The 288,358-nt window shown below is 38.2% G+C and overlaps 1 protein-coding gene and 1 non-coding gene across 2 annotated transcripts; one reads left to right on the top strand and one right to left on the bottom strand.

Moving 5' to 3' along the window:
• Positions 1-142,743: 142,743 nt before the first annotated feature.
• On the top strand, positions 142,744-256,331 carry GRXCR1 (glutaredoxin and cysteine rich domain containing 1). The gene is made up of 4 exons (XM_037002528.2): positions 142,744-143,127; positions 205,304-205,546; positions 247,229-247,294; positions 256,070-256,331. Exons 1-4 carry the CDS (start codon positions 142,744-142,746, stop codon positions 256,247-256,249), a joined length of 873 nt encoding a protein of 290 aa, XP_036858423.2. The 3' UTR covers positions 256,250-256,331.
• Positions 256,332-274,172: 17,841 nt separating this feature from the next.
• LOC118969652 (U4 spliceosomal RNA) lies at positions 274,173-274,313 on the bottom strand. Its single transcript, XR_005057529.1, has one exon. It is a non-coding gene; the product is annotated as a U4 spliceosomal RNA (small nuclear RNA).
• Between the last annotated feature and the right edge of the window lie 14,045 nt (positions 274,314-288,358).

The following is a 288,358-nucleotide window of genomic DNA, read 5'->3' as shown; positions in this document are numbered from 1 at the left end:
ACCCTCAGGGAGGTCTCTGTGTCATCTAATCTACTGCACTTATTTTCTGGTTTTGTTTTGTGTTGCCTTGTGTAATTATTTTGTGTGTCAGCTGCCTTAAGAATTGGCACTGTATCATGAAAATCTGCAATACTCTCCCCAGAGTTAGCTGGCTAAAGCCAAACTGTGTGGGTCTAGGTTAGAAGTACACTTTTATGCTGTTGCTGAGCAAAGTTTTCTTGAAAACATTTCATTTTCTGATTTATTTAGTACTCACAGAACATTTCCGGAAGTTTTGCACCAAAGCAATTAAAGACATGGAATACTTGTATTGCATTTCCTTTGCAGAGAATAGTGAGGACACTGGGTCAGAAATATAAAAGGTTGAGTTTCTAGTTTATGCAGAACAATGTACCTAATATGCTTACCTGCGGAGCTACATTAGGGGAGCAGAGAAGCTGAGTAGTTTCCAGGGAACCAAACTCTAAGGAATGGTAAAACCTCAATGGAATTGTAGCAAGAGGGAGAGAAACATGATTACCAGAATTCCTTTTGTGAGGGTGTTGCATTTTAATGGAATGGGTGGCTTAAGGCACTTCGGTTAGGGGAGTAAGAAACCCCAAAGGGCATGTTTACACAATGGCAGGTGGTTGCTAAATCATCTTTTCAGGAGAGGGCCAGGTAACTACCAGGTTTTGCTTTGCTGATGCAAGTTTGGGTAAGCTTAGAACAACAGCGAAAAGGCTGAGCACTTCCAGGTGGCCCTTCTCTCCTCCCCCAACACCCCTGAGCTCCAGAGTCCTCAAACAAACAGTATCAAATGATATTTGCCCAGTATGGGGCACCAGTGTATTAGTGTACATTATACATCTTTGGTGTACATACTTAATGCCAGGGATTAGTAAAATGGGGGAACTTGTAAATTGTAGCAGTGAGGGACCAGCTGATGAACAGAGAAATTCAATATAAAAACATTGTTAACTGGGCACTGGGGTTAAAGGAACAAGAGGATGAGGCTGTACTTTCTAAAATTGAAAGTCCCAGAAGACACATCCTTTAGAGCTTTGGACCTCTGGGGAGGGGGAGTGGCTCAGCTGGTTCTGGTGGCCCTGAGCTCCAGGGAGAGGCCTGGATAAAAGGATGCTGGCTTGGCCAGTGCTGGACGGCTGGGATGGGATGTGGCTTATGAAGCTGGTTCTTCAAGCATGGAAAAGCAGCCAACTGGGTTTAAATGCTGCTGTAGGAAAGAACTGTCCTCAGGGTGCAGAAACAGTGCCAGGGGAACAGGAAGCAGAAAGAGCAAGGCTCTTCTTCTCTGTTCATCCTTGTCCCTCTGGTGTCCTCGTGGCAGAGCCAAGCACAGGCGGCAAAGCAGGACCCATGGAACAGTAGGTTTGGAGCTGAGCGGTAGTTACTTAATAGCTGGGACATAAATATTGGGAAAACAAAACAACCTACTTAGTAGACATTGACAACTGGGTCTTGGGCAAATATTTTACAGAGTACCCACTATATATGTTTAGAAATACCACGAGTACAGAGTGGAATATGAAATATGGCCTGTCTCTGCCCTCAAGTAGGAAAGAGCTGATTTATAAAAGAAAGTACAGTATAATGTGATAAATGACCCAACACAATTATAACATGCAAGCAGGCAGACCTGAACAGGTAGTGAACCTAATAATCTTTCCTTTGTTAATTAGGTGCAATTTAGGCAGCTTCATTACATGAAAATAGAAAAGCAGCATCGATATTGATGCCAGTTTAAAGGTAATTGGTAAAGCTTACATGGCACAAGTTTGAATATTGAATAAATGTTTCCTATGACTTAATCTCCCCAAATTTGTCAAACCAATACCATATATTTGTGTTTATTTACTTAATTTCAAAGAATTCTGATGTCATCAAATTCAGGGTATGTTTTCAAGAAAGTAGTTATAAATTTATTATGTTGTGTGTTACTTTTTAATATTCTACAAAACAGGATAATATTTCATAGTTCTTGAATATTTCTAACTTCCTCTTAGCCCAAGAAAGGCACCAGTAATATTTTATACAAGTATTCCAGTATTTACTTCCATTTGCTAATCTAGTCTACAAATATTTGCTTTGTATCTCACTAGATTCTGAGGAAATAGAAATCGAACAAGACATGAAGTGGTAGACACTGAGTCGCGAGCACATCAGCGATTCCTCCGCTCTGTCCTTGTCAACAGAACCTGAATTTTGTCTAGGTGTTGGGGAGTAATGAGTCCACCCCAGGGGTAAATCGCGACTGGTTTAAGACAATTATAGTAATCCTGCTCTTCTTTGCTAATGGTTTAGGGTGAGGTTTGTGATCAGTTCTGACCAATCCCTTGTGAATTCTGCTTTGGACTTCTGAGAAATACTTCCTTCTCTGATAAAATGTCTTTTTGGGTATTGTTGTTTGAGGACATATTTGGAGCAATGGCAGCTATCTGAAAACCCTAAGAGCACCCCGTTCACTAAGTCAAAAATGCTTACTGGAATCCAGTCATTGGTGACCTACTGAATTAATCACCCTGGACTAACTTAATCTGCTGCTTATTTTTATTTGAGATAAAAATATCCTTTTTGTTTAAGCCATTTTAGTGGGGTTCTGTTTTAGATGAAACCAAAGTAATCCTAAATAATACAGGTGGTCTCTGCTTACACAAATCTTTACTTAAAAAAAAAGTTCTATAAGAGGAATATTTTACTGCATATATATCATTCTAAGCAGCAAGTGGAAGTGTTAGGGAGTAGATGTAATACACAACTACCAATAGGGTGTCTTGCTCATTAAAGGGCCTTCTCTCTTTTTTCATGATATGCATATTTTTTTCTTCTAAATCTCAAGTGGATGAGCTTTTGACCAGGAAAACCCACCTGGAATTCTCCACCCTCATCCTCTAACACAAAGCTGAGATTCCACATTGTTTTATTTTAATGAAAACATCCATTTGCCTTTATTTATTTAACTATTTCCAAGCAAAACAAATACACACACACACACACACACCCCAAAACAAAAAAACCAAACCCAGTGTGCTTTTTACATTGTGCTCAAGTCAAACAAAACTGCTAACAGGGTAGAGTCAATATATAAAGTGTTCAATGAAAATTATAGACTATGTATTAGTGCAAATCCATTTGTAATTTATATTCTTGAGAACAAATACCGGGTGAAATTCAACGGCCAGCTCCATGACAGCCCATCTTAGGAGCCCTCTCTCTTAGAGAATCATTCCCATAGACTACCAGTACTTGGGGGGGGGGCATTGTCATTACTTGGCTCTGCCTTGCCTACCTCCATTTCCTTCTATTAGAGATGGCCTTGATGAGGGATGTCTGAACTTCCTCAGAAACACCAACTTGATCTTGAAATAGAAATTTTTAGGAAAGTATCAACAAGTGACTTTTTTCTTGCCATTCACTAGGCATTTTTTCAATGAGTACATGAAATTTTGGGGTAATATTTGGGAGGGCTTCTCTAGAGGTAGAGAACAGGATCTTGATACCATTTATATTGTTGCTATTCCTTGTTGTTAGAGAAGATGCTCTCTGGGTCTGAAACTAACCCCATAATAAACTATTTGCTTTTGTCATTCACTCAGTATCCCCCCTACTTCTGCTGTTAGCTCTAATAAATAAATTACCTCTGAAAAATAAATTGATAAGTGATTGACTAGAAAACTTACAAAAGAGGACATATAAATAAGAAGTGAACAAATGTTTTTAACTTAATGAAAAAATAAATTAAAATAAATATGAAGAAATATTTTCTGCTTACCAAAAGTAGTAATACTCACTACTTGTGAGAGTTGGTGATATAGACTATTTCAAGGATTGCTTAAGGATAAATATATACATCCTTGGGGAGAACTTTAACAATATGTATTAAATTCTCAAACATAGTCGTACATTTCTGTCCAGCCATTTTACTTCTAAGTCATTCTATTACATTTCTATTGATACCACAGAAATGATCTTTAATGTAGGAAAATCTTTGTGTATAAAACTTTTTGTTGCAGCATTATTTATAAAGAGTGAGCAGTTAGAAGCAAGCTATTTGTTCAACACTAGAAAAAATATACATATATTTTGGCACACCCACACAATGGATGCACACATGAAGATTGTGCAATATAAAAATTATGACCATGCAATTTTACAGTCTGAGTTAAAGGCTAGTGTTTACTGTTCACAGAAAAAGTCAAGCTAAAAAATTATATGGGCTATATATTATTATATCTTCACTATGAAAAAACTTCATAAAATGGGAAAGAAGATAGCAAACATTTTAGTTTTCCTCTGAATATGAAATGATTAATGTTTTTCTTTTATGCACTTTTCTGTATTTTCTACAATAAGTGTGCACTACTTCCTAATCAGGAAGGAAATCAACAATTTAAGAAAAAGTTTGTTAAACACTTTTCTTATAGGAATATACTTAGCTTCTTTAAAGAAGATTTTCCAATGCTTTTTTTTTTCATCTTTAAAAAACATCAAGCTAGTACAATGTAAAACTTTTTAGGTCTCTACATTTCAAACGTACAGTGAAATACAAAGGAATTTGTTGCAATTTTTGTTCTTTTTCCAGTTGTCATCATGACGATGCATGTACAGCAGGCAATTTTCTGTTGTCTGGAAAACAAGATACATCACATTAGAAACATATTTCTGTCTGTGTCTCAGAACATTTCCTGCTGTTCAAACAATGATGTTGTGTTGGCACATATCTTCTTGACACGTCTTTGCTTTTTGCAGTTTTACTTTATTATTTCTTGTAAAATCTGCACTTTGGCTGCAGGCTGTGTATATATAGGATACTTACTGCCTGTGGAGCAGTAGGGTTTGAGTAGGATGAGAAATAAGAAAACAGGAGGGTGGGAGACACACATCATCTCTTTGTGCCTTTTGAAGATTGTCTTTGAATAATTACAAGCTAATGGTGTGTATCATCTCATATACACATCAGCATGTGCATTTTAGTACTCTGATCACATTTCAAGTTTGTGTATATACAATTTTTAATGTATATAAAAATCTTTTTTATGATAAAATAATGCATACATTCCCATTATTTAAAGCATGGGGAATGTATTAACATCCTATTGCTGCTGTAACAAATTACTATAAATTTAGTGACTTAAAAGAGAACTTATCATCTTAAATTCTGGAGGTCAGTGGTCCAAACTGGGGCTCACTGGGCTAAAATCGAGGTGTTAGCAAGGACTATGTCCCTTTCTGGAGGTTCTAGGGCAGAATCCATTTTCTTGTCCCTTCCAGCTTCTGTAGGCTGCTTGTATCCTTTGTTCATTGTCCGCCTCCACCTTCCCCAAAGAGCAAAGGCCAGCTGAGTCTTTCTTACATGAAGAACTGAAGAGTCTAGAAGTCTCTGACTCTGACTTTTCTGCTTCCCTCTTTCACATTTAAGGACGGTTGTAATTAACTACATTCACTGGGATAATCCAAGAGAATCTCCCTATTTAAGAGTCAATTATTAGTCACCTTAACTGCATCTGCAGCCTTAATTTCTCTTTGCCTTGTAACCTAACATATTCATGGATTCCAGAGCTTAGGACACAAACATTGTGTACCATTGAAATTTCTAGAAAAGTAAAAAATATGGAAGTAAAGTCCTTAACTAGGTTACCCAAATATAACTGCTGTTAATATTTAAGAAAATGTTTTACCTTATAACTTTGTGAAGTAATGAATCTAGTCAACTTAAATACATAATGGAACTTTAAACATTTTTTGACTACATAATATATATTCACATAATTCAAATATATAAAAGGTATTCACTAAAAATCTCTGTCTCCCTACTATAGGTAATCACTTTTTAGTAATTTCTTCTTTTGTTCTTCCAGGTTTTTAATGTAAACACATGTGCAATAACATCATTGTTCCTTGTCCCATCTCTGGCCCTTACCTTGTTCCATAGTGGGAGTGGACACAGGGATAATAGTAATGACTAATATTTATTGAATATTTACCATGCTCCAGACATTGTAATATGTGCAATACATTTAATCTTCACATGAATTGGTACTCTTCTTATCTTTATTTTTAAGATGTAGAACCTGAGATAAGTTATGTAATTTACCCATGGTACATACAAGGTGAGATTTAAACCCAGAGTGTCTAATGTCAGAGCTTTCATGCTTAATTACTATTCTCTATTCCCTATCTTGTATGATGAGCACATTACTTGCTAACCTGAAGAGTGGTTACAATATACATCATGTCTAGAAGTCTCTAACATCACAATGACATCAGTATGTATGCCTCAAAATATCATGTGTTTCTAGGGAGAAGTGCCTGACACTCTTGGTGGGCTACCCAAAAATTATACCTAAGAGTCACTGCCAACACTTTTCTCCCTTATTGGTACCTTCAGTAGAGCTGACAAAGCAGGAATGTGTTTTCAAAGCCTCAGTAGAGCTAGGAGTAGCTATGTACTACTCTTGGCTCAGTTCTGGCTAAAGGGATTGTGGGAAAATTCTCTGAGAGATTTCTGGGAAATGTTTCCTTCTTGATGACATGACAAGGTCAGTCAGAAAACTTCTCTCTCATGCTTCTGTCCACTCCTTTGCCTTCCCTATGGAAATGGCCACATGAAATTGTGGTATTTAGAGTGAAGGCAGACCTTTTGCAATCATGCAGGGGAGGCTGAGGGAATTTTAGAGATTTTTAAAGAACACCTGATGTTGCAGAGTTGCCAAATTGGGATATGCTATCTCCAATTTCTTGCTAAGCAAAACAATAAACAGTTTTATATTTTAAGCCCCTGTTATTCAGGCGTTATATTACTTACAGCCAGACACAGCCCAACTACTACAGAAGTCAATAGCACCACTCAAGAAAAATCTGGAATATGTAGTAAAATTACCATCTTGTCTTGAAAGTGGGATATGGACAAAATACAGTGAAAGAATAGCCTATGTGCAAGGTGTTTTGAAACCTCATTACAGGAACTGAGAGGAATAATGCTGTAAAGAATGATGAAGGGGAGATATTATAGTAAGTGTCATATGCTTGAAGGGCTCTCTGGTAAACTGAAAACGTGGCCACACATTCTTTCCATCCCTATGGATACATCACTTTGCAATGTGGTGTTTCATTTCCTTTCCTCCAATTTAGTGGTGAATTTTTTTCTCCATGCCTTGAATCTCTGCTTGGCCACGGGCATTAGTTTCCTAGGGCCACCATAACAAACTACCACAAACCGGGTGGCTTACAAAACAGAAATCTATTCTTTCATAGCTGCAGATCTGGAAGTCTGAAATCAAGCTGTTCACAGGGCTGTGCTCTTTCTAAAGTCTCCAAAGGGAGACCTTGGTCCATGCCTCTTCCTTAGTTGCTAGAAATCCTTGGTCTCCTTCAGTCATCACATTGCATCTCCTTGTGTGTTTCTCTGTCTCTTCTTATCTTTTTTAAAGGATACAAGTTGTTTTGGATTAAAGGCCCACCCTACTCCTGTGTGACCTCACTTTAACTTAACTAATATCTACAATAACCCTGTTTCCAAATGAGGTCACATTATGAAGTTCTGGGAAAGACATGAACTTGGCAGGGGGTGGGGGAGCCAGTTGGCAGGTACTGTCTAGCCCAGTACACCTGCATGATTTGCTTTGGCCAAAAGGATATTAGCAAACATGGCATGTCATGGCTGGAAAATCACTGCTCTTTGGAACCTTGAGACCATGCTGTGAAGAAGCCCAGGGAGGCTTCTTGGAGGATGAAAGACCATGTGGAGCAAAGACAAACTGTCCCAGCTGACACAACACGAGCCTGATGACTTGTGGACATGTGAATTAGGCTATTGTAGCCAAGCCAAGCCACAGCCAAGCCAGCCACACTGGAGGAGTTACCCAGCTGGCCCACAAAATCGTAAGAAATAATGTATGTTAGAATGTTTGGGATGATTTGTTATCCAGCAAAATCTAACTCTAATGTGGAAAGGAGATTTAATTATTTTGTGGAAGTTCCAGAGAGCAGAATAATCTTGAGGTTCTTGCCAACTTTGAAATGCTGTAGTTAGGACTGATTTTCTGATCAGTACCTGAAAATTACAAAAAAAAATTAGATTTCAGTTGAATATAACTAAGGACTTTCTAATAACTGGATCTGTTAAACAGCCAGCCTGGCTGCTATCTGAGGGGACTGTTATAAAGGCTGATGTTGTTTGGGAGATTGCATCAGAACCTCTAATACCCATTTTAAATCTAAGACTTAAAGGAAAAAGGTTTGCACGTTGGAGTTTTGGAAATGACAAAAAAAGTCATTGATGATTTAATACATTTTTAATACATTGTTCATGCCAGAAATTGCAGAAAGGCCAAAAGTTACTCAACATACTCTGTAAAATTTCTACTGTCTACTAACATTATTGCACATATTCTTCCTAAATAGAGTCTTGGGTCAAGAGTTGGAAGTGAGCCTTTGACTTTGGGTTTCTATACTGCCATCTCCATTTCATTTTATTTCTTGTAGTTCCCAGGGCTAGAAACAGTTTGGCTTCCTGCCAATTGGTGAATCAATGTAGAACTATCCTGGGACCGGGCCAGGACTGAAAGTGGCAGACTGAAGCCAGAGACAGAGCTACAAGGCAACCCCCTAGTATGATGTCATTTATATCTTCACACAGCACCAAAAGGAGGATAATGAAAAAAGCTGCAGAAAAATGAACAAGCTGACATAATAAGATGCTTGAGATGGCTTCTAAGAAACACAGGAATCTGGAATGGAACATTCTTAGGATGTGGTACATTGACGATAGTTCTGTTAACTAAAACATGAAGAGGATTTAATTGATAAGTGTCTAGTTTGTTTTATTGGCAAATATTAGATCCTTGTCAGGCTTTAGCTATAATAAGATTTTGTATGCTATCTCAGGCCAGTAAAAACTTCTTTAAGCTTCAGCTTCTTGAAGGAATTGGTCATAAATTATCTCTAACATTCTATTTAAGAGTAAAATTCTATTATTGCCTGGGGGTAATACTCCGAGGTATTTAAGTGAGGGCTTAAGAATTCTCTAAATCATTAATATTTCATTTGAAATGTTGAAATTATAGTTGATTGAATCCTTCCTAAGCAGCTGGCACTGAGAAGAGAGCTTTACATTCATTATCATATATATTTATCACAATGACCATATTATACAAATGAAAAATCCAGGGATTAGAGTGGTCATAAAACTAGTAAATAGATTTCTGTGCTTCAGTTTTTTCATCTTTAGAATAGATGTTTATCCTAGTTAAACTGAAAAACTTTGTATATATTAGTGATTATTGCAAAGAATGCATAGAAAAGTACACCCTAATATTTTTGTTTGTGATTTACTTTGAAATTATTTCAGTTTGAACAGTGTTATCTTTGTGCATGTACAAGTAAACTCTAATCCCTACCCAATGACCCCATCCAAACATAAATCTCATTTAAGCCTAAAGGCCCCACTTACAGATACCATTACATTGGGGATTAGGGTTCTATATATCGTTTGGGGGGGGGAGACATAATAATTTAGTCCATAGCACTTAGTATTTTTAAATGTTATTGTCAAAGTTTGCACCAGAGTGGTACAGTCATTGTGGAAAACTACAGAGATTCTTCAAAAAGTTAAAAATAGAGCTACCATATGATCTGGCAATCCTATTTCTGGGTATATATCCAAAGAAAACAAAATCATTATCTTGAAGAAATGCCTTTATTCCAATGCTCTCTGCAGCATTATTTACAATAGCCAAGATCTGTAAACAGATGACAGATTAGTGGATAAAGAAAATACAGTATATATATATATATATATATATATATATATATATATATGATAGATATCAAGCCATAAAAAAGAAGAAAATTCTGCCATTTATGACAACATGGATGAATATGGAAGACATTATGTTAAGTGAAATAAGCCAGACAGAGAAAGGCAAATACTGTATAACATCACTTATATGTGGAACCAAAAAAGCCAATTTCTAAAGAACTCATGTGACTCAACACCAAAAAACAAATCACCCAATTAAAAAATAGACATTTTTCCAAAGAAGAAATACAGATGGTCAACAGGCACATGAAAAGATGCTCCACATTGCTAATCATCAGGGAAATGCAAATAAAAGCCACAATGAGGTATTACCTTACACTAATTAGAATGACCTCTATATCAAAGAAAAGAAAAACAAATGTTGGTAAAGATGTGGAGAAAAGGGAACACTGTTGGTGGGAATGTAAATTGGTGCAGCCACTGTGGAAAGCAATATGGAGGTTCCTGAAAAAATGGAAATACCATATGACCCAGTAATTCCACTTCTAGGAATTAACCCAAAGAAAATAAAATCCCTGATTCAAAAAGATATGCAACCCTATGTTTATTGCAGCACCATTTACAATAGCTAAGATATGGAAGCAACCAAAATGTCCATCAGTAGGTGAATGGATAAAGAAGAACTGGTACATATACACAATAGAATATTTTCAGCCACAGAAAAGAAAAAAATCCTGCCATTTGCAACAACATGGATGGATCTAGAGGGGTTATTATGCTCAGTGAAATAAGCCAGGCAGAGAAAGACAAATGCCACATGACTTCACTTGTTTGATCTAAAACCAAACCAAAATAAAATGAACAAAACAGCAGTAGACTCATAGACACTTAAGAGTGACTGATGGTTACCCTGGGGGAGAGGTTGGGGTGGGTCAGGGGAATAAAGGGGCACCAAAGTCTTAGTCATAATATAAGTTGGTCATGGGGCTGGAAGTGCAGCATGGAGACTATGTTGACAGGTCATGACTGCACTGCTGGGGGAGGTGAGGATTTAATAATGTGTGCAACTGTTGAACCACTCTGGTGTACACTTGAAACCAATATAATATTGTGTATCAGCTATACTTCAATGAAATAAAAGCCAACCTCACAGAAACTGAGAGTAGAATAGTGGTTGCCAGGACCTGGGGCAAAGGGATTAGGAGGAATGTGTAACTGTAAGTCAAAGGGTACAGCTTTCAGGTATAAGATAAGTAAGTTCTGAAGAGCTAATGTACAGCATGGTGACTATAGTTAACAATGCTGTATTATATACTTAAAATTTGCTGAGAGTACATCTTACATGTTACATCTCACCACACACACACACACACACACACACACACACACACACACACAGACAGGAGTTAATTATGAAGTGATGGATGTATTATTTGATTGTTGTAATCACTTCACAGTGACTATGCATATCAAATTATTATGTCATACACTTTAAATATTTACTATTTTATTTGTCAATTATTCCTTAATAAAGCTGGTAAAAATTTATACTGAGAGTTTGTCAATTAGCATAATGATGGTACAAATTTTTCCTTGATGAATAAGTGGCATTCAACATACATGCATGGCTATACATTTGCATGGACCCCATTAGTGTTGCAGTAATTCAGCTGTCTGATAACCCCTTCAGTAGTGGAGGGTTAGATTCTGGCCCTTTACCCACCCATGATACTTCCAGTTCATGGAGGATTCTGTTTCCTCACCTAATTTTGAGGCTGGCCAATTTTGCTTTCAGAATATCATTATATTTGGTCCAGAGTAAAGTTTTTATGCAAGGTATGAGTCAGTGTGTTACTTTAAGAGAATAAGAGACCCAGTAGAGCAAGGTTATGAATTTGCTCCATTGCCCTCAATTGGGACAAATGTCATATTTCTTTATTTTTCTGCACGGCCTTTGATTAGCTTATTCCCTACTAAGCTATATGGAAATATTTCCATAATCTCTCACCTGGCTTTAGTGCATCTCCATATCAATAGGTGTTTCCAAGGGGGTGGAGAAAAATAGTCCATCTCCATATCAAGGTAATTACAAGGGTGAGTGAGGGCATATCTGAACCGGAGAGGTTGGGTGGGGTCTCTTCTGCAGCCAGGTTGAGAGAGATGCTGGATGACTGCTTGTAAGAAATAAATGGGTTTCTCCCACTTTATTTCTCTCTTTGACTGATTTCGGTTTCAAAGGTATTTTGTTCCAGGATATTCCCCCCAGAATTACACCACCCAACAGGATTTGTGCAGAAAAACACCTTCATTGTGCAGTGATTTTAAGGAATCATCCCCATTTTAAGAAGCCCATTTGAGAACCGCCTCTAGTCTTAGTTTCATGGTCACTTCTGCACTGCCCTTTGTCCCTTTGAAGATTAGAGGACCCAAAGTCCCAGTCTCTACTTGTTCTGTTCCAGGGTGGCCATCAAGGCCTTTTGCTCAGTGTCCAAGTTATCTATGAATGCCCAGCTCTAGGAGATCCTGCCACACCCTGGGACATGGGTGAAATAGGGGAAGTAGGCCCTGGCCTGTGCTGTTTCACAAAGCAAAGCCTCCTCTCCACCCCACTAACTCTTTGGGAAACCAGTCCTCCCTAGGTTGGACCCTCTCTTTCCACATATTCATCAGAGCCCCTCCTTCTTAGATAATCAGATAGACTTTTGACCCTAAAGCATTTCAAACAAGGGCTCATTAATCTCTTTTTTTGGTGCAAGAGATGCCTACTCCTGTGGAATTCCTGAGCTAGATGGGTCTTGCAGAACAGGTAGGAGGATGAATTGAGTGGGAAATTTTGTGTCTTCTTGTTTGCAAGTTCCTTACAATAGACCTCTTAGGGATTACTCTCTTGGGAAAGTATCCAGCTGCATATGCAATGCCATCGAAAGCAAATTTGCATAGTGTTTGGCTGATCAGATATTTCGTGTCTTCCATGTTCTCATCTATTAGAGCAGGCAGGTACCTAACACCAAACCAAATCAAACCAAACCAAACAAAATTCTCCACATTCTGCTTTGCTTTAGGAGCTATCAGCAATTCTTTCTTGACTACAAGAAAGTCTCAAATTCCTGAATTTGGCTTTAAACCCATTCAGTAATCTGATGAGACCCTATCTTTGACTTCTCCACTACTCTCTTTATCTTGCAATTTGTAGAGACAACTCTCCTGACTTGGCCTTTCTCAGTTGTAGTCTCTCTAACTGCATATTCATTATTTTCTTTTTTTTTTTTTATCTAAATAATACCCATTCTTCAAGTTCTAGTCCATGCACCTCCTCTGTGACAAGGTCTGCTATTGTTCTTGCTTCCAGTGGTTTGCCTCTGTAATACTATGGCTTCAAGTATTCATTCTGACATTTAATTGTATACCATACTGTACAGTGACTTATTTATTTTTTCATAGATACATATCTTACCTTCCCAATGAGATTTTAATCTTCCAGGCAAGGGGCCTAGAATTAGGCAGTGCATATCACCTTTCTTTTAAATCTTTATCAGTATTCATCCCATTGCTGTGCACATAACTAAATGAATGGATAATTGAGTTTTAACTGTACTCGTCCCTGACCACGTGGACACTACCTGCAGGAACAGGCAGTAACTCTACACAGGTATTCACCAATCCTGGAAGTCAGCAGCAACTGTTTCTTTCTTGGTAGCTGTGTTACTAATACCTCTGGGCACTACAGATCATGTTAACTGACAAAGAAATAAAAAATGGGACTTAATTACAGTAGGATATGGAAGATCACAATTGAAGTGAGTGACAAAGAAGTCATTGTCAAGTTGTGGAAGAAAGGCTACCATACTCTTGAATATTTTCATAAATTCTCATCTTTTAGTTCTAACCATGCAGACTAATTCTGTACTCATGAAATAAGTAATGAAATGAAATAAATGACCATGTACTTCTGCCCTTTCCATAGACTCTTCCCCTTACATTAGCAATTCTGTAGAAGAAGGGTGTATAGAGGTTAGTAAGTGAGGAAATGGATGAATTTATTTTCAAGTCATCAATGACACTGTTTTCCTATTATACCTGGTTCTATTATAGTTACTGCTACAGTGATCTATTTTTAATGTTGGAAATGTGTCTATTCCTCACCTCTTAAGGACATATAAAAAGCTGCAGATTGTTGTCACATATTCTTCAAAACCCAGTTCAATGGCTTCCTCTATAGAACCTTAGTCCCTTTCCTTTCTCTTGTCTACCCCTTCCTCTGTAGATGGCAGTTTCCCTCCTTTGTCCTCCCATGAACTTTGGCTCCTCTTGTGGGATTTATAATTTGTGGCCTTTAATTATGGTTTTCTAAAATTATTTTCTTGTTTTCCAGTTACTGATATAAGAATCTGTTGAGTAGCCTTATCAGTAGACCATTATAAGGTCTATCTTAGGGTAGCTCAGAGCTCTTAGTTTTCAGACTTGGTCGTAGATGTATTTCAGGTTCTTGTAACTTTGGTTGTATCTAACACCAAGAAACCCATACACACATGTCTTCACATTAAACAGCTAGAACACAACAATGGGATTAATTGTCATCCTGTCTTGATCCAGAAAGGGCTAGAGGGGAAGTCCCTAATAAATGTTGGGGAGCACAGTATCAATTGTCTGTAGAAGTCTGTGCATGCTATAGCTGAGGGAAAGCAGGAGGCTGGCTTGGTAAGTCGAGTGTGAGCAGGGGTGCTGGGTGGTCCTCTTCTGTTTGCTAAGTGCTTTTGAAACATGTCTGACAGAATCATTATGGTCAGAGAGCATCTTCATGGTGAATGGAGCTACCGTGGAGAATTTAAACACTAGTCCTCAGTAGCACCCAGTTTGCCCAAGTGCTAGCAGAAATCAAAGTGTTTCCCTTTTAGGAAGCTTATTGGGTAGAATGTATGTTCAGCTGCTTCACTAGCCACTCCATGCCAACTAAGAAATACCTTGTTTGAAGTCCGAATCAATCCATTACTTGTTTACTATCCAATTACAATCTTCAAATAATAGCTTGCATTTGTGCTTCGTATGTGTCAGGCATTGTTCCAAACAGTCTATAGGTATTAACATATTTAATCTGCACAAAACTTGAAGCAGGTATTATTGTCCCCATCATGCTACACAAGACACAAGTTAGATACAGAAAGGTCAAGTGATTTGCCCGAGGTCATATAGTTAATAAAGCCGGGAATGGGATTTTTACCCAGACTTCTATTCTAGTCTGTGTACCACTCTGTTGGGTGGTTGCTTCCGCTGGTGCATAAAGCTAGGAAAAGAGAGACCCCAGGGATGTTCTGAGCACTTCCTGTAGCTACTAGATGTTTCCAATCTTGAGATTTGCTGATTTATGTGGTCATTTATCCTACTAATCTGCAAAAGTAATTAAGGGGCAGCTCAAAGAGCTTCCCGGGCTCCAGTGCATAAAGAGATACTATAATCTCACTAGAATGAATGGGAAATACAATGATTATCAAGTCACAGTTCCGTAAATAATTGCTTACACAGCTGGAGAAATGTATGCTCCTGCTCTCTGCGTTTGAATGGGCCAACAAATGGAAATTTTTAAGAGGTGCCTTTCAGGTGCCTTTCTACCTCTATGTAATATGTTTGGGACACCTGGGAATATGGAGTCTGCTTGCTCTGAAATTCTGTCAGCTGAAATCCTGGTGGAGTTCTATATCATGAGAAGTGATTTATTTTAATTTTGAATATTTAAGTATGCCTCCCAAGACATCTAGTTTGAAAATTACAGAAGAAAACCAAGTGAGATCAAGAATTACAGGAAAGTAGGAAGTATTTGCCAACATGATAGATGGAAGAAAAAAACCTTTTGAGTATTGTTGAACAGTTTTCTGTAACTATACAGAACCTATACGGAATTTCTGTAACCTCCCTTGATTCTTAGTGAATATATGTTACTAATATTATTCAATTATGAATAACAGAAAAGTGTGAACAGGAAGAATTTCCTAAATAAAAGTAAATGTTTTAGGTTTAATGCACAATTTTGAATGGAAGAAAGTATATAATTTCATTAATAGGGTAACATTCTTTCTCCACTGACACTAAATAAGTGTTGATCAAGCATTTAAAAAATTATGTCCAAGCAGGGCACAAAACACAAGCCAGGTGTCCCTAATGACATGCGTGCTCCTTTACCCCTGATTGCATCTGTATGTTGTTGGTGTTATTCAATACATTCTCTTGAATGAATGCATGAATGAATTATTGAAAAATAGATCTATACAACTTTGATGTATGGGGTTCCTCCCTCTTATTTGATTTTTTTTTCTGCCTTGTCTTTGCCCTAGATCTTTGAGTATGTACACTACATGAGCGAAGATCTTAATTCGTGCTCATATTGGGTTGTTTACACGCAAAAGTCATATGTTGAAGACCTATCATCTCATACCGCAGAATGTGACCTTATTTGGAAATAGGGCTGCTGCAGATGTAATTAGCTAAGATGATGTTGTATTGGAGTAGGGAGGGCCCTGACCCAGTATGACTGGTATCCTTATAACAAGGGGAGATCTGGACAGCCACATATACAGGGAGAACACCGTGTGAAGATGAAGGCAGTGATCAGGGTGATGATTCTGCAAGCCAACGAATGTCACCCATTGCCAGCAAACACCAGAAGTTGAGGGTGGAGTGGGAGGTGGGCGTGGGGCATGGAACAGATTCCTCCTCATAGCTAGCAGAAAGAACCACGCCAGCTGATCCCCTGATGCTGGGCTTGCAGCCTCCAAACTGTGAGACAGCACTTCTCTCCTTTTTTTTTTTAGGCCACTCAGTTTGTGGCACTTTATTACTACAGCCATAGCAATCTAATATGATTCCTCTCATTTAATGAAGAATAGATTCATGTGGTTGAAGTGGAATAATTCCAGGATTTTCTCTTCATTTGGTCTAGGATATCATATGATTACAGAACTACATTCAAACAGCTGTGGTTTTTAAGAATTGTGGGTTTTAAGAATTGAAGCAATGGTGGTATATACACTTGGGCAAACTGGGTGATACTGAGGACTAGTGTTTAAAGATACATTTTTATTTTCTATGTACAAGTTGTTCCAAAATTTTCTAGTATTATGTATTTTGTTAAGAAGTATGTGTAAAGCATGGATACTTTTAAGTCCCTAGTAATTTATATTATGATTGTTTAATCTGCTAAAAATAAAAATGTTGGCTGGTAATATGCCTTCATCCTTTTTCCTGGAAAACTAACATTTCAATATTTTTTATCAGCATGAATGATTTTATGGACTCTGAAGTTTAACAGTGCAAATAATTTGCACCTGAAATGTATTTGCAGCATGCATGATCAATGGTCTGGAGGGCCTGAAGAACAAATAGTACATCACAAACCAGTTTTTAACAGTACCCTGAGAACACTTTGTTATTTCAGAGTTATGGTTAGTGAGCATATACCTCACAAGAGTTCCTAAGATTTCCTTAATCATCAAAAAGATAAAAGCTCACCCTTCCAATTATACTCTGAAAAAAATAGAAGAAGTCCAAAGTAAAATGCTTTAGGATCCCTGAAAATGTCTAGTCTGCAATGGAAATAAACAAATACTCCTCTCACTAGTTAAGACCTTGTCTAGTATTAAAAAAATAAAAATAGGTTTCTATGTTTTGTGGTTTCTCACTCCTGAGCTCTTGTTAAAACTTGCGATAGTGTAAATTATGCTTGTGGTAGGTGAATATTAATTCATTCCACAGGGAGAATGGCATGTTCAAGATTTTTCTAAGTAACACATTTTTACTGTGTACTTTATTGCTTATAATTTCCTTATTTTAGTTCATTGTCTGGGTCTGTTTAGTAGGAAGTTTGTGTCTATCCCCTCCCACTTCTACCTGTATCCCCCTACCCCTACCCCTTGTGGTTATTTTGAGGAGAATCCCAGATATTATATCCTTTCATCCATGAATATGTCTGTATGTATCTGTAAAAGATAATTAAAAATATAACCACAATACCATTGTCACACCTAAAAAATGACAGTAATTCCTTAATATCAGTAAATATCCAGTCACTGTTCAGATTTCCCTGATTGTCTCCAAAATGATTTTAATCTTGGTTTGTTTGAATTAATTTCCAAACAATGTTCTTACATATGTTTGGCTCTTACAAGTCCCTTAAGTGTCTTTTAATTTATAGGTTCCCCTATGTCTCTTTTTCCCCTTAGCAATTTGTTGAAGAAACCGAGCAATGTATCTTGTAGAGTTTCTTTAATTCTGGATTTAGAAGTTTGCTTCCTTGTGGTGTCATTTAACATGTACTTTTGCCTCCTGTATTTTCCAGAAATTGGAAATTAGATCTAGAAGCTTAGACTAATGGTTTGATCTAATAAAAATTCTTTTTTCCGTAGGAATACATCATAGATAATGTCTATTTGTCTCCCTTTTTTTAGTGTGTGTTATTAGCAGCCATTAAAGAATATTGCCAAATTCATTATTTGATTAGGGCTTAAAAAATCATGCTCTAACATTTCTTAACTAATTAATACCTGCAATATTATACTTTCCCCTGTCTACCATGTATTATATTTATAGAACTACACAAGATTTCTTGATAAATCTAAAGTTGTTTGAGAGTTCATGTGATCTCAATTGATCTTTAAAGTCAATCTTGAGATGTGTTTGTGGCAAAGTATTACTATCCCGCATTTTACAGAAAAGGTAAAGTGCTTGTCTAAATTTCCATGGCAGAGCTGGAATTTTTGGAACCAGGTTTCCTGCTCGTTTTATGTTGCCTCACTAATGAGACACAGAGATTGTGACCTTCCATCTGTAAAGGAAAGAACACCTCCATGTTTATGAAATGCTCGGCGTGTGCAGTGTATACCCAGTATTCCTCATCATTCTGAATACAGAAAGCTGTAACGTGTATTTTGAAAAGACCAAAAGAAAGCAAGGCAGGCTATTTCCAGAGTTCCTGACTGCCTTTCTCTCTGCTGCCCTCTTGTTGGAAAATGACACCCTTTGCTTTTGAAATCAAGGTGCTTGATTTCAAGGTTAATGGGATCTGATTATTATATGCACAGGTGGTAAAACTATAGTTATCTTTTAAAATGCATTAAGAATATTGAGTAGATATCTCATTGTAGTTTTGATTTGAATTTCTCTGATGTTTAGTGATATTATAAATACCTTTTTATGTACCTCTTGGCCACTTGTATGTCTTTGGAGAAATTTCTATTCAGATCCTTTACCTATTTTTCAATTGGGTTATTTGTTTTACATTGTTGAGTTGTAAGAATTCCTTATACATTTTGGATATTAACCCTTTGTCAGATATATAGTTTGCAAATACCATCTCCCGTTCTGTAGGTTTTTTGACTTCACTATTTTCTTTTCTGTGCAGAAGCTCTTCAGTTTTATGTAATCCTATTTGTCTACTTTTGCTTTAATTGCCTATGCTTTTGTTGTCATACCAAGAATATTGTTAAGGCCAATATCAAGAAGGCTTTTCCCTGCATTTTCTTCCATGAGTTTTATAGTTTTAGGTCTTATGTTTAAGTCTTTAATCCATTTTAAGTTGATTTTTATGGTCTAATTATTTTGCATGTCGATATCCAGTTTTCCCAACATCATTTATTGAAGACTATCCTTTCCCCATTGTGTATTTTTGGCACCCTTGTTGAAGACCTTATATAGGAGGGTTTATTTCTGGGCTCTTTGTTCTGGTTCATTGGTCTGTATGTCTATTTTTATTGCCAGTATCATACTGTTATCTATGATCATTTTAGCTTTGTAATAATGCAGTATGTGTGATATACTTAAACATTTTCTAAGAGAGCAGATCATATGTTAGGGTGTTTTCACACACACAAATAAAGAGGGCAGGAGGAAACTTTTAGTGGTGATGGATACGTTTATGACATTGTGGTGATGGTTCTATGGGTATATACTTACCTCCAAACTCATCAAATTATATAAATCAAATATGTACAGCTTCTTGTATGTCAACCATACCTCAATAGGGCATTAAAAAATTGAGCCAGCATATGTACAGTAAATAGTTATAACACAAGTTATATTTGGTGATTAGAGGAAGAAGGACAATGGAGGGAGATCATGAGGAAATCTCAGATGACTTATGTATATAATATACTTTTCTTCTTTATCTCTTGGAGGATATTATGCTTCTTTTTAATTTTGGACCCACTGGTTCCAATAGTTCAAATTCATATGTAATTGTTTGGTTCATTGTCTTTCTTTTATTAAGTCTTGGGAGTCTCATTATTTTGGCATTTTAGTGAATGTGTGTATAATTATGCTTGTTAATTTTGTAGGGATTGAGTAATAAATACTCTACCTAACTATAAGCAATTAATTTAAAGAAAAATGTTTCCTAACAATTCCTGTTTAATTGTATAGGGATCAACCAGTAGGTTAACTTGTCTCAAGAAAAACTTGGTAGACATCAAATTGCTTTTCCTCTGAGAACTATTATTTTTTATGATGATTGTTTTCATTTTGACTGCTATTTGGGGTAGATTTAATCCCTGAAAGTGATTTTGATCACAGAATACAGACAAGAGAGTCAAAAGGAAAAGGGGTTTTTAAGTAACATATGTAAGTGTAGGACCTGAGTGGGCTGGGTTCTGGCTTTGTACCTCTGGAAGAAATTGGTTCATCATGTGTCTCCTCATAAAGGCATAGAGCAAGGAGGTTTAATCAGTATGAATATATATGCTTTAACAATATAGCCTCAAGATATACACAGTAATATTGGCATACTGGTAGAGAGAAACAGATAGATCAACATATGTTGCAAGAGAATTTAACATGCTTTCCTTAGAAACTGATACATAAATCAGACAAACATTATATAGAGACATAGAAGAACCAAGTAATGCAATAAAAAATTGAACTATTTTATATATGTAGATACATGTTTGTATGTATATATGTGTGTCTGTGTGATTTCACTGGGCACCTGAACAATATCCCCATGAGAAGATCCTTAAACTAATCACACCCGCAAAGTCCCTTTTGCTGTGTGTACTGGGTTGAATTATGTCTCCCAAAAGATACACACACACAGAGACATACATAAACACACAAACACAATTCAACACTAAAGTAACTGACAATACAAATTATCAGACAAATCATTTACAAAATGTTCCCTCACCTGGAAAATTTACTAGACCGTATAGGATGTATCAGTAAATTTCCAGGAATCAATATTGTGTAGACTCTGTTCTCTGACCATGATCAATTAACACTAGAAATTTTAAAAAGAAAAGAAATATAGTATAGATAATCCTAAATGTTGTCTTATATTAATCAATCATCTTTGGGTTAAAAGGAGCTCTTGAGGGAATTATGAACTTTTAGGACTCAAGCATGTTATTATTATAAGACATGGATAACGTAGTCCTTTGATGGAAATGTATAGTTGCAAATAAATTTGCCAGCATCACAGAGTATGGAAATGAATAAGCTAAACATTCAAAGTTGAAAATGTAACAGAGCAACCCCCCAAAAAAACAACTGTAAAAGATAAGAAAGGAGCAATTAATACCAATAAGAGAGAAATTAAAGAATTAGAATATATAAAAATATCAAAACTAAAGTCCTTAGCAAAGCTGAGCAAGAAAAAGAAAAAAAACAAAATGAAAACAAACATGCAATGAAAAAATGGCTACAGATATAACAAAATTTAAATAAAAAAGTGTTATGAGTAATTATATTAGAATATACTTGATAACTGATGAGAAGCCATGAACTATCTGGAAAAATCTGAAGTGCCTAGATTAGGAAAATTAAATAGGTCAAGAAACAGAACAGACTTAAATGGTCACAAAAGACCTCCTTGCCATCAGAACTTTGTAGCCCTCAGTCTGTTTCACAGGGAATTTATAAATTTTTAAGGAAAATTTAATCTTACTAATTTTTTTTCCAGGAAAGAAGTACTAACAGTTTATTTAATGAGATTAGTTCAACCTCGATTCCAATATTGGATAAAGGCCAGAAGAAAATTATAAGCCATTTTCACCTGTGAATGCACATTTCAATATTCTAAATTAAGTATTAGCAAATCAAACATTTAGTTATTAAACAATAATTCATTGTTCAGATCAAGTTTATCCCAAGAATGCATTGAGGTCCAACATAAGAAAATAGTGTATACAAAAATCTACCAAAAGACAAAAAAAAAAGAAGAGAAAAGAATGTGACTATTTAAATTAATGCAGAAAAGCATATGGCAAATGTAAACACCTAGTTGTTAAATAAGCTAAATAATATACATAGGAATATGTTAAAAGCTAGACAAGGGGCTATGTTAATGTCATATATTCTAGGAATTTAGGGCAAGCTTAGAGTTTTGTCAATGGCTTGGTCCCATCACTTAATTCACTGTACTTTTATTGAAGTTGCTTTCCCGTTCCCAGAAGTCCATTAAGGAAGGCAGCAAAATTTTGCTGAAGCATAAAATGACTGGGCAGAAAGTAGTCAAAGCAGAGAATGGGTTTTAGCCGCAGCTTTTCAAATAGCCTAGGGCAGAGTGGGATGAGGACCAAGGAAATCAATGCAGAGATGACTGTCAGCCGAGTCATAGACCATTAGCTGCCTGTACAAGTTTACTCATTATTCCCTAAACAATAAATCCCTATACTTGTAGTTTTTGCCGTTAAAAAATAGTAGAACTTTTGGAAAAAAGATCCTACTATTTCAGTATGAGAAGACCTACTTCCCAGCCACAAGCACTGTAGTTTTTGCTGTTAAAAAATAGTAGAACTTTTGGAAAAAAGATCCTACTATTTCAGTATGAGAAGACCTACTTCCCAGCCACAAGCATAGTTAACACTTTGGTGTATAGCCAAATATATATACTGAGGAGAAGAAAAAATCCGTAATCAGAATGAACTCAATATTGTGTAGACCTGTTTTGTTAACCAAAGAGTATTCTCTAAAAATTACTGCTGCAAGCATTTAAACTAACAATTTTTCCTTCTTTCTAGTTCATGTTCTTTCTTGTTTGTGGGTCATAAATTCAAATGATTGCAGTGCCCAGGCAGGTTTCAGGAGGCAGGTAAGTTAATAAGGAATGATTGTGTGATCTAGAGAAACATGATGATTAGGGGCACTTAAGACAAAGTACATCTGTGGGTCACCAGTTTGCCTTCCCTGTGTAAACTACAGTTCTTAACCTCATAGTGTGTACTATATGGCTGGGAAGACAGACAAGACTTTTTACATATGAGACAGAGGAGTATTTGCCAAGAAATAATTTCATAGGACACTATGTGGTAATATTTATATGGCTCATAAGTAAACAGAGAAGGAGCAATGTCTTATGAAGTTGGTATTATATCATCATCACAATGATCCTCCTTTTTATACGTATCTTGCTTTTTAGTTTACAGAGTGTTATTGGAATCTTCATTCCATTGTTTCTCACAGAGACCTTGGATGAAAAAGAGGAACATCGTTGTCCATATTTTATGTGTGTGGAAATTCAGTATCAGAGTGTGTGAGCATTGTACTCCTGGTCTCACAGGTATTAAATGGCAGAGGTGGGACTCATACATAGTGCTTGTGCTGAGATATTGCACTGGGCATCTGTGGGATTAGATAGGCCTTTATTGTCACAATGTCCCTCCTACCATTCTGCATGGTGCCTCTGAAGGAGCCACGTACAAATTGATCTTAATACCTTGGCCAATGAATTCTGTCTCCAAAACTTGGCAATTTGGGACAGACACTGATGGAGTACTCTGTCCAGAGGGAAGAAGCTGTGGTGGGTATGTAAGGAAGCGATCTATAGGGGTTGGAGAATAGACAATGCATTCCCAAAAGAATTAGGAGAGAAAGGAACATACATTTAACAGTAAGCAGAGGTCAGAGATGGAGTGAGAAATTCTGTGACATTCCAGCCTGTTTGTAATCACACTGAAAGGCCAGATGAATTCCTCTCCTTCTCACAGTTTAATTGCTCAGCTCTTCCTTGGACTGTACTTAGGATAAATTCTTCCAATAAACTCCCTTTGTGTTTAAACATTAGATGCAGGAGGTGTTTATTAGACTTAGGAACTTAATATGGCTTTGTACTTCCTGGGTCCAGCAGCTGTTTAAAGATGAATTTTTTTCTCATGATGTTTTCAGAGATACCATCACATATTTGTGAACTTGTCACTTGTAGTTCTCTTGTGGTAAGTGATGCATTCTCCTCTAACTCATCTCTTACTCTCTCCTCAGTTACTAGGAATCTAGCAGGCTATCTATGTAAGTCCCATTGCCCTCCCCAGTGGGTCATGCTGGGTAGGACATAATATAAACCCTTGTCGGTTCTCTCTTTCATGCATGACTTGTATCTGATGCATGGGAATTTTTCATGTACCCTTTGACTTTATAAACTCTGGAGTGGAGATAGACCTCACAGTCTTGGATTCTTTTATCCAGCACTAAATACCTTGCTTCTAGCTGTTTATATTTGTCATGAGGGAGTCAGATTCCAGCCTATTGGGTTTTCCAAACTGCGTGTTCTTATACTAAGTTCTCCAAGTAGTGCCACTGGAGCTCCTCTAACTAGTTTGCAGGTGAGCATGGGCACATCAAACCTCCTTATTCATGGCCATTCTTTAACAGAGCTCTTACCCAAGAAATAGCTTCAAAAATTCTCTTCCCATTGGAAGAATCAAGCTTTTAATCTTCTTTCCCTAAGTGAACTATACCAAAATGTAGTCAAGTAGTTAGTGAGAGTAAGTTTCTCTCTATAAAAGTATTATGGATAATAAATGAAGGAGGAATAATAGGATGCAAATACCAACATTTTGTGAATCATTAAAGATGTAGTTGATATAGGAAATGGTCATTTATAGCTGTTTGCCACCACAAAAAGGGAAACCACTAGACATTATGTATTTCTTGGTAGAAGTATAAACCACAACCTCCAAAGTATTCATGCCAAAAATTTTACCTTGAAATAGGTCAAGACCCTAGATTTAACTACCAGATTGTAGAAAATGTGTTAAAAGATATCATGGGGAAGCAGTCATTAAAATCCAGAATGTGGAAATCTTTATTGGACAAATGATCTGATTTTTTTGAAGTATAGTTGACACACAATATATTAGTTTTAAGTGTACAAAATAGTGATTCAATGTTTATATACATCAAGAGATGACTACCGTATGTCTGGTTACCATTTGTTACCATGAAAAGATAATAATATTATTGACTGTATTCCCTATGTGGTACTTTATATCCCCATTACTCATATATTTTGTAACTGGAAGTTTATACTTCTTAATCCCCTTCACCTGTTCCACGCATCCCCCCACTCCCTTCCTCTTTTGCAATACCATTTGTCCTCTATATTTATAAGTCTATTTCTGATTTGTTTTGTTTTTCATATAAGTGAAATCATATGGTCTTTGCCTTTCTCTTTCACTAGCATAATATCCTCTAGGTCCATCCATATTGTAAATGGCAAGAGTTCATTCTTTCTTGTGGCTGAGTAATGTTCCATTTTGTGTACTGCATCATCTTTATCAATTCTTCTTTAAATGGACATTTAGGTTGCTTCCGTATCTTAGCTATTACATAAAATACTGCAGTGAACATAGGGGTGCATATATATCTTTTTGAATTAATTTTCTTTAGGATGAATACCCTGAAGTAGAATTGTTAGATCATATGATACTTCTAGTTTTAATTTTTTGAGAAACCTCCATATTGTTTTCCCTAGTGGCAGCAACAACTTACATTCCCCCAGCACTGCATGAGGGTCCCCTTTTCTCCAGATACTCACCAACACTTGTTAGTTCTTGTCTTCTTTATAATAGCCATTCTGAAAGGTGTGAGGTGATATCTCACTGTGGCTTTGATTTGCATTTCCCTGATGATTAGTGATGTGGAGCATCTTTTCAGGTGTCTGTATTTCTTCTTCGGAAAAAAAAGTCTATTCAGGTCTTCTGCCTATTTTTTAACCATATTGGCCAGTTTTTTGGTGTTGAGTTGTATCAGTTCTTCATATATTTTGGAATACTAACCACTTATTGGATATATCATGTATGAATATCTTCTCCCATTCAGTAGGTTGCCTTTTCATTTTGTTGATGGTGGCCTTTTCTTTGCAGAAGCTTTTTAGTTTGATGTAGTCATAGTTGTTTATTTTTGCTTTTGTTGCACTTGCCTAAGGAGACATATCCAAAAAAATATTGCTAAGACCAATGTCTAAGAGTTTACTGCCTATGTTTTCTTTTAGGAGTTTCATGGTTTCAAGACTTACAGTTAGGTATTTACTCCATTTTGATTTAATCCATTTTGAGTTATTTTTGCATATGGTGTAAGAAACGGCTCTCCAGTTTCTCCAGTACAATTTACTGAAGAGACTGTATTTTCCACATAATACATTCTTGCCTCCTTTATCATAACTTGTTGACCATATATGTGTGGGTTTATTTCTTTATTTCTGGGCTCTCTATTCTGTTTCATTGATCTTTGGGTCTTTTTTTATACTAATAACATGCTGTTTTGATTACTATGGATTTGTAGTATAGTTTGAAATCTGGGAATGTGATACCTACAACTTTGTTCTTCTTTCTCAATATTGCTTTGGCTATTCAGGGTCTTTTGTGGTTCCATACAAATTTTAGGATAGTTTGTTCTGGTTCTTTAAAAAGTGATGTTGGTATTTTGATAGTGGTTGCATTGAATATGTATAGATTGCTTAGCACAGTATGGACATTTTAACAATATTCTTCTAATCTGTGAGTATGGTATATCTTTCTATTTATTTTTCTCATCTTCAATTTCTTTCATTAGTGTCTTTTGGTTTTCAGAGTGCAGGCTTTTTCATCTCCTTAGTTAAATTAATCCCTATGCATTTTATTATTTTCATGCAATTGTAAATGGGGTTGTTTTCTTGATTTATCTTTCTAATAGTTCATATTAGTGCATAGAATGCAGCAGATTTCTGTGTATTAATTTTGTATCCTGCAACTTTACAAAATTCATTTATTAGATCTAATAGTTTTTGGTGGAGTCTTTACAGTTTCCTAGTGGTATGTCATTTGCAATTAGTGATACTTTGCTTCTTCCTTACCAATTTGCATTCCTTTTATTTCTTTTTCTTGTCTGATTGCTGAGGCTAGGACTTACAGTATTATGTTGATTAAAAATAGTGAGAGTGGGCATCCTTGTATTATTCCTAATCTTAGAGAAGAAACTTTTAGCTTTTTACTATTCAGTATGATAGCTGAGGGCTTGTCATGTATGGTGTTTGCTATGCTGAGATATTCTCCCTCTATACCCATTTTCTTGAGAGATTTTAGCTTGGATGGATACTGAATTTTGCCAAATGCTTTTTCATCAATTATTGAGATGATCATACAGTTTTTATCCTTGTTTGTTAATGTGTTATATCAGATTATTGATTTGTGAATATTGAGCCATCCTCCCATCTTTGGAATAAATCCTGCTTGATTGTAGTATATGATTCTTTTAATGTGTTACTGAGTTCAGTTTGTTAATATCTTATGAGGGTTTTTGCATCTTTGCTCATCAGGATATATGCCTGTGATTTTCTTTCTTTCTTTTTTTTGTGGCAGCATTTTCTCCTTTTGGCATGAAATGCCAAAATGCTAGCCTCATAAAATGAATTTGGAAGTGTTTATTCCTCTTCAATTTTTTGGAAGGGTTTGAGAATGATTGATATTAACTGTTTAAATGTTTGGTAGAATTTATCTGTGAAGCCACTTTTGTTTGTTGGAAATTTTTTGATTACAGATTCAATTATATTATTAATAGTCAGTTTGTTCACACTTTTTATTTCCTCCTTATTCAGTCTTGGAAGCTTATACATTTCTAGAAATTTATCCATTTTTTTCTTGGTAGTACAATTATTGGCATATAATTGTTCATTTTATAATCTTTTATAATTATAAAATGTTTATAAATTATAAAAAGTTTATGGATATAAAAGTCTCTCATGATCCTTTGAATTTCCTTAGTGTCAGTTGTAATTTCTCTTTTGTTTCTCATTTTAAGTCCTCTCTTTTTACTGATGAGTCTGGCTAAATAAAGGCTTATCAATTTTGTTTATCTTTTCAAAGAAACTGTTCTTAGTTTCATTGCTCTTTTCTATTTGTCATTTGTTAGTCTCTATTCATTAATTTCTGCTCTGATCTTTATTATTTCCTTCCTTCTACCAACTTTGCACTTTGTTTTTTTTCTATTCCTCTTAGGTGTAAAGTTATATTGTTCATTGGAGATTTTTCTTTGTTTCTTGAGGTAGACCTGTAGTGCTATAAACCTTCTTCTTAGAACTGGTTTTTCTGTGTCCATAGATTTACAAACATTGTGTTTCCAATTTCACTTCTGTCAAGGGTCTTTTTTGATTACCACTTTGAATTGTTTGTTGAACAATTATTTATTTAGTATCTTGTTGTTTATATTCCACATGTTTATGTGTTTTCCAGTTCTGTTTTGTAACTTATTTCTAGTTTCATAGTGTTGTAATTTAAAAAGATACTTGATATGATTTCAGTCTTCTTAAATTTACTGAGACCTAACATATACTATATCCTGGAGAATGTTCCAGTGTACTTGACAAGAATATGTATTCTGCTGTTTTGCATGAAATGGCCTATAGATCTGATTTTTTAAAAACAAATTAATTGTAAAGGGGGAAAAATGGGCATGGAAAAATCTTAGATTTAAGAAACATACAGTCAAATGAAATTTGTTATTCTTATCTGAATCCTGATTCAAACTAACAACTTTAAAATATATGAGACAATCAGGGACATTTTTTTTTTCAGAGGTTGTCTCTCATAGTCATTGATCAAATGGTTGTTAACAACAATAAAATTCTGTAAAGGGTACTCAATGTACAATCATTAATCAACCCCAAGCCTAATTCTCAACAGTCTCCAATCTTCTGAAGCATAACGAACAAGTTCTTACATGGTGAACAAGTTCTTATATGGTGAACAGTGCAAGGGCAGTCATATCACAGAAACTTTCATTTTTGATCAAGCATAATGAACTATAAACAATCAAGTCATATGTGATTATTCATTTGATTTTTATACTTGATTTCTTTGTGAATCCCACATTTCTCCCTTATTTTTTTAATAAAATGCTGAAGTGGTAGGTAGATGCAAGATAAAGGTAGAAAGCATAATTTAGTGCTGTAAGAGGGCAGATGTAGATGATCAGGTCTGTGCCTATAGACTAAGTATTAATCCAAGCTAGACAAGGGCAACAAAACATCCACGAATGCAGAAGATTTCTCAGAGGGGGTGAGGTTCTAAGCCTCACCTCTATTGATCCCCAGTTTCTCACCTGATGGCCCCGTTGCAACTGTGCCTGTCTTAGGTTGTTCCTCCCTTGGGGAAACTTACCTGTCTCTGGCTAACCAGCTGTCTTCCGGGGCCATACAGGGAAATGTAAAGTTGGTAAGTGAGAGAGAAGTAATATTCTTTGAAAAGGTTAGCTTTTTACTTTGCAGATTTATGCCCTGTGGCTTCTATGCCCAGCATTTGTCTTGAGGTATCTTTACCACTTGGAAGAATTATGATACTCAGTAATTTTCTACATGAGGCATTAATTCTACTAAAGGGCTGTAATTAGGAAGGAAGAAGAAAAGCTATAGAAGTAGCAGATGGAAGAAAACATGGGAAGATTGGTTATTTCTTTGACATAACTTCTTTTAGAGTAACATAAGCATGTATAGGTTTTAACAAACTACTAATTAAATTACATACACACATTAACAGAATAGGAATACAGATACATAACAAAAACAGACCTACAATTACCAGCCATATCCAGTGAAACCAAGAAAACCAGTTAGGTACCCTAGGCATTTGTGAGAACTTAATAATATGATGGATATTGTCTAACTGAATTTGAATAGTTTGAGAAAAATCAGACAAATTAAAACAACACATTCCTGGGAACTGTTCACATCCCGTATGTTCTTTTAACTGTAGATAGTCTATAGTCGCATGATTTTGAAGCACTGCAACTTGCACTTCTCCTAATTCTTGGTTGAGTTCCGACAATATAGATCCAGTCAAATTTGTTGTTTTACTGTATGCACAGGCCAGCTTAGATATCTTCTTCACTCCAATGGCAAGTCCAGGAACTGGCAGGATGAATGCAGCTACAATGGCAACAGCGCCAGGATCTTTGTTGAAGATTTTTGATGATCATCTTCTGGAATGACTCTTCCAGAGGATGTTGATGTTGGAAATTCTTCTTCATATCGTATCTTAATTCGTTTTCTGGGTAGCCAAATTAGGCTTTGGTCCTCTGTATAAACACAAACAAACCCTTTGCCCACACTTTGATATGACCTTTATACCATTGTGAAGAACCTATTGGAGATCACCACACAGGAACTGATTTTTTTTTAAGAGAAAGAAATATTATCAGAAAAATGTACTTCCATAGCTGATCATCTGACACCCTTTAAAAGATCATAATTAAAGATATGTAAAGCATGCATTAATTGTTGATTTGCAGTTAGTTTTATCCTATCAGAGAGTGATCCACCCTTTTTTTGTTATCATTAATCTACAATTACATGAAGCATATTATGTTTACTAGGCTCTCCCCTACACCAAGTCCCCCCCACAAACCACATTACAGTCACTGTCCATCAGCATAGCAAAATGTTGTAGAATCACTACTTGTCTTCTCTGTGTTGTACAGCCCTCCCCTTCACCCCACCGCCCACATGATACATGCTAATCATAACACCCCCTTTCTTTTTCCCCACCCTTATCCCTCCCTACCCTTCCATTCTCCCTAGTCTCTTTCCCTTTGGTAACTGTTAGTCCATTCTTGGGTTCTGTGATTCTTCTGCTGTTTTGTTTCTTCAGTTTTTCCTTTGTTCTTATACTCCACAGATGAGTGAAATCATTTGGTATTTGTCTTTCTCTGCTTGGCTTATTTCACTGAGCATAATACCCTCTAGCTCCATCCATGTTGTTGCAAATGGTAGGATTTGTTTTCTTCTTATGGCTGAATAATATTCCATTGTGTATATATACCACATCTTCTTTATCCATTCAACTACTGATGGAAACTTAGGTTGCTTCCATTTCTTGGCTCTTGTAAATAGTGCTGTGATAAACACAGGGGTGCTTCGGTCTTTTTCAAACTGGTGTGCTGCATTCTTAGGGTAAATTCCTAGAAGTGGAATTCCTAGGTCAACTGGTAAGTCTATTTTGAGCATTTTGATGTACCTCCATACTGTTTTCTACAATGGTTGAACTAATTTACATTCCCACCAGCAGTGTAGGAGGGTTCCCCTTTCTCCACAACCTTGCCAACATTTGTTGTTGTTTGTCTTTTGGATGGTATCCATCCTTACTGGTGTGAAGTGATATCTCATTGTGGTTTTAATTTGCATTTCTCTGATAACTAGCGATGTGGAGCATCTTTTCATGTGTCTGTTGGCCATCTGAATTTCTTTTTTGGAGAACTGTCTGTTCAGTTCCTCTGCCCATATTTTAATTGGATGATTTGCTATTTGTTTGTTGAAGTGCGTGAGCTCTTTATACATTTTGGATGTCAAGCCTTTATCAGATTTGTCATTTACGAATATATTCTTCCATACTGTAGGATAACTTTTTGTTCTATTGATGGTGTCCTTTGCTGTACAGAAGCTTTTCATCTTGATATAGTCCCACTTGTTCATTTTTGCTTTTGTTTTCCTTGCCTGGGGAAATATGTTCATGAAGAAGTCACTAATGTTTATGTCCAAGAGATTTTTGCCTATGTTTTTTTCCAAGAGTTGTATGGTTTCATGACTTACATTCAGGTCTTTGATCCATTTTGAAATTACTTTTGTGTATGGGGTTAGACATTGGTTCAGTTTCATTCTCTTACATGTAGCTGTCCAGTTTTGCCAGCACCATCTGTTGAAGAGACTGTCATTTCCCCATTGTATGTCCATGGCTCCTTTATCAAGTATTAATTGACCATATATGTTTGGGTTAATGTCTGGAGTCTCTAATCTGTTCCACTGGTCTGTGGGTCTGTTCTTGTGCCAGTACCAAATTGTCTTGATTACTATGGCTTTGTAGTAGAGCTTGAAGTTGGGGAGTGAGATCCTCCCCACTTTATTCTTCTTTCTCAGGATTGCTTTGGCTATTCGGGGTCTTTGGTGTTTCCATATGAATTTTTGAACTATTTGTTCCAGTTCATTGAAGAATGTTGCTGGTAATTTGATAGGGATTGCATCAAATCTGTATATTGCTTTGGACAGGATGGCCATTTTGACGATATTAATTCTTCCTAGCCATGAGCATGGGATGAGTTTCCATTTGTTAGTGTCCCCTTTAATTTCTCTTAAGAGTGACTTGTAGTTTTCAGGGTATAGGTCTTTCACTTCTTTGGTTAGGTTTATTCCTCGGTATTTTATTCTTTTTGATGCAATTGTGAATGGAATTGTTTTCCTGATTTCTCTTTCTATTGGTTCATTGTTAGTGTATAGGAAAGCTACAGATTTCTGTGTGTTAATTTTGTATCTTGCAACTTTGCTGTATTCTGATATCAGTTCTAGTAGTTTTGGAGTGGAGTCTTTAGGGTTTTTTATGTACAATATCATGTCATCTGCAAATAGTGACAGTTTAACTTCTTCTTTACCAATCTGGATTCCTCATATTTCTTTGTTTTGTCTAATTGCCATGGCTATGACCTCCAGTACTATGTTAAATAACAGTGGGGAAAGTGAGCATCCCTGTCTTGTTCCCGATCTCAGAGGAAAAGCTTTCAGCTTCTCGCTGTTCAGTATAATGCTGGCTGTGGGTTTATCATATATGGCCTTTATTATGTTGAGGTATTTGTCCTCTATACCCATTTTGCTGAGAGTTTTTATCATGAATGGATGTTGAATTTTGTCACATGCTTTTTCAACATCTATGGAGATGATCATGTGTTTTTTGTCCTTCTTTTTGTTTATATGGTGGATGATGTTGATGGATTTTCGAATGTTGTACCATCCTTGCATCCCTGGGATGAATCCCACTTGGTCATGGTGTATGATCCTTTTGATATGTTTTTGAATTTGGTTTGCTAGCATTTTATTGAGTATTTTTCATCTGCATTCATCAGGGATATTGGCCCTTAATTTTCTTTTTTGGTGGGGTCTTTGCCTGGTTTTGGTATTAGGGTGATGTTGGCTTCATAGAATGAGTTTGGTAGTATTCCCTCCTCTTCTATTTTTTGGAAAACTTTAAGGAGAATGGATATAATGTCTTCTCTATGTCTGATAAAATTCCGAGGTAAATCCATCTGACCTTGGGATTTTGTTCTTGGGTAGTTTTTTGATTATCACTTCAATTTCTTCGCTCATAATTGGTTTGTTTAATTTTTGTGTTTCTTCCTTGGTCAGTCTTGGAAGGTTGTATTTTTCTGGGAAGTTGTACATTTCTTCTAGGTTTTCCAGCTTGTTAGCATATAGGTTTTCATAGTAGTCTTTAACAATTCTTTGTATTTCTGTGCAGTCTGTCGTGATTTTTCCATTATCATTTCTGATTCTGTTGATGCATGTTGATTCTCTTTTTCTCTTAATAAGTTTGGCTAGAGGCTTATCTATTTTGTTTATTTTCTCAAAGAACCAGCTCTTGGTTTCATTGATTTTTTCTATTGTTTTATTCTTCTCAATTCTGTTTATTTCTTCTCTGAACTTTATTATGTCCCTCCTTCTGCTGACTTTAGGCCTTATTTGTTCTTCGTTTTCCAATTTTGATAATTGTGACGTTAGACTATTCATTTGGGTTTGTTCTTCCTTCTTTAAATATGCCTGGATTGCTATATACTTTCCTCTTAAGACTGCTTTTGCTGCGTCCCACAGAAGTTGGTGCTTTGTGTTGTTGTTGTCATTTGTTTTCATATATTCCTTGATCTTTATTTTAATTTGTTCGTTGATCCATTGATTATTTAGGAGCATATTGTTAAGCCTCAATGTGTTTGTGAGCCTTTTTGTTTTCTTTATACAATTTATTTCTAGTTTTATACCTTTGTTCTGAAAAGTTGGTTGGTAGAATTTCAATCTTTTGGAATTTAGTGGGTCTCTTTTTGTGACCTAGTATGTGGTCTATTCTGGAGAATGTTCCATGTGCTCTTGAGAAGAATGTGCATCCTGTTGCTTTTGGATATAGAGTTCTATAGATGTCTATTAAGTCCATCTGCTCTACTGTGTTGTTCAGTGCCTCCATGTCCTTACTTATTTTCTTTTTGGTGGATCTATCCTTTGGCGTGAGTGGTGTGTTGAAGTCTCCTAAAATGAATGCATTGCAGTCTATTTCCTCCTTTAGTTCTGTTAGTATTTGTTTCACATATGCTGGTGCTCCTGTGTTGGGTGCGTATATAATTATAATGGTTATATCCTCTTATTGGACTGAGCCCTTTATCATTATGTAATGTTCTTCTTTATCTCTTGTTACTTTCTTTATTTTGAAGTCTATTTTGTCTGATATTAGTACTGCAACCCCTACTCTCTTCTCGCTGTTGTTTGCCTGAAATATGTTTTTCCATCCTTTGACTTTTAGTCTGTGCATGTCTTTGGGTTTGGGATGAGTTTCTTGTAAGCAGCATATAGATGGGTCTTGCTTTTTTATCCATTCTATTACTCTGTGTCTTTTGATTGGTGCATTAAGTCCATTTACATTTAGGGTGACTATTGAAAGATATGTACTTATTGCCATTGCAGGCTTTAGATTCGTGGTTACCAATGGTTCAAGGTTAGCTTCTTTAGTATCTTACTGCCTAATGTAGCTCACTTATTGAGCTGTTATATATGCTGTCTGGAGATTCTTTTCTTCTCTCCCTTCTTATTCCTTCTCCTCTATTCTTTATATGTTGGTTGTTTTATTCTGTGCTCTTTCGTGTTTCCTTTAACTGGTTTTTGTGGGTAGTTGATTTTATTTTTTGCCTTCAGTTAGTATTTGGTTGGTCTGCTTTCTTTGCTGTGATTTTATTTTCTCTGGTGACATCTGTTTAGTCTTAGGAGTGCTCCCATCTAGAATAGTCCCTCTAAAATACCCTGTAGAGGTGGTATGTGGGAGGCAAATTCTCTCAACTTTTGCTTGTCTGGGAATTATTTAATCCCTCCATATTTAAATGATAATCATGCTGGATACAGTATTCTTATTTCAAGGCTCTTCTGTTTCATTGCATTGAATATATCATGCCATTCTCTTCTGGCCTGTAAGGTTTCTGTTGAGAAGTCTGATGATAGCCTGATGGGTTTTCCTTTGTAGGTGACCTTTTTGCTCTCTCTAGCTGCCTTTAAAACTCTGTCCTTGTCCTTGATCTTTGCCATTTTAATTATTATGTGTCTTGATGTAGTTCTCCTTGGGTCCTTTCTGTTGGGAATTCTGTGTACTTCTGTGGTCTGATTGATTATTTCCTCCCCCAGTTTGGGGAAGTTTTCAGCAATTATTTCTTCAAGGACACTTTGTATCCCTTTTTCTCTCTCTTCTTCTGGTACCCCTATAATGTGGATATTGTTCTTTTTGGATTGGTCACACAGTTCTCTTAATATTGTTTCATTCCTGGAGATCCTTTTATCTCTCTCTGTGTCAGCTTCTATGCGTTTCTGTTCTCTGGTTTCTGTTCCATCAATGGCCTCTTGCATCTAATCCATTCTGCTTATAAATGCTTCCAAAGATTGTTTGACTTCTGTAATCTCCCTCCGCACATCATCCCTTAGCTCTTGTATATTTCTCTGCATCTCTGTCAGCATGTTTATGATTTTTATTTTGAATTCTTTTTCAGGAAGACTGGTTAGGTCTATCTCCTTCTCAGGTGTTGACTCTGTGATGTTTGTCTGCCTCAAATTCTGCCTTCTCATGAGAATAGAGATAGTTTGCATAGCTGGCACAAGTGACGGCTGGGAGAGCATCTCTTCTTGTTGGTTTGTGGCCTTCTTCTCCTGGGAGAACAGCAACCTGTAGTGGCTTGTGCTGGGCAGCTGCACGCAGACATGGCTTCTGATTCTTGCCTGGCCACTATGGAGTTTATCTCTGCTATTGTTGTGGGCGCAGCCTGCCTCGGGCTGCTGCTCCGATATGGCAGAGCTGCATCAGAGGGGAAATGGCCTAGAGGCTGTTTATCTCTGTGAGGGGCCTCTGAGCGGCCATGCTATCCAGGGGGTTAGGGTGCCTGGAGTTCCCCAGGATTCCCTGCTGCTTGGCTAAGTGTCCTGGGATGCTTCCATCCAGTGGTGGGGTCCCTGTCCCTTTAAGACTTCCAAAAAGCACTCGCTTTTCTTTGTCCCCGGGGCGCTGGCCACGGGGACCTGCTCACAGGTCTTACTGTCCTGTTTCCCTAGTATCCAGCACCCCATGCACACACTGTGTCTGCGCTCTGGTGTGGATGGCTAGGGCTGGCAATTTAGCAGTCCTGGGCTGCCTCTCCCTCCCCGCTCCAACTCTTCTCCTCCTGCCGGGAGCTGGGGTGAGGGGTGCGTGGGTCCTGCTGGGCCACGGCTTATATCATACCCCTTCACAAGGCGCTGGGTTCTCGCAGGTGTGGATGTAGTCTGGCTGTTGTCCGGTGTCTTCTGGTCTCTCTTTTAGGAAGAGTTGTCTTTGTTTTATTTTTAAAAAAAGATGTGGTTTTGCGAGGAGATTTCCGCTGCTCTACTCACACTGCCATCTTGGCTCCGCCTCTCAGGGACATTTTAATGCTGCTTATTTGATGATATTAAGAAATTATTGTTACTATTTTATATGTAATAATAAATGATATCATGCCTGTGTTTGAAAAAAACCTTTGTATTTAAAAATGTGCAATGAAGTATTTATGGATAAATTGTTACTGATGTCTGTGATTTGCTTCAAAATAATGCTGAGAACCTTGAACCTATGACATTTCTTCTAGACCCTAACAATGAAATTATTCTGTTGTAGTAAATAAATAGATGCAGAAAAATATGGGTTTGTCAGAGAAGAATGAATTTCCCAGTTTTTTTGTTTCTGCAGGCCATATAGTGATAGTGATAAGTTTAAAAAGGTAGTATAGGGCCAAGCATGAAGGGCCTTGGAATATGGGCTATAGAACTTGAAAACAAATCACTATTTCAATATGCAGGCCAACATAATGTTCTGTACCAAAACTTTGTAATACAACTTCATGCTAATTTAACTGGTAATCACCACATTTTGTCAAAATATTGAAGCTCCTTTTGATGAAATATGAGTTTGGTAAATACTGAATGTATGGAAGATGAATAATTAATGTTAAAACATGCTCTTCTTAATAGTGATAGGAACACTTTTTTCATAATTTTATTTTTGACACCTAGTTTAGAAATTTCTAGTCTTAAAGGCTACCTAAGAGAACCAGAGTTAAAAGATAACATACTTGTTGTGTGTCCTGCCTAGAGAAGGGTTGAACCCACCCAGTTTCCTAGTATTATGATTACCAATTTAAGATTTAAAATCTCTTTTCCCTCCAATTTAATGTTTTTTGAATCCATTATATTACATTTCATTTCCAGAAATACTTTTTTCCTACAGTACAATGCTGATTTGTGACTTTCTCTTGCAGTATATTTTTTTAAGTTGAACTTTGTGGAAACTCAGATGAAAAATGATTAATAATAAGCAGAATAAATTTTATAATGAAGTGAAAATTATTTCAAAAGTCATTTCTTTCAGTGGTTGGTGGTCTCTATTGCAATTTTGTTGAAGCAACTAATTTTAAAGCTAAGCTCTTTGTTTTATAATGTTTCCTGCCTGTAGAGTAATGAAGATTTTGGAACTATATCATCAAAATAGAAATAGGAAGCCTGTTGCCTCTTTTTAATTAATAGTACATTATTACATTTACCATAAACTCTGGTTTCCTAACTCAAGTAATATGAAATGCATACAGTTATCACATAGAATTTGTGTTACCGACAGATTTAAAATTAACATTTTGCTTTCAAGTTTCAGATATGTTGAAAAATCTATCAAGTTTCCTGAGGCTTGTCTAGCAGAGCAAGGTTATAAGATTCACAAGTGTCTTAGCTTGATTTTGTAGAAGCAGATCATGAGATAGGAATTCTTGTTCAAGTGATTTATCAAGAAAGCACTTTCAGGTGAAGGGAGTTGAAGAAAATAGGCTAGGACAGGGAAAAGAATGGTGAGCCAGAGTGTGAGCTCAGCTGGAGACTAGCTTGTCTAATCCCTCAGGACAACATGCATAACAAAGTCACTCCCTCCCCATGGGAGCAGTCATTGGCAGTGGTCTTCCCTTGAAAGGGTGGGTGGTCATAGCCTCCCAGGTGAAGTTACTCTTATTTTTGTGGGGGCAAGTCTCCAGAGACAGGAGTAGCTTTGAGTTATCAACTAAAACTCACAGTAGCTGGGAAAAGGGGTAATACCTCTGTTTACATGATGACAAATGGGGCACTAACAATATGCTCTAGAGTCCACCCTTTTAGCTCAGGTACACATGCATCCAGACACAGTTTCTCCTGAATTCTGATTGGAGAACCTTACAAGAGTGTTGGGTTGTACATTGGGATGTACAAGTTCATTGGGATGAACTCTAGCTCTTACTGCTGCAGTTTGTCCTGTAGCCATAACTATATTCATCACCTCCTGCCTCTACTACCAATTCTAAATTCCTCTCTCCATTGACTAACACTTCTGCCAATCTGTGTGATTTGCCTACTGGGGTGACCCAGGCCCCATCCTTTTTCTGAAAACTGTGAGAATTATTGTTTCTCTGCCTTTATCATGTCGTAGTTGCTATACTTTCCCATTTACAGTTAGAACGGACTGAAAATCACATTGCTCACCTGAATGATCAATATATTCTTCCCTCTTTCTAATGTGTCACAATAATTGTAGATTCTCATTATTATCATTGCTGATTTTCATGTCAGCATAGTAATCCTTTACTTGTTCTACTGGCATAAGGATCCCTGAGTGAACAGGCAGCAGTGTTAGCTCTGTTGTTAGTGAGATTCTTGCTGTGTCCTTGGTGGAAGGATTCCACAGAGCCTAAAATTGTGGAGAAAATGTATATGGTTCCCTAGGTGCATTCCTGGGAGTGATAACAAGTGGGACAGCTTCTACCTCCATCCCTTGTTGGACAGACCCACTTATTCTACCTGTATAGACATAGAACTATATAATGGCTACTGGATTAAGATTTGTACTTCATCCCCAAACTGCTATCTCACCTATGTGTTTTAGAGGCCATTTCAACCTTCTGTTGGATCAGCAGGAGAAATGCATGCTGTAGTCATAAAACCATTGCTGCTCCACTTTTGCTATACAGTGTTTATGTAGATTCATGATAATGTTTTGCAGGATTCCATGACAATAAATTAGATATTCCATGAGCCCTTGGTAGCAAGTAAGTACGGTGAGAAAGGCAAAACCATACTTGGAATACAGGGCTGAGCAGAGATAGGGTGGAACATTGCTCTTCCTAGGGTATAAGAATCTGGCTGTTCTCACTGAAAGATAGTGCCATACTGGAGGCTCACTGTTCTCTGCTGCTGGCAAGTTAGACATTCAGTAGTGGCAATAACTATATCATCCTTGGTGAAAGGTAGCCCATGCTGATGGGCCCATGCAAAGGTCCATTTCTTCCACAATGGCTATTCTAGTTTATAGCTATTCTATTCAAACCCAGAGAAGGTGAAGACAGAGGCTGGATGTCTTGCCTGAGGGTTTCAGCCCCAGGCAATTTCACTCAGGATTCAGTGGGACCAAGAAATGACAACAGAACTTTCTTGGGGTAAAAGGGTTTATGCTTGACTTTATTCTCATGGTGGTAGGTTGAGCACTAGAATCATGTCTGCATCCAGCAATCTGCAGGTCCATAGTCCATAATCCACCTCCATCTCTGCCTCCACCAAGAGCACTGGGCAGAGCTCTTTATATAGTGACTCAGTCAATAACAGCTCATCGCCTGTGGGGGTGGAAGCAGTAGCCTAGTAGTAGGCCAATTACATCATCAAGTAGTTTAGGGTTAGGTGAGGATCCTGGCCATAGCAACTTCAATTCTCCCCAGTGCGTGACTATGTCATCTTTCCACTTGGCTGTGAATGCCTCTTCTGAAGTAGATTCTCTCTAGTAGACATTACCATGTGATACCAAGGTCTTCACCTTGAACATTTTTTAGATGTATTGCTTTCTTAGCAGTTGCATTAGGCATTACAATAAACACATATAACTGTGATAACAACACCTTGGAAATAACATTTTACCACTTCAAGTGGAGTAGAACTCTTACTTCCATTTAGGTTCCTTAACCTTCTCCACTTGAAAAATTTATTTCCTCTATGCACATTGAGCACCCCACCAGATTGTCTTTGTTTCCATCATCAAACATGATTAAAAAACTCATGAAGAGAAGGATAATCTATTATATTTACCCCATCCCCTTTTTCTTTAACCCATTACATTTTTATTTTTTCCTTTCTGAAGTCATTTCCTGTATGTTTGGAGAATTTCCCTTAGATATTTTTTAAGGATAGGTCTGCTGGGGACTGATTCTCTGAGAATATCCTATTACCCCTTCATACCTAAAGGATATTTTTGCCAGGTATACAAGTTAGGGTTGATGGGCTTTTTTTTTCTTTTAGAACTTGAAAAATGTGCTAAATTTAATATAATATAAATGAATACTTCTAAGGCTAAAATTGAATTATATGATTGTAGCCAGAATAACTTGTTTTGAACGGAAAAAAGAATAGGCAGGGTATAATTTTACTCCTCTTATATTGCAGAAAATATTTCTTTTTTACTAAGGGAAAATACACATGAAAGCTTTTTTTTTTGGCCTGCTCTCAGTGGCAGTTGAATACTAGGTAGTTGTTTCTTGCTTCTTTTCTTCTGAGGCATGCAGAGAAAATAAACAACTGTTCTGAGGGCAAGGAGGATGAAAACATAAACAGTTTAGTCCAAATGAGCAGCCTCCTGTGTCTGAGACAGAGACAAGTGAGTCAGTTACACCCAAACAAAAAGCTATCTTGGGAAGTCATCTGTGGTGAAGTGTAAGGAGTTTGGAATTAGGTACACCTGCCACTGCAGCCTGATATTTACCAGGTGCATAATCTTTGGTGAGTTATTTAACTTCTCTAGACCTCAATTCTCTTCATAGATAAAAATTGGAATAATAATCCATATCTCTCTGAGTCACTGTGAGAATTAAAACAAGATGAGATACATAGACTTATAGCATGTGATACTTTCTCAACTGTGTTTCAGTTGTCTTTCATTTCCCCCCTTTCATGTTGGGGCAATTAAAGATTAAGGAAAACCCACCCAAAAGGGTGTTTGCCTCTATCTTGGGAAATATGATGAACTGAGCAAATTTAGGATTTAATGGGAAAGTTATGCTTTGAATCATATATTTCTTTGAAAGTGGTGATGTTTCACCTTTGAAGTTTATGTAGAGTTACTATTATTTGTTTATCTTATTGGTTTAGTTATTTTAATAAAGGTGAATGTGAAAAAAAAAGGTAATCAATCTGTCAGTCTGGTTCAAATCAGTGGAGAAATCACCAAGCAACTTGAACAGGGGAAGCTTAAAGAATTATTAACCATAGTAGGAGATTGGAGCAATGAAGGTTTTGCTAGTAAGAAGTAAAGAGAATGCTGAGAAACACAGTATAACAGATGTAAATAGCAGTTGCTATCCCTACCGCTGAGATAGTGAGTCAAGGAAGAGACCTCACTCTGCCCCTTCCTCCAGGGCTGAGATCTAGATGCTATTGGAAAAGCCACAGCCTACATTGGACATCATAGAAGTTACTGTTATGCTGCCTCGGCAGAGTTTGCCAGAAATCTGCTTTCAGGAACTTGCCAGAAATCTGCCCTCCATGGCTCCAGGGAAAATTGTTCATGAGGAGGTGTCTCATGTGAAGCAATGCCTCAAAACTGCCCAAAGGTAGTGACAGTTACTCTGCTGTAGTCCACTATGCGCTGTAGGAGCCTGGTCCTGAAGAAGCTTCAGGAGCCTGTTGCGGGAAGCTCCCTGTGCTGCAGGAACTAGACAATGGGGCGTGCATTGTAGGACTCTGCCAAGTGAGCACCTTAGTACCAGGAAACAAAGCCTTTCCTCCTGGAATATCTCTCTAGCACCCTCTACTGATAAAGTTTGACATTCTGTGATTGACAGTGGAAAATACTTAAAGGGCCCAGATCTATTTTCACAGAGCAAACAAAAAGTAAGAATTTGGAGCTGAGAGGCAATATTTTCTGACTGGCCAATAAGGGGTGGAGAATGCATGATTGAAAATCTATGTTAGGACTTAATATGAGTGATTGTTTTGATTTTATGCAAACACTGGATTCATTATTCAAGCATAATATTATTGCAACAGTGCCTCCTGGGGATGGTAAATTGAAATTATATTTTAAATCTTTGCACCAGTTAGAAGCATCTTTTATCATTGAAACGGTATAACAGAGCTATAAGATTGTAGCAAACATAAAACTGTATATCCAGAGTTCCTAAATTACAAATTACATTAAAAAAAGCCCTTTTTGTAGTTCAGGTACTTAGCCTGTAGCATATATATCACTATATTAATTTGAATTTGGTTTGGTTTGATCCCAAAAGATTAATTTTAGCACCAGGATCAGTCAAATGCTATCTAATCCAACAGCTCAGATGATCCAGGTTTGGGCCCTTTGGGTTGGTTCTAGACTTGTAAAAGGGGTAAGATGCATGGATTCTAGAGAAAGTTCATGATCCTGGTAACTGAATAACTGCTGAGAGTTAATGGTTCTGCAGGGGGCTGAGGACCATTTCTAATGGGCTTTATTTAGTAGTAGATGCAGTGTATAATTTTTTGCCTGAACTTGTATAAGTATAATATAACATAATATAATATAATTAATATAATGTAATGTAATATAATATAATAAACATAATAAACATAATAAATATAATAAACATAATAAACATAATATAATATAATATAATATAATATAATATAATATAATATAATATAGTATAATATAATATAATTTATATTTGCTTTACTTCCCAGTGACATTTGGAATTTCTTTTGGAAATTCTCCTCTCCTTTGTTTTACAAGGCCCTATTGATTTTCCTCTGGTAGACTCTTTTCATTTGGAACATCTTAAGTGTCAGTATTCTTCAGAATTTCAACTTTGATGCTCCTTCTCTTTCTATATATTCTTTCCTGGGTGGCAGTATAACACTACACTTAAAAGCAGAGAGCTGCAAGTTAGAGAAATCTTGAATATTACCTCTACCACTTCCTGCTTTGTGCTCGTGGGTAATTTAACATCTCTAGTTCCAATTTCCTCTTCTGTAAAGATGAGCTACTTTCTCTCATCTCCTATAATTTTTGAGGTTTTGAAATGAGATATTACATAAAGTCCTTATCATAGTGCTTGGCACATAGAAAGTGCTCAATAAACAGTACTTCTGATTATCCACTTTGTCAACTTCAGATAATAGGTTTATGAGTTTAGATCTTTGGCTAAAGCTTCTTTAATTGGGCTCCAAATACCTATATGCAACAATCTATTTCAGTAGTTTCAAATCCCAGTTTGTGACTTGTAAGTCAGTGACAAGGATTACATTGGTACAAGAGGAACTGAAAAAAATAAGGACATTTTAGTTGAGTTTTAAAATAATGGCAAGTCAATAATAAATTGTCTTATTTTAAAATTTACTTCTTAATTTTTGGTGTTGAAATATCCTTTTATAAAAATGAAGTGTTGATATTAGTAGATGATAGTTTTTTGTTTTTTTTTTGAGAGGGCATCTCTCATATTTATTGATCAAATGGTTGTTAACAACAATAAAATTCTGTATAGGGGACTCAATGCACAATCATTAATCAACCCCAAGCCTAATTCTCAACAGTCTCCAATCTTCTGAAGCATAAAGAACAAGTTCTTACATGGTGAACAAGTTCTTACATAGTGAATAAGTTCTTACATGGTGAACAGTGCAAGGGCAGTCATATTACAGAAACTTTTGGTTTTGATCATGCAAGATGATAGTTTTTATAAAACATATCCCGACTTAGCAAAATGAAAAGTTGACAATCTTAAATTAGTTCTTCATATTTATTTGGAAATTTTGCTGGTATGTGAAACCTGAAAATATAGGATCCTTTGACATGTTGGTTAGCTTTACTTTAATAAACCATGAGCACCTCAAACTTGACACTGTAAAAAGCAAAAATCTTCTTCCCCTTCACACAAAACCCAATTCCTTATTATTATAGATTATAAAGAATGTCATAACTATTCATCTCAGGTGGTTGTCAGAAATATGTGAGCTATTCTCAGACCTTTTGTGGTGCTGTTACCCTTACATTTAATTGATTGTAAATCCTTTAGTTTATCTATTCATATTTCTTGTTTCATACCTGTTGCCACTGTCATAATATTTTCTTGGAATTCTTTTCTTTTTACTTCCAAACTGACTTTGTTTCAGTTCATCTTTTACTTCCCTGCCTCAAAACTCTCAAGGTCTGCTTATCTCCTTTGGGGTTAAACTTTTCAATACAACCAAAAAGTCTTTTTCCTTCCCATCTGCTGCTTCTCCCTCACGTGGATCCCTTATGACTGACAGAATTATCATCTTGCAGCTCCATTGCCTTGGAATCTTTGTACATCCAACTACACTTGCTGGTAAGTATTCTTCTCTCCTCATCCAGAAAATTTCAATTAGTCCTTCAAGATTTAGTTTAAATTTCTACCATTCCAAGCCTTTCCAGACATCACTGAGCATTGCATTCCTCTTCTCTGTCCCTACGCCTTTGTTATAGCTCTCAATCACAGTGTGATGCGATTTTTGGGGACATAATTAGGTTTCATTCTCATCTATGAGAGACTTCCACCTCAGTGTTTCAGTGCTTAATACAATCTCTGACACACTGTAGGTGCCCTAGCTGCATAAATGCCAATAAGCTTAATATTATCTAGTTAATGATTCTGCTGGAACACATTTACTAACACAGATCAGGTGTTAAAAGAAAAATGATGGAAGGCCAAAGTTATTATTTATTTTATAACCTCTCTATCTACTCAGGAATCAAGGAAGATGTATAAAAACTGTAGTATGTTGGCACATTTTTTACTATTTACCTTCATTATTGAGTAGAAGTGTGTGGCTGTGGGTATGACTGGGGGATGGGCAGAGGAAATAGGATGCATGCTGCTAGCATAGCTACACATTTCTAGCTTTGCTCTGTATCTAGGATTTATTTGTAAATATGAAATATGCTTCCTCCTCTAGTTGCTTAGGTAGGTTTTCTCTGCAGTGTGTAGTACTAACCAGAAATATAATTAAAAAAAAGATAATCTGATCCAACAGCTTGTCTTCTTGAGGGAAAGTCCTAAAATATTAATAATCGTCCATTATTTTCTTAAAGGATGCCTCTTGTTGTGAATTATACCTCAAGACCCAGAGCAGTATCTATTGCTTATTCACAGCTATGCCTTTCACTTCAGTCTAGCTGTCCAGAGGGGCATATGAGAAAGGAAACTCCCTCACCCACTCAGACAGGGCCTCTGAGCTCGAGGAAAGGCTTTTATTATCTAAGCCTTTGTTAAATTATCTTTTTAATTTTTATTAACTTTTTTATTACCCCTTTGAGGGTAAAATTGCAATATTTTCATATTCTCTTGCCTGGCCTTAGTGCATCTCCATATCAATGGGTGTTTTGGGTGAGAGGGGGTCAGGGGGCAGAGGGTGCAGAGAAATAGTCCATCTCCTTATCAGTAGATAACAAGGGCAAATGAGAGCTTAGGGACCGGAGATGTTGGGTGGGGCTTCTTTTTTTGGCAGCCGAGGTTGCAAGAGACACAGGAGAGCAGTGGACTGCTTATAAGAAGTAAATGGGTTTCTTCCACTTTATTTCTCCCTTTGACTGATTTCGGTTTCAAAGGTATTTTGCCCTGGGATTTCTGCCGCTAGAGTTACACTCTTTCAATATCTAAGCCTCCAAGATTTTCTTCTTAGGATGTGTAAATCTGTAATTAATAAACACCCAAGTGAGAGTTTGAGATATCTTATTCTTCTATATTACAAAAAGTATAGCGGAGACAGTATGTCTAGATCATCAGCTCAGTGATGTCATCAAATACCCAATTTCTTTGCACCTTTTTGCTCTTTAGCACATTAAATTTTTGTCCTACTTTATTGTATCACGGTGGCAAGAGGGCTGCTGAAGTTCTGAGATCACTGACACATCATCATCCCAAATAGAAAAGAATCTAAAGGAGACACTGAAGTCATGATTGGTAAGACTAACTATTTGTTAGTCCTTGGGCCTGGCTGGGCACAGTCAACCCAAACACAAGTGGGTTTTGTTAGCAAGAAAGGAGAGAATGGCTGTGGGGTAAGCCATTGTCTGCTACACAGAAACCTTTCCTTGTAATTATGTGAAATGTAACAGTGTTGCCTAAAGGCTTCATATCAGGGTTTTACTTCTATGTCTTTATCTAGAGCAACCTTTGCTTTGCTTTACTCTTCCCTTGACTTTGCACGATTTAACCTTACCTTCCGTGGCACCTCCTCATCACCATCTAGTGGATTTAAGCAAGTCCTACTACATATTTGCTACTGTATGTTAAATTGATTAATGTGAAATTTGCCAATAATAACATATTTTCCCATAAAAATTTCATAATTCAGTCAAATAATTTGGGGTTAATGGAAAATAAACAATAACTATGCACAGAAGCTGAATAAAAGCAGCTAAACCCACCAGAGGAAGTCTTGAAAAATGGAGAATAGAAGCTATCTAACTTACAACTAAACCAGTGAAAGATTCACATTGAGCTTTTTATTTGAAAAAAAGAAAAAGTCACCTGCTAATAACATTTAATCACATTTCTAGAGATTGACAATAGTGGACAAGATGTCTATTTTTATTTCTTAACTTTCAGCAAAATAATCCAGTAATGTCCTGCAGAGAGAGAAATGTGTTCTCTTTTGACTTTCTATAAAAGTGTGAACTATGATTTACCTTATGCCTTTCTCTATCCCAGTTGGGAATATCACAGTGGTTGCACATTTATTGACAAAGACATGGGACTCAATAGAGAAGAATTAATCTTCCTACACTAGGATACTTAAAATTAAATAAAGATGAGTGGAAAAAGCCAGCACAGAGAAGAAAGACAAGATAAGTGTCTTGAACACCCGAACATGGAGTGGTTCCAGCATTTTGCAGGGAGCCATAGCCAGACTTTGTAACAGGAGAGGAAGTCATCTGGAAACTCACACATCAGATATAAGTCAATCTCCAGGGTAAGAGTATCAAGTTAAACAACCCTTGCTTGTCCCTTATTTCTATGAGTGTAATAAGATTCCAGCAACAGAATCATTCTTTTGTTCAGTGTTTTCCTACCTACTGCTCACATCCTGCTAAAATCATCTTCTCCCAAGTCTTGCCCACCAAGTTTCATATGCTTCATCCTATATGTCTCTTTGGTGGAAAGAAATAGATCAATAGTATCAGAAGTCACTGTAAGGTGCAGCCAAATAAGAAATAAAGCTGAGTTGTGATCATTAAAATGTAGGTCATTTAATATCTGGACAAGGGCAGTGTGAGAACTTCTGAGGAAGTTGAGAAAAGGAAGCAAAGAAAGAGAACTAATACAAAGACACAAATTATAAAAAAGAAATGGAAGATTTTCAGAAAATAAGAGGAGTGAAAAACTGTGTTACACACAAGATAGCAGTGAATAAGAGGAAAGATGTGTACTAGCTGGGAAAATGTGGATTACAGTTCTGGCTTCACCAATTATTCATGTAATTTTGAACAGGCCACTTCATCTTTACTTTTTAAAATAGCTTCATTGAAATATAATTTACATCCCATAACATTCATTCAAGGTATACAATTCAGTGCTTTATAGCATATTCACAGAACTGTACAATTATCACAATATTAGTTTTAGAGAATGTCATTACTCCCAAAAGAAATCCCATTTTCTATTAGCATTCACTCTTTAGTCTCTCCTCCTCCAACCCAGGCAAACACTAAGCTATTTTCTGTCTCTATAGATTTTCCTATTTTGGACATTTCATGTAAATTTCACTTAATGTTTTCAAGGTTTATCCATGTTATAGCATGTATCAGTACTTTACTCCTTTTTGTTGCCAAATAGTATCCTTTATATAGATACCTGAGTATTTCCTCTTTTTAGCTATTTTGGATAATGCTGCTGTAAGCATTAATGTGAAAGTCCTTGTAGGTCACTTATTCTTGCCATGGACTCATCTGTAAAACAAAACTAAGAGTTTAAGCTCTGTGTTTCCATGATTGAGGAAATCTTCATTTTTGATATCTAATTTATGATGTAGATATTGAAGACTACAACATAGGTACATTTTTAGCTGAATTCCTAGCAAAACAATTACTTAGGAATGGAATACTTTACTCCCCTCTTTTAGTTGATAGATGAGAGCTCTTTAAATGTTTGTTAGTTAACCATCTAGTTTTATTTTGTGTTCAGTTATTCATCTACCCATTCATTCATTCATTTGTCAAATGTTTACCAAGTGCTCATGCATGCTAATAATGTGCTATTTGCAAAAAATATGTTATGGAGAATAAGAGAGAACTTGCACATAAGGAATTTATGTTCTAGCAGAGAAGAGAGGACATGTATACTAATCCATGAAATATAAGATAGAAAGTAAAAATGACATTTAATGAGACTCAGATACAGACTCAGTGAGTTCAGAGTACAATTCTTTGCCTACCATAGTATTTCAATCAATTCTTTGTTGAAAATGGTTGAGAAAAAGAGAGACTTATTTAAATATGGAAACTGGAAAGCATTCAAGTGGGAGGTAGTTGGTGTTGAAAGAGGCTACTGTCATAGAAATTACAGGCTTTAATAATTGCCAAAGAGATCTGGAAATGGTGGTAGCAGCTCATTACAGAAGCTCAAAACTTTTGTTCTTACAGAGCTATATGATTATACTTTGGCAGGGAACGAATCATCCTACATTGCTGTCCAGTTTGGATGTACCCTGCATGTTGACATTCCTCTTTTGAAAAGACTCTTGCTTTTCCTTTTACATCATTCTGGACTTCAACTAAAAAGCCTTACAAAGGATGTAATGTCTGAAATGATTACATAATAGAGGAAATTAATTTTGTTAACTCATTATATATCATAATCTAGTTGGTATTTTATGAGTACTCCTAGACAGTGTCATGGAATATAATACCAAGTGATCAGTATTTTTCATTTCTACTTGTACTGGAGAGTTGGAGACAATGGCATGCAGTCTGTAGCTGAATGTTGGATAAAAATCAAACAATATTGAAGATGGATTCCATTACGAATTCATGCTCTTTTCACTTAACTCTCCTCACTCTGCTTCACCTCCAACCCCCAAATGCCAAAAATTCATATTATGATTTATTTGGTTAATTCCCTCTATAGAACCTTGCAGGAGCCATTCCAGACTTTACTTCTTTTCTCAAAACTCCAACCCCACCAGCCTCATATTGCCAACTCCACCTTCAAGCAATGTCTTACAATGACTTGACTTTAAAGACAATAAAGAAAATTTAATTCATTAAATGAGAAGCCCCTTAAATTCCCTGCAACACGCAAACAGTCCTGTAACTCTGCTCATCACCTTCTGACCTCCTGTCACAACTGAAAGGCATCTCTTCTTTAGAAGGCTCATCTTTCCCTCTAAGCTCTAGGTCTCTTCCTGGGTTGGAGCTTCTCCATCTTCCCCTCTGTGTCCACTTCTACCATTTTCTACCCTTGAGTCTCAGTAAATCTCCCAGGAGAGTGATCTATATCACTGTATACTGGAATCCCACAGCTGCAAGTCTCAAAGGATAATGCTAACCACTCACTACACTTTGCTTGGCATCCTTATTCAAGAGTTCTGAAATACTACTAAAGAAATATAATGTTTTGGGTTTTTGAGCTCCTAGATCACCCCTTGATTTTATATGCAATTGAGAAAGTAGTCCTAGAGTCTAAGTTCTGTGTTTAAAAATTTAATAGGTATGTAGAGACCATATAAAGAGTTCAAAGGACACCTCAAGGAACAATATAGGGCTTGTGAATAGAAATTTAAGAAGAAAGTCTCTAAAAAGAAACATGCTATTATTGGCCATGAGGAAGAGATGAAAATTTATTCCATAAAAATGGAAGAATGTCTGCTCATCACGTGTACTCAACAGAGAATAATTACAAATATACTTTAATAATTGAGAAGCTGAATATTAAAGAATGTGTTACCAGGAAAAGGCTTACCATTTCTTGGCAATTTTATGCCTTTTTGTATGAAGTCAAAATAATTGACCAGAATGATCAAATTGTTTAAAAAAAAAGCTGATTCAGGGAAAATTTGTATTCTGTATAAACTCTAGTGAAATGTGTCACGAAAAGGGATAGAAAGGGACATATCTACAGGTATGGAATAAAATTATATGTACAGTGAACAGTGGACAAACTCATGTAAAAACTTACTTGGATAATTTTACATGAAAAATTATTTAGCAAAACTGAATCAAGTAGAAATAAAAACAAAATCTTAAGATACCTATGCTTCTGAAGAAATTGGACCAGTATTTAAAAATCTAGGTCCTCTTCCATATTAAGAAGCCCAAATGAAAACCTAAACAGAATAAATAGATAAAACAGATTTAGATGAATTAAAAGGCAAGTTACAATACATTATCAAGAAACAAATAATTCCAAAGCCATATAAATCCTTCCAGAGAATAGAACAATTAATATTTTGCAAATAATATAATGAGGTTAATATTATCATACAAAAGCAAATAAGGATTTTTTGATAATGGCTAATTAAAAGTCATTCTGCCTTGTGAATATAGAAGCAAAATTCCAAAGAAAATATTAGCAATCCAAATCTTACAATATATTGAAAAAATACATCATGGACAAATTGGGCTCGTCCAAGGAATTTAAGGAAGGTTTAATGTTTAAAAGTACATTTCAAAGCATGGTACAACTATCCACTTAGATTATTGTCATCAAAATTATTACCTTCCTGATAATTTGAGAGCCCAATGAGGGCAAAATTGTGTCTATTTTGTTCATTGTTTTATCCCCAGTTTCAAGCATATGGGCTGTTGATATACACTCAATGAATATTTTTTCCTATTAAATTAAACTGTACATGGTTGGATAATCATAAAAAATTTAGTTTCAAAGGTATTTATATAACCCAAAATGTATTAGATGTTCCGAGTCAATTCAAAAGTAGAAAGAATATTCCTTAATCTTTTTTGAAGGGAGAGATAATGTACTAAGAAATCCTTTTCAGTTCTTTTGGAGTCAGGATGGCCAAAAACATCTATCGAGTCCTCCACTATTGGGTAATATTGGACTGACCCTTCGTCACTGAGCTACAGTTTCTTCCTCAAGATCCTTCGCAACACAGAACTAGAGTTACTTAATATCAGGCAATTGGAATTGGTGCCTGCAACACAAATACCTAATTGGTATTTCTGTATTGTCACAGGGAAAAAAATCACTTTTTACTCTAATGAAATATTTAATTATATATTTAATTATATATTAACTGGTGATACTAGCATAAAAACAACCTCAAGACAGCCTACATTTTAATGTAGATTCAATCTCTCCACTTTGCTTTCCACTGTAATGATGATAGGACCTACTGGCAATAGTTGGGAAAAATTATTTATCATTTCAGATTCAGCCAAATTCACTTTTTCTTTTTATAATGTAAAAAACTGAGTGGTTGGTGAGGAATTTGGATTCTAATTGCAGTTTGGTTTTGGCAAAGCTAAACATAGGTTATAAGTATTCATGTGTTTAGATGCTTGTCTAGTTATTCCTCTTAAACACTGAAATAAGTTCCAGCCAGAAAAAGAAACACATTTCTCAATTACTTTTGAAAAGTTCTATGTTTAGTGATGAAGAGGTTTAAGATAGTTCAAGTCACATAACAGAGGCAGTCTTACATTGTAGAGAATTATCTTGCATAATTAATTTGAGGTTCAGAGACAAGATAATCAGTATCATTTTCTCTAACAATCAGGCACCTTTAATTGAGTATTGCTACTCTGGCCTTAGGGGTCCTTTTTCCGGTTTGAACAGTCATAAAGCTGAAAGTGTCAGTTTCAAACAGTCTTGCACCAGAGGCTACCATTTGTCCATTTACACATCAAAGAGACCTAAAGATGCTTTTTTTTGTGAAGGCTTAGATATTGAACTTCCATGATTTGTTTTTGTTTTTTTTTTGCAATCATTAGAGTCTTGAGTTCTCTACAAGTGAAGACTGAAAAGTGTTTTCCAATTTTAATTTGGCTTATTATTAAAAACAGATATAATGCTTTTCTTATTTGAATTAAAAAAATGAACTACCGAAGATTTTTTTTTTGTCTCTGTGAATGGAGGGATAAACTGTATTTCTTAGAATTTTTCAAGTGGTTGATTTAAATTTTCTCTCATAGTTAAATGAAAAGTAATTATAAAACATACTAAAGACCATGGCAGCTCTTAGGAACACAGCTCTGTAAAATTTAAAAATTATGAAACTTCCTGGAGATAACTAGAAACAGTGGGCTGAAACAGGACATGAGTGATGAAATACATGAGCGTAAAATTAGGGCAGAATAAAAATATTATAAGTCAGTCAAAATATTTCCACTGTCTTTTAGACTTAATTTTCATAGATAGATTTTAAAAAAATCAAGTGGTTATGTAAATTTTAATAAAAAATAGTAAATTATTTAGTCCATCAAATTACAAAAGCAAAAATGTTCAATTACAGTTTTGTGAGGAGTTAAACTGTAGGGATATAGAGAAATGGTAAAATTAGAACTAAAACTATCTGTGCTTCCAGCAGCAGCTAATTCTATGCCTTGGGGAAGAGGTATTTCAAGATTAGGCTAGAAACTTTTGTTGCCAGAAAGCAAGTATGCTTTGAAATGTTCTGATGTGATGTTGACAGGACTCAGAAACCAACTTAGAAAGCTCCTACTGGCCAAACTGTGACAATCTGAACATTAAAAAAGACAATAAATATTGCAGTTGATTAAAACAGCAGAGTCTAGAAGAAGCCATTATTTATAATTATGCTTAAAGAAAACAGGACCTAATTTTCTCTTCATATAAATGGTACCATATTCAGGTTAATTTCTTTATAGGAAGGTACTATTTTTCAAGTTTAATTTTATATATGTATAATTATATAAAAATTATATATATATATTTGGATGGGTAAGATGATATCCATATATGAAGGATAATATCATCACCACCATTGTTATTTTATGGAATCTACTTTGTTCACCCCTCTTGTATGCTTTTCTGATTTGTATGCTTTTCAAACAAATAATTCCATTGAGATATCCTATGCCAATATTTTCATTCTAATTTTTTTTTGGATAAGATTCTTCAAAACTTTTAATTGGGCAGAATTCACTATATTACAAATCATTTGTAATATTTCTATGTAATATTTCTATGATTCTAAACAGTCATACTTTAAATAAAAGCATTCATCAAATTATTTGATCAAATTGTCTTTATTTATTTTACTAGAACTTAAATTTATAAAGTACTTGCTGAAAACATCTTATGTATGATGAAATTCAGTGTTCTGTGGTTTCCACTGGGGCATATTCAACAGGATTGGGTTACCAGCATTACTAGAAGGACACCATAAGGACCATAAGATGGTCCTCCAACTTGGAACTTCAAATGAGTGAGCTATTGATTTGAGTTCAAAGTATGCTTAACATAGTCCTTTGAAGTGCTCAAAAAATATCTGCTGAATGAAAGAATCCCTGGAGTAGGGGGAATCTTTAAGATATATAGGTCCTTTTTTGCATATGGTGGGGGATTTTGAAAATGTGATTTAATCCTAAATACATCTTCCAGTGTGACACATTTGTATTGCATTTTGTCTCTTAACGAAAAACTGGCCACAACTTAAGGTGATACAGCTCCAAACAAATGCACCAGCCCTTTGCTATGATTCCCTATGCTCCTTCCCATGGGACATTCTTGCAGTCCTTCTTCTGAAAGTTGCTGTCTCTGTTCCCCAATCATTTTGAGGCTTCTCTTTTCCATCTAGCATAAATAGAAAAGTACAAGAGAGTGGAAGAAAGTCCCTTTCCCAAGCAACAGAGTATATATTCTTTTGGCAGTAGAGAGGAAGTTAAGCTGTGGCTGAACCATTTTCCTTTTTTCTTCTTGAAAGTTTCCTGTTGTTTGATATCCTTGATGATCACTTAGACTACTCAAGGGGCCTCTGGAATAATACACGTTCTTAGCAGAGCCTGGATGTTTCTTAAATTCAAAACAGACAAAGCTCAGAAAGATAAATTTTGTCTCTTTAGTCTTTGTTTACAGTTTGCATTTGGTGAGACCTATCTCTAACTCATTGCATCTAGGCAGTGTGGCGCTTGTTTAAGTCTGCCAGATGCTGTTTTCATTAATTTACTGATACATCTGTTTATACAAAGTTGGGTGAAAATGAAACTTAGAGGTTTCTATTAGCTCTACAACTCGATTTCCTAAGTCACTCAATGATTTTTACCTTATTTCTATGGCACTTAAAAGAATTTCTAAATTATCACTAGAGAATAATTTTCACATTTATTTTTAGAGGGTAGAAGTTACATGAACTAAGTAGATCAATACAGCTGTAGGTTGGAGAAGAGAAGCACTGTACATTTCAGTACTTAATGTGACCTTTAAAGATAAGTGTAATTTACTGGTTTAGTGCATGGACACTGGCGTCCTGGTTGCCCTGGGTTGTGATCCTGGCTTGGTATACCAATTAGCTTTCTCTGAATGCAAAGATACATATATTGGCTGACTTAAGCAAAAAGGAAATTTATTGACAAACTGTCAAGATACAACAAATTCCAAGATTGGAGGACCATATCTTCCAATAAGCAGAATACAATAGTTTTGAGTGGGTCAAAAAGCAGAAACTAAAGGAAATTTCTTAAGGTAGGAAAAGTCAGATCAAGATATTGTTTCTGAATGAATGGGACCTCACCATTTTTTAAAGCCTTGTTCTCTTCCTCAAGAATTAAAGTACCAGCCTTCTAGACTGGGTAAGTAAGCATTCACCCTGGCAGGGATGCCACCTTGCGGAGATATTAAAACTATCAGGCCAAAAATTTATGCAGAAAAGAGTGTTTGGCTAAATTTTGTCCCCTGTGCCCACCCCATTCCTCATGCCCAGTACCAGAGTAGTGGAAAGAAGGGTCTGTCCCTTCAACTATTATAATGGAAGCCAATTATTTTGCTACCTATTAAGATTACTCTTAGTGAATGAGATAGAATTTCCACAAAGGATATTGGACTGCAATGGGAAATGGACAGTGGAGGTGGGGTAGAGGGGCAAGAATAACAAATTTACATGATGTTTGGTTACTTACTAATGATGTAACATTGTCAGGTTACCTAACCCCTCTAACCATCAGTCTTCTTATCTGTAAAATCATGATTATAACTCCTATGATAATTCAATCAAGTAATATTGAAAATTCCAGGTTAATAGTATTCACATGATAAATATTGGCTTTCAGTATTATTATTTTATAGTTTCTACACTTTTATCACATGCATTTTCTTCTTTAAATATTCACAATGTCTTGTTAGGTAAACTGTAGATTTTGTTATCCTTGTTTTATAGCTGAGAAACCCACATTTAGGAAGCATTGCCCGAAGGCTAAAGCCTGGTGTTCTTTCAAATCCTGTGTGTTTCCTTTTACAGATTCAGGCCCATCACTGCAGTATCATCAGTTTGGAGAAAAGATGAGGGAACAACAGAGATAGAGTTTTCTTTCTGAGACATGCACAGATCTCAATGAATTCAGAACCAGCTCCTTCAGAAAGAGGATTGTTTGTTCACCAGTTGGCTGCAGGTTAGTCTGGCTACTGTGTATATTTTCTAGAAGCAGATAGTCTGGGAGTGAAATCTTGTGCATGCTCACAGGATGGCATCAATGTGGTAGTTCAGTCCTGCCATCTTGCAGTTTCATTGCAGAGATATCCAGGTTTGTAAAACTGTGTTTTTTGAAAGTACAGCTTCAATACTGTTAACCTGGTAACAAAATGTGAGAGTATACAGAGAGAGAGGGAGAGCAGCCTATCACACACCATGGAATTTTCCAACATAGTTCACAGCTGTGTGTGGGGGCAGATCTGCATTTTTCTCCCCTTTCAGCCTGACACCTGGACACCTACGCATAAGAGTGGGCCAAGCTGTTTGATAACATGCATAAATTTTTGGCCTGATAGTTTTAATATCTCCGCAAGGTGGCATCCCTGCCAGGGTGAATGCTTACTTACCCAGTCTAGAAGGCTGTTTTCAGAAACCACGAGGAAGCTTGCATTCTCCAGCTTCCTATCTCTGTGGCCTCTCTTCCTTTACTGCACTTTCTGGGACAAGAAAGCAGAACCATGCTGGTTGTAAAGTCCTAATTCTCCCACTGTGCTAAGAAAATGAGCAGGAAAGGACTAGATGTCTGGGAGAACATATTTCACTTCTTTTGGGACCCATTATTTCTTGTAGGTCCTCTTGATTTCTTTTATGTCTCCTAAAACACTTGAAGTGAGATTTTGAAAACCATCCATGTTGCGTATTTTCTGCTAAGACCTCAAGGCTGCTTGGTAATCAGTATTCCCTTCAGTACTCGTGCTTTGCTGCCTTGTATTTGAGTTCTTACAGTTTAGGGCTGTACCTGCCATAAGACTGAACTATGTGAAGATTAGGGAGTATATATCTCAGCTGTCTTTTGCATCCTTTATTGCTTCTCTAAGTGCAATCCATGGACCAGCAACAGAGCCACCAGCTGGGAGCTTGTTGGAAATGTAGAATGTCCAGCCTTGCTCCTGACTTATAATGTCAGAACCCTCATTGTAACAAGACCCCAGGTGTATTGTGTGCACATTAAAAATTGAGCAACACTACTCTTCAGTACCTTTCATACAATGCATGTTAAGTAATAATGAAGCTAATAAAGCTAATAAAGCATGTGAGGCAGGTAATTATAAATCACTTATAGAACCCCCTCCACTGCCACTTTTTCCTTTCCTCCTCTTCAACAATCTCTCGTAACCTCAGAATCCTAGAAGCAATAGAGGCTTGATACTTCTGAATACAGATGAAGTAGGCAGTTTCAGAATCTTCTTGCTCAACTCAAAAAAAAAAAAGAAAATTGAAATAAGTGATATCATGCAGTGAGGAGGGCTGGAGGGAGAGGGTCACTGCATGTCAAGTTTGGGTTTTGGTGCTCCACCTGAGGACAGGGCTTGCTGCCTGCAGATGATTATCACCGTGTGCTCCAGGGAGCACTAGGGGTTCTAAGTTCTGCCTCCGTTTCCCTCACCACTCCATCCAGCCTCAACTAATTCACATACTTTTATCTGTTTGTTGATTTTCTGCTCAGCTCATGCTTTATTTAGGAAAAAAGAAAGATCACACTGGAGAATATATACACAGAAAAGTAAGCACAAAACAATCCCCACCCTAAACCCCAAAAGTCAAGCTTAAGGACTACTTTGCTAAGCCATGCATTAAAATATTATCAAGGAATAGGTTAATAATTGTGACTGTGTTCCATGTACAGTACACTAAATGGCATTTACATTTTTAAATTAAAGCGTGATAAAGAGTGAGTGTAACAGAAATTTGATTTCAGTGCTCCTCAAATTTTGTGTCAGAAGCTGGATATTTTGTTTACCAACAGGGTCATTTTGGGGGTGATTATGATGATATAAACTTAAAGTTCTGTCCCAAGAAGTCATTTTAGTTTTCAGTTCAATATTTAGTGGTTGCATGCTCTGTGGCAAGGACTGGGGCAGGAGCTAGGCATATACGGATGAGCATGAGATGCTCTCTGCTCTCGAGGAACTTTGAAGCTGGTGGGCTGGTCAGACAAGTCAATAGATCCTCTCAGGAGACTGATCTAAGTGTTACAACACAGGAATACTCAGGCACTATGGACCTCAGGAGAGGGGAATGTGTGACTGGGCAAGACTCAGGAAGGGCTTCCTTAGGAGGTGCTCCTGAACTGTGTTTTGAGTGAGGAGTTGGAGGCGAGTGAAGAAATGAATGTTGGAAACACATTCCAGATGTAAGTTACATTGAGACAAAAAATGCTGATATATAAAACAGCATGGCTTGTTTTTGAAGCTTTGCCAAGATACAAATTATAATACAGGAGAGGCAGATGATGAGGCCGAGAGGTAAGCTGGGGCCTAAATGTGGAAGTGTCTGGAAAGTATGTGCCAAACTTGCCATGCTTAAACTTATCTATAGATAAATGGCATCATGAATTCTATGTTAGGGGGAAAAAGCCAAACACTGGTTCAAAAGAAAAATGCACTCATTTTCAACCTTACTGTGAAAAGGTTTGTTGTTCTTCATTTGGGTGTGTTTGTCTTTCTTAATGGGAATGGTTTGTGAAATTATGTATCTTCACAATACTGTAGAGGGAAAGCAGCAGGTACATAGTGGGAAAGAGTTATAATCTAATAGTATAGTATCTAAGTCAACCCTGCATTTCTTGGGAGCATTAAAAAGACTAGTCAGTGTTTTTGGCCATTGTGACTTAGATATATGTGATGACAGTGATGTAGAGTGGTGAGCTCACCTAAGGAAAAGGAAATAAGCATAAAGTCTTTGTTTTTGCAGAAATTACCACTGTTGTATTACACTATCTAGAAATGTATAGCAAGATTATCATAAAGAAGTGTAGTTTTGTTAATTATTTTATACTGTAAGAGGATGGAAGAAAATACTTCTGCATCCCCCATATATTGTCTACTTTCTTCTTGGTAAAGGGCATGATTTACAGTAAAAATTAAACTCCATGAGGGTTAACATATGTTTTTTTCCCCTGTTGAATTCGTAACTTTTAAACACATTGTAGGTACTCAAGATCTAGTTGTTCAACAAATAAATACATAACTAATTAATTAATCTTAAAGGGAATGAACTTTTTTCTTAGCAAGGTCTTATTAGGTAGATTCTACCATTGATACAGATAATGAAAACTATACGGAATAATGCCCCTAGGAACACGGAGATGAGTGGCATCTAAAGGTGGGAAATCCTGTTAGCCTGAGTCTGTATCTCCTCTATTAGGCAAAGTGAGGGTGTAGGCAGTGGGTGATGGAGGTATGTAATATTTGAATTGAAAATAAAATACAAAATGTTATTGGGGGCTCTAAGAAATTCTAGCTGAAGTTTAAACATTTATAAAATAAATTAGCCCATTTATGGTAAAACCCAAGCAACTACAAAGAGATGGTAATAAACCTAGTGTGGCCCTGCTGTGGTGCAAGAACAGGCCAGCAGGTCATTGGAACCAAACTGCAATCTTGGACCCACAGACACGTGGACCCCATGCACATTTACTGGGAAGCAGACAGTGCTACTGGCTTTAGGGTGGGCGCTTCTGAGACACTCACATCATTATATGTTTTAGTGAAAATTGTAAGTGTAAGTTATTTTTACATCAATTAATGAGGACCACTGGATCTTGTCATTCTGATTACCCCTCCATTGCACCTTCCTTTTTGCCTTGTGATATTAGAGTGAACATGGGCAATTTTGGAAACCAGTTAAGAGGAAGTTGATTTGGGAATGTGCCATTTTAACTGCAATTTGGAAAATGTGCAAAGGATATGATCGCACAATTTAGAGAAAAAGAAATTTTAAAAAGTAACAAACATATGCCAAGAGACTCACAATAACTGGCGATTAGAGGATCTAAAGAAAATGAAACATCTCTGTTGTAATTATTACCCCTGTCAGTTGGATAATGGCAAGTGTTAGCAAAAATGTGTGATATAGAGATCCTTATGCCTTGCTTGGGGTCTGGTCTGAGTGTATTCATTTGGAGGTAACAGTAGTTAATAAAACTAAGTATGTTTGTTCCATATGGCCAATAAAATGCTTTGGATTATATAGGCTAAACTATTTCTCATATTTAAGAATATTGACTGCAGCAGTGTTTCTGGTTCTAGGGAAGTGAGGCAAGCTGGTTTTCCATCATTAGGAGAGAGGATAGATAAAACAGAATACTATCCAGCAATTAGAAGCAATGGTATGTCCACATACCAAAACAATATATGTGCTGCAAGAATGCATCAAAATAAAAGCTAAACTTTAAATATTATAAAAGGATTAATTAACAGATCTGTAACTTGGTTTCTTTCTCTTTGCTTGAGGCAATCCTGACCTTTGGGATACCTCTTTGTTACAAAATTGTTGGTATTTATTAATTGGAAGGTAACTGAAGATCTTCCAGAAGGTTCTGTGTCCTGATTTCTTTCCTAAGGAATCTTTATAGCTGGATGTGCTTGGTCTGTCTGGATTTTTATAATAAATTAGTCTTCAGTTTATGACTTAGGAGCCATAGCTGCATTGAATAATCACAGTCCTTCTTACTACATGACTAGAAGGTGTAAAGGTTGAGAGAACCACAAAACTAAGAGGTTCCTTATGCCATCTTGTATTAACCATGGTGCTTGTCACTCTGAACCCAAAATGCATCCCAATGGAAAAAGGGGTTCAGGGAGATGTGTGCTGATGTGGTGTTGCTCCTTTCATGTAAACTCGACTAGTCATTAGTAAAACTTGGTGCTACGTAACACTTGGGTTTTGTGAATCTGCTTGATGACCCAGCCTACTGCGTTAGTATAAGCACATTATATGTGTTGCCTGTGGAGCCTGTTGAAAACAAAGAGAGGGGCAAAAATAAATAAGGAAATAAACTGGTAAAGAAGTAAGAGAAGGCCTAACTGGAACAAATGATTATGATATGCTATGAAGTGAGGATGTGATCTAGTCAACTCTAATCAGTGAAGGTCCAAGAAAAAAAAAATTCAAAGAGTGTAAAGGTATGGAAGTGAAAGTCTCCTTTCTTGTCCTTTAAAATAGTTAAGAATTGTATCATCGATGATATATGCTTTTGTATACACATATATCATCTGATATTTTTGTAAACTTTTATATATATATCACATATATGCTATATGTGTATATATATCATCTTTTTATAACATCTTACTGGGAATTTATATATACTCATTCTCTTTGTTAAACTTTGTAAATAGATGGTTTATATGTATGGAATATTTGGGGTGTCACACTTAAGCACCTAGACCCCTTCCCCACACAAATGCTTGGATCCTTAGGACTTGTGGAAATGACCCACTTTTTCTTATTGGGATAGAAAGGCCCTCCTCTTCCTTGAAAACTATGCAGAGACTTCAAATGAGGCAAGTGCCTCAAAAGCAATGCTTCTCTCTTCAAGATCTGTCTCTATCTCCCCTCCTGGTCACCAGACAAAGATAAAGTCTCAGTAAACCTGACTGGGAAAATGCAGAGCCCACAAGAGGGGCGAGCTGCAGGACAGCCTAGCACATGGCAGCAGGAACTGTGGGAGTGTGTCTGGGAGTAGATTCTGAGTGTGCTTGGGGAGCAGACCAAGCAGTTGTGAAGTTGCCTAAGTTTAGCAGTTATAACTTTGGCTAAGGGGAAGTTTGATAATGGCCCTAAGGAAGAGCCCTAAATGCTGCTGGAGTGAATCTTGGAAACTTGGAAAAAGTGATGAAGTATGAAATGAAGTAGAAATGTAAGAGATGTCATAGCAGACTGTAGAGGAAGGGATCAAAAAGCTCAAAGAATGGTCATGTTAGAATGGATAGACTCTGTAAGACTGGAAGACACTCCAGCATGTATGCGCAAACAGCCAGCCTATCCCATCCCTTGCATGTAAGTTCATGAATGGAACATCCATGGTAGCAGAGGGGGAGCCTATGCACAGGCCCAGCCACACAGACCTTTTCTCCCTGAGGCTGATGCACTACTTCTGTGGTGGACTGTTCAAACTGGCAGCAACAGAAAACAGTACCGAGCCTCTAGTTTGGTATCATCACTCTAGGACACCAATTAGGCACATCATGACAAGCTGATTACATTAGGCCCATTCCACCCTAATGTCTCATCATGATTCATCAACTAGCCACACATGAGAATTAATAGGCCTGTGAAAAGTGAATCTATGATAAGCATAGGTGATGCAACTTTGGTGCTTGGCAATGTTTCCTCCTGACTGGGACTGACATGTATTCTGGATGCACTTTTGCATTTCCTGCTCACAGTGCCTCATCCAGTACCAGTATCTTAGGACTTACAGAGCATATGATCTACCAACATGGGATCCTCCATCACATTACTTGGATCAAGAAGACCTGATTTAGGGCAAAGTAGGTATGGTGGTGGGTACATGATAATGGGGCCCACTTGTCCCACTCCATATCACACCATCTAGAAGCCCTCAGCCTGAAAGAGTTCTGAAAGGGCCTCTTGAACACCCAGCTGAGGCACCAGCTTTGGGTTCACATCCTGGATAAATTGGGGGTTATCCTTCAGAATGTGGTAAACCAATAGAGTATAATGCTCAGTCCCTGGTAGGTAGAATATATGGCCTGAGAATCAAAGGCAAAATAAGATTGGCTCTGCTCACTCTTACTCTCAGTCATCTGCAAGAGGAATTTTGTGTTCTAGCTCTACAAATTCAGAAGTTATGGTTCACACTTTGATCAGCCTGAGGTGGTAGGTCTGCTCCTCCATAATGGGGGTACAGTAGATTACATGTGGCAATGGGAAGATCCACTGGGAAACTCTTGCAACCTCCATTCCCAGTTTGTACAGTAAATAGACAAGTAGAGCAACCGCAGAGTAAGCAAGGGCTCAAACTCCTCAGGGTTGAGGGTCTGAGTCACCTCCCCACCAGACTAACTACCTTGACCAGAAGTAGTGGGAAATCTACAATGGGTGATTGAGGAGGGAGGTGATGAGTATCAGTTATGGCCTTGGAACTTACTAGCTATAGCAATGGGAAGCAGTGGTTTTTTCCAGCATCTTCTTTTTTAAAGTTTTCCCAGAAATTGCAACCATCCAGAACCCCAGAAAAGCTGTACCTGGATTGAATGAACTGGGTGATGGAAGTAAGTGACTCTGATTGATGCAAGTATTGGACTCTAGTAGATGCTATTAGACTTCTGCTTGAATTTCCATTAGTGGATCCATGTACCCATTTCACAAATGCTATGAATTTTGTCTGCTCATAGCCCAAGCTGTTCCTTCTCCTTAGCTGAACAGAAGCTATCTTGCTCACAAATTTCCATGCCCTTTCACTGGGAACTTTCCTTATGAAAAGCTAACTCTATGACATTTATATCTCACTGTGGGTTCAGACTTTAAGGAGGACTCCGGCTGAGGCCATGGCCCTCCTTAGCTCATTCACCTGCTCTTTATCCTAAGAGTCTCTACATGAGACTCTTAGGATAATACCCAAATATCAAACTCTTTCTTTAAAGTTTAATAATCTTAAATAATTTGTCTTTGTATATTTTTTCTGACTCTCTGGTATGTAATAACTCCATATTTATTTAGGGGGAAAATTTTAATAGTAAAGTGTCAAACTGGGCTTCTCAAATAAACTTTCTTTAAAAAGGTACCCTTCCAATCTACTGAAGGTGTATTATATTGAGTCATCTCTTGCAGAGGACAGCGGATGTAACAAACATTACTAAATACCTATTGTATGCTAGAAGTTCTTATTATGTTAGTTTATTTAATCACCACAACTCTACAGAATACATTTATTTATAATCAACTAAGTGTGGCAGATTATATTTTCCAAGGCTGGCCACAACCGTATTTCCTTTCCCACATGCATTTGGTCTTTTTAAAATCTGATTTTGAAACTACCTGCATTAAAAGATGGCTTCTGTATGTCCTACCCTTTAAACTGGGGAGTCTTTGGTGACTGTTCTGACCACAGAAACAAGGAAGTGACGTGAAGAACATGACTTGTGAGGTGGGTCATGAACAGCAGTGCAACCTCTGCCTCATCCACTCCAATACTTGCTCTTGGAATCTTCAGTCACCATGTGAAGAGTCTGACTGCCCTGACACCTCTAGGCTTTGTGGAAGCCCAAACTATCCTATACATAGAAATCAGATAGAAGAAGGCTCTGAGGCTGCATGAGGGGGAAGATGCCGCCAGTTCCCCAGTGCTCCACCCTGTGTTCCAACTCTAGCCATCATCTGATGGCAATCATCTGAGAGATCTTGAATCAGAACTGCTCAGCCAAGCCTTTCTCAAATATTTGACCCAAAGAACCCAAGAGATATTAGAAAATGACTGTTGTTCACATCACTAAGTTTTGGAGTGAATTGTGATGGAGCAGTAGATAACAAGAACAAATTTTGATATTTGGAAATGGGATTCTGCCATAAAAATACAATGGAACATATGGACTGAATGGTGGGTAGACTTGAGGAGACTGTTAAAAATTTAAGGGGAATCACATTAGCAGTTCCTATAAGGGCTTTAAGTAAGTGGTGAGGCAATACAGGAAAGAAAAAATGTTACTGGAAGCTGGCAGGGAAGAGATCCTTCTTAGGCAAATTAGGAAAGTTTATCAGTGCTGTTTATGGCAGTGTTTGGAAAACAGAAAATGTATCTAAGGAACTCAGTGATCTAGCTATGAAGAAATCTATGCCAAACATCAGAAATCCCACCTTGCTTCATCTCACTGCCTATTATAAAACACAAAGAGAGAGATGAGTTAAAAAAGACAGTTCACTTTGCAAGCATAATTTAGAAGAAACACAAAGGATTAAGGACTTGCTGGATTTGACATAAAACTTTTCATTCCTGGCCTCCCCAAATGGCAGAAGATTCTCCAAGTAAGAAAGGTCATCAGGCTAGAGATTAAATCCAGAGAACTGTCAGAAAATTGTGGCCTTAAGATAAAACCAATTGTGTGTGTTTTAAGATCCTTACTTAAGAAAAATAAAATGTGTTTTTTTCTTCCCAAAGCTTGGATTCTACTGTTTATTCTATTAGAGGATTCAAGCCAGTAAGCAAATACATGAACTCAGAGCCCTGATAAAAGCAAGCAGGGGGTGCTGTAAGAGTATATAACAGGGGTGCTTTATCTTGACTTGGGAAGGAGGAAGACATTAGGATAAGGCTTTCCAAGAAGGAGCATGCCTAGATTAAGCCTTGAAGAATAAACAGGAGTTAGGGAGGATGGAGGTGGGAGAAGAGATGACTTCAGGTAAAGAGAGCAGAGTGATTCTTATAGGAAACCCTCAGAAAAATCTCCCAAAGAAGGTCTGAAACCCTTGACATATCTTGTAGTGGTTTTCCCCTTTTGTAGGAACAAATGGGATCAACAGGCTGTAAAGATTCTTTCTTTTTTCAGAAAAAGGTTTTGTTATTTAAATTTAAAAAATGAATCTAAAAAATATACACAAAAAAAGAGGGAATTGTATAATGAACCCTCATGTACTTACTTTTCACTCAGCTTAAAAATAATCAAACTCATGGCCAGTCTTGTTTCATTTATGTTTACCTCCTCCCCCATTGCATTATTTTTAGGCAAATCTCAGGCATATATAATTTAATTTGTAAATACTTCATCTCTAATGCATAAAGACTCTTCAATTTTTAATCACAATATCTTATCACACACAAGTTAACACTAATTTTTTAGGCAGTCCCTCTGTGGTCTGCCCTCAGGGCTAAGTGGTCTCCTCCTATACTGGCTTGGGTTCTGAGCTAGTCTGGGTGGATGAAGTTTTCTTACCTTTACACAGAGGGACAAGACTCATCACTGCTAATAGTTAGCACTGTGAATGACAAGAAATAGGGTGAAAGTGAAGAGAACCAGACATGGTACCATGGTGTCTTGGGACTTCTAAGTATGAATTTATAATCAAATGCCATCTGGTGTTGAACTAGTAGCTACAGGGGTGGAAGCTCCAATTTGGCTGATCCCAGAATACATGTGCAAAGACTCAGAGATTTGAGAACATGACATGTTCTGACATCTGCAAGGATTAGAGTTAAGTACAGGGCTGCTGAGGCAGGAGCTGGGGAAGTTAGTAGGCACTGTAAGTAAAGAAATTAGGAATTGCTGAAGTATTTGGCATATTAGATTTCTGTGGTCAGATTTGGGGTGGAGTGGGGAATGCAAAAAGCCAGTAGGAGCCGATGCTTCCTAAACTTCAAATGACTACTTTCACAAGTTAGAGAGGACTTCATATACTAAGTTTCCTCTTTATCTTAATATTGATCACTTATTAAAATCTTTTAATTGATCTTTATCTTTCTGCCTGGAAATGAACACAGCTCTTGGGCTGTTCTCCTTCTGGCCAAGCCGGAAGAAGCAGAATATTTAATAATAGATTGTTCTGAGGCTCAGAATCTCAACAGACTTTATAAGCTGGCTCTCTGTTTTCCCTGTGAGGATTGGCATTCATTTTACACAGTGATAAACATTTGTGGGGACAGGATCTTGTGTTATTTTGCAGAATCATTTACACCAGCATTAACAGACTGGAATTGTCAGTTTTAGTCACCTGTCTCTGTGAACTATTTCTTCCCTGTATAATATGCATTCCTATACCTCATTTTCAAAGGTTAGTCACCTGGCTTGGCCAGATATGAGCAACACAATGGCAACATTTACTATCTGGAAGATAGGCATGCTTTCCTCTCATATCTCTAATGTCTAATCCTTTTTTCTACTTTTCAAGTTATGCAGGAGCAGCAAAGTGTGCTGCATACCCAGGGCAAATCTACTTACTGACTGTCAAACATGCAAAGTCCAAGAAAGAATTTTTGGTGATTTTTCTAGTAGCAGAACAAATATTTCCTAACATTTTAATGTATTATCTTGTACCCAGAAATTAGTTTTACTCTGTTTTACTACAGTCTGTAACTTACTGGGCTGGCTCTGATAGTTGATTCACTCTTCTATCAGTTACTTAATGAGAATGAATTATTCCTTGTTTTTCCTGATGAACGACCTAATTATTATGCTAATCACATTAATCTAAGTCTTCATTGTTTTTCTAAAGCATCCTGTCTAATGAGGTTATTAAATATGTGTATAATTATAGTCTTCTAAAAATTCAGGAACATGCTTTGACAGACATTTTTATTTCTATTTAGACTTTCAAAAACATCACATGTAAGATATCTTTTGTGCTGAACTCAATTAATTTCTTAAATGTCATTTTCTTTTCCTAATATAAAACTGTGAATGAGTGTAATAAGTAAAATGACAACCAACTTCATTAGTAATACTAAGAGGTGCAACAGAATTTTGCATCAAGCTCTGCTGCTGAGGACATTGGCTTTAACAAGAAAATTTTCCTACGTAATACAGGGATTTTGTTGAAGGCAAAAGGAGTGAACTGACATGATGTTTATTGTTATAGTGTCAAATCTTAATTGTTTACAGGAAAAACGACTGTGCTGTGGATTCATTAACTAGCTTTCCTCTACTTCTCTATGTCTTTGTTTATCACCTCAGGGCCAAATCATTACGTGTTCACGTGCTTGTCTACTTCAGTGCAAAGCAATATTTGCAAATATTAGGATATTCTATTGCTCTCAGTAATGAAAACAATATTCATAACCAACTCCTAAGGGCATCTAAAACCTGAGCATCTGACACACAATCAAGGTAACAGGAAGTGATATTTTGATATCAGGTCTCAAATTAAGCAATTTGACAGCTCATAGCTGGGTCCAATAACCAAGAACAAATTAGGGTACAAACACATATGATGCTCAATTTTGTTGCAGTCTAGTTGTTAAAAGGATTTTTTTTGAGACTGGAAAACAGCAACTCACAGCTTTTGTAAAACATTAAGTTATTCTGAAGAAATAAGACTGACCCCTTTTTGGTCACAACTCACTTTGTCTCTGAGCACACAGAGGCAGACTATAAAAAGGAAACGTTTTTCCATTATTTAATTGATTGTACTCTGTATAAGGTTTTTTTTCTTTATTTTTTAACTTCCTTATTTTCTCTGTCATTTTAAAATGATCGATTTCCATTTCAAGCTCTAGGGATCAATAATTGTGTCCTCCAGGACTTGCAAGTGAAAGACGTTTGAGGAACTTTTGGTCTTGCTTGTAATTCTCCTCTCACGCTAGTTGTCTTAGAGATCTGTGGTCCAGCTGTGATTGATAGGAGGAGACTTGTATGCTGTGGTTGGAGGAAAAAGTCTTCAGTCCCATCTTTCTGGACTATGATCAGACACATTTTTGGACAGGCCAGCTGTGGTCCGTTGCATTTACATAATGATACTGATTCTCAGGTTGTAGGGTGGGGATGTCTTACCCTTGGTCTCTGACTTCCTTTTCCTTCTGGGGTCTGTCTTAGGCCAGTTGGGCTGCTGTAACAAGACACTACAGACTTGGGTAGTTTATAAACAACAGAAATTTCTTTATAGTTCTGGAGGATGAACGTCTGAGATCAGGGTGATCACGTGAGAGCCAGACTTCTCCTTGTGTCTTTATGTGACAGAAGGATAGGTGAGCTTTCTGGGGCCACTTGCCTAATGCCACTAATTATATGCATGGGGGCTCTGCCCTGGTGATCTAATCATCTCCCAAAGATGCCATCTCCTAATACAATCACCAGGTTAGGGGTTTGGATTTTAACATATGAATTCTGGGGGACACAATGCTTAGCCTGTAGCTGGGTCCATAGAGAAAGGACACGTAAAGCTGGAGAGCATGATAAAGACTCTCCCTTTCAAATGCCCCATTTTCTCCTGTTTAGGGAAGGAACTTGATCTTGGCCGGGGTTGCTCTGAGGGTGATGGGTATGATGTAGCTCTGAGATACCTCCTCTCCAAACTCGCTTCAAAGTTCAGCTGCCACACTTCACTGGAGTAGGAGAAGGGGGAAGAAGAGTGGCCATTATTTCTTGCTGCAGTGGGTCAGTAGTGATGCCCTGCTTTTGCTGCTTTTCTGACTAACTGTAACTTGCAATCAGTGCCCTCTCATGGCGGGTGATCCAATACTAACTCCTTGCAGGACTCTTGTGTGAGTTTCTGAACGCATTTGGAGAAATGACTACATTTTTCACTGTGAGGTCCAGCTCTGGCCTTCCCCTTCCACTCACTCTCAGCTCTGGCCAGAATGAGCCACTTTCAGCCTCTTTGTGGTGGGATTCTGTCTCGGCGAACTGAGCTCTTGGGAGGGCTCCTGCTTAGATGGCTCAAATCCTGCTGCCTTCTCCATTGGTCACAAAACCTATGAAAACTGGCATCATTGCTAGGGCTCTGGCAATCAACTCTGGGGATGTCTCCGGGCACCTTGTTAGAACTTTTGGATATATACCCAGGTGCAGCATTTCTGAGTCATGTGACTTATTTTGATCAGACCCAAAGTGTTCTCCAGAGAGGGTGCACCAGTCCATACTTTTACCAGCAACAAACTAAATCAATATCCCTGCCAATGGTTAGCATCACTTAGCTTTGTGTTTTGCTGATCAACAATAGGCTGTTTTAATTTGCATTTCTGTAACTACCAGTTGCTCTGACATATCATCTGTTTGTCAGTGTCTTGGGTTTCTTCTATAAATTGGATATTCATATTTCTTGCTCATTTTCCTACCTGGGTTGTTGTCTTTCATTATAGATTAGAGGTGTCATTAATCCCTTTTTGGTTTTGAACTTTGCAAATAACTCCTTCCATTCTGTCAGCTGTACCTTAATTTTATCCATAGTATCTTTTATTGACTAAAAATCATTTTGATGTAGGCAACTTAGTCAATTTTTAAAATTAATTATGTCATTAAACAATCCTCTCTCTCCCCAGGACTATAAACGATTCTACTTTTCATTTTAACTTCCTAGTTTTATTCTTCACCTTTAGATATTTACTTCTTCTGTAGTTTCCTTTGGTATGTAAGTTGCTGAACTTTAATACAGTCTCTTTGCATCATTTAAATAATGATACATATTTTTTTGCCCATCGACTAATGAGATAAGTAGCACTGATAAGTTTCATGAAGCATATCTTTTTTGGCATTTCTGGGATTATCCCCATTAGAACATGATGTGTACTTGAAAAAAAAATGAATTGGTGGATTAGCCAGCAATTGTGACTGTGGGTAAGCCACACAATGTTTCTATACCTAAATTCCTTATCAGCAAAATGGAGGTAATAGTCAAAGAGTTGTCTTTGAATTGCATATATTCAAAGCTTAGATGAGTGCCTGACACATAATAAAAAGTATGTAAATGCTTATAATATATACAATTTTTTGCAATCAGTTAAATGAGCCTTTAATTTTCTTCTCTTGTGTATTATCAGTATCAGGTAATATCAGATATTATACAAGAGAAGAAATATTGATAGCAAAGTTATGCTAACCCCAAAGTGGGCTTTTTCAAAGCAAACACATTGAAGTAAAAAGAGTGCTTACAATCTTGGTCCTAGAGTTTTGTGTTTTTTTTGTTTCCTCTTTTTCTTTTAAGCACTAATGAATATTACAGTATCAATTTTCCAGGACTGTTGTAACAAAGTTCTACAATCTAGGTCTCTTAGAACAACAGAAATATATTCTTTCACAGTTTCAGAAATGTGAAATTGAGGTGTCTGAGGGCCATGCCTCTTCCAAAGCTCTAGTGAAGAATCCTTCCTTGCCCCTCTCCTAGTTTCTGGTGGTTGCTGGCAATCTTTAGCATTCTTTGGTTTTTTATTCCATCACTCCAGTTTTTTTGGCTTTAACTGCAACTTTGCCTTTATCCTCACATGGCCATCTTCCCTGTGCATCTGTGTCTCTGTGTGTCCTCTGCTCTTCTTTTAAGGACACCAGTTATATTGGATTTAGGGCCCAGACTAATTCAGTAAGACCTCACTTTAACTACATCTGGCAAAACTCTATTTCCAAATTAGATCACATTGTGAGCTTCTGGGTGAACATGAATTTTTTGGGGGAAACTCTTCAACCTAGTACACTTACCAGAAGATTTCAGACCTCTTTTTATGTCTTCTGAAGGGGCATATCCTGGGATTCTCTCTCTAATTTTGTCATTATTTTCTTCGAGAGTGTTTTTACTATGGATTTTAGTGTGGTAAACCATCTGAAGCCTTCAGTGTCAAAATATATTTTTTATTATGCTTTCATGTTTATTTATACTTAGGTTGGATAGAAAATTCTAGGAGGAAAATTCTTTTCCTTTATTACCTTCAAAATACAGTTGTGTTGCTTTTTGCCTTGGGTGTTGTGCTTGAGAAGTCAGATGCCAATTTTTTTCTTTTTCTTTCATAGGGAATCCATTCTTTCTCTTCCTAAGTTTTTATTATTTTCTCTTAATATGCCTTTGATGTCTCTCATTTTAATAATAGTGTACTCAGGGGCAGGTTATTCCTTCTCACTCCTGTTTAGTAACCTATGAGTTTATGAGCCTTTTCATTATGAGGTGTTTTCTTTCATGAATTCTGGCAATTTCATCCTTATTGTTTCTTCAAATATTTAGTTTTATGATTTTTTCCTCTATTTCTAGGAACTTTATTATCTACCTGTTACCATCACATGTTAATAAAGAGAAGCACATTTTGGAAGAATGCAGTATCTTTAGGTTGGAAGCTACCAGTTTAGCGGCTTAAGGGAAAAGGGATTAGAGAAGTTGGTTTCCCAGTGTGGCCAAGTAGTTCATGTATTTCCATCTATTCTTCACCCTAGCAGAGATTTTGCAATACCTTCACCAGGGTGAACTTGAACCAGTTTGATCTTGTTGCCAATTTCTATAGTCAGAGGTCAGGCTATCATCATCCCAGACAATGTGGAGAAAAGGCAAGACCTGACCTAGAAGGTTCTGTTCTTTTACTGCTGGTTTTGGCTCCATTGGCCCTAGGCTGCAATCAGCCATCAACCTCCCATACCTTCCCAAGTTAGGAAAAGCTATTGGTCTCCCAGTGTTTTTGTGAGTGTGTGTGTATTAGTTCCTGTAAGCCATACTCCTTCTTGCTTCCCATTCCTCTAGGGTTGGGTCGAGGAACCCAGTAGCCCATGCTATTTTATCGTGTGTTCTGGAGCTAGATCACAACTCTGCTTTCATTTCAGTAATGTGCTGATTTGACTTAGTGGTCCTGACACGCACTGGGAGTATTTAGACTCAGAGAGGAACTTTCTGTACCTGGCATATTCTCAGTACTGTGACAAAGGACACAGTCATAGCTGATAGCTTAGCTGGGCTTTGACTATAGGCCTTGTTATTAACTAGCCTAGAATGAAAATTTTAAGAAAAGGGTATTTTTCACATTGGCATTTGAGAAATTGTGCTAGAGAAGTGGTATATACTTGTCCTTTCACTTGACAGAGAACACACGGTACTCTGGATTGTTCATGGTTCCCTCAGTGCATTTAGCAAAAGGAAAGCTGACATTTTAAATTTATTGCCAATCCTAGAGAAGAGCATACTAAATTCTTCACTCAACTTAAATGTATTCACTAAGCTGCCATTAATTATATTAGTTAATATGTAGATTCTAAAGCAATCAGTCATTAAATAAATTAAAATATCCTTTTGAATTTCTTCATTCAGTTACACTTGGTTTAGAACTCATGGGTATGTTTAAAATATTAGTCATCACAGTCACTAGCAGTTATCAAATGAAACTAATACATTACTTCACAGAGGGTATTAGACCTTGATTTAGGGTATGTATGAAAGTGTAAAGCAAGAGGTTTAATGTGGTTGCATTTCAAGCTGACCTAATCTTTCCCAGGTATATTTATTAAAGTTTTTTCTTTCACTCATCACCATTCTTTTGGCGTTAAGGACTGTATTTCCTATTTTGGTGCTTTATGATTCTTTTGGGTCATTGCAAAGGGGAATGTGTCAACCTGAGCAGTTGAGATTAGGTTTAGCAAAGTCTCAGCTATAGATAGACACCACTTCTAACCAAGTATTTCATGTAGGCCTGCAATTGTTAAATGACAAAGTATTAAACGTGATTTTTAAAAGGCTCTTCTCACCAGTGTACACTCTCACGGCTAACAAGATGACAAGAAGAATAGCTGACATATCTCCTCAACAAAGATGACATTAAAGTATTCCCCTACATTACTAATAGCACAAAAAATATTTGTGTAGCATCTACTCTATGCCAGACACTCTTCTAGACTTAAGAAAGATACCACAGTGAGTAAGTTTAATCAAGTTCTGCTCTCATTAACACGGAGAATAAATGAACATATATGATGAAGCATTAAGTTCTATACACATACTACTAGGGAGAGTTGATGGGGAGCTGCTTCAGGTGTTAAGGAAAGCCTTGCTGTGAAATGACATCTGAGCCTGACACCATAATGATATGCAAAGGTTTGGAGGCAGAACACCCCAGGCAGAAGGAAGAGCAAGTAGAAAGGCCTAGAGGCATGTGTTTCCATGATGAGAACCAGGGTCAGTGGGGACTGAACTAGCTGATGGAGCGAGAGAGCAGTATGGAAGAAGCTGGAAGAGGTAGATAGGAGCCAGTTCATTCAGGGCTTATGGACCCTGACAAAGAGCTTGGATATTATTCTAAAGATAATGGGAAGCATATCCAATCCAACAGAAGTCCTGTCATCTATGCCTTTAAAATATTTTCAAAGCACCACCACTTCTCACTATCCCATTGATACTTCCACTTAATCAGGGAAATGACAGGATCAAATTTAAAAAAAATTAACAAACAAAACTCTGCTGTGTACAAAATGGTACAGAATGCATTGTGGAGAAGCAGGTGTAGAATTAGGGAAATTATTCTATGGTCCAGGTAAGAGGTAATATTGGCTTGGACTAAGGGGCACTGATGAAGGTGGTGAAAAATGGGGTATATTTTGAAGGGGTAGTTGGTAGGACTGCTTTTGGATTGGAGATAGAAAATCAATGAAAGAAAGGCATAGAAGATAGCTTCTAGGTTTTATAAAGAATAACTAGGTGAATGGTAGAACAATTTATTGATGTGGAAAGACCCAGAGGAAGGACAGGTGTTGGGTAGAGAGAACAAATTTTTGTTCTGAGATATATTTTAAATATTCTAATGGTATTGTTAAGAAAGCAGTTGAATACATAATTCTGGGTTCCACTGAGTTGAGAGCATATACATGGTATTTAAAACCATCTAAATAAATGATATAACCTAGGGAAAAACTGCAAATAGATTGGAGAGGATGGCCTGGGGACCAAACCTGGGGAACTGCACCATTTAGAAGTTGAGGAGAGGAGGACCTTGCAAAAGAAACTGAGAAGGAGCATCTGTGAGGTCAGATAAACCAGAAGAATGTGCTGATCCAGACCTTAAGAGAGGAAAGTGCTTTAAGAATGGGACAGTAGTCAACTAAGCCAAACACTCCTGGTAATTCATGCAACTGAAGACCCAGAAGTGACCATTGTGATTGGTAAAATGGAGAATATTATTGACCTTGATAAGAGTAAGTGGGGAGAGAATGAAAGGTGCGAAAGAGATGTTAGCAAGTTAGAGAACATCAGAAAGCGTGTACTATAAAGGAACATAAAGTTAGGTGAGGGTTGTGTGGTCTGTGTGCTTTCATTTTAAAGGAAGGGAATGCCACAGCACGTCTGGGAATGATCCAGCAGGAAGAGAGTGTAGGAACAGGTCTTGAGAAGACAAGGAGGACAGAGTTCAGAAGAGCTGGCCTTGGCTTTGGCCTTGGCAGGAAGAATTTTGTCATTGTAAGAAAAGAGAAAGCAGGGTGAGTAGAGATGCCGGTAACAGGAAGATTTGTTGGAAAACTAATGGAATTTCCCTCTTGTGGTCTCTTACATTCTCAGTGAAATATGAAGCAAGCTGAGAATGAGGAGGGGAGAATGTACTGGGGATTGGAGGAGAGGAGCAGTGTGAAGTAACCGTTTCGGAAAGGGATGGAGTGAATGAAGTAGGGAAATGTGCTAGGATGACCAGGCAGTGTTGCAGACCTATTTGAGCTCTGTTTTGACTCTGAAGTGGGATCATCTGACCTTGCTACAACTACCACTGGTCTCGGAGAAGAGAGGTGCCTGCACTGGGCTCCACCCCTCAGAGCACCCTGTGTCAGCTCTTCCTGGCTGTGCCCCTTTATGCAAAAAGAGTCTATAAGCTTGAGGGGACATGGCCAAGAAAAGCCTGCATCCTCCCCAACCCTGTGTAGATTATGTTCTGTGTGCTTGGGATCCTGGGATCTAAAAGACTCTGATCCTCTTTCTGGGTTTTTCCTTATTAGATGGTGTTCTGTGCACTTGGGGTCCTGGGATCTGGTAGACCTTGATCCTGTTTTCTGGGTCCTTCCTCCTCAGGGTGGGCTGTGCAGCACGTGTGTCTGCCCTTTCAGGCCCTGTCTTTCAGGGAGGGCAGTGGGACTTGAATGAACAGGCTGGGGGGTGTGTGTGTCTGTGTAAGTCTCCCCACAGTGTTAACATGCAGCTGTGTGCAAGATGAGGAGGTCCCGGCTGTGGGTTGAGGGCCTGGGGCTGGCTCTCTCTGGGCCATCATTTTCAGTCAGAATGGAACTTGGAGGAGTCTGAGAATTCTCAATTTGCACTTGGAATTCCAGGTAATTATGAATGACTTTGTGAAAGTAGGAGGATAGGATGCAACTTTATTTAATAATTTGTTAGCTTGACCTAAAATTGTTAAATATTTAGACATATGGTATGCGCCCCCTCTTGCCCAGGCTCCCCAGTGTCAGTGGAGCACCTGGGCATGTCCACAGAAATATAACGGTGTTGCCCAGTAGAGCTCTGTGCAGTCATGGAAATGTTACTACGCTGTCCAGTACAGGAGCCTCCAGCTACATATAGCTATTGAGCACTTGAAATGTCATAAGACTGAGGAAATGAACTCTTAACTTTATTTAATTTTAAATAATTAAAATTTAAATAGCCACATGTGCCTAGTGGCCATCATTTTGTGTGGCTTGTTTCTGTTCCCAAGAAACTTTCTGGTGTTAGAGACCAACTGGGTTCACTTCTCTTTTGAGAGTAGCTCTGTTTCCCTGTACATGGCTGCTTAGGTCCGGACAGGTTTAAGGACCTCCTGGACTCTATCAGGGTTACACCTTATTTTTTCCAACTTGCAGTTCTTTCTTAGCACAGATGAACTCATTCAGTTTCCCCAGATGTTGGGCGATTTGAAGTCCTGCTCTATTCTAGTGTATTGTTACGGCATCAACTATATCCCACCTCCTAGGACCTTCTCTTTTGAAGCTCAAGAGATTTTTTTTTGTCTCAACAAAATAAAACTCTTGAAATTCAGTGACTTTGACTTTCAAAGCTATTGCTTCTGATCAGGACTTCAAGAGTCTATATTTTGAACTTCATACCACCCCCCCAAACCTAAACATTGATTACTTTTTTCTCTTTGCTTTCCTGTTATATAATTCTGACTCTGAAGGTTCTATGAATTTCCTCTCATTGTCTCCACAAAGATTCACAAACAATATCCTTTCTGAAAAGAAAGTATGCAAATTAACATTTTGTGATCAATTATTGCAAAGGGACAGCAATAGAGCTGTTTTTGTGTGCTTGTACAAGGTATAATGCTACTGCGCTAACGATGCCCACTGCCGTGGTAGGAGAATGAAGCTGAGGCTGCCTAAAATAGACATGGGAAGATGTGGACGAGATCAGATATGCCCCATAAGAACCTCTCCTGTCAGGAGTCCCTGGATGTGGGCTATCCTCCCGTGCTGAAGCTTAAGGACTCACTGAGAACAGCATGAGCCCTAAACAAAAGTGTGAAGGATGTAAATGAAGATCGATTTAAACCCTTTGTCCTTCCATCTGCTCAGACTGTATACCCCAGGTTCCCAGAGTTTTTACAATTCCTTTTATTCTCCTGTACCTTGGCTTCAAAGCACCTATTCATCTATTTGGGGAGACAGATACTAAACAATGGTATGGTTATAAATTGTGCCAAGCATGATGAATAGAAAGAAACAGTACTATCGAGACACTCTTGGGGCTCTAGAGGAGAGGCTTAATGTGAAGTGATATTTGTATGAGCCTATAAAGGTTGAGTAGGGCTTGGATAGACACAGAATGGGAAGAGGAAATTCTAGGCAAAATCCCTGAGGAGGCAGAGGAGCTGGTGTGTTAGGGAAGAGGAAGAAGGCTCGTGGCTTCAGGCGGATTGAGTCATGGGAGAGATCAAGTTGGAGAGATGCTGGGGCCAGGACTTGGTTAGCAGTAGGGGGTTGTTCTAGGTGCGGTGGGGGAACCTTTGAAAGGTCATGGAGGTGGTAGGGCTTTAATAGGATCCGATTTACATTTTACAAAGGTTACTCTGGCTGCTGTGTGCAGGACGAGGGGGCGGAGGTGACTGTAAAGGAGCTGAGAGGTGCCTCGGGAGGCCACTGAAGGAGTAAAGCCAGAGAGGGTCATGGGCTGGGCCAGGTGCTAGCAATGGAGGCCAGGAGAACTGGGCACAGTCAGGGTGTATTTAAGAGCAGAGTTTTAAACCAGTCCTACTGATGTGAATTCTTTGTTCTGGGGCTTTCCTGTTCATTGTAGGGTATTTAGTAGCATCCCTGGCCTCTACCTTTGTCAGTAGCATTCTCTGTTCCCTGCTAACCCCATTTGAAAACCAAAAATGTGTTCAGACAAGGCAGGTATCCCTTGTTAAATATCCCTTGGGATAAAATGTCTCCCTAATTGAAAACCAGTATTTTAGAGGGACAATTCATAGGAATGGACAATGGATTGGATGTGGGGGTATAGGGAATGGGAGGCATCGTGAATGACATTCATTTGAAGAAACGGATGTGTGATTTATGGAAATTCAATGACTTAAGGGGGAGAATATTTGGATGCATGTGTATAAATATCAGGAGTTCATTTTAGATATGGTAAATTTAGATGCCTGGAAGACTTAAGGGGAGAAGTCAAGGAGACAGTTACTTATATGCACCAGGAGATTTTAGCTGGAGGTAGGCAGAGCCATGGAATTGGGCATGATTCCCAATGGTGAAGATGTAAGTGATGAAGCCTGGGGACTGAAGAAAGAGGAATTCTCATATTCACAGAAAAGCAGTAAAATATGTTATATAAAGAAAAAAACTCCCAACATATTTTGATGGGGTAGTAAACTAAATTGAATGTGACTAAAAGTTCTAATTATATGAAGATTGAAAAGTATGTATTGGAATTGGCAAAAAGCCAAGAGACCAAAGCCATCATGGAATGCATTGAAATGAGAATGGAAGTTGAAAGTTGGACCATGTGTGCGGACAACTACTTCAAGATATTTTTTCAAACAAGGAGGGAAAAGGCAGTTAATTAGAAGAATATATGAAATCAGGGGAGGCTCTGTAAAAAGCAAGGAAATAGTGAAACATGGCTAAATGCTGCTGGAAAATCCAGTAAAGGAGAAAGACTGAAGATAAGGGAAGAAAGGTAACAGCAGATTTCACTGAGTCCTCTGGTATATATAGGACACTATCATCCTTTACCAGGGAGAAAGTTACTTTCTTCACTGTAACAGAAAGAATGATACTATTATTACTGGTGATGAAGAAGATGGTGATGATGGTAACCGACATCCACTGAGGGCTTATTGTGTGCTAGGCATCCCACATGGTTCATCTTATCTAATCCTGTTACTGTTGCCATCTGAGAACTGAGAAAGCAGGATTTGTTAGATTAAGTAACGTGGGCAAGTGACCAGCTTTGAATGTAATGGAACTCACTCTAGATCTCATGCTAAACCACCTCACTGCAAAGCCTAAGCTCTTAACAGAAGGGGAGGAAAAAAAAAGAATCGTATCAATTAAACTCTCAAAGAATTGTTAAAATCGATGAGCCTTTGGCTATTACCATAAAGCTTTGGGGCCAGCTTGTCTTGAATGAAGGGGAAGGGTCTCAGCGAAATACCCAACGGTTCCCTAATTCTTGACTCTGTCCTGAAGTAGTGCTGTCTCATATTGGTTTTGTCTCATACTTTGTTATTTATTTAGTTATTTTAAAGGAAATCTCATAGACAAACAGGGCTGCTGGTCTGGGCTCAGACAGGACAGACTGATCTTGGAGTGATGAGAGCTTCTACGGTCTTGTACAGGCTTCTCACCTCAAGTAATCCTTTTCCGGACCAGTAACAAATGTATTTCTTGCTGTGGGTTAAGCCCTGCTTGTCAGCCCAGACCAGCTGTGAATACTTGTTGACAGCCTTCCAGAGGCTGCTCACAGCACCCCCGAAACTGGTTGGTGACTGGTATAGAAGAAAATGCCGTTGACTTGTCTGACTCCGGGCCTTTTGTTTATAATGCTAGCTTTATTCCTAAATTCTGGTGATGATTTTGTTTTTTATAATGACAAGATCCCTGATAGTTAACCATGGTATCAACCAGGGCGTGATCTATTTTGAATTTTGGTTTCCTTCTTAAGCTTTCCATGAATGACCTTGTGTGTGTGTGTGTGTGTGTATGTGTGTGTGTGTGTGTAAATGTATATGGTTGTGTTCATGGTTAAAGGTATTCTTCTGATATCCAAGGCCTGTTATAACAAAATATAACCTTTGACCATTTTCTAAAGGCAAGTGAAAAAAAGCAGTTCAAAGTTTTAGCTGGACAGGTAAATTTATAGTGGTGCCTTTTTATCCTACAATGGTCCTCTGATAATTTGATTCCTTTTTTAGTTTTCAGAGTGACGACACACAAATAAATTAGCACTTCTACCTCAACCACCTCTTTTGGCAAAAATAAAATTTCATGTCAAAGTGAATAAAGAGGGAGGCAGGGACCCAGGGAGATTAGAGAAATGGGAGCTGTGCTGTGCAATTTATCTAGATGTGCTTGACACTTCCCTTTTAATGTTAACAACAACAAAAGGAAGAATAAGACAAAGAAAAGAAAAACATTTCTTTTAGGTGAGAGGGATAAAGAGGTCCAAACTTAGAATTATAAAACAAATTGGTCACAGGGAATAGGGTACAGCATGGGGAATATAGTCAATAACAGTATCTTTGGTGACCGATTAAAATCTACACTTGATGGGGAGCGTTTAGTAATGTATACAATTGTTGAGGCACCTGAAACCAATGTAATACTTATATCACCTATATTTCAATTTAAAAAAGTTAATAAAAGAAGAACATTGCTTCAAAGTGAACGTGAAAAAAAAATTTTGGTTCAAATGTTTAATATGCAGACGTACTTGAGTCACTAAATATCTTTTCCAACTGTATCTACTGAAAGATCCCAGCGATTGAGATACCCCCGACTCCATAAGTGTGGAAAATGTAACCATGGTCTCCCAGAGGGGAGGCTCTTCCTGTGTTTTGAGCTCCCTGGTATCAACTCTAATTTTTAGATCTGAAGAAAGAACAAGCAAAATGAGAGAAGTACTTGAAACGTGTGAGGGGTCGAGCTTCGGGTCTCTCAAGTCTTTTTAGCTGAATGGCTTCTCTGCATAAATATGCATTTGTATGTATATATACCCACAACCCTTAGATTTAGCAGTTGCTTTCCTAGATTATTTTGCATACTGAAGGGAAGTGATCTGATCAGAGAGGTTTCTCTTCCGTCTCCGCTTTCAGGACCCAGTATCAGAGCAGCTCGTCCCCCGAGTGGCAGTTTGAGCACTGCAGCGACAACCTGGCCAACCTCACAGCTGCTGCTGTTCAGGGTTACTGGGCGTTGGGTCCCAGGAGAAAGCATTTCCCATTTGGCTAATTACTAAGACCTAACAGTACACGAAAGGAGATGTTAAGATGTTTAGAAAACTCAGCTATGCCGTATCAAATGCTGGGAGATACCCAGGGGGCAGTGAGTGAGGCACTATAGGAAATGAAATGCCGACCTCGACTGCCTTTCATTCTGAACTAGGGCCTCACACCACTCCAAGCACTTTGCTATCTGTGAAATGCACATTTGAATCAATAACTGGGAGCGGAGCCAGTTCGATCATGTGGCTATGTAAGGCCCAGCCAAGTGACCAACAGTAATATGTTTTTGAATGATTTAAGGGAAACCCAAAAGACTGGGGCAGAAGCAGGAAGTGGGACATATTGACATTATTAGCTTCCTTCTGATATGTTGGGGTTGCTAGTGAATACTTGTTTCCCAAAGGTTCTTTCTGATTTTGGGGGCAACACTAGGTAAGCTTCTAGATTCTCAGATTTACACTGAGTCCAACTGACATTTCTTTTTTACTATTTTAAAAGATTGAATTACAAGAGGTTCTTGGTCCCAGAGCAGTCCCAGCTCTCAGTACTCAGTAATGTGTGGTTTGATAGACTTTTTAACTAGGCTCCAGTTTTGGAAGGAATAAAAAGAAGTCTTACAGACATAAAGAGATAAAGAAAATGTTTCATAAAATCAAAATATGACTTACAAAAAAGAAAATCATTCCAATAATCTGGGTTTCAAGCTGGGACTTGTGGTTAAAAAAGTTTTAAATTCATAGTGCTTTTATCATGTTTTTGTAAAGTTGCACACGTCTTCTCTGATCCTCACTATATAATACCATTCCATTTAATCTCTATTTACTCAGTAATTATATTTGATTGAAGTCACAAGCTGTGGAATTCTTGCCTCAACAGGTTCATTAACCTCAGTGTTCTAGGTCCTAATTCTTATCTGCTCACATAATTACTGTTGCTACCAATTTAGCAATATTCAAACTTTGATCATGTTAAGAAAATGATAGAGTAGTTAGAAAAGAATTTTAATGTTGGTTCTAAACAAGTTATTTAAACTCTCAGTTGTGTATTGAAGAGAACACTGGTTAAGTTTGACACTCAGAGTGTTCAAATGTTTGCCTGCAACATGTTGGGTGATCTTGGACAAAATTTTTTGAACCTCTTTGATTCTCACTTTCAACATCTGTACATTGCAGATAAAAACATTTACCTTCTAGAGTATCATTTATTCACCCCAGAAATGTTTATTGAGTAGGTACCATGTAGTAGGCACTATTCTATGTTGGGATACTAATGTTTAATAATATACACAAAGTCCCTATCCTCAGGAAGGTTGTTTTCTAGGTGTGCAAGATAGACAGTAAATAAATAAACCAGTTTGGGTAGTCGTAAGTGTTATACAGGATATACAACAGGATAGCCCTCCATCAGATAGAGTGTTTAGGGAAGACTGCCTGAGGGCATGACACTGAAGGTGACTTGAATGATAAAATGACCCTAACCTTGTGAGGAATCAGGGCAAGAATGTTCTAGGCAGAGGGAGGAGAAAATGCAAAGGCCCTGGAGTGGGACAGAGCTTGGGGTGTTTTAAAAACAGAAGACTGTCCTATAGGAAGACAGGGGCCATACCATGTAGAGTGTTTTAGCTAAGGATTTATATAATCTCTAAATGCAATGAAAATCATTGGAGGCTTATACTAAGTGTAAAGATATGGTTTGACTTGTATTTTAAAAAGCAAATTGCTGTGTAGAAAGTAAACTATGGGACAGATACTAAGAGTGATAATAACAAGAACAGTTAGGAAGCTATGGCTGTATCCTAGGTAAAAGATAGTGGTAGCTTGGGTCTAGTAAAGTAACAATGGAAATGGAGATAAAAAGATGGATTTGGGATGTATTTTGGAGGTAGAAATGAAAAAATTTGCTAATGGATTGAATATGAGGGTTTTGAGAAAGGGAGAATCCTGCAATATTCTTCCTAGGTTTTTAGTTTCATGAGAAGAAGCATTGAAATGGGGCAAGACTACAGAAGAAACTGTCTTGAGCAATGAAATTAAGAGTTCCATTTTGGGTCTCTTAAGTTTAAGTTGTATTTTAGGGTCTAAGTAGAGATAGCAAATGGGTATCTAAGAATAACAAGTAGGAAATATAAGCTGGAGCTCAGGGCAGAGCTCTGGGTTGGAAACATAATTTGGGGATCCTTAGCTTTACTTGTATTTAAAGCCATAGGACTGGAAAACATGACTCAGCGAGTAAGAACGAAGAGAAAACAGGAGATGGTCCAGTACATGCCAACATTCAGATGCCATGTTGAAAAGAGTGAATCAGCTGAAGAGTTGGAAAAAGTAATAGCTAACAGATGGAAAAGTACAAGAAAATGTTGATATGTCCAGGGAGGGGTTCACTGTATTTGTTGCTACTGAGCAGAAACTATGAGGATAGAGAAGTGACTCAAAACAAGAGCACTTTCATGGGAGTGATGGGGACAAGAACTAGACTGGAATGGATTGTTATGAGAATTATAATTTCCAAAAGGCAAGTGTCTGGTACCAGTAGGTACTTAATAAATGGTGGATGTTACTGAGAAATAATTTGGTGTCAGATTTTGTGGGTTGCCTATGGCAGCCATTCTCCTTGCCTCCTTCTCCAACCCCCTACTTCTTTTCCTTGAAAGACCCCACTGCCAAGTTTATCAACTTTTCCACTTTCCCATATGCCTAAGGATGAGCCACTGTTAGTGTAGGTCGTTCTTGGTGGTGCCATTTCCCCTGCCAGTGATTAGTTGAGGCACAGGCATGTGACCCACTCCTGACCAATAGGATCTGAGGGGCAATCTTGTGAGGACTTGTGGAAAAAATTATCTTTGCTAACAAAAAATGTTTGTTGGAAGAAGCATGTCTACCTTTACTGGCCTTGCTGCAGCCTTCTGAATGGTGAGAGAGAGGAACCATCATGGACAGCCTGTGGACAGCAGAGTGGAAGCAAGCCATATTTGTAGACCTAGAGCTCAGTCTCATGAGGGTAGTAAGACCATAGTTAAATCAGTGCTTTCCAGGATATGAACTCCACAAAGCTCTGCATGATCCTGATAGCACACAAATAACCCAGTGCCAGACATTGTTGTGGACTTCATTTATTATTTTATAAATGAATAAACTGAGACCAAATGGAGTTAAGTGATTGGTCTAGAGGCACACAGCTAGTAGGATGTAGAATGGGGATTCAAATCCAGGCCCTCTAGTCACTGTTTGAATGCTGCATCTCTAACTAAATAGGGCATCTGCAAATAAAGCTGTATTTATTAGGTATTAGTATTTAAAGGGATGGGTTTAAAAAATTTTCCTATCATGGCAACTGATTGGAGCCTGCATCATTTCTCCCTTTGTCTACTATTGGGTCTGGAAGTGGTGAGGAAGTATATGTCAGTAAATCTTGGTCAGGAAACACACCGGAAGTACCAGAATCTAGGTTTCCAAAGTTTAACTTGGCACCAATTAGCACCCAAGTTAAATTCATTGCTAATTGTAAAACCCATATGAAATAAAAATAACTTATTAATTTGGAACTTAATAAATGATCTCTCCTACTTGCACTGTTTTGAGTAGATTGTTCTACCAAATCTTCTCTGAATCTTGAGCCCTAACAAGATAGTATTTTCTGCATTTTATGATTGAGGAAAATGGAGTGCTCCAAACCATGGAGCATTGCAGGGAAAACCAAATTCAATGGCCAGGATTCTCAGCAGATCCTAATCTCACCGATTGTGTACACGTGTTGATGTAATACTTAGCCTACTGTGCAAGTGCATGCTTGCATAGCCATTGACAATAAGCTAGTATTGCCATAAAAAGAGGTTCCCCAGTGCTAAGAGTGGAGCTTAGAGAAGAGAGCAAGAGAGCAGGAGAGACGAGAGCAGAGGCAGGGAGCGAGGACAGAGCCTGGGGCAGAGGCTGAGCAGGAGACCGGGACGGAGGTGGATGTGAGTCTAGCACTCTACCTACCACTGTGAGAATAAAGCTTGGTGTGAGCCCCTTTTTACACACAATGTTCTGTTGTCTTATTAGGTCTCATGGAATCCAGAGTGACTTGCCCAGGGCTGAAACCGTCAGATGAGATAAACGTTTAAATATTTTTGCTCCAATTAGTGGATTTTAATCCAGGTTTGTCTCATTTCAAAGGCCACACCTTTAGCTATCGAATGAATACATTACATTTTAACTGAAATTATGGCAACAGCCTGGAGCCTACCTAGCTCACTGAGGTAACATTATTTGTGAAAGGGTTTGTGTGCATGGAGAAAAGCTTTGAAGGAAGTACATAAGATCAACAATAGTTTTTCTCTGTGCTGGGAATTATAGTAAATTTTTATTCTCTTCAAAATATCATAATCAATATAAAAAATTTATAATTGATGTTTTTAAAAAATCAGGTTTTTTGGTCTGCAGATCTGGTGACCAGATGCTGTGCAGAAATGGACTTATCAAGGTGATATAAGATCACTTACTGATTTGCCACCAACCACCTGGTGAATTGAGCAATTGTCCCTTTCTGTTTGTGATCCATTCTACCTTAGTTTTAGCCCTTGGTGAGGAGACATTCACTTTCCTTTCTCATTTTGTTTACTAAACTTAGGCAAAGCTTTTCATAAATCACAAATGTCTTCTTTTCATCTCTATGAGCAAGACTGAATAATCGGATTTTTCATGTCTTCCCCTCTCTGCTCCTAAGAAAAGTTCTAAAGACAAACAGAAACCAATTGCCCAACTGTTTATTTTGTGTTGGATTGTTTGGTACATTAAATAAGTGAAAACAGTACGTTCTTTTTTACTTCATCTATAGATAAAATAGGCATGTGTGTTGAGTTGTTGGAATTCCTTTTCTGTTAACTCTAGCTAATGCTGCATTCTCAACAACAGAACTTTGGATGATTGCTTAGTAAATAACTCCAATCACCTCTTGGATTTCTATTTCATCAGTATTTGTAGAACAAACAGAATCTTGATAAGACCCAGGTTGATTGCAAAATGAATTTCCTACATATCTTGCCAACAGGTTTTTTTCCTGACAGCTTAGTTGTATTTTGAAGGTTTATATGCCTTTCAAAATTTGCATTTTGCCACTTTCATATAACCTTTGAAAGGTTTTACAGAATGCTGTTTGTAATAGTATAAAACACAGGTGGCCAGGTTGGAATTGAAATACCTCTACCACAGACTGAAGAGAAAATTGTGTAATTGAAGTATTTCAGCCAGGAAATGACAATCCTTCTTGGGGTAAGAGCTGAAATACTGTCAAATTCAAGTGATTGTGTTAGAAGACACTGAATTTCCATGATATGTCCTGAAATCTTCGTTATAAAGTGAATATTTAATGAGCAATACTGTCCTTCACTGCCATCTGTCTTTCAGACTTAGTTTTATTAAGTAAGTCATTACAAGCATACTTTTTTTTTGTTTTTGCAATCAAGTTGATATATAATAGTATATTGTTTCAGATGTGCAACATAGTGGCTTAATAATCATATACATTACTAAATGCTTGCCACAATAAGTGAAGTTATCCCATTACCATAGCAAGATATTATACTATTATGGGTAAGACATACATTTTTTTAAAGCTAAATTCTAGCTCCACAATTGCCTATTTTTTCCTTATCAGTGCATTGCCAGTTTTGATCCTTGCTTTTTTTCCCTTTCAGTGTGTGGTACAACCCAAAATCTCTCCCTAACCCACATGAGGAAGAGGGCTCTTCTTTGTCTTCCTCTCCCAGATTTTGTGCTTAAATTATTCTCAAGGTAAAATGGCTAGCAGGGGAATCTAAAAGACAGCTCTGTCTATAGTGTCTGATGGGCCTGCCTTATACAGAGGTAAAGACCTGATCCTTCCTCCCTTCAGGGGAGAAGGGAAAGACAGCAGGTATTCTACAAATACGGCCCTGTGATGGTGTGGGTAGTGGAAAGTCTCAGAAAGTTTAGCTCAAAGGCTGATGTAAATTCACTCTAAAATTTTTACATAGAGACCTGAGCTCTTAATATGCACTCGTTTTGTAGTATCAAGGATACTGTTAATCTGTAGAAGAAAAAATAAATAGGCATAGATCTATGTACACAACAAAAATTTCCAGCGTTTGAATGTTTTGTTGCATGTTTTTTCAAATGTTTTTGTGCATAGAAACACACAAACATATCTATGAATATAATTGAAAATTTATTCTATAAATTTCAGTTTCCTTTTTTTTTTTGCTTGTAACACTATTGCATAAACATTTTCTTGTGTAAGCAATAAATATTTGGAAATATTTTTAAAGGTGTATGTACTATTCCATTTTATAGAATGTAACATTTAAAAGTGAGCCAATATAAGTTTTAAAAAAATGTGTCCACTTGGAACTATTTTAAATAGTTTTCCGAGTATTGGAATTTAAAGTGAAATTTCAAATTTTGTTTCCCTGTTCCCATAATTTTTTACAATGAATGTGAAGTAGTTTTATAAAGAAAAAATGGTACTTATAGGATTGATTGTGAGTTTGAACTAAGGTATTTTGTTGGCATAATGCATGAGAGTAAACTAGAGAAATATTTTGATCTTAATCTTACTGATCTCTTACAAAAGCGTTCAAAATTTAAGTAATGTAACATTTTCCCATCTTTTCTTTTTGCCAAGATTAAGATTGAAAGTAAGAATTTATCTCATGTTTAATAAATCATATCACCATATGGTGTAAGTCATATCACCATAATACACGCTAAGGTCTTCTTTAAAGATTTGTTAATTCAGTAACTAAAATAGAATAGACACACTAGAATTGTTGAATATAATTTTGGGCCTAGACATTAACATTCTTCAGACCTTTTATTGTTGAGATAGGACATCTAATAGGTTAAATTGTTAGGTTTACCCATGCCAAACAAACCAGTGTCTCTTTTATCAAACAATACTTGAGGCAAGAAAAACATCATAGATTCACACATTGAATCTTGTCTCTGTTTAAGCTACAGTTAGACCTGTAAGTCTGAAAATAAGCTTATAATTACAAATATTGGTAAGTCAAGTGTAAACACCTCATTTTATTTGAATTTGATCTAAAAGTGCCCAAATTACCTGTAATACTCTCAACTGTGCCCTCAAGTCAGCATAGAAATCGTCCCTTTAAAAAATTATTTCTCCACACTCCATAAATATTTAATAAAGATAATTATGTTGCAACAATAACAAAAAAGAGCTAGTGTATTTAGCTATTTATAAATTTTAGGGCATTTAGATAGCCACAATTTTCTTCTGTTATAAGTAATTCTGCAATGTGTACCTTGGTGCATAATAGCTAGCATTTATATAACACCGACTATGTGCCACAAACCTTTCTAACCATTTGACATGTACTAAGGATGTGAATCCTTCCAGCAGGACTTGGAGATGGGTGCAATTATGATGTTCATTTTATAGTTGAGGAAACTGAGGCACAGAGAAACTAGTTAACGTCCCAAGACCACCGACCTGGTAATCAGTAGAGCTAGAATCCAATCTAAGTAGTCTGATTCCAAAGCCTCCAGGATCACCATACAACTTGCAACTCATCTCTTAAAATTTTCTTAAGATAGATTTCTAGAAGCATAATTGATGGATTAAAGGATATGAACTTACTGAAGCTTTTAACTAATTTATAGACAGGATGTACTAGTTTGTATTTTCACATCACTTTATGGGGAAGCTTGTTTCACTACATTTTTATCAAGCTTAAGTAATATGAGCAAAAATCTTTGGTTAGTCTAATAGGTGAAATTTAGTGTTTATGTTGCTTTATTTGCATTTCTTCAAAGCATAATGTTTTAGACTATAACGTGGTCTCGGCTTACCTGTGTTTGAATCCCAGTGTTATCTAATTATAAGATGGTTGTGAGAAATAAACGAATCAATACATACAAGTTTCCTAGAACAGAACTTGTCTACAGTAAGGTCTAGATAGTTGCTGGTTATATTATTATTTATTTGGTAGTGATAGGGTTCAGAACACACTACCAGAAAACATGGAATACCAGATATTTAGCTGAAGGAATTTGAGGAAGGGCAGGTACTGGAAGTCCTCTTTGATCTTACCCTTCTCCCCAGAGCAGGTCATAACCTTCTTGTGAGAGGTGCCCTACATACCAGAGGAAAGGGGCGTCCTTACATCTGAAGATGGAGGGATGCCAACGGGAGTCCATATGAACCGGCCTAAGTCGCCCCCAGTTTATTACCTTTAGGTCTTACCCCCATGGCCTATCATATTTTCCACAACCTTCTTCATTGAACCTAATGAATATAAAAACCTTCAGGCTTAACCATTTCTTTGGTTCTTCATTTCCTTATGAAGGCTCCCATATAACATAAAACTTAAATTTTAAATAAATTTGAATGCTTTTTTCCTATTAATCTTTTGTCAGTCTGGTTTTAGAGCCTAGCTGGAGAACCTAGGAGGATAGTAGGAAAGACATCTACAATAGTAAGGTAAGCACTGTATCCTACGTTTGTTGGCCATTTGCATTTTTCTTTTATAGATATCCTGTTTGTGTACTTATTTTCAGAAAATGCATAGCAAGAGATTTCCTACAACATTTCTTTAAGATAGTACAGCAGTACTTTCTTTTTATTAAGGAAGGAAAATAAACTTGGCATTGATTGAATCCAACTTAACATTTGGAGGAAACTCTTAAATTCTATAGAGTGCACTTCAGCAATACAATACTGGGAGAGAACAATCCCTTTTGCTTCAGAAATCAGTGGATAGACCAGAACATGTATTGCCTTGGTAATTTTGAAAGAAAGATAATGGAAAAAGTCAAGTTTTGGTGTAATAAGAAATACAACAAACACATTTCATTACAGAACTCAGAGGACTTTGCAACCATTTCTTTGAATTACAGAATTGTGAGTGACATTTTATAATGAAAACACTCAAACGCTACAGCTGGGTACTAGTTTGGGGGTAAATGTGCTTAGTGTATAATTAATAAAGACAAGCCTTTACAGAAAACACAAAAATAAAATTAAATCAAATAAGCATACATGTCAGTTGCCGGGGGGAGGTGGAATAACTGAATCATTTTATTTTGGATTAAAATAGCATGATTTGGTAATTTTAGTGTGAGGCTTGATATCAGGTCTACTATGGAGCTAAGCATGTTCACTAAGGAAAAGATACATTAACAGTGACATTAAAGCAATCAATAAAATTGGTACGAGCTTAAAGCCAAAACATTTAAAGCAGAAAAAATTTAGAAAAGCCAGATTTGTAGATCTGCAGATCTACATGAGCACTAACAGGCTCACCAAGTTATTGTTATAACTGAGTGTGCAGAAATGCCCTGGACTCACAATTAGTGTGGAAAAAACCCAGGAAATGAGAAACGGTCCGCTATCCTAGATCATTAACAACACTAACAAGGGCAACAGTCAATGCTGGACTGTGTACTCTCTGCATGCACCGTGCAGGCCACTTTCCCAAGGTTGTATGTCATTCAATCACCACGGCAACCCATTAGGGAGGGATTATGATCCTCACAGCAGCCTGAAGCTCCTGAGAGACACAGCTGGTATTCAAAGGCATGTCTCTTTCCAAAGCCCATGTTCTATCTATCCACTTGGGGATGCTACCACACCTTTGTAACCCCATTATTTTTTGCCATTGTTCACCTCTGTCCCAGTTATTTATTCATTCATTCATGCATTGTATATCAAAATAGTTTTATAGTTCTTAATATGTGCTATTGGGTTAGATGCTCTTAATATAGCAGGATATTTGATGCATATGTTTCTACCATTTGTGGAATTTACAGTCGATCAGAGGAGACTGAGAATTAGTCTCCTAATAGTCATTGTCATCGAACAGTGTTATCAAGTGCCTAGAAAGTGTCAGTCCTCTTTCTAGGCACTTTTTGTGCAGTCTCTCTAATTTTTACAGCAATACTTTTTTAAAGGGTTGTCACCTCCACTGTCTATATAAGGAAACTCAGCTCAGGTACATTTGGCAATTAGCTCAAATTTCAATCAGCAGTGAAGTGTCTGCTCTGGGGATCCAGCCTCGGCCTGCAGGATATTCTGCTGCCTCTCTACCATGCTGCCTCTTTACTCTGCTCCTCAATCTTCAATTGATTTCACATCGGGGATATCAGTCCCAGTGCCACCCATTTTCTGTGTTTTTGCTACTCTCCATCTAAGTCACTTCTGGTGCCAGACTCCCCATAGATAGGATCATTTTGGTTTAAAGCAATGTATTCAAAGTAATGTGTTCATACTGTCTCTAACAGCTGCTACCCTCATCTCCCATCAGAAACATGCACACATATATGCATGTACCCATATATGAGCTCATATACACATACATTTTGGCCATAAGGGCATGCATTAAATGAACTAATATTCAACATGTTAATTAAACAGTTTCTGAAAAAAATCAGACAATGTGGTTTTTTGCTTTTCAAGGCATGTGTATGCAAATTCAAAGCAATTTTCAGCTGCAACCACATTAGCCATAGTGCCTCTAAATCAGTCTTCTTTTAGGATGCCTCATAATCTTCGGTGACGTGCACAACTTAGACACATATTTCCAAATCATTTCAATCACTCCTATAAGTGTGTCATAACCATATGCTAGCCCTGGCAGTGATAAATCTCCCCTCTACTGTAAACTATATACTCAGACTTGTGGGAGTATCTGTCTAAGGAATACATAGGCAACAGGAAGCTGTTCTCTCTCTCTTCATGTACTGTGAGTTCTTTGAAGAGCATTAAAAAATTTCAATATATAGTATCTTAATTAACCAAGTAATGCAGATACCTTAAGGTCCTACCTTGGAGCTTGATTGATGGATGCTGTGTTCAGGTTTTAATATAGTTGCCCTGTTGTATGACATAGGGAAAGTTATTCAATCCCTCTCTAGGTCTACGTTTACCTTTTTGAGAGTGGGGGTGATATCTTTAGTAAGTTTAAAACCTGGCTAAAAATTTTATGGCATACCTCTCATCAACACTTTGAGTGCACGTCCGCTCTCCTTAAAATGGGTGGACTTATGACTACTTGACCAATTGAATACAAATGAGGTGACACTATGTGACTTCCTGGGCTAGGTTGTAAAGGTCATGGAGCTGCCATCCTGCTCATAGGAATGCTTACTCTTGGAACCCCATGCCTCCCACTAAGAAGTCTTATTACCCTGAGTGTACCAAGTACTGTGGGTGAGAGTCTCAGATGAACCTAGCCTTCTAGCCATCCACCAGGGTGACAGTGAGGCCATCCGGGGTCCTCCAGACCAGTCTATCTGGAGGCCAAATACCACTGAAAGACCTTCACTGAGATCATATAGAAGTTGCATTTAGCCAAATTCTGCCTGAATTTCTGGCCCACAAAATCACTAAATACAATAAAAATCATTGTTGCCTTAAGCCACCATGTTTGGGTAAGTGAATCACTGTCTCATACATTATGAAGATTATTACAGTGCTCCTAGCTCAGGGCCTGACTTCTAGCAAGCACTAAATAAATGATATATATTTATTAAGCATCTACTATGGTCACAGAGGTGTTCTAAGGCATAGAAGTGTTTTAAGGCATAGAAAAGAGATATAAGATATATTCTTTGCTCTCTTAGGATTTTTGGAGTGGCAGTAAAAAATGGATTCATATGGAAAGTTAATGTGTGTATCGTTGGAGTAGTAAACATTGCTGTAAGAGGTCAAGGAAAAGAGCGGGAAGACATGGTGAGGAAGGTAGTCCTTGAGCTGCATTTGAAGCCCCTTCTCTCCAGGGAGCAGTATAACCCGCTAGCTCTTCCCTTCAAGTTCTCACTGGCTCTCTCATCTCCTGTTTACCTCCAGGTCTGCTTTGCCACCACTAAGAGTGATGTCTCTGGGAACTTGCTCAGTCAATTCTTTTGCTGTGTGTTTTCAAAACTGGAAGTTGAAGGGGACTGAGTCTCCATGGGACAACACTTGACCAATGGAGAATGAGAGCTGGTGGAGAAAAACTACCCCCTTCCATCTTTTGGGTGGAAAACTCTTAGCACCACCTTTGCACCTACCTCTTAAGAGGCTTCCCTGAGTGGAACTGCACTTGCTTACAGCAACTAGCTTCATAATGTGCTTTTATTTGGCTTTCTGTATTTTCCTGTTTCACTTTCCCACTTTTTTTGGGGTCATTTTACACAACTAACTGCATCTGGGTGAGCCGTTATCTAGGGCCTTGCTTCTTGGGGAAACCCAGGCTCAGATACCCTCTCATTTGTCTCCCTCTCCTGTTCTTGCTCATAGAGTCTAGTCTCAGCTGAAAACCTCAGCAGTTCCTTTGAAAACATTGATCCAATTATACCACCTCTCCAATGACTTCCCATCTTATGCAGAGTAAAAATAGGTCCTCCTTAATCTGGCCTCCCTTAATTTACCCAACCTTATCTACTTCTTTGTCATCTATTGGTCACCTCCGTCTGGTCTCACTGGCTTCTTTGCACCTCCTTGAATATGCTGGGCATACTTCTACTGAACAGGCTTTGAACCTCCTCTCCCCTTTCCCTCCAGCCACCTGGATGGCTCACTGCCTCCATCTCCTTCAGGTCCTTACTCACATGTCACCTTCCCGAAAGGTGGTCTACCCTTACCGTCCTATTTAAAATTCAACTCGCTTTTTGCCAACATAGTATTACTTTGCTTGTTTTATTTCTCCATAGCACTCATCTCTCATTGACATTTAATATTCAACTATTTTAATGTTGGTATCTATTTACTCTATTCCCACAAGGATGTAAGCTCTAGGAAGGCAGGGGTTTCCACTCATTTTCTTCACTCCTTTATCTTCAGTGCCAAGAATAGTGCCTGGCCCATAGGAAGCATTTAATGTGTATTTGTTGAATGAATCAATGAATAAACAGTCATCTCTTTGGTATTTCAAGCATCGAGGCTGCCATAAAAATGATTGCATTAAGGACAATAGACATATTCTCCCCTCTCTTCTTTATCTTTTATGCTGTTTATAGTGTGTCCCAAATTCAGAAGTTTGAGTACAACCAACATACAAAAGGTCAAAAAGGTAATTCTATAGAAGACTGTAATACTTAACAGCTACTGAGTGAATTACTTTTTTGTGTTGCCCTGAGAGGGAGAACTAAGTAGAAGGTGGAGACATTCATCAGAGACATTATTTGATTTGAGGATATCTTCCAGTTAGGTAGAAAATTCAGTTGTGTAAATGAAGTGACAGAGGCAATAAAAATGTCACTGTCCAAATGTCGTGATTATATTCTTAAAACTGAAATCTGCTAGTAGAGATACAGAAGCATTGAAATTTCTGCTAAAATTTAATACCTGGGAGATAGAACAAGCAATTAACAATTATTTCCATGTCATTATGAATTGTTTCTAATAATACTTATACTCCAGTTTTTACCACATTCATTTTATTTAATAAATTTAACACACCTGTCTCTCCTAATAGATTGCCTTTTCTTCATGGGGAGTGAACACAACTCTTTGTACTTTCCTAGTGCTTAGCACAGTGCCTGGCCCATAACAAGCACCGAATGTTTGCTAAAATACAAAGATGTAAATGAATTTGCACATCCTCACATGTGATAGCCTGCAATTCTCTCAACACCCTGCTTTATAAGTACACAGTTTGTTTTGAGGTAGGAGGAAGTTACACCTTTCTTTAATATGTTGGGAGAAAGATGATCCTGAGTAGGAAGGGGGCAAAGAGCCAGCATGGTGACGTCTGCACCACATCATGCTCTCAGCTCGGTTCTAGTTGAGTACATATGGAAGTTGAGAATCTAAAGATTATGCTCTCCTATTTTATTTTAGAATTTCATTGGGATAAGGACATTTAACATGAAATCTATTCTTTTAGCAAATTTTAAGTGTACATTATTGTTGGCTGTAGGTACAATGTTGTACAGCAGACTCTAGAACTTATTCATCTCACTTAACTGAAACTTTATGTCCATTGTTTAGTAATTCCTCATTTCCTCCTCCTCTCGGCCCCTAGTAACTACCATTCCAACCTTTGAATTTATGAGTTTGACTATTTTAGATACCTCATATAAGTGGTAGATACTGTATTTCTGTGTCTAGCTTATCTCACCCAGAATAATGTCCTTAATGTCTGCATGTTGTTGCATGTTGGAGAAGTTCCCTCCTTTCTAAAGGTTGAATAGTACTCCCATTGCATTTATATACCAGGTCTAGAATTTAAAATTCATGGGTGCATGCTCACGTACCCACTGAAAAATGATCTTGTCCTCTCAGGGCTATATGGTACACCCCAGCTGATGAGGGTAAGCTTTGGGAAGGCTGTCTTGGCCACCACTATATCCCTTGAATTTATCATAGTGTTGGACTTATAAAAATACTCAAAACCCATTCATTGAATGAATGAATGAGGTGGATCCATTGCTGATGTTGCTCTTAATACAACTCTTAATTCCAATTCTGATGCCTCATTGGAAGCTCTCTTCATTAACTTGTATTAGTCCTGTACACTTTCTTTGCCAAATCCTGTTATACAGGGCACAATGAGGATACATTTTTGGCTGACCATTTTACTAAGTGTCCCCGTATTTACATAGAAATGATAGACTGCTTTTACTATGAACTCATGTTCTAAATAAACTTAGGGCAAGTCCATATGAGTAGACCAACACTAAAACATCTGGGACTTGGTTCTACTGTTCTGTATTTATTTGGATAGCATGGTGGGAATGATTTTTCAGTACATGCCAATTATCTTTGCTGCCTGCATATAAATTCTTATTGTTTCAATATCTTCTATGATTAATTCAAATAACCATTGAAAGAGAAAGTTCACACTGCTATTACCCTTGAAAGCTTACTCCTTCTTACTTAATCACTATTATTGTGTTTTAGCAAGCAATTGCTACAAGTAAAGTATAAAGTTTTATGGTGTATTTATAATTAAATTTGAAAATAAGAGCCAGCAATTTGGGTCTGATTCATTTGAGTTGCAAACTTCTGAATTCAGCTTGTTTCACCAACCCAGACCTACTTTTCAGTGTTTTCAAAGTAACTTTATTTTATATAGGTTGTAGGTAGTCACTGGTAATCAAGCATGAGTTGATGCTTTTTGTTTGGGATAGAGAATATTTCAGAACACAAATAGGTTTTCTTAATATGTGATTATAATGATATTTTAAGATATAAAGACAGCTGGTCTAACAAATGCTAATTTTTCTTAAAGGAGATGGCATGTAAAAGCAGCATCATAAAAATACCTTATATATGTGTATTCCATAGTGCTACAATTACATTAACCTCAGAATTTCTACAGAAACATAGTAATAGTATTATTTTGGATCAGGTCTTACCCACTAAGAAGCAGGAAGCTCATACCCAACTCTTTTCCATCCAGATTGGAGGTTATGTGAGTTTTTCGCATGTGCTCTGAACACTCTTTCTACACAGGGAATAGTATAGGATATCCCATTGAGAGGAAGGGGGAAAGGAAGGACTACATTCCTAGAAATGGGAGCGTTTAATGATAACTGCTGACATTACTATTCATTAGTAAACATGCAGTGTCTTAGTAGTATAGTTACTATTACTGTTACCAACATGTATCTGACTTCCCAATTACCTACAGTTTATTTTTTGACTTTCTTTTAAAAAGACATCATCCTTCTTTATATTTGGGGTTATTCAGTTGTGGGGAAGGCTGGAGAAAAGTAGAATTAGGCAGAAACTAGAAGCAGGCAGCAGGGGGAGCCAGGGTGTAAGAAGCCAGGTGTAAACTGGTGGAGATCCATTAAGTAAACTGAAGGCCACGGAGCCTGAAAGATTCAAACCAGCAGCAGGTTGTCCTGAATACACAGAGGCTGGGCCTGGCTAAGGCAACCCTGGAAAGCAGGGGGAGACTGTGGTACCCATATTCTTCTTATCCCTGGCTCTTGCTCTCTCTGGGACCGTCCTCTTCTCTATTGGGTGTCTGTATCCCTTCCTGTCCTGCAGTGTTCACACTGTCTTACCGAAGCTTGGGCTGTCCTGGTCCCTTCTTCCCCTGATGAACTTTCCTGCCCAGGGCTCTGGTGGCTTGTTCTTGGTGGATTTGTTCTAGGTGATCTCGTGACAGTATATGCCAAGGGATCAGTAGGTGCTACATGCAACATCCCAAGTTAAGTCCATGAAACAAACTTCCTGGACTCATCTGGAAGAAATAGGAATTTCAGACAGATAGGAAAGGAGACAATTTGGAATAATTTGGTCTTTGATGCCTTCAGAATTTCATCTCATAAGAGGTCTTTCCAAAGTGTTCAATATTTAGAGAGGAGCTTTACCTCTGAACCATAGGGTTTTTATAGCTAAAGAGGGACTATCTCTGTCATTATATCCTAATCTCCTAATGACTCCATTATGTGTCTGCACAACAGAGGCTCACATAGTTCTTGTTAATAAACAGCATTAACAGAGAAATAAAAATTTCTGTCCTATAATGACATCTGCTGTCACTATTTGTGACATGCACAAAATTCAGCTGATTAAATCCACAACTGAGATATGAAAGCAGCTTCTTAGAGATGTTGTGGGACTGAATTGTTATAAGATACTGGTATTTCACTTGGGTCTGTTTAATTCTAATTTGGTTGCTATAGGTGAGGCACATTTAGAGCAGGCTCTAGCTATGAATGGGAGAAGCAAATTGACTACTTAGGGGATTTTAAGACTGCTGAAAAAGCCTGCTGCCATCTGCTCCCTTAAATATCTCCCTTCCTTTCTGTTGCCTGAAATTCCACAAAGGGTGCTCCATATTTTCCCTTATGTTTCCTTTCCCTATGAAAATAAAATAACAAAATAGATTCACCTTGGGAGTCATTAGAAAAACCTCCATGCTTGAGCCCGAACCCCAGAAGATCTTCTTTTATTAGTCTGGACTGGGGCCCAGGCATTGGTATTTTAAAAAAAGTCCCTGGGTAAGTTTAACGCACACTTGGTGGTGATAAGCACCCATCAGCACTGTGTTAGTGCACTTACTCATTTGCACCTGAGTTAGGTGAGGGTAGGCATTTTGTTTTGTTTTCTTCTGGATCAGGTATTTTCCTGAAAAACAGGTTACTGAAAGGGAGAAGGATAATAAAGAAAGGACCTCTGGACTCTAAAGGAAATTGAGGAGTCAAATCAAGGAGAGATTCAGGTAGAAAACATGGGGAGTCCAGAAACAAATGCTGTCTGTCTCATGACACTTGAAGGGCAGGCATGTCAGGCCAGATGACCCTTGAACAACACAGTTCGAACTGCATGGGTCCACTTATAATGGATGTTTTCAATAAATATATTGGAAAATATTTTGGAGATTTGTAAAGACATTTTCTTTTATCTAGCCTGTTGTAAGTATACAGTATAAAATACATATAACTTACAACGTATGTGTTAATTGACTGTTTATGTTATTGGTAAGTCTTCTGGTCAACAGTAGGCTATTAGATAAGTTTTTAGGTAGTCAAAGTTTTATGTGAATATTCTTCTACATGGGGGTCAAGGAGGGGGTTGATGCCTCTTACTCCTGAGTTGTTTAAGGGTCACTGTATTAGTGTCAAACAATGAGGGAATGATAGCTGTAGCACCCCTTGCCTGCCTGTCCTTCCCTCGGGCATTTAGGGAGGTATCCTCACGTCTGTCTGGGGCTCAGGGAAATGTCACACACAGTCCTAGAGCTGCAGGAGACACAGGAGTTTTAAGATGCTGTCACCATAGTTAACTGCCACTCTGCAGGCGCATCAAGGAGATGCACTGTCTCTCCTTTGATTTGAAGTTCCAGATTAATGGGCTAGAAAATCGAATCAGCTCAGTGGCTGCTCAAAGATCCATGGTGAAATGAAAACAAGTCAGAATAGAAACAACCTGTGGCTGGTGGCTCCAGAAGCTTTCAGCTTGGAGTTTTCAGGGTTGAAATGAATCTGAAATGGTCATACAACTGGGCAAACCAGAGTTGAGGTTACAGCTAAAATGTTAAAATACATTCTCTTGTCAAAATGTCACAGAACGAATAACGAGTTCATAGACCTTTTTCCTTTCCAGCTATAATCTTTCCATTTCTTTGCCAAGATGTTCCTACAGCTTTTCAAAGCAACAAGACTGGACAAAGAAAGCAAATAAATTAAAAGTACAGTTAAGGTAGTCTTTTTAAGGAGTTAACTTATCCTTTTAAAGTACTTGAGAGTCCTAGAGGTAGTGTCCCCCTGTGAACAAACACGGAGGCGTGTGATGAAGCTGGCTCCCTGACACTGCTTTGGAGTGGGTCCCCACAGAGGTGGATTTCCTGTGAAATCACAGAGCTGGAACTGCATGGCCCCTCATTTGCATGAGCTCCATCTGGGCCTGGGAGGAGAGGCCCTGGCAATGAGTTTTAATGGTCGTGTTTTTGTAAAATTCGAAGAACATACGATATTTTAACAGCAATCAGTTAAGACGATTTTCTCCACTCCAGGTTTTCTCCACTCCAGATTTTCCTTTGACATAGTTCTTCTCTGGTATGTGTTGTTGGTGTGACTGCGGGTGTTTTTGGGATCTGGCTAAGGGATTTATGAGACAATGTGCATAGTCTCCAGTCACTTCAGAATATACCTGAATTGTTGCTTGCTGTCCTGGTGGACACATAGCTTACAGGACGAGTATGCTCACTATGTGACCTGTCTGGCATCTTGGTCTAAACATGCATGTCATGATATAATCCAGCTCCAGAAGTATGACAGTAGGAAAAGGGGTGAAACAAAGCTTGGAATGTATGGAGCCAGAAACTAGTCCATGGGAAATTCTCCCAACTGTTAGGCATGTAAAACTGTACATGGAGGATTCAGTTTGTATTGATAGCTGATTAAAGCAGTTCTTTCTAGTCAGTAACACTCCATCTTTTATTTATTTATTTTTTTGTAAGGGAATTACATGACATAGTTTTTTCAGAATTCCCATGTTATATAGGGCATAAATCTGTAGCGATAGGATAAATGGTTGAAGTTGCATATTTTGTGTGTTCCAGCACATCAGATGACACAGAGAGTATCTGGTATATTCTACCTTCATGAAGTTTGACAGTTTCAGACCAAATGGTAAATAAAATTGCCTTCAATAAAGTTAAACAGCAATGCTAAGGAAAAGGCTGACTTGTTCTGCTAGTCTCTGTGTTCAGATAATGTTTCAAAATTGTTATATGAAGAGGAGATCAAAGAGTATGCAGCCAAAAAAATGTAGAAAAAAGGTATTACAGAAGTATTTCTGGTAGTTGATTAATAAGTGTAATATTTTTTGGATTTTGTAATGTTCTCATTTTTAGTAAGCTTTTAAGTAATTTGTTGTGACTTCTTTTGTTTTAAATAAATAGTACTTTTATACCTAATTTTGTATTCTCAATTTTGTATTCTGACTTAATTTCAGACTGGACAAAACCTGGATTTTGTCCCTTTCTGTGGGAGAAATTTCACACGATTCAGACAATCATAAAGCATAAGCACAGAAGGGCATTTTGGCCCCTGAGCTGATCCCTTTCCATTTGGTCAGGAGTCTGAAAGTTGGGTTTTCTTCTGAATTCTGCCATTTATTAGCTGGGTGGTCAGACTCAGATCTCTAAGGAGGGGAAAAGTGTGAGAGAAATGCTATCTACTGGATATCCAATAATTAAACTCCAGTATCATACCAGTGCTTTTTATTTATACATTATCTTCATTAGTCCTTCCAACTGGTTTATGAGGTTGGAGGAAACTAAGATGAATAGAAAGATGAGGGGCCTACACAAGCGAGTGAATTGAAATGACAGTGTTTATCTGTCTGACTTTATGAACTATGTTTTTTTTTGCCATGACTTACAGATTTAAGACCCTAAGATTCCTCAGTTGTAAAATGAAGATAATGAGGTTTTATTTATCTGCTTCTCAAGGTTGTGTCAGTCATTGAATGAGGGAGCCTGTGAGAAAGTACTTTAAATATTAGTTTGTAGATATGAAATAATATTTATGGTCTGCAGCTCTGTATGCAGCCCATATGATCTGGGGTATTACATTGTTTACAATTAACAGCTCTGAGATACTGCAGCAAATGGGGCTACCTAAAGATATGTAGTGGGTCGTGGCATTACAGGTCTTCTGTGCCCCCTGTAGCTGGTCGTTCCCTGCTTGGACCTCAATAGGGACATGTCTTTTCTTACCATAAGAGTCCTTGACTCCACACCAGAGCAGAGAGCAGAGGTGTGGAATGATAATGAGAATGGTAAAAAGACTAAGTGCCTTAGAGCTGAATTTGCAGAAAGAAATGACCCTTACTACATAGCATATTGGAGGAAGTCATCATCTACCAAAAACAATTATTGAAGATTTGGCCATTTCAATAAACCTTAGTGCTTTTACAGTCTCAGAAGAATATATTAAAAGTATTAAAGACTAAAATGACAAGGCTACTACCAGATTTTGGAAGAAGATCGATCTAAACTGGACTAAAACAAAGTCTGTTCTCTTGACCAGGCTGGGTAAGGAAGATTAATTTCTTATTGACAAGGAATTTTTAGTTAAAATCAGGATAAAATTGTAGAGTCACTTAGAAGAAGTTGTGTCTGTTAATGTTCAAGTTAACTATGTATTAATATTTATAATTTTTTTCATTTCAAAGTAACTAATAGGTAGTTCTTAACCATTTTTTCATATGATAATGAATTTTAAAATTATTCTGAATATTTTCATAGGTAGGTACTTAACTAGATAGTTACTACAGTCAAGATTCTGATTTCTGAGAAAGGTAAAATTGGCTTAGAAGAACTGCTTTAACAAGGTTTATTCCTGAATGTGCTTCATGTAAGGCCAGAGAGAGATGCAGAACTTAATAGACAGGTTAAATAACTTCATGCTTTTTCAGAGGGAAATTTAAAAAATATATTTTAAAACTTTTATATATAGTGGATGTGGGGAGAAATACTTTTTCTAAGAAGTTATAGCAGACAGAATCACATATTCATTCATTAATACTATCTAAAATATCTGTCAAGCTATTTCCTATTTTATCTAGTTCTTATTTTCCATTTTCCTAATTTTCTAGATTACAGACATTATAGAATTACAGAGTTCCAAGGCAACTTCCTAGAAGACCTAATATGAGGTTTTACATTTATTTAGCTAAATTATTCATTCCCCATAAGCAGACCCATGCTGGACTTTATCTGGGTTTAGAACCTCAGCTCATTTTGCTGACACCTATCTAACTTATGAAAACTGATATACGTTGGGAAAAACTACTCAAAAGATAAAGTAGTGCAGTAAGGGGTGTTTTGAATTTGACTTAGATTCTATCTACTTTAATGGGGTTGGGGCCAATTTATATTGTGTGAATTTATCCCAGTTGCTTTATTATTCTTTAGAAATCAGGGTCCCAGGCAAAAGCTTGGCTTATCTACCCAATAATTCAGCTCTAGATAGAAGTTACTTATTTTTTTCCTTGTCTAGATCTCCTCTTCTGAATTATGTTTTGCTTGGGTATTATTTTTGATCTGTTTATATTTTGCTGTTTTATTGCATGTGCTCTGCTATAAGTCATATTAAATCTTTTGTGAAAAGTGATAAGGCGTAATACAAATAACATTGGCTGTTTCTATCTATCTTGCCTGTCTTCTTTGTTTTTATCTTTTCCATCTGCCTTCCAGTTATCAGAATTCTAATGAGATGCTGGCCTGACACATCCCTGTTGCCCTGATATCCATTCTCAACTCTAATCCAGCTATCAACTATATTTTCCTAGAGAAACAGGTGCTCAGATTAGAGCCTGGAAGTTGTTCTAGGCTGAGAATCTGAACTCTTTTGTTCCCGGAGAGAGATCGTACCTCTGGAATCTGTGCATCCCGAAGAGGAAAAAAGCCTTGCCAGTCTGCATTTTGTTCCAAGACGATCTGTTGATTGTCAAGGCCTTGAGGAAGGAACACTGTGATCCTCCCTCTGCCTAAAAGAATACCAATCAAGCTTATTCTGATGTTTACAGAAGGGAACGAAGAGTTTCCAGTTTTCATATCTCTGTCTGTAAACAGCGGTATTTTTTACTGTTTGTGGGTTTCCACCATTCCCAGGTACCCTATTAGCTTGGTATGTAAATAGACTCATGGGTATGCAAAGGACAGAATCACAATCTAAGGGGACACAGAGCATCTTTGAGATAAAACAAGGAAGGAGGTGGAGAGGGAGAGGGAAAGAGAGAGAGAGAGGGAGAGAGAGAGAGAGAGAGAGAGAGAGAGAGAGAGAGAGAGAGAGAGAGGATGATCAGAACAGCAAAGATTCTAGTGTAGTAATAAAACTGTTAGAGGAGACAGATGACTATTAGAATAACCACAACAAAATTTTTTTAAAGACTCAAGATTCTATTATAGGTTTAAAAAGACTTCCTGAAACTAAAAAATCAGATATTTTTGAATTTAAAAACTGAGTAGATGAATTAAGGAGATATTAATCACTACAGAGATCAGCCTGATGGGTCAAGTGGGAAAGACATTTCAAAATATAGCAAAAATACAAAGAGAATAAAATCATGGGGTAAAACCTAAGAGATGTGGGGGGCAGCATCAGGGGTTGTGAAATGTGGAGAATAAGGATTCTACAAAGGTGAAAAAGGAACAAGTAGAAGGAAACAATCAAAGTAACAATTGGGAAAAATAACATTTGATGGAAAAAAGGCATGTATATTCAGATTGAATGTGCCCAGGCAGGATTGATTTCCATAGTTCAGGGTTGGAGATGAGAGGGAGAGAGAAATCAGGCTGGTGGATACTGCCTTCCCTGATCCCAGTCATGTCTCTTTGGCAAGTACATAGTGCTTTTGTTATGTGATGGAGGAACCTTGATATTCCCTGGTAACCCTGATAACACCCTTATGGTCATACCTTAAATTTCTCATGTGACATGACAGTCCTTGGTTTCCATAGCAACTATCATTATCTATTGGATGGAAAAGTTGTTGTGTGTAATGTTATGTGAATTATTTTGAGTTGCTATACAGCCTTTTGAGTTTGGATATGCAAAATAGGCCTGTGATTTAGGTTTGGGGTTGGGAAATGAAGAGACTGAATTTCTCTGCAATTAGGGAGAATTTGGCAAATCAGAAATGATCTGGAAAGGAGGGGTGAGATTGTCTGTAGCTGGGATTTGATGTGGTGTAAAGTATCTGATAAATGCTGCCACAGGGAACTGATCCAAAGACAAAATAAAGATGGCTAATGTCTAATGCTTATTTTGAAATTGTGTTTCTGTGCCATAAACTCTTCAATGTTGTGCCTGTCTCTCATATTCAGATAAATCTACTGTAATTATGAATACCAATGTTTTTGAAGCAGAGAGAGGTTTACTACATGAAACTAAGTGCTCAGAAAATAACTAGAGAGGGTGATGGAAGAGGTCTAGGCTGGGTTTCCAGAAACACCTTTAGGAAGATAGGATCCCTGTTCCTAGGTGAGCTATTGTTTCTGAGGTATCAGTTGTAACCTTGCTGGAAGCAAGAAGCTTCTGGTGTTATGGAACCTGCCTCTCAACCGATGGTACTGGAGAATGGGCACTGGAAGGCTGATGTAGGAAGACCATCTATTTCCATGACCTTTCTAGGCAGCAGCCACAGCCAAGAGTTGCAGGAATATGGTGTTGACTATATTTCTTTGCCTTTGGACTCTTATGTAAAGGCATCTAGTTAGCAGAACCTAATTTGCTTCCAGACTATATCATCTATAAGACACTCGGTGCAAAAGTTGAGAGAGACAATCCAAAGAGTGAAGGACAGGGCTGATTTTCACAGGGCCAATGAAGTAGGGATAGAGAAATAATTAGCATTATTAGTACATTAGGTAGTATGAGGGCCAAAAGATAATTCATAAACAAGAAATTAAGGGGAAGCAGGATCTGGGGAACAGAATGTTCGTGATACCTCTGGAACCTTACAGTTGTCTTGGGGTGACTTGAATTGTCTTAAGGAGCCTTAGGATGACTCAGGGCCAGGTGATGGGTCATAGAAGGGATATACCACCTCCTATATCCCGGCTAATGAGAAACATTAAAAATCTACAATGACCTGCTTATCTCTGGGCCTTAGAATCTTCAATTAAATTCTCTAGTAATTCAGTTTACCAGTTGATTATAGTTGCCACTAAGAGAAAAATGAAACCTATTTGCTATCCTGTTTGTCAGTATTGGTGAAACAAACTCACACAGTCCAACTTGCTGTAGTATCACAGACCAATCATTGTTTAAAATCTGATGACTAAAATCATGTGGGCTGCACACAGAGCTACAGGTCATAAATATTATGTGATATTTATAAAATTTATTAGGAGAGAGTGGTTATCTGTTGATGACTATAGTTAAAAAACAGCAAGCAAACAAAAGATACTGTGAGAGAGAGACTGGACATAAACCGCCTATTTCACGTGGTTAGGCAGTCTAGTCCATCAGGTGGAGTTCACTTTAAGAATTAGTGAATCATTAGCCCCACTGGAGTAACTTAACCTTAACACTTCTGTCTATTATATTGTTCTTTATTGTTGAAGATCTTAAGAACCCTGTCTTCATCTTAGGAGAAAAAGGCATGAAAAAAAGCAATTTTGAATTGTGTCTCCCCCAAACTCGTATGCCCTAGTCCCTGTAGCTGAGAATATGACCTTATTTGGAAATAAGGTCATTGCCAATGTAATTACTTAAGATGAGGTCATTAGGGTGAATCCTAATCTAATATGAATGGTGTTTTTGTTAAAAGGGAGATATGGGCCACACAGGGAGAGCATCATGTAGTGATGAAGGCAGAGACTGGAGTGGTGCTGAAACAGGTCAAGGGATGCCAAAGATTCCTGGCAAACCACCAGGAGCAGGAGAGGTGTTGGACAGATGCCCCATCACAGTCCCGGGCTCTGCTGACACCTTGATCTCAGAATTCCAGCCTCCAGCTGTGAGGCAATACATTTCTGTTCTTTATGCTACCCAGTTTGAGACACTATGCTATAGAAACCTTAGCAAATGAATACAAAGTATAAGAATTTTAAAAAACATTAAAGAATACTGATTTGATAAAGGAAAAATTAAGAAAAATGACCATATGACATTATGTATGCTCTGTATACACTCAGAGGCCAATTTGGTGCCACCTTTCCTGGTGGTGGAAGCTTTGGTCACAAGTTTTAGTATGACCAAACCAGCTGTAAGAAAATTCTATACTGTTATAAATCAGTGAAGAATTACAAAATGATGCTTAGTCTCTTAGGAGTGATATGGAAAATGTTGATTAGAAATGAAACATTTGGAAGCAATCTTTACCAAAAGAACATGAGGCAGTAAAGGAAGATGATCCGAAAGCAGAAGATTAGTGTCATTTCAAAAGCTGTATCTGGTAGAATTGCTTCATTTCTGACCTAAACTGTCCCCAGTGGTATCACAATAAAAATGATTATATTAATTATAGCAAACAATGAAAACTGCAATGTTCTTTTGCTTTGGACTGTGAAGAGCTCAGTGTCCTTATTACTGACAATGATGTAGGTGGGTCCTCAGTTCCCTGATACCTTAAGACTTATTAATCACCCTGCAGGCACATTTATTTAGATGTGTTAATTTGAAACCTCAGGAGCTTCCCTGGTGAAATCTGAAACTGGCTCCCCACATCCACTCCGCCCACAGAGGGCAGGGAGAGAGTGCAGAAAGAGGCAGACCACTGTTGATTGGGAGGTGGCAGGTTTAATAAGCAAGGGAATTTATATACAAGTCTTGTCTTGGGAGACTGTAAGACCAGTAGATCTCCAAACCCACCCACCAACCAGAATCTTAAAAAGTTTATATAGAAGTCTTAACTGAGTTTAGCCACATAGCCTCAACAATACCTTACTCTCTCAAGGCTGTGTCCTTGGGACAGCTCCCACTCTGGGGATGGTGGGTGGCATTCCAAGGACTGGGGTGAGAAGTCTCCCAATGCCAGGGTTCTGTTCATGGGTTTACTAGGGGTCACATCCTCTTTATGACCTCCTCCACAACAATGAATAATGTGTGCAGATTATAATAATATAAAATAATTATGTATTCTGTTAGATTTACATGTGTGTTTACTAAAAAGGAGGAGGTGCCCAGTATGATTATTTTGAGATTCATTCAAGTTGTTATATATTCTGGTAGTTTACTCCTTTTTTTCTATAGCTGAGAGTATGCGATTGAATGGATGAACCACAATTTTTATATTCTTGGATCTGTTGATGGATATTTGGGTTGTTTCCAGTTTTTAGTTCTTACAAATAAAGGTGCTGTGAACATCCACATATGAGTGTTTTTTTAATGAACATATGCTTTATTTCTTTTGGGTAAATACCTAGGATTGGAATCGTTGGGTTGTACAGGTGTATGTAAACATATAGGTGTATGTTGAGTTTAAGAAACTGTCAGATGGATTTTCTGTGAAATGCCAGTTTGCATTCCCATCAGCAGTGTATGAGAATCCCTATTGCTTCATATCCCTGAACTCCTTGGTACACTAGTCTTTGGAATTTTAGACATCTTAATAGATATGTAGTAGTATATGGTTTAATTTGTATTTCCCTAATGATGGATGATGTTGAGCTTTGTTTACATGCTTATCTGTCATTAGTAAATCTTCACTGGCTAAGTGTTCAAATCTTTTATTTAAAATTTTTTATTGTTTTTTATTTATTATGTTCTGATAGTTCTTTATGTATTTGGATAAAATCTTTTGTCGGATATGAGATTTTCAAATATTTCCTCCCAGGCTGTGGGATGGTCTTTGAGTTCTTTTAACAGTGTCTTTTGGGGAGCAGAAGTTCTTTATTTTAAAGTGGTTAGGTTTATTAATTGTTTATTTTATGGTTTGTGCTTTTGATATTTTAGCTAAGAGATTCTGGCCCGACACAAGACACAGAGATTTCTTCTTATGTTTTGTTTTAGAAATTTTATAGTTTTGGATTTTATATTTATATCTATGATTAATTTCTGAGTTAATATTTGTATATGGTATCAGGTACAGATTTAAGTTCATTTTCTATTTATATTTGTTATAAAGACTATCCATTGACTTGTGTTCGAAGTTTTGTGAAAAATCAATTAACTATATAGGTATTGGACTACTTTTGGACTCTATTCTGTAGAGCAATTGTCTATCTTGGAATCAGTTGATTGCCTTGATTACTGTAGTTTTATGATTAATTTTGAAGTAAGGTGGAAGAAATTTGTTCTTTTTAAAAGTTATTTTGGCTCATCTAGTTTCTTTGCATTTCCAAATGAATTTTAGAATAGCTTGTCAATTTCTATTAAAAAAGCTGCTTGGACTTTGATTGCAATTGTGTTGAATCTATACATCCATTTGGGAAGAAGGCCACCTTAACTAAATTGAGTCCTCTGATCCACAGATATGAAATATGTCTCTATTGAGTTAGATCTTGTTTAATTTCTCTTTTCAATATTTTGTGGTTTTCACTGTTAGGTCCTGTACATATTTTAACAGACTTGACCCTTAGTAGTTCATATTTTTATGCATTATAAGTTATATTTTTAATTGAGATTCCCAATAGTTGCTAGTATATAGAAATACAGTTGATTTTTACACATTGATCTTTTATCCTGAAACACTGAAGACTCACTTATTAGTCTTAGTAGCTGCATAGAGTTCTTGCATAAATAGATTATCAGGGCATCTATGAATGACTACATACCTGCATGGGTGATGAGAATATGAGGGAAATTTCAGATGACCATCATGTTCCTGACTTGAATTACTAGGTTGATGGTGATATCATTAATAAGCATTAGAAATATATACTACTTTTTCAAGAGGAAATATAATGAAGTTTAATACTGAATATTTTGAATTCTAGGTTCTCATGAGAATCCATATGAAATGTTTAGCAGGCAATCATATCTGTGCATAGGGGAGCTACGGGAATGAAGATATACATCTGGGAGTCATCCTTATACATGGTTGTTTGCCTTGTAGGCATATATAAAGTGAAAGGAAAAATAAGAACATCAAGGATAGAACTATGGAGAGCTTCATGTTTAATTTAGGTTGGAGAGACTTGGATATTTTCAAGGACTGAGACAAGAGACAGGAAATTAAAGGAAGACTCTTCAACTTCCTCTTTTTTAGTGCTTTGTTCAGAATCACTAATATCCATTTGAAGCCAAGAGAAAGTATGGTGATTCCCACAGGAGATCATATCTCTGTCTCTGGCTTCCATTTGGATTCAGGGTTCATGAAAATGAGAGTGTCAGCCTGACACTGAGTTTCTAAAATTAAAGATCTGAGAGTCAGGTTCTATATGATTGTGAGCCCACCTATATGTCATAATTTTTTTAAAGGTTTTTATTAAAATAAATTTTTATGCTTACAGAAATAATATGCACTTATTGTAGAAAACTGGAGCACCAAACAAGCAAAACTAAAACAAACAAACATCACTTTCCCACTTCCTTGGGGATTACTGTTGGCAGCCGCGCTCAGAAAATAGCGCCCAATGCAGGGCAGCCGGAAGGCCCCGAACTTCCTAATGACAAATCATCCCACACCACTAAACTACATGCTAATTGCGCCTTGGCATAAGGACCAATGAGACCCACCAAATGGTTATGCTAATAAGGCATATGGAGCCGCACCAACCAGGTCAGAGCATGAGAACTATATAAGCAAGCCTCTCCTTCCCCTCTGGGTCCTGCCCAACTCATTTGTTTCACAAAGAGCTGAAGAATAAAGCTTTCTGCAGAAGAATCCTGCTGTTGTTGCATGCTGTTCTTGCCGGCGAGGACAGGGCACGCGACAAGTGGTGCCGAATCCCGGGAACCAGAACATCACCGGCACAGGGAGGACCCTTCAGACATCTGGAGAGGATTCAGAACTGCAGGTCAGAAGAAAGCCCGGAGGGGTAAGTTCCGAGAGGCCCCTGCCTTTTAGGATGATGGTTGATGGTTCTCTGTAAATAAGGAGGCACCATGGGGAATGCACCGTCATTAGTCACGGCGCTGCAGACAGCTCTCAAAGAGCGAAACTTGAAGGTCTCCAGCAAAGTCTTAGGATCTTTTGTGAAGGAGATAGACCGTGTGGCCCCCTGGTTCATTTGTTCAGGGTCCCTCTCAATCCCGAGCTGGGACAAACTGGGGAAAGATCTTGATAGAGAGGAGGAGGAGGGTAGCCTGAGGGGAGGCACCAGGCCCCTCTGGAAACTGATTAGAGCTTGTCTGCAAGATGAGAGATGTGAAAAGGTAATAAAAGAAGGTCAGAGAGCATTGACAGATATCCAAGAGAGCATGTCAGAAACGGAACGGGAAACAGAGAGCGCGCGCGGCCGAAAAAAGGCCACAAAAACGAAGGTAAAGAAACCTCAGAGTGAGGGAGAAAGCCCGCCTAGGGCAAAAGCGAAAGAGCCCCGAGAAGCGAGTGACGATCGCCTCGGAGAAAATAGTAAATACCCCTGGAAAGAGTTGAGGGACCTCCAACTCTCCAATAGGGAATCTGAGGAGGAATTAATGTCCTCAGAGGAAGGGGAAGAGAATAAAACCGCAGAGTGCAGAAGTAAGGGAACCAGCAAAATTGAAAAGCGGACCAAGGAAAAAATGAAAGCAGGGTGTCCCCTGATGCCCGTTGCCCTGCCACCTTACGTGAGTGGCGCACTCTCCTTTTGCCACCCAGATACTCTTCAGGCAATTAGACAAATGTTTCCTGTATTTGAGGATAATGGCGTACGCTCTCACCAGCCCCTGAGCCATAAACAAGTTAAGGAGTTAGCAGAATCCGTTCGGGCTTATGGAGTCAGTGCTAACTATACCATAGCACAAGTTGAGAGATTAACAGAGACAGCCATGACACCCGCAGACTGGCAATATGTAACTAAGGCATGCCTTTCTAGTATGGGGCAATACATAGAATGGAAGGCATTGTGGCATGATATCAGCATGACCCAGGCACGCGCAAATGCGGCCGAAGGACAGCCTGCGTGGTCATATGATATGCTGACGGGCCAAGGACAGTGGGTAGCCAACCAGACCGCCTTCCCCTTACAGGTATACGCACAAATAAACACGTGCGCCGCCAAGGCATGGAAAGCCCTCACCAACAAAGGAGAAGTATCAGGCAATTTGACAAAAATTATTCAGGGGCTGAGTGAGCCATTTTCTGACTTTGTCGCTCGTATGATGGAGGCCGCAGGCAGAATATTTGGAGATCAGGAACAAGCAATGCCCCTAGTGGAGCAATTAGTATTTGAACAATGTACCAAGGAATGCAGACAGGCGATAACACCCTGGAAACAAAAAGGGATACATGCCTGGTTGAAAGCCTGTAGAGAAATAGGAGGGCCACTCACCAATGCGGGCCTAGCCGCGGCCATATTACAGAGCCACAAACAAGCCAGGATCACTAACAGAAGTATCAAATGCTTTCAATGCGGGAAATTAGGACATATAAAGAGAGAGTGTAGGAGCCCAGCTTCAGAACAAACAACCCAAAAGGCCCCTGGGTTGTGCCCTAAGTGTAAGAAAGGCAGGCATTGGGCTAATGAGTGCCAGTCTATTAAAGATATAGAAGGGAAACCCTTAGAACTGCCAAAAAACGCCCAGAGGGGCCCCCGTCACCAGGGCCCGCAAATATATGGGGCAACCAGCACGCAAGTGTCATTCGGGAACAACCAGGCCCCCCAAGGAGAGCCACTTCAGGTTCCGCGGGATTGGACATCCGTGCCACCACCAGAATAGTGTTGACTCCACAGATGGGAGTTCAGCCTATCCCTTCAGACTTTAAAGGCCCCCTACCACCAAATACCCTTGGGTTACTCCTAGGGCGCTCTTCTGCTGCATTGAAAGGCCTGGTAGTTCATCCCGGAGTTATAGATCAAGATTATGAAGGACAAGTAAAAATCATGTGTTCGGCTCCCAGAGGAATCTATCCTATATCCCTGGGAGACCGCATAGCCCAGCTCTTAGTTTTACCTAGTCTCCACGCCAATTATCCTGCTACCAACACGGAGAGGGGAGAAAGGGGCTTCGGCTCCTCTGACTGGGATTCAGCCTTCATAGTATTAGATTTAGCAGACAGACCAAAATTAACTCTTCAAATAGAGGGAAAGAGCTTTGAGGGAATCCTAGACACTGGAGCAGATAAAAGTATTATCTCTGCAACCTGGTGGCCCTCCAAGTGGCCTGTGACCCAATCCTCACATTCATTACAAGGTTTAGGATATGAGTCAAGCCCTTCAATTAGTGCCAAACCATTGAAATGGCGAGCCCCTGAAGGACAAGAGGGTACAGTCACCCCTTATGTACTCCCTCTACCGGTCAATTTATGGGGGAGGGATGTCATGAGAGACTTAGGCCTCAAACTCATTAATGAATACTCCACCCCCGCCCAAGGCATGATGATGGACATGGGATACATCCCTGGCAAGGGGCTGGGGAAACACCAACAGGGACACATAGAGCCCATCCTGCCCAAAGTAAAGAATGACCGTCACGGCCTGGGTTTTTCATAGGGGCCATTGAAGATGCCATGCCCATACCTTGGCTCACAGAGGAGGCCGTATGGGTTCCTCAGTGGCCCCTATCCTCTGAAAAATTAGAAGCAGCTCATTGCTTAGTGCAAGAGCAGCTCCAAGTGGGACACCTAGAACCCTCTGTGTCCCCATGGAACACACCCATATTTGTAATCAGGAAAAAGTCAGGATCATGGAGGTTGCTTCATGATCTGAGAGCAGTAAATGCTCAAATGAGAATGCTTGGACCCGTACAACGGGGACTGCCACTCCTCTCTGCCTTACCCAAAGAATGGAAAGTGCTCATAATAGATATTAAAGATTGTTTCTTTTCTATACCTCTAAGCTCCAAGGACAGGGAAAGATTTGCTTTTACTTTGCCAGCTATTAACCATGAACAACCCGATGCCAGATTTCAGTGGAAGGTCCTCCCTCAAGGAATGGCAAATAGCCCCACCATATGTCAACTGTACGTTCAGCGAGCGCTAGACCCAATTCGTAAGACCTATCCCACGCTAAAGATCATCCATTACATGGATGACATCCTTCTTTGCTCCCCACAACCAGCGGAAATAGAAGAAGCATATATAGATCTCACTAGATCCCTAGAAAATTAGAGACTGAATATAGCAAGCGAGAAGGTCCAAAAATCTAGTGTTAGCAAATTCCTAGGAGCAACCATTTACACAGATGTAATTTGCCCCCAAAAGCTTGAGATAAGACATAATCAATTGCGAAATTTGAATGACTTCCAAAAACTCCTAGGGGATATTAATTGGTTGCGCCCATACTTAAAGATACCCACCACTGAATTGACTCCACTATTTAAAACCCTAGAAGGAGACCCACAACTAACGTCACCGCGCTCCCTCACACCTGAGGCATTACAAGCCATTCGCAAAGTAGAACAGGCTTTGATGACAGCACAATTAAATAGAGTGCAATCGAATGAACCCTTTGAGTTGTGTGTGCTTCCCACCCCGGAGCTGCCAACAGCAGTCTTATGGCAGCACGGCCCACTGATCTGGATCCATCCCCAAGCCTCTCAGGCTAGGACAATAGAGTACTATCCAGCAGCCGTGGCCAAACTTGCTTTGAGAGGAGTAAAAACCTCCATGACACATTTCGGAGAGGCTCCAGCTAAAATTATAACCCCTTACAGCGTAGAACAGATACAAGTATTATGTGCTATGAACGATGATTGGGCCATACTTGCTTACAGTTTCTCAGGAACCTTTGATAATCATTTCCCTAAACATCCCCTCATCAACTTCGCCAAAAATCATCTCCTAGTATTTCCTCGGGTCACTAGCCTAACCCTGCTGCCTCATGGAAAAACAGTTTACACGGACGGGTCTAAGACAGGCACAGGTGCCTATGTCCATGATGGCAAAGTTGTGACAAAAGGCTACACGCCTGACACTCCACAAATAGTGGAATGTCGCATAGTCTTAGAGGTCCTACAAATCTTTCCTGAACCTTTAAGTATTGTGTCTGACTCCTGTTATGTAGTTAATGCAGTCAAATCTCTAGAAGTGGCTGGGCTAATCAAAGCGTCCAGCCCAGTAGCCACTTTGTTCAAACAGATACAATCAGCACTACTTCATAGGCAATCTCCTTTGTATATAACTCATATCAGAGCACATTCAGGCCTTCCCGGGCCTATGACCCAAGGCAACCAACTAGCAGACCTCGCAACCAGAAATATAGCTTTTCCCCTGCTAGACCCTATCACCACAGCTTCAAAATTCCATACACAATTTCATGTCACTGCCGAAACACTGCGCAAGCGGTTTAGCATAACCAGGGCCGAAGCTAGGAACATTGTCCTTAGCTGCCAACATTGCTGCAGCTTCCTTCCCACACCTCATGTTGGGATCAACCCCAGAGGTATTAGGCCTTTACAAGTTTGGCAAATGGATGTGACGCATATTTCGTCTTTTGGGAAACTGAAATATGTACATGTATCCGTGGATACTTGTTCAGGAGTCATCTTTGCCTCCCCATTGTCAGGAGAGAAAGCTTCCCATGTCATCCAGCACTGCCTTGAGGCTTGGAGCGCATGGGGGTTACCACAGATTCTGAAAACAGACAATGGCCCAGCCTATACCTCTACAAAATTTGCTCAATTTTGTCATCACATGGGGATAAAACATATCACTGGCCTTCCCTACAACCCACAGGGTCAAGGGATTGTGGAACGCGCGAACCGCACGCTCAAATCCTATTTACTTAAACAAAAAGGGGGAATTGAAGATATACCCCCCACACCAAAAACTGCCATAGCCCTAGCACTTTTCACTATAAATTTTTTGAATCTGGATGCTCAAGGCCATACAGCAGCGGATCGCCATAATCAGTGGCCAAAAGACCCACAAGAACTAGTAAAATGGAAGGACGTGTTATCTAACCAATGGAAGGGCCCGGATCCAATCATAATCAGATCCAGGGGAGCTGTGTGTGTTTTCCCCCAGGGTGAAGAAAATCCCTTCTGGATCCCGGAGCGCCTAACGAGGAAAGTCCTAAACAAAGGAGATGACTTCGTTATACCTCCTGACCCTGCTCCTGACACTGGAGACCCCGACTCAGGGAGTATTGAGATGGGGAATCCTGTCTGCCTTTCCTAAGCCTATGCCTGTCCGTTTCAATGCAGCCGTTTTTCCGCGCTTTTTCACTACCAATGCTAGTATGAACTTGCCCTACTTAGTTAAAGACACCCTAGTAGCTCCCCTGGGAGAAAACCGATCCTTCGTAACTAATGGGTCATTATGCTTCACCACTCAGAATCTAGCTGGCTGTATCTCCCTGAAACGGAGGAAATACGGATGGTTCAGTGACATAATTCTAGAGGCCAGTAGCCTCCCCGTTATGTCAGCTAAATTTGAAGGGCCTAATAAGGAAGGGAGCCCGCCCTATAAGAACATGACTATCCACCAGATGGTTCTCTGGATCAATGGCACATTTGTACACTCTCCCAGGAACAATTCCACCGACAGGCCTCGTCAACCCAAATATGCCTCCCATTGTGTGGGCGACTATGAGGGAGAGCTGTGGCCCTGGACTGACTGTCAGTCAACTGTAGTAACGTGGGCAACTGAGAGGCAGGAGTTTACCATCTCCCCAGATATGGAGGGACGGCCAGCCAATGAGGCTTGATGGCCAGTAAAGGTGCTCGAAGGCGAGTTTCGTCAGCAGCTGAGCATGAACCCCTTCCATAAATGGATGCTGTGTGGAGTCAATGGCTCGTGTACCGACCTCTCCCCCTTTTCCGCCCTCCAGGGTGGGGGAATCGGTGTAAAAAATATCACCTTTTGGTGCGAGAATAACCACATGCGCGCACACTGGAACATGATCATGACCCATAACAACGAGAACTACACGTGTTCAGCAAAATCAGGTCCAGAGTCACCTAATTCCCTTTTTCCACCTTCTCCAGTATGCGTATACCCCCCATTTCTGTTTATCTTATCCAATAGTAGCTTTGACTCCTGCTCCAATGAAACCTGCTTTCTGTCTCAGTGTTGGGATGCGCGTAACTTTACCAATGCTTTGGTAGTCCGCATCCCCCGTTGGGTCCCTGTTCCCGTAGACGCCCCTAACACCATGACTCTGTTTCGAGAAAGGCGCGATTTCGGTGTTACAGCCGCCATAGTGCTCCTGATCTCCGCGACCGCGGTCGCAGCCACCGCCGCTGGTATAGCTTTAGACACCTCCATCAAATCGGCTACAGAGCTCAATAACCTTGCAGCCTCAGTAGCTTCTGCCCTGGACCAACAGTCCACACTTGATGGCAAACTGAAAGGAGGAATAATGATCCTCAATCAACGCATAGATCTTGTGGAGGAACAAATAGAGGTGCTCTGGCAAATGGCCCAATTGGGATGTGAGCGGAAATATCGTGCCCTCTGCATCACTAGCATTCAATATAAAAATTTTACACGGGCAGCTAATCTGTCACGAGACCTGTCCCAGTATCTTTCAGGAAACTGGTCCCAAGACTTCGATGGGACACTAGAAGAGCTGCGGCGAGAAATTATCCACATCAACTCCACCCGTCTAGATATCTCCGTAGCGGAAGGACTCTCTTCCTGGTTCCTCAGAGCTCTCTCCCACGTCAAGGAGTGGGCGGGCATGGCTGGGATGGGCGTGTTCCTGCTTGGAGGTCTCATGCTCTTACTCTGGTTGTTATGCAGACTCCGCAACCAACATAAGCAGGACAAGGTGATCCTTGCTCAAGCCCTAATGGCGATAGACGTTGGCGCCTCTCCCCAAGTGTGGCTCAACATGCTTAAGAAGGAAGCTCGGCTTTAGCTTGAGGTAGCTCTTGCACCCTGAGCCCATGTGGCACTGCACCAGGCCCGAGTACCTCAATGCTTAATCACAGCTTTCTTTAAGAAGCTCATGGTGCAAGAGGGTTGAGAAAAAGGGTCCAAACCCTTTGTACCAAGCGGTCCCAATGCCAGCCAGAGGATGCGAGGCAAAGCACTGCAAGAGGTCTTGGACCCCTCTGAGAGGCATGCCTGACTGCATAGGGGTAGATGCCCAGAACCCCTCTCCAAAAAGGGGGCATCAGGAAGTATGATGGAGGTCAGGCCTCTGTCTCCGCCTCTGCTGGCAAGTTCCGCCTTGAGCTTCTGTTAGACAAAAAAGGGGGAGATGTTGGCAGCCGCGCTCAGAAAATAGCGCCCAATGCAGGGCAGCCGGAAGGCCCCGAACTTCCTAATGACAAATCATCCCACACCACTAAACTACATGCTAATTGCGCCTTGGCATAAGGACCAATGAGACCCACCAAATGGTTATGCTAATAAGGCATATGGAGCCGCACCAACCAGGTCAGAGCATGAGAACTATATAAGCAAGCCTCTCCTTCCCCTCTGGGTCCTGCCCAACTCATTTGTTTCACAAAGAGCTGAAGAATAAAGCTTTCTGCAGAAGAATCCTGCTGTTGTTGCATGCTGTTCTTGCCGGCGAGGACAGGGCACGCGACAGATTACCACTGTTAACACCTTAGTACATATTAATATTGTACATCCTGTTTTGTAAACTTCTTTTCTAAGTCAATGATCCTCACCTAATACTCAGATCATATTCAAATTTCCACAGTTGGCTAAAAATGTCCTTTATAGTTGGTTTGTCTAAGTCAAGACCATATATTACATTTAGTTATCCCTTAGGTTTATTTTTATTTGGCACAACTGCTTTTTCTTATGATTCTGATTTATCAAAGAGACTGTTATATATCAAAATCTCAAAGACTTATTTTCTAAAAAGCAGCCAGTCTACTTTGATAGTGTTGTTAGTTGAAAAATACTATTGTAACATATATCAGTAATTAATCTACTCATTAGTTTACTAGTGTACCAGTCAGTACTTTGTGAAATCAAACTTGTTTCAATAAGATGCATTCAGCAAGAGCCATATATATGATTGAAAAATCAGTACTGCTTCTGTGGGAGCACTGGGCTTGGAATGGGAAGACCTGGATTCCCATCCCATCTGTCTCACAAATTCCAGCCCAGCCTCTTCCCTGCCTCTAGCACTGGCCTTTGTGTCTCCAACTCCATGGTTCTTGGTTTTAGTAATATTGACTCTGTGCTCTCAGGTATAGGGCTGATAGCTACTGCCTCTGTTTGGTGGTTTTTAAACACATCCACAAATTTTCTGACAATACCTTCTCCCCACGTATCTAGGCCAAACTTGCTGCCTAATCAACTTTCAGAATATGGCAGATGTGTCACTAAGTGATATTTGAGGGTAGGTCATAAAAGAGATGGATTGCCTAACTTTTTCTCTTGGATTACTTGCCTTTAAAGCTTTAGCCATCAAGTAAGAAGCCTCACTCTGTCATGTTGTAAGAAAGGCCCGGACACATGGAGAAACTCCGTGTGGTATTCTGGCCAACAGCTACTACCAAGGTCCCAGCACAGCCAGTGTTAATGACCACAAAAAGGAACAAGTGAACTTCCTAGATGTTTCCAGTCTCTGCCACCCTCTGACATAACCAGGAGCAAGCCCAATGAGAGTCACCTACCTGAGCCCACTCAATTTCCACAACTGTGAGATAAGGAGAAAAAATCGTTAGTGTTTCAGAGCTACTAAAGTCTGAGGTACTTTATTATGCAAAAACAGAGAAACGGAAGTCAATTACTCATTTCTGAGTGACTTCAGCCCCCTTGGTTTTCTCTTATCCAACATCTGTGTAACCAATTCCCTCTATTAAATTTCCTCTCTTAGAAATACCTAGGTTTCTTCCTGTTTTCTTGACCAGCACCTATTGATAAGTCACCCAGGAAAGGCCTACACAAAACAGCCAGGAAAGATTGAAAAAAGGTCCAGATCACATGTTGATCCTTTTTACTTACATGACTTAGGATGTTTGTTATCAACCAATTTTGTAAAACTAGCATTGTAAAATTTTCTGTTCTCTCAGAAACTACAAATGTAACCTTTCAGAATGTGTAGAAAACTGCTACATTTGAATAAGTACAAGGCATAAAAATTTCAGCACTTGTTATTTAAAGTTCTTATAAAATGTGTGCTTTTATATGTCCTTAGTGACATCTTCACTACAGCAAACTGCCCTTTGTTTCTGTGCCTTCCAAAACTACCCAAAGGGGGAAAGGGTTAAAACACACCTTTAACTTAATTTTCACCTTAATGTCTTCTCCTTGGGAAAGTTATAGTCTGTGTGTGTGTGTAATATAAGGAAATATAATGAAGCTGAGCCAGGCGGTTCTCACTACTTAAAAGTTGGCTTTGCTTGTGATCTGCAGCATATAGGGATGCCTGCTGCTGCCTTATACTAGGGGCTTAGATTTATGTAGTGGGAGGTAGTAATTCCAAAGTGAACTGCATGGGAATATTCCTCTCCTGGTGTCAGGCTCTTTTGTGTATACAGAGAATTATGTTTTAACACTCTGGGTCCTGAGCTGGTCGGGTTCCAGGAAGCTAGACTGCGGTGCCTGTTCCAGGGGGATGGGAAACTTCCCAGAACAGGCTTTGCCTCGGTTTCAAAGCCCTGTCTTTTTGGGCAGCAAGTCTGTTTCCACTGTCTGTGCTGCAATATTAGTTCAGCTCTCAGGGTTCCCTTCACCATCACTTTTTCTGTCTCCTCTGACTTTGTTCTGTATGCTATCCATAATCTGGGTCAGTCTCAGCCTTCTCTAGCTCAGCTTTGAGTGGTACTGATGTTCCACTCATTTTCTGACACAGGAGAGACTAAGGTAGAGAATCTAGTCCATCAGGCAGTATAAGACAAGACAAATTTTCCGGCCAAAAGCCACAAAGCCAGGGCTAGCTAGGCACTGAATTTCAGCCTCCCCTTAATGTCTGTGCTGTTGCCTCCCTTCATGCAACTGCGTTTCTAAGTGTCTTGAGTTCATTGCATTAGATCCTGTTCTAGCTTAGTCTTGACCCTGTACATACTCATGGGTCTCTGACAACCCGCCTAGTTCTAGCTTAGCTCTGTCCCTAACTCCCTCTTTAACATCTACGGCTGAAAATTGTCTCCCATGTACTTGGGCACACGATGCAGTCTGTTCCCAGAGAATGATGACTCAGAATGCTGACCCAGTCCCTGCCTGTATGGAAAATGACCCCTACCTAGAGTCTTCTGCCACCATGCCCCATCTACCCCAGCCCTCATTAAATACAGACACTCATCTGAGTGGAAGATGAGTTTGTCACATTCTTCTGGGTACTGACTACTCCTCTTGGTCTGTTTTCTCCAACCTAGTGCTGTTCATTCCCGGTTTCCTCTCTTTTCACACCCCCACCCCAACTCCTCTCTTCAGTCGGTCCCTTATTTGAACTTGCCTGAATTATGACCCTCTTCTTTGGTCTTAACCTTTTCCTTGGCCTCTGTCAGACTTTACTTAATCCTTGTCATTCCAAATAAAACCATATAAAAGCTTTGCATTGAAATTTGACAGGGGGGAAGATAAATCCTGGGATTAATTTGTAAAAGTAAGATTCAGTGGAGCCAACAGGTGTGGAATAGAAGGGAAAATAATGGAGCAACAGGTGACCAGCATTTATCAGGAGAAACTAATAAGAAAGAGGATCCATAACAATACTTGTAGCCTCAGGTGGCTGGACATTCAACAATGTGCAGAGCACAGCAATGAACAAAGTGGACCTAAAACTTACCCCAAGAGGGTAAATATGATCTCTTAGGCATTATTGAGACTTGGTATCATGGAGCAGTGGTAATGGGACAATATCGTCAGTGGAAACCAGTCTTAGTTTGGAAGATGCCCCTAATTATCCATTAGGAATGGAAAATTAATGAAACTGAATTTTATCTCTAGGTTTCTTTCCAGTTCTGACCTCTGTAAGCACTGCCCATGGCCCATTCGCACAGTTGGGCCTGTATCTTGTGGGTTCAGACAACTGCTGTTTTCTTTAAAGAAGTACACATATCCCAGCAATGGAATGAAAATTATAATTGTTGAGAGGTTATGTTATATGAAACCAGCTGTATCAGTTATAAAACACTACTTACTGCTGTGCAGTATTTAATTTCTGGTTTCACAAAACATTTTGACATTTAGTTCATGAAAGATTTACCACTATCAAGTGAGTTTATACTACCATCTCCCAGAGAGTTTTATTTTTTTCCCACATGATGCTTCCCGAAGGTTCTAAAGAAATATTTGGGTGAAACCTTTCTACTGCACAGAGGCTGGTGAGCAAAGGTCATAGATAAGGAAGCATTAAGGATAAGGAGCCATTTGCATTTTCTGGACATTACAGCAGAGCCTTATTCCATCCAGATGTGTGAGGAAAAGGAAGATCAATGGGTTGGTTTTTGAGTTCTGATACCACAATGTCTGTAATCTAGAATGCAGGATTCAATCAGATTTGCATTTGAATTACAGCTCTGCCTTAAAGAGTTTGAGTAACATATTTAGCATCTCCTCAGTTTTCTCACAGTAAAATGGAGACAATATACATAACTGATAGGCTTAGGTTAAGGAGGAAAAGGGGTAACAGATGCAGCATTTTTGGCACATAGGAAATACTAAAAGTCACCTTTATTATTATTATTTATGAAGCATCCAGAATGTAGATTATCCAGTAGGAAGTACACCAATATAAACTAAAGTCAATTTCTCACTTCAAGTTACACTTTCTAAGTATCCAAGCTTTATCTTCAATTAGACTTCACAACTTAAAATTACAAAATTTAATTTCTGAACAATTAAGAAAAAATATAGTTCGTACATGAAAACAAGAATATGTTAGCATTCAAAGCAGCAAAGAATCTAAACTACCTAAATAGACCATGAAAATAGAATATGCTTTTATATCTTCCATGTGTGAGAAGCAACTTCTCAGTTGCATGTTCCAATTATGTTATTATTTGAAAAATAGCAAAAACATTTTTCAGGAACATTTCTGTTTAGAGAATTAATCCTAGTTATTGAACAGGAAGTTACCTCCGCTGATCTTTCTATTTGCCCTTCCATTTTATTTGTAAACTAAGTAAACAATCCTTATAAGTGGTAAAAAAATCCCACATCTTTGGACAAATAGTGCTTTTGGATACTTGTGCTTTGAACTGTGGCTATTAAAAATAAGTATCCTTTTTATAAAGAAAATGAGGTAAAAGCAGATAATATCTGTGGAATATCAACAACTCTTGAGAATGAAATACTTGTGTAGATTTTCTTAATCTAAAGTCAAGGTTGGGGAAAAAATAATGAAAATAATGACTTGGAATTACATGACCTTTTATTCAATAAACCTGTATTTATAGGTGTTCTAAAAACCATGTTTTTGAATGAATGAACTACTACTCAGTTTCTTTCCACTGAGAATGAAACTAAGAAAAGGAGTAAATTGTTTTTCTTTAAATATGCGAGCAACATTTCTATTTCTATTTGCCTTGATTGCATACAGGTTTTTCTTTAACATTCTTGGAAATTATAGCCAAAGTAAGTATTATTAAATTTTATTTTTCTTGCAGAAGCTCTCTCTGACCTTGTACATGTGATCCTAAGCAGCGCTTCTCCATACTTCCATATTCCTCTGTACTTCATTTATTTGGATTATACTGCTTGTCAAACTATACTGGAATTTCTTTGGGGGCAGGAGATTATCAAGTTTTGAATCCCTGTTGTTTCACAAGACAGGTACTCGGTCAAATGGGTTGAATGAACCGTTGAAAAATGAATGGAACAAGTGTTTTTAGGGAAGGAGCAGGAGTGACATACAGGCCAACTAACTGGTAACAGCCATGAGATCAAGCTTCCTATTTAGGTGGGGCTTACTGGGAAGGGAGGTATCTGAGAATTCTAGAGTATGAGAATGGCCTTGGGTAGGATTTAGTCCCTATTGAATCTATTTTCCAAATCCTCCTAAGGTTAGGGTGGTCTAGGAGAAACTGAAGATAAATTAGTTAGTGGTTTTATGAAGGGAAGAGCTCCTCTCCGGCCTTGGGATCATTCTGAAAATTACAGGGGAGTGTTTTTGGTTGTTAATTTTTTGGGGAGGAGTCTCCTCTGTCATTGAATATAGCTTCTCGATGTCTTGCCATGTATGGGAAAGCCTGTCACAGCAAATGCTATCTATCCTGTATGAATTTCCTATTACCTTAGCCTTAAAATGAACTCCCTCTGACATAGGAACACAAGGGGACATTTTTACACAGTTCTAATGTACAGTTTATTTTCCAGGATATGCAGCTGATGTGCAAATTGAGAGAAGTATAGTATTTTGCCTTGTTTGGCAATTTATCAAAGTTATTCATTATTTCAGAGAATAATATCACTATGTCCGTCCAGCGGTTGAGTGTTGACATGACACACCCTTCCAGTTTGTGTATGTGCCTGTGATGCCCAGAGATGGGTGCTTCTATGTCCCGGTGCAGGCATCAGACCACTTCAGTACATCTTTTACTACTTTGGGTCCCAGGGCTTACCTAATGAAATATGTATGGTTTCTTGTAAATTAGTGTTCTTTTATTTCTTCCTCATGCTAGAGTTTGAACATTATATTGAGTTTTTGTGTAAGGTAGATTACATAATTCCAAAAGTCATTTTCTGATTCTCTTAGCAAGTAGTGTTTTCATATTTTAGAAATTCAATGCAGCACATACTCCTGATATAAGGTAATCCTCTCAGTAGACTATGGGAGCACCCCTGTAAAGCAAACACTTGATTTTGTTGTAGCAGATATTCATCGTAGGTGGGATAAATAGAATAAATTACTTTCATCAGTTCAGGTCAGGGGTTGCAGCCAGGTGAGTTTAGGAGCCAACTTTTGAAAAAAGTTTCCGGAGTTCAGAGCTTATTGGGCCTTAGAATTGTGGAGAAAAAGCTATGGAATGAATGTATTATCTCTGTGTGGATGGATTATAGTGCATTTCCCATCAGGATAGTAAAAGGGGTAGTAAGACACTAGGTATAAAAGGAAACTTGGGGTATGATACTGTTAGGGACCACTGAACTAGCTGAAGACACTCAGACTTTTAAATAACCATTTGCAGTGAGTCACTGACTGAGTTAGGACCTAGATTTGATTCGGAAATGGTTCCCTGAGGCTGGAGTTCATTCATAAAATATTGAAACGGACAAGCCAGATTATTTAATCTCTATATGCTTTTACAACAGGGGATTGCACTCAGGGCGCTGGTGCTTTGTTGATAGGAGAATGTTATTTAGTCCTCTAAAAAATGAAAGAAAAAGCAACCGCCAAAAAAGCCAGATGTGCTTTTCAGGTTGTTAAAAAGAGGTTTTTGTCCTTTTCCATTTTTAATAAAAGCCCAGCTGTAACCCTCTAAAATTGGAATTTATTCATATGTGTACCAGGTGCCAGGACATAAAAATCAAAAGTGGAGAGAGCTGAAAGAAAATATTTCAAAAATGGCAATAGATCAAGTGGTAAATGATAACAAAGCAAATGGAAAGGTACAAAGGAAAGAAAAAATAGCCAAGTGGAAACGCCTGATGGGGTAAGGTGCATCTAGAATTTTATTAAATGGTGAATTTATTGGATAAGAAATGGTCATTAATCCACCGGTTGTTTTAGTTAGGTTGAGTGCTTGGGTTCATCCATTCAGGTTCTCTGGTTTATAGTTTTATATTTAAAAACATAAGACACATAGCCAGTCAATACAAAAGTTTGGAAAAACTCAGACCTTATCATTCCAAGTGTAGTTTTTTGTTTCTGTTTTTTTCACACTGAGGACTTGGGTTTAAGTGGAGACTCTGAGGGTGGGAAAGGCCATACCTGAGGTCTGTTTAGAAGTGAGCACAGGTTGTACCTGTGGGTTTGGTAACAGTACAGAGAAGCAAAGGGAAGAGAAAGGCTGGGGAGCAGACATTCTAAAGCTGCTCAGAAGAGGCATGTTGTTGGCGGAAGTGGAGATGACTGGAGAGAGGAGGATGAGGAATTGTTTGGATATTTTATGGATAGGTGACAGAATCATACACCTTGTTGGCAATGTCTGGTGGGCATGTGGAAATAAAGGCAAATCAGAAGCGGCTTTGAACCATTAGTCTATTTTCATTCAAATGTTCCATTTTCCTAAAGCCAGTCTGTGTACATATCAGCTGCAGGGAGTTTAAGAGTTTCCCATTTGGAATTTCAGGTCCCAGAGAAGTGAGCACCGGGGAGTATACGCCTGGGTGGTGCCTTGTAGTGAGAAGGAGCAGCTCCTTTGGTGGTTTTCCCCTGTGACTCCGAGTTGCTGGTTGTCAGCAACGTAAATCTATTCAAACCAGATTCTGTAAACAGGTGTACACTTCTCTGTAAACAGAGAAGTATGCATGGCAGGACATAATGCCAGGCCTTACGAGGAGCCCCGAGTTGGAAATAACCCAGGAATTAAGGCAGCTTTTTCCATCTTGCCCCCTGTTTGAAAGCCCCTAAAACTGCTGTGTTCTAATTCTAAGTAATCTCGTTGGGCCAGCTGAGGGGCAGGACTGGCCGACCCACGGCCACTCACACGGCTGCTGGAATGGACGCAGTGCAGCGGGGGTGGGGGTGGAGGAGGGCGGGGCCAAGGCAAGTGATTCGAAAACCTGCCTTCTAAGTGCCACTGGCGCAGCACTCAGTACTGTGTGGAGAGCAGAAGGTCCAGAGCATGCTGGTAGAAACAGAGCAAGACAACAAGAATGCTGAAGCATTTTAAGCAAAAAATGATATACGAACTTAATTAACTTTATTATTATTTCATTGGATAATTAAAATAAATATGCATATTTGGAAGGGAAATTTGTCTTACTCTTTCATTTTTAAAATTGTTTGACAAACATTTTTGGAGCACTGTCCAAGTGCCTTCCAGTGATTGTTCTAGATGCTGGAATATGGCATTTATTAAAATTGTTTAAGTCCTTTCTCTAGAGTATCTTATGTGGGGAAGGCAGACCATAAGAGACAAATCATTATGAAATATGAAGAATAATAAAGCTGGTTAAGGGAAATAGTGACAGATTTTGTCTAAGTTATCAGGGAAGGCAGAGTAACTATATCATTTAGTGTCTAATGAAATACTTCAAATATGAAAACAAGCACTGTTTAGTAATTCTGAGATAACAGACATCAACTGGGACTGTCCCAGACAACCTGGAGAGCAATCTGGTCACTCTGTAATACTGTGACATTTGAGGAGACACCAGCAGAAACTGGGGAGCAGGTGATGAATCTGTGTAAGGGAAAGTGGTCCAGAAAGCAGGAATGCTTGGACCATTCTGCACAGACTTCTGGCATTGGGCATTTGTAACTTTGTGTTGTTGAAAGAAGGAGAGGACTCCATCATGGCCTTTCCCTTCCTAGGAATGACCCCTTTAGGACTAGACAGATGAGGGCTGACCTGCCCTGTCAGAGCCTGACCACTGGGTAGGTGATTGTCAGTGCAAGAGGAGAAACATTGCTGGTCAGAAGGTAGCTTTTTCCACACTATGGTCACAGAAAGATGGTGTTATGATGTAGTCACCTTGAAAAAGGCTGATCTCAATTTGTGACACTGTTTTGAGAAGCTCTTTCTGTCTGGAGACTCGGTGCAGCCAAAGCCAGATGGCCGCCAGAGGATACATTTCTGCCTCTCTTTGGGGTGTGTCCTTTGCCTCACATGGAGTCTCTGCTGCTAGGGACCTCAAAGAGCTGTGCACCCCCCCCACCCTGCTGTTGCTGGCTGTCACAGCTCAGTTCACTGAGTGCTTGTGGCTGCTTTCTGTTGCCACCTGTTCTCTGCGCATCTTGCTTAGCTCAGGAGGATCATGTTCTGTCAAGAGCCCACACTCTGGGGCAGTAAGGTGGGGAGCCTAGCAGCCTGGGGAAGTTTCCTTATGCCATTTTAGCTCCTCTCCCTCCTCATCAGCACAAAGGTGCTGTTCAGGGTAACAGGCAACAACACATGAAGATCGACAGCTATTACTCACTGGGGCGACTTTTCCCAGGAACTTAAGAACATTAGGAGTTAAAAACTCAGGTCTTCATTCACCTGTGGGACAGGTATATGAAGTTACTTATCCTCTATCATTTTTAACCAGCAGAAATGACATTTTCATATGGTTAGACCATTTTAAGGGCAAAGGAAGGGAAGTTGAGATATGTTAAAAAAATTAAAAACTAACCAAACACACATGTTAATTTGGAGCTAGTATTTAACATCACTTAGTTGGCTCTGGGGACCATTGTCCTGGCACTGTGCCTCAGGGACAGCTGGACTCTGTATAAAGTAGATTAACTGACTTTTTCCTGGGAAGCTTTCAGGCTATAACACACAGATGAAGAGGAGGATTTGCCGAGCACTGACTCAGCGCTGGGACATTTGGACCTGAGGGTGAGACCCTACTGCTCAAGCTGGTGAACACTAAGAAGGCACTGTGAGGTCAGGAAATGGGCAAAACAGTCAACCCAGAGGAAGTCCTGATAAGAGGATATGCAAGGACATGACTGTGGTCTAGGTGCGAAACAGGAGCCTGCTGGAAGCTGACATCATTTCTCAATGGGGTCTCCTTAGATCCCATGTCCCGCAAGTCGGGACATGTCGGGGGCCGAGTAGACTGGGAAACTGCATTCCCCTGCAGCTGGACTGAACCAGTAGTGGGAATGAGACCAGGAGTAAAATATCTTTGTCTCTCTGTCCTGCTGGTGCCCCCTCACCACAAACTCTGCTTCTGGTTTCCCTTTGATGTCCGTACCCCCTCTTTCCCTCTCTTTACAAATAGCTTTCTAAGTTTCTCCATGCATATGGTGAAAAATTACCACTCCAAGAATGCCTTTACATTCCAGTGCCTACAAACACTGATGAGAATCAATGCAAAAAGTTAGAAATTCTCCAGACCAACAAGCAGAATGATCCAGAGTGAGTCTGAGGTCTCCTGAGGCCAGGGATCGATCCCATGCTCACTCTCTCAGGAGAGGACATGGCACGATAGGACGTGTGTGCTGTGGTTGACATCAAGCCAGATTGAGAAGCTAGAGAAATTGTTTGCATGGTTTTTTCTCTTCCGGTATGTCTGTGCTCAGTCAGGAATCCCCATATCCTGCCCCAGTCTGCTTTGTATTTCCCCTTTCCAAGCTGCCCCATGCCATAAGAGGCTATGATGTCCTGTTTCCATGCTTCCTGGGGCTTTTCTGAAAATTACCAGTAGGAAATAAGTTCAGCAATTGGTTCTAGAATTAGACCTGTTCTGATCTTAGTAATGTAAAGAGTGGTTATAATTTGTAAAAAATTTTAAAGATTATATGTCATAAAATAAAAACAAAATAATCACTTAAGATCTGGAAGAAAATATGTATTTGGAAAGCTATAAATGTAGCAATGCCTTTCTGCCCATGTATGTTCGTGTTTGCACACTGGAACTCTCTTTCAGGAAACCCCACGCTCTCACGGGAAAACTGGGTCTGTTGAAAAAGTCCATTGAATGTGTTGTTTGCCTCTCTAGAGTAGTTAGTTGTCCAAGGTAAAGGAGCTATTTTCCTCTTCCTCATAAGGTGATTGGATTAACCCATATTGTTTATTCCTTTGAATCTATGCTAGCTAAAAATAATGTGCATTCCTTTAAGCTGAAGTTCAATAAACATCCAAGTTTGGCAGGTGTGGATTTACTCCATAATATATAGGCGTATGAAAGAGTCCATAATAATTTAAAAAAATTTGGATTTACCTGTTCTAAACCAGCACTTCTCAAACTTTGATGTGCATAGGAATCCTCTGGTGCTTTTGTTAAAAGGCAGATTCTGATTCAGTAACCATGTGGGGTGGGTGGGTTGGGGTGTTGTCTGAGAGTCTGCATTTCTAACAAGCTCTCAAGCCACATGATAGTAATGACTTGAGGACCACACTTTGACTAGAAAGATTCTAAATCATAAAATTTATTACTTAAAATTACCACACCTGAGTAGCAAAAGCATCAGTTGGAGTATTATTTGTGGGTATGCCTCTCTAGGATCATATAAGATTGCCAAGGGCTCATTTGATGATTGGAAAATGGATGGGCTTTGCATAGTTTCCCGAAGCACTGAGCATAAGAGAGAGAGATTGGTATCTTTATACATTTTTCTGCAATGCAAATATATCTTTTGGGCATCAATAAACTTGTTCACTTGTTTTAATATTTGAAGCTCAGATTTGCTCTGCTATGCATATAGATCTAGCTGTGCTTCAGATAATAGATGTCTGAGTTTGCAAATAATTAGTGATGGAATATCTGACCTGTTTGGTGGCCAACATCATCACCTGACTGAAAGTTAAAATTTTCTCTCTCTAAGAAGCTATTTGGGTGATCATTCTGCAGAATCAGCTTCTTCAGATCCCCTAACTTTGACCTGACATGAGAGGCGCAGCATGTGAGGGCTCTTGGAAATGAAAGTGCTAAATACATGCAGAATCTTACTATCATTACTTTATGATGAGTTGAGTGCCACCTGGACAGCTTAGTAGAAAATGCTTCTCAGGATTTGAGTCTCAACAGTCCTTGGTCATGTTTTAGGTTACCAAACATCGTTTGAATATCTTTGCATATTTCTAATGGGAATAAAAATCCTGAGGAGGAATAAACGTAAAAGTGCTCATCCATTTTCCATGCCTCCTAGTTGATACTCCTTGGAGCGTGTGTGCCGTGCTGGCTGAGCCTGGGCAGACTTTAATCTTTTCAACAGATGCCTGTAACAAAAAGTTAGCTGGGTTTTAGGGACGGCTAATGTCTCCACTGGCTGCAGAATGTTATTAAGAATTGATTGCAATCTCCTAACATGATAAAACTGAATTAAAGAACAGGAACTGCATGCTTGACAGCTCCAAGGGCAGTTGGAAAGCTCAGCAAATGCACAGCATTATGGAGAAAAGAATGCTGACAGAAGCTGGGCAGGCAGACAGGGCTATTTAATTCAGAGGGGTGGGTGTTAATTAATTAATTCATTTTGGGTGAGGGAGATCAGATTTCTAAGTTAGACTACAAGCTGTTGCCAGTCTAGATGGGGACCATGTCCTAACAGCTGTAGGACTATCACCCGTCGTCTGAGTGGCTGACCTCATATCATATCCATCTTTGTGCGTCCAGGCTCACCGTGCTGTCAGCTGGATGCCAGCAGCTCGTTTTTATTACCCTTCAACATTATTCTTGGCTCTTGTTTGTCTCTGCTCCTAATTTCTCTGAAAACTCCCCTGGACCCTCAAGATGATCTGTGGCAAGTGGAAAGAAGGAAACCAGGTGTGAGTTGGAAGTTATCATTCCTTCTAGAATGGCATAATTTTAAATGCATGAAGTCTTGGCTTCCTATCCTTTTAAGATGGGTCAAATGCTATCCAGCAAAAAGTCTGGTCATTAAAATTCACCAAAGCAAATGTCAGGCTCATGGTGTCTTGATTTCCTGTCTGGTCTCTGCATTTTCACTGCCAAAAATTATTTTCTCTCAATTCCATTGTTTCACATAACAAAGGGCAGGACTAATGATGTTCTCCTACGAACTGTTTTAGGGAGGCGTTTATTATAGTAATTAATTTTTCAAGGCAAAAAAATGGTATGATGTATTATGAAATATCAGCAGAGACAAATGAAAGTTTTTGGGTAATTTAAAAAGTATTTTGCTCTAGATGAAAGAGCACTAAATTTAGGTACAGATCTGGTTTAAGCAAGTCACTTAAAGAACCTGCATGTTTGTCAAAACCCACCAATCTGTAGCATCAACAGGGTGAATTTTATTGTATGTAAATTAAACCTGTATATGTATAACTTGAAAAATCTGAGGAATGATGATGTTCTGTTAATTTATTAAATATGAAGAAAATGTGCTCATCTGAAAATACAGAAGAGCATAAAAAGGTAAAAAACTAGCCATAACATCTCAACCATGAGATGATCACATACTTATTTTCTGGTCACCTTGGGGTGAAGTCATCACTGGTCCATGGAAAGACCCTCATTCCATTTTCCTCCCCACATTCCCATTCCTATTTCCCTCCTCTGTTTTATGTGCTTTGATGTATATCACTCTTGTAAAATATGTAGTGTTGCTTTGTGCATGCATTTCTATATATTCTACTTAAATGATACATTATTGGTTATAAAACCCATTTGATTTCTAAATTATTTTACTCAGTACTATGTATTCAAGATATATTAGGATTATATGTAAACTTAGCTCATTGATCCCAATTTCTACATAGCATTAACAGGGCTATTGTTTCCAGTTTTCCACGACCCCACACCATGGTGAAATCAACCTCCTCAAATACATCCCCTTATGGACCTGTGAGTTCACATCCCTAGGTTATATACCCATGAGTGTGTTTAAGCAAGTCACTTAAAGTCCATGGGATCCAAATGTTTGATCAATGTATATATCCGCCAGTAATTTTAGAAGGCTGCCAATTTTTCACATATCCTTCAACATTTATGCATTTAATTAGCTTTGTTTGTGGTTTTAAAAAAAGAAAATTTCTTATTATATATAATTTACTTTTAAAGTTGTTTTACCATGGTCTTTTTCCATGATTTAAAATTCTGACATACTCAGTGCTGGACTTTAATTATTGGACTGTATCATTTGTTTAACTGATAAGCTTATTTTGTGATATTTAGATAAAATATATGTCTATGATGGGACATAAACAAGTTTACAGTTAAGACAATGTAATTATCAAATTAATAAATTGAATCACTGATCTTTGCACATGAGTAGGAATCTACTCACTGATCTTGAAGTGTTCATAAGTGTAGTTCTTTGGTTAGAGGAAACTAATAAAACTTCATCTATATTAAGAGAAATAATTCAATAAGAAAAAGATAAACTGGAAAGAAATGAAGGCCTGTGTTCCAGAGCAATTCTATACATTATACAATCTGGCAATCATGTTGCTATGCATGCTTTTAGTCAAGGGAGGTGAGAAACATGCCCCTTATGTAGGAAGACTCATTGGCTGGAAGTATCTTACGATGGAAGGTAATTACAAAATAAAATTTCCCAGTTTTAGCAATATGTTTACCTTTCACATCGTAAAGTTCCTTGTAAGTTTTCTTATGAAGTTGAGTAAAATTAGGCCAACACTTACATTAAATTCTATAGTGATTCATGATTCAGGATTTTCAGGTGTTTGACATACATACTGATTATTTCTTCACTTCCTCACATCATCATCTCTGATACAATTCTTCAAGAGTATACTGAGTGTTAGAATGATACTTTCAGATCATCAATCATTTGCTATAAATTGGTTGTGGAGAATTCAATGTTGTTATGTTGAGCCGGATATCTGATATTACAAAGGGTTTATTTCTGCAGAAAAAAATTAAATAGATCCACAGAGTTGATTAAGAATTCTTTTTTGAAAGTGATCTTCAACCTTTTAGATTGATGTTCTATGTATATAGTGTACATGATGTATATAAAAGGAATTCCAGAAGCCCTAGTATTAGAAAAAGAGAGGTAAGAGTGCTGATAATGGTTCTTTTCTCAAATGTGACATTCTGCATTAGCCTGGGATTTAGTTAGACTTCCATGTGGTGGTGGTGGTGGTGGTGGGGCACAGTGAGGAAAACGTCTGAAAAAGATGAAATAACCTTCCACAAAAATGTTCTTTATTGATGATAGGATGTTGTTTGCTATGCAATGTGCTTTATATCAGGACAGCATAATTCTAGGTACTTATTTACAAAGGACAAATACATTCCTTAACAAGGGAGCTCAAAGCAGACTATATAATAGGAAATACATAAATAAACACTTTTTTAGTGTGCTTACTTAGAACTAAGAGAATTATACTGCATGGAGAGTGTTTTCTTAGAATACTACCATTTTAAACACAAATGATTACAGGTGTAACTTGGGAACTTTTAAAGGTTAAAATATTCATATTCAAATTGTTCTGTGTTGGTATTTGAACTGGAATGATGCCTTGAAGAGGAAGAAGTAGGGCAGACACCTTCATATGGGTGAGGATTAGCCTTGATCACGTTTGTACGGGCAGAGCCAAGGGCAAAGCCAGGCACATGAAAGTACTAAAAAGTAGTTTCTGAATGTATGAATGGGTGGGGAAATTAAGCATTTGGGTTTGTATGGGAAAAAGTAAAATAAAAGATGGGGATTGATTTTCTGACTTTCTGAAAGTTCTGGACATTAAACTTCAACTCAAATGTTTCATTTATATAAGACATAGAATGGTGGAATAAACAATGAACTAGGAATAATTTCATTTGGTGCCTCACTTCCTTCAGTTTGGAAAGTGGCTATATTAATATTTACCTCCTATCTTTATTCTTCCTCTGCCTAATTTTTGAATTGTTTTACATTTACCTCGTGTTGTTATGTATGCACTTTTTCAGTCTTCTCTCAGCCCTTGTAAGAAAGAAATAATGGTAGTTATTTTGTTTTAAATCAAATTAGACCCCCTATAAATAGGTCTTCATAAATTTTTCATAAACATTTACAAACATATGTGAGTGGTCATTATTAACACATACTCTGCTTATTACTATTTTAAGTAAAATATAAGATTATTTTCCCCAATGTGACAGCTAATGTGCTGTTCTCATTGCTCTTTCTATCTGTGTATGTTAGAGTTAGTATATAACTTCCATTTGGTCCCAATTTTCACATCTGTAAAATGGGTATTTCATCATTTCCTATTCCCAGGGATGTTACGAAGTTAAGTAATGTGATAGGCACTGTTCTCTGTCTGTTTCACCCAGTTCATTCCTTCCTCTCCTTACGCCCAACCAGCAGTGATGCTTCGCCTTTATGTTGTGAGATGTGATCAGTGTTGGCAAGAGAATATTTTTGTAGTTTCAGAGAGGCTCCATTCTGAAACATGTGAAAGTCCTGAGCCTGTCCCCAGAGAGGTGTGAGAGAAGCCAGCTTCAGTGGCTGTGCCCACACAGTGACAACCAATTGAGCTAGTGTCCTGGGAGAAGAGCAGAGGCAGGGGAGGAAGAGGATGGGGGGAGGTGGGAGTGGGCAGCAGGAATCATGTATGCCCCTCTGAGGCTGACTTTTTTAAACAGAAAGATGATCCTATGCAGATGGCAAATAAATGAATGACCTGCCCTCTGGGTCCTGGTGGGTTCCTGACAGACCTCTAGTAAAGATGCATCTTTCTTGGTTACTAAGTTCTTTCTTGCCTGTCCTTCTGCATGTTGCACAGCATTAAATAAAAGTTACATGTATATGAATACTGTGGCATATGCCCATATTTCTATCAATCTAAGACACTATTAGCTGGAAGGTGCAACTTTATTTTATGAACCACTGAGAAAGAAAAAAGCCCTACTAATTTAACTATGGCACAACATTTTATTGTCTGTTGAAGTGTTTATTTTAAACATATGGAAAAAGCTCTTCTAGATGTATTTATACATAGATTACTGTCATGTATCACCCTTGAGCATACATGTAGAGGCAAATAAATGTAAAACAAATTGTTAGAATATTCCTAAATATGTTCATACTCAGAGTTTGATTCTTGTTAATCATTTTCCACCCAGAGTCATTAATGCGTGTGCTTTTTCACTCAATGCAGTCAGTCTCTCCTGCAATCAAGAGCATTGATGATGTGCCATTTCTTAAAATGTGCTTTACTCTCACCTTGGATTTTCTTCCAAACCAGTGAAACCAGTCTGCAAAGTTTTAATGTACAGGCAATGACAGCTATGTCATGACCATCACAGACTGATCTGAGGCTCAGAGGCATATCATTTTCACAGATGTTAACATGCGAGGAAACACCTGTCTTAGAGTTGATGAAATATGGTAGTAAATATTCGGCAGTGCTAAGATCCCCAGACCCCTCTTTCCGCTACCTGAACAGTTTCCTAGGTTGAACCTTTCACATTTATGCACTGGTGAACATATGTTGCAGGCTTCCACAGACTGAGAAAACAAATGATTCCTAAATTACAGTGGCTCTGAGCCTTCACCTGATGGATGGCTGGATCTCAGGGTCCCCAACTCCAAAGCTTCCAGAATTATTTCAGGAAGGGGGATTCAGTAAAACTTTCATGGAAAACTACACAGCCCCATGTGGCATCCCCTTTGGGCTCACACTCATCAACACCCACTGCCCCTGCAGCTGCTTAGATAGGCCTCACAGAGGACAACTGCTGCCCTGCCCCTTGGGGGGTGAAGCCACAGTGTCCATGCCAAGGATGTTATCATCTGGTCCTCTCAGCGATCACCACTCTCCAGGATGTCAGAGATGCAGAGTTTTTATGTAGAAGAGGGGACCATAGTCCCTTCAGCTCCTCATGTCATTTTTTTCCTGGGTCCCAAAGCAGTAAGGCTTATCCCTAGAGTTTGTCATGTCTTCCAATAGACCCCGGACTTCTGGCTGCCACCCCTGCAAACTTAGGGCTTCAAACCATTTCAGGGTTCCAAGAGGGAGACATATACCAAGATATCACTCCATTATTCCCTCATATCCCAGATCGACACTCTCTCCTTGACATTGGCAAAATACAACAAATTTTACCCACCTCATCCTCCTTTTAGCCACAAAGCAGGAGTGAACCCCAGGCACTGCAATTTGCGCAAAAGGAGGAGGCAGACCAGGCATAGTGATCCATATCCTATCACGGTAGCTTTAACCCAAAAGGACTGATCTTTTACTCAGTTTATACATGTATCCCTATCTTTGTCATGATTTAATTTATTTGTAGTTTGTTCCCCTCAGGAAGATACACTCCTTGAAAGCAAGGATTACCTGAAATATTCTCTGTGCATAATCATCTAATGGCAGACAGTCAATATAAATGATTCATGCATTTTAATTTAGTTTTTAATATGACATATATTCATTCGTACTGGAAAAAGATCCTTTTTGCAAACAGAGCAGGTCAAAGCCACATAAGTCAGATTATCTTAGAGTTCCAAGTCTGTGTATGCAAAAGCTTTGAAAACTGCATAAACTCATTTTGCAAAAGATGATGCAAAAAAACATATATCGGCAAAAGCTCTCTCTTCAGTGTATAACTGGCACTTTGGGAGACCTGACTGGACTCTGTGCTTTCCAAGTGATGTGCTTTTTCAGTCACAGAGCTCATAATCCATATCCCGTCATGCCTTTTCTTCAGGGGAACTTTCTGGCCTCTTTCAGGTGCCACTCATGTGCCCTTAAATAACTTTCTAGTTTATTTGTGGGCCCAAACTACAATCCCATCAGAAAAAATAAAAACATCTCTAGTTCTCTAAATGAGCACAGGGTTTTCTTCTGTCTTTCTGTCTCCCCATTTTTCCTCTCTTTGCCTGTTTTAACCTTCATCTCAGACAGTAGAATCAACAGTCCCCTGTTGCCATGGCAATGATGATAGCAAAATGGAATTAGTTTGTCCCAGGGCTCTATTCTAACATTGTGGTCCTGAAAGAAAAAAAGGACAATGTGATTATGAAATAAAATTTGTGATACTCTAATTTGGAAAGGCCAATCATTTTAAAGTTATGGCATTTGTTGGTAAAAGATAATGTATGTTAAACCTGCAATGATTTTAAGAAATATGCAACCACAAGAATAATGCAGGAAGACTGTCTCAGGATAAGGATTTCTGATCAGTTTGCATGTTTCTCTTGACTTTCTACTTTTTCATCAATTTAAAACAATGACTAAGAAAGATTTATCAGTGGGTAGTTTCTGAGAGTGTTGTCATTTTATCTCAATAGATTTGAAAATTCTTAAGGACCTTTACACTTCCTACAAGCACATTCTCATATGGAAAAATAAATTGACACTTTAGGGATTTACACTTCTAAGCTACCACATTCAGTACTAACATTCTTTTGAAATCTGCTGATTGGAAAACTGCTGTTAGTTTCTAAGGCTGATGTTTCTGATACTGTAACTCTATTTTCCTGTTCTCTTGTTTCTACCCTGATTCCATAAATATCTCAAGAACAAACTGTTCTTTATGATATTTAATAGAATACCTTGAGCACTTCTAGGTCTGACTCAGTATTTTTAATGCTTTATTCATGAATCTTTATTCTGAAGTGCCTGTTCATACATCCTGTCTGAACTTTTCTCCATCCCATGACTGTTGGATTTGCTTTTGATATGGTTCCAGGCAGAATTTTGAGAAGTGGACTTCCCATGTATTAAAAATATAAGTGCATAATTTCATTCACTGATTATCTATTTATTAGGAATTAGGAGATGTTGAATCCATACATTAATATCCTGGAGTAATAATGCAATGAATTTAAAAATCTACTATATTTATTTATATTCTACATAATGACAATTGTGACTGGGGAAGGATAAAAAAGTGATTATTTTTTTCTCCCAATGTGAAGATCTTACTCATGCAATACACAAGAAACTCCTTATACAAGAGGAGATACAGAGAAATCATTGTTTCATGTTCAAGAATGAAGCTTGAGTTTATAGCTACTTGGTGCTAAGTGGAATGAATGTTTGAATCACTTGGTGTTTATAAATTGAAGGCAGCTAAGTCAAGTATTCAGCATCCACATAGCTAAACTTGATTCACTGCTCTTTTATTTCTTTTTGGGCTTGGTTTCTGTAGGCAGAGTATACTATTTACTCTCTAACATTCAACAACTTCAAATGTAGTATAGATGATGCCTTTAAACACACCAATAGCATTATATGACTCAGATATTTTGCCTGAAGAGTAAATAAACACATCCCACTTCACATATGGATTGAGAGCAGGACAGAAAGAGATGGAAGTAATGTTAGTTGTTATTTACTTGTCTCCTAAATGTGAGGTCAGTTTTTTCTGACATTAAAATCTAACTTAGCTAATTTTAATTCTAAAATATTTCTCTGAGAACTGTTTATATTAACTCTAGGATATAGTGAAGGAATCAAAGATGAAAACTGGACTGTAAAGGTGTACTTGGGGATGTTGTTGTTCTGGGGACTCTTTATTGATCCTCCTTCACCTGTGGTTGTTTTAATTTTAGAGAGTTCATGTAATTGTCCAACAAAAATGCTGGGTATGTGCTGAGTCCATAGCTGAGTCTGAGGATGTGTTGAGTCCATAGCTGAGCAGCCATGCCCTTTCAGGATCCATAATGACAGGATATAAGTCAGCACTGAAACCCCCTGTGCCCAGTACGGCACTTAATATGTTGTAAACTCTCAGTCCAAACACGTACAGAGTGAATAAGGTGCTGAAAATTAGAGTCCTTTTCCATTGTCTAGGTGATGACACATTGGTTCAACGTTGAAAACCTAGAATCAGTAGAATCAGACCAGAAATAGAATGGTATTGCCTTGATTCCCTGTCAGTTAATTATGGTGATTCGGTTCTATAGTTTTCCCTGTCTTACAAACAGTATGTATACTTAGGTAAGTTTAAGTAACTGATGAGTCTGTAGCTATCACTTGTTGAGCAGCATACTACATGCATTGTATACATCATTCTGTTTAATCTTTCCAAACCCTCTATGCAATAGGAACTACTATTTGAAAGATGAGGAAACTGAAATTCAAGGTCATTTGGAGGATGGCCAATCCAAGATTCAAACTCAGCATTGTGCATACTAGCAACCTCCATTCTTAATCATTAATCTGTATAGTAAGAAATCATCCATTTTTATTATATAATAAGACAATAGTCCTGTTTCCAAAGAACACTTTCCTTAATGCACTTAGTTTTTGACTAGAAGTTCTCTGCACTTCAAATTAATAATTGAACTGTGGATTTTGATTTGTGAATTCTTGTTGGTTAACAAACGTTCAATATTCTGTAAGCTGAAAAAGTTTCAGCGATAGCTTATTTTCCCTATTTCAGTGATGGTTAGCAAATCTTTCTCCACTCTAATCAGCAATGTAAGGAAATAAGAACTGATCGGTTCTTCCCATGCAAACAGTAGATCTGAGCCTAGCACTCAGGGATGGCCTTATGACCTATCCAGAGACTTGTGGCTGGAGGAAAGTCAACTGTTTTGCCAATGATGAGCAGTTTCTTCTTCACTTTCAATAAACAATTTTTAGTGTTTTCAAGGTCAAGAAATGAAATGGTGGATGTGATAGTCATAAAACACAGCAAATGGATGCATTTTACACATATTACATGTATGATTCAAGGGATTTAAAAAAATTATACTCCAAAAAACCATGAATAAGGTTAAAACTGTTTCTCACCATACAATGGCAATCACATGCAAAATAGCATGTAGGCCAATATTTGGAGACAGGGAAAAGGATAATTGTATTGTGATGTCATGCTTTCTCCATAAAAAGGAAATTATTATTAGATATTCTGACTGAAAGGCTGATATCAACAAGAAATATTCAGGCCTAAGTCTAGCATTTCTATGGGAATTTTTTCCTTTGGATTCACAATTAACAGTATTTTCCAAAGTAGTTCTAGTTTTATTAATGCAAAATTCTATCCTTTATATAGCTTTTGGAATTTACAATTTATTATTTTAAATGAATAGGTGCCCATGGTGTCAAACCTTATGAATATTTGAAATATTTCTATATTGGTAATATTGTGTATGGTTTTTTTTTATGTTTTGAGGTTGTTGCATAAAGTAAGGGTCACATTAGGAAAGAAAGGTCTTGCTAGTATTGTCCTCTTTTGAGAAGAGCTTTGTAGAATGAGATTCATACTTGTGTTCAATCATCTGACTTTTAAAAATTCTTTGAACAAATTGAGTGGTGTGCCTTCCCTTTACACACACCACTGCAGCTGAGGAAATATCTCCAACTACACCTGCCCACCTCAAGCCTTTATATGACCAATCTCTCCTAATTTTGGGAGACCCTAGTTTTGTGTCTCCTTTCAGAGGAATTTATTGTGATTATTTGGTAAAGTAGGCTCCTGTCTTTTATAATTTCTCATTAGAGCCCCTTTTTTTTAATTGTAATAATGCTAGTTATAATTTTTATTATATCTTTGTTTATTGTGTATTATCTACCTCTAAAGGCAGGGAACATGCCTATTTGTTCACCTGTATAAATCCAACAGCTCTCTGACATTTAGTAGGTACTCAATACACATTGTTAAATGACTAAATGATTGCAAGAGTGCATATGAAGGAAGAGAAGGAAATTCTTGCTGAAGGGAGGATACCAACCTAGAAAAATAAGTAAGTCTAGGAATATCAATATTATACTGGGAAAAACTGCAAATGAGTAGTTAGAAGTTGCTATATTAACATTAAGCAGCTGGGAACAAATTGTTAACAGAGAATAGTGTTGATGTCTTAAATTGGTGATGACTAGAAATTCGGTTATTTCAGGGAGGAGGGATTCTGTATGAGCTTTAAATACACTGCATTGAACTCTAGCTATTTTCTTTAGTATATGTTACTAATGGAAAGCATGGACATAATTTTATGTATTTTTATATTCACCATAGTGTCTTGAAATGTATTATCCTTGGGTGGCACTCAATAGATACTTACAGAATACTCACTCATTGCCTGAATGAAGAAGAGTGGCAAAGATTTATCTACTGAAAAGAACAGCTTGATTTTTATTTTAGTTTAGAGTGAGTGTGTGAAATACAATTATCAAGGGTATATTATATTGGGCATGTATCTTCTTACACTAGTAGATATTCTTTATACTCGTGGAAGACTGGTTCCAGGCTACTGGACTTTCAGTTCACCACTGAAAGAGAGGACTCTTAACTAGTCCCATTATTTAAAAATATTATATATGCATATATATGCACACTTGTATATATCCATGTATAGACACACACACACTATATGTATATATATTTAACATATATTTAAAATATCACAAACTCTCTAGTCACTCTATTGAATTCTTTCTATGCTTCAAATATGTTTATTGACTGTGATCTTGTATAGCCGTTGTCTTGCCTTATTCAGGCTAAAATCAGTTATTTTTATCTATAGGACAGAGGGCATATGTGCACACCATCACAGACATATTGAATGTTATGTTCTAGATGTTTGCAAATACAAGTAGATACTGTCTCCACTCTACTTTTGGTAAAATTGAAGGTTGGAGTGGTGAGCAGAACATTCTCACTAAGGTATGCTAGAATTTGAAACACAGTTCCTTTGACTCAAATATCTTGCTCATGTTATAGCATACTTTCCAACTGAAAAGCCTAGAAAACTAGAGCTGGGGCAGATTAAATAGGAAGCTTGGGACAAAAAGAGTAATCGGATTTCATTTTTTTTTGATTAGGCTAATATCTATGCCCTCTCCACTAGCTACTGTATATTCTAAAAGATCTGGATATTTGGATGTAATATTGCATTGTTATTTTCCTTCCACCCCAATAAGTGTTTCTTCTCTGAAGTACTTGTTATATACTCTGACTATATACTCTTTTACTTTGCCAAGTTAAAGCCATTTTATATTGTCAGTTAGATATAGTTGATACAGCTTCCTAACCCCCAGCACTTCACTCTCCTCTCATTATTTTCTGGCACCCTATAGAATTCTTTAATGTTTGGTTTCCAATTTGATTAGCCATGAGGTAGAGTCTCTCATTTTACTCCATCTTTCTCTTCAGTAAGAGTTCAATATGAAGAAAATATTCAGAATGAACATCATCAGTAGTGTTCAAAAGCTAGAAAACAATAACATCAATGACATAGACTGCTTTCAATTTGGCCAAGTGAAAATTATTGAAAATTGATAATATTCAATGTTGATACTGGCAAGAGTACAGTAAAACAGGAACTCATCTACTGGTGAAAGTGTAAATTATACAGCTTTCCTTGCAAGTAATTGGCAGTTTGTACCTAAAGCTTTACATTTTAAAAAATTCTCAGCCTATCAATTTTACCCAGTAGAATTTATACTAAAGAACTACTTGGATATGTACACTGAGTTTTGAGCAAGAATATTCACTATAGCGTTACTAAATATTTTAAATAATTTTAACATCTAGCAGTCCAGAAAGAGTAAAATGAAATATGGTACAGCTATTAGGACTTCTAATATACACATAAAGCTCATAGAAATAAAGATATATGAAATGACTCACTATATAATGCTGAATGAAAAAAGCAAGATATTAAATAAATGCAGTATGATTATATATAAAAGTCCATTAGTTAGATTGAGTAATGATAGCTTCTATAACAATCATTCCTTAAATTTCAATCTTCTTTGCTTAATACAATAAAGGCTTATATTTTTCATGACATAGTCCTATGCAGGGTGATGGTAGTTGTGAATTTTTCTGCTACTCTGATACACTCAGTATTTGGCTTTAAGATTGCTGGGGCCATCCAGCTAATGGATGGAGAAAGAAGAGAAATTACATGGACAGTTTTATTGCCCATGTCTTAATTGCCTTGGTCTACAAATGATGCATCACTGTTGCTCACATCCCATTAACAAAAGCTAGGCATTCCTGTCCTCTTCCTTTAAATGCAAGAGGCTGGACAGTGTCATTTTGTGAGCATCTGAGCACCTCATATTCATATACACTGGAAAAAGATACAAAAAAGTTAACATCTCTAGTCAGATTATCTGTGCCTTTTATTTTCAACTTTGTGGTATTATTTTCTGAGTTTTTTAAAATAAGTATAAATGAAGTTCACCAGCAGATAAAACTAAGAATATTAAAAAACTTAGGTGCAGTATAAAGGCCAGCTGCTTCTCCTTCTTCTGGATGTGCAGAAAGTTCAGGGCAGTGTGGTGTGAGTTTCAGTATGGCCTTGTATCTAAAGATTCTTCAGGTGCTTGCCAAATGATAGAAAATCCACTGAGCACAGGCAAGGAGTACTCTTCTCTATGCATGGGTGATTTGGATATAATATTTATCAATGCTGATCACCTGGATTACTGTGGCTGATCAGCTGGCTTGGAGGATTTTCCATACTTCCCTCATTGTTCCATATGTTTCTTTTCCAAAACCCTTTGCTCTGTGGAAGAGAACAATGTTTTCTGCTAGCAGAAGTGCGAAGGAAACAAAACAAAAATTCTCTCTTTTCATAGTTGGTTAAAAACTTATTCTTTAATGAAACCATTTGTGCATGAAGGTGTAGATTGAAAATTTATCTTATACAATGTGGATGAAGTCTGATGATTTAATAAGAACTAATATAAATAACTATGCAGGAATGTAGCATGTTCATTGCCCTTTTTAAACATCACCCATTGATAGCAGAGGACAGAAGAAATAAGTACTGTAAGACTATGACACCTCCCATCTTATACATTTGATTCCTTATCTATCTCTGGCCTCCACTGTGGACAATGAACTCTAGAGCTGTTTCTGCTGCTAAGATCCTTTTCAATTGTTCACCATTGGCTTTAAAGTTCAAGTTTTTCATTTCTTTGCCCCATATTTATTTTCTGCTTCACTGCATGCCACTTTTTTTTTTGCACTTATCCTGTTAAGGCGTCCACCATGACTTTAATATTTAAAGACTGAGATCATTTTTCAGGTTTTAGTTTAAAGGTAACCATAGCACACACACACATTCATTATTAATAGCAGAGATGCACTGTAAGTTCTTGGGAATCTTCTTTCCTCTCAATGTTAGTTTTGTATGAGTGCTGCTGTCACTAGAATTAAGCTCTGATATTGCTGTGTATCAAGGAGACTAAGGCAATAGCAAGGGAGCCAGAATCATGTGAACTGTTTATGTGGGTGGATGTGACCATGCTGAAAAGGGAGACGAAGCCAGAGCATGCCAGGCCCCGGAAAGTTCGGTTTCGGATCGCATCATCTCACAGCGGGCGCGTTCTGAAGGAAGTGTATGAAGATGGACAGCCATCAGGTTCTCTGGATTCTGAATGTGCCAGTATCTGTGGGATAGATGGACTCAGCGAGTCTGATGGACAGCAAAATGGTCACATAGGATCTGAAGGTGATGAGCATGAGAACGATCAAGATAACTTGCTGGCATTAGTGAGGGCTGCCATTGAGAAGGGTTTTGGTACAAGAAGAATAAACATTTTAAGCAAAAATGGCACAGTCAGAGGCGTCAAATACAAAGTGAGTGCTGGCCAAGCTCTGTTTAACAATTTGACCAAAGTATTGCAGGTAAGTTATTGCACTTTGCTCCTCTTGAGCTTTGTTCCTAAATCATTATCTCAGCACCTCTGTTCTCCAGTGTACAGCAGGCTTCTCTTATTCTTGACTCTTGCATACTTCATGAGCCACTCCTCCATCTAAGATATTGTCTCATTGAGCAGAAATAGGGTCATTATACTTGGCAAACTAGATTGACTTCTCAAAGCCAAATTTCTAACATTTAAGTGGTCTTTTCTTCTAGGGTATGATGACTGAAACAGTATATCTATTTCTTAACTGAGGAAAAAGACAAGACTCTAGTGTTCAAAGCATCTGAGCAAAACTTAGAAGTTACTTTCTGGTTTATCATCCTCAAGACACCGGTGTTGCATTTATCATCACTTGCATGGAGTTAAATCAGAAAAGACTGAGTGTTGCATTGAGGGGAGTCAGATTCAGTTGGGATGTAAAGGCTAACATAACTTTCCCCCATTACTGAGGAGGTTGCAGGTTTCGTCTGAAGTACATGTCTCCATTCATTTGCCTTGAAGAACTCTGGAGCAGCACATGAAAACGTTATTTCTCTATAAGTAACAGATTGAGATCCAGATTTTATAGTAAAGAATTAGCCCTTAAAATGTGATAGATTTTGAACAGTAATGTAGGAATGCATTTATTCAGGTCCCGGGGCCTTTGGCAATGATCTAATATTAAGACAAGTTTTTGAAATTGCCTGGAAGCATTGGTAAAATGATTTTCTGTTAAAAACAGGCATCATTATTTCAAGAGTTGAATTCATAATCACTATCATTAAATTAGCAAACCATTACTTTTCATTGTAATACCAATTTATATTGTTCTCAATATTTAAATAAAATAATCTCTTGTGATTAATTATTCAGTGCCTCTACATTGTCTAAAGATGCAGGAGTGGTGGAAAGAAAATATTTTAACCAAAGGTATTTGACTGTTTTTCATTTCAAAGGAAGTATTTGAAAAGATCACATCATGAGAATTTAAAAAAGAAATTAAACTGTAAAAGCAATGAGGATCAAAGTTTTTTTCGTATATTGAACTTACCCATTAAAGTTTTCACAGGTTAGGAATGGGGGTGAAGAATTAAAAATCAGAAACTGGTGAATGTGTTTTATTAGATTGGAAACAATCTTGTATAGAAATCTAGAGATGTGACTGTTAGTGGTATCTATGTTTCACCCAGGGCAGAAATTATGACTGCCAAGGCATAGACCAAGACTCTAGCAATTAAGTTGAAAAATATTTGCATTTATTGTGATTAATGTAACTTGTCACGATTTGAATTGCTGGAGGGGTCATTCATAAAACTTCTTTACTAATTTTAGTACTTTGATTTCAATTTGTTTGTTTAAATCTCTCCCAAAACTATCCCTGATGAATAAATACCTTAAATCTTCAAAACATGCAAAAGAAAACTTTTTCTCTTTATGGTTTTATTCTGATAGCACAAAAATTTGCAAATAGGAAACAGAGGAAATTCTGAAGTCAAAAAATTAGTACTAGACTAGGTAACAATACTTACTTGTATATTTCTGCTAGGTATAATTTTCATTGCCTTTTTAAAAAAAATCCAATGAAACTCATTTTCTAATAAATTAACACCACTACACCTACCCTCTGCTTTAAGGGGACAATGGTGGCTACAGGAAGAGGTCCCACAAAGTCTTTGGTATTTATTTATTTTTTTTCCAGTTGGTCTTTCTTTCTTTGTAATGTGGGTAAAGTCATCAGCGTATTGTAAGTATTCACAAACTTTGACCATCATTGTTAGTTACATCATCACCACCACCATCGAGGAATATTCTCTAATCTCTCCGAACAGAAACGGATATTACAGGAGGGGCTACCCTGGGTTAGGGCCGCCAGTTGCTCTATCCCAGGGGGCTCCGTTCATGTCACTGGGTGAGCAGCACCCCTTGGAGTTGGGCAGTACCACCTCTGCAGCATTATGTAGAGTTGACTTGATACTTGCTGCTTGCTAAGGGATGGGTGTCTGTATGGGGAGATGAATGTCTTAGGCATATTTCTTAAGGTGACTGAGCAGGTTTCCACAGTCATGTCGCAAGGCAGTAGCAGAGGAGCCCCAGGAGCTAAAAGTGGAAGTTATCATTCAGTTAGTCCCATACATGGTTATGGGACCAGATGTGTCTCTTCCCTTGGATCTGCATGTATTTTCCATATCCCTTGGAAAGTAGGGAGCAAATTGAACGAGATGTAACTATAACATAGCAACTTCTCTCAGGGAGGAAAAAGTGAGGAGTGGTATCTTGAATATTTGATTAAAGTTCCAAAGCACAGCCAATCTTACTTAAGCAAGGAACTGTGATTGAAGAAACAGCCAGGTCTTTCTTCCTGTTTTAAGTAATAAAATCTTGAAACACTCAACCTGAGAGGAAACCCTAAATATAAATAACATTTTTCAAAGACTCTATAAATCACTTTGCTTCCTCTCCATTAGTTTCCCATTCTGTTACTCCTTTCTCATAAAACATTGGCATGTGCCTTGCAAAAATTTCAACTGTGCAGAGAATAGTCACTGAAAGTATTTGTTTCAAACATTTTTACTTCTTAACAGCACTTATTTAGGAAGTTGTCTATAAAAGGGATAGTAGAATAAATTTCCATTTAATTTGTTAATTAATTTATCCTATAGAATTCTGGGTAATCAAGGATATGCCATATTAATCAAGGTTTTTAAGAGTAGTAATGGAAGAGGAGGCAGAAGAGAGAAAGCTCACCTGGATGCTCAGGTGGGCCTTTTGTAGAGGGTGGTTTGCCAGCAGGTCTAGATTATGGCTCTTCAGATGCAGGTGCTTGACTTTTCCATTTCTCCCAGAGATGACAAGAGTATAATGATCAACAGAGGCCAATTTGGAAATCTGGAAACCTAGAATCTAGTCATGGCCAACAATGAGCTCTTTGGATTGTTCTTATATAGAGTTTGAGAATAGTCGATCTAGAATATAAAAGGGAAATTCATCCAGTTTCCTGGAGTTAAAATATTCCGTAATGTTTTTTATTTCTTCAGTATTTAATGAGGAAAACAAAAAAAGATATGAATTGATATATGATTTGTTTTTCTGACCATTTTAGATCACAAGGAGGGTCGTTCTTGAGCCAAAGATAAAGATATCCTGACAGACATCTTTCCTATTGGTATCCTAATTTATCACTTAATTGCTTTGGAACAGGTGCAGACATTACCAGTACGGACTGATGTAGGTGATCTGTTTTACTTCTCTTTAATAATTCTGCTGTGAAGATATTTCTACCTAGATAAAGGATTTTACTACTCATTACTGGGAATTTTTAGAAAAATATATTTCTTATTTATTTTTAAAAGTTAGTCACTGTTACCTCATGTGAGACTAATTACAAAACCACTATAGAGCTCACAGATCTCATCACCCAGTTTGCATGATTAGATTTGAGATATGCTTTGCTGTGAGCAGCAACCTATTTCCAAAGTCTCTTAGGGTGGGTCAATGATGCAGTTAATTAAGGTCATTTGTTTTTTTCTAATTTGTTCTTATAGGATTAAATTTTAGACAGTAATTAAATATCAGACAGGAATCTATTCTTGACTTTACCCTCAACTTTGTATACTCTGTTGTACACTCTGTTAGAATCGTCTACTATAATTTCCATAATTTCAATTTTCTCCAAGTTTAAAATGAGCATATTAGAAAAAAGTAGATGAAAAGAAGGAAAATAATTGCACCACGTGCTGCTATAATTTTCTGACTTCTTTCTAAGAACTCAAACATATAACCTCCATCTATGTATGTACATGCACATCTATGGTTAGTGTGCTTATATTTGTGAGCATAATACATTTCAAGACAAAATAATAAAAATAATGCATTTGCAGAATGATTTACATTTTGCAAAGGGATTTCATATATATTATTTTACTTAATTTTATATGAAATTTTATGAAGTAAGGGAAAATTACTATTATAATGCCTATTTTTTACATAACAGAGTATTAGAAAAATCAATTGCTTGGCTTAAAGCTTGTAAAAAGAACTCTGCCTTTCTTTGTTTTGTAGTTTTTAGGTTTTAAAAGTATAATGCTATATGCAAACCTTCCAACTTTACCTTTTGAAATGTTAGGCTTACAAATACAAAGATTTATAAGACTAAATATATCATGTTATGAAGTAATCTGGTCTTTTGAAGCTCTAGGATTTTTTATATTTGGTTAGCAGATTTTAAAATGTATTACTTATTGAACATTCAATCTTCACCTAGGGAAGTTTTTCTGCAGAGTTATAAAGCTTCTATTCAGTTTAAATTGCACTTTAAAATTTTCAAAACTTATCTCCATAACATTATTTGATCAAATTATCATGAGATTGTAAAGGTCGACACCGGAAGTGGATGGCCCGGTGAACTCAAGGAAGATGGCCGCTCAGTGTTGTTCGCTCACTTTAGGATGGATGATACGAAAAGGAGTTTCTGGTTGTACTTATTACCCACCTCTGGGTCACTGAGTCTAGCTTGGGGAACAGGAGAGCATTCCAGTGAAAACAAGACAATACTCTTGATGATTCCTTGGTGCCAGTGGCTTATTTGTACCCTCTGGAGAAATAATAGCAGGAACAATAATAATAAACATTGACCAAGTATTTGCTGAATGCCAGACATTGTTCTCATTATTTAGTTGTATTGACCTATTTTTTTCTTACAACAGCTTAAGGAGTTACTATCACTATTAGTTAATAATAATTTGAGCTTCTCCTCTGTGTATGAAAGAAACATTAAGTTACAGGATTTGAAATCTCATTTTTCAAGAGAAGTTCTTATGTAATGTTATATCAAAGTTAAGTGTCTACTACTAGAAATACTGCTTTTTAGCTATCAGGAAGTAGGCAAGAAGCTCTAGGATTTTTTATATAGTTCTGAATGGCACAAGAAACTACAATAAGAAATTAGGTGATTTGTCACCCCAAAAGCAGAGTAAAAAAAGCAACAAAAATTAGCTGGTAAAACACAGATGTATTTCTTATGTACAATTGAAGATTTGCAAACTCATGGACCATTGACTCCTGTGCCACCTTCCACATACCATCCCTTTGCTTTACTTGGTCACAGCACTTGACACTGATACTGACTGGGACCTCATTAAAGGTTCTTCTTTAAGTTAGTGAATTAAATACAATTCTCTTAAATCATGAATATTTTCTTCTTTTCCATCTCTTTGGTTCTGGAGGTTTCCATATTGGGTAGGAATAGAGTTTGCATGGTGATGTGTTAGTAGCTTGCTCCATTCAGTGTGTGGTTTGTGGGTTATCTTCAGTATTTATTCAATCATTTATTTACTTACCATTTACTGCATGTCTATTATGGAGTAGGCATTATGCTGGATAATGTGAGGAATAAAACCCAATTTCTGCCTACATGGAATTCAATAGTAAATTGTGAATGGCTGTATCAGGTGATTCCTGGGAGATTCAGATACAAAACTGAATTTTCCATCTCCAGAGGATTCTCCCTCCCTAGCTTCTGCTGCCCATTCTTCATTTTTCCAATGGTTATAATTTTCTCTGTTTAGTCTTTTTTCTTATTAGACCATCATGTTATTGCATCTCTTTTTTCAGCTTCTCTTGCTTCCTTTATGATTTAGATCCATCTCAAGGCCCAAAAACTGAGGGGTAATCTATATAATTAATGATTCTCATCTTGATCCTACGAGTCTCCAGAAGTCAGGAATGGCGAGTCTGACCATGAGCACTGATTTATCCAAGTTCTATGAATCTTATTAAAACTCTTTAGTTCAGTGAGCATCTAGTTGGAATGTCACTCATGCTCCTCTGTTCATCATGTATCCTTGAATCATCATGACATGGGGTCATCATGACATTGTAATCCGTGGAAGTTTGGCTTTAATTTCTTGAAGCTTAATCTTATGAATCTTCCTGAGTTCTGACTTTTGAACAACATGCTGAGTAAATGCACAGATTCCACGAGATGACTTGAAACTGCTTAATGAACTCTTACTGGAAGCCCATGGTTACATAATTAAGGAGTTAGCACCTGATGTTTCCAACTTTATAGAAGCAATATAACAGCAGGAAGAGACAAACAACCTTTGGGTGGTCTGCTTATGCTTGTAGAGTTTCTGATATTTCCTCTGAAACTCAGTCTTTTCAATTTTGTATAAAAGCAATATAAATATTTAATAGTCTATAAATTGACACACTATGTAAATACATTAACCCCTTAATCATTATTCCCTGGAAGGAATTTAAAAAATTATATACAAAAAAATGTCATACAGAAATTTTAGGTATCTTTGCTCAGTTTTATTTTTATAGTAATTCATTATATCACCTAATTGCTGACAAATTATTTATGCCTTAGAACATTTCATTAGGAAGAAAGAAATGGATGTACATTTTGTTCATTAACTCTCAGTTACTAGAACAAATTATAGTGATATTCCTTATTTTACTGATTCCTAAACAACAAAATTAGTGTTAGTTTCTAACCTTGGGAGCTTCCCTGTACAATCTGAAAGTACTCCCCTTATGCAGAGGGCAGGGAGAGACTGAAGAAAGAGGCAGGCCGCTCCAGATTGGTAGATGGTAGGTTTAATAAGCAAGGAAACTTACATATAAGGCTTCCTTTGAGTGGTTGCAAGACCAGTGGATTTCCACATCTGCCTACTGGAAGCTTAAAAGTTTGTGCAGAGGCTCTAACTGGGTTAAGTCATGCACAAGATCCAGATCTCAACATCACCTTACTCTCAAGGCTGTGTCTTTGGCACAGCTCCCACTGTGGGAACAGTAGACAGAGCTCACATTCCAAGGACAGGGGAGGGGGGAAAGAGTGCCTGCTTGCCTGGGTCTAGCTTGAGGCTCAACTCATGGCCACATCCTTTTCATTACCTTCCCCAACAATTAGACCATGAAAGAATTAAGTTGCTCCTTTTTGTACTTTTTTATGTAACTAATGGTATGGAATTAAAGATCATTATTATAGGAAAACTCTGAAGGCTTGAGCAGTCTACAAAGTGGGCAGAGTAGCAAAGGCCAAGTTATTGATTTGTGTAAGATAGTTTTGCTTAAAGAGTAGGCCTGGGGAAATCATGCTGTAGTAAGTCAGGATAGTCAAAGCTCTAATAGGAAAATAGCAAGGAGAAAGACAGGGTGCCAAGCCAGTGGACACTACATGAGGGTCATTTTAGGAAGGGGAGAGGAATTGGATGGACTGTGACCTCAGGGGAAGTTGGCAGGCCTAGAGATTGGGGCAAAGGTCTTCATGGGGTAGAGCAGGGCCAGCATGGAGAAGCTGTGGAGCGACCCTGCCCATGGGTGCCCAGAAGCAGACTGTGCTGCAGAACAGCCATCCTGCACATTACCTGGCATAGGGTCAGGGTCACCTGTCCTCTCACAGTTGTCTCATGAGCACCTTCTTTTGACAGTTGTCAACACACTGCTATGGAACATCTCGTAGAACCGATGCCCTCTCATGTTCCAAGATTCTGCCGAGCTCCTTCCAAACTGTCCCAGGTAAACCTCTTTTCAGTGACACAAGACCCATGATTTTCCTCAAAAATAAAGGGCAGGACCTTTGGCATCCAGATTAATCATGCTGGTTATGTGAAAAATAAAGCCTACAGCATCCACAGGTAGGAAGGACTGAGCAATGATCACTCACCCAGTGTATCAGTAAATATGAACCAGTGGGCTTATTGTAACACAGAAAGAGAAGAGAGAAAATGATGTATAAGTGGTTGTGACACAGACTCTGTTGCCCTCAGAGGGTCCTGTGGGTTTCCCCTTATTAAGTTCTTTAAGAATGACTCTTACACATTACTCTTATGATACCAGAAACTTTTTTCAGGAAGGAAGGGAGGCATTGTGTTCCCAAAGATTCATTCATTCTGATTCCTACAATCTCAGGGAAATAACTATGATCTGTGAGAAGCAGATTGCTAATAGTCACGGCACAGACCTTGCATGTGGACCCAGTTGAATCAGTGTCCAGCAGTACTGGGCTTCTACAGTCATGGAACTTCGTTCGTGATTCAAAGGCAGCAGCAGGGGCTGAAGGCTGGAGATTTGCCTCTCTGAGCACCTGGTGCTCTTACCTGTAGATCTAGTACAACATACAGTTAGGCACTTTGCCAGTTAAAAGAAAGTATTAGGAAATCTATTAAAAGGATAGCACAAATAAACCAACTGTCATTTATGGGGGCTACTACCTCTGTTTCTCATCACACAGAAAACTAGATGGAACTTCAGGATGTAGCTGCATAGATTCTCTTAATTAATCACAGCTGTCAAGACTCCTCCTCTGATTGTGGGATTTCTCTTTTTATATGTACATCTATTTTTTTCTTTTATTTGTCTCAGTTTATGCTAACATCAGCATCCCCCAAGGCCACTGCTGCCTGCCTTAATGACAAGGTGGTTTTCTCAGGAGTGCTTTTCATATTTTTGGGAAGGATTTCTGGAGACGCAACTATACCCCTAAAGCGACTTGGTGGTGGGAGCTTAGAACTGAAGCTGACCCAAAGCCTGTGCTGCAAATTAGGCTGCTGCCGGCTCAGCGTGCATGACAGTCCCGTCCTATCTTCTACCCCTGCTTCTTTCTGTTGGATGTGGAAATGTGAGACGCCACTGACCATGACAGGGAATGTCATTTGACTTGGTTTTTCCCTGTTATATTAGAAGTGATGCTTGGCTCCTATTTGAAAGGGGGACAGGAAGATCTATGTCAGTCACTTCTGGGGTTTGTTCCCCCATTCTGTCATCTGCAGGATATGCAGGTTTGCTGGGGCCAGAAAACCGAGATATGGCCCCGGCGCACGGCATCTGCTGGACCATCCTCATTGCTGCCCCTTCAGCCCCCGGTGCTGCGAGGAAGCTGCAGGCATGAGGCCCGTCATAGAAGTCTTCTCTCAGAATGTCCAACTTTTATTTCTTCCAATTCTTGGAACTACTCAACTTCATCATTTTTATGTCCAGGCTTTTTTGAAAACAGGGACAAGACTCAAGTTTCTAAGAATCAAAGCCCTACTTTTCTCTGTGAGAGAAAGAAGAGACAAATGCCATAATACCCTACTAGTGTACTGAGTGATTTTTGTGTTCTCTTACCCTTTATTAATGGGTAAGAGGAGGATTCTCTGGAGGAAGATGACCTGGTTTCAGATGCAGGGTCTGCTGTTTCTTGGGTGGGTATTCTGGGGAAATTCACTGAACTTTTGTAAGCCCTATTTTCCTGGGGGTGGGGGTGATAGTAATAACTATTTCCTATGAAGTGAACTATTGTGCATATAAGCCTTTTGTGCAATGCCTGGCACATTGTAAGTGCTCAATAAATACTGTTGTTATTTTTATTATCCATCTCCCAAACAAATGGAATTGATTAATATTGCTAAGTACTCTGATAGGCAATGAGGGTACAAAGATAAATCATCATTTCTACCCTCAGAGGGAATTCCTTCTTATGATGAAGGCAAAGTCTTACAGTTACTGTAAAATGTAAGTACTCAGGAGTTTCCTGGGGCACAGAGGCAGGACATCTGGCCCAGTTCTATAAATCTTAAAGAGAGCCTGTTCCCCTCATACAACATCCTCTAAAACTAGAGCTGCGTGGGAAGCCCCAGGCCACCTCTCAGATGGCATCACGCTGCTGCAAGCTTTACTGGTGGAACTCACTTCCCTTCGGGAAATCTCAGCGGCTGCCTCTAAACTTGGCTTAGCCTCTGTGACGACGCACACCTGTTTTCCTGAGACCAATTCCTCTCTTTGAAATCCTGTCTGGGCGCCAGCCCCTCCTTGTGCCTTTGTCTTGGATTCCCCAGTTTTCACCTCCCGTGGCTGCATGGCCGCGTGTTTGTCAGCCCGGCTGTGCTGCAGTTGGCCCCAGACCTGTGAGCTCAGCCGGCCACCCACGTGCCGTGTGCCTGGGCAGTTCTCTCCAACACCTGTCATCCCAAAGCCTGGCCTGCTCCTTCGGTGCACAGGTAGATTCTCTCTCTTCTTCAGTAATAGCCTGGATTGACTTGTTACGCCTTTCAACATGAATCAGGGGGTTGTTTGCATTTATATGGGAAGTGCTCTGCTATAAGCCACAGGTGGACTATTAGACATGGTTTAAAATATACAGTTATTATAGCAATTAAGAAGTTAAAAAAAAAAGGCTGTTTCTGAGGTTGTTTGGTGGCTTGATAATGTGATAAACAACCTGGCTGCTCTTGTTCTGCTTTATTATCCTCAGCTTGTTTGTGTTGTTCCCCATGGACTCATGATAGCTGCCATAGCTTAAAGCCAGGTCAGAGTTATAAACAAAAAGGGAGGGGTAGCAAAAAAGGATATTCTATCAGAAAGGAAGAGAAAATTCCAGAAACTTCCCAGAAACATTCTCTTACATTTCATTGGCCAGAATAGGGTCCCCTGGGCCACTCTTTGTCATAACAGGAGGCTGAGAATGTGAGAAAGTGGCATTGCCTCTGTGGTAGAAGAGACCGTGGAGCAAGGGGCTGGAAACAGCTGTTGGATAAACAAGCAACAGTGCCTGCTACGCTGTTATGTAAGGATTTTGATAAGAATTTTTATTTTATACAGTTTAATTTATGGGGAATCTTGCTACTAGAATTACAAAAGCACTTTAATAGTGATCAAATTCCATAGCCTATGTGCATTTATTTTGCTTGTCCTTGTTTTTTGCTGTCTTTCCAGGTTAATTTCTTCTTAATTGTTTTCCTCCAGTATTCATTCCTTTTGATTTTGGGCTGCCATCCATATTTTCTCAGTGTCTTGCCAATGGGTTTCAGCCCTAGGCAAGTTCAATGGGACCAAGGAATGACAATGAATATTCTTGGGGTGAAAGTGTTTACACCCAAATTTATTCCCACAGTGGCAGGTCAGTCATTGGAACCTGTCCATTCAGAGTGAGTCTGCAGGCAGCAAGCCAGTCTCTGCTTCTGGGCCCACAGCCGCCTCAGTCTCTGTCCTCGGCGCTGCCACCATTCGGGTCTCTGCTCTCCTGCACCCTTCTAGCCCTGCAGCCTGTGCAGCCCAGAGCGGTGGGCAGAGCTCTTTGTATAGAGTCAATAGCAATGCACTGTCCACATGTCTATAGTGTGCTAGTCAACCAGGGCCAGGTGAGAATCCTGGCCACAGGAACCTTCACTTTATCCACACTCCACTCCTCCAGGATTCTCACCTCTCAATCTATGTGCCCTCACTCTTCTGCAATGGTGCCTGTGGGAGGAAGCTGGAACATTGTAACCAAATTCCATAATAACATAATACAATATACAAATAACAAAAATGATGACAACTTATAACAACCCTCAAGCCTGAGGAGATCCATTGCCACTCAGTGGTCATCCTGGCTGTATTCAAACCAGTTCCACTCAAATGAGTTAACCAAAAGGACCATGGGTGGGCCTTACAATACCCACCTTCTCAGCCTCCCCAGCAGAAAGTCTTGCAGACACACAGGCAGATCTTGTTGCTTTGTCTCTGGCTTCTGCTTCATCCTCAGCAGTGAGAACTACTGCTTGTTTCAATTGTAGTCACAGCTCCAGTAAGAGCCTATTTTACTTTCCATCCAATTTTCGTCTGTCTGCTCCTGCCTTTATCAAGTCCTTGTGACCTTCACGGGACCCTTTAAATTCTTCCTTTGAGTAGCAGACCGTCTTTCCTTTTGTGCTTTCATTGCATGGCCCTGAAGGTAGAAGCAGAGCATGGAGTGCTCCACGACCTGGGGAGGGGGCTGCACCTCTCCTGCAGGAACCCGTGGTGGCAGAGTCTTTATTTTCTTTTGGGCTTTCCACCAACTTTCAACCGGGTGGGGTTTCAATTGAGGAGGGGCTGATGCCTCCTGCATAGGCAGGGCCTCCACCCCCACCTGTTTATCAAACCTCTGCTCCTCCATTTCTGGGGCTGACGGCTCCACTACATCCTTGACCTGCCCCACATCACTTGGCAGCCTGCACTCTTGTGCTGCTTCCTCTCTGGCTACCACCGCATCCTTTACCATTTCCATAGCACCTCGTAGTGATGCCATTTCAGTCACCAACAAATTTTTTACCTCCTCACTGGCACCTCACAGCTTACATTCTCATGCTGCCTTTTCTCATGCTTCCTGCAGGAGGGTGTCTTTCTCCCTTACGGCTTTTCTCAATATTGTGAGAAGAAAACTCCCCACCATTTCCGTGGCCTCATGGGCACTCTGTTCCTCTAAGGAATTCCCTATTTTTCTAAGGGCCAACTTCACTGCCTCAGGTGTTATCTCCACCCCTTCTCACTCTTGGGGTGGGGACCAGTTGTCTAGGAGGCAAGCCATGTCGGACCACATGTCTGCTGGGGGACACTTAAATGTGTCCCCGTCCATAGGGGCAGCCGTGGAAACACTCCTCCATGAGGGCAGCCTGTTCCATTCCTCTGTCAACAATGAATCCTACCAACTGTTGCCAGTTGTTTTATCAATGGGCTTCAGCCCCAGGCAAATTCACTGTGGATTCAGTGAGACCAAGGAATGACAATGGAACATTCTTGGGGTGAAAGGGTTTATACCCAACTTTATTACCACCTTGGCAGGTCAATTACTAGAATCTCGTCCACTCAGAGTGAGTCTGCATGCAGCAAGCCAATCTCTGCCTCTGGGCCTCTCTACCCCTGCAGGTGTTTCAGTTTCTGTCCTTGGTGCTGCTGCCACTCCAGTTTCTGCTCTCCTGCAGCCATGCCACCATGTTGCCCAGAGCACTGGGTGGAGCTCTTTATACAGAGTCAATAGCAATGTATTGCCCACACATGTGCAGTAAGCTAGTTGATCAGGGCCAGGTGAGAATCCTGGATATAGGAACCTTCACTTTATCCACACTCAGGTCTAGAGCTTTTTACCTAATGGTTTCAATTATTCTAGCACTAGAACTTCAGAAACCTCAAATAACATTGGGATGGTAAAAAATGTATTACTAAATGACAGCAGTGAAAATCTATTAGTTACCTATGATATCTGTAGCAATTTAAAACAGGTGCATGCCACATTTGACTTAAGCTGAGCAATCAAATACAGGAACTTCTCCAAAGAGAGCATATTGCTTTATTTCTCCCCTTCTGCTTGCCTATATTAAATCAAAAACAAAGTAAAATACAAAAACACAGTGACTACAGAGTCACAGTGGTCATTCCCACAGCTCCTTCCTGTTCCTGGCCTCTGAAGCCAATCACCTCAGGGGCTCTGCAGTCAGTGAGGTGGAACTCATTTCACATTTGAGAAGAACAATGATAGGAAAGCTCTCTGCATGCAGAGCAGGGCAGACCCTCTCTCAGGAAGCTTTTTAGCAATGCAGCTCCAGCTTTCCTGATTCTGCTAGTCATAAACAAGCTTTTTCTGGGGATTACTAAAAAGAATACTATTAGTATCAGTAATAAGAACAACCCTTTACTGAATGCTTACATACTCAGAAATTATCTTGTCAAATTTTCTCTTACAATGCTGTTTTCTTAAACATGACAGAAAATTTGCAAGATGGATATTATCTCATTTTACATGATATAAACTGACTACATCCCAGTACAACTTATAGGAAAATAAAAAACATTTGTCTCCAAATATTTTGGCCTTCATTTTGATATTCCAGCTGAAATTCTTCCCATCATTTTCTCCACTTTCCTACTCAGAGATCTCCTCCATCTTACACTGAGTTCCCTAGAAGCAGAACCTGAGCTTGGACGTTTTTTGACGAAGCACTCTTAGAAGAAAGGAAATGCAGGAAACAGGTCAGGGCAGGAAGAGAGCTAAGCAAGGGAACCATCTTGGCTGGACACCAACCTCAACCTGGATACTCAGAATACAAATTGTACCTTGAAGCAAGGGAATGACATTTTCTATGGCCGTGTCAGTTTGTCATTGGCCACTGGCTGTCCCTGCATGTGTGTGTCTGTCTGTACGTGTGTGTATCAGTTTTTAGCAGCCAATATCTACAATAGCCACAGTTAGTGGAATACATTTTAGCCCCCACTCTGCAGTAGGTATTGTAGTGATAGCTGATATTTATTTTCTCCCTCTTTTACTATTCACTTAAGATTCCCCCTTCTAGCTGTCACCGCTGCTTATCTATGTGGTTTGCATGGTTGGATGACCTATGTGCTCAGTCCCTTTAGAGTCTGAGTCTCTGGTCACTATGCCCTTATCACACAATGAGAAATGGTTTCCCATTTGTATTTAAAACCAAGTCAGTACCAAGAGAGGCACCTGAGCACTAGGCATACTTTTGTCTGCCCTAATATGTAGCAGCAGTTCTGCCTCCTCAGGACAGTCAGGGTTAATTACCTCTGCTGGTATGGTGACTCCTTCTTATGCCAGCTTGGATTACTGTCCGGATGAGCCTAAGGTGATCGGATGTCACTGTAGCTTTAAGTGTAGTGAGCCTCTTACTGTGTTGCTTGATAGAAGTATCACCTTCTAGGACCACAGACTTAGACTATAAATACCTAAAATTTGCAGGAGTGGAAAGCACAATTCCCCAGGTGGGTGGCTAGAGTGATGGGAAATGGAATCATGCCTACTTCTCCACACTGGTTCCTGGACGAATGAGCTGTTGGCAGTAGAGCATCATAAAGTGACCATTGGTTCAAGGTGTAAGTGGCATACTGAGGAAGGATATCTTCAGGGAATCGTCTCCAAGCCGATGCATCCCCTATACCTTCAGATGCTGCTCTAAATCTCTATCAGATGGCAGGTTCCGGATGGTGTGCTTTATGGTAGGACTAGTGCTCCCTGCTTGAGTAGCTTTCTTGGGCTTATGAACCTGCCTGATACCTTGACATCTTAGATAAAGTACTTTCATTTCATGGTGGCTTGCTACTAGACCTACTTGACCTTATGATTTTGTGACTGGACAGTATACATCCACAAAGAAGCACACATCGAAAATAGCTCTAATGGCCTGGGAGGGTAAGTGCTCAGTTTCTACCTGGGTCCAGGCCTTCCCAGAGCTGATTTTCAAAGCTGTGCAGTTTTTTCCTGCTGCTGGTATGGCCGTAAACCAGAACCCTAAGGGCTGGTGCTATGTCTTTCCCATTGATGTTGGTCAGAGGTCCAACTCAGTGTTCTTTGCCAAGACAGATAACTCTCATAATGTGGGATGTGCAGGGCTTTCTGAGCCCCCTGAAGAGCTGCTTGTACCTTGGCTGCAGCTGTTCTTTGTGTGAGTCCTTAAACCAGCAACCCTCCATGCCACCTGATAAAAGGTATGTGGCCTCTCATACCTGAAGAGGTCTGCCAAACAGTGCACTTCTTTCTTAGAGATAGGAGGGGGCAAAATACAGTAATTTGTTATTTTCTTTGAAGGGCAGATTGCAGAATACCCCAGCCTCCTAAATAATTACCAGGAGTCTCAAGGTCTTGGATCTTTGTGGAGTTTATCTCCCTCACTCCAGAACAGATGTGTCTTACATCCAGATACTTAGTATTTACTGCTCATCATGTCTTACTAAGATGAGTTATTAATACTGATGGACCATTCTGCATAATACCCAAACTGACTGCACTTCTCCCCGCCAGTTTTTGGGGTAAAGTGACTTGCATTCATCTGAGGGAGTACTTCTCTCTCTAGAGGAAGAGGCAGTTAAGAACAGTTAACAGCCACCACACACACCCGCTGAGGACAGGGTGCCAGCCTGGTGAAGGAGAGGGAAACGCAGGGACACGCACCACTGCATCCGCTAGTCCCTGGAAACAGAAAATGACATCATCTGGAGGTAAGAGAGGAGCAGTGCTACGCGGGGAAAGACCAAAATTCTGGATACAAAGATCGCTCGTTAAAACACTGCATTAAAAAGCAGTGACAGGCAGTTCCAGTTCAATAGAAGAAAGCAAAGCATTGGTTGCCAGAGCTGCGTGTTGCCAGGAGCTTTCCTGTGGGAAGTAGCCGTGGTGTGGTAGAGAGAGGATTGTTAAATATTCAGAAAATCCATGAGTCAGCTGTTAAAACCTTGGAATTTTAAAATTGGCCATGGTGGGAGTATTCCCAGCATGGAGATCAGCAAATACTAGAAATTGGGGCTTTTTCCCTCTCTGGGAAAGTACTTCAGCAGCACATCACTGCTACTAAAAAGTTTCTAAGGAGAATGTCAACATGGGAAAAGGTGAAGTGGAAGAAAGCCAAAAAAACTGAAACCCTATTCACTCAATGATTTATCCTGGAGCCAGAACCAGTCCCTGCACATTTTCCTTTCCCTCAGAGGCAATCAGAAAGTGCCATCTGGTTAGCCATTTTTTTAAGGCCATTATTATTTTCTCATTAAAAATCCATTTACTTCCAGGGTTTGCTCATGGTTAACTTTATGTTGTCATAGACATGAAGTTCTTCCTATTTCATTTTCCAGCCTCCGGGCTGCCTTTGGCAGATCCTTTTCTCATGTAACTGAAAAGCTAATCATGTTACTCTCCTGCTAAAAACAAACCAATGGTTCTCTGTAGCATTTACATAGAAAATCAAACTTCTTTGTCTGGTGTATGAGCCTGAGTTCCTGTCAAAAGTGGAATAGGAAATAGACTTGTATGCAGGAGGTTTATTGGGAAGGTGGTCTCAGGGCAGGAGGGAGAGATGGAAGAATGAGGAAGAGAGGAGATATAGTCAATACAAAGGTGCATTGATTACTGCCTTGGGCAGCCAGGGCCCCTCTGGTCCTGGGTCCAGCTGGAGCCTTCTGAGGAGTGTCTAACAGGCCTTGCAGAATCCACACCGACAGAGACATATGGATTCCCTCCCTTGGTGAGGTTTGCTCCCAGAAATCGATACCCCACCCCGCACTTCTGGGCTACATCTGCCTAAGAATGGGCTTTTTCCAGTGCTCCATGCTGAGGACTTGGAGAAGATCCAGAGTAGAAAGCAAAAGATGCATGGCACAAGTTGCAGTGAATTTCTATCAGTACAAAATGACTTGAGGTTCCTATGGAATTGCTTCATGAAGCTGTCGTGAGGTGGAACAACAGAGGCAACTGGTACGATGGCCTATAAAGCTCTCCACGATTTTTCCATTTTGCTCTTTCAGTTTCATCCACGTACATGCTGTCCTTACAGCCTAATACAGCCACCCTTAACTGTACCCTGCCAGGTTATATAAGCTGATTTGGGGTGTGTGTGTGTGTGTGTGGTGGGGGGGCAGGGATCGTAAATGCTGATCTCTCTTCTTGAAATCCTACCACTTTCTTCTTTCAGTTGACAATCTCTTAAACTAATCTCAGATGTGACTCTTTCCTGGGAGCTACCATGCTTCTCCTCAGTTAGTGTTGAATGCCTCTATAGCTCCTGAAGCATCCTTATATAGTTCTACTAAAGCCTACTTACAACATACTATAACTCTAACACAGAAGCCTGTTTACTACCCTACCTTCCACACAGGTCTATATTTTAAATTTCTACATTCTAAGTGCCTAGCTTAGTACATGGTTACATAATACTTTTTTCAAAAATACCTGTGGCTTAAATGAATGAAAATATTTTGATTTTGCAATGGATTGATTTTACCAAAAAGGAAAACCTAATTGAAGACCAAAGCGATTGAAACATGGATATATTTTGAAATAAATTTACTAGGTATCCAAATAGATCTCTCTCCCTATAAAATCAATGAAACAATAACAATGAAGCTGTTATTGTAAGAAAATCAAACAATAAAGCAATAATAATGAACCCATGGCTCCTGCTCTCAAGAATTATATAAAGACCCAAGCACATAAAATGATGAGTTGTAATAAAAGGGGAAATAAAACATTGAAATATGAAAGGTTACAAGGTAATATGGGTGAATAGGGAAATAACCAGCAGAAGATATATTTTCTAGGATATCAGAGGATTCTGAGGTTTTTCTGGGGATAGAAGGACAAGTAGGTTTCTAGGCAGAAGATAAGTCTTGCATCAGGCAGTTTGAGCGGTGCTTTGCAGCCACGACTCAGACTCTGAGGTCACATGTCACCCATTATCCGTGTAATCATGGGGAAATTTTAGTTGCCTCATCTACAAAATGGAGTTAGTAATTATATATTATTTATGTGGTTATTGTGAGGATTAAAATAATTAATGCATTTATAGAGATTAGAACAATGCCTGGCATATGACACTTCTATTGTATATATATACTTTAAAAAATGAGGTGGTTAGTCTTTTAGCAGAGACATTAGATATTATTAGGGCGGCTTTTACTTTCAAAGTGTCTTATTTGGATAAAAGATACCTTAAAAAGTATTATTTAAACAAGGGTCATAGGGATTTGTGGAGATTTTCTGGCATAAATGTGTAAGGTTTACTAGAGAAAAGCAGTTTACACATTGGTAACAAACTGTTGCATGTTTATTTAAAATCATCTTTGTTTCTATAGACTTATAAAAGCTCGGTACTGAAAGGGACCTGGAGAAAATCTGGTGGAATTCATTCTTTGTTTTTTATATGGGCCTACATTGTGATTTGCTTTTACTTTATTTTGAAATATTCAAGTAAGTATGTGAACCTGAACCCTTTGTACAAACAATAAAAACAAACAAAACACACAATAATAGGAGTAAGCCAAAGCTCATTGAAATAAACTTCATATAGCTGATGCATATGGGAAGTCCTCTATTTCATATTCAAGTGATAGCCATGAGCTATTTTCATATGCCAGACTTGAAATTATATCCAGTAGTCAATAGTTTGGGGACAAGCATCATTATACAGCAGTGTTTGTGCAGTGATTCCAACATTCTTTTGCACTTTGCCCTTATTACCTGATAAACATAATTGGAAAATTGGGAAACTAAGTACTGATACCAGTGATATGAAATATAGATCTCACCAGTTTAATAAGGCAAAATTTGACATCATCAGTTGTACTCAGAAAAGCATATCTGTAGTCTCAGTGGAGTGTTGAGCGAAGTCCACTCCCTGAGCAAGAGTAGGAGATGAAAGGCAGGCCTTTGGTGACTCTTGTTAGCTTGTACCCACTTGCCGCTGGTCAGAATCCAGGTAAAGCTAGTCAGCACAGTGGGGAAGGGATATGAGAGATGTGAGACCATGAGGATCTGAAGTGGTCTGTGAGAGATGGCTGATACGAAGTCTTTTTCAGATGGCACTAGTATTTTCATTTCACCTATGTTGACTTTTTCTGAAGAGTTCAGTTCATTTTCTTAATACATGGGAATAGGGTGTGCAGGGTCAACTTGAACAGAAGGATATTTTTTCTTTCTCTCTCTCTGTCTCCACTTCCCTGTCTAGTGGTTTTCAGTGCCACCACTTCAATCTAGAATCACATCTTAAATGGTGATTTAAGACTTGTTCTCTGGTGATATAGGGCATGTCTTATATCCAGTTACAAAGCCAGGGGATAGCTTGGCTCAGGTTCTGTTTGCAAGGCTCTGTTTGTATCTTGCCACATTTCATATAAGCTCTATTTCTAGGCCAATGAGGTTATATTTTTCCCCATCTACTTGTAATGAGATAACGGCTTTTAGTCTCACTCCATTTTAAGCATTCATTTTAAGTGAATCAGGCTTCAGTCTTTTGCTGTGGGAGCTATGTGACTTCATCTCTGTCCACCACTTTCTGTTCTTTTTCTGGACCTTGACAAGAATATATTATTTTGATTTTTAAAAAATTCTACTCTTTTTCATTTTACTCTCTCATGCTACTTGGAACATTAAATTGGGGCACATCTAAACCTGAAGTTACACTGCCATCTCGATTGGATATCTCTTGAAAAAATGATTTTGACAGACCATCCTACTCCCAGGCAAACTACTAATCAAATATAAGTGTAGAACAAAATATTTCCATATGTGCAAAGATTCAAGAGTGCTTATCTTCCTTGTATCATTTCAGAAAAAACTTATTTAAACACATTCTTTTGCAAAAAAGAAAGGTACAAACTGAGAAATGAGAGGATCTGGAATTCAGGGAACACTGGATCCAATTCAGGAGATCACTAAAGGGAAGTACCAGGAGGAATATTTTCATTAGAACAGAAGAGCAATGGGTCCATATTAGATCAGCCAGATAAACGGTAGTGAACAGTAAGTCCTCAGGCACAAAGAGGGCTACCTAAGATACATAAGCGTATTAATCAAGGGAAAATAAAGTAATTATTTGTGGACTATAAAAATGAAGCAAAACAGAATGAACAAAACAGCAGTAGATTTATAGACACTGAATAGTGACTGGTATTTACCATGGAGGAGGGGGTGGGATGCGTGGGTGGGGAGGGTGAGGGGGATAAAGGAGCACAAAAATTCTCAATTATAAGATAAGGTGGCCTCAGGGATAGTAATACAGCATGGAGAACATAACTAATGATTCTGTAACAGCTTCCTGTGTTGACATATGGTAACTACACCAGTGGGGGTGAGGATTTAATAATATGGGTAACTGTTCAACCACTGTGTTTTACATTTGAAACAAATTTAAGATTCTATATCCATGATACTTCACTTAAAAAAATTATAAACAAACACTAGGTAAAACCACACATGCTGAAAACAGTCATGATCCAAATATATAACAAATGAAAATTTGTCATTTTTTGAGATAATAGTTTTTCAATCTTTTTTAGTCCTTCATGCAATTGACATTTTGAAGCATACAGACCAATTACTTAATAGAATATATTCCTCAATTTGGGTTTCTGTGTTGCCTCATGACTAGATTCAGGTTGTGCATTTTTGGCTGGAATTTTATATAAGTGATGTTGTATCTTTTTTGGGGTAGCATATTTGAAGACAAATGATGTTCATTTGTCCCCTATTAGTGATATTAATTTTGATCACTTAATAATATCAACAATATTATGGTGTTGTCTAATATCTCCACTGTATAGTCATTTTTTCCTATGTTAATTAAGAAATAATTTGTTGGGAGAGATATCCACATTGATGATTTTTACCTGAGCTGATTTTTAGAACTATGTTTGCAAAATGATGACCTTCTTTTTATAGTTATTAGAATGTTTCTTTAAGGAAGAGTCTTTGTCTAGCTTCTGTTTATAAATTTATTAACCATCTATTTATTATCAGTATATAGACTTGTGGATTCTTATTTCCTGGGTTATAATCTACCACTGCCCTTACTTATTATAATGCTCTGTCTGTTCCAGTTTGGGCCAGTGAGGGCCATTAAAATTGACACTAGTGTCTTTTTGACATGCCTCCCTCAATTTTTTGAGTACTTCCTTACTTTCCAGCCCGAGGCATTCTAGGCTCACTGCATACCTTTCCAGCACATCCCAGGGATCAATCATTTTCAAAAGAGCCTTGGTACCTTGTGGTGCAGAATATTAGGAAACCAAAATCTGGGTGGTTGCTCACTGCTGCTGGTACATGTTCCTTGTCTGTTCTTTCACTGTACAAAGCTAACGACGATGGCAGAGGGAGCTCTGTTGTAATTTGGCATGTATTTCTCTAGCTAATTTTAAAGTTCCTGTTATTCTCTCTCACCTAATAATGTTGAAGGCATGGGCCACGTGTTCTTTAATTTTTGCCCCTTGTTGATCTTATTCTTGGGGGAGGATGTGAAGAGTGTTTCAGGTTCAGGAAGTCCCCATTTTCCGAGGATGATCTGAACCTCTGAGTTCCACGGGCTTGGGGCGTCTTCCTCCTCCAGGGCATGCTCCGCCTCTAGGGTAACTAAGATTTAAATGGAATTTTTTGATGAATTAACATGTGCTGATAAAAACTTGAAAGATGGAACTTTATACTCTATCTTCCTACAGTCTTTTACCTTAATAGTGTGTGGTTGCCCCAGGGTCAAAGAAGACAGCTTGAGAGGAAACAGAGTCAAGAATTACCCCCTTACAATGAACACTGATAGGAAGATGGCTTTAGTAATTTGCTTTTATACATTGCCTTCAAAGGTTGCTACTGTTTTCCCAATACATTTGGCATTTGTATACATACACACACACACACACATAACCAACGTGCAGTCCTTGACATTTATGAAAGTCTAATCTGATTTTATTGCTGAAAGCAGAAATACATGGAGGAGAAAAAAAGTGTCTCATTTCCTCCAGTATTGATAGCACAAATGAGAGCTTAGGGTTGCATTCCAATGAGATTGTGGCTTTCATTATCTCACACTCATAGCTATGATTGAAAATTGTTTGATTGCACCGGGCCGATTGCTCCTGCAGAGTAATTAATCCCCAGTGAAGGTTTGGAACTGCCAGTGGAAATGCTGTGTATCTGCATTGCAGCTGAGACATGCCAGTGAAGGCTTTACTGGCAGCTACCCGTGACTTTATGATGACTCTCACTTACTTAGGGAGAGTGACAAATGCAACCACTGTCACTCATTTTAATTAAATGGTCTCTGAAAGAGGTGGCCAGTCAGGATGAAGGAGGTACAGAGGGTTTCTTAGATAAGAGCCTCTTAGGGTGAGTGCATTTCACTGTAAAAGAAGCTGCCCTGGACAGAAAGACTACTGTAGTATTTCTGGGTGGAATCAGAACAATCATTGGATTATGAAGCATGAATTATTGCCCTGTAATACAAAACAAAATAGGAATTAGAAAGATGAAGTGATAGGAAGAAAGGAAGTTCATGAAATATTCACCTTTATATTTAGTTTTTCAGTGTTAGGAGGTTGGATATGGGACTTAACTGGCACATGTGTGTTTTAAGATTCCAACACCGCCAGTACTTACTTATATCTGAGTATAGAGTGGCTTGAAATAAGCTTATAAGCGCATAATATTTCTCCTAAGATCATTCTGGTGAGTGTCTTCCTTGCCACATGTCTTGCCATTGGGTTTCAGCCCCAGGCAAGTTCGCTATGGATTCAGTGTGACCAAAGAAAGTTACAGCAAAATGTTCTTTGGGGTGAAAGGTTTATACCCAACTTTATTTCCAGGTGGCAGGTCAGTCACTAAAATCCCATTCACTCAGAGCGCGTCTGCATACAGCAAGCCGGTCTGTGCCTCTGGGCCCCTCTGTCCACACAGCTGTCCTCTAGGCTTCTCTGCACAGTCGTCCTGCACAGCTGTCCTCCCGGCCTCTGTCCTTGGCGCTGCCACCACTCCAGTCTCTGCTCTGCTCTCCTGCAGCCTTGCAGCCCTGCCACCATGTTGCACCCAGAGCACTGGGTGGAGCTCTTTTTATAGAGTCAACAGCCATGTATTGCCTACAGGTGTGCAGTGAGCTAGTCAACTAGGGCCAGGTGAGAATCCTGGCCACAGGGACTCTCATTTTATCCACACCACACCAGCCTCACCTTCATGAAGAGGTCAACCTGGGATCACGGTCATTATTTGTTGAGCAACTCTCATTCTAACAGTTGTGTTTTTCCTTGGAGCACTACACTTTGCAGAGTCAAGGCCTCCTGCTCCTCGACATGCCATCTAAGGATGCACCAGCATCACCTGGATGGTTTGTTAAAAACAGAATTTTTGGTCCTATCCATACGTACTAAGTCAGAATTTCATTTTAACAAGATGTCCAGGTGATTCCTTTGCAAATCAAAGGTTGAGAGGCACGGCGTGAGAGGACTAGATCTCCCTACGGAGTTTATGGCACCCAGCATTTCTCCTTTACATTCCAGCTCTGTTTTCTGCCTCCTGCTGTTGCTAGTCTCAGACATGCTCCCTTAATGTTTCAGGTTCGTCCTTCTTGTTCCCCTACCAGACTGCATGTTCCCCAAGAGCGTGTTATAGTTGTCTCATACCTGCCAGAGCAACATTGTGCTCAGCTTTCAGTACTATTGTCTGTAATTGGTCAATTGATGGATTTGATTAATTAAAAAGTGAGAAATGAAAAAAGAATTAACCAAAATGCAAACAGCCCCTGCTTCTGTCCCTGCAGGTGCCCATGTGGTTGGTCTGTACTTTGTACTTTCATACATGCTAAATCCTAGTGCTTAGGATCTATCGTAGGCTCAAGCTGGAACTCCACTAGCTGCTATTTTAATAGTCATCATACGGATTTAATAATACTACAGGTTAAAAACCCTGCATTAATTGCTAATATTTTAAAATCAGAAGATATTGCATAGATTAGTGCATCTCTTGACAAATCTGGGCCCGCATGTCCTCAAATGCTATCGGCTACAGCTGTGGAGTGGCTGGCTGGTCAGAGGGGATTACACCTTCCAGTATACCACTGTCCCTACCCTATTCTTATTATTCCCCTAACTCCAAGTCCAAGGGTCTTTGGTATTTATCCTCATATTTACTCTGTGGTTTTCTTAAACCTGGCCCAAGTCGCCCATGTTTACATTGCCTGCTCATCTCCTGTGGGCATTCACATTTGAAGCTATGGGCCAGCTCCTTAATCTACTTTGTTGGACATGGTATTTTTAAAGTGTGCCATTTGGTTTGTCTTAACATTTTGTAAAGGTGCACTATAATTTTCATTCCTTTCCAGGGCAAACCTGGGGCATTGTGATTCCAAGCATTGGAAGGTTCAGACCTTTTAGATCAGTGCCTTCAGAACTGAGAGCTCCACAGGATGAGAAAGGAGTACATTTGGATGGTGAAAAAGTCCACCAGGCTGTTTCCTTTGTTATTTCCACTGGCTCCTTTAGCACATGCTGCACCTGTGGGCACAGGCCATTTCCAAGAACATATCATGTACTAGGTACAAAAAAACCAAAAAATTCCTAGAACTCATCTTTTCTATCTGGAGCTTAAATTTTTAATTTCTAGAAATGTAAATTGCTGTAATAGTTCTTCTCCATTTGTAGTACCGATTTGTAAATCTCTAAGTCAACTTCCATATCTCTCAAGGAGTCTGATGCTTCTGTTTTGCTTTAGAAGCCTGATGTGGTTTGCTTTAGGAGACACAGCATGTGCAGAGCCATCGTGTGTATCTCCTGCATGCCCGAGGACTGTCTGCTCTGTGCAAAGCTTTATGACCTCTGTGGCACAAGGGAATGGACCCTAGACCTCCCAGAGGGAAGCAGCAAGTCTGGCCTGTGTCTGAGGAGCAGGCAGCAAGTTCAGCATTGCTGACCACCCATTAGCAGAGACCACCCACACGGGCTGCTTCTGCATCACTGGCAGAAAGAGTTTATTGCAGAACAATGGACACGCTGATTTCTAGAACTGACTGCCTGACTTGGAGTCAATGGGAAAAGTGAAGGGCGAGGCCAGGGGTGTGAGCACTGAGCACAATGAATGTTTTCCTTAGCAATTATCTCCATTACAGAGAACTTTTTAATATTTCTAATCATAAGCTTACCCATTCAACCAAAAAGTCTTTTATTTCATACCTTATGATGAATGAGTGTGAGAACTAACTTGCTCCCCCTGCCATCTGTACTTAATGCACACACCATGAAGAATGGCATTCAAGACCAATTATTATGATATATATGTTGGGACAGTGTGTCATGTAGAAATAGCAAATAGTAGTGTAATGTGTGATAACCATGCCTACAGGAGCTGCAGGCTTAGAGAATGTGCTGACGGGTATGTGCAGAGCACTTATTACAGGGATGTAGAGGTTCTGCTTCGGATCCCAGCTCTGTGCAGCTCATGGGAGTGGGTCCTTCTCTCCCTCACATTGGATAAATCTGGCAGGGTCTAATCCCCCCCCCACTCTTTTCCTCCTTTTTTAATTAAAATTTCTTAAAACTAATTTTCAGAAAATCAAATGTTCATTTTTCTCTCCATTCCCACATTTAGCTGTAACACTAATCCTGATTAAGTCCTTATTATAGTCCTCTTAATAGTTTTTCTCTCTGACTTTCCTCCTTCAATCTTTAGTAAGCAGAAGCCAATAAATTATTCCCACTAGCCTTCCCAATTGGGTAGCATCCAGGCCTGCAATAATTTCCTTTTAAATCTCAATCCCAGAAACTAAATGCTAATGATCCACACTAGCTCCATTTCTACCCACATCCCACAGTTTTATCCATTTCTAGATTTTCCCTTTTTCTCTAAGGCTCTTCCAAATTTGGAAATTCAGAACTGAATCATGCTTCTGGCTACTGAAGACCCCGTGGCAGGATATTCTGTGATGGAGGGCAGGGGGTCATTTCCCAGCTAGACTGCAGGGGTGGGGCGCCTTGTGCACAGAGGGGACCGCAACTGCATGCACATATACATGTTCAGTCTGTCTCTAAACAGTTTTTTGAATAGTCTGAATTTGGTGATATTCAAACAATAAATGGTTTTATTCCTTTCAAATCAGTCTTTAAACATGTTTCACCCAATCTTTTGTTAAATTACACCCATGTCTTAGGCACATCCCAGAATGATTCCAAAATTTCTGCTCCTTAAACATTTCTTCTCTTATTCCACTCAAGGATTTTCTTTCACCCATTGCTGATTCGACTTAAGGCTGGACAGCCTTGGAGAGGTGAGGGGGAATGGGCTGCTCCTAGAATTTACCTTCTTTCTCTTCACCCTCTTCTTTTCCTAAGTCCCCAGGCCTGTGCAGCAGGAGAGAAAAAAGTGACTGACAGTGACAGTCTTTCTCATTCATCCCCTGGGGAACACTGGTTGGTTTCACCATATGCCTCTCTGTTGCCTGCCCCTAACATCTGTGGGGCCTTGGGCATCAGTACAAATGGAGACCTAGATGCCCTGTCTAAATATTAAGAAGATTTATATCAAGCTAATGAAGTGTTAAAATGACTATCTTGATAGGTATATATATACATAATGACCTTCAAATCCAGGTTAGAATTTAAAACTCCCAAATTCTGTGTAATTTTATGTGTTAACATAGTGGCATGACATGAACCTTGCCTGCCCTCCTCCCATCCCTGGCCCGAGGCCTGCTGTCCTTATCTTTCCTGCCACCTGCTGCCCCTTGGCTATTCTTTGTGTATAAGGGTTTCCTCCCCAGGAGAAGGTGCCCAGGGAAGAAGTTTGTGTGGGCTCTGAAAGCACGCTTAGGACCATTTGGAGAGAGAATTTTGGAATTCTCAGAGCATGGTTTGAAGGGGATGCAGGTTTTGTATAGGCATGTCCCTCTGTCCCTCACTTTGTGGCAATGGCATGGCTGTAGAAGGGTGCAAATGGGGTCCTTTAGAGAGCCAGCTAACAGCTACCTACTCCAATGACCCCCCGCTCCCCTTCATCATCAGCAGATATGAGTGGGGCTTGGAAGTGGGGTGGGAAAGTGGTTGGAAGGTAGCAAAGCTCATTTACTCATTTCTTAATAACCCAGGAGGGACTGTTGGTTCCCAGTTACTAGGTAATTTCTACTCTGTGTTCTTGGTTTATAGTCTCAGTAGTCCATTCCAAGGACATTAAGAAAATCTCTCCATATCCTAATGCACATGCAAACAAAATGTCTCCCCTATTAGAGAAGGCAGCTTTGCCAATTAAAAAGTCAAAGGACTATTTGGCCAAATATTTACCTTGATCTCTGCTTTTTGTGTATAGAAATTTTCTTTTACTTCAGTTATACAAATAGCAAAATTATAATTTGGCCTAAAAATATGTTCTGGGTAACATTCAAATTACCAATTCAATTCCTTCTTTTCCTAGCTTCACACCACGTTTCTACACTTCCATCTGCTACACGGGGAGGAGATGCACATACACAATACAGACACCAGCTTCTCAAAAATCTCCAAAGATTTTTTTCAAGATGCTTCAAGAATTTTTTTCCTTTAGAGACATATCTAGTAGACAATGTTTACTTACCAAATATCACTGTTGGGCAAGGTGATAATACAGCTTCCGATATGGTACCGTCGCTCCATTCTCTCTCAGAGGAAGATTTCAGAGTACCTTGTGAGTGAGCATAAAGCTATTACGGGAATTCACTTTATAGTAAAATGTAGTCACTTACAAATATCATTGTTATTATCCATAAAAATTATATGCCACAACTGCACAACTAATTGTGATACTAACAATCACTTGACAAACAGTTTTAAGTAGAAAAACAGTAGACAGCAGGCTGTTATAACAAAGAGAGAGGATCTGATTCCTGTGAGGGACCTTAATTTATGGAAGGCCCTAGATACATGGACTCCTATACTTCACTTTGATACTTAACAGTGTATGTTCTTACATAAGTTATCTTACTTTTAGCAGTATTTGTGTGAAGCAAGGTAAGAATTGCATAATAAACATGTATATGTGTGTGTGTGTGTATGTGCCTACATGTAATGTACCAGGAATAATGATTGATGGATTGATGGTTTTACCTTTATTATCACATTTAATCCTTAAAACAACTCTATGAGAGATGGAAAGATAATTCCATTTTATACATAAGGAAGCAGAGCTTCAGAGAACTTACATAATTTGGCCAAATGCATACATTTAAGAAGCAATGAACTGGTAGAGCCCCTATGAAAAACAGTTTGGAGGTTCCTCAAGAAATTCAAACCAGAACTACCATATGATCCAGCAATCTCACTTCTGGGTATGTATGAGAAGGAAACAAAATCATTATCTTGTAGAGATACCTGCATTAGCATGTTCACAGCAGCATTATTCACAATAGCCAAGGTATGGAAATAATCTATGTCTGTCAATGGATGAATGGGTAAAGCAAATATGGTATATGTATGAATGTGTATAATATATAAATATATAGATATAGATATAGATATGTGCAATGGAATATTATTCTTCCTTGAAAAAGAAGGAAATCCTATCAACATCTGAGATAACATGGGTGAACCTGGAAAAATTTCAGTGCTAAGTGAAATAAACAAGAAAGAGTAAAACAAATACCACATAACATGACTTATTCATGGAATCTTAAAAAAAATCAAATTCATAGAAACAGCAAATAGAGAAGTGGTTGCCAGGGGTTGGGGGTAAGGGAAATAGGATAGGTTGGTACAAACTTTCAATTATAAGATGAATAAGGTCTGAGGATCTAATGGATAACATGGTGACTATAGTTGATAACACTGTTGTGTGTAATTACAATTTGCTACGAGTTTAGAACTAAAATGTTCTCACACACAAAAATATAAGTATGTGAAGCGATGGAAAGTGTTAATTATGTCAGTAGAGGGAATCATTTCGCATGCACACACATATCAAATCATGTTGTGCACTTTAAAAATCTTACAATATTATTTGCCAATTATACCTCAGCCCAGTAGCAAACAGCAATAAAAGAATCAGTGCAGCTCTAAGGCAGTTCTGGATGGTCTAACCCCCAAACAATTTTCCTAACCACTATTTCCTTCTCTCCCTTTCTTCTTTCCTTTACTTGACAGACATGTATGGAGCATCTGCTATGTGCCAGGTATGTTTCTAGGTGCTGTATATACAGCAGGAACAATACAAAATTCCTGCCCTCCTGAAGCTTACAACCTACTTGGAAAGGCAGACAGTAAGCAAGCAAATATATAACTAACTAAGTACAGAATGCACCATCAGGTAGTATAAATGCTGTGAAGGAACCACCCAAAAGGTAAAGAGATTGAGAATGAGGGATGGGAGTAAAAGATGGAGGCAGGGGTAGAACTGTCTTTTAGATATGGATGCTCCACAAGGCACTGACTGCTTTATTGAAGTTTCTAAGTTCCACCACAGCACTATAAACAGCAGGCATTTGTTAATGGAAACTCTTAGTTGCTTTCTGCAATTTGTAGTTCATGGTTTTTTTTTTTTTGAGAGGGCATCTCTCATATTTATTGATCAAATGTTTGTTAACAACAATAAAATTCTGTATAGGGGACTCAATGCACACAATCATTAATCAACCCCAAGCCTAATTCTCAACAGTCTCCAATCTTTTGAAGCATAACGAACAAGTTCTTACATGGTTAACAAGTTCTTACATAGTGAATAAGTTCTTACATGGTGAACAGTACAAGGGCAGTCATATCACAGAAACTTTTGGTTTTGATCATGCATCATGAACTATAAACAATCAAGTCAGATATAATTATTCATTTGATTTTTATACTTGATTTATATGTGGATCCCACATTTCTCCCTTTATTATTATTATTATTTTTATTTTTAATAAAATGCTGAAGTGGTAGGTAGATGCAACATAAAGGTAGTTTAGTGTTGTAAGAGAGCAAATGTAGATGATCAGGTGCGTGCCTGTAGACTATGTGTTAATCCAAGCTAGACAAGGTCATTAAAATATCCACAGATGCAGAAGATTTCTCTCAAAACAGGGGGGGTGAGGTTCTAAGCCTCACCACTGTTGATCCCCAATTTATCACCTGATGGCCCCCCTGCAACTGTGCCTGTCTTAGGTTGTTCCTCCCTTAAGGAATCTTACCCGTCTCTGGCTAACCAGACATCTTCTGGGGCCATACAGGGAAATGTAAAGTTGGTAAGTGAGAAAGATGCCATATTGTTTGAAAAAGTTAGCTTTTTACTTCTTTGCAGATTTATGCCTTGTGGCATCTATGCCCAGCATTTGTCTTGAGGTGTCTTTACCACTTGGAGGAATTATGATACTCAGTGAATTCGATATGAGGCACAAATTCTATTTAAGGATTGTAATTAGGAAGGAAGAAGAAAAGCTATAGAGGTAGCAGATGGAAGAAAACATGGGAAGATTGATTATTTCTTTGACATATCTTCTTGTAGAGTAACTTCAGCATGTATAGGTTTTAAACTACTAATTAAATTGCACACACACATTAACATAATAGGAATGCAGTTACATAACCAAAGCAGATCTATAATTCCAGCCATCTCCAGTGAAGCCAAGAAAACCAGTTAGGCACCCTAGGCATTTGTGAAAATTTGTCTATGATATGATGGATATTGTCCAACTGTACTTGAACAGTCCGAGAGAAATCAGACAAAACAACCCATTCCTGGGAACTGTTCACGTCCCATATGTTCTTTTAACAGTAGATATTCTGTAGTTGTAAGATTTTGGAGTGCTACAACTTGCACTTCTCCTAATTCTTGGTTGAGTTCCAACAGTATAGATCCAGTCAAATTTGTTGTTTTACTGAAAGCACAGGCCAGCTTAGATATCTCCTTCTTCATTCCAATGGCAAGTCCAGGAACCGGTGGGATGAATGCAGCTACAACTGCAGCATCGCCTGGATCTTTGTGGAGGTTTTTTGATGATCATCTTCTGGTATGAGTCTTCCAGAGAGTGCTGATGTTGGAAGTTCTTCTTCATATTGTATCTTAGTTCATTTTCTGGGTAGCCAAATTAGGCTTTGATCCTCTGTATAAACACAAACAGACCCTTTGCCCACACTTTGATATGCCCTTTATACCATTGTGTAGAACTCATTGGAGGTCACCACACAGGAACTGCTTTTTTTTTTTTTAAGAGAAAGGAATAATATCAGAAAAGTGTACCTCCATAGCCGATCATCTAACACCCTGTAAGTGATCAAAATTAAGGATATTTAAAGCACGTATTAATGGTTGATTTACAGTTAGTTTTATCCTATCAAGGAGTAATCCCCCTTTTCTTTCTTTTTTTTTTATCTTTAATCTACACTTACATGAAGAATATTATGTTTACTATGCTCTCCCCTATTCCAGGTGCCCCCTATAAACCCCTTCACAGTCACTGTCCATCAGCATAGCAAAATGTTGTAGAATCACTACTTGTCTTCTCTGTGTTGTACAGCCCTCCCATTTCTCCCTCCCCCCCATGCATGCTAATCTTAATACTCCCATTCTTCTTTCCGCCTCTTATCCCTCTCTACCCACCCATCCTCCCCAGTCCCTTTCCCTTTGGTACCTGTTAGTCCATTCTTGGGTTCTGTGATTCCGCTGCTGTGTTGTTCCTTCAGTTTTTCCTTTGTTCTTACACTCCACAGATGAGTGAAATCATTTGGTATTTCTCTTTCTCTGCTTGGCTTATTTCACTTAGCATAATACCCTCTAGCTCCATCCATGTTGTTGCAAATGGTAAGACTTGCCCTCTTCTTATGGCTGAGTAGTATTCCATTGTGTATATGTACCACATCTTCTTTATCCATTCATCTACCGATGGACATTTAGGTTGCTTCCAATTCTTGGCTATTGTAAATAGTGCTGCGATAAACATAGGGGTGCATCTGTCTTTCTCAAACTTGATTGCTGCATTCTTAGGGTAAATTCCTAGGAGTGGAATTCCTGGGTCAAATGGTAAGTCTGTTTTGAGCATTTTGATGAACCTCCATACTGCTTTCCACAATGGTTGAGCTAATTTACCTTCCCACCAGCAGTGTAGGAGGATTCCCCTTTCTCCACAGCCTCGCCAATATTTGTTGTTGTTTCTCTTTTGGACGGCAGCCATCCTTACTGGTGTGAGGTGATACCTCATTGTAGTTTTAATTTGCATTTCTCTGATAATTAGTGATGTGGAGCATCTTTTCATGTGTCTGTTGGCCATCTGTATTTCTTTTTTGGAGAACTGTCTGTTCAGTTCCTCTGCCCATTTTTTAATTGGATTATTTGTTTTTTGTTTGTTGAGGCATGTGAGCTCTTTATATATTTTGGACGTCAAGCCTTTATCAGATCTGTCATTTACAAATATATTCTCCCATATTGTAGGGTTCCTTTTTGTTCTATTGATGGTGTCTTTTGCTGTACAGAAGTGTTGTAGCTTAATATAGTCACACTTGTTCATTTTTGCTGTTGTTTTCCTAGCTCGGGGAGATGTGTTCAAGAAGAGGTCACTCATGTTTATGTCTAAGAGGTTTTTGCCTATGTTTTTTTCTAAGAGTTTTATGGTTTCATGACTTACATTCACATCTTTGATCCATTTTGAATTTACTTTTGTATATGGGCTTAGACAATGGTCCAGTTTCATTCTCTTACATGTAGTTGTCCAGTTTTGCCAGCACCATCTGTTGAAGAGACTGTCGTTTCGCCATTGTATGTCCATGGCTCCTTTATCAAATATTAATTGACCATATATGTTTGGGTTAATGTCTGGAGTCTCTAGTCTGTTCCACTGGTCTGTGGCTCTGTTCCTGTGCCAGTACCAAATTGTCTTGATTACTATGGCTTTATAGTAGAGCTTGAAGTTGGAGAGTGAGATCCCACCTACTTTATTCTGCTTTCTCAGGATTGCTTTGGCTATTCAGGGTCTTTGGTGTTTCCATATGAATTTTTGAATTATTTGTTCCAATTCATTGAAGAATGTTGCTGGTAGTTTCATAGGGATTTTATCAAATCTGTAAATTGTTTTGGGCAGGATGGCCATTTTGATGATATTGATTCTTCCTAGCCACAAGCATGGGATGAGTTTCCATTTGTTAGTGTCCCCTTTAATTTCTCTTAAGAGTGACTTGTAGTTTTCAGAGTATAGGTCATTCACTTCTTTGGTTAGATTTATTCCTAGGTATTTTATTCTTTATGATGCAATTGTGAATGGAATTGTTTTCCTGGTTTCTCTTTCTATTGGTTCATTGTTAGTGTATAGGAAAGCTACAGATTTCTGTGTGTTAATTTTGTATCCTGCAACTTTGCTGTATTCCGATATCAGTTCTAGTAGTTTTGGGGTGGAATCTTTAGGGTTTTTTATGTACAATATCATGTCATCTGCAAATAGTGACAGTTTAACTTCTCCTTTACCAATCTGGATTCCTTGTATTTCTTTGTTTTGTCTGATTGCCATGGCTAGGACCTTCAGTACTACGTTAAATAGCAGTGGTGAGAGTGGGCATCTCTGTCTAGTTCCCAATCTCAGAGGAAAAGCTTTCAGCTTCTCGCTGTTCAGTATAATGTTGGCTGTGGGTTTATTATATATGGCCTTTATTATGTTGAGGTACTTGCCCTCTATTCCCATTTTGCTGAGAGTTTTTATCATGAATGGATGTTGAATTTTGTCAAATGCTTTTTCAGCATCTATGGAGATGATCATGTGGTTTTTGTCCTTCTTTTTGTTGATGTGGTGGATGATGTTGTTGGATTTTTTAATGTTGTTCCATCCTTGCATCCCTGGGATGAATCCCACTTGGTCATGGTGTGTGATCATTTTGATATATTTTTGAATATGGTTTGCTAATACTTTATTAAGTATTTTTGCATCTGCATTCATCAGGGATATTGGTCTGTAATTTTCTTTTTTGGTGGGGTCTTTGCATGGTTTTGGTATTAGGGTGATGTTGGCTTCATAGAATGAGTTTGGGAGTATTCCCTCCTCTTCTATTTTTTGGATAAACTTTAAGGAGAATGGGTATTATGTCTTCTCTGTGTGTCTGATAAAATTCTGAGGTAAATCCGTCCCGCCCAGGTGCTTTCTTTTTAGGTATTTTTTTGATTACCGTTTCAATTTCTTTGCTCGTAATTGGTTTGTTTAACTTTTGTGTTTCTTCCTTGGTCAGTCTTGGACGGTTGTATTTTTCTAGGAAGTTGTCCATTTCTTCTAGGTTTTCCAGCTTGTTGGCATATAGGTTTTCATAGTAGTCTTTAATAATTCTTTGTATTTCTGTGGAGTCTGTCGTGACTTTTCCATTCTTGTTTCTGATTCTGTTGATTTGTGTTGATTCTCTTTTTCTCTTAATAAGTTTGGCTAGAGGCTTATCTATTTTGTTTATTTTCTCGAAGAACCAGCTCTTGGTTTCCTTGATTTTTGCTATTGTTTTATTCTTCTCAATTTTGTTTATTTCTTCTCTGATCTTTATTATGTCCCTCCTTCTGCTGACTTTAGGCCTCATTTGTTCTTCTTTTTCCAATTTCGATAATTGCAATGTTAGACTATTCATTTGGGATTGTTCTTCCTTCTTCAAGTGTGCCTGGATTGCTATATACTTTCCTCTTAAGACTGCTTTCGCTGCATCCCACAGAAGTTGGGGCTTTGTGTTGTTGTTGTCATTTGTTCCTATATATTCCTTGGTCTCTATTTTCATTTGTTCGTTGATCCATTGATTATTTAGGAGCATGTTGTTACTCCTGTTTGTGAGCTTCTTTTGTTTTCTTTGTAGAACTTATTTCTAGTTTTATACCTTTGTGGTCTGAAAAATTGGTTGGTAGAATTTCAATATTTTGGATTTTGCTGAGGCTCTTTTTGTGGGCTAGTATGTGGTCTATTCTGGAGAATGTTCCATGTGCACTTGAGAAGAATGTATATGCTGTTGCTTTTGGATGTAGAGTTCTATGGATGTCTATTAGGTCCATCTGCTCTACTGCGTTGTTCAGTGCTTCCGTATCCTTGCTTATTTTCTGCCTGGTGGATCTATCCTTTGGGGGTGAGTGTCATGTTGAAATCTCCTAAAATGAATGCATTGCAGTCTATTTCCCCCTTTAGTTCTTTTAGTATTTGTTTCACATATTCTGGTGCTCCTGTGTTGGGTGCATATATATTTAGAATGGTTATATCCGCTTGTTGGACTGAGCCCTTTATCATTATGTAGTGTCCTTCTTTATCTCTTGTTACTTTCTTTGTTTTGAAGTCTATTTTGTCTGATATTAGTACTGCAACCCCTGCTTTCTTCTCACTGTTGTTTGCCTGAAATATGTTTTTCCATCCCTTGACTTTTAGTCTCTGCATGTCTTTGGGTTTGAGGTGAGTTTCTTATAAGCAGCATATAGATGGGTCCTGCTTTTTTATCCATTCTATTACTCTGTGTCTTTTGATTGGTGCATTCAGTCCATTTACATTTAGGGTGACTAATGAAAGATATGTACTTATTGCCATTGCAGGCTTTAGATTTGTGGTTACCAAAGGTTCAAGGTTAGCCTCTTTAGTATCTTACCGCCTAACTTGGCTCGCTTATTGAATTGTTATATACACTGTGTGGAGATTCTTTTCATCTCTCCCTTCTTATTCCTCCTCCTCCATTCTTCATATGTTGTGTGTTTTGTTCTGTGCTCTTTTTAGGCGTGCTCCCATCTAGAGCAGTCCCTGTAAGATGCCCTGTAGAGGTGGTTTGTGGGAAGCAAATTCCCTCAGCTTTTGCTTGTCTGGGAATTGTTTAATCCTGCCATCATATTTAAATGATAGTCATGCTGGATATAGTATCCTTGGTTCAAGGCCCTTCTGTTTCATTGCATTAAATATATCATGCCATTCTCTTCTGGCCTGTAGGGTTTCTGTTGAGAAGTCTGATGTTAGCGTGATGGGTTTTCCTTTATAGGTGACCTTTTTCTCTCTACCTGCTTTAAAACTCTTTCCTTATCCTTGATCTTTGCCATTTTAATTATTATGTGTCTTGGTGTTGTCCTCCTTGGATCCTTTCTGTTGGGGATTCTATGTTTTTCCGTGGTCTGTTCGATTATTTCCTCCCCCAGTTTGGGGATGTTTTCAGCAATTATTTCTTCCAAGATACTTTCCATCCCTTTTTCTCTCTCTTCTTCTTCTGGTACCCCTATAATACAGATATTGTTCCTTTTGGATTGGTCACAGAGTTCTCTTAATCTTGTTTCATTCCTGGAGATCCTTTTATCTCTCTCTATGTCAGCTTCCATGTGTTCCTGTTCTCTGGTTTCAATTCCATCAATGGCCTCTTGCATCTTATCCATTCGGCTTATAAATCCTTCCAGTGTTTGTTTCATTTCTGTAATCTCCTTTCTGGCATCTGTGATCTCCCTCCGGCCTTCATCCCATTTCTCTTGTGTATTTCTCTGCATCTCTGTCAGCATGTTTATGATTTTTATTTTGAATTTTTCCTCAGGAAGACTGGTTAGATCTGTCTCCTTCTCTGGTGTCTATGTGATCTTGGTTTGCCTGTAATTTTGTCTTTTCATGTTGATAGGAATAGTTTGCAGAGCTGGGAGTAGTGACGGCTGGAAGAACTTCCCTTCTTGTTGGTTTGTGGCCTTCCTCTCCTGGGAGAATAGCGACCTCTAGTGGCTTGTGCTGGGTAGCTGTGTGCAGACAGGGCTTCTGCTTCCTGCCCAGCTGCTATGGAGTTTATCTCTGCTGTTGCTGTTGGCGCGGTCTGGCTCAGGCTGCTGCTCCAAAGTGGTAGAGTTGCATTGGAGGGGAACAGCTGGGAGGGTACTTATTTCCGTACGGGTCCTCTGTGCTCCCTGCAGCCCAGGCGATTAGAGTTCCCAGAGATCCCAGGATTCCCTACCTCTGGACTAAGTGTCCCGCCCTGCCCCTTTGAGAGTTCCAAAAAGCACCCATCAAAACAAAACAAAGACCACAAAAAAAAAAAAATGGCCGCTCGCTTTTCTTTTGTTCTCTGGCACCAGCCTCCGATACCTGCTCGCCGGTCTTGCTGCCCTGTTTCCCTAGTATTGGGGTCCCTGTCCCTGTAAGACTTCCAAGAAGCACTCGCCACAACAAAACAACAACAACAACAAAAAAAGGTGGCCGCTTGCTTTTCTTTTGTTCTCCAGCACCGGTCTCCGATACCCGCTCACTGGTCTTGCTGCCCTGTTTCCCTAGTATTGGGGTCCCTGTCCCTTTAATACTTCCAAAAAGCCCTCACCATAACAAAACCACAACACCAAAAAAAAGATGGCTGCTCGCTTTTCTTTTGTCCTCTGGCACCGGCCTCCAGTACCCACTCACCATTCTTGCTGCCCTGTTTCCCTAGTATCCAGGGCCCTGTGCATGCACTGTGTCTGCACTCTGGTCCAGATGGCTGGGGCTGGGTGTTCAGCAGCCCTGGGCTCCCTCTCCCTCCCTGCTGACTCCTCTCCTCCTGCTGGGAGCTGGGGGGAGGGGTGCTTGGGACCCGTGGGGATGGGGCTTGTATCTTACCCCCTTTGTGAGGCGCTGGGTTCTCGCAGGTGTGGATGTAGTCTCAATGTTGTCCTGTGTCCTCTGGTCTCTATTTTAGGAAGAGTTGTCTTTGTTATATTTTCATAGATATATGTGGTTTTGGGAGGAGATTTCCGCTGCTCTACTCATGCTGCCATCTTGGCTCTGCCCCCCCTGTAGTTCATGGTTTTATGTAGCAATCTATACATTTTCTCTGAGAATCCTTCATGAAAAAAGTTTGTCAGGTGTTTCTAAAAGCATGGGAAGATGCCTGAGTATGTTTAGGAGCAATTAAAGTTCTTAACTGGCAAGTAGGTCCAGATCCTGGGTTTAGGTGGTTGCCCCTTTAACAAGGACCAATATTACATGTTGTGGAGGAGGAAGAAAATCAGACAGAAGAGAGGGGGTCAGTGAGGAATTTGGAAGGATATTAGTAAGGGAAAATTGCTAATGAAAGCAGAATATGAAACCCACTGATCCAAAAGTGGATGCCTCAACTTTGTTTTATTTAAGGAATGTAAAAACCTTGGAATTATTCAATTTCCAAAGCAAATGAAAAGTGAGTCACTTTACCAAGTGCTCCCCACCCTAATCAGAGGTTCATGTGATGAATAAATTGGCAGACCAATTAACTGAATTTTTCTAATTTCAATTGCCTATTATTTTTTCCAGCAATTGATTGTCATTGTAATTCATTTCAATAATTTCCCTAACAACCTTCTCAAAATGACATTCTCAGATATAACTATCTTCAAATAAATAGGCGGAATCTGTGCATGTAATAACTTCACAGTCATAAATGAAATGGAGTCATCTGGATTTGTGCCATTCTACCATCTTTGCAGGGGATTTATGAAGTAGAGAGGGAGGGCAAGATGCAAAGTACTTACTTTGATTCGGGCAAACAGTGGGGGAGAAGGGGCTGTATGGAAAGACATGATTCATTTAATCCTACCAACCATTCCATCACCTCCAATGATCAGACCTTGAGGTGGAATGGGACACTTCTGGAAGTAAATGAGCAAGGACTTCAATATAAAATACCTTTCTGGATAAGGAAAATTGAGATAACTCTGACTTATTAATTACTTCATTCAAAATATTGCCATGAGATAAACTGCTTTGACCGAAGATTTCAAATCTCCTCCAGAGGAAATGTTTAATTCTCTTTCTACCTGAAGATGCATAATGGATATTTTTTAGTTCTTTCACCTGCCATGTTGCTGTTTGTGAGTGAGGAGTGATTCAGCATGGCAGCACTATTCTAGGTTTTTATAAACTCAAAAAAAAAAAAAAAAGAATTACAATCAGCTCTAGTAGAGAATTCAATTTATTTTGATGTTCCCCTCAGCCTAACTCTGAGTTTATTTCAGCCAAATTCTGAGTGAATATGGGTAAAAATGCTTACAGTGTCCACTAGAATGTTAGCTCCACTGGGGTAGAAGTTATTTTTTTGATCTGTTTTATTCACCACTGTATCACCAGTTCACAGAACAGTACCTGGCGTATAGCATTTGCACAATAGATATTTATTTAAAAAATGGACAATTAAGTGGGTTATCACCTAATTTATGCTTTCAAAACTCAACATTCCCAGATTCTGTGATTATGTTTTTGTCTTTTTTTCTTTTTAATTTGGAAAGCAATGCACTGACTGCAAGATAATATAGATTTTTTCTGTTAGATTATAATGCTTCCGTGTATTGTGTTGTGCAATTTTAGAATTTAAAACTTTTACACTAATTTCACATTGCATTGTTTTGAAAAATCACAAGTCATTCCTGATGCTTTGTTAGTTGAAGATCATTTCTGATACTGAAACCTCTAGCTGATTATTCTCTAATTGGGGCTGATGGCTCAGCTTGTGTTTGAAAATGTTTTTAATTGCCCTAACTTTTTATTTGTATAATCATTTTTTTCCTTCTTTTAAAAATTAATTAACATACAACATTAGTTTTAGATGTACAATATAAGGATTCTGTATAGGTATATATTGCAAAATGATCATATAATAAGTCTAGTTGACATCATGATAAACATGGTTACACATTTTTTTCTCTTGTGTTGAGAACTTTTAAGATCTACTCTCTAAACAATGTTCAAATATACAATATAGTATTATTATCTGCAGTTACCGTGATGTACCATGCTGTACCGTATGTCCCTAGGATTTATTTCATAACTGGAAGTTTGTACATTTTAACCACCTTCACCCATTTGGCTTACACCTCTTCACCCATGTCTGGCAACTGCCAATCTGTTCTTTGTACTTTTTTTTTTAAAGATTCCACATGTAAGTGAAATCAAATGTTATCTGTCTTTCTCTATCTGATCTCCGTGTCTGTTTTTACCAATAACATACTGTATTGATTACTACTGCTTTGTAATACAGTTTGAAATTGGGAAGCACAGTGTCTTCACCTTTGTTTTTCCTCAAGATTGTTTTGGCTATTCAGGGTCTTTTGCGGTTCCACACAAATTTTAGGATAGTTTGTTCTCTTTCTGTGAAAAATGCCATTGGAATTTTGATAGGGATTATATTTAATATGTGGATGCTTTGGTTACAGTGGACATTTTAACAAGATTATTTCTTCCAATCCATGAGCATGAATAGCTTTCCACTTCCTTTTACCACCTCTGATTTCTCTCATCCATGTCTTACAGTTTTCAGTGTACAGGTTTTTCACTTCATTGGTTAACCTTACCCCTATATTTTACTCTTTTTGATGCAACTATAAATGGGATCATTTTCTTAATTTCTCTTTCTGATAGCTCATTATTAGCACATAGAAATGCAACTGATTTTTTTATATTGATTTTGTAGCCTAGAACTTTACTGAATTTGTTTATTAGTTCTAACAGTGTTTTGGTGGAGTCTTTAGGGTTCTATACATATAATATCATGTCATCTACAAATTGTGAGTTTTACTTCTTCCTTTCTGATTTGTGTGCTTTTTGTTTCTCTTTCTTGCATGATGGCTCTGGCTGGGACTTCTAATACTATGCTGAATAAAAGTGGGGAGAGTGGACATCCTTGTCTTCTTTGTGATCTAGGAGGAAAAGCTTTCAGCTTTTCACCATTGAGGATGATGTTAGCTGTGGGGCTGTCACATATGACTTCTATTATGTTGAGGTACATTTTTAATTGCCCATTAGAAAAATCAATCCCTAAAAGTGCATATTGGTTTTCAATGATTTTTGTCTTTCCATTTCTCTAGGAGTTACTTATTCTTTATTCATTCGTTAATCCAATTCATGTACATCCACCATGTTTTGCAGTATAGCCTTCATTATTGCCAATGCAAATCAATTACTGTACACTGTAAGCTCTAGATTCTGTGGGAGAAAAAATAGAACAAACCATTACCCAAATCATTATTATTATTTTTCTGAACTGTTTTATTTGTCTTTATCTTTGTATACTACTATTGACTTTACCTAGTATGGAATGGGACCCTTAAGAGCCTGACTTCTGAACCATTCCACAGGATTCAGAGATGACCTAGATTTTAGGGTAAGGATAGAAACGTTAGTAGTTTTACACTAGGACTTTGAAGAGTCACCTAGGTTTTACAGGTTAGCATGGAATACACTGTATACTGCCTCAGTATGGGGGTGTCTTGCTGTGAGCTGAGTATCATGACCAAGGTAACTACAGCAAAGCTAGATACAGGAGGCAGATGCTGGAGATGACTGTACCAGCACTCAGTTCGTGAGGCCACATTTGAGGAGAAAGCACTCTAAGCCTCCTCCTCTGGCGGTACCTCCACAGATCTTGAAGGAATCCTCCCAGGCTGACGCCTGCCAGTATTTAACCTATACTGAATGAATTTGCTATACTTTTATGTACAGATGCTTACTGAATGTTTATGTGTTAAATACTCTGCTAGGTTTTTTGGAAAAGTAGGAAGGTGCTTGAGATTCACTTCCTTCTCTCAAGTTCCTTATCTGTTACTTGGAAGAGACAGCTAAATATGAAACAATAATAATAGCAGAAGATGGCTTAAAAGCCTGGATTCAAGGTAGAAAGGGCTGTGAGTAAACAGAAGAACTATTTTACTCAGATCTGTAGAAAGGTTGTAGACCTAAGATAACCTTGCTTTGAAATCCAGGAAACGAAAATAGAATAGAAATTCATTTGGCAGGAAAGGGGAATTTCCCCATCAAAGGTAAATATTTGTTTTACTTTGGGTTCCCCAAATAAAGGTTTTAAGTGCATGTAATATATTAGGGAAAGTGATCTCAGGAAGTCCCAGTAGGAGTGCAAATTGAGACAGAGAAGGGGAGGAAGCAAATAAAGGGTATTATTGAGCAAGTTCCTGCTGTAGACAACCAGAACTCAATCCTAAGGATATAGCACATACTTCAGAGGGACAAGAAGCCTGGGGTACTTATCCTGCAGCTGCCTAAATCACTGGCTGAGGGCTGTCCCAAAGGGGTGTTAACTTCCCGGAACTCCCAGCTGGGAGAGAGTTCCAGGTGTGGCCCAGGACTGGTGGCATACCTGGGGACTGCGTGCCATGGGGATACAGGCAGGCTCTTACTCGGAGCATGTGTGGGGAAAGTGTCCTGCAGAGGCTTTCAGGCCCGGCATCAGAAGCAACTCAAACTTAAATCTATGAGATGTTTAAATCACTGCAATAAATGTAAAAGATAAACACTCAGAAAATGGCACCAGAAGGTGTTAGTCCTGGACTTGTAGGAAACTTGGCTTCTTACGTGTCTCCATGTTCTCTTAAGAATTATGTTTATATTAGTGACACTGGCCTTCTACCTCCCTAGTGGGAGGTCTTCCTGGGCAGAGGCTTACTACTACAACTTCTGGACTAGTAACTGCTTTACTCTATGTCCCGGATTCTTTTATGAGATAGTCAGTCAGGTGTGGCCACAAGAGAAGACAGAAGAGAGGCTCAGGGAAATAATGTTCATTATACTCACAGGTCCCAGAGATAGGAATGAATGGCACCTGCATTTGGGGGTTCGGCAGAGCCCTGCCCACCCCCTGGCTTTCTGCAGTGGCCCTGCTCATGCTGCAGATCATTATCTGGCCAGAAATTGCACATCTAGGGCTCTGCAAGACAGCTCCGCCCCACAGCTCCTCTGGCATTGGTGAGCCCTGTTGAAATCAAGGTAGAGGCAGCTGTGCCTTCCTGGGTCTGTGCGCCCTCAGCCAATTGTGGGAGTGGCAGCCCTGATGATATCTGAGTTGCATTTGGGGTTCTTCTTCCCTTATCTTAAAGAATAGTCCATGTTTGCAGCCAAAAAGTACTATGGTGCTTAGGTCCTGAAGGATCTAAGTCCAATTGTCTTCCTTTGTCCTGTTTTATCTATTTCCTTTAGCTTCAGCTGGCAGCGTGTCTATTGGGATCTCTCTTGCTGGCTTTTGCTGATAGAGTTGATTGAGTCTGTGGTGGGTCGCATCTATATTACTCTCCTGATGAAACAGTTGCTCAGCCACACCCTCATTTCCATCGGAGACTTCGTCAGAATGGCTTTCACTGTCCATATTTCTAACTATTTTCTGTTCATGACCACTTAGGTATTCTGTGACAAAAGGCTCCACAGCTCTTCCTTTTCTTTCTCTATAGTCCTCCTCTCCTTTCTGAGCTCTCATCAGATTCGCCTTTATGATTCTGGCCATGGCCATCTAGGCTTTTTCTAGCATGTATCTCAGACTCTTCCAGTCTCTACCATTGCCCAGTTCCAAAGCCACTTCCATGTTTTTAGGTATTTCTTACAGCAGCACCCCATTTCTCAGTACCAATTTTTTGTCTTAGTCAACCACACTGTTGTGGACAGCAGAACTGAGATGTGAACCCACACGGTCTCTAGAGTCCTAACCTCTATTCTCTGATTCTTGGGTTTCAGTAGATTCTCTGTGTCCATTCTATACCCAATCTTATATCTCACTTCTGTTTGTCTGCCCTGCTGCATCACCTTTATACATTTCTTTATTCCTTCAAAATGCCATTAACATTGTAAGTCAGTTTTATGCAGGAGATTGTTAGTAAAGGTTTAGAGACTGAAGGAAAGGGATTCCAGGCCAGCCTGGTGCAGGTGAAGAACTAACTTAAGGCTTATTATTAGACACCACTGTGCTGAAAATCCATCAGCCATTCTCCATCATAGACAATTTCTCTAGATCATTTCTCTATCTGAGTCAGGCCATATTTCCTCTTTCTTTCTCTTGTTCTTCCTTATAGTAGATTAGCTTCTAACTTCTATTGTAAACTAAGCAGCAGCCTGTCGCTGCATATCCAGAAGTTTGTTTTGACATGTTAGTTTCTAGATATTCATGAAGTTCCATGTGTTTTCTGTCCTTCCTTCTTTTTTAACCATCTGCATAGTTCACTAGCCTATGAAATCCAGACCACAGTGCTAATATTGATTCTCACTGATTAAATATTGAGAGTGGAGGCTCAAATAGAGATTCATATTTTTACAGTGTTCATTTGCTCACACTGGAGTAAAAGGAGCTGGCAAGGTCTGGGTTAAAAGCTGAGGCTTTCAGGTAGTAGCTCAACAATGGTTAAAATAACATGATGTCTGATTTCTTTTCTGTTCTTGTTTGTATAGCATGAACACTGAATGAGCTGTACTTGTTATAATATGACCCCAAAACATACTCTTCTTCTCTGACCTCCTTCAAATTTATGGATTATTTTTTCTGAAACTTCAGAAAATTTTCAGGCAAATTTGCATAGCTGTATCCCTTCTTAGAAAGTAAAAGTCTTCTGGCCTGGTTGCAGGCCATTTCAGTTAGTGAAATAATCATTCTGAAGCAATAATCAAAACTTTCAATTTCATTCAAAGTTGATTTCCTCCACCTCCAGTGAGGGTCTCTCCAGTCTGGGAGGGGTGCAGTGGGGAGTGGAGTGTGAGGGCTTCATCTCTATTTTCCTCACCTTGTTCTCCTCGCCCCTCACTAGGCTTCCTCTAGCTTCTGTAGGGTTTTTGTTAGTGGGAGGATAAGAAGTCTCAGGCAGCTGGTAAAACGTAATCTTGTGATGGTATCTTCTGGGAGTTTCACCTTCCAAAGGTGACTTCTGCCTCTCATGGGATACTTTGGTGAAATTGTGGTATTCCCTCTGGGTCCTTCCAACTGCTGTCCTCTCGATGCATGTAGTAGCAGTCCTGCCAGGCCTAACAGACTCCTTCTTCAGCCTCTGGCATTCATCTGTTTTGCCCCATCCCTGAGAATGTGTCTCTGCAGCAGCATTCTTGGGCAGGATTTACAGCAGCTCCAGAGGCTCCCCCACTGGGGCCCACATTCGGTCCGCAGAGAGAGCCCTTTGGCACTGGTCTGAGTACAGTATGCTGTCCAATGCTACTTGTTTATTAGGTCGCCACAGACTCTCAGCCAGCCCCTTGCCTGTAGACCTTTTCATGAACTCCACAAGAAAAGGGTCAGGCCAAACTCTCTCCAGGTATTTCTCTTAAAGTGCCCTTTGCCTCCAACTAGGTAAATGACAGAGAAATCTAACAGTCCTCCAAAGTATTCTGAAGAAATGCTCTCCTTTTTTCCTTCTTGGCTTCAATGGGTTCATATACTTGAGGTCAGTGAGGTTAATGGTAAAGCTAGCATTTTTCGTTTTGAATGTTCTGTGCATGCAGATCACCTGGGGGATACTGTTAGTTTGTAGGATCTGATTGGATAGGTCTGCACTGTGGCCTGAGATTCTGCATTTCCATCAGCCTCCCAGGTGATGCTCTTATTGTTGGTGCATGCACTGCACTGGCTCCCCATTCTAGAGGACATACTTTTAGGATACAAGGGGTCCTTTGGCACCTATTCATTCATTTCCACTTTTAGGTCACAGTCAAAAGTGTAACTGAAAGAGTCCCATCTCAACATTCTATGAAATGTCAAATGGTGAGACAATGTTCAGGAAACAGAAGTATGTTACCATATTGGACAAATAGTTTCTTAACCAGCTACTCTATAAGCTGTCATCTAAAATTTATCAAGCACCTACTCTGAGTCAAGAGGTCTTCTAGAAATTAGAGATATTGCTGTGTTGTGACATCCAGACAGAATTTTAGCATATTCATTTAACTCACCACTTCTAGGAAAGTCAATGCCAAAGATCAAGAAGCTGGTGACCAATGCCTTTCCTGGTTTAGTATCACCTATAAAAGCTTCAAATGTGGTTAAGGGCATTTCAAAATTCATAAAGCAAAATTAGCTATGGCCCAAAGTCTCTTTCTTCTGTAAAGCATACAGAGAATATTTACATATCATCACCACTGGGTGAGTATCCTTGGGAGGCAAGGACTATGCCACACTGTTAAGGATCAACCACAGTGACTCTAGCATGAAGAAGTGAATGTATTTTTGAATGGCAGAACAGGGCACTAAGCTGTGTGCAGGGTCTCAAAGAAATGTGAAGACTCTCTGTCCTCATAGTTATATTGCAGTCTATTTGCTGGGAGAGAATTTATGTCCTTTTGCTGTGGAATTACAATGAAGACCAAGGCTAAGTATGAAAGTTAGTGCTCCTGAGGTTAGAAAGCTGGCAGCACTTGGAGGTGCCTACCTCCCAGGAGGGTTTGCTGGGAGAATTTACTCTGTTGTCCACCATCCTATCTCTTGAAGTAAAGGAAAAAGGGGGCTGGTGTTTCTTTTCTCCTAGGCTCAGGAAGGTCAGTGAGGAGAGTGATGAGAGAATTATTCATAGTTATAGGAGCCTGAAAGGAGAAGCTCCTACTTGACTCAGCTATTGGACATGTGCTTCATGAAAGAACCTTCTAACCTGCCAAGAGAAGCAGGGAGAGATGGCATGCTGAGGAATTACTAAGCAGAGAGGAAGCCAGGCCACCTTCTGTATCTAATTCTCAGCTAAGTATGTATGGAAGAGAGGCACTGCCTGTGCCCCCACTGCCCATGTGCCTGGCTATTGAGGGCAGCAGTCTTTTTGGAACCACTACTTTCAGGAGGTAAGCAGAGAACAGTAGTCAGAGAGATGTTGCCTGAATCCTCAAGCTGGGGATCAGCTGGAAGAAGTGCTCACCTCTTATGAGGGGCTGTCAAGGTCAAAGAGTGCCATAGAGGCTGCGAATGTGGGCGCCCATGCCCATGAGCCCACTGTCTGGTGAGAACCACGACTGTGGGGCCCCGGGAAAGAGTGCATGCTCACTCAGTGAACTGAGATGTCTTACCCCTTCCCCCCTCCCTCTTCTTACCCCCAAGAAGGCAGTGCTCAGATAAGGGGGAAAAGGGCAGTAAAGAGCAGGCCACATGGTTTCACCTCCTTCTCCCAAGTGAGTTAGAGACAAGGAGAGATGTAGCTGAGCAGGGAGGAGGGAGAGGATAACCTGCTTCAGGTTGGAGATTGAACATTTTGAAAACAGCAATATTGTAGATATCCAAATGAAGCAGTTCTGAAACAGAGAGGTGCAGGTAAGATATGGACTCCATAAGGAGACCTCTTCTTCTTACTGGGGTTTGATAAAGCACACTTAGGGGCAGTGAACTGAAAAAACAGTTTTATGCTGAGTTGAGGCTCCATAATGTGCCTGTGATGTATGTACAATACGATATCCTACATACACAAAATTACCCATACAGTTTAGCATATCCTAAGTGCTATTTTAATGATAGACAAAAAGAGCAATAAAAAGCAGGAGAGATCCACTGAATGATTTTGTAATGGGACAAATGGTAATTCAATTTAACACCCTGCGTCTGCACTACATGCACACGCACATATGCAGTGAGTCTCCTCTTTTATGTTTGAACACATGAAGTAGCACTTCTTTTTACAGAATACATGTAATTTCTTGAGAATTCTCATCTCCTGTAGAGAGGTTTTTCAGAGTTCCAACAAAGGAACAACTTCTTTCCCCATCTCAGCTGGCAGGAAACTGCAGTGTTTTCTAGTCTTTTGTCTAAAGTACACTTTGGTTCTTCAAGAGGGGAATGTAATATTTCATTAGAAATAGTCATCCTGATAACTAGTGATGTGGAGCATCTTTTCATATGTCTGTTGGCCATCTGAATTTCTTCTTTGGAGAACTGTCTGTTCAGTTCCTCTGCCCATTTTTTAATTGGATTATTTGCTTTTTGTTTGTTGAGGTGCATGAGCTCTTTATATATTTTGGACATCAAGCCTTTATCGGATCTGTCATTTATGAATATATTCTCCCATACTGTAGTGTAACTTTTTGTTCTATTGATGGTGTCCTTTGCTGTACAGAAGCTTTTCAGGTTGATGTAGTCCCACTTGTTCAGTAAGGATGGCTACCATCCAAAAGACAAACAAAAACAAATGTTGGCGAGGTTGTGGAGAAAGGGGAACCCTCCTACACTGATGGTGGGAATGTAAAGTAGTTCAACCACTGTGGAAAGCAGTATGGAGGTTCCTCAAAAAGCTCAAAATAGAAATACTATTTGACCCAGGAATTCCACTTTTAGGAATTTACCCTAAGAATGCAGCAGCCCAGTTTGAAAAAGACAGATGCACCCCTATGTTTATCGCAGCACTATTTACAATGGCCAAGAAATGGAAGCAACCCAAGTGTCCATCAGTAGATGAATGGATAAAGAAGATGTGGTACATATACACAATGGAATATTCTTCAGCCATAAGAAGAAAATGAATCTTACCATTTGCAACAACATGGATGGAGCTAGAGGGTATTATGCTCAGTGAAATAAGCCAAGCGGAGAAAGACAAATACCAAACGATTTCACTCATATATGGAGTATAAGAACAAAGAAAAACTGAAGGAACAAAAGAGCAGCAGAATCACAGAACCCATGAAGGGATTAACAGTTACTAAAGGGAAAGGGACTGGGGAGAATGGGAGGGTAGGGAGAGAGAAGGGTGGGGAAGAAGAAAGGGGGCATTATGATTAGCATGTATAATGTGCGGGGGAGGAATGGGGAGGGCTGTGCAACACAGAGAAGACAAGTAGTGATTCTACAACATCTTACTACGCTGATGGACAGTGACTGTAATGGGGTTTGTGGGGGGGACTTGATGAAGGGGGGACCCTAGTAAATGTAATGTTCTTCATGTAATTGTATATTAATGATAACAATAGCAACAACAAAAATTGTTATCCTACTTTTTTGTTTTTCCTGTGAGAAAAAGAAATTGTCATTTTGTGAAACTCACTTTGGGAAATAATCTACCAGGTATTTTCCTCCTCTTCTCTTGAGCAAGGGGAAAAAACAGGGAGAGAAATGTCCTTTTTTGGAGCAACTGTGTTTCTTTGTCAAATAATACAAATATTAGAAAACAAGACTGTCATTTTATTTTCTAATTTCAATAGAAATTACAGTAGACCAGAATTTGTTGATATTTGAGAGCACATACCAAGCTGCAGATTTGTCTTTAATGAGGGGACAACACCCAATTCTCTAATTTTAACTAATAATGAGAATATATTATTAATTATATAAGAAAATAATTATTTAAAATAATTATAGCAAACTATTACTATTTTACATTAAATTTTAAGCTTTTCATAACTAGTGTTACATTTTTTCAAGTTTATTAGCCTTTGAATTATAAAAGTTAAATATTTTATTTTAGAATAATTTTTGTTTTACAGAAAAATTATGAGGATAACACAGAGTTCTCATATACCCACACCCAATTTCCCCTATTATTAACAACTTAAAATTATATGGTACATTTGCCACAATTAATGAACCAATACTGATGCATTATTATTATCTCAAGTCCATAATTTACTCAGCTTTCCCCAACGTTTACCTTATGTCCTTTTTCTGTTCCAGGATCCCATGTAAGATAGCTCACTACATTTAGTTTCTCAAACTTTCCATTGTTTTGATGTTCTTGATAGTTTTGGGGAGTGTTGTGCAGGTATTTTAAAGGATATCCCTCAGATGGGATTTGTTTAATGTTTTTCTCATGATTAAACCGGAATTAATGTGTTTGGGGAGGAAGATCACAGAAGTAAAGCACCATTTTCATCGCATCAGATTCAGGGCACCCACTATCAACCTGACTTACACAGTTGAGACAATAATACAAAGATCTGAAGTTTGCCTGCTACTAACAATCTACGTGGCAGACTCAATGCCATTAATAATAATATAAGAAGGCATAGATCAGAGGGCAAGAATGGGGAGAATGCTGAGAGCAAGAGGAAGCCACACAGCCTTTAGTGAAGGTGGAAAGCACTTTCGTGGAAAATGCTGCATTATCGGTTTGGGAGGTAGAGGTAATTAGGGCTCAGTTCTGTTTTTCTACATTACAGCTGTGTGACCTAGGGCAAGTCATTTTAAATCTCTGAGTCTCAGAACCCACATCTTTCTAAGAAATAAAAATTATCTATACTGCAGGGTTCCAATGGCTATATATATAATCAGAAGTTACTGGGAGGATTTGGGAAAATTCTGATTTTAGGCTTGCTGATTTTTAAGTTATTTCAGGAATTTAAAAAGAAAATAGTCCCTTGACTAGCTCAGGTGAGAAGAAAAGGAAAGAAGAATTGATTTGGGAGCCAGGAGGTGGTAGTTGGAGGCGATCAAATAAGTTAATCTTACAAGGGAGGGAATTTATAGAAAAGATACTGAAGGTTCAAAGACTTAGCTTTGGGAAATGACAATAATTAACAACAGTTACTTATGCATGTTTGTACAAAGTATATTTCTGCCATCTATTTTATTTGATCCTTATAAGAGCTGGGTGACATGGATGCAGGAGAAGGGATTTACCTATTTTATGAACGTGGGAATCAATTAGTTACAGGTCATTTCACTACAGATTAGTGGCGATGGGATTCACAACTTTTCGTACCTGTTACTGAACCAAACAAACCTGGGCCCACTCACCTGCTGTGGAGCAAAGCCAAACACTGACATCGGGACCTAGTGGAAGAGAGTGGGCATTTATTACAAGGCTCCAAGAAAGGAGAATGGTGGCTAGCTAATGCTTAAGGTCCTGAACTCTCTGATGGCTTATAAGCAAGGGTTTTTAAAGGCAAAATTATGGGAAAGGGTTGCCAGGTGTGTGGTCAGCTTGTGTCCACTCTTCTGATCGATGAGTGGTGAGGTGACAGGGGATTGTTTCAGAAATCTTAGTCATCAGTCTTCTGACTTCAGCTGGTCTGGGCTCTGTGTGCTTGTGGTCAGCAGGTGGCTCATCGGATGGGAGTCTAAATCCTGCAAAACATCTCAAGGATCTATGAGCCAAGAGTTTATCTGTGACCTTGAGGGGGAGCAAAGAGTCCTGTGTCTATTTAGTTTGTTTTACCTTGGTTTGCAAACTACCATTTTCTTTAATCTCTAACTCCTTAGCTTAATTCCCGTACCCTGAGTCATAACTGAAGGACTTGGAGCTTTGAGAGGCTCCATCAAAATGGAGCTAACTGGGCAGTTACATAACTTCAAATTCAGAAATCTTAATATTGTGAAGTCATGAGGAAGGAGACCAGCCAGGCATTCCAAGGTCTTCAGTCACTCATTCAAGCCTAGGTGATACAGAGTGTGGAAATGGTTTATGTCCCAAGCATCAGAAAACTGCTAAGAAAGACTGATTTCCCCTAAGAAAGGCTATTTCTGGAAAGGTTTTTATTTCTGGAGAGCAAAAAGGTAATCACTAAAATCACTGAACCTGCTGAAATCCTGGTTATTGTAACAGTGTCTTTGGTTGGTCATGACAGAAACATGACCAACACAAACAAAAAACACAGGAAGAGGAATTTATTTATTGACTCATGCAAATAAACCATGGCCATGGCAGGGATGGAGATGGAAATGAAAATGCAAGTATTGTCAAGAATCTTTCTTTCATTTCTGCTTCTTTCTTCCTTCTCCCCATTTGGGGATGATGAGAACACACTATGAATCCCAGTTTATGTTATGTTATGTATGGCATCTTCCATGATATTCTCATAGTTTGGAAGCCAGAGAGAAAGATGCTTTCTCTCTCCCCGAGCTGGCTGAGGCTATGACTGTGGCTAGGTTTGGGACTACCAATTCTCTTATTCAGGTTTCCTTATAGACTCTACATACCACTTCATTTGGTGTTACCAGGTAGATGGTGGATGATGGGACAATAAAAGCCAACAGGCTAGGCTTCCCGTAGGCAAAGCTAGCATTTGCAGAAGTATTTAACTGCATCTTGGTGGAGAAAATAATGCTCTTCATTCTACTTTAAAGATGGTTAGCCAGTTTTTGTCTTACCTATTGCTTCACGAATGTATTTTTTCAGCACTACTTCACAGTCTGTTTTCCTGTGTTTCTAAAATCATCATTAACTTAAATAAAACTATGTTATTTCATTTTTATTGTAAACACAAGGCTTTTGGTCCTTTTCTTCTCCATATGTTAGAAATGATAAAGTGACGACAAGTGAAGGAGTCCTTTTGGTGATTTGTTTGAATGCATCCTGTCGGTTGCTGTGCACCATTCAGCGTGCAGCTTTTGGCCTTGCAAAGTTGTTTAATTTAATCAGATACCACTTTCATAAAATTATCCTGTCTGGAATTATACACACCTCATGGAATGACCAAGAAACAGCAAAAATCTGCATTTCACCTTGAGTATTTTGCTAAGAGAAGATTAGTCATTATTATGTCAAAAATTTGTTAATGAGATAGAAAAAATATCCACTGTAAATGTTTCCTTAAGTGACAATCAGTTGGATGATATACTAGTAAGGATTTGTTGGCTTCCTTATTTTGGATTAAAAACATCACTTTGGGGATTTTTCTTTTTTCTTGATTTCACCCTCTATCAAGCTATATTGTATTACTATATTATAGTGGGAAGTGCATAAGCTTTAGTATCTGACAGCCTTAGGTTCAAATTTTATTTGATCTTGATTCAGCAGATGTGTTTACGGTCTCTGATCATGCTCCAGACATGCTATTAAGTACAGAGGGTGCAAAATTAAGTAACACAAAATCTTTGATCTCAGGTAGTGCATGGTCTCATGGCAAAGGAGGAGAGGGTGGAGCAGAGTGACTGCTGGGGGTGCAGAAGATGGGGAACACGTATCTCATCGGAGGGAGGAGCAGGAGAGGCTCCCTACAGAAGTGCTGCTTGGCCAGAATTGTGTCTGTTGAGGACAAGAGTGAACAATGGAGGGAAGTGTGTTCCAGGCATAAGCACCTACATAAGAGAAAGTCAGAGGCACTAACAGAAGTGGCATGTTTTGGTGAACATGTTTTGGTGTATCTGGCACTTTGTTGGAATTTATAAATGGTTGTTAATAATAATGTTAGTCAAATAAATAACCAGTGCATGGCAAGGAGTGCTATGGGACACAAGACTAGGGGAGAGAGAGCCCCAGAGGGCTTTGCAGGTAAGTACTTTGACCTTCATCTTGAAAGTTATGGAAAGAAATTGTTTATTATTATTTTATGTCAAGAAATGACATGGTCAGATTCTCATATGCACTCTAGAGAATGGATAGATAAGGCTTGTTTTAGAGGCACGGAGGCCTGTTAAAAGGCTGTTGTAATCCACAGAGATTATGGGGACCTGAGTTAAAGTTGCAGGGCTTGAGAGAAGGAAACAGGTTTAAAGCATATAAAGAATGGATAGGCCTATTTGATGTATAAAAGATGGTGTGGTGGTGAGGGGAAGTTCTAAAGAATCAGGACTGTTCCTAGGTTTCAAGCAACTGGGTGAGTAGGTTTAATGCCAATGATGGGGTTAGCTTCAGGCATCTGAATTCAAAGTATAAAGGCTGTATCTAAGTTACATAGATAGCTGGATATCCAATCTGGATTGCTGGAGTAGAGCTTCAGCTGAAGATATATACTTGGGAGTTTGTCAGCCTTTAACTGTGAAAATTTTGGATGAGGAAGCCCAGGGGAAGCAGAATTTTTAGGCGAGAGTGACCCTAGCTGAACATGGGGAAGGAATAACCAGACATATGAGAGAAAATTTAGGAAAGGGGGATGTTCTATATGCCAGTGGGAAGATTTTTATGATTCTGTGCCTTGAGCAAGTTTGCAGTCATTCTGGAAACTCATGTACTTTGTCAGTGAAAATGGAGTAATATTGGTTATATTGTGTGTTGTGAGGATTATAATGGCCATAAATGCATTCATTGGACATGATGCCTACAACATAAAATTCATCAATTAATGTATTTTTTCCTGTTTGCTGTGTGGTCAGGTTACCAACAATATCTTTCAGGACAAAAATCTTCCACTTAATTGGATTTACTATTTCATTCAATAATTTAGTCAGATCTCTTTCCTAATGGCTGAATCTCCAAGATCTAATAACTAGCTCCAATAAAAAGCTCTGGTATCAAAGCAAGCAGAGTCTGATGAAAAAAATTTCCAGAAATAATTTTATTTTTCCATCTGATAATACTGTGATTGTGTTTAAAAACACCTACAGTTGTTTTAATATGCAATCCATATCAACTGTTAAACTTTCTTTACAAAATCATATTGGTCATCCCAAACAGTATATTATATGTTTTAAAAAATATGACTCTTAAGGTTTTGAGCATTATTCTTCATTTCTGCTTCTGTAGGCTTCAAGTGCCTCACAATTTAGTTGCTTCTTTAAAACAACCTAATTGGGGGAACTCTGAGAAGAGATAAGAAGGCACGATTTTCTTGCTTTTGAAATCTGATGGTTATTTTTTCTCTTTGAAGCTGAATTGAAAAATTATCTAGATTCTTTTGTGGAGCACACAGAGAAATTCAACCTCTGGCTTTATGCACAAATTTCAAACATTTTCATTTGTGTTTTCCTTTTCCTGTAGCACAAAGTAGCTTCCTCATTTGGTCATGCTTAGTGTCTGGTTTCAGAGCAATTTCTAAAGTTTATTTGACAACAGGAGGCAAAGCATATTGCAAGGTACCAGACAGAAAAGAGTAGAAAAGAGAGATGAGACACACTATGAAGATCAGGCAAATATTTCTGGAATGCAGTTGCTTCTTTGTTATGCCCTTTCCATTTCTTCAGTAGCAACTTGAGAAAAGTACTACTCACAATTGATTGTGTCAAAAGTGTTTCATGCCCACCTTACTGGAACTACCTAATTTTCTGTTTATAGAGCAAGCTGAAATCACAATGAAGAAGATCTAGTCCAACAACCAAAGGTTTGAATGTATTTTTCAGATTGTCATAATTTGTTCAAAATGGATTAGATGATTTCCAAGTTTCCCTTCTAAGATTGTATAAATTGAAGTCCTTTTATTTCTGTATCTATGACCTAGTACCTACCTTAACATCTATCAATTATCTATCTATCTATCTATCTATCTATCTATCTATCTATCTATCTATCTATCTATCTATCTACCTTATCGTTGGCTAAATAATGGAGTCCCTACCTCCCCACTCCCGCCAAAGGTGTCCATGTCTCAATCCTGGGAATCTGTGAATATGTTACAGCAAAAGAGACTTTGCAGATATAATTAAGTTAGGAATCTTGACATGGAAAGATTATCCTGGAATATTGGATGTGTCCAGTGTCATCACAAGGGTCCTTATAAGAGGGAAGCACGAGGGTCACAATCAGCAAGGAGATATGACAGTGGAAGCAGAGGTAGTCACAGTGTACTTCGAAGATGGAGGAAGGGACCAAGATCCAAGGAATGCAGGTGACCTCCAGAAGCTCAGAAAGGCAAGGTGAGGATTGTCCCCTGAGGCCTCTGAGGGCACCAAAGCCCTGATGACACCTTGATTTCTTCTCAGTTCCATTGGGATTTCTAACCCCAGAATTCCAAGATAATAATGTGTCTGTTGTTTTAGGCCCTATGTTTGTGGTAAATTGGTATAGCAGCCCTAGGACACAAACACACTCTCAAAAGTCCCCATTTATTTGTGAAACTCTAGGAATCATAAATTCTGTATCTGTCCCTCTAACTCCTTATTCTCTCTCTACCAAATGAGGTGGGGTATGTAGATACAGTCGGTATATGACCAATAGGGTCCTATTGTACCGTTTATAATTTACCATGTGTTTTCAGGTGCCAAAGATTTGGGCTCTGTGATTTATACCAATTAAACACTAGCTCCATCATCTGCTAGTTGTCTGACTTCAAGCTTGTTACATACTTCTCTGTGCCTCAGTTTTCTCATCTAAAAAGTTGAGGTTATGATGGTACCTACCTCTCTTATAAAATTAAAGGGCTCGATGCTCATAAAATACATATTTCAGTCTTGTGTGTCAACTTTCAAGCACTTCATAAATGCATTCTAGCAGTTTCTTCCCCTGCAAACAGTGTTTAGAATCTATAGAAGAGCATATTTTGGTGAGGTTGGAGCTGCGACACTTAGAATAGTCGGAGGGAAATAAGAGTTAAACCTGGAAACCTGAGGAGGAGGTGGGAGTGAGGGATTTGCCCCAGGCTGGGTACAATTTGCTCAACTTCTGAGTGTTCCCCAGCTTTGTTGCTCTCACTTATGTCTATCCTGGGAATTCCATGGAGACTAAGATCACTTTTCCTCATCACACTGGAATTTACAAAAGCATCAGGCTGAGATGACATGCAGGTATTTCAACCTCTAAAGTAGATTCTTTTCATATCCAAACCCACCAAAAGGGACTAACCACATTTAGCTAATTATTCAGGTGTTTTCTTTGATGTAGAAAATCAAGGAAGATTTTAATCTTTTATTGTGTGATTTTTATTCATGATATGTATATATTTGGGAGAGTAGAAGATAAAGGTCACCTTTCCCTTTACGAAAGAGCACCAGGGTTTTTGTACAGTAAAAACATGAAAGATCTATGAAAATAGTCAAGTTGGGACAACCTAAGCACTTAATATTCTGATGCTATTCAGCATGTTCATCCCATTTCTTTTGGTTTTGCTACTTTAGAATCATTTTTGAATCTTTCATAGCATGAGGGAAAATACATTTTTTCAATATCTTCATTTGCAGGATGTTCCTGATTTGCTGCCTGCCTTTCACTGTTGTAAGCACATCACTTTAGGATTGGATGCTCCTAAAAATGATGATTTTGGCATTCACCTTGATATCAGTTTATCTGAGCAAAATCTCAAATGCCAATAAATAATGTTTGTGGCAATTTCTATGGAAACCAAAGTTTTCAAATTGGAAAAGAGATGTTTGGTAGGAAAGTGGTTTCTATCAGATCCTAGTTCCTCTTCTCTCCACCTGTGACATTGTGTGATGATGAGAGCTTGTGTGCTTATAAAGTTTTGTAATTTGCAATGTGTCTTCTTGTGTATTTTACATATGATTCTCCAACTGTCTTGTGGGCGAGACTACAGCTATCCTCATATCAGAAAAGAGAAAACCTAGTTTCAAGTTAAAAAAACTGCGAAGTATCAAAGCAATGGCTCAAGATGGGTTTTCTTGTCCCTGCAACATGTTGCTTCCTAAAAATGGTTTGGTTCAAATAATTAAACTGTGAGTCTCAGTTTAGTCCCAAATAAAGTGTGCATGCAGACACATTAGACTAGGTGCAACATCACAAACTCAGATCTAAAGGGGCAATGAAGACAATGAAAGAAATTGTCTAGAAATAAGGGAATGGTATTAAATGTGGTACCAAGAGACATGTGCCACTAAATGGGGATAGCTGCTGCCATGTTCCAGTTAATCATTTTGAGCAAGAAAGCAATAAAGTTAGGGTTGTCAGATTTTCTGCTCTTTGAGGAAAAGAAAAAACTAGATTTCCAAGTGAAATATCCCTGCTCTTGACTAATACTGGATTAGCAGAACTTTATAAGGTCTTTGTGGTAGGGATCCAGGGGAATGGGGCATGTTCATTTCCATTAACTAACATGGGCTATAAAATCAGCACTGTTTTAGTTTAACTTTCTGGAAAAATCTTCACTTTACTTTGTATGGTGGATTCATTAGGTTCATTGTCTTTTCCATTAATGTCTAGGCCAACTCAGTAATTGGTTTGAACAAATAGATAAATTCTACAGTTTTACCTCAAATCCATTTATTTACATGATCTTAAGAGCATTACACAAACAGAAAACATTATTGAAATCCTTTCATTTTTTGATATTTTAAGTTTAGTGGGTTTATTTTATTTCTTCTATTTTATTGAGATATGTACAATAAAATGCACAAATCTTAGTGTACATCTCAATGAATTTTGACATGTGTATACACTCATGTAACCATAACCCAGATCAAGATATCAAACATTCTCACTAATTATTTTTCCCTTTCACCTATTTCACCCAACCCCCATCTCCCATGCCCTGTGGCAACCACCAGTTCGTTGTGTTTGAATCTATTTCTATTTTGTTTGTTTGCTTATTCATATTATTTTTCAGATTCCACATATAAGTTAAATCATATGGTATTTTTCTTTCTCTGAGACTTATTTCACTTAGCATAGTACCCTCTAGGTCCATCCATGTTGCCGCAAATGGCAAGATTTCCTTGCATGCAAAGATTGTTCACGCATTTCTTGGTGCCACCAATAGGGCACCAGAACCTAGAAAAGGGGTAATATTTATAGCATCTGATATGTATGTTCCATTCTATTGTTTCACTCTTAGAATTGGTAGCACACCCAAACAAATATAAATGGCATTTTAACTCCTTGAAGAGATTTATTTTTTGATTATTGTGTAAATATGATGTTGAACTTTGTTTGCTGTTCAAGCTTACAAGGTTAATGACATGAATTTGGACTTGTTTGTTATGACATTGGTGATTGTACTGGAGCTGGTGTTGTCAATAACATTTTATGATAATGATATTAATAATAAAAAGATAACTACTTATTGAGTGTTTGTTATGCATCATGCTTCAAAGGGTTTTCTGATCCTTAAATCATTTAATCCCCATAAAGTCCCAGGAAGTAGGCATTGGTGTCTCTATTTTACATATAAGAAAACTGAGACTGAAAAAAATTAACTTGTCCCAAACTATCTAGTTACTCAGAACCAGATTCAAACCAAGCTCGAATTAGATGTATGGAAAAGAGGCCAGAGGGTATTTATTGAGCATCTGCTATGTATCAGGTCATATTCTGGGTTTTTAGTTCTAGTGAGCAAAATTAAGTTCCTGTTTCATTGGGGTTGTATTTTATTTGTGGTAAACCAGTAATCATATACAATATAATATCCAGCAGTACTAGGTGCTCTAAAGGAAAGAATTAGGTAAGAACATTGGGATCCATTTTCCATAGGATGATGAGGGAAGGTCTATCTGAGGGGGTGATGTCTAACCAGAGATATTAGAATGAAGTGGAGGGATGAGCAAGGGGAATTTCTATGACTGTTCCTATGACAGTCACCCCATAATACAATTCACCATTCAGTTCTAGAACAATATGGCCTATTGGCTGGTTATATTTAAGAAGGTTATGCAGTATCTTCCTACAGTGAGACCAAGGATTTAGGAGGCAGACCCAGATTAAAATTCTGGTTCTGCTACTTATTCCCCTGAGGTATTTGGGCACCTTAAATTAATTTCCAAGCTTTAGTTTCCTGATGTGTAAGGAGTCCTTATATCTTATTATAAATTAAAGTTGCACACATTAAGTCCTTAGAACTGTGTGTATATATATATATATATATATATATATATATATATATGTAGGAGTCATATAATAGGTAATAATTATTATTATTATATATAATTAATTTTATTTATATATATAATATAATTATTATTATATATATAATTAATATTATTATTATTAGAATTACTTTTGTAACCTGTGTTTTGCAGAAGGCCATGGAGAAGTTTTCTGTTGTGTTTTGTGGTCAAAGTCTGGGGAGGGGATGTGGCATAGCAGATCCCCATTAATTTTCAGAACTGAATAGGGAGCGTGGTCAGAACGGAAACAGATGTAGGAGATAAGCTAAGAGAGAAGCCTGGTGTGGATAAAGTGGGTTTTCAAATCACATTAGTTAAGTGCAAGAATGAGAACTCATGAGGTGATTTGAGAGTGAGGCGGGCAAGCGTTATTTATTTATTAAATATGACATTAAGAAGCATTCCAGAATAGACATACAGCTACAGGGGTTTACAGAGTAGCATGGAGAGCGAGAAGATGAGAGATAAGTAAAATTTCCCACCTTTCATAAAGCCCACCTTCCTGCTTCTACAGACATGCGTTTGCTATTTAAAATGACATTTTCTGGAGGCAGGCTGGCTCATTGCCTGAGATGCATGAAATCCGATCTAGTACCAGTTTGCCTTCCAGCATGCTGTATGGCTTTGAGTTGATCATTTCACCTCTTTGCCTTCAGGTAGAGGAGAAAAAAAATCTCTACACCTTGCCGATCTCAAAGGTATCATTTTAGACCAACAAAAATAAGTTTAAAATGTCCCTGATGTGGGGACAATGACTTAGTGTTAAATATGGGAGCATAATTTAGTAAAGAGGCTACCTTGTTTGACTCACTGCCTTATCTCCCTGGCAGTGAATTAGGTCTGTAGCCATCTGTGCTGCGGGAAACATTTTCCTGTGGCTGGGGTAGCGAAACCACTGAGGTTCCAGTGCAAACACACGGGCTTCTGGAAAGGTGTGCATCTGGTCCCGATTTTCTGACTTCGCTGAATTTTAACTGTCACCCTGTCTCGGACACTTGTCTCCTCTGAGCCTAGGTTTCTAGATCTATAAACAAAGACGGCAGTAACACGGTGTAAGATATTGTGAGGATTAAATGGATGTAAACTTATTAGCATTATGTCTGCCACTGCCACTTGCAAATGTTACTTTTTATTTTTGTTTAAGACCTGAATTCCTGGAGTTATCTGGAGGCCCCTTCTTCAGGAGGACTTTTCAAACCAGTGGCAGGCTGGACTGGCAAAGCGTCAAGTGGAAATAACCCACTGCATTTGCTTCTGTGTGAGGAGCTGGGTTTGCTCCAAGATGACCCTCTGTCAGGGAGCAGTGGGGGCTCATTTTGGCCTGAGTTCCAGTGGCAGTTCCTGTGGGTGTGGGGGCTTCAGAACTGCTCCAAGATGACTAGATGACCAAAGTTCTACTGCTCCATAGTAGCTATTGTACGGCAAGGTGCAGGCTGACATGTTGGCTCGCAGCGACTCCCGTCCCTTGTGAACACACCTACATTTGCTGCAAGTTGTGAGGCTTCGGGCATCCCCCACTTCATCTTTTGAGTCAATGGGGAGGAGGAAATGGCTTGCCTTGATTACTATGTAGGTTGTCTTTCTCAGAAAAGCAGGCTGCAAATCCCAGTGGCTTCTCGGCGCTGTCTCAGATGCTCCCATCCTTCATCATGTTATTCCCATGGTAACTCTCAGTAAAGGAGAAGAGGGACAGCTAACCATTGAGAAGCTATTTTTAGATTTCTTGCCAGATGCTTTGACAAATTTGTTGAGGGAAAGAAAATGAAGCAACTGCAGAAGAGGCTTTTTTGTGTGTGTGTGAAGGGAAACACAGTCATTTAAAGACAATGTCATTTAAAATTCATATTATAAAACCAGGAAAACCTTGAGAAATCATTCAGCCTACCTCTACTCCTAGGAAGATCTACTTCCAAATCATACCCAAAAAATTGTGCAATAAGATTTTTTTGAATATTTTACTTAATAGCCTATTTTAATAGATAACTATATTTCCTATCCTGAATTTACACTGCATTCAGTGTCAGTTTCCAGACCAAGGGAATTGGGAATGAGACTGAATATGATTGGTCAAGTTGTGGACTACATTGAGGGTATCATTTATTTCAACTACACTACTAAGGATACTCCTTAGGTTTGTGCAGTGTACATCCTGTGCAACTAACTATATGGCTTTATTTATTCATATAAAAATATAAACACCTTCCAACCGCCTTAAAAACCTTCAGGAATTTCCCATTGCTCTTAGGCTAATGCCCATAAATCTTTAAAGTGTCTATAAAGTATAGCATGATATTGATCCTTTTTCATGTCCAGAATCACTTATAATTCACCCTCTTTATGTTTTAGCAGCTACCTGGCATGGCCCTAGCCATGCTGGGCAGGGATTTCCAGGAATGCATTCACTGATATCTGATGTAGCAGGAAACTTAGACAAAAAAGATTTTCACCTACGGAGCCTTCCCTTTGGTTTGGAGAGTTGCGTGCCTCTGTTGCAGTGAACCTCTTTCTTCTTTCCTTTTCACGCCTGACTTTGACCCACTGCTCACTTTGGTGTCGGTTCCTATGCAGTCCCTGTGAGTCACTCCCTCTTTTATTCCTTGTGGAAGAGCCTTCTCACTGCACGCTGGAGCCGTCTCACTCAACAGAGCACACATACATCCGTGTAATGCTGCTGACCCCAGAACAATCCTATGATACAGGTCTTGCTATTCCTGAGAAATTGGGGCTCAAAGATTATAAAATTGGTAAATTGATAAGTAGAAGAAATTTTAAATGGCTAAATGTTAACCTTGACTACTCTGTCACATATTTTACTTTGGGTTTAAGATGGAGACACAGCAATTGAACAATGTCTACAGAACATATTTTGCCACATGGCATGCCATGTGAGACATCATCAACTTTAAGATATGCCATTATTAATATGCCACTGAGAACGGAAAAAGTACTGTCAATTAAACTATGTCATTTAAATTATGTTGATTGTTATCCCTAGCTCAATTATAGGTGTTCTAATGTAGGACATGTCTTAGAATGGACAAATATGGTACTTATTCAAGATATTTGCATGCCTTTAATGTGTAAGATGCTTGCTAAAATATTAATTGTCATAAAGTAATAAGACAGAAGAAAGTAAATGCAAGCATATTTACAGTATAGTGTTTTCCCTTCAGCAAACATCGACTGACCTAGAATTTGACCGCGTAGTGATTTATACCACGTGCCTTCGTGTGGTACGAACAACCTTTGAAAGATGTGAACTGGTTAGAAAGATCTTCCAAAACCATCGGGTAAAATTTGAAGAGAAAAACATAGCTCTCAATGGTGACTATGGAAAAGAGTTAGATGAACGATGCCGACGGGTTTCTGAAGCTCCTTCTCTCCCTGTTGTGTTCATTGATGGCCACTATCTTGGGGTAAGTACGCTGCTAAGGATTATCTTTTTTATTGACCCCAACCAGTGTTAGAATCTACAAGCCTGTGACAAGGCAAGTTGCATGTAACTACCAGGACATGTGCTATTTTTTGGATTGAAAACACTTATTTCTATCCCACATGATCTGTTCTAACAGTGTTCTTCCCTGCAGAAATACGGTGAGATATAATCAGCATGAAATTGTCTTTTGGAATAGGAGTGTGTTTTTTTAAATATTCAGTTGACTTGAATTTTGCTTGATATGTGGGATAAAAACTTTGTGTGTGTGCAGGCAAGAAAAACAAAACACTGCAAGATATACACTTGTGAATTTCCTTATACCCCCATTATCAAACCCTCAGTCTCCTACCTAATGAAACTAAGATGACAATCCTGAAATGAAATCAGTAAGAAATGGGGCCTAGAGCTAAAATTTTATCTTATCTGCTTGTTGTTTAGAATTATTCTTAATATTGGTAATGCAGCATTCTGAGATACAAATGCAGGCTTACAGTAAGCAGAGGGAACTCCCAGGGCAGCAGCAAAGCACGTTTGCTTCATTCCTCTTTGAGTAACACTGTTAGCCTAATTAACTCCCACTGAGCTGTGAACAGGCTCTCTCCTTAGAGGCCCAAGAAGAGGGCTCTGGAGAGGGCTCTTTGGAAAGGGTGGGAACAAAGAGCCAAGGGTCTGCAGTGGTTGAGGGGTGGGACTGCCTATATGTTCACTTATCCGAGAGCAAGAGCTGCTGTCGAACTGCAGATGATACTTGATTTTGTTTTGCATCTGGCTTTAACTTTCAGTTTTCAGGAGAGTCCAGAAAAATCCAGAGCAGGAAATGCTCATGTTTTGCTGCAGAGAAGCTGTGTTCTGATATCCTGTCTAGAGCCATGGTTATTAGACTGTCATCTTACAGAAAGATAAATGCAGAGAAGCCATAATTTGATAGTTATGATGCAATGCAATCTTACTTGTAAACAGAACTGGGCACAAACTACATTCTGAAGCACAGGAATTTTGAAGGATTGGGTCTCTTATTATATTGAAACAGGGACCCTTAGGTCCCAGAAAGCTGCAATAATGGCAGGGACATCCTCTAAGCTTTACATGTGTCATTTCATGTAACCCTCAGGATAGTCTTAGAAATCAAGTCTGGCATATGGGTTAAGAGGCAAGACAGCCTTGTTTCACATTCTTGATCTGATATGTCTATGTGATTCTGGGAGATTTGTGAATCACTCCTTGACTTGGTTTCCTCATTTGTAAAGTGAGAATGATAACAGAACTTTTCTCATAGGCTAATTGTGAGAATTTTATAATATATAATATATAAAAGTGTTCAGTTCCTGTGCCTGGGACAAAGTTATGTTTTCAATAAACAGTAACAGTTATTATCCTTGGCTTTGCAAGATGGACCATCAATCCTTTTGTTCCAAATGGCATACCTGGCTAATGGCAGGGTCAGAACTAAAAGTTAAGCCTGTCTGATTACCTAAAACCTTTCTTTTGCATATCAGCTCAAGGAAAGGGATCTTTGATAGCTTGTCTGCCAATTTATTCTTAGTACTTAGAACAGAGCGTGACACAAAGTACTCAAAAATATATGTTGAATGGATGCATGAATGATGCTGTATTGTCTCACATTTTTTTCCTTCTCTTCCTCAGACGTTCTTCCACAAGGAAAGTATTTGATTAACTCACCCACACTGGGAGCAAATCATGATAAGGGTGTGGGCATTTGCCTTTTAACCCCAGAAAAAATTCTGACAATGTAAGACAGTTCTCACTGTGGAATTTTAATTTGTGTGAAACCACATTTAAACTTATTGGGCAACTGCCTACTTGCACAGGCATAAGCTTGGCCCCATCCAAGACTCCAGTCTTGACCTTGGTTACCTTCTTCCTATGCCTGAGGCAATCTAACGGGCTGCAGTGTCTTCCCTGCTATCTGACTTTTGGTTAGAGGGATAGATGGAGAGTGCACCAGACAAAGAAGGTAGGGCGAATATTTCTTTTGCAATGTGTAGCTAATGTCCCAAATCTGGAGAGAGGCCAGAGACAAACATTCCAGAACAACTTAAATAATGAATTCCCCTCCTACTACAATAGGCTCTTTATTTAAATTCCAGTGCACAGTTGTAAATGGAATACATTGTAGAAATTGTAGAGCCCTTTCCCTGCAGTATTCATGCGTCTGAAATGGAAGGATGCCCTCTGCTGGGTTTTGGCACGTGGTGAAGCATATTTTTTAGGGAAGAAAGGAAGCTGATGTTGATAATTTCCTTAACATCTGTGATGCTCTGAACAGTTGCATGAAACCATTTGATTTATTTCAAATTTAGAGGGATGAGAAAAATAAGGATGCTTGGCTCATCTGCACAATACAGTATTCTTTAAGGAGGGAGAGAGAGAAATAGAGAGGACCAGAGAAAGAGGAAGACAGAGACAGAAACAGAGGCATCTGTGGCAGACAGAGAAGGGATGGGAGAGCAAGAGAACATTTTGCAGCTCCCTAGTTTTATTGCATTATTGCTACCAGACCCAGGGGAGGTTGATGAGAAAGGAATTCCCTTATCTTCCTTGGAGGGAAGGTAACAGAGTTCAATGGACAAGAACCCAAGAATTGACAAGGATGCTAAACACTTTTTTCCTGATGACTCTCCTCCTCAGTCAAATTAAAAACTGAATATGGAAACAAGAGAACAGTCAAGGGAAGAAATTACTTTATGAAACAAATCACTGCTCTGGGATGCTCTTGTGGGGGGTGAATGAGGGGATCAGCCAGGGGCAAGGTCAGCCCAGAACTTTCTTAGGATGACTCTACTGTTGTTTTGGCATCAGAAAATCCTTACACAAAAAGATTGTGTTCGAATAGTTTGGACATCAATTATCTTAGGAAATCCAGTAGGAAATAGGTTAGAAATAGTGTCTTGACTGTTGACAACCATAAAGCTCTAAGGTAGAAATCCACAAAACCCACATTGAAACTGAGCTATAAAACACATAGACTGGACTAGGTGGGGGTAACAGAGGAATAGAAAGGGCGTTGATCTAGATAGGTCTCTTAAACTAGCTTGTATTGAGGTGTGACTACTTGATAATTCTATACCTGAATTAAAGTTAAATTATTTAAAGTATTTTTTAAATTTAAAAATGAACCACTATTGAATATAGGCAGTTTATACATTAGAAATATAGACTCTAGGCACATTTCTAGGGACTACTTGTAAAATACTTCTGTAGAAATGAGCCACTGGCCTCTGTCACATCAGGAAGTAGTCAGCTCCAGAAACGGACTGTCTTTACTATGGTCCACACTAGCAAAATGGATTATTTGTTCTCTGCCCTTTTTTCTACGTAATTCTGTTCCTAAGTAAAGAAAGTCTCCAGTGAGTGTATCTGTTTATGGTTACTAAGTAAGTCACATATGAAAACAGTGAGGGAAATGGGGAAATGTGCTTTTTAGTGTTCTAGCCTCTACAGTACAGAAAGACATTCTAGAAGGAGATTGGAGTGGTTACTGAGTGAGCTAGTATCTGCCAGATATGCTGTTTTTGTTTATTTTATTTTGCTTAAATCAGATTATTGTGTGTGATTTACATATAGTAAACTGTAACCATGTAAATTATATGATTTGATGAGTTTGACAAATTTGTATACGTATTTATTTAATAATACATTCAAGGTAAAGAGCACTTACATAACTCCCCAAATATTCCTCATGCCAGTTGGCAGTTAATCCCCTCCTCCAACCCCAGTCCCCTGGAAACCATTGATCTTTCTGTAAATATAGCTTTTATTCTTCCGATGTCTTTGGTTTTGTTATCAGGGTAATGATAACCTCATCAAGTGAGTTTGGAACTACTCTCCTCTCAGCAATTTAAATTTCTGGTTCTCTTTATTCTTTGGTGTAGAACATTATATCTCTTTAATGTCATTTCCTTTATGGGAAGGACTGTAGGTTAATTCTTTCAACATTGTTATATCTGAAAAATGTTTATTTTACTTTTGTTTTTATAAGATATTTTTACTGGGTACATAATTCTAGGTTGAGAGGTTTTCCTTCCAGCAGTTTAAATTTATTGCTCTTCTATCTTCTCACATGCATTACTTCTAATAACAACTATGCTGTCATATTTATCTTTGTTTCTCTGTATGTAATATGTTTTCTCCCCACTCGGACTACATTTTTCTCTTTATCTCTGAATTTAAGAAACTTGATTATGATTGTCTTGGTATAGCTTTTTAAATGTGTCTTTTACTTAGCATTCATTGAGATTCTTAGATTATTAGGTTTATAGTTTTTATCAAAGTTGGAAAACTTCAGCCATTATTTTTTCTATTAGTTAATCTACCCTTCTTTCTCTTCTTTTCAGAGGCCTAATTACACACATTTTAGGCTACTTAAGTTGTTGCATAGTTCACTTTATTTCATTTTAGATAGTTTCTATTGCTGTCCCCTAGATCCCTAATCTTTTCTTGTGTAATGTCTAATCTTCTGTTAATCCTACCCAGTGTATTTTTTATATCAATATTGTAATTTTATCTTTAGACATTCAATTAAAAAAATCTTCCATGTTTTTATTTAACATTTCAACCTTTATTCTAGCTTTCTGAACATATGGGAGGGATATAGGCATAAATGGCTTAATCTCCTTCTCTGACAATTCTAATATCGGTTTCATTTCTGGGTTAGTTTAAAATGGTAGATTTTTCTGTTCACTACGAGTCATATCTTCCACTTCTTTGTCTTTCTATTAATTTTTTATTGGGTTTCACATATTGTGAATTTTACCTGGCTAGGTAAATGTATTCCTTGTTGGGATGTTTTTATATTCCTATAAATATTCTTGAGGTTTTTGCTGGGATGCAGCTAAATTACTTGGGAATAGTTTGCTATTTTGGGTTTTGTTTGAAAGATTTCCTAGGCAGGGCTGGAGAGTGTTTAGTCCAAAACTAATTATTCTCCAGTATGTAGGGATGATCTTATGAGAACTTTACCCAATACCCATGAATCATAACGTTTTCATCTCTGTCTGGTGGGAATAGGCACTATTTTTGTCCCTGTCCCAGGTACTGTCCCTTTTAATCCTTTCAGGTGGTTCTTTTTCTGGCCTTGTGTAGTTTTTCACTTGTATGTACTGATCAGTATTCTGCTGAATGCAGCTGGGCTCCCTGAAAATCTCCAGACTTCTCCATGAAGCTCTTTACTCTCTAGTGTTCTGTCCTGTGAGCTCTAGCCAGTTTAGTCTCCTGGGCTCTCAGGTCTATTTCCTCAACTCTGGGCATCCACCAGGCCCTGCTTGGATTCCCCCTTTTTCTATACAACTTAGGAAATTTGTCATTATAGTGAGCTTGTGAAACGATAGAACTCACCTCATTATTTCCTACCTCTCAGAGATCATAGTTCATTGCTGTATAATGTCCAATATCATGCAAACAAATCTATTAAAAATCATTATTGTTTGTCAGAATGAGTCATCAGTTGGTCCACTTTCAGGCACTACAACAAAGTAAAATGGAATTTCAGGCTGGATGTCTATGGTAGTTATAAATGACATTCTGTTCTTAATATGATTCCTTTTCATGCACACATGTCCCTAAGCAGACAACAAGCCCTGAAGCTTAAAAATTAGGGATATTATTAATTTTTTCTCACAAAAAATGTATAGGAAGATGCTTCAGGGAGGGTACAAAGTTCCATGATATCATCTATGACCAGTTTTTATTTTATAATTTTGCACATTCTATTTTCAAGCTCTCCTAATGGTTCAAGATAGTTGCTGAAACTCTTGACATCAGGCCTGCATTCTAGACAGGAAGGGAATGAGAAAGAAAAGGAAAAAGAGAAGTGTACCCCAGCTGAGGGAGCTCCCTTTCAGAGAGTTCTTCCAGAAATCCCACCCAAATTCAATTAGCATCTTATTGTTCACCTTTTCTTGAAAAATAGGATGAAAATTGTGGTCTTTGAGAGGAATGCATTGATATGTTTTAAAAAAATGAGGTTTTTATTAGAAGAAAAGAGGGATCATAGATATTGAGTTGGTAGTTTATATCTGCCACACTAAGCAAAGATCTTTTTTTAGTCATTGACCAAGAGCAAGCTTCTCTGAGCTGTGTGTTTCACTAATTCTTTCCTCCGACCAGACAGCTCCCCTAGTGTTTACTCTACTAATGCTGCAGAGGTAGTGGAAGGATTAATGGGAAGGAATCTTTGGTGGATTTGGTGTCCTTTATGAAAAGGTGTTATGATATGAAGTCATAACTAGTATCATAAACCATCAGTGTAAAGTTATATGTTTTGTTAGGTTTGGAACTATTTGTGCTTTAAACCTCCTGAAAATATTCACCATATACATGTGAGAAGTGATTTTTAAGTGTTGGGGTTGTATTCTTTGAAAATCTGACGAAGGTTATAGACCTTCTCATTGAGTGTATATATACAATCTTCTTTACAATAACAGGGCTCTCTGAGAATTTATCCCTATATAACTAACTTTTCATTAAAATGAATTCTCTAGAGATGGTGCCTACTGGTGGTATCTCACTTCTTTGCTTCTTGTGGGTTTTATAGAGTAATGTGACTCATTTTATTACAAGTAAGTATAATCATACCTACTTTTATATTTTAACCTTTAATTATGGAATCAATGAATTTGGATCTTTATCTTCTCTTCCTTTTTCTTTGGAAGTCATCTTCATCCTTTTTTGGTCATTTCCTTAATTATTAGCAGTTTCATGAGAGAATGAGAGGAGAATCCCCTGAACATTTTTATCTACCCTTGTTGTCTTGGATCTTATTTGTAATGGAAACAGTAAGTGTTTGATCTTCAAGCCTCCTTGTCCAGAGTCATGAAGTGTTTGTTCCTGGCCTGTTCACTCCACTTTAGAAAGTACAGGGATGGAGAAGTTTGAAATTGAAGTCTTAAGTCAGGCTCTTGAAATTTAAATTAAGTAGTATTTTCTTTTGTGATTAATTCTTTGTCCTTTCTTTCCAGAATAACTGAGGAGAATGATATACTCTGCTAAGCTTTTTACATGCATTATCCCTCACATTTTAAAATAATACTGTGAATAGTACAGTTATCATCACTTCTTCCCCCAATTTTGTGTGCAAAGAAAAATAAGGTTTAAAGAAATTAAGGAACTGTTTAAATTCCTTCAGATCACAAGTGACATAGCCAATATTCAAATGTAGGTGTGTCTGACTCTAGAGCTTAAACTCTTTAAAATCAAGGCTACAAAGTTCTTAACTCTCATTTTCAATGACTTTGAATTTTACTTGTTAACAGCATATTCACATCCTGAATTACTTCATCACTGAAACCACCCCATGTTCACGATCTTGAACTTAGAAATGTCCTGCTCCGGCCACAGCTTTCTGTCCTTTAATCTTTCCTGTTTGTCTTTCTATTGCTCTGTCATCATTGGTATTGTTTATCCTTTCCCCCTTTCCATTTTTCTCAGCTTATAGTCAATTTTGGTTTCACTGTTTCTCACGATTCTTCTCTTGGATGTAATAATATCCAGTCTGTTATTACATACTAGACAAGTTCTTTTGACTTTCCAACAATCGTAAGATGTTTTTCAGGTATTGTTTCCAGCAATGGAAATATAATTGAGAATATCATAATCTCTGCCTACAAGTTCTCAGTCCTATGCACCCGCTCCATCTGTTTTACTTCTTACTCCAGCGCACCAAGAATGTTATTGGAGAAGACCTCAAAGAACCAGTAAAGAAGTCTACAACAGAGTTGGAGTATCACCATTATCTAGGCCCATTAGCGAATATTCTTATTAATACCTTGTTCAATTTCTGTTGTGATACAGATAAACAACTGCTCTAAATGTTTTCTAATTCCCCCAAACAGATGTTCCATTGCCATCTCCTACTCTTTTTTACATCTATTTTTATCTTTCTCTTTTTCCATTCTTCAAATTGCAGGTCCAGTCTTGTAGGGTATTTTAAGTTTTTTGAAAATACTTCACTTGAACATTAAAAAAAAAAACCACATGGAATGATTCTTCATTATTAGTTTTAATTCCAATTAAAAGTTCATTATTATTATTAATTTCAATTATCTGTTTTTTTTTATTAGTGGCTCCACAACTCTCTCAATAACTCAGACTGAAAATCTCAGTTTTCTTTAACTCTACCACCTTTCTCTTCCTTATATCTAGTCAATTGCCAAGATTTATATTGTATTCTATGGGATCTTAATTTTCATATTTTGGGAGCTCCTTTCAGAAAGTAAGAGTATAAAGCAAAGAACAAGCAGACACTTGGATGCAAGAATAAGTTATTTGTCTTAGTAGTATGGATGTCAGTCAAGTCACTTATTCTAAGAAGATGAAAATTAAATACTACAACACTGAGTATTTTAAGAATTAAATGAGGTGAAACATAAAAACTCATGGGGCCTGGAACATGGCGCACACAAGTAACCCTTTGCTAATATTATTAAGGCAAAAGGTTTAGAGAAAGCTTATATTTAGGTAGAAAAATAAGGAGAGAATAAAGAGAATTAAGCTAGGGCTGGATCAATGTCATGAAAGGAGAAAAAGTGCAGTGTTATTATCAGTCTACCCTCATTATGGTGGACAGTCATTAATGATCCGATTTTTGGGGTCAGGATACTGCACAGTGTCTGAGATTCTGGGTAATGGTTATAGTGTTTTTAGTATGAAGCAAGTATCAAGGTGAAATGCCATTTAGTTTCTATGTGAGCTGATATGAGTGTTATTAGAAATATTGTATCTTATTCATGATATCTTTCCATGAATATTAAATATAATTAATGAATAGTTACATATTTGTTTAATTCTAAGTAAGTTATTAACATTTTCATTAATAATATTTAAAACATATTAGTGAGAATGTACCACATATGAGATTTAAAAATTATTAACAACTTACTTATTTTCTTTTAAAATGAAGTGACGTATATAAGAAACTATGCTTTGATTATTTTTTCCTTACAATATGAAACTTTTGTATTTTTCTCTTTTTTTTAAAGTAAATCTAATTTTACATTCATTCAACTAGAAAGTGTTTTGTTAGGTTAAAATGCCAATGGTTGATATCTGATTTGTTCTTTATTACTATAACAAAGCTGATAAATTTAACATGTGTGCCCAAGCAAGGAGAGGGGGGAGTTAATTTCTTATATTCTTCCCCTCCCACGTCTCATATCCTCTCAGATCAAGGACAACTATTAAGGTTGCAGAAGACTTACTTTATTAGGTTTTATAGAGACAAATGTAAATAGATGCATATAGAAATTTCATACAGGAGCATAGAATCTTGGATTCAGAAGGAACCTTAGATGTCATCTTGTCTAATGTTTCTCTCAGTGCAAGATTTCTTTCTACCACATCTTTGGGCAAAGATGAACAATCTTTGAACACATCCAGTGGTAACAATATCACTACTGTTCAAGTCAGCCTATTTTATTGTGGTATATCTTTAAATATTAGAAAGTTCCTTCTTATGTTGAGAATAAACCTGCCTCTAGCTTCCTTCACCTACTGATCTTAGTTCTGCTACCTAGAGCAATGCAAATTAAAACTATTCCCTCATCCTTATAACTGAAACTTAAAATGTTGGCAAGTTTTCTCATGGTTCTGTTAACTCTTATCAGTGGTTTTCTGAACTTCTCTATCCTAATTATTATCCTTAGGACACAGTCTAGTCTTTAAGTGCAGTACCCAGAACTAGAGCCAAAGTTCTAGATGATTATCTCTCTGAACATTATTTCTGTCCCTTTATTAATGGAGCCTACATTTACTTTAAGCATCTACACCACACAATTTGCCATACTGAGTCTGAGGCAAGTTAAAATACACATGTGACTTTCACATGAACTATTTCTCAAAATAAACTTCTTATACCCTTGGTTTTTAGATTCATTTTACTAGGCCTCCAAAATCTCTTTTCTCCATAGAAATATGTGGACATTAGGCAATAATTAAGACTACAAGAGAATAAAATTTTTCTGTGAAATATAACCTGTGATTTTTAATGACTATCCCTCTCTTTCTGCAAGCAGTTCAGTCTAGATCCAGTATCATTCCTTAGATTTGGAGGCATGTAATTCATCAAGTGTCTCAAACTTGCACCTCCAAAAAATGTGCTCATGAACGGAAACAAACCATAGTCAAAGTTTGGGTTCTGTGATGGAAGTAGCTGTATCAGTCAGCCTTTGCTACATAATAAACAAAACACCCTAAAACAACAATTATTTTGCAGATTGCAATGTTATGGTCTGGCGACGTGGCCAGCATGGAATAGCCTAGGATGGGCTCTGCTACCTATCTGACATTGGCTCCGCACATTTTCCTCTCTCTAGCAGACTAGCTGAAACATGTTAGACGGTGGCAAAGGTGGTCCTAGTAGTGAGAGGGCGAACCCCAATGCTCAAGCACGTTTCAAGCCTCTGCTTTAGACAGGTCACAGGTCAGGTCCTGATTCAAGATGGACAGGACAGACTCCACCTACTGGTGGGCACCACCAATGTCATGCTGTAGAGTGCTGTGTATCAGGCATGAATAAACTGGTGGCAATTACTGCAAACAACTACCAAAGTACAGAATGTTGACGTCATTTGATTCTGGCTTTTTGCCTACGTCCAGTGTGCTCACTGATATTTTCATGTTGGAGGATTGCATATTTTTGATTTACCCAAGTCACTAATTATGCTTTAATACTCTGTGTGCCCAAGAAATTAGTTTGTGTAACAGTTTGATATTCAAAGTATAGCTGAGCAGAACTAAATTGAAGTACAAATCCTTTCAATTTTCCACAGTCATACACTGTTATGTTGTTCCTTCCTTAAACCTGTAGCTTCACCAAAACCATCTTGTGAGATGCTTGGTCAAATCTGCCTTCAGTTTCACTGATTTGTTTGGCTGTCACTAATTCTCACAGAATTATGCAGAAGTACTAAGATTATAATTTTTTCATTTTGTGTTTCGAGTGCTATAGTTAATTCAATGACATGAAACCCATTTATGCTCAATTCAACTTTCACTCCAGAAACTTAGAGTCAGTCAAAGAGAGAACTTGGGCCCACAGGCATTAAGTATTGCTACATTATAGGCTTAAGGAACAGCTTCACTCATAGTCTTTCCTGAATATATACCTTGGCTTTATCATTTCACACATGTAAATCCATTGTCTCATTTGTCCAAGACTTTGACACTTTTACTTTTGTCTGCTGCAATTCTCTGTATGGCAGGATACTTGTAAAGTGTCTGGTAGGTACATTACTTAATGATTCACATAATATGTCAGAACATGAGTCTTAAATTTGGTGATTTGGACCTGGAAACTGTGAGAGTATGAAATAGTTGTGTCTATTTATAACTTGACTACAAGTTAAAAGAGAACATAGAGCATGCTGCCTAATAAAAGGCTCTAGGAGCCAATTTATCTCTACCTCAATTTAGAGGTAAATTGCTAACTGTTCCCAATCTGATTCACAAGAAACATATTTGTGCATAATCAGTGGTTTCTTATTTGAATTTAAAGACATAATGTAAGCATTTAAGATCTTTATTTTTAATCTTAGAAAATACATAAAAATTAATTAATGTATCATTATATGACAGGGTGAAAGTTAATAGAAATTTTAATAAGCATCCATTTCTAATAGAACTTGAAATAAGTATCTCAGTAAAGAAAAGCTTTGGTTGCTAATGAACTGTGTTTCTGTACTTATAAGCCCAGAGATTTAGTGTTCTTCAACCACCAGAGGGCTCTCACAATACAAGAAAATATATTAAATATAGAAGAATAAATGAAAATAGAGGAAATCATTTGCTATCTACCTTTCTTTTGTGCTCAAGTAAAGTTAAATGTCTTAATTATAGGGACTGTAAACAAAGTTTAAATCAAGATTTCCTTTTAGGAAAAGAAAAAATTAGGAGAAACAATTTTAAATTGGTTATTCAAAAACTCAAAACAAATGTAAATATTTTATACTTTAGGAGCACAATGCTCAATTGAATGTTAATACTATTCATTTATATGTTGACTAGAAAAAGAATAAAAGGAAAGGTCATGTATGTTCTCTGAGAGTTCCTGGCCCATAGGACCTATTTTTCTATACTAGTTTGAGACCATGATATTATATATGATTACAACTGAGCGAACATCTTGCATGGGGATTGGGCAAAGTACATTTTAAGCTCCTACCCCACCTGGCAGGCTTCCTAATGCTCAGGTAGGATTACAATACATTGTGTGGTGGTTTTGTTTTGTTTTCAATCACTCTTTGGGCTCCCAGTTTGTTTGTGCTTAGCCCAAGATGCCTCTCTTTCCAAAACAAAAATTAAGCTAAAGACCTGACCATATGTTTGGTCCTGATGGTGTTTATTCTCTGGATTAGATTCAAAGAATGGATAGAATGAATAAAATGAAGCAAACCACCTGTGTAGCAACAAGCCCTGAAATGCTGAAGCAAGGGGCATGTCCTGGGCTTCTCTGGGTGTAATGAGGTCAGCCTTGCAGGAAATCAACAAGGTCCAGGGGACCTGAGAGCCAGTGCTCATCCATTTGTTATGAATTTCAGCACCTCTCTCTGACTCATGAGACCCATTTGAGGGACTGAGGAGGCTGAATCAGATTTACTGCTTATTAAATTGTTCTCTGTGGAGCCCTAGACATTCCTTTGACCTTTCCTTAAGGGGCACCTGATGGGTAGTGTGAATGGGAGGGATTTCAAGCTCTCCTAAGAATGCTACACTATAGCCTCCAATCCACACATTTAATAATATTCCACACATAGTTTCTGTTGAAAGATTTGAAATTAACAAGTTCAGATGAAAAACTTGGGGAAAAAAACAGAAATGAATGTCTTAATTTCTTTTCAGAAATTGATTATTTGAATTTCTCCTGAATTTGGGCTATATGGATAGGGGTGATAATCTACAATCAGGCAGGGCAGGTTCGGATATGTCTTTGCACAGCCTCCAGACTATTGTCAAAGTTCACCTAAATAGCCTAGAGAAAATTAAATGAATAGTCATTGAGCAAATATTGAGCATCCTCTGTGTACAAAGCACTATGCAATGTTGTAGGGATTCAGAGATTTTAAATGCACAGTGCCTGAAACCAAGGCACAAAATATAAGGGGTGTGTCTGGAAAGGATGATGGGGGTGAGTACGGACACATACTTGACCACTCCAAGCTAGTTGTGCTAAGTACTAAATTAAAGTAAAACAGTTTATTTAGGAAAAGAGAGACATAGTTCAGTTAGGGAGATCAGGGAAGGTTCTAAGAAGCACACATTTGAGCTGTGCTTTGCAGAATGAGTAGGATTTCAATCAGAAGTGGTAAGAATGTACCCCTAATTCTATGCCACATGTTCCTAGCTTAAGAGATTTCTAGAGAGAAAACTAGGGCTGTGCCTAACTTGTGAATATCTCTGATTCTTTCTAATGGCATTTGGTTTGGTTCACTGCAAGGTAAAAGAACTCTAGGGATTCACTGGGTTTTCCTGAAGAGATAACAACTTAGTTATCTTTAAAATGTTTGTACTTAAGTTTTTATGAACCATCTCTGACATACAGCTTAGCTCCATGCTAATTGTGTCCAGTTTCCTTGCTACATACCTTTCATTATGGCTGCCAAGTCAAAGGCCCCAAAGGCATTAGGATCCTCTGAAGGCAAGGGAAGCCCCTTAGTTCTCATTAGGGTCCTCAGAAGTCACATGGTGTTTGGAGGCTGCTGTGCTCTGGAGCTTGGAATAGCCTTACTCTGAGCTTGAGTCTTTTGGTTTGCCCTTGAGTGAGTCCAGAGTGTAAGTATGCAGTAAAGATTGTGAGAAGGTGTATTGAAGGACTTGGGGGTTGGAGGGGTGCTGTCTTGGCGGTGGGGATACTTGGAGAGAACCCTTACATCACTCTATGTCTTGCCCTGGGGAAAAAAAGGGAGTTGTCTACATTTTTGAATTTTTACAAGTCAAAATGAAAAATAAATCAGTTCCATTCTGTTACTGACTGAGAGCACTGATGCAGAATGACACCAAATCCCAATCCTTCCTCAGGCAAAGGATACAATAAAAATAACAATATAATTTTTTCTGAAGATTGCTAAATTCAGTCTTTGGAGCAAGTTCACGTTGGTAGTGTAGATCTCAGATTAAGGAGAGGTTATTTGCAATTAATATTCTTTCAAGGTCACTTTTTCTCTAGGTTGCAAAACATATATTTTAAAATGCATTGGAATGCATAGTATAATGAATTATTAGAAAAATCAGAATTTAAAATATAATTGAGTGTTCAGTTATATTTTTATTTTGTAGGAAAAGGGTTGATACATTTTCCTGAACTTCTTATCACTGACTAGACTTTTGAAGTGACCAATTAATAAATAACTGGGAACCTATTATGCGTTATGCCAGGACCTTTAGAGGATTTCTTAGCTGTATAGACTGTGATGCTTGCATGTCAGAGACTTGCAGTAAGACTGTGAAGACAAGAGTATGTATGGAGTAGTCAGTGTGCTATATAGTTTTTTGTTTTTTCAGATTAGAAGTAGTATAGGACATCAGAGGAGAAAAAGATCAGTGAAAGGTGAACTTATCTGGAAACACTTCTTGCTCATAGAATTTCATTCTTTCATCATCTAATTCTACAAATCTAACCCAACTTTCTGACTGAGTGATCTCGAGCACGTTAACGCAGCACTCGTAGTGTATTAAAGAGAAGCAATGGCATCTGCTTCATAAGATCGTTTTTCAGGTATTGTTTCCAGCAATGGAAATATCAGTGATAAAACCATAATCTCTGCCTACAGGGAACTCAGTCAGTGTGAAAGTAGACATGATAACAGGTGTCCACAGGGTGTAAGTACAAGAAAAGGAATAGGAACTGTGTCAGCATGTGACGACCTCCTGAGGGCATCAAGAGCAACTCTGCCCGAGATTCTCAGGGAAGGTTTCTCAGAGCAGCGAATGCTTAGTTTGCAAGTTGACCAGAAATTTATGAAGTGGGCAGAGGTAGTAGCAGGGACAAAAACATAGAATGTGCAAGCCCAGGAGATCTCAGCCTTTCAGTAGTTTAGTACACATAGAATATCAACTGTTTCAGTTACCAATTTTTTTTGTAACAAGTCACCCTAAAATTTAACACTTTAAAACAAAAATGTGTTATTTCTCACAATTTCATGGGTTGACTGCACTCAGTGTGGTGATTCTTCTGCTTCACGGGGCATCTGCTGGGCCCACTCATTCAGCTGCATTTGGCTGTCAGCTGGGCGGGCCTGGGAAGTACCGGAACCCTTCTCTCGAGTGGCTGGCATCTTGGTGCTTTCCCATGTGGCCTCTCTAGGCAGTTAGTGTCTTGAATGTCTTCACAACATACTGATCTCAGGGTAGTCAGGTTTTTTTATATGGCATCGGTATGTAACTGTATATAGGGGAATGAGAGTGGAGAGGTCGCTGTGGCCAGTTACTAGAGTAATTCATAGGTTGTGCTCTTTTATATGGAGCTGGTTGGCTTTGCTTATGGGCTTCTAGAGCCAGACTGTGGTGGCAGAAGAGAGCAGGAATTACCCCAGTATTTCCCACCCACACTGTGAATCACCCTAAAAGGATTTTAGAGTCTCTATAAGGATAAAACATTTTTTAATGATCTCATAATTTTTTTAATATGTGCCATCCTTTTTTTCATTTTTCCCCTGAGAACTTAGGCTCACTGTTATAGAAACTATTGTAATAAACATCCTCATGAATGTAGTTTTTATGTTTTTAGAATATCTTTTTTAGAGAAGTACCCCAAAGTGTGATAACTGGGGCCAAGGGCTGAACATTTTAATGTAATTCAAATTTGGAGCAAGGAACACAAACATTTTAATATAAACAGAACTTGAGCCATTGCTATTCTCTGCCCACCATGTTGGTTATCTGGTTAAATATGATTCTAAATTTACAACTTTATATGGCTTCCAGCAATGCAAAGATGGTATTCCCAAGAATATGCTTCTAGCTCTTTGCTGTTAGGCTCATGTGGGCCATCTCTGGTTCATCTTGTGATATCCTTGATGTAGAACTTCATTGTCTTTCACTATAAATCAATTATATCAAGCTATGTCAGGATTTCATTATATACATATAGCTATGTACTATAGTTTTATAATTCCCCTTTCTTTTTCATTTTCCCAGTCTTCCTAGAGCAATAGGAAGCTTTTCTTGTCTTCTAGAGGAGTTCCACATATACCTGTCTCTTACGGTATTATTTTCTATCTGCAAGCACTTATCAACTTATTTTTCTTACTAGGTATACTTTCTTTCCTAAAAGAAATGCTAATGCCAGGTTTGATTTTTTTTGTGTGTTTGTGTTCTAAATGTTTTCAAAGTTATGCAAAGTTTTTATCTAATAATTGGAGAAAATATTGCTTGAAAAACTTAACTGATGTCAAGTTGAGCATAATATATACTAGTTCTAAGATTTTTCTTTTTCCAATTTCTGATTCAGTCTATAATTTTCTTCCTTTTGCTTTGATAGGATACTTTTGATGTTCATTGTGCAGTTTCTTAAATTGTATTATTAGTACATTTATTTATATTTTTTCTTAAGGAATAGAAACTCATAGATATGAAGTTACCTGTTAAAACTATTTTAATTGCATAATAAGTTTGATTTGCAATATTTTAGTTTTTATTATAGCTAAAGAAGCTGGTAATTTCAGGGTTTTTGTCTCTTTAATCTAACTATTCCTTGGAGAATTTATTCATTTCCAAGAAAGGTTTTTTTTGTGTTTGTTGTGCATTGAACTACTCTTTTCTAATTTTATTGCATTATGGTCAGATATGACCTATGATATCCTTACTGCTTGGAATTTTTTGATGTTTTCTTTGTAGTCTAATATGTAGTCTAATAGCTTTTTGTAATTTTTCATGGCTCTTTAGAGAGGACATCTAATCTCTATTTTTACATGCACACATATGTATATTTGCATAAATATCATACTTTTAATTATATCATTATATCATTCAATTATTCTGATTCTTATTTTAATTTTTATTTCATCAAATACTTAGAGCATGCTTTTATACATTAGTCTTTTTTAGTTTGGCTTCATATATTTAAATTTATAGAGATATATTCAAAGTATTTTTTCTTTGGTATATTTTCATAGGTAAATTAATGCTCTTTGGCATGAATCTTTCCTTGTCTCACACAGCCTACTCTTGTCTTACTACTCACATGCCTACTCCACTTTCCCATGTTATATGTCTGTGTATTTTGTTTTTGTTTCCTTGTATTTCTTTGCTTAGTATTTTTGATGTAGGTAGCTCTTTTTAAACAAAAACATAATTTAATTTTATTTGACATAATCTGTGAATCTTTGTGTTTCAGTAAGAGAATTGAACCCTTTTAAATTTATTGTCTTCACTATAATTTTTTTTCTTTAGTGTCATTTCATTCTATTTTATGTTTTGTGTATTTTTTATTTTCTTTAAAAATCAGCAAACAAAACTCTGTCTTTCATGAAATGTACTGTGTTTTCCTTGTAGTCTAGGGAGAACAAGGAGGAAGAGTGCATGTGAGCTATTTGCAGTACAAAACTGCCTTTCAGTGAGGCAGCTAGTAGTGCTTGGAGCATTGGGAGCCAGTGAAAATGCCACGGTCACTGCTTGGTGTTTCTCTTGTCGGAAGCCTTTCTCTGTGTAGCTGAGGCTGTACAACAGTGTTTCTCAATCTTTGTAGTTTTCGTTATTGCCCCCACCTGCTTCAGTACTCTGTATACCTATGATTTGTATGTAAAAAGAGTTAAGATTTTATTCATCCTGTCTCACCCCTAAGAATCTATTTTCAATCCCTTGGAAACAATATTGTTCTTACTGAGAATACCTGCTGTACAAAGAGGTCTGTCTCCTGACTGCCCCTCACTTCTGAATGAGCAAGCGTTGGTCATGTCTCTGAAGGTATTTCCCACTTTTTCCCAGTATGCAGCTCTTTTCTATGGCTGAATTCATGAAACATTCAGTCCTGTCTACCCTTCCTTTGCAATATTTCATTTAAGCACCTGACATGTGGATGTTATCCTGTCCTTGTTTTTATCACTGTATCAAATTTCCCTCAACCCTTACCTTCCATTTTCTTTTCTGGGGAAATTTGGTGGTGGAAGACAGAGGACTTATACTTGTAAGCTTGTGTTACCATCGTGTCCAGAAACCCATATAGCTGTTTCCCAAGAAAATTCTCAAATACAACCATAAGCATGACATTAAAACTGAGCAAATGCATTTCCTAAGAGAGTTAAATAATTCAATGTGACTGGTAATTCATAGGAGAAAGAGGAATGCTATACGTCAAGCCTGGGATCATCATTTTATTGGAATGTCAATCTCTCTGCATGCCAAAAGTCTCTCTTCATATTCATTAGAACACAGATGACTAACTTATTATGATTTTCTGCTTTGTGTATAAGGTAAGATATATTATGCTGCCTGCTATTTTTATCTACCTTTGAAGATTGCCAGCACTTTGTTATTCAGATATATAATTTTCATTTTTTCTCATCACAATTTCCCTTCTTAGAACTCTAGTATTTGTGTGGAAAAGAGCTGAAAAATCAGATTTGCTTACGTTGCACTCAATACATTCATAGTGGTTCATGCAATTGCCTCAGTAACTTCAAAACACCTTGAAACAGTAGCTTCCTGAGAAACATTCAGATTATTAAAGTGAAGTAATTGTGGGTAGGTGTACAGTTCACATGTTTGGTGTACTTACTTAATTATAAAATATAATTAAAATGAATTTTTATAAAAGAGTCAAATATTTTTATGAAGATGTTAAAATATTTGTAGTTTTTATGGTTTATTTAGTTGTTATGTTTCTTATATTTCTTTACTACATTTTCCCAGTTTGGGGCAAAGTAATAAAAATGTAGTTTTTCTTAAAACTCATTTTTCTCATCTGTTTTCTTAGTAAATGTCATCTATAGTACATTTCATTTCAGCTTAGAAAATGGCAAATGGTACTTTAATGAATGGCAGATTTCCTCCCTTTCTTCCAACTAAGGCGTGTTTTATCTCTCAAAGACAAAACATACATGAAATGAAAGGAACAGCTAAAATATGTGCTCCTGGTCAGATGAGAGGAATTCACTTCTGCAACATCTCAGAAACACTCCCGTCATTTTCTTTGTTATCTGTCTCCTTCCTGCTTTGCCTGGACTCTGGGTTATTATTCCTTGATGCATCTCTGCCTTGAGCCAAAAAGGTGGAAAACAAAAGGTGCAGACTTTCCCTTTTAGCCTGTGGAGTCAACTTCTAAACACTAAGTTCTGGTTTTCAATTTCTGCATTTCCACTAAGAAGTACTATTGGGCTCCAGGTAGGTTGTGCTGGATGCGGTGTATATTCTGAAGATGGAATGGACCCGTGGTCTCTTCTCTCCCCTTCAAATGTAGCAAGTGTGGAAGAAAACTTGCCAAAGCTCTGTGAGCATACACCTTTATTTGTTAATGCTGATAGCATGAGAAGGCTTGGAAAGAGCTCAATTACTTGGGGGAAGAAATGGTTTATAGAACTGTAGCACAAGTAGAGCAGTGGAAGTTCAACAGGTCTAGGGAATAATTGACCAAACATGATTCTTGAAAGAGGAACTATTGTTCTTGGACATGAGCAACAATACTTGGTCAGTTTGGATGGTCGAGAAATCAGAGAGGACCGGTTAGGGCCTGAAGTCACGCAAGAGGGTATGGGAGAGAAACAGCGGCAGGAGATAAGGAAAGGTGGGGCCCAGAAGAAAAATTCTCAGGCCTTCAGTCATTCAAGATGAAATGAGGAGTTGATAGGAAATGAAGAGACAGAGATTCTGACTAACTCTACCACAGAATACTACATAAGTCTAAAATCATTAAGATTCTTACATGGATTGGTAAAAATTGTCAGAATGAATGAATGAAGGGCTGGTTAGATTTGAGTTTTGAAAAGTTCATTGTTAGCTTATCTTTATATGTTACACAAAGATAAATTTGTACCTTGATCCGTTCCAGCTGCTACTGCAGTCGGGACAAGATGTTGTGGAAGTTAAGTATCTCGCAGAGTTTATGTTGCTCTCCAATTTATTCCACAGATTTTTTTTTGGTGTTTCCTATGTACACAGTCTTTTCCCATAATCTAGTAGAGACACAAATTTTAGGGATTATTTTAATGAATGTATAATCACAAAGTGAGAGATGTGTTCTGAAAGAAAAGAATAGGGTATTGAGAACATCTAATAAGATACTTGCACCCAAACAAGGGATGAGGGAAAACCTTCCTGAGGAAGGAAGAGGAGGTGAGGCATGAAGGTGACCGGTGTTGGGAAGTGCTCATTAGGTTTGAGTTTTGAGAAGTTCATTGTTAGCTTATCTTTATATGTTACACCAAGATAAATTTGTAATTTTGATATTTCTTCTTCTTAACATTTTTTTATTGGGAAGATGAAGGGTTTTTTTAATATTAAAAAATATGATACACAGAAGAGTTTTAGGAAAAATACTCTGTATGATACCATAATGATGGATATGTGTCATTGTACATTTGTCCAAACCCATAGACTGTACTACACCAACGGGGAACCCCATGTAAACAATGGGCTTTGGGTGATGGTGTGTCAGTGTAGATTCATCACGGTAACAAATACAACACTTTGGTGAAGGATACTGATAATGGGGGAGGCTATGCATATGTTGGGGGAGGGAGTATAAAGAAAATCTCTGTACGTCCTCTCAGTTTTGCTGTGAACCTAGAAAAATTGTCCTTATTAAAAAACATACATAGTATTACTGCCTTAAGACAATTGGACTCATTTTTCCATATTGCCTCCCAAGTGTGTGTGTCTATGTGCTTATATACACAAAACATTTTTATGGTGACATTCACAATAACTGGACCATTTTTATTCTTCTTGTTAAGCCTAATATTTTACCAAAAACATTTTTCACTTTTTTCCTAGTACTTATAATTAAATTTAGGAATGATTTTATTATATATCTTCATGGTGACACATTTGATGTGTTAAAACCTTCCCCTCTTGTTGAAAATTAATGTTTCTAGTTTTGTGGTTTGTTTAATAGATGATGCTGGATAAAGATTTTTGTTGAATTATGTTTTTAGGACAAAATCCCAGAGATGGGAGCATTGAGCTATAGTTGTAGTTTAAAAATATTTTGGTGGCAATGACTTTTTTTTTCTATTTTGGAAAGGTATGAATCAGTATATATTATTCTTTCCATTCTTTTTGACTTTGCTGGAAATAGGTATTTGCACAATTATGTACCAACCACTAGGAGTCACCAGTTTACCACATCCTTACCGAGGGCAAGGAGTTTGTACCTACAATCATATACACACAGCTGAATTGGGTGGCTTTAAGGAAAGAGCCACATATGGGGCAAATCTTACTAAAATGGGAACACATTTGCTGCCTTAAAAAGAACAGGAAGTATATGTATACCACACTTCAGGTCAATGCAATGAATTGGTAAATTAAGAAATGACTTTTAAAATTTTTAGGGGTTCTTCCCTTCTAAGGTAATGAGCAGAGTAAACAGTTTTATCTGAAGAATTGGAGGGCTCACTCAGACTGCTCAGGGCAAGGTCGCCTTGAGTCTGGGGGCTTAGAAGTTGTTTAAAGCAAAACTGTGGTATACTTGCTTAGGACTAATACCATGCAGAACCAGGCTTTACCTACTACTGTTTCATGTCACTGGAGAACATCTCAAGCATAAACAACCTCAAGCCTTCAGATTCCTTCATTATACTACTGTATCTTAGGCAGCATTTCATCAATAAAAGAGTAGACATTATTTTTTCAGACTTTTGTTTAGAAACATGCAGAAAAATTTATATATTTTTTCAAGTATGTTTTTAAAGATGAAATTTACGATAAAAAATATTTCATTAGAAGCAAAATTATCATGTAAGTGATGCAGAAATTTATTTTGACTTATAAATCCTGCCTTACATGCAATGTCACAGAAATCTATCTCTAACATAAATAGAGTTACAGTCATCTGTCCTGGTGACTTGTGGTTTGCTCTACGGTGGCTAATACTGTCTGATTAAAAGTACACATTATGGCAGGGCAGCAATAGCTCTGGTTACAAAATGACAGGGAACAAAGCAAAGACATAAATTTACTACATCCACTGCTATTTTATGAGCCTAGTAAGTCATCTTTAACTTTGACCTAAAGTTACTTGGCGAATAAATCGTATTAGTTTTTCCAACTTCTGCTTTTTGACATGTGGACCCTTTGGTTTGCACAATGAAAAAATCTTGACTGATAATCTGTGTAGTTGGAAGATGTGTTTGTGTAATTCTAGTAAATAACAGATCTGCCTGTGACTTTTTATGCTTGCTTTAAAAATTGTCAAGTATTCATTTCATTGTGAATTTATATAGCAAACCATAAATCCTACAAGGTTAGATTTATTGTGGCAAGCTGTCACGCTTCATTATAGTGTTTTGCATATGACTCTCAAAATTGCAATTTTAAAAGATGGTTAAAATAACATACTGACTGTATAAAAATATAAATTCTAGTAAATACTATGAAGTTTTAAGTTAATAGTTTATATTAATTAAAAAGGCATATTAGTAAAATATGAATGTCTTCCAATGTGCATATATATTCCCCTCTTTATGGCATCCCTCACAGTGGGATGGTCACCCTTGGTTACAATCCATTGACCACCAAGTACTCTGGATTCCACTTCCTGAGGATGTACTTCTGTTCCTTTTCCTTAATTCCTACCACATTAATTCAGTCTCTTATGTTTAGTCTGTAGGCATTTGGCAATTTTTTGAGCAGATGAGTGTGACAGATGAAAATCTCTGGAGATCAAGAGATCTCTGAAATAAAAGGGTTTATGGAGCTGTTATAGAGGCAGCCAGCTAAGGACTGGGTCCTTGGATGGGAAGATTCTGTTTCACCAGCAGCAGGGCCAGTTAACAGAAATAACTTGTTCCCCAGACACAAGAAACAGGGCACATTTAAGAGGGGCCTGAAGGAAAGAAAGGTCTTTAAATGCACAACAGCTACAAATAAGGAAGGTGGCCAATTCAAAGCAGGGTAAGTCCGGGGATAGGTGGTTAGGGCACAGAGAGGGCTCGTGGATTGGTTGTTGATGGTGGACACTAGTCATGCACAAGGGGGATGCGGTGGTTCTGGGAACCTTCTGGGTGACTATTTAAATGACTTCATCCAGGAATGTGGAGTTTCTGGTTAGCTCTGTCCCATGGCTACTGACTAATGACCTTCCCTTGTCTCTCTCCCTCATTCTCCAGACCTCTGTCACATAATTTAGGATATTTCAGAATTTTTTCTTATCAAATGACACACAAACTTCTTGCTTGTCATTTGTGGGTACCTTAATTTATATATGTATACACATATTCTATATTAATAGATTATTACTCCTTGGTATGTTACATTTGGGTTCATGATGTCATAAAATAGAGAAAGTGGGAAATTTGGATTACCTGTATTCTGTTTTTCCTCTTTTTTTTTGTGCCATCTATGGGAAACTTCAAATATTTGGTGAAGGTTATTAATATTTAAAAGGTTTTTAAAAACTGAAATATATTTGACATATAACATTGTGTAAATTGGTCTTGATACAATTATGGCGAAACTTATTGATCACAGAGTAGAATGGCACATTGCAATTTTTTTTAAATTTAGGTATCATTGATATACACTCTTATGAAGATTTCACATAAAAAACATTGTGGTTACTACATTCACCCATAGTATCAAGTCCCCCCTAGAGCCCATTGCTTTCACTGTCCATCAGTGTAGTAAGATGCCACAGAGTCACTAGTCTTGGTACTATACTGTCTTCTCTGGCACATTGAAACTGTGTCTATTTACATAGGCAGTGTCCTCGCTAATATTCAAACTCTAAGTTTATAACAGAATCATAGAACGCATAGAGAATCATTAAAATGTGTAGCTGAATATATATTAAAAATGTCCTTTGTTTTTGGTGTTTTCTGATCTTTGCATTGGAGGTCTTGCTGATACGGCTGCGATTACCCTTGCAGGGTTAGCTAATTCATAGAGAGGGTAGCCATTTGCCCTGGAGGGCACCTTTGATATGCAAACCACCCAACTAGAGCCCACATTCTCAACTTTCTTCTCTATCACACTAAGGGCCACCATTCCTCCACGCAAATCTTCCCAGAGTCAAGTCCTAGGCCTCTAAAGAGAGCCCCTAATCCCCAGGGCCCACTGAAATTATTTAAACTAGCCAGTCCTAAACTTGTTACACCCGCCTTGACTTGACTTTCCTGTGGGGAAACCAAAGGAAAGGCTCTTGCCCACACACCCTGCCCCCCATCACTTCCGGTAAGGCCCCCGCAGGTCATGCGTGCCCCCTTCCCTTGGGAGCTCTGAGTATTAACAGCTGTCTTTTTAATAGTAATCCTCCTTAGCTAGTGACATCATCAAATCTCCATAATAATAAGACTTACATTTTAAAATAGGAGAAAATTTAATACTTTCTAAAAAGCTTACGTTTACTGAGTATGTCAGGCACAGTGACAAATGCTTTCCATGTAGGAGCTCACAAATCCTCACAGCTGTATGAGGTAGATGCTATTGTGACCCCTATTTTACAAATAAATAAAGGCTGTGAGAGGTTAAGGAGCCTCTCAGTCAGGAAGCTGCACAGCCAGGAAGTGGTGGAGCAGAATCCTGGGCAGGGCTTTCTGAATCTAGGGTCTGTGCTCTGAGCCACCACGCTGGAATATGCTTCCTGTCACTCGGCTGTACTCCATCTAAAAGATTAGCAAAGTCATCCATTTTTTTTTTCCTACTCATATTTTTCATCCACTGGCTGGTTCCTTTCTTTTCTTAATTTAGAAAGATGCTTGAAAGGACTGTCCTGAAACTACTACCCCATAAGTATTTAAAATTTTATAATCAGTTTGTTCCAAGTACATGCAATTAAGTAGAGCACAAACACTACTACTTCAGTGTATCTCAAAATATGGAAAATATGAAAATCATGGTTTATGAAGACAGTATTACAGAACTGTAAGTTAGTAGTAGTAAATTGTAAAAAATGTAAATGATTGAATAAAAGTCATCAAAGTGGCCACGTTTTATAAGGAAAAAAAATGCCTGTTTGTGTCTTTTCACTACAAAAAAAAAAATGAAAAAGAAAGGACAGCAGGGTCCCCATTCGGATAGGCATACTTGAATTTCACATTTGTGGCATTCCCCAACAGAGAATCATCTGGTCTAAGTGTGTCATGTGTGTCCTGACTTCTCCATAATGCAGAGAATCTTTTTTGAAGGAATAATCACCTCTAAAAATAGAGATTGAAACAGAAGAATTATTTTTCACCTAAAAAGTCATCCTTCTTCTTTACTGTACTCATTGGCTCAATTTTGCCACAGGAAAATTTTGACAACTAGCTTAAAAGAAACTGACTGACCAGTTAGTAGATTAGGCTTTCCTGGCAATGAAATACGACTGGGATTGTTGACTTATCATCTGGTTACCTATATTAGGTCCTTCTGGGCAGTCAAAAACGATTTTAAAATCAAGACAAACTGAAGCACAACGCAGGTGACACTCGGGACTCCGACCACTTAGGATATGGGTGATACTAAACTGAGCTACAAAACTGCGTTCATGATGCCTGTCCACAATCCTCAGCAAGATTTTCATGAATTCTTGCGGATGGAACAGGGACAAGGGTAGAGAGACTTGTGTTCTGATCGTTTCTGCCTTCGGTATGTTGCTTTTTCATGGAGTTTCTTTCCTGCACCAGTCAGCCTTGAAATGCAGCCCTTTTTCTGGTTACTCTGTGCAAGATACCAACAAAGCACGAGGGAGCACAATTTACGCAGAGGATGAGTGATGAGGAGAGAGAGAGGAGGGACTTGCTCTGCACTTGTTAAAAAGAAAGACACAGTCCCAACATGGAGTCACTCCTGCTAGGCTGAGTTGCCAAACTGGGGTTAATAACTAAACATTTCCAGTTTTAACCTACCTCCTTTTCCCCCTGAAATGTACTCAGTTAGGAATTTTCAGGGCAGCACTGATAAGATGTCTCATGTGCCCTCTCTATCCCCAGAGGACCTTTATGCTTGCCTCCCCTCACACACATAAATGTACAGCATGGTCTTTTAGGCCACTGAGTAGATATGTTCACGCCATGCTGCTTGGTATATTGATAACTATAACCGATTTTCTGCATGTATTCCCCTGCTGTAGGAAAGCTATTTATGATGTCTTCAAACAAACGAAGAGGTTTTGGTGCAGTTTACCAAAAAGTCCTCCCAGGTTATTCCTCTGGCCATAATCCTCAGTAAGACTATGAATAAACGAGTCTTTCTTAAATACAACAGTCATGTTGCTTACAGTCCACACACTAAACTTGCTTTGACAGAGACAGTTTCCAGCTAAGCATGAGTTTCTTCACCGCCCCTTCGGGTTTCTTCAGCACAGAGCCTCACTGCACACCCTCACGCCTGTCCACCCGCTATGCACTGCGCACCCTCGCACCTGCACATGCTCTGTTCACTGAGCACCTTCGCGCCTGCCTACCCTCTGTTTCACGGGCCACCCTCGCCTCTGCCCAATCCTTGTTCATGGGGCACCCTCTCCCCTGCCCACCCTCAGTTCATGGCGCACTCTCGTGCCTGCCCACCCTCTGTTCACGGCGCTTCCCTGCATACTCTCTGTTTAAGGTGCACCCTCACCCCTGCCCACCCTCAGTTCATGGCGCACTCCCGTGCCTGCCCACCCTCTATTCATGGTGCATCTTCTCCCCTGCACATGCTCTGTTCACGGCGCACCTTCACGCCTGCCCACTCCCTGTTCACGGCGCACCCTCTCCCCTGCACATGCTCTGTTCACGGCGCACCTTCACGCCTGCCCACCCTCTATTCATGGCGTACCCTCTCCCCTGCATACGCTCTGTTCACGGCAATACCTTCACGCCTGCTCACTCTCTGTTCACGGCGCACCCTTGCACCTGCCCACCCTGTGTCCCCTGCACACACTCTGTTCACTGTGCACTCTCGCACTTGCACACCGGTCTGCCAGAATCTTCTGTCCTCTGAAAGCAAACCCAGAGAGTCTTTGTGCCCTGCAGCCCTTTTCCTTTGCTGCCTTTGGGCTCTCACTCCTTCCTTTCCCACTCTTTCCTTCAAGACACCCAAATGAGGGCATTTCCTTGAAACAGCTCTTTCCCTTAAAGGTGTTTTGCTTGGGGCAACAATAGGAATTTTTAAAAACTCAAGTGAAGTTCATCATCCTAAGAACTAAAAAAGAAGCTCCTAAAAAGGGGACAGAAAATTAAATCCACCCAAAGCACAAGGTAGCTCAATAGTTTTTAAGCACTGGTAAGCAGCCCACCCACTAAATTCCTAAAATGATTTGATATCAGGTGGTTGATGGCATTTAATTTCTACTTAATATATTTTCATTACCTGTTGTGATATATAAGCCTGCACTGATTGTATTACTACTAAAACATAGGGGGAGGATGCAAGGACTGTATTTCCAATTCATAATTTTTTCAGCCATATAATAGGGACAATATGTAAAGCTACCAGTATTTCCCTCCTTCAATTCAACTCTTCCCTCTTTCTTAGAAATTACTGGATGCCTTTGTACTATAGCCAAATATTCTTTCCTTGGTCCTCAATTAACTATGTTTGGAGTAAAATATACTTTCACTGAGTTTCTACTTTGTTTTGTTTTTTCCTCTCAAATATGGTTGTCTTATTTATTTAATTAGCTTTTGAATTCACCTTGAGCAGAGCCTAAGGCTCAGCACACCTCAGGAGGCGATGGCTTGGAGGGGCTTAACACTACACTTTGCCGTGGCAAGCTTGCTCTCTTCAGTGAGTTTTGACTAGTGGCAAGTATCCAATTTAAAACACTGAACTTAGGAATCAGTGACAGTTTTGTATTCTGTACTGTAAGGAAAGGTATCTGGATTTATGTGGAGGTTTTCTAGAGAGAAATCTTTTTATTTATACTCTTCAAAATATAAGTCCTCAGTGGTGTATGTACTTCACTGGAAGCTTCCCAATGGCTTGCTTGTAATTGGGCATTTGTGTGATCTTATATTTTAGCTGATTTGTTCCTGAACACTGCACTATGCTTTTTCTTGCTTCCTATCCCTTTTCATCCTGATTACAAATCTCAAGGCAGAGATGATAGTTCATTTTTGTCTCAGAAAAATGATGTACTGGAACTTACGGTCTGATGTAGACAAAACCAGTACTGAACCAGAGGTTTAGTTTCTGAGTGTTTGCCAGCATCCTTAATTTAGAAATATGCTAGTATGTCATGATCATAATGTGCATTCTGTAAATTACAATCAGAATGCACAACTCCCAGGATATCTTTATGGTGGCCTCATTGTTATGTCCAATTCTTAGCTTCAAGATGACTGGTTGGATAGAGTTTATTTTTTGTAGCACAGTCTTTAGTTTTAATTCTTTGCTTCCTTTTTTGTGGACTAATGTGCATTTATTAAGTTGAACCATAAATTACTGATGCTTAATCATTTTTTGGCAACTATAGCAATGCCATGTTGTTCAACCTTATGTTGTTCAGGAACAGAGAGCTACTGTAGGAAGGGAGACTGTGACCAGATTGTAAACCATAGGCATCAAGGAGCCAGGCCACAGAATTCTGTATTGCTGCTGTGCTGAGTTAACCCAAAAAAGTGAGGTGGGCAATATGCATGGGGAAGTGAGATGCCAGATGTGGGTGAAGGACATGGAGACATGGAGACTAAACATCCTGCTTTCTGTTCATTGGTTCCAAATTGAGTATTCTTGTCCTTTAGGGAGGCAAAGCTTTGGAAAGGAAGCCCACAACATGGTCTCCCATTAAGCAAATATTTATGAGAAACTAGTGTGAGTCTGGTCATATGGTAGGTGCCAGTTATATACAGTGTTGAATTAAATAGCTGTTATCTGCTCTCATGGAGTTTACATGCTACTGGGGGGATTAGCAGGTAAATAAATATGTGCTAAATTACAGAATGAACTGCTATGAAGTTAGTATGATCTGGAATTGAGAGTAAGAAAAGGGGTTAATTAATTGGAGTGATCAGAGAAGGTTCGTTTAAGAATCTGAGACTTAAAGGTCAGACTTTGACATGCCAATGAAGCCACCATAAAAAGATCCTAGGAAGTGTGCATTCTGACTCTAGAGATTTTGTACACTGAAGCATATTGTAATGAAATAAAGTAGGAAAAAGCTGGCATATTCTAGGAGCTAAAGGAAATGGAAAGAAAGCCCAATAGGATGTTCATGGGCAACAGAAATGAAGCTGTGGAGGAGGTTTGAGAATTAGACAGGGCCATGCTGCACAAGATCCTATAGGTCACAGTAAGTGGTCTTCAGTGTTTTTATTCAGGTAAATAGCAAGGGAAGTAACCATCTGACCTTATAAAAGATCATTCTGGCCTCTGCATGGAGATGTGAAGATGTGAATTGGTGGTGAGCAAGAATGAATCCAGAGAAACGGTGAACCATTAGAATAGGATGTTAGCAGTAGAGGTGATAAGAAATGGATGGATTCAAAATAAACAAGGCAAATCAATGAGATTTACTGATGGATTGGATGTGGGGTAATGAAAAGTGAGGAGTCAAGGTCACTGCCAGAATGTTGGTGTGAGTAACTGGCTATTTGGTGATGCCACTGAGAACCTGGATAGTTTCCATATAAAGGTTTATGCTTTGGGTCTTAGATGCTGTCTTATTAAACATACTCATAAAATTATTTGGCTTTTATTCTCATACCTCACAGTATCTTAACTGGTTAATTTTACATTTTCAAATATTTTTTCCCCATTTTGTTTTATTTAAAAATGTTTCTAGGGCTCTCCTTTATCTTAATTTTCTTAGTCTACTGTGGCTGTGGTTATGATTTTTTATTTCACTAGTATCTTTTTCTTAGTTTTTATTTGCTTAGCTTTATCTAGTTTTCATTGATTATACAAAACTTTTTTTCCTGCAAAGTCTACTTTTTAATTTTGCTTTTTACTGCTTCAAGAATGCTTTCATTTCTCTTAGTTTATTTAATCATTTTAGTATTTAGTATATTACCTTTTATTATGCCTAATTAAATAGTTGGTAAGATAAATGGCCTTTCATGGATAGTTTTTGTACTAGCCCATTCTCTTAACAAGGGGACTGTGTATTTACACTCTAGATGCCTTGAAACAGACCTGCCTATGTCCTATGTCCTTTAACAAATGACCTCTGTTACCATTCATCTACTTTTGGCCTTCAGGAAGGAGAACACATGTGCATTTATTGTGGAGAGAACACTAGTTCTCTGTTTCATCCTGTTGGACTTGCCCTGTGTTTGAGTCCATTTATTATGTCTTTAGAACAATAGAATAAGAATGATGATAATTTTCATGTAATCCTAGAATGAAAAAGAGTGAATTTTCTTTTCAACTGAACTACATAGCAAAAGTTTGCCACACTGATGGCATAAAATGCTGTAACAGTCTTTGAGGCCTAAGAAATGACAAGATCTAAAATCTATGTTCTTTACCATGTACCATCACTGTATTAATTATAGTACATTAATATTAAGGTCACAGGTACAATGATAAAAGTAATAGTAATAATAGTAGTAAAGGATATTATTTATTAAGTACTTACTATGTTCTATATTAAACTGTGACTTAACTTGTGTTAGTATCATGCTTTATACCGATACTATCCCTTAAAGGTGGATATTGTTTTCTATGTCTATACACACACACACACACATAAATGAAAAAAAGTGAAGTTCTGTGAAGAAAAGCATAGATTTTGAATTTGAATCTTGACCTTGCCAATTGTTAGCTATGTGATGACTGTGAATAAATGCTCTTACAACACTTGTACTTTTATATTCTCTTTGAATCTCAGTTTCCCTATTTTAAAACTGAGGATTTTAAAAGACAGTCTTCAGGGATGCAGTGACGATCAAACTAGTGATGTGTGCACAGCCCATGGTTAATGGTGGTGCTCAATCGTCTAGGAAATGCTTCTGGGATCTGCTACTGTGTCGCTGCTCAAGCTCCCTCTTCCCACACCACTTATGAACTGCCTTCCTGGCACTGTCCTGTCCACTGGAACAGCCAGTATCCTCAAGAGATGAAACATGGGAGTCTTGTAAATTTGAGGAAATCCTACGCTTGCTTTCTTTGGAGGCTACAGAGGCCAAGCAAAGGGATGACAAAAGAGTATCAGGCTTTGTTCCCAATCCAGATTTAGAAAGTCTCTAGCAGGGAGAGTCCCTGGAGGAAAGAAGGAAAAGAATCTAAAAATATTTATAAGAAATCTCTCTGGACAAGGTTATTATTGCAGCCTTGTTTTACTTTTCCTAAATCTTGTAGCTAAAAAAAAATCCTTTAATTTTGGACAGTACCCAAGAGTTTGTGCTGGCCTTCAACTCATCCTCTCTGTCATCCTCATTCTATCTGCTTCTGTATCTCTACTACTATCTCTGTATCTCTATCTAAGTCTATCTCACATACATATATCTATATGTATAACCTATAATATATATCTATTTCTATGTATCTACCTATGTATCTATGTATTTATCTCTAATCTATACGAATCATAGGTTATTGGTTCAAACAAAGAAGATACTTATTTGTCTCAAATAAGTTTGAGTTGGCAGTGGTCTTGGGGTGTAGATTGTCTCCACTTCATGAGTGAGTCTTCTTTTTTGTTGCACCTCCTTTTAGGGTTAGTCTGCACATCTTGGGTACAAATGGATCAACTCCATCACATTTTGTTCTGGCTTGTTAAAAGGTGAAAATGTAAGTACAGGATGATGTTCTAGAAGTGTGTGGTAAGAGTGTGGCCTGGAAGCTGTATGCATTGCTTTATCTCACTGGAGAGGATTTAGTCACATGGCTACATCTAACCACACTGGAGGCTGGGAAAAATAGTCTTTCACTGTATGCTGTGTATAAATAAAGTTCAGAGGATTTTCTAACTGTAAAGGAGACTAGAGAATGGATGATAACAGTAGAGGGCAGGTAACTAGTGTTCTCTCCACAGTATTAACAGAAGGAGGATAGTCCTATTATGAGAAGGTCACTGCAGTTGATTTAAAAAAGAAAGCAGTTGACAGTGAATCTTTCAAAGGGATTCTTTGAAATTAGGCTCAATGGAAAAATCCATTACTCCTACTAGTTTGCTGAAAATGACTAAACAAGTATTATTCTTGTTACCAAGTTTCTGTTTGTGCCTGGCACTTTGCTAAGCACATAACATGCATAATCTCATTTATTTTTTACAACTCTATGTGATAGAGTTAAAGCTGTGAAAACTGAGGTTTGAAGGGATTAAGTATTTTGCTCAATCTCACACATCAAATAAGTAGGAGAGGCAGGATTTAATGTGTGGCTGAACCCATAATTTTAACCCCAGGGCTACAGACATTCCAACATCATTTGTTATGCATACAATTCACTCTTTTTCATCCTGGAATTACATGAAAATTATCATCATTCTTATTCTCTTGTTCTAATGACATATAATAAATGGACTCAAACACGGGGCAACTCCAGCAGGATGAAAAGAATCATCTTATGCATTGCTGCTTGGGCAGGCTACTTCCTGTTTTCCCTCCAGACCCATTCTCTTCCCTTCTCTGGCCTGCTCCAAGCCACAGAGTGCCACAAAAATGCCTTTGTCCTCCGACTTCAGATAGAGTGAGGCTAGAGCAGTACATCTGAGTGCGGCAGGATAGGCAGCTTATTTTCTCTGCTCCCTTCATGCAAAAGTGTAGTTTGGGCAGTTGCTGAATTCCTCTCCACCCTTCTCCCGTTGCTACATCTTTTGTTGGAGTCTGTAATACAATACCTACCTCATGAACCTTAGACCTCGTGGTAGTACCAGCCTGCTGTTGCTGCCAGCCCCTTGGTGCCTCACCAAGCCCTGCTGGCTGCTCGTTTCTAATGCTGTCTGCTCTTCTGTACAAGGGCCCTTCTTTAAACGTTCTTCAGTTAAGCCGTTTGGCCATCCCAGTTTCCTGCTGGGATCTTAAAGATGCATTGGGTTATTCTCGTAAGTTTATGAAGAACCATTATCAGACGATCCATGACTCTTTAGCATTGTAGTACTTCAACATTATTGTATAAAGCTGACATGTCTGCTTCATTTCCAGACCATGAACTTCAGTACACCGCAGAGAATTCTTTCTGGATAGCAAGTAGGTAGGGGTGGTGTCTTCAATCTTTCGATAATTGTACTAAGATAGTAATTTGAAATATAAAGCAATTATAGCTGAATAGGCTGTAGTGATGAATCTTCATGACCTATCCATGTCTAAATATGCTTGGATCCCATCTGCGATTTAAGCCCATTCAAGTAGGAGCTCCTTCCTATTAATGAAATTTTGACATTTTGATTGACTATATCTCTCAATTACTCTCACCATATAAATCTTTCTGAAATATTTTTCCTATTAAGTGATTTAACATCTATGTTGTCCCAGAAAACAATCAACTCAATTTTCTTCAACAATCTGTTTTCCTTCTTATTTTCTGACTTTTTAGAGGGTCCTAGCTGAAACCTAGTTAATCTCCCATAATAAAGAACATTTTAGCTATTCTACAATTTAGTTAAAAGTTTTCAAATTTCATACCATCTTTTCTTTTTAATAAGTCACAAAATTGAGTATTTCACCCCAATATTTTGCATAAGCCCCCCCATTCATTACATTCTTTTTCACTTCATGCTGACATCATCCAAACATAATGTGACTTTTGTTGACATCTATTTATCTCTTATTCTTTATTAATTCTATAAACAGAAGATGTTTATTGTGCACTCAAAAATGATTCTGAGTTATAAGTGTTCTCAGGTAACTCAATAATAAACTACTATTTATTAGATTCCTATTATGTATCATGAAATGTTCTAGACTTATGTATCAGCTCATGTAATCTTCACAACACTGTAAACATGATACCCAGTTTACAAATAATGAAACTGAGTTTTAAAGAGTTTATATTATTTGTCCATGTTAAATTAATTTGTAAGTGGAGGCACTAGGATTTAATCTGGAGTCTTATTAAAAAAATCTTTGGTTGCAAAAATAAACAAGTGGGACCATATCAAACTAAAAAGCTGCACATCAAAGGAAACCATTAACAAAATGAAAAAAATCAATCGACTGAATGGAAGAAAATATTTGTGAATCATGTATCTGATAAGGGGTTGCTATCCAAAAATATAAATAACTCATACAGCACAATAACAAAAAGATAAGCAATGAGATTAAAGAATGCACAGAAGATCTGAATAGATATTTTTCTAGAGAAGGTATATCGATGGCCAGCAGGTACATGGAAAGTGCTCAAAGTCACAAATCATTAGGGAAATGTAAATCAAAACCAAATGAGTTATCACCTCTTACCTGTTAGAATGGCCATTATCAAAGACAAAGAAAACAAATTTTGGTGAGGATGTGGAGAAAAAGAAATCCTTGTGCACTATTAGTGGGAATGGAAGTTAGTGCAGTCACTTCAGAAAACTGAATGGAGTTTACTCAGAAAAGTTAAAAATAGAACTACCATGCAATTCAGCAATTCCACTTCTAGGAATTTATCTGAAGAAACTGAAAACACTAACTTGAAAAGATATTCACACTCTCTGACCCCTCATGTCCATTGCAGCATTGTTTATGGAAATGACCTGTGTCCATCAATGGATGGATGAAGAAAATGTGATCTATGTATATAAATATATACATAAGCAAATACATATATATGTATGAATATTAGCCAGAAAAAGAAGGAAATCTTGCCATTTGTGACAACATGGATTCACCTGGAGAGCGTTATGCTCAGTGAAGTAACTCAGACTAGAAGGGCAAGCACTGTGTGACCTCACTTATGTGTGGGATCTAAAACAACAATAGCTACAAGCTGAAACTCAGGTACAGAGAACAGATTTGTGGCTGTCAGGGAGAGGCTGGGTGGGGGTGCTCAGCAAGATGGGTGTAGGTGGCCAAGGGATACCAATTCCCAGTTATAAAATAAGTGAATCCTGGGGATGTGATGTATAGCATGGTGACAACTATAGTTAATAATACTATATTGCAAAATCGTAAGTCACTAAATAGAGCAGATCTTAAAAGTTGTCATAAGAATCTTTGTCACCCTGTGAGTGATAGATGTTAACTACACTTACTGTGGTGATCATATTGCAATATATATAAATATTAATTATTATGTTGCACTCTGGAAACTAGTAAAATATCATATATCCATCATATCTCCCCCCAGAAAAACCCACAAAAAACCTTTGGCAAGCTTAACATATTCTAAAAGTCAGTTTATGCAAAGATAATTTTATGCACAGTAGGTAAGAATCTTAAGTCTATTAAAAGTAACTGTCTTCTGGCTTCCTCTAGCTCAACCAATACTGTCTTTTTTTAAACTTTGTGACTTGATAATCATTTTTATAAAATTTGATAATAATTATAAAGGGAGGAGAGATGGCTTCTGCCATAGAAAAGAGGATAATATATCCCCATGATCATGTTTTTTAGATTATAATGGCTTTATTATAAAATATCAAGGCTGGCCTCCATGGGGAATTGTTCATAGCTACACTGAAAAAGGTGCTTAGCATTAATTACATAAAACTAAAATCACCATCTTTGGTGGGCATCTCTAACACTTAAAAGTTTGTAATATATAATCACACAAAGTAAGTCAGCTTGTTTAGTTAATTTTGCAACTAGTTTTTCCTACAAAGGGACACAGGAACACTATGCTCTTTAGGATGAGATTAATCCATGGGAACTTTTACTGTGTTTTTTAAAACATGAGTGGGAAACTGCTATACCTGCTTTGAGCATTTTCCATGCCTAAGTGCTGATGTAGCGCCCCAGGGCCTCGGTGTTGTTCCCATACTGGAGGTGATCTAGAGCTGATTCCCCAAGTAAATTCTGACTCTGTCGGCAGGGCCCAGTGGCCTGTCTCCAGGGTTGCTGTAACCTCCCCAGTTGGGGGCACGGCAGCCACAGAAACAAACATTTATGGAGCGCATCCTTTGGCAGGCGTCTTGATAGGTTCTGGTTGAGCTCCTTGAATGCCAGCTCTGCCATCTGCTCTCCTGTTTATGTAGCGGAAGGATCCTTTAGCAACCAGCACTAGACAGTTCTAGCCCCCTGGTGTTCATCAGACGGCAGCCTCAGGGGTTTGCTTGTCACTTCCCAGCAAGTCCCCAGCTGAAAATGGCTACAGTTAGGGGGAGTCATTTACAAGGTATTCATCCCTCTCACTTCTCTCTGTATCTGGCATTCTATCATCAAATCACACCAGCTTTAGCCCTTGCAGATTTATATATTTTAACTTATGCCCCTGCTTTTTTTTCCTTTTTAAGTCAGCAGTCATAGCCACTTGTAATTTAGTGCTGTCTATACTGCGAAATGGCCGAAGACATTAATACAGCAAATACTGTGTCTATGGTGCACCATGCAAAGTGCTGGGTCCTTGAAGAAGCGGAGCCCCTGTATCACCACTGGGCTTCCCACGTGGTGAGGCATAGTGTGAACTGAGAGTACAGAGAAGGGAATGACTGATTTTTGCCTGGGAAAATCAAATAGGCTTCATTTGTTCCATAAAGGTTACATTGTAATCGGATTTGGAAGAATGTGTAAGAGCTTTCTAGGAGAAGGTAGGGAAGATATAAAAGACTTTGGGCAAAGGATGGGACATGTGTTAAGGTGTATTATCTCATGGAAAGATCTGATATGTCCAGGAGAAAGAAATTCAAAATCAGGAGCATATGGTATTAAAGGACAGGGCTGAAAAGTTGGGGCAGTCAGATAATGGAGGAATTTGGGTCTTATCCCAGTCACTGGAAGTTATTAAAAAAAGCAGTGTATGGTATACAATAACATATATAGAGAGAAATAAATGGCTGGGGGGCAGTTAAGTGAAAGGGAAAAGGAATGCGGTTTAAGTCAGTAAGACAAATGAAAACTTTTGTTTGAGTCAAGGGCCATTTCTCTGATGGCATTTATTTGGAGACTGTATTTTTATGGTTAATTAAAAAGTAGGAACATTATTTATTGTATCAGTCAGCTAATCTAAAGTCTTATGTAAGGCATTGCATTGTTAGACTACTGTGCTAAGAAAAATTTTGTTTCAACTTAGAAGCTGGCTCGGAATTAAATGTAAGGCTCAATTTAGCTATCATTTTGAGATTTATGGAGGACATTTCCCATGTCTTGAATTCCTATTCAAATTTTATTTATTATATCATGTGTAGATCTTTTATTGCAAGTTGCTTTCTTAGTATGATGAGGTATTGTATGAATAAATGTAAATAAAAATAAAATAAAATGATATAAAGTAGTATATATGTGTACACACAGTACATATGCATATATATATTTATATGGTCATTAAAACTTGTGTTTGGTTTCAGTTACTGAGAACATTTTTTAGTTCTTCTGGACCTCTCAGAAATAACAGCTCAATAGTTTCCAAATGCTGGTGTTCTATGCAGAATTCCTGCACCTGGACTTCAGCATGGAGATAGCTAAAATCTGTATGCATGATTTTAAATAATTTTTGAGAAAAAACACTTAAACATTTGTATTTGTTTATTTTGGTTTGTAATAATAGTGATTGGAAACTCTTAATCTAGCAGCCCATCCCAGAAAGCTAGAAGAATGTGTTCAATGCAAGTTGGCTTAAGCCAATCTATTGTTTTCTTTAGGTTATTGATAAAATAGATTCCTTACTTTAAAATAAGCCCATTTTTGTGGCCTCATATCTTACCTCTCTTTCCTCCAAGGCACCAATCCAAAATACTATGCAGATTCTCATCAGAAGTCTCACGGAACATAGCTTTTCTTATTTTGAATGAGAGGGAGCAGTCATCACAAGGGTCATGTACATATAATATTTGGTAACCTTATTGCCCAATTAATTTCCTTTTCTCATTATATTTAGGTGCTTAGTTAACTACTGTTCTTCCTAAAGATAACAACTTAATCATTATTTTCTGGAGAGTCTGTTCCCTAACCTTCTTAATTAGGTAACATTTACCTTATCATAGGCTTTCAAAGCATTTTCTGCCAATGTCTCTTGTGGTATTTATGACAGTTTATAAATTTCCATTTCTTTGTGTGATCTTTTGTTTAACATCTGCCTCCTCCAAAAGATTTTGCATTCCCACAGAAACAGGGAGCCACTGTTTTGGCTACTGTTGTATCTCTAACACTCAGCAATGTGCGTAACCCATATGGAGGATCAAAATCATGTTGACTGTGGAAATTAATGAATAACATGTACAGGAGTGAGCATGGGCACACTTTTGCACATTCCTACATCAAAAATGGTGGGTGTGTTCTGGCAGGCCTAGTCCACAGAAGGCTGATTCCTTTTCCCACCTTTGTCTTGTTTCTTGAAGGTGTGAGTCTTTTCTTTGGTGGTCCATATAAAGAAAGATTATGTAGATTTTCTGAGATGCTTGTTACATGTAAAATAAAGGGGCTTGTCCACATGTCACAGCTCACTGCTCAGAATTTTAAGGTGGGAAGTATTTGACCAAGAATAAAGTTAATTCCATGTTTGGAGGATTAATCATCTACATTCTTTCCTGGTTTTATACAAGGTATTTGATGTGACTGAATAAGGCATGCCGCTGAAATTTAAAAAAGCACTGGGTTGTTCCATAGCTTCTCTGGCACATTCATTCTGTGAGTCAATTAAGGGAAGGTTTTCATGGCCTGCCCTTCCTGGGCACAGTAAGTGCTGACACCATAGTCTGTCATGTGCCCCAGACTGAGTCATCTGTACCATTTTTTCACTAATACAGTTGTTACATCAATGAACAGGCAGCATGCATGACACAATGGAGAGAGTAGAGGTTTTGGAGTCAGCATGACCTGAATTCAAGATCTGGCCAGGCCTTGTGCTAATTAACTGAGAGGCCCTGGGCATGTTCCTTGTTCTCTTTGGACTTTAGTTTCTTCATTTAAAAAATGGAGGTAATAATGCTTACTTTTCCCTGATAATTAAGGAGCCAGTGGCTATTTGTGTGCAATTGGTGGTGGAGCGATGTTTAAAAAGCAACATGTTTACATGTGATATTCTTAGCTAAATACCAGGCAGGAGAAGATTATTCCCCAAGAATATAAATACTTAAAGAAATACACTCTCTTTTGTGAACACACAGGTTTCTTTATAGGCCAAGTAATAATAGGAATGCTTTTGATGGAAAACTGCGGGGACTGAGACCTCTGGAATACATCAATTCAGTGCAGAGCAGGGCCGGTTGAGAGCTACAGTGATGAATGTTCCGTGCCTCAGGATGGGAGGAATCTAAATTTCCCCTGAAACTTGTCCTCTGGACTGAGATCCCCATCTTGCTCTTGCTGCTGCTTAGGAATGGAGAGAAACCCTGGTTTCCTTGTCCTGCCTTTAAGATCCTGTGCTTAGGCTCAGCAAGGACAGGGTCAGGTGGACGGGGGTGTGGGATTCAGTGGGAAGGAGGTGAGGTGCGGTTCGACTACTGGATCTACTCAGCAGATGGCACAGGGACCACAGGGCTCATTGCAAGGAAACCATCTGAGGGCCAGCCACGTGGAGCTGTGGATGGGGCCATCGCGAGTGGCGGCAGTTGAGACAGGGACCGAGGTGCTCAGTTCCCAGGTCTCTATGACAGAGCAAAGCTCTTCCCTCTGTATGCACTTGGCGCATCTCCTGTGCACTAGACACTGGGTGGCTTGAAAAGCACTGGCTATCATGCCGTTAGGTACATTGCTTGATGTGAGCAAAGCTTGCATTTCTCCTGAAAGGTAGAATCCACTCCTGAAGTAGGGATGGTGCTGGAATTACATGCCTAAGGCAGAGCAAATTTCATGTATTTCAGGGTAATAAGATAGCCCTTTCCTGGCCTGTGCATTGTTCTCTAAACAATGATCACAGCTGACTGCTAAGCTGGTAAAGGAGCTGGGAAGCAGATGCACTACAGCTTCTTTTGTACATTCGTTTTGTTTGGAGTCACTGTGGTGCATTTTCTTTCATTGAAGAAAAATGAGTCATTTATTTTCCATGCTGCTTTGGTTCATGTACTAAGTTCCCCAGAGGCTGTTCCCGTTTTAGCTTGGCTAACTCTTGAAAGAGAGAATGGAGTGAAAGTAAAATATTTCTGGTTCTTACCTTGTTTTATACTTTAATGTTTTGGTTTGGCGTTTTTGATATACCTTTGTTCTCACTTGAGGTGTCATGTCTGTATTGCTGGCAAAACTACCCACAGATAAAAGAATATAACCTGCCTTGTTGAGCTACATAAATTCTCTGTTGCCCTGTGGATCTATTCATGAGAATCTTTAATATGGAAAGTAGATGTTTCGATGGTGACTGAGATGGCATGAGTTATGTAAGATGGTGGAAGTCCGGTGAAACCCAGAATTGAAGACTCCTATTCATTGCTGCAGGATTGCCTACTCTTTCTTAGAAACCTTACCTAATCTTCAAGGTCCAATCCAATGCCACTAAACTCAGGAAGCCTCTATCACCTTCATAAGCAGACCATTTCCCCCTTTGTGATTTCCTGGCTCACCTTTTCTTGCATCACTCATTTGACACTCATTTTCCATTCTACCATGTGGGTTACTGTGTTGTGTATTTACATAAAAATATATTATAGCCACCTTAAGAGCAAGGACCTTTTTACTTTTTATATGTGTCTTTGTGTTTTCTATCCTGCCCAGCACAAATAGGAATCCAAAAAGTATCACTTTGTGATATTTCTCCCTGTCTTGTTGATTAATCAAAAATTGACTCAACACCTATTCTGTGCTCAGGGATGTGATATGAACAATGCAGACAGGATCTCTGCCTGTGATCAGATATAATTACCCCAAGTTTTTCTTCTTCCCCCTCTGTGGTTCTACTTTGGGAAGTAGAATGGGAGAACATAAGAAGAGGCTGTAAAGAAAAAGAAAACGGGGCAGTTGGAAGAAACACCATGCATTTGTTGGAAAGTACATACATTGCCCCTTCTCATTTTCACAGTAAAGTTTTAGAAGCTAAAGACATTGGCTCTGAACTAAGTCCCCTGCCTGTGTTCAATTCCCACTCTTCTTCCTTTCTGGGAGATCTTGGAGTTATTTAATCTCATTTAGGCTCAATTTGTACTATAAACAGAGTCTACCACATCAAATTAGATGCTGCTGAGTGCCTAGGTCACAACATGCGCTTAATTAGTGTCTGTGGTTATTAATTTTATTATTGTTATTGCTGCTGTCTTTACATGCATACCTGTAAAAGGGCCGTGTCCAGGACTGCGTGGAATCGAGCAGAGACAGCTCAGGCTGGGAACTGACTCAAAGCCTTCCTTTCCCAGATGCGAGAGCTGGCTTCAGGTTCCCCGAACAATTTTGAAGGGTGTGTGTGCTGGAACCTTCCATATCTGACCTTAATCTGAAGGCTGCGGGCTTCCCAGTGCTCGCCTTCTGCTGGATGCCTTCTTCTTGCCCTCAAGAAGCCTTGCTGGGTGGGAGAATATGGGCCTCCTTTTGTAAATTTACTCAGATCTGAAAGGAAGAGCATTTTGTGGGTTAAGCTTTCCTGGCTAGAAGTTTGTTTCCTCAAATACTAACACAATGGATTTTCTTCCCTCCCTACCCTTTTTTGTAAATAGGGTGCTGAGAAAATTTTGTCAATGAATGAATCGGGAGAACTGCAAGACCTCTTAACCAAAATTGAGGTAATTGTGCTTTTAGCAACTTATTTTTAGTAATCAACATGTTAAACACGTTCTGATTGTAACTGAGTTTTCCTCATTGAATTCCCCCTGTGCTCTTACAAATACATAACAGGATATGCGTGGCAATTTTAAATTTGATATCACCCGCCATTAGTTTGTTCCAGCAAGAGTGATTTTAGTGTTAGCTTTTAAGAACCTCATACTGTTAGGTGAGGATTCCAGTCAGCTTTATTAGAGCCTAATTCTCTGTAATAGAGGTGTTGATGAGAAATTTCTAGTCAGGCAATTGTCTTGAAGCACATGTAAAATTTTTCATTTGAATTATTTTATTTTTCCCATGGACCATCTCATCATTTCTAAAAATTACAGAAAAAGTGATCTCTCCAAAAGTTCACATTTTAATTTTGTTCCAATGCTTATGATTATAGTATCTGAGAAATACTTATTTAGCTATATAATGTATCAAATCAGTATGCAACCAGGAAGCCCTTAGCACCTCTCTGCTAAACTATTTTATTAGCCTGTTTCTATCTATCTATCTGTAAAATATGAGTAGGAAGCTCATTTATTTTATTGTGCAAACTAGGACGCACTTTGAGAGTGGAGAGGGTGTGTTGTAGTGGTTCAGGGGCAGCAGATGTGAACCAGGCTTTCCCAGGTGAATGAGGCAATGTGGTCCCCAGTGCCTGGACGCCATGAATCTAGCTCTTCTTGGTTCCATCTTCTTTGCTAACCTCTTTTCTGATTCTCTACGGTTCCTTCCACTTAGGTTGAAAGAAAGAACTATTTGTTTACTACCATTCCTCTGTGCAAGCTGCTCTGTCTGCCTAGCATGCTATGTTCCAATCCTTCATTTCCTTCAATCCCTCATTTCCTTCAATCCTTCATTTCCTTCTATCGTCTTCCAGGTCCATCTGCAGCATCACTTCTTCCCAAAACCATTCTTTATCCTCTCACACCGTTGAGTTCCTGGAACCCTCTTTTTATTGGGTGCTTATCAAAGTCTTTTGATTTTGCTATTAGTGTTCTTTGGGTATTTGACTCATGTCCCAAATGAACTATATGCTCCTTGGTTTTAGGAATCATGTGTTATTCCTGTTGTGATCTTGACCCGAAGGACAAGCACAGTGAGGGTGCATACTTGATAGTCTGAAACTCCTCTCAGCTTGAAAATCAATATGGATGCATTTCTTTCTTTCCTTTTGTCCCTATGCTCTACTCTAACCCTGTGAAACCATTAATTTGGGTGAATGTGTATCTTTTTATTAAATGATTTAACTTGGTTAATGTGTGTTATTCTTTTCTGTGTATATCTTTATTTAACTTATGTAAATGCCATTATACATTATATCTAATTTTGTTTCAAATTATTTTGTTAGACAGTATGTTTTTAAGAACCACTTATATTGCTATATGAATGCTTAATCCATTTCTTTTAACTGCTACATGATGGAAATATTTTATATCCATAATATCTAAAATAGCAGCCACTGGCTACATATGGCTGTTGAGCACTTCAAGTGTGGCTAGTGTGACTGAGAAAGTGAATTTTTAATTTGTTTAATTTTACCTAATTTAAATTTAAATTTAAATTTAAATTCAAATAGCCACATGTGACAGTGGCTCCTGTTTTAGACAGTGAAGCTCTGTGGTGCCCACCCACTATTTTTTGTCTTCCTACTTTTCCACTGATGGAAACCTACACATCCTTCAACTCCCTCCCCACAAACTGTGCTGGAAGGAATGTGCTTAAACGTGTCCCTTTATGGATTTCTCTAGGATTGGGAATTGCTAGTGCACATACTTAATTTTCATACATCTCTCTGGGATGGATGCACCATTCAACACTCTCTCTTGTAGAGAAAGAAGTTTTGTATGTTCCCACACTCCTAACAATATCAAACTGTTCTCTAATTTACTGTTTTCTAGTTTATGCCAGGATAGGGATATATATTACCTTATTGTTTTTATTTCTGATTTTTTTCTGATTACCACCAAGTTTGGGCATCTTTTTATATTCTTGTTAGATTTTACATTTCTTCTATAAATCGTATGTTCTTATACCCTGCCTGTTTGAAATCTTGGGATTGCCTTTTTTCTTTTTTTGGTTGATATCAGAAGATCTTTCTATATTCTAAATATTAATTATTTGTTGGTTTTAATTGCTGTCAATATTTCCTTACCTTTTTTCAGCTTCTTTCATAGTATTCTCCAGATATTCAAGAAGAAACCCTCTGATATAATCTAATCCATCATTTTTCCTTATGTTTCATGCTTTTGAATTTTTATTTATGAAGTACCCTTTCCACCTTAAGGTCACAAAGATATCTTACATTCTCCACTATTAACTATAATTTTACACATTTAGTTTTTTAATTCATATAGAATCCAATTCCATTTTCTATATGGTAACATAGCTTACCAACATCATCTACTAAATAATCTACTATTTCTTTATTGCAATGTTATGCCAATTTTATATTATAGTATATATCCACATATACATGGGTCATTGATCTCTCTAGTGAGTTTCATTAACCTATTTGTTTCTTGTTGTACCAATATCATACTGTTTTTATTTCTGTGGTGTAATAGTACCTTCTGGAATCATAGGGTGAATTTCTCTTATTACTCTTTAAAGACCGATGATTGACTTTGCTGTTCATGGACTTCGAATCCTCTGAGTCTATAATTCCTTAATTCTGCAACTTGATTAACATTACCATGCTATTTTAACATAACCTCTCTCAGATCAGAGAACTCTGGAATGAAGATTTTTTTCTCTTCATTAAGTCTGTCTCCATTCTGCAGATAACATAGGTGCAAACATTTAAGACTGTTCTTGATGTTGAAAAGAACAGTATGGTACTGGCTTCTACTCTTATGGGCTCTGTCAGACACTTTAACTCCATTGGGCTGCTTTGACCCTATAACAGAACTGGTATAGATATTGCAGCCATGCAAAAAAGCCCTGAACTCTGCCTGAGAGGGGAACCAGGGTTTAAGGCAAACTCACCCAGGTAAAGAGATTGGCCCTGGAGAAACTGTTGGAAGAGCCCAGCAAAGTGGATATAGGATGCAAGATTCAGATCCAAGCTCATCCCATTCTTCTAGATGGCTTTTGAAGGTGAAGCAGGAGTTAAATATTCATGGAGTGGGAAACTATGGAGCCCTGACTATGTAGCAAGTAATATTCTTGGTGTCTGATATATATTAAGTTATTGATATCTCACGCTCTGTAGGGTGAGTTCTAGTATTATCCCCATTTTTCCAACAATGGGATGGAAGCACAGAGGATTAAATCACTCACTGAAGAATTGACAGATAGTGTTTGATTCATGATTCTAATCAGTCTGATTCTAAAACCCATGGTTTACCTGAGAATCTATGTTGCCATGACTCTCAAATTAAATGGCATGTAGTGTTTGGAAAATCTAACTGTATGTGGCAAGACCCAAGGCTCAAGCGAGAAGTTTACTGCGAGGTAAGCAGAGTATTACGTCCAAGGTGAAGACTGGTTTTAACAGTGATGCTGATATTAGTGGGGCATCCTGGAAAATGGGCAAAGTGCTGTTTACCTCAGAGAGAAACCAGGCAGATCCTAACCAAGCTCTCGTTTAATGTTACGTGGACACTGCCAGGTAGACAGTGACTGCTCCAGTCCTCATAATTCAGACCCCAGTTTTCAGCAGCTATCCATCCTAGGTCATGCTGAGGAAAGAGGCCATCAGAAATGGAGCCAGCAAATAATTCCAGGTGTTCTGGCCCGAGAATTCTAGCATGCATCCTGCTGAAGTTAAAATGGTTCTGGAAAGTTGAGTGGGCCTGATTCGTTCGTGGGGGCTATCAGTGATCTTAAACATGAGGAGCTGGCCCAAAGCCGCAGAAGCAAGCAGTGGGTCTGGAGGCTGGGCTCCTCAGGGCTGGCTGCACCAATGGGGGTCTGCTTTTGGGATGACAGCTTGCAGATATGAGCAATACAGTATGAGCTCCATGCGGACACAGATTCTTGTACATTTCATTCTATTTCTTACCTCCAGTGCCTAGAACTATGGTAAGAACTAACTGGTAAATAACAGACAATAAATATTTGAATACTTTTTTCATTCCCAGGGTGTTTTTCAGAAGGCAAAGCAGTTAATTGATGAAAGAGAAAAGCAAAATCATTATTTTATGTATAAAAGAATGAAGAAAAACATGATTTTTTTGGTAAAATTTGTTTATTTACATATTTATGTATTTCTTTATATTAATAAACAAGGTCGAGATTAGTGGCAAAGAAGTGTCTAAAGATTCCCCAAAAACAATAACCATGATGGATAGCTGATCCTGCTGCTGTCCACACAGAGCAAGACAGGAGCCCTGAGATGTATTAGCAAACACCTTGTTATGGCAGATAATGAATTAAAGATCACAGATGGTAGAGAAGCTCTGAGCAAGCTTTCTGCTTGCTATTTTTTTTTAAAGGTGTGAATAAACACTTTGTTGTCATTTCTACTGAGATGGCCAACATAGTGTTCATTTTCTGTACTTTCTTTTTTGTAAAGCCCAAGGGCTAGTGACTATTTATTTGTTATTTATGGAGAGGTAAGATTTCCAGCTACTCGCTGAGGATGCTGGGAGTAGCACAGGCTGTCTGCACAAGGCATTAGAGTTAATAAAGACTGTCCTGACCCTCCCTAGAGAAGCACAGTTCTGGATGATAGCCCGTCCCAGGGTGGCCATGGTATGTTTCAGAAACTAAAGCAACAGAGCACCACCTACTCACTTGGAAAACCAGGCCATGTACTCGGTCTGCCTTTCTCTGAAATCTGAACACTTTTTAAAGTAGGTTTGTGGCATGAGGCCACAGAATCAGACTCACACTTTCTGGTTTATACTTTTAGGATTATATGCTGCAGATTTCCTCTCTATCTTCATTCTGTTCAGTGGCTTCTTTCCCAGCTTTGCAAATTGAGGTTGCTGGAAACTCTGGTCATCAGGGAAGATTCTGTTTATTAACAACCACTGATCAAACAAAAAGGTATTAGTAGGCACATAACAAGCATTTACTAACCTAAATTATTGAATAAAATTTAAAACAAATGCACAGAGGTGAATCATGTGGACATAAGTATGCCAAATGCCATAGTCTTCGGCAGTGATAAGTCTATTTCATTGATGGTCTGTGGTGAGGTTTATGGGCACAGAGACTCGGGTGAATTGCTTCCTCTTGGGTAGAACACTTAAAAGACTTTTAAGCTCTACCGGAATAGGATTAGGTGATCTGAAGTTAAAAATAATAAGTACATTTCATTTTCTAATTTGAAAAAGACACACTAAAAATTCTTGATGTTAGCATCCTGTTTCTTTATCAGGTAATGGGGAAATCTTGTATTTCTGAATTTGAGTTGGTGCTACAAAGGAAATCTATTTGACGATCAGTCATGAACTCCACCCTTGGGTCCTCATCCCCTTGGTCCTATGTTAGGGACTCTGGAGTTCTTGCGTGCATCCTTTCCGATGACTGCAGTGTGGACTGCACCTACTCAAAGACCTAAGGGTGGGACTGAGAGCGAGTACGAAGAGAGCAGGAAAGTGTCTGGTTCACTGCTATATCCCCAGTGCCTTGCACAGTGCCTGGCAAGTAGACACCTAATAAATATTTGTAAAATTAGTGAATAAATGAAAGTGTCTCACATACTTGGTATCTGTTTTTAAAGCTTTGCTCCAAAACTATGTGAACAGAAAAAGATCACAAGGGAGGATGATTTCTCATTCCTTTTTCCTTGAATTTCACCCCAAAGTGACATGCTTCTATCCAAACCAGTATTCAAACGAGGGACATTCTGTATATTCAGTACTATGTGTGCTATTCCCAACCGGGTCTGTGTGGTTTCTTGCTTTACAGGCACCAGGGTACTGAAAAGCTACCTTAGATTCCTTAATTGCTTAAAGGTCAGTGTTTCTGTAGTCAGCCTCTTCACTGAAAGTGGAAGTCTCTTTTGTGACTAGTAAAAATGACTGTGGTTAACTTCAGTTATCCTCTTTCCTCCAACCTGGAACATTGTCAGGTAATGGGGAAATCTTGTTTAGCAAATTTCCTAGCTCTTTTTCCATCTTGTCTGAAGGGCAAAACTGTCTACTGAGGTAGACAATACTGAACTAGAACAAAGGAGCATCTAATACACACCAGCAATCTCTTTGTTGGAACTCTTTAAGTTGGAACTGGACTTCCAGAATAATAAAAGCATTCTCTGAAGGAGATAGCTAGGAATGGCTGAATTATTTATTCTTACTAGAAGAACAAATGGAGAAGATTGTACTGGCTGCCATCATAGGAAAGGGAATCCCAGAGGCTAATGGGGTGATGGGAGTTTGAGTGGCTGTCCTCAGGACCCACTCTCACCCTGCCCCTAATTCTGCTTTCATCACTGCATTTTCCATCTAACTCTTTTACATTCGGGGCTCCCATGTAATATACATTCTTTGAGAAAAAAATCAAGTAAGTAAAGGTTGAGAACTATGACTAAAGAGGCAAGACCATGGATTTGAATAGAGTTCTCCACTCATTAAGAGTCTTCATTTCCTCCTTTGTAAAGTGAGGTAGTGTATTCTACCAGGTTGGTGTGAAAATTAGGTATAGCATCTACATGCTATGTAGGCTGGCCTTCCTTTTCTTCTCCCAAGTTTATGGCTGAAACATCTAATTTTTCTTGAGAATGAAAATGACCTCAGAATCTTTCCAATGCTATGTTCCAAGACATCAGCATTTATATATGAACTGAGGCATATTTACTCTCTCCTCTTTACAGCGGCAAGACTGGAAGCTAGAAGGCTAAGTATCAAATAGGTGTTTAAATAAAACAACTGTAAGAATTATAGAAAATGGTTGTGTCATGTGACCACAAGCAATTTAGCTTGAGGTAACAGTTAATAAAAATTCTGTCCAATAAGAATTTAGTAATGAGATGACTAGTAATGACTAGCCTTATTCTGTGTGAGGCAATATTCTATTCCCTTGACATGAATTAACTCATTGAATCTTCTCAACAACCCTGAGTAAAAAACAGATCTCAAAGCAGCATTGTATGGATTCTGATGATATTTTAAGATGGCCTTGGTCTATTTCTGAATCCCTTTAAAAATGACAATATAGCTTTTAGCAATTATATATTAATTTTATTTCAGGATATTTCTTTGTTCTGACTTGTGGATAAATTCTTAATAAAGAGCAGACTCATAGTACTAGTGGATTTAACATTTGCTATTTTGGCCCTTTGAAAGTAGTCTTTGCTAGTGATATTGCAAGCCATGTGATGGAAAGCAATTTTTAATTTTGTTGAGTTACCATTTTGAATTCCGGTGTTTTGAGCCTGGTTGGAGGGAGTAACATAGCCAAGGAATGAGCCTGGGAAGCTGCCTAGGACTCCCATTCATTCCAGCACTGTTCTTTGCTTGTCATCAGCAGTATATTTTATGGAAAAACATACACTATTCAAGAATTTGGCCATTCACAAATGTCTTGGTTCATAGCAGTTGTATTGATTATTGAAAATATTGAAACATGTTTGTAGTGGATGTTAAGATAAGATAATGAAATAATTTACTCTGGTTGGTAAATGGCTACTTCCCCAAGTCACGCCAAGCATGTCTCCTTTTCCCTGTCAGCAACATCCCTTTTCATTTGGGTGTTTGGAGACTTTAGTGTGTGCAATTGTGCATCTCCAGAGAAAAGCTGTACCTATGTGTAAGTAGGTAAAGTGTGCTTGAGTGTGTTTGAGTGTGTGTGTGTAGACCCACATTTCCCAATCTTATCTTAGCAGTTACTCTCTGTATGAAGATAGCTTTCAAACATTGTTGCAAACTCCTATTTTGCAAGTCAAAGTTTGCTATTAATTTATTTTTCTCTTTTACTTATTCTGTGATAAGTCCTAATCTCCCCTCAGCTGCTGGATATCACTAGGGAATTCCAGCAAAGGTTATGTGTTCAAAGAGGCAAATAGAAATATGTATGGATAATTCTCAAATATTATCCTCTACACACTGTATAATTTTTATTCTACTATTAGGGTATTTTATGTTTATTTAAGGTGGAGAGGTTAATAGCTACTATAGGAAATTTTATGTATTTGGGTAAATGTCATAAGATATCTAGATCTGTTTCTTTAAATATAAAATAAAGATAATGATGATTGAGTTAAGTGCTTACATAAGAAGGTGTCTATATGTGTGAAGTCTGGGATGAGGGAAGATTCTGTATGATAATGCATTTGAAAGTGCTTTATAAAAACACAAAGCATCATTCTAATGTGCAATAAAACAATATATCTTCAGTTGATCATGGCTCTTCCACACTTCAGCTATTGGTTTTCTGACTTTCTAGACTCACCATTAAGGTACTATTCTACAAAGATATAAAACTGTTGAAGAGATACAAAAGGGAAAGTTACTGTATTTTCCTTCAATGCAAATAATCATCATACTGAATTACTTGGCCTATAAATATGTGCTTTCTTGCGAGAGATTCCCTAAAGGGTGTGCCCATTAACACATACATTTAAAATCTACCGGCCTTTACAAACCAACTTGTGCTACTGATGGACATCAAGGGAGCAATGAAGGAAACATCAGTTAGCTTTTTCTCTGGGCCTAAGGCATCACAGTAGTTGATTTCAAGTCCATCACCATATTATGCCAGTACTGTTCTGCGGCCACCCACCATACAGAAAGCCAGGAAGGCTGATGGAGTGGTGAATGCTAACATAGTTTCCATCCTCTCTCGTCTCCCTTTAGAGAGTGCAGCATCCACACGAGTGTCCCTCCTGTGGAGGCTTTGGCTTTCTTCCGTGCTCCGTGTGCCACGGGAGCAAGATGTCAGTGTTTCGAAACTGCTTTACAGACTCTTTCAAAGCCCTGAGGTGTACTGCTTGCAACGAGAATGGTCTTCAGCGCTGTAAGAGCTGTTCTGGTTAGACGGGGCTTGAAAACCCGAGAAGCGCCTTGTTTTATTGACTGAAGGCAATTATCTGGTTTATATTTTTTTAAAGGCAATGTTTATGGGCTAATCAATAAACTTTGTTTATTATAATCACCTTTGTTTGGAATTTTTGCTGTGACCGGTTCACTGATTTGCATTAAATAAATGTTTGTTTAATAACTATAAGCCCTGTGCTAAATCCTGGTTTCCAGTTGGAATTAATGGAGTACCCAGTACCATTCCAAGATATCCAAAGTCTGATTCCTTAAATGTGTTTGATTTTTCTGAAGAAAAGACAAACTATATCTAACAATGCCTATTACAATGTCACCCTATTGTCTACAGTGAATTAGTTCAACTCTAGATGCATAACGCATTTCTGTGTGCCTCAGCTGCAGGAAAGAGAGCTCTGAACAGTGGCAAGGAACACGATCATATTTTTACTTAGTAGAATATTTTTAAGAGCTGTAAAATGGTCCTGGAGCTGATAATATTAATGACAAATTGTTAATGTTATTAGATGAATTTCTTGGTGATGATACCAGCTGTCAGAAGACTTAACAGGATTCATTTTTTTGAACATCTGATTTGTGCTATTACTTCTGAAGGCCCTCCAGAAAGGTGCTACTGAATGATTCACAATATCTATGGTAAGGATACTAAAAACTTTAATAGCTTGGTTTCCTAAAAAGCTGTAAATGCTTACTGAGTACGTCTAACCAGCCCTGCACAGTATAAGGTATGGTTCCTGCTCTTACGGGGCTAACACTCTGAGAAGGAAGGAAATATTAAATAAATAACTGTAAGCAGGACAAGTCCCACAATTCTACATGAATGGTACCGAGTACTATGGGAATGCAGAGCAGGAGGACTGACCAGATGAGTTAGAAATGGTAGGAAAAGACTTCGTTGAACAGTTGATGTTTAAGCTGAGACATAAAAGTAATTGGAAACTAGTTAATCTTGGGGCAAGAGGGATAAAGGAATAGCATATGTGGAGACCCTGAGGACGGAGAGAAGTTGTATGTTTGAGGAACCATTAGAAAGCCAATCGGAGGAGTTACAGTGTGGTAATAGTGGAACAGTTTATAGCAGACTAAGTCTCCTGCTAATAACACATTTATTTTGAATAAAATAATGAAAAATCAACAACTACTGAAGGCATTGGAAAGCAACTAAAAATAGAAAGGAACAAGAAGGGATTTGATCACTAGGAAAAGGGAAACAAACAAAATGAATCCTACGTTTATCTAGCTTGTCATCTGAGAACACTTCCCAGTTTGTACTGAATAAACTCATAAAGAAAGTGCAAATGTACTGGCTTGAAGAAATAAAGTTGGAATTTGGGACCACAAAGTATCTGAAATTGAAGGGGAAATTTCAAGAAATGAGAGGACCAAAAGAAGGGAGCCACTAAATTTCTTTAATGCCACTCAAATCCTTGGTTAATTCCTAACCTACACATGCAGAGTAGTATTCTAGGACCAAATCGAATGTGGAGGGCTTTTCTCCACACCACCGAAATTTTCTGACACCAGCTGGGTACCCCACAACTGAACTCAGTTCTGACACCATCTCTTTGGAGATAGTGTCAAATCCCAGAGACTGAAAGCTCAGCCTTACAAGACTACCCTCCTACCACCACTTCAGATGCCTATAGAAAGGCTAGGTTGTGCTTCTAACCAACTGGCTATGAAAGGGAAGTTCTAACGTCCCCCACCTTATGACTGATTAGTTTGCCAGAGCAACTCACAGAACTGAGAAAGACATTTTACTTACTGGATTACTGTTTATTATAAAAAGCTATAAACTCAGAAATAGCAAGATGGAGGAGATACATAGAGCTAATCATGGGGAAAGGGTGAGGAGTTTCCACACCTTCTCCCAGAGAGCCACTCTCCCTGCTTCCCTCATGTTCATCAGCCCAGAGCGCTTTGGAATTCTAAGGGTTTTAGGAGCTCTGGGCCAGGGAAGGGGACAAAGACCAAATACATAGTTCTTATTACAAACCATGATATCACACAGAGGAAAGAGGTGGTGAAGAGACCAGAGGAGTTGAGCAGAGATGTCAGCAGCTGCCTGTGTGGCAAAATCAGTGTTTGGAATTCAAGTGATAAATGCAGCTGTTTCTTTGAAACCTCAGAAGGGCCCCATCTTTAGAGTAAAGCCAAAGCCAAGAAGGAAGGGCTATGTTGTAGAGCTAAGGGAAAAACAAAATCTTAAGACTAAAACCAAACTTCCATGTTATCATGGTATCTTTCAGTATTTGACAGCTTGCTAAAATAAAATTCAACACTTGAACTAGTAATATGAAAGAGCTCAAGTGGATATGGACACCTACAGGTAACATCATACTTAAAGGTAAAATTAATATTTTCCCCTTAAGGTCAGAAAAAGTGCATGAATGTTCACTTCCATTATTTATATTCAACATATATATGAGGGAGGTCCTATCTGGTGACATAGGCAAGAAAAAAGTCATAAAGATTAGAAAAACATGAAATTCATTATTTGTCAACAATATGATTGGAATGTAGAAAATGCAAAGAAATCTACAAGCTATTGAACTTCAAAGTGAAGTCCACAAAACTTTTGGATTCAAGGTCATTATACAAAAATTAGTAGTATAATATACAAGCATCTAAGTCCTAGAACATATAATCAAGATAATACAATGTATAATACTATCGAAAAACATCAAGTATGTGAATCATGATGCAAAAGATTGATATAACTTCTACATTTTAAACTACATTGCAGATTTTGCCGAGAAATTATAGAAGACCCAAATACATGGAAGAATATGTCATTTTTGAGTTGAAAGACAACATTTTAAAGATGTCAGTAGTTTCAATGCAATATCAATTAAAATCCCCCCAGAACTTCTGCAGATTTTGACCAATAATTTAAATTTATGTGAAAATGCAAGCAATCTAGAGAATCCAGGAAAGTTTTGAACAAGTAGAATGAAATAAAGATTAACAAATAGACCAACTGAATATTGAAAACAGAACTAGATTCAAACAGTAAAGCAATTGATTTTCAAAAAAGGTGCCGATTCAAGGCAATGGGGAATGGAAAATATTTTTTTAACAAAAAATGCTAAAACTACTAGATTGACCTATGGGAAAAATTATCTTTAAAACTACTACTACTGCTGCTACTAGCATCTGGTGGCTAGAGGCCAGAGACACTGCTAACCTTCCTACAAAACCCAGGACAACCCCATCCCCCAAAAGGCTTATCCAGTCCAAAATGCTAATAGTGTCAAGACTGAGAAACTGTAATTTAAATGTTGAAGCTAAACCAGGAGAATATCTTCACAACCTTGGAGGTTGGCAAGATTTAATGAATAAGTCACAATACACCTAAGTATAAAAAATGATAAATTGGACTTAGTTAAATTAAAAATCTCCTTAAAAGACAATATTTAAAAAAGTGAAGAGGGGAGCCACAACTGGGAGAAAATATTAACAGTATAAGTACCTGCCAAAGAACTTGCAGTTAGGATGTGTAAGGAACTCGGAAATATCAATAATAAAGACAACGGAATAAAGAACAGAGCACTTCCCAAAAGAAGACATGTGGATGGGCAAAAACAAAGGACAAATGTACATATTAATCATAAGAGGAATGCAAATTTAAATCACAATGCAATGTTATTATGTCATGTTCAGTATGGCTACAATTTAAAAAGACTGACAGTGTGAAATGTTGTTATGGATGTGGAACAGTTGGAATTCTCATACACTGCTAGTGAGAATGTGAAATGGTACAACCACTAGGAAAACAATAGTTTTCTATTAGAAAACGTTCAACAGTTTCTAATAAAGGTAAACATACATTATGCTCAATAAAAGGTAAACATACATCGTATGCTCCACAGTTTTACTCCTAGTGACTTATTTTAGAGAAACAAAAACCCTCTGTTCATATTGTACAAGTTTCATGGAAGCTATATTCACAGTAGACAAAAAATAAAGTGGTCTCAGATGCCCACTGACAGGAGAGTTGATAAGCAAAGTGTGGCATATTAATATATGGGCACACTAGCTGGTTGGAAATAAAAAGGAACAAGTTATTGATTTTAGCAATAACATGGGTGAATCTCAAAAACACATGAATTAACTAACGCAGTCACGAAGAATATGTGCTATGTGATTCCATTTATAGAATAGGCCAAAATTAATCTATAGAATAGTTTCCTTACAGGGGGCAGGGAGCAGGTGGAGGAATGAAATATCACCAGAACTAAGACAACGGTACAAGTCATAGTTGAGGGTAGATTTCCATTCTGTCAAGAAAGAGGGGAAGAATTTCTTGCGCCAATGAACAGATTCTCATCAGCATTCCAACATGGCTCTGAGATTCTATTAAGTAAGAGAGCCTATCAAGAAATTCCTGACTACTCAGGCACTGGTTTTGTTCCTGCAAATCCAGCTATGGCCCTGATGTCCCCCTTGTCCAGGGTATAAACAGGATGGAGAATTAGCACAGTACAAGGGATTTTAATTTTCAGTCCCCATCATAGACTACAGGCTTGGAGGATAAAAGCTCTGAATTGTATTCAGGAGGAATTTGGTTTTGATTCTTTTATTCTTTTTTCCTTGATTGGCATGGAATTAAAATGTTATGTTTTCTGCTGATTATTTGTGAGCCTCTAAAGAAGAACATTATGGAAGAGTCATGAAATTAAAAAAATATATATCACACATCTCAAAGAATTGAAGAGGTTAGTGAGAGTAATAGGGTCATAAAATAAGCTCATAATAGGCTTATTTAAACATAAATTTATGTTAACTTTCTGAGAGAACTTTGTTCAGATGCTTCACATCTATCTGTTTCAGTTTTATAAAATGTAAATGGTAATTATTCCTTCTATATTTATCCCACTTTGCTGTTGCACAGGATTAATTAGAATATATAGGAAAGTGCTTAAAAACACAAAGCACTATACAGAGGCATTAAATAATTTCATAATTAACACAAAAGCTTTGCATCAATGATATATCTTTTATTGGCCAAATAAGGAAATGAACTAAGTTATTGGACACCTGTATGCTTGGTTTTTTAGAAGGTATCTCACTTCTTCTTTACAATACTGTGAGGAAACTGTGATTCTGAATGTTAATTCATTTTCCTAAAGTCTTGAAATTTATGTCAATTTGTTGCATCTTAAGTGTCCATTTGAGCTGGCTTTATTTGTGGTATAAAGTAGGAAATCAGTCAAGCAAACAACAAACTTGTTGAAAGATAAACACCTACACAAGCAATGGAATTGGAATGAAAAGTCCTGCTTCTGTGCTCTTACAACTTCATACATTCCTTTTGCAACTCTTCATTAATTCAAAAGCCAGGCAATGCTGTTTATTGGCAAAGGATTCAAGACAATGCAGTAAGGGCCATGGTTGGTTCATAAATACATTTTTTTAAAAGATTAAAGAAAGATCTTAAAAAATGATATGTACCCCCAAAATATAAATGCATATTTATTTTTTAATCTTGTCATCCCAAGGTCTTTTTAAAAACCTAAATTTTGGCAAGCAATTTGAGTGTAATATCTTTTTAGATTTTTGGGATTGTTTCCCCTGTATTTGACAATAATTTAACAGTAATTTTTTTCCATAGTATTTGACTTTATAAAGTTATTTCGAAGGCATTAAACTTAGTTTTCAAAGAATAAATATCTTACCCTCTGCTCTGATAGTTAACCAGTCTGTTAAAACATCTAGTTATAACAAACTATTTCCCTTAATTAAAATTAATGTGTTATTTACTTATACAATTATATATATATAACTGTAAACACAACTATAATGCTAGATTTGGAGATATAACTAGTTCTTGGGAGGTATATTTGTCTGCTTGTAGTAGTCGTATACAGGAAGAGAAGCATTTCTCCTGGCTACAAGCATCAGCAGGCAGAAGGCATCAGAAGGAATGTATTACAGAGGGAATGGGGAAGGTCTGCCAACCTTTAAAGTATGGGAAGGGGTAGTTGGCTAAGAAAGGTTTAATTAACTACTGTGATTGTAAGAGTAACAAGGCACTGTTCTTCAGTGCCTTATGCTCAAGGTTATTCATCATCACCTTCCTCACCACCCTTCAGGTCCATCAGCAGTTGGTATTGCTTAGCTACCAGCATCTCTAATGCAGGCTGTGTTTGACTGCAATGTTTGGCAACCCATTACTTTAGAAGATATGATGCTCTTTGCAAAAGTGAAATACTTCTACACTTCCCTCACTTAGAAAGAGAAAATCTCTTTCTGTGTCTGGCTTATTTTACCTAGCATAATGTTCACTGCAGGATTTCATTTGTATGTGGAGTCTAAAAGAGTTGAATACACAGCCAAGAGTAGAATGGTGGTCACCAGGGCGTGGAGGTGGGAAAAACAGGGAGATGTTAGGAAAGGGTACAAAGTTGTAGTTATAAAGGATGAAAGAGTCTAGAGATGTAATGTACAGCATTATGATCATAGTTAATACTGTGTTGAATACTAGAAATTCGCTGAGAAAGTAGATTTCAAGGGGCTCTCACCAAACACACATACACACACACAATAACCATGTGAGAAAGTACATATGCTTGGCTATAGTAATCATGTTAGTATGTATATGTATATCAAATTATTATTTTGTGCACTTTAAATATGTACAAATCATTAAAAAATAGAATAACTGAAAAAGAGCGGCAGTCTCATTGAGCACGCTGTTGAGCAGACGTTTGCTTTCCCGGAAGCGGCGGCCCTGGATGCCCACGCAGGAGCACGCTGCTTCAGAGAGCTCTGGCCTCTTGGGAAGGTCTTTGATGAGAAAACAGTTTTTTCAGCTATGGGAGAATACCCATGTCTCAAAGCACAATTCTTCTAAAAAAAAAAAAATAGAGCACCCATTCTGAAGGGAATTTTTTGTTCTGGCCCTATTCTGAACTTTTATAACTCTTCCATTAAACTTAGTACAGAAAACATAGGAAAACTCAAAATGCGTGATGTGGTGGCAAGGTGACTTTGAATGAGAATATAGCTTTCATTGAAGAATATAAGCATTGCTTACCTGTTAGAGAACTGAAGACATTCTCAATATTAAACAATATCTAGAAAAATCCATATTGGTTTCCTGCACTGCATCTGCCTCAGTTAGCATTCTGGGCTCTTGTTACCTGTTTCTCTTTATTTTCTGTGATACTAACCCTTTTGTCCCCACAACCTTGTTAGAGAAATATCAATATAAATGTTACCTGACTACCCAAAATTGAGGCACACATATCAGGTAGAAGCAAAATGTGCACATTATCTGGAAAATGATGCTATGAGGCAGTGACTATTTATTACAATGAGAGAAAAATATTAAGACTGCTGGAAAATAATGATATTTCAATGGCTTTTCTTATAAACTGCTGGTTGCTTTGGTTATATTTTGCGTATTGCGTAGTTCTGTGTATTGCTTCCCATTTGATGAATGAAGACACTTGTGAAGCCCGAAAAACCCCTTGGAGGGGCACTGGGACAGAATCTAAGATGATGTTTCCTGGAAGAGCAGCTGCCACTTCATTGCTCTGGAGTTTATATGCTTGTGTGACCTTTAGAAGTCTCTTTTGAGTGGTTGCCTGACTTCCGTAGATCTTACCTGGAGACAGAATCATCAATGTATTTTTGTCACACTTTTGATTTCTGGCTAGGAAATATTGTAGCATGCTTTGTTCTTAGGAAAGTGAAATACATCTGTTTTTCAGAACATTCTTCCCACAGGCAAAATTGTCTGTACTCTTTGTATTTGTTTAGTAGCTGCTATGACTCTTTGTTGTTTATAAGCATGTGTAACCTCCATTAAACATGCCTCTTCCCATTTTCTTCTCTTTCCATGTTTGCAGCATTAGAGATTGGGGAGAATTTTTGAGACTATTTATGAAGTAGAAGTCTCTGAATAAAATATTTGTTTGTTAATAATGTGATTGTGATAAGTATATTGTAGAAAAGTCCTTGAGTTTCTGGAGCCAAAATTAAGTATGTGATTCAGTCAAGAAATGTGTCAGGCATTGGGAGGGATACCAAGATGGATATAGCATGGCTGTCCCTATCATGACTGGGGAGATAAGACATGCTACAGATAAATAGGACACAGATTCTGTCATACAGATTACTGGTGACCAGCTGTCTGGCAAACACACTAAATATTATAGGATGCTCAGAAGAACAGAATATATGAACATCAGAGCCCTCTTGGGGGGTTTAACTGAAGCAGTGCCTTGGATAATAGCTAGGATTCCTATAGGCAAAGATATGAGTAGAAAGTCATGGTCTAGATATGGAATCAGGCAGGTGTTTATCATGATGCCTGGCAGATGGCAAACATACATTACATGTTCCAAATGATCCCCAAAATAATGGCCAGTGCATCACTGTGGCCAGGAGCAAAAGCTCTGGATTCTGACTATTTAGTTTTGAATCCCAGTTCTGCCATTTACCAGCTATGTGACTTGAGGCAAGTTTCTTACATTTTCTGTGTCTCAGTTTTCTTATTCGTAAGATGTTAATATTAATACCTAACTTACAGGATTGTTGGCAAGATTAAATTAATAGAAATAAAGTATTTAGTTCAGTACCTGCCACATTGGATTAGAGATGATTTGGGAATAGGTTGTAAAAAGCTTTGAAAATTTAGGACTTTGTATTCATCCTGCAGGCAATGAGTGCCTTTTCAGTCAAGTAATTTATTCCATAAAAGATTGGTTTGGAAACAGAAAGTAATTACATATTAAAAGAATTGAGGGACTAGGGAAATAAGAGTTTGGGTGCAATATATATGCTTAACCAATGACAGTGTATGATGCTGTTTTTTGCATCATCTGAATATATGAATGTGAGAACCAAGAGGTGGAAGTAGGAATGGATCCTCTAAAAACTTATCTTATATTTTGCCTTAGAATATTTTTGCTCCTTATCTCCATGATGTTGGGCTATTGATATCTTAGAATTCAAAAAGGGAGTGCTTCCCTAAGAAGCCAGAACAACTGAGCAGTTGGACTGAAAGTGGAGACTTCCGTAAGGCCATTCTTAGCGTCTGATGAGAGCAGACCTGCAGAAAGAAAGGTTACTGTTTGACTGAATAGTTAATTGTTCTTATCAACAGAAAATAGTATTGGTTCAACAAAGTATGTGCAAAAAAGAGGTTATCTAGAATCCAGGCACTTTCTTCAGTACCTTCTAGTACTGTCACACCCAGTGGTAAAGGTTATTATGGCAGGGATTTTGTTCACTTCATTTTGTCTAGATGCTGGAACAATGACAGTTATGCCGTAAACACTCAGTAAATATTTATTGAATGAAATTATTAAAATGTGTACCCAATTCAACTATATTTTATTCACTTGTTCATGTAGGTAATTCATATATTTTGTTAGGATTACTGTTTTGTATCCTACTTGTTCTTGTTTGTTTTATTATGCTAGAACTCCTGGTATGTATTCTGCTCCTTTCCTTTGTTAAACTTGTTATGGTGAATGATTCTGTTTCCCGATTGTATTTCTGAGTTATGTACATGTAATATTCTTTTTAAAGGTTGGTTTGTAAAATTACTTTGTATCTGGCCAGTGTTTGAACTCTTACTGATTCTAAAAGTATGAAAATTGATTCACTTGAATTTTCTAGATAAATATTAATGTAACTGGAAGCTGAAAACGGTTGGCTGGTCAGCTCATGGAGTTTTATGACTATAACCTTCCTGTTAGTATTAATAATATATTTTTAACCATTATATCATCAGTGCTAAGCATGATGCTTAACTTGTTCTATATGCTTAACAGATTTGCTGAATGACTATTTGGTTGCCCACACATTTTTGTATATTTTGATGCCTGTATCATATTAACTATGGAAACAAACCAAGGAAGAAGAGCCCAGGGAGTTAACTCTGACTGCAACTGGTTAAAATCTGTAAATGAATAATTATCTTTTTTTGGTCCCATTCAAATCCTTCTATAAGGAGATAAGGAAGGCAGGTAAATGGAGAAGTTAGTGGCCTGATATGTACCCAAGCTATGCAAACAACCATATTGCTGTCAGTATGAAGAACTTTAGGCTCCTATTCTTTCCTTTTTCTTCCTAATTCTATTGTGAGCAGTGCTCAGTGACTTAGAGCAGAGTCACCACACTCATGGAGCCTGCAGCATTCACCCGTCTTTTCATTCCAAATGGAGTCACCCCTCAGTAGGGCTGGTGCATTGATATTAAATTCTTTTAAAAGATTTTCTTTGGATGACAGTCATGATATTGCTTTTGAAGACCCACCAAGTGAGTACAAAGTACTAGAGGAATCTTTTCATCACCTAAACTATATCCATGGACTCCATGGGCCTCAGTAAGAGCCTGAATCAAGTGATAATCTTATTTTCATAAAGCCCTTGGCTAAATGCCATGTTCTTTTGGCTCCATAACACAACAGTGAAATCCTTGCCAATAATATTTGGCATACATTTCCTTCCTCAAAACAATATGAATATTTTATGGACTGGAGTACAGTTACAGCAACATGAATTAGAAAGTGTATATGTAGAAGTGGTGATCATGCCTAAGCTTTACTTCAAGGTTTGCAAAAACTTTTACTTTCCTACATTCAAGTAGGATATCACAATTCAGATGATAATGTGAAAGTTTTTATGACATTATTTCAAATTTCCTACACATGGGCATCAGTCTATAACTAAACTTTTTTATTCCTTAGAGAAAACTAATTTTCATTCTTGTTTGCCAATTCATCTCTAATGTCCGGTATGGAAAAAATGCAGTGTGTATTCTAAATGCCACAGAAATGCTAAAGGGAGTAATGGATGAAAGTCATTGGACTACTCACTGTAGAAGATAAAAGATTATTGAAAAAATTGAAAAAGAATTAGAGACCTTTATATTACAAAATGAAAGAAACAAACTACTTCTAAAACATTCACATGCATTTTAAGTAGCACCAGAAGTACAACTGTGGCTGATACACTTTGCAGTTTCTGGTGCTGAGTTACCTTTTTCATAGCAATGCATACTCACCAATATCTCCACTCTTCTCTTTTTCTCTTGGGGTGCTAGATATTTCAGTGCTCCTCACTAGAGGTCTTGCCTTCTGGCATATTCAAATTTGGCATGCCATAAATATATCATTAGTGTAGTGGTGCTTCATAGATTACCTGACTTATCACAGGAGCTCATTGTTGCATAAGTGTGCTTTCTCACTGGCTCAAAGTACACGTTGATGCTTGTCCTGTACCAGTAATCATTTCATCTGAAATCCAGAGAGATGCTGCACAAGATATTCCTCATTAAATAAAATGAAATAAAATAGACACATCATAAAATATAACAAACTAGAATGCTATTATTCTGTGTTTCTCTAATATCTCATTGTGCTTATTAAAGAAAAGTGACATAGGATTTAGGTGTTATTTGGTAGATTGTATCAGTGTTGACATCACATCTGACAATTCTAAAAAACATTTTAAACTGAATTAGTTATTTTTATGGGCTAAAATAATGATCAATGAACAAATAAGAACAAAAATTCACATGTGTAAATGTGATTTCTGCTCATATAATTTCCCTGACTGCATTTGTGCAATATTGCTCCAAATGATTCTATCAATTCTTCCTCGTATAGGAAGTCTTAACTCAAAGGCTACTAGTATTTTGAAATTTGTGTGTATATGTGTGTAGGCGGCAGTACAGATTATGAGCTCAAACATAACATGGAAGATTCGACATTCTGAGATCTGAACAAAACTTACAGGATAAGATGATTTTGACAAGCACATTGATGGCAAGTTTTTAGCAAAGTGTCTTCTTCTGAGAGTTAATGTAAACATAAGCTTTCTTTTGAAATTCTCGTTGCCTGTTAGGTTTAGAGCTTATGCACAATTCAAGGGGGATGACACTCTAGCTCTTCTCTAAAGGACTCTCAGTTTTATTTAACTTTTTCTGAGGAGGTGACAACCTCCTGCTACCACCTGCTGATGCTTTTTCCTTGCTTTCTTCTCTTGAAGATTAGTTCAGAGCATGAGACTAGAAACATAGAAGTTATAGGGGAAAATATTTGTCAAAAATCTAAACATGTAATTAGGTTCATAACTTTTTTTTTCAAGACAGAGAAGTTAGTCAACACATTGAAAACTAAATGGAACTGAAATAAAATGTCCAGTTTTTGTTTTTCAGTCTTACAGACATTTTACAAATGCTTGCCAACATCGCAGATCTGGGTGAAATGTAGTGACATTTGTTTACGGTCTGGAAGCGGCTTGTAGATGTTGGTGAAATATGTGCTATTACTTTCACTGCTTGACATAACTACATCCTGCAAGTCTGTTTGGTTTTAATGTACACATTGTTCTAAAATAAAGAGGTTAAGGAAATTACTGCCATTTTGGAAAATGAACTTACTTCAAACTATAGTCAGGCTGTAACAATATATTACAACCACCAATTGTCTGGGTATCAAGTTCTACTGAGAGACTTTCATAGAGAAAGGCTTTGATAATAAGGAGTCTTTCCTCACCAACATCTTCCAATTAACCACTAAGGTTATCTCATCACTCATAAATTCTGACCAATAGAATAATAAGCTATCAATAGACATGTTTATTTTAATATGTGAGATTCATGGTAGAATCCAGTGCTTTTGGTTTCAAAGTGAAAAATGGCTTCAACAACTGTGTTTTAAAGACCATGCAAATTTGAGCTGTAAGGGCCACTGAAGTGTGATTGTGAGACATATTGCCTTTGGCCTGCTCATTTGGAGCCCTTGCCGAGCCGTGCACATGTTTTCCAAAACCATTCATCTTGTATTGAATTCCCTGCAAACATGCAGACACTTCTGCCCTGCTGCATAGCCCACCTAATGCGTTATTCATTTGATTTGATTTATTCATAGTGTGCCTATTTCTCCCAGTGCTCTGATGTGAACTTAATACAAATTCTATATCCAAGGCAAATTCAGCAGCCAAAACTAGTTTTAATGAAAGCAAGTACTTATAAGGAAAGTGTGGAAAGATGAGTCATGTGTTATATGCTAAGGATCTTATCAGTAGGAACCTGTGAGGGTTCCAAAGGAATTCCAAAGGTGTTCCAAAAATAAACATATTTTTGCTTCTGAAAACTTTTAGAGGACACAGTCAGGTTGGCAGCCACATCCAAAGTAAAACCTTAGAGTCAGGTAGAAGTTTTGAGGGCAGTTTTTGACAATGATTGGACTGTCAGTCTTTAAGACTAACTCATAACTGTTGTCCAGTTTCATTCCCACAGGTGTCTGGATATTTTGAGGGAAAATAATACATTTAAAAAGTAATGATATTATACTCTTCTAAAAAGAAACACAAACAATATTTTGTAGCACTTACAAGTTTGAAAGCTTTTGAAAAGTTTGGTTGCCCAGGTGAAAGTGATCAGGCTCCATATCTTACAAGCAGAAGTATTATTTGAAATGAAAATGATGCATCTGAGTGCCTTGAATTTAATTTTAGAGTGACTAAGAGCACAGACTCTGAAGGGCTATACATTTTACAGAATGTGAAAAAGTTAAAGCTGATAAGCAGAATTCAATAATCTTATCAGATAGTGGTGCAATCAAGATCCAGAGGCCATTCACTTATTATAGGTATAAAAGGCTTAATATGTGAATTAATAAAGTGCAGGTTGTTGGAAGAACTTGGGGTCAAGGAAGCTGACATTGAAGATCTCAGCCTGAAACATCAAAAAAGATGGTTCTCACGTTGCCACTGGGAAGCTCTTTTGCTTCTTAAACATCTCCAGGAACTTCCCATCAACATGCTCAGCCTTCATTGGTGAGGCTAGTGGTTCTTGAGCTCCATAGAAAGACTTGAGTCTCATGTTTGTCCACATCTCTACCTGCAACACCTCTGGAAAATAATGTCTCCTTACAGATCTCATGCAAATGCCTCTCATCGGCAAGCTCTAACCCAGAACCATACGAAGAAAACTGTTGGAAACATGAAATATAATTCTTACCTTTACAGCCTTTATCTGCAGTCCTGGATTAGACCCCAGAAGGGGGTGGGCATCACAGTAAGTTGACAGTGAACTCACCAGCCCAGTTTTTGAAGGCTACTTCAGGGAAGTAAGGGAATTGTGTGTCAAATATAAAAACTTAAAATATACTGGCAAAGTAGACACTGGATGAAGAAAATTAAGCTCCCAGTTTACAAAGTATCTTACGGTTGTATAGGCAAAATATAGACCTATGAAAGTCTAGTTTCTTAGTGTTTGGCAGATTATTTTAAGAATGCTGGTTATTAAAGGACATGACCTGAAAGGACAATTTGCTTTTAAAATGATTTAGTTACAGGTTTTTGTGGTGGGCATATATTGAGCATCTGCCCAGCTCATGAACCAGCAAACTCTGCTCTGGAAACTTACAACAAAGCTACGTGAGCCACAAAGACACAAATGTACAAGAATGAAATCCTTGTTCACCATTGATTTGGCCATGGGAAAGCATATGCTCAAGTGAGGCTCATAAGGTTCTTCCTCCAGGGAATTTTAGATGAGTCTGAGCTGATGCTGAGCATGCCAGGTCTAGCCTTGGGGACTCTGGTTAGTCAAGCTCCGTGTACCATGTGAACTGGGAACTGAAATCTAGAGAGAGCATAACAAAGAGAAAGTTGAGAGAGAAACAGGCTGGTTGTGAGAATTCTACTTTCCAATGTTCTGTTGTCGTCTCTTTTGGAGGCCTGGAATTGTTACCCTTGGATTCTATTAAATATTCCTGTGTCCATATAGTAAATTGTATGTTCTCAGTCTGTGTCAGCTATTTTTTTTTCTTTTTCCCTAACCTGTCTTGAGTTGACTTCTCTTACTCGCAACTGTAAACCACCAACAAAGGATGTTCATTATATTGAAAACATTCTTCAGAAAACATCTCAATTTAATTCAAGAGAGTATCTAATGAACAAAATAATACCATTTTTACTTATTCCCTTTCTGATTCATTAAGTCACTTCCATATTCTTATTTTTCCTACTGTCCTGTGATTTTGAAACTTTTAACTGACCTTCCTCCCTGTCTCCCACCTGCCTAAGTGGTAAAAAGATAAGAGAAATAAATCTGGAGCTCAAACCATGTAGTTTTGGACTTGCTAAAAGTACTAGTAAATGAGGGACAGTTAAATATGATGAGAAAAATGAGGTTCTGGTAAGGCTTCAAGAACTCTCTCTTTCTAAGCCTATGGAGCAAATAAAGCACAATATCTCTTAGCAATATAATCAGAGCTATACTCGAGAGAGAATGCACTGGGTTTTCATATCAAATGACAGACTGCCAGCTTCTCTTCAATAAGGTAATTGGCCATACTGTTTAGTGTATTATTGCTAATATAATATTGTGATAGGTAATAGGAAACTTGAACTAGTAATGGCAGATTTAGAAGTGAGTTAAAGTTTGGCAGAGAAACATTAAGTGCAATTGACTTTAATATACAGTTAGGAGAAACAGAAAGAGGGAGAGAAGGGAGAAATTTCTTGTTGGTAGAGGCTTTAGTAAAAAAAATTGAGAAATGTATATTATTGCTGATATCTACATCATTTTCATAAGAAAAAAAGACAATCACTTCATGCATTATTTCTAACCACTGCTTTTGTATTATTGCATTAAAGCTAATTTTATTCACTTAGGCTCAGACATAAAATATGATCACAAAAGCATTCAACAGGAAGCATTTATATCCTAAATAATTCAGGCAGCAGAAGAATTTAGATTACTTAGTTTCCTTTAAATAATTTAGGGGTGGTACTTAAAGGTACTGAATAACCCACCCTGGAACTAAAGAGCAAAATTATGGTGTGTAATTTTTTATATTTGCATCTTAGATGTTTTTCCTCTTTTATTCCAGCATAATGAATCTGAAAAGAATTGTTTTAATTGGAATTGGTCATGAGTAGACTCTTAAAATATCAGCTCTTAGCAGCAGTATAACCTTTGAATGATTATACCCCAATATAGGCCCAACTGGTGTAAAACCTGACTGCATTTCTTGCAAGACTCACTTCACATAAATCATATTCTCTTTTCTGACAATATTTATTGCTTTGTAAAGAAGGGCCGCCTTGAATGTTTGGCATATTGCTTTTAGAAGACATTATTCCGGTAGCAATTAAAAAGGCCTTCAGGGCCAATAGGCACATGAGAAGATGCTCCACATAGCAAATCATCAGGGAAATGCAAATTAAAATCACAATGGGATATCACCTCACGCCAGTAGGATGGCCACCATCTAAAAGATAAGGAACAACAAATGCTGGAGAGGATGCAGAGAAAGGGGAACCCTCCTACACTGCTGGTGGGGATGTAAATTAGTTCAACCATTTGTGGAAAGCAATATGAGGTTCCTCCAAAAATGAAAAACAGAAATACTATTTAACCCAGGAATTCCACTCCTAGGAATTTACCTGAAGAAAACAGGATCCCAGATTCAAAAAGACATATGCACCCCTATGTTTATCACAGCACTATTTACAACAGCCAAGACATGGACATAACCTAAGGGTCCATCAATAGATGAATGGATAAAGAAGAGGTGGTACAAATACACAATGGAATATTATTCAGCAATAAGAAGTAGGCAAATCCTACCATTTGCAACAACATGGATGGAGCTAGAGGGTATTGTGCTCAGTGAAATGAGTCAGGCGGAGAAAGACAAGTACCAAATGATTTTACTCATATGTGGAGTATAAGAACAAAGAAAAACTGAAGGAGCAAAACAGCAGCAGAATCACAGAACCCAAGAAGGAACCAAAGGGCAGAGGGTTGGAGAAGGTGGGTGGGAAGGGAGGGAGAGGGGGATTTAGAGGTATTATGATTAGCACACATAATATGGGGGGCACACAGAAGGCAGTATAGCAAAGAGAAGAGAAGTAGTGACTCTATAGCATCTTGGTATGCTGATGGACAGTGACTATAATGGGGTATGTGGTGGAGACTTGATAATAGGGGGGAATATAGTAACCATAATGTTGCTCATGTGAAACCTTCATAAGATTGTGTATCAGTGATACCTTAATAAAAATAAATAGATAAATAAAATAAAAGGGCTTCAGTTGTAGGAGAACAGTATATATTGTGTTCAGGCACACCAGAGTCATGCTAAAGCTTTTGGTACAAAAAACTTCATATATTTTATTTATAGGAGATGTAGATAATGAAGTCAGAGTTCTTCTCCTTCACCAAGCCAATCAAGGCATTTGCTTGCATCTTGATGTTAATTGAATTGTTTGGCATTAAAACACAACATTGCTTTAACATGGCATTAGTAAAATAAAGTCAAGATATTAGGAAAAGGAACACTTTAAATAAACAAATTTGCATAATGAAGTGGTTTGGTTTAAAAACTTTGTTTCAATAATAGGATTTTATTAAATACATAATATTAAAATTAAGAGAGATAATTAAATACTTGAGTGAGCTTATTACATTTACTGGTTGATTAAGTTTTAGTAAATAAATAGGTAACCTACTATTTCATGACTGTTTATAAAAATACTTCCAAAGAAAAGAGTAGCAAGTAGCTTTTTAAAATTTTTGGTTTTTATGTTATTCTACTTTCTGTTTTATTTTCTTTGTTGCTGTTTGTTTTGTTTTGACTACCAACAATATTTTATTTTATTTTAAAATTAGTGTGGTGTAACTGCACACAATCAGAATCAGATTGTGACTTTTGGCAGCAGTACATCCCTGCCTACCTACCGTCCCAATGAACACAGCACATTTCCACCCCTCTGGGAGGTTCTCTTGTGCCCCTTTGTGGCCAGACCCTCCTGATTTCCCACCCTCCAGAGCCAGGTAACTACAGAGCTGATTTCTATTACTACAGAAAACTTTCGCTTGTTCTTGAATTCCCTATACACAATATCTCACACTAATTATTATTCTTATTATTATAAATTTTATTTCTATTGCCAATGCCAACTATATTTCAAGTTGTCACAGCGGGGTATTGGGAAAAGTTTTCAATTAGCAATAATCGCGCCTTGGATAAACCTCATTGGCTACGATACTGCCACTGTGCAAAGCTTACTAATTATATTTTGAGTTTGCTTTATTTCATTTAATGTAATGCCTGTGAGAATCATCCACATTATTGCATGTATCAGTAGTTTGTTTCATTTATTTACCTAGTAGTATTATGTTGTATGAATACACTACAATTTGTTGATCCAGTCACCTTTTGATGGATGTTTTGGTTGTCTTCAGCTTTTGGCTTTTTTGAGATTTAATTTAATCAATTTAATTATTTATGAAAATAATTTTCATTCTGAAATAATTTCAGAATTAGGTAAGAGTTATAAGAATAGCATGGAGAATTTAGTTTTCTCTTTATCACTTAAGATTTAGTTGATCATATGATGATCCATCACCCCACATACTTTGGCAGATAATTCCTGCAAGCAAGAACATTCTCTTGTATAATCACAGTACAACCATTAAAATTAATATTGATACATTAACATCATAGAATCTACAGACTTTGTTTAAATTTCTCCAGTTTTCCCACCATTTTAAACTAGAGTGCATGTTGTAATCTCTTTAATACCCTTCAGTCAGAAATATTTCTTCAGTCTTTCCTGATCTTAAGATATTTTGAAGATTAGAGCCAGTTACCTTGTAGAATGTTCCTCAACGGATTTTTACCTGATGCTTTCCCGTGATTAAATTCAGGGTATGCATTTTTTTGGCAAGAATATCAGAGAAATGATCTTGTGTTCTTTTCATTGTATCCCATTAGCTGGTACATGATTTAAATTTGCCTGTTTATTGGTGATGTTAACTTTGAACATTTGATTAGGTGGCACCTGCTATGTTTCTTCATGTAGTATTACTCATGTGCCCTCTGTGATTAATAAGTATTTTGTGGAGAAGTACTTTGAGACTATGTACATTCCCATTGCTCATTAAACTTTATTCATTTTAGCATCCACTGATAAGTCTTGGGTAAATAAATCAGTATTACCATGTCAAATTATGATTTTCAAATTCTATCATTCACTCTGTATTTATTAGTTGAAATTATGCCAAAAGAAAATGCAGTCTCTTATCAGTACCTATTTACTCATTTATTTATACCAGTATGGCTTCATAGATTCCTATTTTTTAAATGGTCTTTAATCTGTTACAATCTTTATTTATTTTGATATTCAAATTATTCTAAATATAGCCCGATAGTCTTTTAAAACTAGCCCTCTTTGGTCTTTCAACATGTCTCCATCATTTTTTGTGCCCTTTGTTCTTTCTGATACAAGGTTTTCTAAGTTTAAAAGTAGCCATTTCACCAAGGAGCCTTAGTTCCTTTTAGAGGAAAGACTTATTTGGAAACCAAGATTTAGACACTAGGTGTGTTTTTTTGCTATTGCGTGTCACTGCGCAGAGTTAGCTGTTTGCTATTGGGTATCAGTGGGCAGAGTTAGGAAATGCATGTGTGTATACACATATGCACAGTTAAATATATGTAAATATATATTACACTCACTCATATACAAAATCTTTGATTCTTTTCCCCCCACCATTTGTATTTAGTTTTTCATGAGTATCAGAAAGGACCCTTCAGAATAGTTCCTTATTTCTGTTGTACAGGCAAAACCAACAATAACCACTATTTATTGAGTACCTACTATGTGGCATATACTGTATTTGTTTTCCATAGATGTTTTCATTGGTCATTTGGATTTTTTGTTTGTATGATATGAGAAAACTAAATTGCATAATGGTTAATTTGCTTGCCCAGTCATACCTTTGGAAGTAGTAGAATCAGGATTTAAATACAGATGAGTATGATTCTAGATCTCTTCTGCTATGTTGGAGCTCTGTATATTTTGGGCAGAGGTCCATGCACCAGTTAGTATTAATGAAATTGGCTTAATAGAAAACAATTAGAAAAATGATTTCTTTATTCATATACTTGAGAAGGCCTAGAATAAGAGCTGTTCAGCTTCAGCTTGATCAAGCCACAAGCTCAAATTAAGGCCTTGTCCTGTGTTATCTCTTTCTCTCTCAGTTCAGTAATGCTCCCTTCCATGTGTTGTCTTCATACTTTCCATGAGGAGCAAGCTAGCTGAAGGTTGAAGGAGTTACTTTCTATACTTACTCAGCTTTAAAGAGAAAGAGGTGGAGTCTTCCGAGGATTCTGAGCAAAGGCTCCATTGTGTTTCACTTCTATGAGTATGTCACATGTTCATCCCTGGACTAATTACTGTGGCTAATCACCACCACCTGCAGAAGCTAAGTCTCCCAAATTCCATGGCATGGCACTGAAGAGAGCATAAAGTAGCTTTCCATTTGGGGCACTGTTTTATTAGAAGAAGACTGGAGGGGTGTTAGGTGGAAGAAGCAAAGGGTAGTTACCAAATGTCACCATAAGAATTACTATCAAGTAGAGCTGATGATTCTGTAGTTACGCCATCTACACTGTACACAACCCTGTCCTGAATGTTCCTAAGGCTTTATGGTTACATCATGGCCAAGAATATGAGTGTCCTGGGGTTCAGAAAGGAGGCTCTACTGATCATCTCTAAAAGCCTACATGATCTGTCAATGTCTGAGTCAGATTTTAGTCAATTTCCCCCTGATATTTCTTCATTCCCATAATTTACCTTTAGCTCATTTCTTCCCTTCGGTGTCTGCATTTACTTAGTTCCAGATTCCTACCACTTTTCTAACCTTCCCTTTCCAAAAAAGAAAATGAAACTTCAAAAGTGAAAAAAGTCACATACTAGATTTCTCATTTTCTTTCAATATACCCACTGAGAAGGACAAATTCAAACATAAACTTCATATATCACATTTTTTCTTTTTTGGGCCTTTCCATAGGCAGGAGGCTTACTATTCAGGAATCATCAGGCATATTTGTCTTCTCATTAAGTAAATATTTGACATATTCTCCAAAAGTTGGGTTTGTCCTGTGAACTCTTGAATAGTTCTCAAGCTGGTAATTTTGCCCTAACCAAAAGTACAAAAGATAGAAAATGTTGAAGTGTAAAATTTGTATTCCTTAAATGCCATGATTAACATCCGAGAAGTGAAATTAGACCAAGAATAAGCTAAGGAAAACTAAATGGAATTCTTTACTAATTCACTTCATGCCAGATGTTCGGACCAGTGTTTTCAGCATATTGCTGTTGATATATGGGTGTAATTCAGTCTTAGGAATTCTCTCTTTCAGTTAAAACATTTTTTTTCTTAAATGATTATATGTCTAATGGTTAAGATTTACTGAATTTGACCATACAGAAGGATCAGACATTGGCTAATGTTTGGATCTCAGAAGCATAGTGGATATACTGAGGAACTGGGGTGACCTGGGAGCCAGTGTAGCCCTCCTGAGCACTAGCAGGCAGACTTTCTGAATCTCAGCCAAATTTTCTTTTACCTATTTTTCACAGGCAAACTACTAGCCTAGGAGTTCCTGACCACCTACTCAGCAGTACCTTTTTGTTATACCAACAGCAGATCAATGGTTACTCTAACTAACTAATACACATTTACACTACTATCATGACCTTAGAACATTAAGAGAGATTAAATATCTATAATATCCATTAACACCTGACTCATAGTTTCTTTGAATTCAATACCAATATACCCAGGTTGAATCCTTTCAACTTTCATTAGTACTAAAAAAATGTATATACCAAGACACTTAGGTTTTTGCATTTATGTGTCCTGCTAGTTAGTTAAAAAGAATAGAAATGTTTTTTTTAGGGGAAGTTGCTTAAGCCACACATTCTGAAATAGATGCTGTAAAGTAACTGAAGTATTATGAGCTAAATAAGTGAACTAAATAATTCTTTGGAGAATGCACTGTAAAAGCAGTTTATTTCCCTCTCATAGGGCCACCTACCTGGGCCAAACTATATCTGCCATTCCCCATTCTGAAGTATAGTAATGTGGAAGTTCTTTATAAAAAAGAAATACACAAACAAGAGAAAATCAACTTTATGCAGCTTTCAAAATGAGTAAGAAGTCATAAACTATAAACTGTACAGTTCTTTCAACATATGATCATGTTAGTACAACCAAACTGAATTTGTGTTTAGTCACGATATAAAAAAAATGTAACAAGGCATTGGCAATAATTATTGCAGAGCAATCCCTCATGTTGTGCCTACTACACAGAGAGAGCCGTTCACTAGTTGCACTGTATTTGAAGAACAGCTGGCATTACCTGTGACTACAGACTCAGTAGCTACATCTTTTAGGAGTCAGTCCCCACACTAGGACATACTTTGAGTTATGAATAAACAGGGCCACATATTGGCACTGGGTGATATCTTGCTGAAGAGAGCAGTAACAGTGCAGATTTATTTATTTTTCCTCCTCAGCATCTAACATATTGCTTGGCACATAGAAGGTGCTTAATAAATGTCTGCTGGGTTAGATCAGTAATCGCCCCATATTGAGGTTCTTGCTGCTGTGCTGTATTGTGATGGCTTGTTTACTTTAAATTATTTGTCTGATTATTTAACTCAATGTCAATAGGTCACTGTCTTTTCAATACTGAATCCCCAGAGTTAAATATCAGGCTCAACACCTACTAAGGGTCCAGAAAATATTTGTTCCAGAAACAAATGAAAGTTGAATTAATTATGATACGCTTGAAAAGTACTTAGAGAGAGAAACCACATATGTGAAAAGTGGAGCCATTCAGAATCAGAAATGCAGACAGAAAACAAATCATAGGAGACTATAATTTAGGTATTCAGTTTTCTATTGGCATGGCTTGTGATCCATATACATAGACCTGTTTTGCCTGTTACTTTAAAATAAAAAATGCTTAATCCTTTGATAGTGATGGCTGAACATGAGTCATTCATTTCCACAGCAGATGCACCACAATATTTTCTACTGGGGGAGTACACAAACCAACTTTTTCCCATGGTCGTGTCTCCCAATAAAATAGGGAAGAGGTGAAGGAAATTTCAGTACCAAGATAGCTGCTGCCTTACCATGTACTATGTATTTGTTATTTTTTAAATCATTTTACTATTTAGTATTTACTTGCTATTCACTACTTATGAAAAACATTCTTATTGTTTTTCCTTGCTTGGTCTTGCTGTTCTCGTGAGATTTGTTGTTTCTCATCACAAAGTATCTCTCTGGCCTGTAGCATGTCCTTCATAGTTTACTGGGGGTGAATAAACAATTGCAAGTTTTAATCCTTCACCTATAAATCATGTGCTTAAGTTCCTGACAGTGTGGTGCTGATGCTGCACAAAGGGTTTTGTTAGTATAAGGCTCCTTATCTGAAACCTCTAATGTTTCCTTGCTCTCTAAGACTCCCAATGTCTCCATAGTAGGCTTGAGATGTACCTGGGCTGTGATGATGTACACTCACGGCACGGATGTGGGAGAGGGTGGGTTAGTTTACACATCACATGCTGTCAGTTCTTCCATATACCAGATTGTTTGGAGGGATACAGAGGAGATAAAAGAAATAAAAGTATTTGAAATTTATAAAATGTATTTAGATATACTATGTAATGATGGGGAAATGCAATTACAAGTTTTCTAAAGGAAATGATCCAAGAAGGGTAGGGGAGGAGAATCTTCCCCTTATTTTCAACAGGAAGAATTGTTCATTTTTATTTGTTTTTATAATATCTGAGTATTCATCACTTTCTAACTTGTATTATTCCCATTTTCACATAGCTATTATTGTTGGTGCTGCCAGGACCCCTTCCATAGGCCCTCAGCCCCACTCTGGCCTCCACATGGAATGTTGTCAACTTTGAACACCTCTGCCCCTGGTTGGAAGGCTTTTTGCTTGGCTGCTCAAGTGCTTTTCGCTCAAGAACGAAAGTGAGCTGAGTGCTAGGGAGTTAATATCCAGAAGCAGCCTACAACCAATGAGAGACCAGAAGTTGAGGGAGGATACTCCAGTTAGCCTCCCTTGGCGGGGAGAACTCTGAAATTCTTAATCTTTCTGACTTCTAGTGGAGTGAAGCTCTATTGCCTAGAGGTAAACTGCTACTTAACACACCCTTTTAGCTCCCTTTCCCTCCTTATTTTGCTTCCCTGTCCCTGTGGGCATTTCCTGGGATTGCCTCTTAAATAAACTCTGTGCTTGCATCCTTGCCTCAGTCAGGTCTTGCTTCTGCTGGAACCCACAGCCCAGGTTACCCTGCTGTGAACTAAGAACAGAGAGCCCGGTGCTCTCTCCATTCCTCTCACATAGCTAGGACAGACTTGCACAGAACTGGCAATCAATGCTGGTTGAATGACTTTCCTGAGTTGGCATAGTAAGGAATTTTGCTATTAACAGACTGGCATTCAATATTAGACAAGCTCCCAAGAATCTTCAAGGCATGCTATTAAGAATTAGTCATCATACTCAAAAAATGACAATAGTTACCATGTATTGAGTATCTATAGTGGTTTCTAGAGTCTGTGGTAGACATTTAGAATGTACATGTTATTTGAAGCAATCAAGAACTGGTTCAGAAGGACATTGTCTCAGACCAGACTGCCTGGCTTCCTGGTCCATTGCAACTTAGGAAACCTAGGAAATGAATTTTTCTACTTATGCCTATTTCCTCTTTGATACAATGGGATGAAATGACTTACTTTGTAGGGTTGATAAGATGATACATGTAATGCCATTAACCAATGCCTCACATGTTGAAAAAATATTGGCTATAAACATAGCTAATGTGACATACCATTATGAGGAGAAATGATTCATCTTATTAAAGTTGCATTAAGTGTGACTCAGGAAGTGCAATGAACTTGTCCAAGATTGTATCATTAGAAAGCGTTAGAGCCTGGATTTGACATTTTGTCCTTCTGACCTTGAACTCCCAAATCCATCTTCTTCCCATATGTATTTCTACTACCTTCTTCCTGGCCACTATCCTCTTTTACTCCCATTTCTGCAAAACTCCTCTGTGTTCACTCTGCAGCCAGAGTGATTGCTCTAAAATATTTATAGGTCTGATATACCATTTCCCTTGAAGGCAACCTATTTTTCTCAGGTAATACTCCAAAGTCTTTGGCATCTTCTACAAAATCTTTCATGAATGAATCACTCTAGTTAGTCTTATTATTTACCACTACCGTATCCTTTCTCTCTCCACACCATGTCTACCCACTCTCTGGCCAAGCTCTGAACATTTTTTGCCCTTAGACTTTGCATATACTGACCCCTGCTTGAAACTCTTCCCCGAATCCACCTTCCCCTTCTTCATCCTAACTCATACATGTTTTAGGTGTGAGCAGAGATTTCATGCCCTTCACAAAGATTTATTGAACCCCCCCAAACCTCAGTTAAGTACTGCCGTGAATTGTAGCTGTCCATAAAATGTTTAGCCCTGCTCCCTTACAAGATATATGCATGTAACATAAGCATGTCATTCAGTCCCACTTTGACCAGTGACCAAGGTTGTAAGAGACTGGCAATGTTCACTTCCTGTTTATTGAAACACTCTCTCTTCAAGTTCTGAATCTCTGTTTAAGAAGTCTTACTATCGCTGCCATATTATAAGAAAGCCCAAGCTAGCAACATGCAGAGGGTGGAGACAGAGACAGACAGACAGACAGAGACAGAGAGAGGTACTTGGTCAACCTCTGATCATTCCACTCCTTAGCAATTCTAATTATTATATCTGAGGTTCCACGCATCCTGGAGTAGGGACAAACCATTCTCTCTGTATTCTGCTCAACTTGATAACATACAGAATTATGAGATATAAAAGTAACACATTTTTTTATGTACTATACTTTTGGATAGTTTGTGACAAAGCAAGATATCTGGCATTGGTACCCCTCCTATATGCTTCCATAGCACTCTGTCCTTACTCTGAGGTAATGCTTGTCACAGCATCTCCTAATTGTTTCTTATTGTATAGTTCTTATTCTTACTCTCCCAAGGACTTACAAATACCTTAAGTATAGAGATGGTGTCTGCCTCACCAAATCTCGTTCCCATTTCCTGGTCTAAAGCTAGATTCCACAAATATTTAGTGAATGAATAAATTTATGTCAATTATATTTACATCAAATTATATTTATTGATTCAGAATTATGGGGAATAAAAATAGGTTTTGCATTATTGCTGTATTAATGATAACCTTTTGGATTTTTTTCTCCCAAGATCCTGTTATCTTTCTCATTTTTTCACCACATATCTATAGCATTTATCATATATTGCAGATATCACGATGAAGGGGGAGAATAAAGAAGGGAACAAGGGAGCAGCTCTTGACTCCATGGAACAGATCTTACCATTTTGTAAAAAGCATCCAGCAAAAATTTGCATGACTAGACATGTAATTATAAACTATGGGGGTGGACGGTTGTATCAGGGCACCTACCAGGGAGGCATAAGGTAGTTTGGGAGGTCTGGAAGGCTTGCCTGAGGAAGTGACTTGAGGAATAAATAGAAATTAGGCAGTTAAAAAATAGGGGGTGGCCAGATGCTGGGGGAAGCAAGCCTCCTAGGGAGAGGCAGTAGTTCATGGAAACCCCTGAAGTAGCAAAAATCTTTGTGCTTTAAAAAGGTAGAAGAAGACCAGAGGAGAGGGATCTTAGTTTCCTTTAATTCTCCACATTCTAGAAAACCTCAGTTTCATTTTTTTTATCCACAGGATTTTCTTGTACCATCCTGTAAGTTTATCTCAGTATCAGAGACCTCTTATTCACCTTGAGGAATCAAAGATTTTTTAAAAATTAAAACCTTACTACAATAAAGTTAGTTCTAGCTGGCTCACTTAGAGGTAATTTTTCAAAAGTTCTTAGATTTAAATATTCTTTTGTTAGCTCAACTTTAATTTCAGGGGTTTTAGAGAAAGAGTAATTATATGCTGATTCTGATCTCAAAATGTCACTGAGAATAATTAACCAGAAAAGAAAGGGGTATTATATTTAAATATTATGTACCAGAATAAAAGGAAAAAAATGGGTCTTATTCTTTTGACTTTTGAACATTATCTATGACTGCCTCTGTTCACATTATTTAATTTTTCTAAATAGTTAAATAAAAATCTAAGGACATTCGGGTTTCAACAGTTCTGTGTTCAATAAAACTTCATAATTTCACTGATGTGGTGTATTGTTAAAATATTTACTAATTTATAATGTAAATAATTAAAAAATTATAAGTTTGGCTCAAGAAAAATAGTTTATAAGTGAAAATGAACTTAAAGTCTCCTTGTTTTTAATTTTTAACTTCTTACTAACATTTTTATCATTTTAGTTAAATGAGATCATACATATTAAATACTTGGAAGAGTACCTAGCACATAGTAAGCACTAATATTATTTCATTGCTGCTTTGCCACACATCTTCCCTATTTCTGCCCGATACTTTACTCTCATTCACCCACAAGAAACTTAAACATCTCTGGTATACAAATAACAAGCTTTATGTTCCATCAGTCACACACTACGATTGACTCTAAAATATAATGACCCTAGAGTCTCTTCTCAGTAAGCAGAACTCAGCATTAACCATAACAAAATAGAAATTAATGGATCCCTTATTTCTGAGTAATTCAACTCCAAAAACACTCCACATATTTCTTTCTTTTCCTTACTATAATTTCTAAAGATTAGCCAGTCCTATTGTTACAAACACTTAGTGAAAAAACATTAAATAGACAATAGATCCACTCTGGAGCACAAGGTGCCCCTCATCTCCATGCTAATAGGGAGAAGTGCATTTTCTAAGTCATTCACTTTCCCCTCCTTGTTGCAGTCTGGGTTCTTGGTGCGTAAGACGGCCATGCTTCCTTCACTGAGGGTGGGAGAAGGATGGGGGCTGTGCATTTAATATTACACAATTATTTCAATTCAAATGTCAAAGTTTTCATCTGGTATAGGTCATGGAATCATTAGTGACCTTACAGGAAGAACATGTTCAGGAAAGTGTTACTGGTAGATCAGGAAACGAAGTAACAATTTACTCTGATTCCTTCACTGGGGGGTGGGTAAACAGGTAGGCACTGTGCATATAATATAACATTGCTTAAGAGGCAGCCTTTGTAGGCAACATATAATGAACAATAAAGTTGTGCAGGAAAGGGTATAAGGGAACTAGAATCAGATAAGAATCTTTGTTCATAAACCAACATGAAATAGCACATTCTTGGGCTTTTCAAAGTCAGCTTACTTTTGAGTATCCCCTTGCCTGTGGCTGAGGTTGGGGTAGGCAGGAAATACAACCTCATCATTGTAGGAGCCCCCTCTCTCCAGAAAAATACAGTGCACTGGGTATTTCACATGACTGGTGTCCAGACTCTGAGGATGTCTCCTTGTTAACTGTTATCAGTGACACAAATCCCTGCTGAGACAACAAGGAAACCCCACTGGTTCTGTTGCTAAAGCGTGGAAGTCATTGTTGAGCCCAGGGCGCCCTAGGGAAGTCTCTGGGTACACTGTGCAACCATCCCTCCTTGCCGTCTGGAGCCCTTCGGAGTCTGACACTCTCTTGGAGGTATTTGCATGAAGTGCATAGGCCTTAGCTCCTAATGAAGCCCAAGCCATCTGCCTCCCATCCTGGTCTTCAGACAGGACTTGATTCAGTCTGGGAAAGATCTTCCTCTCTTTATGGTTCTTGAACAGACTCATTAACTTCATCCCTTCTTTCTATGAAACATACCTCAGTCTCTTTCATGGGCCCAGCTTTGGGAAAACAACAGCTAGGAAGGGACATGTCTTCCAAGTAACTTTTGCTGTCAGTGCTCATACAGCATTTCTACTACGCAAAGGTGTACAGAGCAAGCGTAGGTGAATGAAGAGATTGTCCAATGTACAAGAACAAAAGAATGTTTCAAAGTTTTACCTTGAAACACGAATCAAAAAGAGCAGCAGCCAAGTGAGTGCTTTTTTGGTGCTCTGATCATACTGAATGATTAAAGGAAAATTTAAATGCATGAAAGAGTTAAACTAGTGATGTGTATATATAATATATATGCTTTAAAGGTCTATGACTGAAGAGGTTTTGAGGTGGAATTAATTTTGGAAACCAAATTTTAGCTGTAGTTCCCATCACCTGAACCACAGACTTAAGATCCCCTACAAGTGTGACCTCAGTTATGTCGGAGAGCCTAAAAGAAACACATCACTGTCACTCACGAAGTGGTCTGTCTGCTTCGGTCATCCTTTTTTGTTTCCCCACCTGTTTTGACTCACCTGGCCAAAGCCCACTGACCTTGAATTTTCCTGAAAGAGCCTTACTGATGCCCTGTGAGATTGCCTGAGCCCAATAAAGAAAGCTATCTTTCAAATACCCAAAGCTTCCCAATGCCAGAGCGACACGACTTGTGCCTGGAGACTTAGTAAGTCTTGATACGAACAGTGATTTCAGCTTCTCTCCTCTGTCCCTTCTCTTTTACAAAAGTACCATTTTATTGCCATCTCCACCTGTTCCATCCCACTTTTACAAGAATACACAATAATTTGGGCCAGAACTTTATGAATCTTAATTCATATATAGCCCAAATCCATCTCTCAATTTTAATACCTCTCCCCAAACATAATGGTGGTAGGCAGAGCAACTGTCCCCAAAGATGTCCATGTCTTAATCCCTAAATTATATTTCATAATATAAACTGCAGATTCATGGCACAGGGGAATTAGTTGCTGATCAGCTGACCTTAAAATAAGGATATTGCCTTGGATCATCCATTGGGACCCATACAGTATTGAGGGTCATTGTAAGTGGACGAAGGAGACAGAAGAAAAGAGTTAGAGGGAGATCAGACAGCAGAGGAAAGGTCAGAGAGAGGTGATGTTCTTGGGTTTGAAGGTGAAGGGAAGGGGCCATGACCAAGGAGCAGGGTGGTCTTCAGGGGACGGAAGTCAGGAAACAGCCCTCCCCAGAGAGCTTGGGCAGGAGCATGGCCTTACCAGCACCTTGATTTCAGCCCAGTGACACCTGTGTGAGATTTCTAAACTACAGAAATGAATCGTAATAAATTTGTGTTGTCATTACATTAGTGATGATTTGTTATACTAAAAAAAAAAAAGGAAAACTAACACAATGATTGAACATGCAAATAGAAAACCAAGGGAGTCTGAAATAGGACTCTTACTTCAACTATATATAAAATCATATTATCAATGTAAAACCTGTGCATTTAAGCTAATGTTTACATCAGAGTATAACTTCCGACTTAATATTTGCATAATTCAAGAAGAGCTTACTCAGAGAAATTTTCCTTGAGGGAATAATTGGCTGATATCAAAGAGAAATTAAAATCTTTAACTTGGGGACTAGAAGACTACAACTTTCTTATTTTGCTTTATTTCAGTCTATGTTTCAAATAACTTAGGGTTTACTGTTAGTTGAGGCACATGAATAGAGAGAAAATAGGATAAATTCCCATAGGGAGTGGGAGGAAATGGAATATTGTGGTAAACATTATAAAAGAGGAGACTTTTAAGAGGCAAGACTGGTAAAATAAGAACAATGACAAATGAGGAGGCTTATGTGGAATGACTTGGAACCCACCTTGCAAGGGCAAGGGAGGGGGTAAGGAGCCTCCAGCTGGCTGGGTCTGGCTGACGGGTCATCTGAGAGTCATGTCCTCCTGATGACTTTTCCCCACAATAAACATGATGAGACCTGGAAGTATGTTGATGTATGAGTCTCTCTCTTTATTCTGTGTATTGAACACATCAGTGAACCATATGCACATTCTGATTTTTTTTTTTGAGAGGGCATCTCTCATATTTATTGATCAAATGGTTGTTAACAACAATAAAATTCTGTATAGGGGGGTCAATGCTCAATGTACAATCATTAATCCATCTCAAGCCTAATTCTCATCAGTCTCCAATCTTCTGAAGCACAATGAACAAGTTCTTACATGGTCAACGAATTCTTACATAGTGAATAAATTCTTACATGGTGAACAGTACAAGGGCATTCATCACAGAAACTTTCGGTTTTGATCACCCATTATGAACTATAAACAATCAGGCCAAATATGAATATTCGTTTGATTTTTATACTTGATTTATATGTGGATCCCACATTTCTCCCTTTATTATTATTATTATTTTTATTTTTAATAAAATGGTGAAGTGGTAGGTAGATGCAAGATAAAGGTAGAAAACATAGGTTAGTACTGTAAGAGGGCAAATGTAGATGATCAGGTGTGTGCCTATGGACTAACTATTAATCCAAGCTAGACAAGGGCAGCAAAACATCCACGGATGCAGAAGATTTCTCTCAAAACAGGGGGGGTGAGGTTCTGAGCCTCACCTCTGTTGATCCCCAATTTCTCACCTGATGGCCCCCCTGCGACTGTGCCTGTCTTAGGTTCTTCCTCCCTTGAGGAATCTTATCCATCTCTGGCTAACCAGTCATCTTCTGGGGCCATACAGGGAAATGTAAAGTTGGTAAGTGAGAGAGAAGCCATATTGTTTGAAAAGGTTAGCTTTTTACTTCTTTGCAGATTTATGCCCTGTGGCTTCTATGCCCAGCACTTGTCTCGAGGTATCTTTACCACCTGAAGGAATTATGATACTTGGTAAATTCGATATGGGGCACGAATTCTATTTAAGGGTTGTAATTAGGAAGGAAGAAGAAAAGCTATAGAGGTAGCATATGGAAGAAAACATGGGAGAATTGATTATTTCTTTGACATATCTTCTTGTAGAGTACCTTAAGCATGTATAGGTTTTAAACTACTAACTAACTTGCACTCACATATTAACATAATAGGAATACGGTGACATAAACTAAGCAAATCTATAATTACCATCCATCTCCAGTGAAGCCAAGAAAACCATTTAGGCACCCTAGGCATTTGTGAAAATTTGTCTATGATATGATAGATATTGTCCAACTGTACTTGAACAGTCTGAGAGAAATCAGACAAATTAAAGCAACCCATTTCTGGGATCTGTTCACATCCCATATGTTCTTTTAACCATAGATAGTCTATAGTCATAAGATTTTGGAGTGCTACAACTTGCACCCCTCCCAACTCCTGGTTGAGTTCCAACAGTACAGATCTGGTCAAATTCGTTGTCTCACTGTATGCACATGCCAGCCTAGACATCTCCCTCCTCATTCCAATGGCAAGTCCAGGAAATGGTGGGGTGGATGCAGCCACAACCGCA

The sequence above is a fragment of the Manis javanica genome, chromosome 5 (assembly GCF_040802235.1).
Source record: "Manis javanica isolate MJ-LG chromosome 5, MJ_LKY, whole genome shotgun sequence".
In the NCBI taxonomy this organism is placed as follows: domain Eukaryota; kingdom Metazoa; phylum Chordata; class Mammalia; order Pholidota; family Manidae; genus Manis; species Manis javanica.
Note: the sequence above shows the minus strand (reverse complement) of the source record. Positions and strands in the feature narration are given on the sequence as shown.

Excerpts from the sequence above, each read along its gene's own strand:
- GRXCR1 (XM_037002528.2), top strand. The coding sequence starts at position 142,744 with ATGCTGAAAAGGGAGACGAAGCCAGAGCATGCCAGGCCCCGGAAAGTT. Across the intron at positions 143,128-205,303 it reads ATTTGACCAAAGTATTGCAG|CAAACATCGACTGACCTAGA; the intron begins GTAAGTTATTGC and ends TTTTCCCTTCAG. Across the intron at positions 205,547-247,228 it reads TTGATGGCCACTATCTTGGG|GGTGCTGAGAAAATTTTGTC; the intron begins GTAAGTACGCTG and ends TTTTGTAAATAG.